A 288,358-nucleotide genomic window follows, 5' to 3' on the forward strand; every position below is an offset into this window, starting at 1 on the left:
TATTAGAAATTTTAATTGGATTGGACTGGCATTTGGAGACCATTTTATAGCATCTGAAAAGGAGAATATGATAGTACAATTTTTCCTTTAGGAATATGACTCATATTGTAATTTTCAAGTTAGGTTGGCCCAGAGAGTATACTATCTTTTTGAGACTTCCAATACAGCAAAGTAAATCGGAACACCAAGAAACATTTGTAGTTGATTTAATGGTATTTATCTATCTCTTCTGATTAATATTGTAGTTCCGATGAAAATAAGAAGCCTCATATATAGTCTCAGTGAAGGAACACACAGAATATGGTAGTGAACAATCAATATAATGTCTTTCCTGGACCCATGCCCCTTTTTAAACAACATTTTCTTTGAAGCTTAAAAATAAGAATAAAGATCCATTTTCATCCTCAGGGTGTGTGTGTATGTGTGTGTGTGTGTGTGTGTGTGTGTATGTGTGTGTGAGTGTGTGTATGTTTCTAGATTTTGAAGACAATTACAAAGTCAAGAAAGTGTTTGGGATTTTTTTTCCTTTGGTTAGCCTAGATACCAGGTAAAACTAACTAGGACAAAATGCAGTTTAAGATCTCTCTGCAGTGTTACACTGGCTAATTTCTGACAACTTGCATATTCTCAAAGGCTTTGGTATGATGATGAAATATAGTTTCTGAATGGAAATAAAATTTCTATATTCCTTAGACTTAACAAGCTCTTCAATTAAAGACATACAATATTTACAAGAAAAAAGATCCAGAGGGAGAGTTCTGTGATTCCCTTGAGATGCTAGGTCTAATTTCTGAAATCTAAGCTATTTTTTTTTCTGGTTTCAGAAAACTAAATTGACAGAGCAAGTAACTTATATCATTTATCTTGTTCTTCTAAAAATACCAAAATATTCCATTTTTATCTTTAGAAAATAGAAGTGGCCCAAATAATTGGAGAAAAAAGGAAAATAATTTCTAGGCTTTAAATAAGAGGATCTGAATAAATCTAAAATTGATGATTTTTCTCCTGAAATATCAAAGCAAGAAAAAATGTGACTATACCAACATATCTAGAATATTCTAATTCAATTAAAGGAAAGTATTCTGCCTTTAGAAAGGGCATCTTTAAAAAGGGGGCATTATGCATAATTTTCCAATACAGAATCAGTGACTGTATAAAAATATTTATGAAATAAAGAGAATGAGATCTGATTCATGCATTTTTACTTCAGGTATTCTCTTAAGAGGGTATTTTACTACAACTACATTTCTAGAATAATGGACAGATGGCCATGGGATAAAACATGGGCCATGACCTAGAGAAACTTGATAGTATCTGGAAGGTTAGATTAAGTATTCTATAAAAGTAGATCTTTAAAAGTGCACAATAGGGGCGCCTGGGTGGCTTGGTCGGTTAAGCATCCGACTTCGGCTCAGGTCATGATCTCACGGTCCATGAGTTCGAGCCCCGCGTCGGGTTCTCTGCTGACAGCTCAGAGCCTGGAGCCTGTTTCAGATTCTGTGTCTCCCTCTCTCTCTGCCCCTCCCCAGTTCATGCTCTGTCTCTATCTCAGAAATAAATAAACGTTAAAAAAAAAATTAAAAAAAAAAGTGCACAATCATGGGCCATGTCTGGTTCTGGAAATTTCAGAAGTAATTCCAGTCTACTGAAAGGAGAACATGAGGAAAAAAATGTGCACTTGAGTAGAGCATAGGTACAGAGCTGGAACTCTGGAGACAAAGATAACAAACACTGCTTTCAAGATCAGTGCTTGTGCTGGGATCAGATGCTTTACATTTTTATTCTATCGACTTTCTAACCCTTATTTCCCTCATCAACAAAATGAGAGAAACTAGTGTCTACTTTATGATGTTGCTGTAAAGATTAAAATGGAATAAGTCATGCAAAATTCTTAACATAGCGTATTATACAAACTAAATGCTAAATAAAAACGTTGATCACTTCTTGCCAGCATTGTTGCCACAACTTCCGTATCAACCAGATTCATTCAGAGAAGAAATACAACGCTGAGCTATATTGAATAAGGGACTTATGATATGGGGTAAACTTAACACAAATGTAGAAGCTCATCGAGAAGTCTATGTCAGACTGTGTGGCCTTTGCACCTGGTGGTGGGCCTAACGTCACTATAGGTTAGCTGAGCTGGCAGTTGAAGGGAGCTGGGTGAGAACTGGGGGGAGAGCAAGAACAATCTAGATCTTACAATGATGGCTAGAACCCATGGGAATAAACTGGATTCCATGAGGACAACTGGAACCTCCATGGTGTGAGGGACCTTTGGGAGAATCTGGTGTTCTTTACTATGGAGTTTCACTCATACCTGGCCCCAGGACACTAGAAGAGATCTGAGGAGAGCTGGAAAAGCTGTATACCCTGATTGTATCCCACACCAACAAGGTTAACTATAAGATCAGCAATAACAAGTCTGAGCAGCCGTACTGATGGTGCCCCATACCAAACTTTAGAACACAAAAATGACAACTTTAAAATTTTTTCCACTGAACAGATTTGAGGACATTTCTCTTGTGGCCAACCTTAGCCTGAGACTACATAGGAAAGGGGATTACAGGAAACAGATCCAGCCTGGATAAGCTGAAACCGTAAAAAGCCACCACAGTTCACCTCCTGTCAACTTAACATTTGTACACACTTCTTTAAACTAGACTTAACAATCAAGTAAAGATGACAGCAAAATCAAGCTTCCATCTAACATGTTGCCAATATTTCTTATACAACCCAAATCATGCAAACTCTTTCTCTAAAGGAGATACAAATTTCCTTGTACATTGGATCATGTCCATTTTTTTTCTAGATGGATCAGAAACACTTTTGATAACCTATAACTTAAATTCTGAGATACTTGGCTAACTATTATTAACACATCTCTGTTAGATAATTTGCTTACTTCCGCAACTTGTCATATAGTTGTAGCTGGTATCTATAATCACTACCTTATGCTACCTGTTTACCCTCAGCACATACCTTGGTAGGTCATTGTTCCTTCTTTGATGGGTGACTAAAACTTTCATTTCTGCAGGGTCTGGTTCTTTAAGCGTCCTGCATATATTGGGTTGTTGTAGTTTTCCATTGACTTATTTAAAACAGCTTTGTTGAAGTATAATTTACATGCCATAAATTTTACTATTTTTTTGTGTACAACTCAATGATTTTTGGTAAATTTACTGAGTTGTGTAACCATCATCAAAATTCAGTTTCAGAACATCTCCATCATCCCAACAAGATCCCTCTTGTCCCTTTGGAAATAATTCCCTATTTCCACCCTCAGAGCCAGGAAACAACAAACCTACTTTATGACTCTGTGGATTTGCCCTTTCTGGAAATTTTATATAAATGAAATCATATAATATGTGATCTTTTGCATTTGGCTTCTTTCAAGTAGCATAATGTTTCTGAGGGTCATCCATGTTGTAGTATGTGTCGGTAGTTTTTTCTTTTGAGTTATATCACAGAACATAAAAGTATTTTCAGTTGCTCCCAGTGATCTCTTGCATTCCAGACATACTCTTCCTTATTTCATTGTATAGTAGCAACACGATGTTTTCTTGATAGTCAGAATCAATCACCCCAGTAATATATTTAACTCTCTTTCTTGGTGATTCAAAGGCATAACAAACCCCAAGCAGGCAGGTAGCCATCTCAACTTCTAATTTAATGGAACTGTTGCTGTGTCTCCTGGTGGAAATGGGCCACACTTGGGAACTAAGAATTCTTAACCAGCAAAGCCCAAACTCTAGATTAGCAAAGCCCAAAGTCTAGATCAGCAGCCCAGTCATAGACACAGTAAGCAAAAATTTTCATAGAGGATCACAAAGGGAAGTACCTATGTAAAGAGGGAAAATATGCAACAACAACAACAATATAAAGCATGACTATATAGGTACCTGAGGTTGCCTAATTTGTTTGCATGCCATTATAATCCACCTGGTGGGGGTGTGATATCCATTTGGGCCCAGGAATTCTGAGCTGATAGGAAATGACTGTTCTCTTTGCACAATAACATAGAGTTATAAGGCAAACAAAGATATTATTTAAAATTTTTGTGTATTATTTATCATTTTTTGTGTTAGTTTTTATTTTAAAATGTTGCATTAAAATATTAGTATTTATTATTAAGTTTTTTGACACTCAAATTTTGTACTGTAGTTGAGTGCTTCGTTCATCTCATCCTAATTCTGGCCCTGAGGTAATATTGAGGAGAAACATTCCCATTTAAGCCAATTGATTCCCAGGCCTATAAACTTTTGCAAATGGGAGAGCATCATATATTGGTCACTGATTTAGAACACACACTGTATCCTATGCGACATTACCCCAGCCTTGTAAAGTGTTGTCCTCTTTTGAAAACATGTTTTATTTTTTAAATTTTTTTCACAGTTTATTTATTTATTTTGGAAGAGAGAGAGAAAGAAAGAGAGAGAGTGGTGCAGAGAGAGAATCCCAAGCAGGCTGCATGCTGTCAGCACAAAGCCAGATGCAGGGCTCTCAGAAACCATGAGATCCTGACCTGAGCTGCGATCCAGACACTTAATGGACTGAGCCACCCAGGCACCCCCTAGCTGATGCTTTTAACTGAAACTTCAAAAGGCTCTTCCACTTCAGAGTAGTGGAGTACTTGATCAGACCAGTGAATTCCATGTTTTTGTTGCCATACTTCATTCACTATAAAATGAACCTCCTGATGAGAAGCAATGTGTGGAATATACAGATGGTGAATAAGGCATTCTCTAAGTTCATAGATGGCTTTGGCAGAAATGTTGCAGACAGGGAAGACAAATCCACATCTTGAGTATCTATTACAGTAAGAACAAAGTGCTCTGTCTTTCAAGATGTAAATAGGCAATACAATCAGTCAGGAGCTTCTTTGATTCCCCTGGGGAATGGCCCCATATGGTTGGTAGATTAATTAGCCAGCTCAGCCTTGGTGACTAGAAGTCTGTGTTGCTAAGCAAATATATAACCTTTATTCCTGCTGCCTTGAACAATTTGTCATGATTGTACTAGACAAGGATGAGGTGGCTAGGGAAAGAGTTTGACTGATGGCCACAGAATCGGTCATCATGTCCACCTGATTATTGAAAGCCTTTTCTGATGAGCTTGTTCTTTGGTGAGTATTTACCTGGAACACAAATATTGTCATTTCCAAAAACATCAATCTACATATAGTACCTCCTGTCAACTAGTTTCCCAGTTGTGTTGCTACCAATTCTCTGGCCATCTAATCAAATCATTAGGCAATGTTCATGACTTAGAGTAGACTTCTACCTCTGGTATGCCAGAAAAATGAGCAACCAGATATACTGGGTAAAGTTCTACCCACTGGAAGGATTTCCTTTTAAGGCCTCTCTAGAGTGGGGCTATAGTGCTGTAGTAGTCCACACTCCACTTTTGTGTAGTGTCAGCATATCATGCAGAATAATATGTAAAATTGAACATTTTTTTCCCCTAAGTCAACTGGCCATAGGGAACATCCCATAAGAGGAAGGAAAAATTTTAGCAGGAATAGAAGCTGTGGTACCTGGGCTATTTGCTCATGAAAACTACTTGTATCTTCAGGACCTTCTCAAGACCACAGTCTCATACATATAACTTTTATTTTATGACAGAGTGCTATTGTGCACACCAACATTTATGACTTGGTGGATTAGACAACACTCAGGTCATGATGGACAGCTCTGGATACATGTTACTTTATGGTCCATGGTAAGTCAATATTCCCTTTCTACTAGGGCCCAGTAACAAACCAGACGCCATTTCTTGAAAGAGGTGTAGTTCTATTTTGAGGGTGGCATCACTTTGTTCCAAAATCTTTCATGTCTGCACCGTAGTTCATTTATACATACCTGTCAAAGGCTCCATGTAGCATCCTTGTTTACTACATATACTTTCAGCACCATTACATTGCTGGGTTATATGACCCAAGTGGAAGAGCAGCTTGCATGGCAGCTTGGCCTATTCAAGAACCTTTATTTCTTCCAAATCTCATTCAAAATTGGCAGCTTTTCTAATTACATAGTAAATAGGTCAGAATAGCACAACCAAATGATTATTATATATTATCTCCAAAGTCCAAAGAAGCACACTAATCGTTAAGCTCTTTTCTTAGTAGTAAGGAGGCCAGATACAACAACTTGTCTTTCACTTTGGATGGGATAACTTAACATGTTCCTAGAAATGAGAAATTAGAACCCTAAAATTCACTGAGGTGTCAGGCCTCTGAATTTTTGTGAATTTATTTATTACCACCTGACATTCATGCATCTTACCAAAATGTCTAGAAGAGTTTCTACTTTCTGCAGACCAGGTAAATCATCAGGATATCATCAGTGAAATATAGCATAGTATAGGACTATGGAATGTAGAAGCCATTAATGTCCTAAAGACTAGATGTTGGTATGGGATGAAGAGTTGCTGTAACGAGGTAGGAGCATGAAAATATATATCGGTCCTAATAGCTGAAAATAAACTGTTTATGACAGTTTTCCTAATAGGTTTAGAGAATAAAAGCATAAACTGGATCAACGACTTACATACAAGGCTCAGGGATGTGTTGATTTTCACTAGCAACAACACTTCATGTGAAAGAGGTACTGCAACTGATGTTAACATCTGATCAAGTATACCTTATTCTGCTGTCATTCTCTTCTCCAAGGCACATTTATCTTCTGCATGGGTCATGTCTATGCTTGAAACACTCCAATATCTCCCTCAACCTATAGGACAAAATCTAAAATCCGTAGCCTTACATACAAGAAACACCTTGTATTTTTTTCTCATTTTGTTTTATGAGTTTTAAAGATTTTTTCCCCTTTATTTACTGAATTTACTCTATTTTGAGTATATTTTTTGTACATGGGTAAGTACATTTTTTCATATAATTTTTTTATGTGAGTTGCAATTTTTTAGCAACATCTATTGAATATTTCATCCTTCCACCAATCATTTCTTATTCTATTCTTGCCACATACCAAGATTCCATATATTCATGCATCTATTTCTGAGTTTTTCATTTAGTTCCATATGTATGTATGTTTTGTTGTCCCCTGAGCCATTGGGGAAGTCCATGGAGAAGGTGGCATAAAGTCTTCCCTAGCTTTATTTATTTATTTTTTTTAAGATTTTATTTTTAAGTAATCTCTACATCCAACGTGGGGACTGAACTGACAACCCCGAGATCAAGGGAGGCATGCTCTAATGACTAAGCCAGCCAGGCACTCCCATCCCCAGCTTTATGTAACTACCTCAACTCTGTTGTCACCCCTGCATGGCACCCATTCCATGGGTTTAGCTCCTTATACAAATGTTAAAATCCCAGCTCTCTGTTTTTCAGGACTATATTCAGTCCTGATAACCTTATAAGTTATTGCTCATCCTTCTAACTTTTCAATTTCTGCTTGTTTCTGGCACTTTGGATTTTCCTTTCCTTAATGTTGAGTTCACCAATAAGTTGAAAACATATTTTGTATTTTATGCAGTGTTGTGTTTAACACAGGTACATGGTGTGTCTTCCATGTTTGGTAAATCCATCATATCTACCACATTTCTATCATTTGGGATTTTCTTTTCTTTCCTTGAAATTATTTTCTCTGCTCCTAAATTCTCCACCTACTGGCTTTAATATTCACTGCTTCAGGACAAAGTAGATAAAGTTCTACAACAAAGAAGTTTATAGAAATGTTAAGTGGAATTTTTAAAACACTCAGCAGGCATTACAGCCTGAAACCAAAGAGCTTTTGATTCTCAAGGGCTAGGAATTCAGAGGAAAGTTGTTTGTTTTGGTTTCTAAAAAGATTTAGGTTGGATCATCAAAGCCAAAGCCTGTAGGACTAGAGAATAGATATTATAAAAGATAAATGTTGAATAGAGCAAAATGCAGAATAGACATCAGCTCCTCAGAAGCACAGAAAATAATTGACAATCAAAAAGTCAGTATATCTATAAGGGAGTCACTATAGCAGGAGGCCAGAGAACCCTGTAATCAAGTTACAGGTAGACCACCCAAAATGGGGAGACTAGATGAGGATACAACTGAGTCTCAAAGAGTCAGCAAGCCTGTGAGAGCCAGTGATGCCTGGGGTAATTATCTAGTCTCACTCACTCCCAGACATCAGATCATCAGCAGGAGAGGCAAGTAAGGATAAAAGTGCATCAAGGGAACCAGAAGCCCCTCTTCCACTATAATGATAATGTCTAACATTTACTGAGCATTTACTATGAGCTAGTACTTGTTCTAAGCATACATACGTTTTATCTAATTTAATTCTAACAACCTATGAGATTGGTAGTGTTATTATCTCTATTTTATTTTATTTTATTATTATTTTTTTAAATTTTTAATGTTTATTTCTGAAACAGAGACAGAGCATGAGTGGGGGAGGGGCAGAGAGAAAGGGAGACACAGAATCTGAAGCAGGCTCCAGGCTCCCAGCTGTCAGCACAGAGCCTGACGTGGGGCTCGAACTCACAAACTGTGAAATCATGACCTGAGCCGAAGTCAGTCGCTCAACCGACTGAGCCACCCAGGCGCCCCTATTATCTCTATTTTAAAGATGAGACGATGGGGCTCCTGGGTGGCTCAGTCAGTTGAGCATCTGACTTGTGATTTCAGCTCGTCATTGTTCCCAGGGTTGTGGGGTCAAGACCTGTGTCAGGCTGTGTGCTAAGTGTACAGCCTGTTTGGAATTCTCTCTCTCTCTCCCTCTGTCCCCTCTCCTGCTCTCACATGCTCTATCCCTCTCTAAAATAAAAAAAGTTGAAAAAAAAAAAGATGAGGCAATGAAATACAGAAAATTTAAGGTTATATTGCTAGAATTTGATGGATTCAGGATTTTATTTCCTTTGTTTCCAGACACTACGAAGGAAAAAAAAATGAGGAGATAATGCTTGAATTTCAGGATGAAAAGCTAGATAGGGGTTTGAATTTGAAAATAACTTACATCCTGAAGAAAATTGCCCACAATAGCCAATTTTTTCCAGAGAAACAGAGTACATGCATGTGCACGTGCACACACATACACACACTAATTAATTAATTAATTAAGGTATTCATTATAAGGAATTAGCTCACACAATTATGGAAAAGTTCCATGATCTTTATCTGCAAATTAGAAACACAAGAAAATTAGTGGTGTAGCTCCAATCTGAGACCAAAGGCCTGAAAACCCGGATAACAATGATGTAAATCCCAGTTCAAAAGCAGAATACCAATGTTCCAGCTCACACAGTCTGGTATAGAGACGAAATTCTCTGATACCTTGTCTTTTTTCTCTTCAGGCCATCAGCACATTATACGAGCCTTGCCAACATTGGGGAGGGAAATCTGCTTTACTCGGTCTATCTATTTATTTGTTATTTATTTATTTATTTATTTATTTATTTAAATTTTTATTTTATTTATTTTATTTTAGAGAGAGAGCATACAAGCAGGGGAGGGGTAGAGGGAGAGAGAGAGAATGTTAAGCAGGCTCCATGCTCTGTGCAGAACCCAACAAAGGGCTTGATCCCATGACCCTGGGAATATGTCAATCTACCAATTTAAATGTTAATCTCATCTAGAAACATCCTTACATGCCTACCAAGAAATAATGTAACAACTATCTGAGCATCCCTTGGTCCAGGCAAGTTGACACATGAAATTAACTACCAGAAATTTACCCATAAAATTAACCATTACAAGTCCACCCTTTGTCAACTTGGCAGCCATATGCATCTTCTTAAAGCATACTTAATCTCCAAATGAAGACAACACAGGGTCATAATTTCACCTAACATCATAAAACTATTCTGTATACAACTGAAATGCACTAACCCTTTCCCCTAAAGGAGATAATATCCTTAAGTCACGTTTACTCTTTTCCTTGATATCCCATAACATAAATACTATGGTGTAAGATTAATAATACTTTATTTATAAGTCAATACATCATATGTTACATGATAGGAGAATGAGGGAGGGAAGAAATCAGAGATATTTGCATATATATATATATATATATATGTATGCATACACATGTATACACAAACATGTTTATAACAAAATAAGGAGGAATACTCATTACAATTAAGTGCACATTTCTTTAACTGGTAATATGGTCGTAGCTGGTATTTATAACTACCTTCTTCCACTACACATTCTGTAGTCCCTTCAGAAAGCACCTAAGCTGGTCTTGGTTCTTACCTGGTGGAATGACCAAAATCTTCATTCCTGAAGGATCTGGGCCATTAGTAGTCCTATCTGGATTGGATTATTGTAGTTTTCTATTGACCATAAGTCACAGAACATGGTAATACTAAAAGATGTCCTGAGGGATTTCTTGTATTTCAGACACACTGGTCCTTACCTCCACTGTGGGGTAGCAGTCCAATTTCGCCTTGGTAGTCAGGATCAATCACTCAGCCAGCACAGTAATTCCCTTCTTCATTTTTTGATTCAGGAGCATGAAGGAGTCCAAAGTGGTTGCAAAGCCCAAACCTTGCTCCAGCCCTGCAAGATATTTCCACCTAGCTGATGTCATAACCAAGTTTTGAAAAGGCCATTCCAGTGTTCTATCAAAGCAGCAGCTTCCTGATGGTGGGGGATCATGATAAAACCAGTGAATTCCATGAGGATGGGCCCATTGCCATACTTCTTTTTGCTGTTATCTTAACTGAATAAGTTAAGATAAGATATATGTGTGGATAAGGCATTCTGTAAGTCTACAGATGGTAGTTTTAGCAGAAGTGTTAAATACAAGGAAGGCAAATCTGTATCCAGACTAGTGTCTAAGCCAGAAAGAACAAAATGAGGGAAGCAATCCAAGGTAATCAATCTGCCACCAGGTAGCTGACTGATCACCCTGGGGAATGGTGTCATTTGAGGGCTCAGTGTTAGTTTCTGCTGCTGGTAGACTGTATACTCAGCAGTGGTTACAGTCAGGTAAGCCTTAGTGAGTGGAAATCTATGTTGCCGAACCCATTCATAACCTTCATCTCTGTCATCATGGCCACGTTGTTCATAAGCCCATTGGATGATGCAGGGGTGAGTGGGGAAAGAAGCTGACTGATCGCTATAGACATTTATTTATTATTATTACTTTTAATGTTTATTTATTTTTGAGAGAGAGAGAGAGAGACAAAGTGCAAGCAGGGGAGGGGCAGAGAGAGAGGGAGACACAGAATCTGAAATAGGCTCCAGGCTCTGGGCCATCAGCACAGAGCCCAATGTGGGGCTCGAGCCCACAGACCATGAGATCATGACCTGATCCAAAGTCAGATGCTTAACTGACTGAGCCACGCAGGCACCCTTAAATTATGATCTATGATGAACATTGGAATTATCCAGAAATAATTCACCTAGAGGAGACTGGATGAAGAGAAAAGAGAGACACATATGGCCAAAGAGAGTAGAATTAGAACGACTGGCTATATGAAGTTAAGGTCAAACTAAATTCCACTAAATTTAAGGAGGAATTTTCTAGCACAGAAAGCTCTCTCAAATGATGTAGGTTGCCTCAGGAAAGAGTGAATTTCTCATCACTAGAATTGTTTAAACTGATACCATATAGAATATTCAAATACTGTATAGAGAATTGAGCCAAAGGACATTAGGTTCCCTTTTCAAGCCTGATACTTTTGCCAGTAAATGTCCTCCCCCCTTTGAATTTTGAAGATATATGCTAAGAGCTCTCTATGGTGCATATGGAAGCCAACCAAAGATGCTTAAATGATTAAGGATGAGTATGTGTAAATAATCTGCATAATCCACATGGTGAAATATGAAGCAGGAAAATATCAATTTTACCAGTCTCAATTTTACCAGTCCATTTTTGCTAGGTGTGGCAGTTACAAACAGTCCCAAAGTCTTGATGGCTTACTGTAAAAAAGATTTCTTTCTTACTCTCATTACATGTTAGCTGAAGACTAAGTAAACTCTGGACCACATCATCTTATCTTATAGGCCAGACTGAAAAAAGAAGCCTGTACCGGAACATTGCTGGAATTATGGAACCACATGAAGGCCCTTAATACTTCTGCTTATTAAGTATCACCATTTCCACTCCATTTCGTTGGTCACAGCAAGATATATGGCTAAGCCTACCATATACGGCTGGAAGGGTGGCCTTGAAAGAGAGGAAATATTTTGACTACACTTCAACATACTACATGAAATCATGTAGTCATGGTTTGACATTTCACCATTCCCCCAGTGACATAACTGATTCTAGGGAGTAAGAAAAACTTTTTTATATATAGCATTTATTTTGGAAGTATTTTTTCCCACCAAAAAATAGAGTAACCTAAACACCTACTACCCACTTCACTGCAGAAAGAGAAAATGGAACTCCCAGGCATCTAGAGCAGGGATATTTGCAGGAAAAAGGCATCTCTTTACATTTCATCATTGTTTGTGAAGAAACTTATAGAAATATAAATTTACATGGCTACTTAATATAGTTAATAAAGCCTTTGTGCTTTAAAAATACAATTTTGAGAGGAGCCTGGGTGGCTCAGTTGGTTGAGTATCCGACTTCGGCTCGGGTCATGATCTCACCGTTCGTGAGTTTGCTGACAGCTCAGAGCCTGGAGCCTGCTTCAGATTCTGTGTCTCCCTCTCTCTCTGCTCCTCCCCTGCTCACACTCTGTCTCTTCTCTCTCTCTCAAAAATAAATATACATTAAAAATTTTTAAAAATAAAATTTTGAATAACTAATCATAGAGATAGAGACTTCTCTGTAAGTCCATAACCAGAACTGTTTGGATGATGGCTATATGACCCTGTTCACGTGGGGACTGCACAGCTGGGTAGAGGAGCTGGTGGTAGAATTGGATCCAAATGAAAGAGGTAAGAAGAGGAAAGATTTCAAAGGATCTTTTATATCAAACTAAGAATCTGGACTTACTTTGGAGGCTATCGAGAGCTAACAAAGAGGCTTTTTAAGCAGGCAAGAGGCAAGATCATCTTTGAGAGGAAGCTACTTGTCCTCACTTCCTTGTTCCTTTTCTCATGGGAATTGGAGTGAGTGTCAGTCCTGTAAATAAGGACAAAAAAGATAGAAGAAACCCCAAGGACCTGAATGACCTTGTGGAGCAAAGCCACTTAGAGCCCATCTACCAGCAGACTGTTACATGGAGATCATTAGTTTCTATTTTGTTTTAGCCATTGTATTTTTCTCTCTTGATTATTTATAGCAAGTAAGCCTAATACATGTCAATCAACTGTAAAAAACTCCCACATTTTTAAAAGACATAGAAATGATAAAATGTATCATTTAAAGGTGCTGTCTAAAAATTTGATTGTAATTAAGCTTTTATTCCCTTGGTACAGAAATCATCACACTGCTATAACACGAATGTTTATTGTTTGAATTTCACACATCAAATTTATTTGACTTTTGGAGGAATACATTGTGAGTGAAAGTAGGGGATTCTCAAGTATGTTTTTATTTATTTATTTTTTTAATTTTTTTTTAGTATTTATTTATTTTTGAGACAGAGAGACAGAGCATGAACGGGGGAGGGTCAGAGAGAGAGGGAGACACAGAATCCGAAACAGGCTCCAGGCTCTGAGTTGTCAGCACAGAGCCAGACGCGGGGCTCAAACCCACGGACCGCGAAATCATGACCTGAGCCGAAGTCGGACGCTCAACCCACTGAGCCACCCAGGTGCCCCTCTCAAGTATGTTTTTAAAGACATCATGCCTTATGAGTGTTATGGCTCAGTTGACCCTCAGAAATTGTACCGCGGAGTACTTGTCTTGGTACCAGCGCCAACAGAGCTCTATTTATCTGCCAGACAAGGCAGGGAGTCTGCTCCCACAATAAGTATACTGGATGTGTACAAAAGGTTTCAATCTGTATAACATAATGCAGCGATGGTCACAATGCTAGAGAAGCAGGGAAGATAAGTGCAAACAAAAAGAGAAAAAGCATTTTTATGTTCACAAAGAGGCCATGTTTCTTTTGCTGCCTGATGACCAAATCTTCCACCCAAATGTATTGAATACACCTAAAAATTCAGCCAGTGTTATTCTGGTACTTTTTTCATCTCCCATGTTCTCTAAATGCACACATGATACTAGGTCCCCTGAAACTCCCCTGATCAGATTGTTTCCCCCTACAGTTACACCCCTGAATTTATATTTCCATAAATAGAAAGCTGCCAACTGAATTAAATGATAGGTGGACTTCAAAAGATCACTAACCTAGAAGTCAGGCTCCTGGTTCCAGTTCTGCTATGCATTACTATGTGACTTTGGTCTGGTCCCTAATTTTTATTTTTATTTATTTATTTATTTATTTTTAATGTTGATTTATTTTTGAGAGAAATAGTGTGAGCAGGGGAGGGGCGGAGAAAGAGGGAGACACAGAATCTTTTTTGTTGTTGTTGTTTATTTATTTTTGAGAGAGAGAGAGGCAGAGAGAGAAAGGGAGACACAGAATCTGAAGCAGGCTCCAGGCTCTGAGCTGGCAGCACAAGCCTGATGCGGGGCTCAAACTCACAAACCGCGAGATCATGACCTGAGCCGAAGTTGAATGCTTAACCAACGGAGCCACCCAGGTGTCCTATGGGTCCTAATTTTTAAATGACAGAATTGATCATTTCCTAATAGCCATATTCTCTTATTCTATAAATATGGGTGTTATAAGAAGAATTTTATCCATAGGGAATCAAATTCTTTGTTTTAGCATATTCATTTCATGAATACTACATACAGAAAAGAATTTGTGGGGTGCCTGGGTGGCTCAGTCAGTTAGGCGTCCAACTTCAGCTTAGGTCATGATCTCATGGTTTGTGACTTCCAGCCCCACGTCAGGCTCTGTGCTGACAGCTCAGAGCCTGGAGCCTGTTTCGGATTCTGTGTCTCCCTCTTTCTCTGCCCCTCCCCCACTCACACTCTGTCTCTGTCTCTCAAAAATGAATAAATGTTAAAGTTTTTTTAAAAAGAAAAGAATTTGTTGCCAAGGGTGTATGCATCATATGTTTTCATGTATTTTAAAGTGGAAATTCCAAAATTATGAGACTTAAAAAAATATTCAAAAAACTTGTATTGAGTAACTGCTAAGTATAAGGCAGACTTGGTTCTGTCCCCCGCAGAGCTCAGGGAAGACAGATGTCAAAAGAAATAACAACATGCATGATGAGAAGTAGAGTAAGCTTTGGCTGTATAAATTAGGGGACTTAGGATAGTCTGTGGAGGAGACAGTGTTGGCAAAAAGAGAGAGAGGTAAGTTTGGAGAATGACTTTTAGGGAATAAATGAGCATTTCCTTTGTGCAGATGTCGAGTTTAGAGGTTGTGTAGACCTGGGTTTGAATTCCAGCTCTGCTACGCACTCTGTCATCTTGGGTAACCTCTCTAAACCACTTTTCGTAACTGTAAAATGGGGATGGTAATAGTACCTACCTTATAAGATTCTTAGCAGGATTGGATGAAATAGTGCTGTATCTAACACAATAATTATACCAGCTAACGTTATAATTGCTGTTAATGAATAGTATTGTGTCCTTGGCTCTCATCTAGCATTGATTTTGGTCTTTCAGCTGTCCTCGGGAGTCCTACAATTGGTGACATAGTCCATAGTTGGACTAGAAATTTTATTTTTTTAGAAAATTTTTAAGTTGCAAATTTGCAAGCAATCTGTAGTGTATGTGAGACAAGGCTTCATAAAACTTTCCTGGACTCTTGCCCCCACCCTTGCCCCAAGATGGGAGGCAGAGAAGGGAAGCAGGAAAGGAATGGGGAAGGAGCAAGGAGCAAGACCTCTCAGGGAGCCCAGCATATGTCCCAGAGCCCAACACAGTGGACCCAATTGCCATCCCAGTGAGATGTGGATTTGACTTTGTTTGCAAGATATAAACCTATGGTAGGTCATGACCTGTTTAATTTCAGATAGTGATCAAAAGAACATGAATTGGCAAAACAGAACAAACATAAAAAAGAATGACAAAAACAATGCTATGAGAGGCAAGAGAAAGTTTTTTTTTAGCTCAATTGTAGCCACATAAGAGAAGGTTGTATTCCATCCAAGTCAACCAGCAGCGTATCTCCTAGCTGCTCCCATGTTTCTGCAGGCAGACTTTCCAGTTTGTGAGACAATGAGGTATATGCAGTTATATTTTCATCCCTTCTACTGGACCATTCCAGCTTCCTTGACAGCTTAGTCTTCAGTATTCCAAACCAGCTTCGGTTGCCTGAAACTTCTATCTTTCTATCAGCCATGATTAATACAGCATAATATGATACACTATAATATGATACAATATGATATGATAATACTGTACAAAAGAACACAGTTAGTTTGGGGAGAGCTGTGATCCTCTCCAGAATTAGTATATTAACATTTAAAATAACAAGGTGGTTGACACTCACCTCAGCACCTAATCCGGAATCTGAACTTATTAGAAATTGACAATAGTGGGGCGCCTGGGTGGCGCAGTCGGTTAAGCGTCCGACTTCAGCCAGGTCACGATCTCGCGGTGTGTGAGTTCGAGCCCCGCGTCAGGCTCTGGGCTGATGGCTCGGAGCCTGGAGCCTGTTTCAGATTCTGTGTCTCCCTCTCTCTCTGCCCCTCCCCCGTTCATGCTCTGTCTCTCTCTGTCCCAAAAATAAATAAAAAACGTTGAAAAAAAAAAAATTAAAAAAAAAAAAAAAGAAATTGACAATAGTTATCATTTATATACATTAATTTTTTCATTTCTTTTTACTTCAAAGAAGTAGATAACTGTAATTTAACTTTTCTCAATGTTTTGAGGGTTTCTTTGGTAGAATTCTCCCCACAGAGACCCCAACCACTTGACAGAGAAAATAATAATAAATTTGAATTTATTATACAAACCAATAATAAAGTAAAAACTAATGAGGTGATGAATTTTATTTTGCATTCAGCCCAGTATGAACAATTAGGTATCCTCTCCTTGGGTATTTTCAGCCAATCTCTTTCTGAACTTCTAAATGATACTGACATTAATATCATTATTAACATTGCTATTTTTAATCTATCACTTTATAAAACTTTTGGCCAAAACCACCCTGAAGACCATCACACCTTGATGATTCTGACTTCTGGTATTTCTTTGAACTCAAGTCAGAACATGGTATGGTATGGCAGGAACATTCAGGGGGAACCTCCATTTGTGGACACCACATGGCTTCAGTGACTCTCAAATAGAAGGCTGAGAGAGGCCCTGGAAGGACACACCAAAGTGCTCCTTAGACACAGTTAGTCCAATCTTTTGGGGACATAGGTCATCTCCTCTCACAAAAGATAAGCATTCAATCTCACGAGAGATGACCTAAGGGCAAAAGCTCTCCACATCCCTTTCTTCATATTAAAATATCATTAATTTCTGCATTAATGACTTTAATACAAGATGTCAAAGGAGCAATTCAGTAAGACTCAACTTGTATTAATTTGAGATAAATATAAGAGAGGTAAAAATAAAGTGGTTGCAGAGAATTATCAGAAAAGAAAACTGGAAAATAAGGTAGAACTGGAGTAAGATTTGAATCATTTCAAAGATGAATTAAGAAAATAGCTCAAAGAGAAAGGGAAAAATGGCAGAAGTTTCTTTCAGCTGAAAACCTTATACCTTGAAGTCTTCAATTATGCTACATGGTGACAATGGAAGGCTTTATTTTCCTACTTAACACTCCCTGCAGTAAACCATAGATGACAACATATCATTTGTTTCTCAAAGTAAAAAGCCAGCCAGACATTAAGAAAAACTAGAATTGCAAGGATTTTTGCCTTTTCTGAGCTAGTTTTTTTGGCTATTGGTATTGTTAAAGTAAAGCTCCTACTGTGAGGTGAAATGCAGAATGTTTTAATTTGTAACCTGGGATTTTTTTTTTTCAAGTTTATTTATATATTTGAGGAGGGGGGAGGAGAAAGAGAAAGAGCAAGCAGGGGAGGGGCAGAGAGAGAGGGAGAGAGAAAGAGAATCCCAAACAGGCTCCATGCTGTCAGCACAGAGAGGGACCTGGGGGTTAGTCCCAGGAAGTGTGAGATCATGACCTGAGCTGAAATCAAGAGTTGGTCGCTTAACCAACTGAGCCACCCAGGCGTCCTGTCTACCTGGGATTTGTCTTAATTACACATGGTAGGATGCAAACAGAAATGGCTGTTATGAAGAAACTTTGTAGTCACAGATCCCTAGAGCCAGAAGGCCCAGCACACTCTGCAGGGCCACATAGGGAATTATCACAGTCCGTCTGGAGGCAAAAGCAGGAGGGGAAAATGTGGGCAAGAACCTTACTATGGTTTCTGAGGTAAGGAACAGGAGAGGTGAGGTAAGCAGGTTTAGGATTTGCTAGTGTGAATAATTTCAGCAGTCTGTGGGAGATATGGGCTAGTTTTCTGGCACCTGGCCCTGCCTGGTTATTAGGGCAGAGTAAAAGTGGCCCTGAGTTTGAGAGCCCATTAGAGGAAGTGGTTGATTGTGTGGGCTCTTAATTGGTAGTTCGCATATGAAAGACAGGCCAGCAGCTTGCTGTCTCCAGGATTTAGCTTTTCCTATGAGTGGTAGTCCTTCCAGGTTCAGCAAGGCCCCAGATGGCAACGCATCAGTACAGAAGCTAGGGAGCATCATTATTGCACAGAAATATGTCATACTTCATAACTGACTCTGAAAAAAATACAGCCACAATTCATATTAAAAATATAGAAAACTGAAAAATTTTGAAGTTCTCATCAATATGTAAAAGCCATATCTCATTTGTTACACTCACAGATTTATATAAATGGTATGACATTTGACTAAATGCAAATTGTTGCAAAACTAACCACTCTGTACCTTTCTAAAAAAATACTGTAAGAAAAGCAAATACCATTTTTTTCATACTAAATTATTTAACTTTGGCAAAATAAATAAGTAAATAGCTCAAAAATCTAGTACAGGTAAGAATATTGTGACTGCTTATTTAAATCAATCATATTTCCAGACCTTTAAAGTGACCAGTCAAATATGGCTCAGTGATAACTGTCAGCGTCAGGATTATACAACCCCTCATATAATCAGGTATCTCTGCGATAATGGACCAGTCTCCTTTGTTGGGTCCTCTTCTTCTTGATCTTTTAAATTCGGAATGCCTTAGGGCTTAGTTTTGGGGTCTTTTCTTTTCTATGAATATACATTTCTCAGTACTTTTGGCTAGACTTATGACTTTAAATCCCATGTATATGTTTTTAACTCCCAATTTTATTTCTCAAGCCCAGATATCTCTCCCAAATTCCAAACTCATACATCCAACTTTCTACTTGAGTGCTTCACTTGAATGTCTAGTAAATGTCTCAAACTTAACATGTCTAAAATGGAACTCCCTCTTGTCTCCCCACCAACCCCTGCCCCACCCACCACCGAACCTCAGTTAATGTGTGTCCATATTTCCAATTAGTCAGAATGAATAGGACCTTCTCGACCCCTCTTTTTCTCTCATATCCCACCTCCAATCCATAAGCAAATCCTTCTAGACAGACCTGCCCAGCTTTCACAGCTCTTTTTTTTTTTTTTTTTTTTTTTTTTTTTTTTTTCTGGTGCAAGCTTGGGAACCTAAAGTTTATTTTAAATCTCAAACAGTTAAGTGTTGTTTCAATCAGCATTCATAGTCTCTTTGATAATAGAATTTCACCAGAAATTTAGGAGGCTCTTGATCTATTTCTCTGCTGAATTTCCTCATTGATTTTTGTGTTCTATTAACTTCTACATTTGATCCTTTATTAACTATGATTATTTTAAAGATTCTGTCTGATAGTTGTGACATTTGTGTTTATTGTTTATTGTTCTATCTCCTCTCAGTAGGTTGTTTTTTCTTGCTTTTTAAAAGTCTTGTTGGGTTCCTGGGTGGCTCAGTCGGTTAAATGTCCAATTTTGGCTAAGGTCATGATCTCATGGTTTGTGAGTTTGAGTCCCTCGTCGGGCTCTGTGCTGACAGCCCAGAGCCTGCTTCAGATCTGTATCTCTCTCTCTCTCTCTGCCCCTCCCCTGCTTGCATTCTGTCTTTCTCTCTCAAAAATAGATAAAAAATAAATTAAAAAATTTTGTTTAAATTAAAAAAATAAAAATAAATGAAAATAAAAGTCGTGTAATTTTCTTATTGACCTGCGAGACATTATGCGTAGGACAGCAGAGACAAGGTAAATAGTATTTACTCCTGGATAGGGGAATACCTCTTCTTCTGTCAGACCATTAATGTGGGTTTGAGTTGATAAGGTCAAAAGCTGAATTAGGTTTGGGTATTGTTTTTGCTTTTTTTGTCTTCAGTGTAACACGGGCTTAAAATTCAGCAATGGAGCTAGTACTCCTTTGTACTTGGGATGGGAGACAGAGTGCGGGAGGGTTTCTCTAATTGGTTCTGCTCCACTTTTAACTTTCAGTCTCTACTCACACTTTTGCCGCCTCCCCAATGGTAGAATGCTGTTGCAGGAGGGATTCTCTGTTGTCCTGTTGTAGCCTCATTCTCTGGCAGCTGGTCCTTGGAGGTTGAGTTTTCTCAGTATGTCCGCACATCCTACCTGTGGCAACCAAACTCTGCCTTGGATCTGGGGTTGCTCTTGTGCAGGAGTTTCTTGTCTCTCCTCCAGTGGCAGCGGAACTTTGGTAACATTCAAGATCCAAGGTGGTTTTTTGCCTCTCCTCCAGAAGCAGGTGAATTTTGCTGCTGTTCCTTCCTTAGGTGCAATGAGGTTTTGTCTAAAACCTGCAGGTAAGAGGGTTTGCTCCCCCTCCTCCTAGCGATTTAAAGTTTTTGGTTCACAGGAGAGAAGAAAACAGGGAAGCAAATAAGGCCTTGTGCTCATTTCCCAACAGTCACCCATTACTTCTTCATACCTGCATATGGCTCTCTCAAATCTCCCTTCCTGCTCCCAGTCTTTTTGTGAGCACCCTATAGAGGTCTATGGGAAAACTTGAGGATGAGTGCAATCTCCCTTTGTTTCTGGGATATTCAGCTATCCCAAACTGATGCATCAGCCCACATGTGTCTTTGATTTTTTTAAAAAAATTAGCTATTCTTTTTCTTACTCACTTGCCTGGTGGCAGCCAGTTTTTCCCCTACTCTGCCAAAGGTCAAAAGGTTCATGTGTTCCTTCTCTCCTTGAAGGAACTGATGCCTCATTGCAACTCAGATTACTCAGTTGCCTTGTGATCTCAATTCTTTGAAGCTCAACGAAAGTTATGCTTTTGTAGATTGACTACACTTTTTCCTTTTAGTTTTTAGCTTTAGTGTGATAGTCCTTACAACTTTGTACATCTTAAGTGGAAGCTGAATTATGTTCTTTTCCTTTTTTTTAAGTTTATTTATTTTGAGGGAGAGAGAGAGAAAGAGAGGGAGAACTGAAGTGAGGAAGGGGCAGAGAGAGAAGGAGAGAATCCCAGGCAGGAACCACATTGCCTGCACAGAGCCTGATGTGGGGTTTGAATCCATGAACTGTGAGACCATGACCTGAGCCAAAACCAAGAGCCAGACGCTTAACTGACTGAGCCACCCAGGCCCCGCCTGTTCTTCATTTTTAAGTTATAGAAATTGCTTCTGGATAATTTAAGCAGAAAAGACATCTTTAACATGTTGATACTGGGGAATCAATAAAATCCATGGGTAAGTTAAAGAATCAAGCTCAAATTATACAAGAACTAGAATAATTCCAAGTGTCCAGACAACAAGGACTACTTAATTATCTTGCTAAGTTACCTTTACTGGAAGGAATGAATTCCAACTATCCTCTAGATTCAAAGTCCTGGAGAATCTCTGCTTTGTTAGTTTTGTCCTCGTGTTTATCTTTTGGTTTTAAGAAGACACCATGTTTATACAAATGGTAGATAGAAATGCACCAAAATAGGTGTCATATCACTGGTATAGGATGAATATGTTTGAGGCAGGCAAGAAAAATAATTTTCTACTATGCTTATGAATATTGCTGATTTGCTGATTTTAATCTGTTACAATCAAGATTTCATTTGTTTATTCAGCAAATATTTATTGGGTATTTGTTATATGCAAGACAATGTTCTTATTGGAATTATAGGCAAATGACCACAAAATAAGAAAGGTTTTATGTATCAAATTATCCATTTTTGGATGTATTCTGTTTTTGTTTGTGTCCTTCCATATTCCTGGTTTTAGTTTTGAATATTTAGATAATAATGAAAATGTGAAATGCTAATCTATTTTGTTTTGGCAGTGAGTTATAAGAGAAGAATCGGCAACAATATTAGGGAACCTATATTGCAAAACTATCATGTGGATTATTATATGATACTTTAAGGAAAAGAGAATAGCCTTGGAAGATAAATGTTCCCTAGTTTCAAAAATACTTAAATTTTTTTTAACATTTATTCATTTTTGAGAGACAGAGCACAAGCGGCGAAGGGGCAGACAGAGGGAGAGAAACAGAATCCGAAGCAGACTCCAGGCTCTGAGCTGTCAGCACAGAGCCCAACACGGGGCTTGAACTCATGAACTGTGAGATCGTGACCTGAGCCGAAGTTGGACACTTAACTGACTGAGCTACCCAGGCACCCCAAAAATACTTTCTAAAATTTTGTACCATGAGATGAATTTCACTAATTATTCTCTATATCCTGAAAGTATTTTGGGATCTATTAGTCTTGGCAGTGATTTAAGCTGAAAGGCAAAGTCAGAGGCAGTACAGAACTATATTTGATAGAATTATTTGTTGTGAGTCAGATTTTCATTCCTTATACTTCTAAGGAAATTACTCTTCTTGGAATGTGAGGGTGAGCCAAAAGGTTTGCAATTTTAATTTTGCTTGGCAAATGGAACGGGTTTTCCTAAGGAATTAGCCTGGTGACAAAATGTCATATGTCTGGGATACTTGGATCCACAAATGGGATGGAATATACTAGCCTCTCTTTCTTGGTAAGGCAGTAGAATGGAACAGTAAGGATGGGAGCTCCTCCACAACGTGGGGGGGGGGGGGGGGCTCTAATTCACAAACCTTGAAATCATGACTTGAACCGAAGTCGGAAGCTCAACTGACTGAGCTACCCAGTTGCCCTAGACTGGGTAATTTTAAATAACAAAATTTATTTCTCATAGTTCTGGAGGATGGAAATCCAAGATCAAGATGTCAGTATGGTTGCCTTCTGGTGAGGGTCCTCTTCCTTGTTCATAGCAGGCACCTCTCATTGTATCCTTACATGGTGGGGGGCCCTAGGGATATTTCTGGAGCTTCTTTTATACAGGCTCTAATCCCATTCATGAAGGCTCCATCCTCATAATTTACACAGCTTCCAAAGGCCCCACCTCCTAATACCATTGTCTTTGGAGGTTAGGATTTGAAGATACAAATTTGATGGGTGCGTAACATTTAGATCACAGCAAGGAGAAATATGGAAATGCTCAAAAGCATTGGAAAAATAAACACTATACTAGAACAATGGGGAACAGCAAAACTGAATTCAGAAGAAAATGTGTTGCCCTTAATTATGGAAGCAGAAAGGTGAACAAAGAAGGAAGGATATAAGTACTTAATGAATTCAAGTAAGAACAAAAACAACAAAAACAAAAACAAAAAACTTTGAAGAGGGAATTAATATTGATAAAGGCTGAGATTATTAAAATAAATAAAATAGAAAAGAATAATAAATTCAAAGATGGACTCATTAAAGAGATTAATAAAATAGATCAATACCATGTGAGTATGATAAAGAGAAGAGAATGAAATAAAAATTAAGCAAGATTAACAATGTGACATTAGGAAAGAGATGAAAAGAATTTTAGGTAAACACTAAAGCTGACTCTGGAGCAGTACATTAAAAAAAAGAAAAAACTAGAAAAGAATACTTACCTAGGAAAATGTACATTATCGCTAATGACATAAAAGAGGTGAAAACTTAAGTAGACCAATTATTATAGAAGACATGGAAGAAGTGATTAATGGTCTCCTATTGAAAAAGGCAGCAGGCAGATGGATTCACAGCTGAATTTTTAATCTGACCATTGAAGAATAGATGATTCCTATATTATTTAAACTATTGTGGGACTTGGAGAAATATTGAAAGTTCTCCAGTTAATTTTATGAACCCAGAATGTCTTAAATACCAAAGCCAGAGAGAGAATGCAACAATAGCAACAATGACAAAGTGCAGGCCAGCTTCACCTCTAGCTACAAAAGCCACATGTTTAAATAATATATTAGAGAACAGAATGGTGGAGTGAATCAAAAGACTAATCCACCATGACAAAACAGTCTTTATAAGAGGAATGAAAAGACAGTTCAATTCCAGGAAGTCGATCTACATATTGATTCCATTAAAAATTAAAGGAGAAAAACCCAACCATTATCCATAGGTGGTGGGAAGACATCAGACAAAGGTCAAGCAACTGATGCCAAGGGAAACTTGAAGCAAAACAGAAACAGAAGGAAATTACTTCAAGTAATGAAGAAAAGCCCAATAACATCTTAAATGGCAAAAATTAAATCTTTCACTTAAAATCAGGAATGAGGGGCGCCTGGGTGGCTCCGTCGGTTAAGCGTCCGACTTCAGCTCAGGTCATGATCTCACGGTCCGTGAGTTCAAGCCCTTTGTCGGGCTCTGTACTGACAGCTCACAGCCTGGAGCCTGCTTTGGACTCTGTGTCTCCATCTCTCTCTGACCCTCGCCCATTCATGCTCTGTCTCTCTCTGTCTCAAAAATAAATAAACATTTAGAAAAAAATAAAATAAAATCAGGAATGAGACAGGCATCGCTATAATCACTTGTATTGGTGATTCCAGTAAATGTAAATAAAATAATGGATGTAAGTAATGGAAAAAGAGATGAAGTTCCAGATACTGATGATATGCCTGTCTTCTTAGAAAACCCAAAGATTCTCCTGAAGAAAACATGTAATAAGAGACTTTGGTGTGTTGGATTAATAAAAAATAAATTATAGAAATAAACAATCTCTCTCTCTATTCAGGTCAAAATCTCATAGAGGAGGAAATGGGAAGAATATTTCATTCAGAAGACAAATGCTAAAAAAATAATTTGGTAAGAAAGGTGCAGAACGTATATGAACAAAACTATAAAAATATTCTTGGGTGGGTGGGTTTGGGGTTGCGGATTTGAGCCCCACATTGGGTGTAGAGATTATTTACAAATAAAATCTTAAAAAGTAGAAAAATGTTCTTGGGAAATGCAAGATAAAATATAAACAAATGAAGAAGCCTATTTATGTTAGATGGAATAACTTACTGTTACAAACATGTTAATTCTCCAAAAATTAATAAGTTAATTTAATGTTGTTTTAATTTGTATCTTTTTTCTCTTATGGAAAATACCATGTAATAATTGAAAAGAGTTCCAGGTATCTACATATAATAGTAATTGTGAATGAGTATAATCTTTAACTTGAGAATTTTTGAAGAATTTTCAAAATGATCAAAGTAATACTGAAAAAGGCAGTTAACAATTTTTTTTTTAATTTTTAAGTATATTTATTTTAAGAGAGAGGGAGAGAGAGAGAGTGAATAGGGGAAGGGCAGAGAGAGAGGGAGAGAGAGAAATGCCGAAGCAGGCTCCCCATTGTCAGTACAGAGCCCAGAGCAAGGCTCGAACTCAGAAAACCCTGAGATCATGCATGACCTGAGCTGAAACCAAGAGTTGGATGCTTAACCAGCTGAGTCACCCAGGCACCCTGGCAGTAACAATTTAATAAATACATTTTTGTATAATAAGTGTAATTATGTGTAGTGGGTTTCATTTATCTTTTTAAAGTTTTTATTTATTTATTTTGAAAGAGAGAGAGAGTGGGGTGGGGGTGGGGGGTTGCAGAGAGAGAGAGAGAGAGAAGGAGAGAGAGAGAATCCCAAGCAGGCTCCACACTGTCAGTGCAAAGCTTGATGTGGGGCTTGAACTCATGAACTGTGAGATCAGGACCTTAGCCAAAATCAAGAGTCAAACGTTTAACTGACTTCAGCCACCCATGCTCCCTGTATAGTGGGTTTTAAATACTGGTCTCCCATTTTCTTTTCAACAAGTGGTGGGTGGGGTTAAAGGGTTAAGTGTAGCAGACTGGACGTTTGTGAGCCACATGTTGTTCTTGTCCTGTATGGTGTGGTCACACTGGTCAAATGATTGTGCCTTAGAATCACTTATGGTGCTTAATAAGAATACAGATTCCAAGGTCTCACCCAAGAGTTCCTAAAATGAGAATTTTTAGCAAGAATTTGGAAACACTGGCTAACTCTATGCTGCAATGGTCGTTTCTTGTTTCAGCGTTTCTTTTCTGAGCAGAGAAACCTAGAAAAGGGTACCCAATGTTTCCACTGGGAGGACTCTCATTTAAATCCTCTTTAAGAAATGACTCATTTCCTTTGAAGAATGAGAGTTGAAAATAGATTTTAAAACAGATACAAAATAGATTTTCTATTGTAGAGGAAAATGCAATGTACAGCTTGCTTTCTATGTAGCAGGAGGCAGTAAAAGTATGTCGAGAGTGATGTCATGCATTGGTTTGGGTTTGAAACCCGGCTTTGCCACTTTCTAGCTGTGTTACCTTTGACGAATTAATTGTTGTAATTCTCAGTTTCTTCATCTGTTAAATGAGGCTGAAAATGGTACTTCACATAATAATAATACTTACCTCAAAAACACTATGACTTAAAAAGTGATAACTAGGGGCGCCTGGGTGGCTCAGTTGGTTAAGCGTGCAATCCTTGATTTCGGTTCCGGTTGTGATCTCATGGATCACAAGTTCTGACCCTTCATTGGGCTCTGTGCTGACAGCACAGACCCTGCTTGGGATTCTGTCTGCCCCTCCCCCGCTCAGGCTCTTGCTCTCTCTTTCAAAAATAAAGAAATAAACATTAAAAAAAAGTGATAGCTAAAAGCAAACAGAAATGACACTATTAAATATTCTCAATAAGAGTAACTTGGGATGTTAACATCACCACACACCTTAGTGTGTTGGCCAACACATAGTTTGTATTAATATTTTTATTAATAAATTAATATTAATAAAAATTTTTATTAATATTAATAAAAAATTAATTATTTTTTTGGCCATATATGTATTTTTTAATTCCAGAGAGAATTTATTCAGTTCTGTAAGACTGTGAACAGTATATTCCATGAAAATCCAGAAGAAAATGATTTGTATCAGGCCATTGCACAGTAACCACTCTGCTGCTGCAGATCTGGGAAGTGGGGCAGGGAAGTGTCAGCTCTGAAAACCGCTTCCCCAAATGTGGGAAGGAGCTGCCGGCTTCAGCTCTTTCTCCGGAGCGGGACTCAAGTTTTGCAGACACCAGCACTGGGAAGATGCCTCAGGACTCCCAGACATTTCCTTTATTTGACAATCAGCGATTAGTTCTTATCCACCTGAACTTTCTGTAGATTTTTGAAAGTGGTGACAGGTACACAGGTAACCAATGTATAGAGCTTGTTTGGTGAATCCTCATCCTTGTTATGTTTTCTGGACAACTGCACATGGATATGGAATGGAACACCCCTTATTCCTTTGGCCCAGACAGCGTTGTTGAGCCTGGTGTCAATGCACATATCTGTCGTTCCCCTTTCTTTTGTGGTAAGTTTCCGGATCTCTTTGAGTGCCCGAGGAGTACATTTCTTGAAACCCACTCCATCGTTGCACTTGTGGAGGTTGATGGTGTATTCTCTGGTCACTACTTTGCTGGTAGCAGAACGGCTCTTCTGTCACCCTTCCTTGGGGGAGCCATTCTGAAGGGCCAGGTTGGAAAGGAGTTACTTAGTTATTATTGAATCAAAAAGTTCAACATGGTGTGGCTCACCACTGTAGTTTTATCAAAGGTACTAAGTATTTTCTTTCTCTTTGGCTCTCTTATTAATATCATTTTAAAAGTGATATTATTTGAATGTCCGCATGTCATGCTGATTTTGTGAATACAAATAAATTCACCCTAATAATGCTGCCTAAATAAGATTTAATAATCACTTTAAGTTTAATAGTCATCCCTTCCCGCCCCCAAGCTCCCTCATTTGGGACAGGAAATACTCAGCTGGGTCTCCCAGGTGCTCCAGAATAATTCCACTCATGCTCTACGGCTCTGGGTTCCTAGTCAAGACATTTGACTGTATATTGGCCACCAATGCCCTTTATGAGAATATGCCTTCACTGGTGGAGCCATTCCTTATTGGTGGCAAGGTTGCACAACGATCTGTGGCAGACTGGGTGAGAGAATGGCCCTCTCCCTGGTTCTGTGTCACTAGGGCCCATAGTAATATATCTTACACTCGATATCCCACAAAGTCATTTGTGAAAATAATTCCTCAGTTTCTGGCCCTAACTTCTTTCCCCAACATGCTCAAAAGCATTTGCAGACTCTGTGGGAGAGTAGGGAATGCAGGCATCACACCATTCCCTCCTTTCCTTTTGCCAGTTTCTCAAGGTCACGGGCACAGCATGTCCCCTTCCTTCTTCATTTAGAAATACACACTCCACGAAGTTCAACTTATATAAACGGATGGCTGGAGATGTCCCTGATAACCAGGTTCTAAATCCCAGCGTGGTCTCAGGTAAACCACCTGAGACCTTATCCTTCTTTCTTATATCCCTGTCAATCAGACAGAGAATACTAATTCCAAAGGCATCTTGGCTACTTGTCTCCTTTTGTGTCCCCTTTGAAAGTGAAACAACTTCATGTGGAGAGAAGAGTCACACATTTCGGAGGCTGAAGCCATCCCCACCCTGAGTCATAGCTGCCTGGCCTCACTAGGGATCTAGACACCGGCTCCTCAGCAACATGGAGCTCTGGGGATTTCTGTTTTGCTGGGACTGATGTGTGAACATTTACAATAACAGTCAACATAAGAACAATGACACAACATAGGTAAGGATTTAATTTTATTCCTTATTTTTCAAAAAGCTTCCTTAACATGATGTGACAGTTACTAATGCCCTATTACTTTAAGTTCTGCTAAAGTATATGAGGACCCATGACATTACGTCCATTTAAAAACTCTTGTTCTTTTCTGGGAAGAACAATAGTGCAAAGTATAATATTGAACAATAGTTAAGGGGTAGTGTAAAGCACAATACAGTGTAAATGATGATGTAAAAATGATTAACAAAAAGGCAGTGGAGAATTTCTCCTCACCTTCACATGACCCAAATCATGCATTTTTTGTTTGTTTTGAAATTGATGTTTCCACGTTAGTTCTGAGGGAAGTACAGCCTCTTCTTTCTGATTCCTATTCCTAACCTCAGGGTGACATCCACCTTAGATACTTAAGTATCCGCAGTTTTCATAAAGAAGGGATAAGTAAACTCACATTCATGGACCAATCATGGTTATGATAAAGCTTAGTATATGTTTCCCTGAGGCATTCTAGTGGAAAGGCACTAGTCCGATTGCAATGCTTCCTCTGCTGCTCATTATCTATGAGATGTGAACCCAGCATGACAAACTTTCTGAGCCTAGTCTGTTTAAAAACTAGCAATGATATTGGGGCACCTGTGTGGCTCAGTCGGTTAAGTGTCCAACTTCGGCTTAGGTCACGATCTCATGGTTCCTGAGTTAAAGCCCCGTGTCTACCACTGTACTGACAGCTCAGAGCCTGGAGCCTGCTTCAGATTATGTGTCTCCCTCTCTTTGCCCTCCCCTGCTTGCACTCTCTCTCTCAAAAATAAGTAAACATTAAAAAAAAAAAACCTACCAACAGTATCACCAATTTTACAGGAGTTTCTAGAAGAATAAATGTGGGAATACAAGCTAGTGCAGCCACTGGAAAACAGTATGGAGGTTCCTCAAAAAACTAAAAATAGAACTACCCTACGACCCAGCAACTGCACTACTAGGTATTTATCCAAGGGATACAGGTATGCTGTTTTGAAGGGGCACATGTACCCCAATGTTTATAGCAGCACCATCAACAATAGCTAAAGTATGCAAAGAGCCCAAATGTCCATCGATGGATGAATGGATAAAGAAGATGTGGTATACACACACACACACACACACACACACACACACACACACACACACACTGGAGTATTACTCAGCAATCAAAAAGAATGAAATTTTGCAACTACGTGGATGGTACTGGAGGGTATTATGCTAAGTGAAATTGGTCAGAGAAAGACTAATATCATATGACTTCACTCATGAGGACTTTAAGAGACAAAACAGATGAACATAAGGGAAGGGAAACAAAAATATAAAAACAGGGAGGGGGACAAAAACATAAGAGACTCATAAATATGGAGAACAAACAGAGGATTACAGGAGGGGGTGTGGGAGGGGGGATGGGCTAAATGGGTAAGGGGCATCAAGGAATCTACTCCTGAAATCATTGTTGCACTATATGCTAACTAATTTGGATGTAAAGTAAAATAAATAAATAAATAAAATTAAAAATTAAAAAATAAAATAAACATTGAAAACAAAGAAGAATAAATGAATAAAACTGGAAACAGTCTCAGTACAGTGTTTGGTCCATAGTATGTGCTCAGTTTATGTTAAAAGATTATGTTAACTTAAAAACGGACAAATCTTAATCCAGAGAAAATGGCTTTTAACTGTGGAATTTCTACCGGGGGGATGTATTTTGAGGGTTTTTTTTTTTTTTTTTTTTTTACTCCATTAAATTACATTTTAAAGGTAGTTGCCAACTCTGTTTTTTTTTTTTTTTGTTTTGTTTTGTTTTGTTTGTGTGTTTTGATAAAGAAAACTATACACTTGTCTTAAATTTTACCATGGTCTGAAATGAGTCTGCTTAAGCCTGGTTGTGACCTGGGCAGGGACCAAAGGACCACAAACGGGCTTTCACAGCAGTCTAAGACATGTCCCGGTGGGAACTTCTCTTCCCAGCTCTATGAAATTCATTTCATATTAGGATACTATCTCCTCCCCATTCCCAAGACACTAATCTTTAAAATGGTGAACAATGAGCCTGACATATTTTTGACTTTCTTTAATAATCTTTTATAGAGCTGTTAAAGGGGCTTCCTAAGTCCACATTTTTTTCCAACTGCCGTGGTTCAACATTTGTGGAACGACCGTAAACGATTCAAAACTGTCCCTTATTTTCCTGGATCTACAAATCACCTATCGGAGGGGGCCCACCTGATTTTATTTTCTAACTTTCAGGCTGGGCGTGGATACCTTTTAATTCTTTGCTCCACAAAGATGCTTGGGTAAAAGGTCTGAGGAACCCCTTCAAGGACTCAGATGCCCCCTCTGATTTGTGGTAGGACGTCTGGAGTAAGATATGCACCAGGAACTGGCGCCACCGGGCCCCACCGCGGAGCAGAGGGCGGCACGAAGGCAGGGCTCAGGCCAGCGCCCTTTCGCATCCCCCCAGGAGGGGACACCGCCCAGGCGCACCCGTCGCTAGGTCCACTGTTTGCCGCGTTCGAAAGGAGCCCTGAGCGGGACCAAGGCAAACCGGGAGGGGGGGTGGTGCCCGGAAAATCTAAAGGATTGTGTTAGTCCACAGCCAGGGAGAGCAGGGGCTCCTGGGTTGGTACCTTCTGCCCCCCACCCCCCAAGCCCTCCCGGCGCTGCTGGGCGGCGGCGGAGTCCCCTCGGCCTTGGTTTCTCCCAACCGTCGCCGGGCCTGGGCGCCCTCCGCGTCCGCCCCTCTCCGCACGTCGCGCACCCCCGGTCGCAGCCCACTAATGGTCTGGCCCGTCGGTAGCCGCCACCCCCTTCGGCAGCGACAGCTGCTCCAGCTGCTCCGGGTGGAGCGCCCCAGCCCCGAGCCGTGGCTGCCTAGGGTGGCGGGCCCGCGGAGGGGAGCAGCGGACCACCAGCTCTGGCTGCGGGGTCCGGGGGCGACCGCCCGCGGGGATCCGGGACGCGGGGGAGCCGCAGACGGGCCGCCTGCAGCGCGGAGGGAGGCGAGGACCGGGGCTGGGCTTTCCTCACCCGGGTGAGTACCTGCTGCTCCGATCCTCCCAGACCCCCTTTCACTGCCCCACCCCACCCCGAGGTGTCGGCCCCCCCACCGGGGACGGTCACAGCTCTAGGGACACTGGCTCCCGTGGGAGCAGCCGAGCCGGGAGCTCGTACTGTTAGGGCTAATGATTCAGCAGCATTCGTGCCCCGAGAGAGATTTGGGCAGAATGGGGGAGGGCAGGGGGACGGGGTCAGTTGCTGTGCTCTCACCTCAGTTTCTAGGCTTCAGAGGTGCCACTGGGCGGGCAGGGTCGGGTGGGGTGAACCAGAAAGCTCCCTGCTGGCTTGTTCTGTATTTTGTCCTTTTCCCACAGCATGGTACGAACCTCTGTGAGTGTGCGGTGCAGTCTTCAAAGTGTGTCAGATTAGTGTGTTTTTCGCACTTGCGAGTGAAGCAGGGGGCCCTTGTCAGTTCCTTTACTTCTTGCTCCATTAGACGCCTAATTCATGCCTTCGTCCACTCAGTTTTTCTTCGCCTAGCGTTTCCCCGCTAATGTATGAAATAGATGCTGTATGCAAGTTGTCTTGTGTTCAGAGTGGGTTTGATTGGTCTTGGTATAGGAGGAAAAGATTTAAGGGAGGCAGGAAATAATACTTGCAGAGCCTGGACGCTTACTTTTAGATAATATTATTTCATTAAATCATCACAACAACCTAGAACCAAAGGTGGAAAGTGAGGAGCCTGGAAGTTAAATTACATCCTCAAGGTCACAGAACAGGAATTTGAATGCAAGTCTCCGTGACTCCAAAGCCCATGGATCTTTCACCGTAACAAGGAGTTGTGTGTCCCAGTGTAAGTGTACCTATATATGGTCTATTAGGTGTTCAACATAAAATTAATTTTCATGTGAGTAATCTCAAACAATAGCAACAACCTGTAAACTAACTGTGTATGGAATTATTGTTCTTTTAGTATGAAAGAGCATTCTTTGAATTGCATGGAAAAAAACCTATTTTCTTAGAAACCATATGCCAAAAGATAATATCTGGACAACACTGCATAGAAGAGCTAGGTCATAGCAGGAGATGTTTAACACATTTTTGGCAGTGATAAATGGTGGTTGCTCAAATGTTGGAAAAACCAATTAGGAAAGTTAAAAAAAAAACCGGGAAATATTTTTTTTCTTCTTAAACTTTAGAGAAAACATTTGCAATGAGAACAGGTATTTAGTTCATGGGATGTGTGACTGAACTATTTTTGTGGGGTGTGTCATCCCATGATAGGGTGACAGATAAACTCAGACTGATAATGTTATTTGATTCGTTACAGCTGTGATTGGGCATAGTAGGTGATAACTCCATTTTACAGACTAAGGAACTGAAATACAGAGAAGACTCAAGATCATATAGCTAGTGAGTGGTGGAATCTGGACAAGCATTGACTTAGCAAAATAAGTGCTGTAGCGAAATGTAGTTCTGTATAGTGGGAAACTGCATTGATTTATTTTTGCCCTGCCCTTCAGAGTCAACAGTTATAATTGACCTGTGTGCTCTTTCTGAAAAAAATAATGGATGCTGGGTTTTGCTTTGTCTATTGCTTGGCCATTTGGTTTGCTTTCACTTATGATTTATGTATTCTCTCTTAAGATATGAAACTCTTGTTGATGTCTCTGGGGGCAGGTTGCTATAGTGCAAATGCTCATTATTCTCTTAGTACTGGAATAATATTTGATGGCAGATAGGAACATAATCATCTTAGTCCATCATGTATAGAGTATTGAACTACTTACATTGGAGAATTATTAATGAGGATATTGATAGACTAAAGCCCACTGCCTAAATAAGGCCATAAAATGGAGACACAAATTTGTATTTGTTGTTCACCCAAGACCTTAAGAGAAGTAGGATCTTGTGATTAGTCTTAAATTTGATTCCTAGGAAGTCATTTCTTTTTGTTCTTTATATGGCTGTAGACTCTATCCTGAACCTTGGTGAGGCATCTTGCAGTCCAATCTGTTTAATTCTCAGGAGGACAGCAGACTTGGTAGGAATAAATAAGCAAAACTACGATCCCACTACTATTAAAAAAAAGCAAAAGAAAGTACGTGTCCTAGTGGTGAAGGGTCAGTGGGAACCTTTTAAAACCAAGGCAACACATTTTATTTAGATAACATCACCAAGTATGAGTATAATACCAACCTGGCTTTAGCACTTCATCTTTTCTCTCTCCTCTCTCTCTTCCTGTATGTCTGAATGTTTTGTCAAATGACTATGGTCTGCAAACCATTCAAATTCTTGACTTCAAGGACCTTAAAGTCTAACTGGGGAGATATTTACTTACACAGGAGTAATTAACAAAATAATTAGAACTGGTCTAGGACCAGAAAAAGGTGGTGCTATGTATGCTATATCAACACCTTAAGAAGGAGAAAGCATAGAGATGGGAGTTCATAAGAGGATCAGGAAACTCTTCATGGATGGAAGTGAATTCAGTCACTCTGCAAGATGGGAAGGGTTTGGATAGGTAAAGAGAAAGCCAGACAAGGAGGTTCAGCTAAGTGCTCATAGACTATTTGGCTACCCAGTGACAAATTGTGAAGAACCTTACATATCAGGCAGGGAAATCCACTCCTCATCTGGTAATCATAGGGAACTAATGTAGGTTACTAAGCTCGCTAGGTTTCTCTTTGGCTAGTCTTGCTCACATTCTCCATATTCCTTGCTCCAAGTGCTCTTCCAGAAAATACTGTATTTCCTGGGTTCTGATATTAAAAAGGTCAGTTGTTAACTCAACCCAGAACGAGTTTTCTATTCAAGTAACATTTTTCCTCTTTCAGAGAAGCTTGCCTTTCAAAAAGCTTTCCCTTTCCATTATAGATTTATGAACAATTTGGAAGCTATAAGAATATGAAAAGGCAAAAAATCACCATGCTTGTACTAACAAAGATAAGCAAAGTATTAATATTTTGATGTGATTCTGATGTTTCCTTCCCCTCTTTTTTCTGTGCATAGTTTTAATCATGATATATATATTCCTTTTTAAAATATTTTCACTTTACATTTTATAACATTAATTTTCACTTAATTACAACTAAACAGTCAGCTTCTAAAATATCTACATAACATTCCATTAGGTAGATGTACCATAATTTCTTAACCATTCCTCAATGTTGCTATATTATTGACGATAATAAGTAATGCTGTGATGAACATCTTTGTTCGTAAGTTCTTTTCTATATTTTAGAAATTGGTTTCTTAGGATAGAGTCTGAGAAATGAAATTCTAGGTTAAAAAGTATGAATTCTTAGTTTAAATTTTTTAAAAAAAATTGAGATATAATTGACATATAACATATTAGTTTCAAGTGTACACCATAATGATTTGATATCATTTGATATTTACATATATTACGATTGATCACCACACTAAGTCTAGTTAATATCTGTCACCACCCAGTCACAGCTTCTTTTCTTGTGATGTGTAGTTTGGCTACTTTATGCAAGTTTTGAAGCTCTATTGGATTCATCATGTTCTCTTTGGACATTACAAATTAAATATAAGATATTGGCATATTATTAATTAATAACAGTCACTCCTGTCTGTGGTTCCTCAGATTATACTTTTTCAGGCAACCTCTTCTTTTGATTGGAGAAACTACTTAAATTATTGGTACTGGGCAAAATAGGTGAAGAGGATAAGAGGTTTAAGCTTCTAGTTATAAAATAAAGAAGTCATAGGGATGAGAAGAAACAACTGAATGTAGTCATAGAGAATATAGTCAATAATATTATAATAATATTGAATGGTGACAGATGATAACTACACTTATTTGGTGTAGTGGTGAGCATTGCCTAATGTATAGCGTTGTTGAATCACTGTGTTGTACACCTGAAGCTAATGTAATATTGTATATCAACTATACTTCAGTTAAAAAAAAAAAATCTTGGGTAGTGAGAAAGGCAGGCGTAGGGGGCCACTGTGGAGAGATGGCAATAGGTTGGAGAACATGTTTGGTGAGAGCCAGCCAGACGGAGTTGATAGTCAGAGAAGGGAATACATGACTTTCTGGTTTTAGCACTGTGTCTGTGGACCTTGACTCCCTCCCCTTTAGCCTCCCCTATGGCATCTACCCCACCCTTATCTCTTTGAAACTTCACCTTCTTCTGTCCGCCTGTATCAGGTTTCCAGGTCTCCAACTTCAGTATCCTGGTAATGCGAGGCATATGAACACACTCTTGTACTCTAATTTAGAGAATCCACATAGGTGAGGGAGGGAACTTCAGATCTCCTTCAGGTTCTCAGCAGAAGCCCTGGGTATAAGGTACAAGAGAGTGTAGTGAACATGGATGATTTCTGCCCCTTCCCCATGTACACTGCTAGAGATAGTCTTTGAGATCAGGGTCCATTTGGACACACAGAGAACATTCCCAGCATTTCCCTTTGGGATTCAGACACTTCCCTTCCCTTGTTGTAACTCTCCACCGAAGGAAATCTCCCTCAAGGAGAGAGACTAACCCCTAACCCCTAACCGCAGCAGTTGTAGGGATGGAGTGACATTACCTCCTCTGCTTTGGCCATCTCTTATTCCCCCAGTCTCTCACCTTTGCTTCCTCTGAGTCCCACCTCCACCTGCTTGGAATACCGGAAGCCATTGAGGTGGGGACGTCATTAAGTTTCTCTGAGGACCAATGGAAGGGGAGTCACTGGGATGTGAATATGCTTTGAGGGCACAAGTAGGGAACCTGCACAAGTATGTAATATGTCATCAGTTTTGGGAGATCTGAAAGGAAACAATGAAAACTGAACCATCAACTTTACAAATCCAAAATAGGCACCCTCTTCCCCTTTTTAGGACCTGACAGATGATTTCTGGTGGAAGCCGGGCATTGAGGTACACAGTATTTTGGGAAGAATTTGCCCTGTGCTTAGTTGAGAACTATTATTTAAAACAATTTCCTTAAACTTTCAGAAAGTGGTAAATTTATTTCCATTCCTCTCAGGCATTATCTGTCAAAGTTGAACTGGGCATAGCCAGCCGTTTCCCTAGGGTTAACTCAAAGTTAAAAAACTTAAATTTAAATAGGCTTGCCTATTTATTCTCCACTACCCTTATTTCTGTTAATTCCCATTTGACGTTTATTTGTTAACACACTCCTGCCCATAGTACACATAGTAGTTAACAAAGCCAAGGTGTTGAGATTGTTTAGGCTCTGAGAAGGTGAGTGATAAATCTGTTTTACTCTTTTTTCCTTCACTCTGTACTTGCAAGTGACTGGTTGGCCTATGTTCCTTTGACTCCTTTGAAAGTTTAGAGTTAGGTGGTCAGGTGATCACTGGGTCTTCTCTAAGGCTGACTGAAAGCTCTGTGAGAACTCCTTCCTTTGAAATTGATGATATTCTTGGTCGGCTGGGTGTGCTGAACTGTCCACAATGTTTGGTTTTTTAAAATTGTGTTGTGGCTCCTGAGCTTCCAAACTTCCATGTTATTTTTGTTCCTCTGCTTAGCCATGTGAAATGGAACATTATTTTTGACAAAGGATTCTTTTGAACATTTCCATCTCTTTTACTCACTACTTTGCAAAGCCTGACCTAGTCAGGTCTAATTCAGCCAGATGGAATTAGCTTATTTTTACATGAATTCTCCTTTTCCTCCATTAGTGTATTTCTGTGAAATTGACTTCTTAAAGTAAATTCAGCATTTGTAGATTTGGAAGATGGATTAGCAGTAATCCAGGCAGCAGGTTCAAGATTATTTTGAGGTTTTTTTGTTGGATTAGAATTTTAGAGCTGCTTAGATATATCTCTCTTTTAAGGTAGCACTATCTTTCTTTTGTAAGAGGAGTGAACCCACTTAAAACTTATTTGTGTAAAATCTGCTTTAATTGATGTGGTCCTAGTACTAGGTTTGACTGATTTTGTGTTATGAATGGTTATATGTGTGGAGTATTGGTAGGAAAACGTGGATTTAATTTACATCATTGCATTTGATGGGAAAATTTTCATGTGTAATTTTGTCGTTATTATTTAAGCTAGTTTTTTCAAGGTACTTAATAAATAAAATCTGTAACCATGTGTGATTCTCATAGTGATTGCTAAAAAATCAGGACAATAATTTTAGCACACATCTCAGTTTATATTTAGAATCAGTCAGTCTGCAGTTACCCAACAAATATGTGCTAGCTACTCTGGAGAGGAACGATAGAAATTGGACACTTTCTATATTCAGCTTAGTTTACATGAAACCAAATGGGGGCATTTTCATTTAGCTTTTAGATTTGATCACATGTAAGATGACAATATGGTATTTAGGTACTTAGCATGTCTCAATCTAGAATATTAAATATTCTTTCCTCCATTTCGACAATATAAAAAATCAAGTGAGAGAAAAAAAACGGGCATAATTTGCATGCACATTCATTAAAATTGGTCTACAGCTGCCCCTTTAGATACTGATTTTGACAATAGATGCTAGCATTTACTATTATATGTAAATAAAAGGATAATCTTTATTCATTTAATGGATAGTTTTAATGGTTTTACTTTTAGGGTATTTGAGGAAAAAAAATAGCTTGTCTAATTCATTGAATACTTTTTAAAATCTCTGACATCTACATTTACTCCATATCAGCATCCCCTTTGGTCAGCAAACACATTTCAACCCATTATTTTTGGTAAGTTGAAACAAGTTATTTCTGGAACCTGCTACAAAAGGATACTAGATGTCTTAAATATTAAGGAAAGCTTGATGTGCAGGCGAGGGGGATCAGTGCTTAAAATCAAATGAACTGTATGCATGTAGAAAAGCTTTTTCACTTGTCAAAACTCAGTGCCAAATGAGTATTTTGGGAAGAAAGAAAAGTTTACTGCTCCATATGTGAGGGGGCTGTCATTTCAGAATAGAAGGCATTTTGTCTTTTAAAAATTTATCTTGGGTATAGAATATGTGAGAGCTATTTTCTTCCTTAACTAAGGAATTAAAAGTTAAATGTTCTTCATTAGTTATAGTAGGGCATACTTACTTCAATAACATGCTTGAGAGTGTGTTTGTGAATTTTGTTTTTAGTATCCATAAGGAACCAGAATAACTATAAATATGAAGTAAGGTTCTTAAAGTTAGCTTCTACTGGGAATAAAATTAAGCAAATATACTTAGCAATATCTATGAATATATATATTTAGATGTCCAAATAAAATTACCTAATGGTCCAAGAGTTTTCCTCTCTTTAGTATGACTGTACATATTATGGTGGTATGAGAGCGATTATCATGCTTTCTAGAAGAAAAAAGTAATAACTTTTTCTTTCAGAGAAGTATGAAAATATTGGGATTTATATAATTTTTTGGGTTATTTCTAACATTTTGTAAGTATTCCACAAATGCAACTTTTCCTTCCACTTAATATTTGGTATTATTTTTATATAATTTTTTATTGTGATTAAAAATTCATGACAAAATTTACCATGTTAACCATTTTTAAGCATACAGTTGGTAGTGTTAAATATATTTACATTGTTGTGAAGCAGATCTTCAGAAATTTCTCATCTCACAAATCTGAAATTCTGAACTAATTAAATAACAATTCCCTTTCCCCATCTCCAAGCCCTTGGTAGCCACCATTTTATTTTATATTTCTATGAATTTTACTACTTTAGATACCTTAGATAAATGGAATCATATAGTATTTGTCTTTTTGTGATTTATTTCTTTCACTTAATGTCCTAAAGCTTCATTCATTTTGTAGCATATGTGAGGATCACCCTCCTTTTTAAAGCCTAATAATATTCCATTGTATATGTAAACCACATTTTGTTTATCCATTCACCTGTGAATGGACATTTGGGTTGCTTTCACTTCTTCACTACTGCAAATAACATAGCTGTGCAAATATCTCTCTGAGACCCTGCTTTCAATTATTTTAGATACGTACCCAGAAGTGGTATTGCTGGATCACATGGTAGTTCTATTTTTAATTTTGAGGGAAACTTTCATCCGTTTTCCATAGTAGTTGCACTATTTTACATTCCCAATAGTGTGTAAGGGTTCTAATTTCTCCACACCCTCACCGACACCAGTTATTGATTGATTGATTACTTGATCCATTGTAGCCATCCCAGTAGGTATGAAGTGATATCTCATTGTGGTTTTGATTTGCATTTCTCTGGTGGTTAGTGCTGTTGACGTCTTTTCATGTGCCTGTTGTCTGTCAGTACATCATCTTTGGAGAAATGTCTATTTAGGTCCTTGGCCCATTTTTTAATGGGTTATGTGATTTTTTTTGTTTTTGAGTTGTTGGAACTCTTTACATATTCTGGATATTAACCCCTTATTGGGTATATGATTTTCTCCTACTCCATAGGTTGTCTTCACCATATTAATTGTGTCCTTTGATTTACAGAAGATTTTTGTTTAATGTAGTCCCATTTGTCTATTTTTGCTTTTGTTTTTTATATAGCATTGATTACTTTGAGCAGTTTAAAAGTGCATTGACAGGGGCGCCTGGGTGGTTCAGTCAGTTAAATGACTTAATTTCGCCTCAGGTCATGATCTTACAGTTTGTGGGATCAAGCCCTGCGTAGGGCTCTATGGTTATAGTGCGGAGGCTGCTTGCGATTCTCTGCCCCCATGTGCGTGCCACACTCTCTGTCCCATTCTCTATCTCTCAAAATAAATACATGAACTTAAAATAAAGTATATTGACAGAATTATTTCAAGTTGCTGTTTATTAATTCTTTTCCACCTTATTCTTTAAAGTCCACATGATTATTTTTGAGACCTTATGTGATAATGACTAGTGTAATTATTTAACAAATTAAACCGAATTTTGATAGGAGTCCCTTTTAAAAATATCCAGTGTAGTATTTATTTGCTATAATTTACCATGTGTTAATAGGAATTGTCTTAAACTTATGTATCAATTTAGGGAGAATTAACATCTTTACTGTGTTGATTTTTCCAGTCTGTAAACATGGAATGTCTTCACAATTTAGGTTGTCATTGGTTTATTAGCAATTTATAATTTTCATTATATAGATATTACCAATGTTTTGTTAGACTTATACCTAATTACATCATTTTATTTGGAGTGTCTGTAAATGATATTCATTTAAAATGTGTTCTCATTACTTTGTTGTCAATACCTAGAAATGTAGTTGGTTTTTGTGGGTTGATCTTGTATCCTGAAATTTTACTGAACTCACATTTTGGATCTAGGATTTTAGGTCCTTTGAGAGTTATTTATTTGTTTATTTTATCATCTGCAAACCACGACAGTTTTCTTTCTTTCTTTCCAATATGTTAAGGTTAAAATAAATCTTTAATTTTTTTTTTTTTTGCCTTATTTCAAGAGCTAGAACTTCTCGTATTGTGCCAAATAAGAATGTTGAGAGTAGACATTCTTACCTTGTTCCCAATATTAAAGGAAAATTATTCAGTCTTGTACTATTAAGTATGATGCTAGCTATAGGTTTTTTGTAGATGTATTTTATTAGGTTGAGAAAGTTGCCCTTCTGTTTCCAGTGTGCTGAAACTTTTTATCCTGATATTGGATATTGAGTTACATCAAATGTTTTTTCTGCATTAATTGATATGCACATATGATTTTTTTCCTTAGCCTATTGGTATGGTAGATTACATTGATTAATTTTTAAATAGTGAATGAGCCTTGCATACATGGAAGAAATCCTGTTGGGTCATATATACACATGACACACACACATACACACACACATTGTTGCATACAATTTGCTAAAATTTTATTAAAGATTTTTGCATTTAACTTCATGAGAGATGTTGGTTTATAGTTTCCCTTTTGTTGTGCTTTCTTTATTTGGTTCTGGTTGTTAGAATACTACTAGCCTCATGTGGCACTAAGAAACTATAGTTTGTTGAGTTTGGATGTTGTATCAAATTCAAATATCCATAATTAACTGAGGAGACTATTAAAATACTTCTTTCTCGGGGCGCCTGGGTGGCTCAGTCGGTTAAGCCTCCGACTTCAGCTCAGGCCACGATCTCGCGGTCCGTGAGTTCGAGCCCCGCGTCGGGCTCTGGGCTGATGGCTCAGAGCCTGGAGCCTGCTTCCGATTCTGTGTCTCCCTCTCTCTCTGCCCCTCCCCCGTTCATGCTCTGTCTCTCTCTGTCTCAAAAATAAATAAATGTTAAAAAAAAAATTAAAAAAAAAAATACTTCTTTCTCCTACTACATATACTTCAACCAAAACAGACTCTCATAATGAATGCAGAAGCAGATATGAGAACTTCAGCTCTGTGAAGAGGATATTACAAAGATTTTAAAAAGTACAAAACACCACTCATTTCTTTTTTTGAAAAAATTATAGTTATTTTAAAGTAAGATCTGTTTTTGTTAACCCATAATGGTTTTAAACATCTATCAATTTTAGTTTCTTGTAGGGTCAATATTAACAGGTATAACCAAAATCAAAGTCAACAAAATTAAAAACTGTAAAGGGTTCCAACACCAAAAAAAATTGAGGATCAGTACTAAGGCAACCAAGGCAAGGAGAAAAGTGAAGCCAGAAGTGTGGGCGTGTGCGTCTCACACTCGGCTGGGGGTTAACCGACTTGTTCCATGTGCGCGTTTTCCTTTTTTCTCCACTAATACTTTCATTTCACAAAAGACGCTTTTTCCTCCACACCTTCTCATCAATATGTACTCCTCTCTCAGAATAAATATGGTAAAAAGGCCACGAGAAACCTACAATACAGTCTTTACAAAATGAAATCCCTTAAAATTATCCCCACTCTAACATTAATAAATCCACATATGTTTATGTAACTATATTTTAAGTTATAAGTTATAATAAAATAGAATAACAGTATTACTTCAGTGATTGCTTATGCAAGGATGAAGTAATTTAGAATGTTTTGTCAAGAACTGACTCAAAGATGTTATAAGAAACATTTCAACTGCTGTCCTTTGATTTTGATTATTATAAACGGCTTTTCTTTTGTACTTCACTACTTTTTAAAGTATAATTTATATATAGTAAAATGTACAACTTGGCAAATTTTTGCAAGATTTTGGTAAATGCCATTTGAAGGTACATAGTTTGTAATAGGCTGTAATGTAAGATGAGATGAAAAAGAACCTGAGAATATCGGTGAAGAAAAAAGTGAGATGAAATGAGCTAGGGGAAACATTAGCTCACAAAATCCTGAACTCCGGTATGTTTATTAGAACTGGGCACACATTTAATTCCAAAATTTCTAACTTCCAGGCAAAGAGGAAAACATGAAAGATTTAATGATTGAGAAGCTCATTTATGAGAGGAGCAGACCAATTGCCTAAGAGGAGCAAAGTTTTTCCTGTCTAGAATCCAGAATGAAGTTTCTGCTATATATATATATATATATATATATATATTTTTTTTTTTTTTTTTTTTTTTTTTTTTTTTTTTTTTTTTTTTTTTTTTAAAGTGGATTCAGTATAGCATAATGCAAAATGTCCTCAACAGCCAGCCTTACACTGAAAGTCAGCAGGATTCTTTGGGCTATTGGGTCCTTCATCTAGGCCCATTGTGTGGCTCTGTGTCTCTGGGAGAAATAACCTTGCAAGACCTGATTATTTTCTTCTCTAATATGAGAATAACATCTACCTTGAGAGCATTGTGATGTAGGTAAAGATTGTATGTGCTCAATGAATAAGCGTTCTTCCTAAAGAAGCTCTGTTAGGGTGGCCGTGACCAGCAGTGTGGTGTGGCCAGGCACACAACTCTGACAATCTGGCTTAATCTAGGGAATGGCCATTACAGTGGCTCAAAGAATGAAGGTTCTTCATATCTTTTCAGAATTCCTTCATACATACCATTTTTCTTAGCTGAGATTTTGAGGGGTGATGCAATTGAGGTTTTATTCCCTCAAATTATTTGTTTTTGGCCAAAGAATGCCATGATTGGGGAGCCTGCTGGGCTGAGTGATGGGAGTTTACCTAATATATGGTACCTAAACAGAAGGCCATGCAGCCCTGCACTGAAGTAGATGAAAGGAATGACTCTAGACTAGTTTTAAAACTTCCTCCAAAGTTAATTTGACATTTGTTCCAACACACACAAGTGGGTGATGGAAGTCGCAAACTTGTGACACGGAATTTGGCTCCAAATGCCCGTCTAAGCACAGCCTTCTGTACACATAAAAGAGGTTCAGCTACCACTTCCACCTCTCTTACAGAGAAATGTTAATTTTTTTTTTTTTCCTCAGACCAAAATATTTTGTCTAGAGTGTTTTTTAAACCACCAGTCAAATCTCTATTGAGGGAGGCTGAAACCAAATGGTTGGGGTTTGGTAAATTCTCAGTTAGTAGAAGTTGAATTAGGCCCTAGACTTTATGAACAGAGCAGTAGAATTAGTTTGTAGTAAGTGTGCAAGCATCCAGAAGGTTAGTTTGCTTCCTTAGTGGTCTTTTAAAGGCAACTCTCAGAACAAGATAATAGGTGTTTGATTTTTTAAAATCTTCTGAATCTTTGCTAGAGTAGAATTTTCTGTCAGTAGTAATCCCCTGAGAATGCCTTAAGCCTACAATCTGTATATATTTTCCACATCATTAAAAGCCTTTTGGGGCTACCCACAGAGGACTAACTTAGATTCACTGCCATGTCTGCAGGCTGCTGAGGGTACAGCACGTTCTCCTCTCTGCTTCCTGGGGCTTACAAGATAATGAAGGGCCCAGATCTTTCTTGTCAAAACTAATTTAGTAGGAAAGTCATGGTCTTAAGTTCAGAGCCAATTAGGTACTTTTAATATGTGTTGAACTAACAAATGAATTTAGAATCAAGTTTATATCCTAGGCCCCATAACTGTTTTGAAATTATAAGCAACTAATTTGATAATAACATAGCTAAATGTCTTTCATATTAGAAATTTCCATTTTCATCATTGCCAGATTAGAATTTCTGGGTTTAAATGAATAATCATTTATTTATAATATAAATAATATAATGTAGTCTTACTGATTATGTAATTATTAATTATTAACAACTAATTACTAATATATACTGTTATATATTATAATACAATAAATTTTAATTCTCACTTACTACTTCTGCAAATATGAAAACAGCTCTTGCTTTATTGGAATGCCTTCTGGTATACTCTTGATTTAAACTGATCCTTAAGGGGTGCCTGGGTGGCTCAGTTGATTAAACATCCGACTTCGGCTCAGGTCATGACCTCACGTTTCATGAGTTCGAGTTCCGCATCAGGCTCTGTGCTGACAGCTCAGAGCCTGGAGCCTGCTTCAGATTCTGTGTCTCCGTCTCTCTCTGCCCGTCCCATGCCCTGTCTCTCTCTGTCTCTCAAAAATAAATAAATGTTAAAAAAAAATTTAAAGTCCTCAAAAAATGGGTTATAAAATGAATTACAAAAGTCAATTGCAAAGAAGTTTTGCAAGATTGAAAGATTACATTTGTGCTAATTATTTATTAATCGTGCTTTCATCATCATATTTGTAGTGTCTCATAGGAAAGCTAGATGAGTGCTTGATTTTTGGCAAAGAGCATTTCTTCTCTATAATATGTAAAATCTCCAATATACCATTTTAGAGGGTGATTAAGAGGGACAACCAAGAGGGACACCTACCTTCCTTCCTTCTCTCCTTCCTTCCTTCCTTCCTTCCTTCCTTCCTTCCTTCCTTCCTTCTTCTTTTCTCTCCCTTTCTTTCCCTCCCTCCCTCGCTCCCTCTGTCCCTTCCTTCCTTCCTTCCTCCCTCCCTTTCTTTGTGACTATAATTTATGTGTCTCATTTGAGTTTTGGATGTGGTTCTGGTTTAGGGTCCCTTTGTTAGGTTGCATCCTTTAATTTCTCTGAGGAGCCAGTTAAATGGACTGGGAAGCTGAGAAAGAAAGCTTCTTTGGTTCATATAGCACCCTCCCCCCTTCTTCCCACCAGCACATTTGTAACTCAATCTCCCTTTCTGACTAGTGTTCACATCATTTTTATCCTGATGGTCTGCTTATCCAGTTTGCCTCATATTCCATAATAGATGAAGGGTTATTATTTTAACCCTATGATGTTTAAGTATATATTTGGTGGGTGAGATAAATATTATATGAAATCTAATGCACTAAAATGAAGAAATAAGAAATTATTTTGTTATAGGCTTCCTAGAAGGAGTTATATTTAAAGTACAAACCTAGGGGCCCCTGGGTGGCCCAGTCGGTTAAACGTCTGACTTTGGCTGGGGTCATCATCTCTTGGTTCATGAGTTCAAGCCCCGCGTTGGGCTCTGTGCTGACAGTTCAGAGCCTGGAGCCTGCTTCAGATTCTGTGTCTCCCTCTCTCTCTTCCCCTCCCCTGCTCATGCTCTCTCTCTCTCTCTCTGTCTCTCTCTCTCTCAAAAATAAATAACATTAAAGAAAAATTTTTTAAAAAGTACAAACTTAAATATTTAGTGTAGAATAGGTGAAATAGTCACATAACTCTTGTTAGTGGAATTAAATGAATAAGGAAAACATCGTTGTATCCTAAAAACATACCTAAGCTGTCCAATCTTAGGGTCACAGTATGGCTTTGGAAATTATTACTCTGTAGCGCCCCCCACGCCTTTTTTTTTTTTTTTTTTTTTTGCCTCCAAAGCACCACATTTGAATTAAGATTCAAATGTAGCAAGCTGTAAGCTATGTCTACTTACAGTCCTTCTGTTTATGCTCCAAGAGGAAATTCTTGGCTTATGACCAATTCTTTACCCTCTTTGGACATCATCAGAACTGTGGATGCTGCAGCCTTTTCTTCCTGAGATGAATCAGCGATGCTGTCTGGCAGTCAGCTCCAGCCGTGGCTGGCTTTTGACTCTAATAGTTGGGCCCATAATGTTACATGAAGATGCATAATGTAGAAGATCGCTGAGCCACTTGATTTGGGCCAAAAATTTGAAACAAAGAAATGGTATGTGGTTTTCTTTTTCACATTTTAAGATTGCATAAATTTATAACTACAAAAATTGAAGGCTAACTTTGCAGAAAGACTGGCAGAATTTTTTAAATGGATTCCTGAAATAGATTTTTATGGAGCATGCTCTCTGGCATTCTTCCAATTTTAATTTTCATTTCTATCTTATTATCATTTTAAATTATTTTTTTCTAATGGTAAATAAACTTTAGTTCTAGTTTATTTAAATTTATATGTTGTTTCCATACTACCTGGTACTTACTAGATCTAGCGAATGGTATCTGTTAAACGTCTTGATTATTCAGATTACTGTGATAATATTCGACTTTTGGCTGGTCAGGAATATAAAATATTAAAACCATATTTTTGTGTATTTGTATACATATATTTACATATTTTACATATTATATATATTTTTAAAATACTTTTTTGAATAATTACATGGTTCCAATATTTCAATAAAGAAATGGGAAAGACCTGAGAAAATGCCTTTATTTAGATGAACGTAGGTGATAAAAAGACTACGATGGAGTTCAGAAGTTAAGATCAAGAGACAGTAAATGGTTTTTTGTTTCCTTTGGATTGGCATTTGAGTAAAAGTGTTTTTTCCCTATTACCATTCATAAAATGGAAACGAACCACAACTTATTTAGGGTATTTTATTTGGTGAGTGTTCGTAAATCTATTTTCATATCATTTCATTTTATTGCAAGTATAGAAACAGGAATTAGAGAAGGCGATTTAATATTAAAATAGGTAAGAGAGTAGACTGGTATAAACCATGTAAGCTAATCCATTAGAGTCAGTTTCAGAGTTTGTCCTCCTTCTTTTTTATGTAGGCTTTGGCAGACAAGAATATCATCTAGACCAGGTGTGGATAAACCAGATATTAAAGTACCTCTGATGCTAATTTGTGATTATTCAGAAAGAAAATTAAGATTCATTCTTAGTTCTGTATCTCCAAAATTTCACGAGTAAAATAATAGATAGCTGCTGTCCCTAACTGTAAAAAGTACTAAGCTTCACTATGTATCAGGCTCTGTGTTCATATTTCTGAGAATGAGAGACACTGCCCTTTCCAACAAAGAACTTTAAATCAAATACTTTAAAAATATGATACAGTGTAGTAGATGTTGTAACTGGTGATGCGCCAAAGAACTATTAATTCCATTTAGGAGATAGAAGGCAAAGAGGGACAACTAAGCTGTATTTGAATGCTGGGTACTGAAGGAAGATGTTCTAGGATTAAAGAACAACATAAGTAAATGGACGCAAATCAGAAAATGAATAACTATTTCAGGATTGTATTTTTATCCTGTAATTTTATCCCTACCTACAATAACTTTCAAACATATTTGGCTGCAACTCATGGTAAGAAATACCGTTTACTACTTGCCATAGCATACACACACGCACACACACACACGCACACACACACACACAGAGAGATAGAAATAAAAGTTTCTAGACTCAGTACTTACAGTTAATACTATTGCATGCAATGCAATCTGGCACTGTTATATTTTTATCTCTTCTGTTATTTCATTTAAAAATGTTTACTGAGGGGCACCTGTGTGGCTCAGTCGGTTTAGCATCTGACTTCAGCTCAGGTCATGATCTCACAGCTCATGAGTTCAAGTCCCGCGTTGGGCTCTGTGCTGACAGCTTGGAGTCTGGAGCCTGCTTCAGATTCTGTGTCTTCATCTCTCTCTGCCCCTCCCCTGCTCATGCTTTGTTTTCTCTCTCTCTCTCTCTCTCTCTCTCTCTCTCCCTGTAAAATAGATAAACATTAAAAAAATTTTTAAAAACTGCATACTGAATGTCACTAAATTGATTTCATGAGCCTCTGTGGGTCTCAAGGTTCATTTTTGAAAGCAAAATAAAAACAAATACCAAAGCTCAGAATTCATGGGAGGCCCTTTCAATACCAATATGCAGATTTGCAAAGGAACTATTTGACTTTTTTGTCAGCAGAGTTTGAAAATTGTAAGAAACATACTGATGGCTTTGGGATATTTGCAGTTCAGAAGGCAACATGGTATTGTGCAAAGAAAGGTTTTGAGAGTTGAACAGTTCTCTCCAAGTCTTTGGCAAGTTACTGACTGTATCTCTCTGAGTCTCAGTTTTCTGTTCTATAAAATGGAATTAGTAAAGTAATCCATAAGGACTAAATGAAATAACGTATCTCTTTAAACAGCAGTTGGAATGCCTGGGTGGCTCAATCGGTTAAGTGTTTGACTTTGGCTCAGGTCATAATCTCGTGGTTTGTGAGTTCAAGCCCTGCGTTGGGCTCTGTGCTGACAGCTCGGAGCCTGGAGCCTGCTTCAGATTCTGTGTCTCCCTCTCTCTCTGCCCTTCCCCTGCTCATAGTCTGTGTCTCTCTCTCTCAAAAATAAATAAACAGTAATAACAGCAGTTGTCAAATTTGGCTGTACATTTAAATCACATGGGAGATTTAACAAATTTCTATGCCCAGGTTGCATCCTAAACCAATTAAATTGGAACGTTTGGGGCTGGGACCCAGGCATCAGTATTTGTTTTTCTCTTTTGAAACTTAATGCTCTTTGAATAGCAGCTTTCCAAATACCCTCCCTCTGGGTCTTGGCAGCTACCATTTTATTTTGTGTTTCTACTTGTCTGACTTTTTTAGATACTTCATAAAAATGGTACTGTGCAATATTTTTACTTCTGTGACTGGATTATTTCATGTAACATGATGTCCTCAAAGTTCATTCGTATTGACATATATGGCAGGATTTTTATCTTTTTTAAAGCTGAATAATATTCCATTGTATGTATGCACCACATTCTTTTTGTCTGCTCATCCACTGATGGACATATAGGTTGTTTCCACATCTTGGCTATTGTGAATCATGCTGCAATGAACATGGGAGTGCATGTATCTCTTTGTAACCTTGATTTATTTTAATTTTTAAAATTTTGATTCCAGTTAATTAACGTATAGTATAATGTTATATAACTCTGATTTAAATTATTTTAGATAAATACCCAGAAGTGGGATTGCTGGATATGGGGTAGTTCTTTTTTTAACTTTTTGAGGAACCTGCCTACTGTTTTTCCCAGTGGCTATACCATTTTATATGCCCCTAACAGCATGCAAGAATTCCAGCTTCTCATCCTCATCAACATTGGCTATCCTTTGGTTTTTCTTTTTTTGATAGTAGCCATTCTGATGCGTGTGAGATGATATTTCTTTGTGGCTTTCATTTGCATTTCTCTGATAATTAGTGATGTTGAGCAACTTTTCTTATACCTGTTGGCCATTTGCACATTCTTTGGAGAAATGCCTATTCAACTCCTTTGCTCATTTTTAAATCGTTTGTTTGTTTGTTTGTTGCTTTTGAGTTGAAGGAGTTTCTTATATATTTGGATAATAAACCCTTATTAGATACATGGTTTGCAAATATTTTCTCTCATCCAGTAGGTTGTCTTTTCACTTTTTTTTTTTTGATTGTTTCATTTGCTGTGCAAAAGCTTTTTACTTTGATGGAGTCCCACTTGTCTATCTTTGCTTTGGTTGCCTGTGCTGTTGGTGTCATATCCAAGAAATTATTGCCAAGACCGCTGTCATGAAGAATTTCCCCTCTGTTTTCTTTTAGGAATTTTACAGTTTCAGGTCTTACATTTAAGTCTTTAACCCATCTTGAGTTGATTTTTAATGTATTGTGTAAGATAAGCGTCCAATTTCATTCTTTTACACGTGGCTATCTAGTTTTCCCAACACTATTTGTTGAAGAGACTATCCCTTCCCATCGTTTATTCTTGGAATTCTTGTTGAAGATAAGTTTGCTGTATTTACATGGCTTTGTTTCTGGATTTTCTAATGTTCCATTGGTCTATATGTCCATCTTTATGCCAATATCATACTGTTTTAATTACTATTAAGTTTGTAATGTCTTTTGAAGTCAGGAGGTATGGTGTCTTCAGGTTTCTTGTTCTTTCTCAAAATTGTTTTGGTTTTTTTGGGTCCTTTATAATTTCATATGCATTTTAGGATGGATTTTTCTATTTCTGAAAAAGAGGTGCCTTTGGGATTTTGATAGGGATTGCACTGAATCTGTAAATAATTTTGGATTGTATGGACATTTTAACTGTATTAATTCTTCCAGTATATAAACATGGGATTCTTTCCATTTGTTTGTGTCTTCTTTAATTTCTTTCCTCAACGTTTTGTAGTTTTCGGTCTTTCACATCTCAGTTAAGTTTATTCCTGAGTATTTTACAGGCGTTGATATTTTTTAAAACTCCTCTGGTGCAGCCTATGTTGAAATGCCTCACTGTGAAGGCTATATAATGCAATGTGTGGAACACAGAAAGCATTTGGATCATGTCTGGTTTCCTTGGTGAATAATACCAACAATTATGAATAGCTAACTTTTTTTGTGGTGCCTACTATGTTTTAGGCAATGTGCTAACAAACACATTTCGTATCATGTAGAAAACACTGCGTTTTGTTTTTGTTATTGTTCTGCCAAATAATAGATTACCATATGGCTGACACAAAAAGGGAGAGCACTGCTTATTAGACAGGAAATGGCTACTTTTATCAGGAGCTTAGTTACCCACATAATTATTTCAATGAGTTATGGAGTTAGCTTTCATTGAACAGCCTCAATAATATAGATTGAATACTTTAAAATCATTTTAGATTAAAGTTTAAACTTTACAGAGTGACTTACAGGGCAGATAGAACAAATTAATTTGTTACAGATAAATAATACCTCAAATATGTAACAATCCTAATTTTAGCAGAAGTATATTGACGTTACATAGTGTATTGTATCTGGTATATATTTTCTAGATTGTACAAAGAAGTGAGTATTAACCTACAAATGCTTCTGCCATGTTATTATACACTTGACACCCAAATCTGTTAGGCTTAATGTCATGATGACAAGAACATTTTTTTATGTGTTTATTAGCAAGAACTATATTTTCCATTGTATGAAGTAGGTATATTTAGTAATTTTCTGTTGTTTGTTTTGATTTTGGTCTTAGAAAGCTTATTTATTTTACAATATTATTTTTCTATAGTAACTGCTTTAAAAAGAACATGTTAATTATGTATTTCAAATATATAACTTATTCATTTTCTTTGCATCTAAATAAAAATTTACTCATTCTTATTATAATCTTAATTTGCTTTTTTTTTTAAGATTTTATTTTTTAAGTAATCTCTACACCCAATGTGGGGCTCGAACTCACAACCCTGAGAGCAAGGGTCACATGCTCCCCCAACTGAGCCAGCTGGTTTTCAATAACAGCTTCTATAATGGTGGCTGAGAAAGCATTCTTTTAAAAACTGTATTTGTAAAATCAACGGGGAAAAAAAAAGAAACCATTCTTTTTTCATGGGTGTATGTGTTCTTTACATTTAGTATATTTTCAGATAACAAACCATTTCCTCTGTCCAGTAAATAGATTTGTAAATTGCTACATCAGCTTTGCTTAGATGAAATGCAGGCTTATTTTACCTTTTCCTTTGTGTATTTTCTTTCAACCTATTAATTATTAAATCATTTGTAGGATACCTATAGTTCTACATTTAAATGAGTTAATAGATGTTATGTTATTAGAATAGTATCTGGTGCTTATTAAGTATTTAGTACATGTTACTCATTGTCTAGTGCTAGTGACTTACAAAAATGCATAATGCAAAAATGTGCTATGGTAGAATCAGATATTTACAAAGGAAGTTAAGGACCTAAGTTTTGGAGCGTCTGGGTGGCTCAGTTGATTGAGCCTCTGACTTTGGCTCAGGTCATGATCTCATAGCTCCTGAGTTTGAGCCCCTTGGGGTCTGTGCTGGCAGTGCAGAGCCTTGCTTGGGATTCTCTCTCTGTTCTCTCTCTCTGACCCTTTCCAACTTGTGCTTTCTCTCTCTCTCAAAATAAATAAAAACAAACAACCAAATGAGAACTTTAAGTTTTGTGACTGAGAATAAACATTTGTATTTCTGCTTGTTAGTGCACCTAAAAATGAGATGCTTAAAAAACCAACAGGCATTGTATATTCAAAGTTGAAATTAGATATTTAAAGTTGAAGTGTCTGATTGTATGTAGAAGGAGAAATTAGGTTTTTGAGGTTTTACAGATAATTTAGCTTAAGAAACTTTTCTATTAAGTATATTAAGAAAATTAAAGAATTTTAAGCCCTAAAGAAATGTTTAATCCTATGCTTTTGTTAGCCTTTGTAAGACACAAGATTAAATTCACTCAAAAGCAATAGAACAGTTTGGAGGTAAAATATTAGAGAATGGAGGAACATTTTCTGAGTGTAGGTTTTGAATGAAGGATTATTTTTTTCCAGAGCATTCCAATATGATAAGAACCAAGCTAGGGATAATTCCCTTGGATTGGATTCTAGAGTTTGTGAGAAGTATCTAAACCATGGAGTTGAATTTTATGAAGACTGGCATGTGTCGTCAATGTGATTATCTGCCTTGTCGTCTTATTCTGCTGTCATCATTCTCAAATTATCTCCTCTGACATTGTGGAACTATAAGAACCTCTTGTGATTGAAAATTGAAATATAGAATGTGTCACACGGATAGGTTTTATGTCAGAGGCCATGAGATTTACTTAGGATTAATGACTAAGCATGTTTTGTAGAGGGTAATGAAATCATATTTCCTATGTGGCTGAAAAAGCTGGTTTGATTTTGCTAGGAAGAAAAATTTAACTTTCCACCCTTCCCTCCCACCTTCTTCTTTCCTCTTTCCTTCCTTACTCTTTCTCTTTCTTCTTCCTTCCTTCATTTCCCTTTCGGAAAAATTAACTGCATCCATATTCCCCCGTTCCCTTTTATTACGAGCTTGAGATGTGTTAAAATGATGCTAATAAAAAATAAACCATGGCTTTGTTGGTCATTAGCATACAACTATGTGTTGTTTAAGGTGCTCTGCCGTGTCTGTCCTCAACTTTATTGATTTCTAAAATGAAGGTAGTGCTGATTGAGAGTTTACTGTGCAAGTCCATCATGAAAGGAGAGATTTGGTGAATCTGAATGTGGATAGCAGTAGAGGGATAAATTTGGGGCCTGGTTGCAGGGAAGTAGAGGGATCAAGGTTTTAAAAAAGCAATGAGGGGTGCCTTGGTGGCTCAGTTGGGCGTCAGACTTTGGCTCAGGTCGTGATATCCAGGTTCGTGAGTTTGAGCCCTGTGTCTGGCTCCGTGCTCACAGCTTGGAGCCTGGAGACTGCTTCACATCCTGTGTCTCCCTCTCTCTGTGCTCTTCCCCCACTTGCACTAGGTCTCTCTCTCTCTCTCTCTCTCTCTCACTCAAAAATAATTAAACATTAAAAAAAATGTTAAAAAAGCAATGAACTTGGTGCTGGATCTGTGTTCTAGTTGTAACTGGTATTTTGCATGGCCTTAAGCAAGTTAACTAACTTCTTAAATATCAGTTTCTTCATTTGTCAAATGAAAAAATAAACAATCCTATTAAACCGGTCTTATGGTGTTGTGAAGGGCAAAGGGATTAAGAGTGTGAATGCCTGAGTAAAACTGTTCTCTGCACATAAATGGAAGGACAGGAGTCTTACCACTTGTGGCAATGTAACTTCATCTATTCATATGCAAAATGGGAATGATAATAGTGTTTTTGTATCATGTTTTGGTGACCTACATAATGTATTTAGCATAGTGCTTGGCACAGAGCTTCATTCACTTATTCAACAAATATTTACTGAGAGTTTACCTTGTCCCAGGTGCTTTTTTAGGTTCTTGGAATACACCTGTGAGCAGAGTCAAACAAAACCCCTGTTCTTTGCAAGTTTATAGGCTGATTAGATTAATTAAAAATAATGTATAATTGGGGTGCCTGGGTGGCTCAGTCGGGTAAGCGTCTGACTCTTGATGTCAGCTCAGGTCATGACCTCACGGCTTGTGAGTTCGAGCCCCGTGTTAAGCCCTGCGTTGGGCTCCGCGCTGACAGTGCAGAGCCTGTTTGGGATTCTCTCTCTCTCTCTGCCCCTTCCCCGCTTTCTCTGTCTCTCTCAAATAAATAAACTTGAAAAATAATGTGTAATTACTACAATAGGTGCTATGAAGGAAAGGTACCTAATGCTGTGAGAATAACGTCAGGGAAGTTGGGCTGTCACGAGGCAAAGGCCAGGAACAGATGGGGGTGGAGTCCAGTCAAAAAGAATAGCATGTATAAAGTCTATGTAGTGGAAATATGCAGCGGGTGGTTGCGACACTGAGAGTGGCTGAGAATCAGTCTGGAAAGATAGGCAGGCTGGTAGGCACTTGTATCTGTTAAGGGTTCCTCCCATCAGGGAAGCAGAATCACTAAAAGGGATATGGAATAAGACATTTATGATAGAGATAGGAAGTTTACAGAGGGCTTGTATCTTGTATCTGGTGGTAGGTCAGCAGAGCTGGCAATCAGAAAGAACAACTGGACGTGAACTAGAACCCGCTAGGATAAATTGGAGCCCATAAGCACAAACTAGCGCCTGTCGCTGATTCCTGCCCCCTCCAGTCTTGACGGTGGGGGTGATCTCCAGGAAGAGCTGGTGTTCTTTGATGTGGAGCCTCACATGTGCCTGGCGCAGGAGGCTAGGTGTGCCAGGATTCAGGAAACTGAAGAAGATCTGGCAGGAGCTGGAGGAGCTGCAGGCTCAGATGCTTTCCTCCATCCACAAGGGGAGCAAGCACGTCGGTGTCGACATGCACAAGCTCCGGCAGTGCGTGGTGCCTCACACTGACTTTTAGAGCATAGTGGCTGTTGCTTTACTTCTGCCTTCAAAATTGCATGCAGATTGCTTTTTTGGTGAACTAACCTGAAACTCATGTCTAGGAAATTATTTTTAACTCACTGGCTCTCAAACATATTTGAGTTTTTTTCTCCCCACTAAAACAAAAACCAAAAACCAAGAAAACCTAAAACTTACCTGTAGGCCTTCTTTCTGTTAAACTACACACCATCTTTTTTTCCCCGTTACTATTTTTTGAAGGTCATCTCCTCCTCCTGTCTAGTAAACCCATGGTAATCTGACTTTTTCTGTTGCTATCCTCAAAATAGTCATGACGTCCACTTTCCTAATAAATGACTACTGCTTGACCTTTTTCTTTTTGGATCTTTCCTTCTGTAGTACTCATATGGTTGCCTATACTGTATCTTTTTGCAAGTCTTGTTCTCCTTTGAATTCTGTGACCCTGGAATCTCTTCATCCTCCGATTTCTGATGATTATGTATTGCTACCTTTCTAAAACTTGAGGTCACAGACACACAAAAATGTATGTAACATATATAAACTTCGCAGATCCTAAGGGTACAGCTTGATGGAATTTTAAGTATGTATACATTTAGTAAACACCCAGGTCAAGATATGGAACATTTCTAGCATCCCAGAATGTTCCCTCATGACTATTCTCAATCGATGATCCCGAATCCTGCCTAGACTTGGCCTTTGTTCTGACTTCTATCACTTTAGACTTAGTTTTTACTGTTCTTTTTTTCCCTTTAATTCCAGTATGTTAACATACAGTGTTATATTAGTCTCAAGTGCATAATACAGTGATTTAACAATTCTGTACATCACCCAGTACTCATCATGAAAGGTGCATTCCTTAATCCCCATTACCTATTTCACCCATCCTTCCAGCCCTCTGCCTTTTGGTAACCATCAGTTTGTCCTCTATAGTTGAGTCTGTTTCTTAGCTTATCTCTTTCTCTTTTTTCCCTTTGCTCATTTATTTTGTTTCTTACGTTCCATATATAGGTGAAATCATATGATATTTGTCTCTCTTTGGCTGGCTTATTCACGTATTGCTATACTGTCTGGCTCCATCTGTGTTGCTGCAAATGGTAATATTTCATTCTTTTTTAAGGCTGAATAACATTCCACCCATTATACACACACACACACACACACACACACACACACACCCCACATCTTTTTTATCCATTCATCTATTGATGGATACTTGGGCTGCTTCCATAACTTGGTTATTGTAAATAATGCTACAATAAACATAGGGGTGCATGTATCCCTTTGAATTATGTTTTTGTGTTTTTTTGGATAAATACCCAGTAGTGCAATTACTGGATTGTAAGGTAGTTCTATTTTTAACTTTTAAAAAATATTTGAGAGAGAGAGCGAGAGAGCGTGAACATGAGTGGGGGAGGGGCAGAGAGAGAGAATCCCAAGCAAACTCCGCACTGTCAGCGCAGAGCTCAATGTGGGGCTTGATCCCACCAACCATGAGATCATGACCTGAGCTGAAATCAAGAGCCTGATGCTTAACCAGCTGAGCTGCCCAGGTGCCCCTATTTTTAACTTTTTGAGGAAACTTCATACTGTTTTCCCCAGTGGCTGCATCAGTTTGCATTCCCACCAACAGTTCAAAACAGTTCCTTTTTCTCCACATCCTCACTGACACTTATTGTTTCTTGTTTTGTTTTGTTTTGTTTTGTTTTTTCCATTCTGACAGGTATGAGGTGATATCTCATTGTAGTTTTAATTTGCATTTCCCTGATAATAAGTGATATTGAACATCTTTTCATGTGTGTGTTGACCATCTGGATGTCTTCTGTGGAGAAATGTCTGTTCATGTCTTCTGCCCATTTTTAAATTGGATTATTTGTTTTTGGGGTATTGATTTGTGTAAGTTCTTCATATACTTTAGATGCTAGCCCTGTATCATTTGCAAATATCTTTTCCCATTCTGTAAGTGGCCTTTTAGTTTTGTTGATTGTTTCCTTTGCTGTGCAGAAGCTTTTTATTTTGATGTAGTCTCAATAGTTTATTTTTGCTTTTATTTCCCTTGGCTCAGGAGACATATCTAGAAAAGTATTGCTATGGCCAGTGTGAGAGAAATTACTGCCTGTGTTCTCTTCTAGGATTTTTTTTTTGAAAATTTTTAAATGTTTTTATTTATTTTTGAGACAGAGCATGAGCAGGAGAGGGACAGAGAGAGAGGGAGACACAGAATCTGAAGCAGGCTCCAGGCTCTGAGCTGTCAGCCCAGAGCCCGATGTGGGGCTCAAACTCATGGACTGTGAGATCATGACCTGAGCTGAAGTCGGACACTCAACCGACTGAGCTACCCAGGCACCCGTCTTCTAGGATTTTTATGGTTTCAGGTCTCACATTTAGGTCTTTATTCCATTTTGAATTTATTTTTGTGTATGGTATAAGAAAGTGGTCCAGTTTTAGTTTTTCCCATTTTTGAACCTCATGTAAATGAAATCATACAGAATATATGGACACACTCTTTTGTACCCGGCTTTCTTCACTCATCATTATGCTGTGTTAAATTCATGTTGTGATTAGCTGTAGTTAATTCTTTTGTATTGTGCAGTTCCATCATATAAATATACCACGATTTATGTATTCCTTTTACATTGATATTTGGCTTGTTTCTGGTATTAGGCTATTATTACTAAAGCTGCTGTGAACATTCTCGTTTAGGTCTTTTGGTAGACAAATGCCCTTGTTGGGATTGTTTTCATTTTGAGATAGAAAATGACAGTAAGTATGAAATGTCTGAGGGAAGAGCTTTGACAATAGGATCTGGAGTTCTATGGAGAGTTAGGAACTAGAGGTCTAACTGGTCTAAATCCATTCATCCCATCTCTTCTTTTGTCTTTCTCTTATCTTCTAATTTTAGGATGTCTAGGACTGTTGATGGGTTTTGCAGGGGACTAGAATGGGAAGTTTCTTACTGGAGGGGCAGAGGCATCAAAACCTTAGAACTAGAAGAGCTAGAAGATAGGACTGAGTGGGCTGTAAAACTGTACGGTCCACAAGATGCATTCAGGGATGGGGTACAGAGCCAAGAGTGTGGCACTCTCCAGGGAATGCAGTAGAGTTGACAGTCAATTAAGGTTCCAGCTGTGGGCCACTGAGAGGTATCCTGTGGGTGTGAACCGCATGTGACCATTCCACATCAACTCCATCAAACACACGCACGCGCGTACACACACACACACACACCACAGACACCCAATCTAAGTAAATGTAGAATACCTGCTATGCAAACAAACAATATAAACAATTAAAGTATACTTGCTGTGCACTACCAAATCTCCTAGTACCACCCACCAAAACCAGATTGTCATTCTCAAATCCTCCACATAAAACTGGATCCCAGACCTTGCTGAGAACCAGTGCTAACATTTTAACTTGTTTTTATATGATAGGTAGGCCATAGATGATCTATTGGTTGAATTTAAAGGGCATTTGTGGATCCATCCTCAAGTAAGTGATAATTGAAGTCTTCGGCACAAATAATGTAATTTAGGGATAGTTGTTTGAGTAGAAGCTCTCAGTGCCTTGCCCATATCCCTGGCACCTTACCATTTCATTATGCTCTTCCTACTTCCAGTTGTCTGCCAATATCTACATTTCTTTTCCTAGGGCTTTTGAGGACTTTTCTAGAAGCCATGGGACTAGGGGCCCCTTGCCTGTACAGGCTGCCTTCCCCCAACTCTCACTCTCACTCCCCCGGGAGGACTGGAAGTACCAAGAAATTAATACCCACTCCACCCCTATAGCAGCCCTCAACAAATGATTGGGTTAACTTTGAAATGGTTGTATTTTACCCTGCTTCTCAGAGTTCCCTAGGGGATTACACTCCAGCCACCCACAATGTAGCTGGCTTTGTAACATAACCTTTATTGGCTGCCTTCCTTTCCCCGTCTCATTTCTCTGCTCCATCAGTATTTCCTTCACTTCTCTAAATAAACTACTTTTATGTAATCCTCATTCCAGAGTTTGTTTCCGGGGAACTCAAAACTGAAACAGATTTTTTGGATAATACCCACAGTAAAAGGCAGGAAAGGGAAGAACTACATGTCATTATTATTATTATTACTTTGATTAGCAATTATTTTAATTTCTGACTGTGTCCTGGAGTTTCTGTGTTGTGGACATGCTGTTGATGACCTCAAACCTGACATGGCCAAACTGAAATCAGTACTTAAAAAACACAGTGCTCCTGCTTTGATTAGGAGAAGAGTCCTAGGATTTTACCTTCTTTTGATTTGTCTCTAAAAGGAAAAAAAAAAATTAATGAATTCAGTATGTACTACGTGTTCCTAATTTTCTCTGATTTGGGGTGTGAATAGCACTTCAAACAAATATAACCTGTACTGTAACTTCACTGCTAGCTATTTTTACTTGACGATCTGAGTGTTGGCTTGAATTCCTGGGATCTGGGATCAGTTAGTTTACATTTTGATTTACTCCAGAGGTGTTAACTTCAGAGGTAGTTTAGCAAATATTCCAAGTACCAAAATAAATGTAAAATATTGTAATCCACGCTCACAATGCTTGTGTACTACTTAAGAATCAGTGTCCTTTGGAATTAGTCAATTTTATAGATTTCTTTTAAGAGGTTTTTATTATTATTTAGAAAAATTCATCTTGGCGTAGGATTCCTGATTGATAATTTCCATACCTTCGCTTTAGAATATCCTGAACTTTCATAAAACAAATGCGATGTGATGTGACATGGAAGGTAGATAGATGGTGAATATAATATCCCAGTTGAGGTTTATTTGTTTAGGTTTAGTAAACTAAAGTGGATCTTCTACAATTGTATCATTCATGCATGATAAAGTAAATGACATTATTTAAGTTATTGTGAATCACCCATATTCTTTCTCAAATAATGTGCCTGCCACATGAGTAAAAGTTCATCATAGTCAATTTTAGTGACCATGTAATAACCCATTGTTGGCCAAATCATAATTTACTAAATTTCTCTGTTGGATACATTTAGGTTGGTTTCAGTTACAGGTATAAATAATGTCTTGATATACATCCCTGTTCACTAGTATTCCTCAACATATTAATTATGGATTCCTGAACAATCCATCAATATTTTGGGTGATTTTATTAGGATAGATTCCTAGACGTGGAATTAGTAAGAGCATAAATGCATTACATATTTCAGGTTTTTGCTGCGCTTTTTAGTTGCTTTCTAGAGTACTTTGTTTAGTGACTGAAGAAAATTATAGGCTATTTAAAATAAGTAAACTTACTGTTTTGAGTTTGATTTCAGTTGTTGGGATTTTAATTTATTTTGCTAAGTTTTCTAATGTTAACAGTACTAAAGTCAATTGGTTGTTCTTAACGTGATAATTTATGTCCACAAAAGTGATATGTTTAATTTTGTATTATCTGAGCTATTACTTGTAAATAACACCTCAAATTTATTGATATAAAAATCAATAACATTGATTGGAGTCAGTATTACCTAGAGAGTAAATTGTGAAATTTAACCAGTGTCTGTCATGACTAGCTTGTTCTAGTGTATTTGCATCCTTGCTAGAAACCTAAATATTTTATATACCAGATTACTTTATTATCTCATGGTCATTTTACTGACAGTAAACCTGAGTAATGTAACCAGGAAAGTACTGACATTGAGTATGATTAAGTGGATGTTTTTGATAAATTTCTAAGAATATCCATGTTTACTTTTAGGTCATAATTGTAAACAATAAAATTGAATAGAAATTTTTTGCAATAATTATTTAAAGTTATGAATTTAATTCAAGACGTATTTATTTATGGAGTGTCTACAATGCTCAGAAGGTGTTTCTGTATTCAAGGGAAAAGTACTCTTTTGTGTAAGTTTTTCTTATTTTGCATTATGATGGATAAGAATATTCTTATTTTGAGAATATAGATTTTTTTATTTTTTGCTGTTTTTTTTTTTGAAAGAGAGAGCACACGTGTGCGCAAGTAGGGGAAGCATAGAGGGAGAGAGAGAGAATCTTAAGCAGGGTCCATGCCCAGCAAGGACCCCAATGCGGGGTGGGGGGGTTCAACCTCACCATTGTGAGATCATGACCTTAGCCGAAATCAAGAGTGGGACACTTAATTGACTGAGCAATCCAGGTGCTCTGAGAATATAGATTTCGTATTAAAATAAACATCTGCTTATCTTTAACTCATTCTTGTCAGTAAGAAGGATAAATTATATAAAAATAAAGTATAATTATTATAATTAACTATATAACTTTAAAGTTCATTATTAATATTTCTCACTACAGCTTACTGTCTCTTTGGGTGAAGGAAACTTCCATTTGACGGTGTTACAGATTGAGATTATGGAGTCAGTGTTCTTGTTTTTCTTTGACAGCATCAGCTGGGACTTCTGGGGGGGTTGGGGGGTAATCATGAGGAAGCCTGAGTTGAGAAAAATACCTCTGTTCCCTAGCCTCAGTGTCACAAGAGGCCAAAGAAATGATAATTTTCTAGGCCAGTATCCTAGCTGACTTCTATTAGTGTTTGTAAACCTCTTCTTGGAACTCAGCTGCTTCACAGTCTCCCCTAACTAGAACCCCGTTGTTAGTTCTACTTCTTAGTAGATAAAATTAGCTTCCGCATAGCCAAAGTGAGTAATGTCTTCATGGAAAACATGAATTCAGATATAATCTGTTTGCCTTTGGATCTCATATTAAAATTCTTATCCTCTTAGTGGGTGGGTGAGATGAGTAAGGAGGGCAGAGAAGAAAGGGCAGGCAACTTTATTTGGGGATTAGGTGCGATGGAGGGTAGGTACTCATGATTCTAGTATTTTTCTGGCCCAGTAATGTTAGGCAGGGTCGCAACCACGACAGCTGTAATATTGGTCGTCCCTGATTATTTGCCATGGAGCTTGCCGTTCTTTTTGACAATACCTGTGGGCATGGTGCTTTCCCCCACTTTGCTCCAAATCAGGTCAGTTCCCTATGCATCAGAACTGGTGCCTTTCATGCTCTTCTCAGCCCTGGTGGAACTGCTGCACCGATGGGCGTGGAGGGTGGTGGTGTATGGGGACGGCTCCAGGCGCGAATGCCACTTCCACCGCTCTTACCCAGAGCTCAGTATCAGTAGTTTTTGTTGAATAAAACTTTCTTGTATGCCGTTGGACATTTTGCAGGGTCCTGAAGAGGTTTTCTGACAGTTCTGTGCAGTTTTATCATTGTTGTGGGAGAGGAGAATTGCTGAACTCCTCACCCCACCCCAAAATAGGAAGTTTCGCATTCAGGGTCCAATTTTAATGGGAATGTTGGAAGTTCTGTTGGGAGCGAGGCCTGAGTAGTAAACCTATCCAGATCACAAATGCCCTAAATTATCCTTCTTTATTCTTTTTCTTTTCTTCTTTTCTTTTCTTTCATTTTTTTGAGGCCAAAGATTTTAGAATTTTAGAGCTTAAGGGCTCTTAATTTCATTTTCTCTTTGTTCAGATTAATAACTGGAAATATCAGTGCCTTATGCAGTTACCACACAGGTTGTTGGTGTCAGAATTGGATTTGGACATGGATCACTTACTCATTACTTCCCCTTGCCCTGTGCAGGAGCAGGTACTGTTGTCCTTTCTCTGCAGGCTTAACTCTTTGCCCCTGAGGCAATCGTGCCCAGTTCAGAGAGTACATGAAGATTCTCAGCCCTGCTGGAGAGTGAGGTCTTCTATGAGTTGGGCTGCCTTGAACCAGATTGGGGCCTAGCAATCTTATTCAGACTCTCCAGGAGATTCTGGTGCATATTTAATTTTGAGAACTGCTGGCATATAGTAAAGGCCTGAAACGTTGTTGCAGTTGTCATCAGTTCTATACAGTACAAAGTCTTTTGGCCAATATACCATTATTTTTCATCACAGTTAAATCCATGTTCGTTGTAAGACATGTTGTTTTATTTCCTTGGGAAAAAAACCCTCTGCAATTTCAATTATGGAACAATGCTTACTTAGTATAACTTTATGCATGTTGGAAGAGCCTTTGAAAGGTAATTTTAAAAATAGCATTCATTACTTTATGCGTACAAAAAAGGAAAATATAAGTAAAATAAATTGATCAAGGTATTCCTTAAACTTCATTTTCAAAGACAAACACTTGAATCTCTTCTTTATTCACTGTCCATGTTTTTCTGAACAACCTCATCCTCTGTGTCATGAAGAGTTGGTGATGCAACATTTCTTTTTTTTTCTTTTCCTTTTCCTTTTCTTTTTTTTTTTTCTTTTTAAGAGAGAGAGAGAGATGGAGGGAGAAGGAGGGGGGGGAGGGTCAGGTGGGGGGAGAGAGAATCACAAGCAGAATCACATGTCAGCATGGAGCCTGACATAGGGCTCAAACTCATGAACCGTGTGGGATCATGACGTGAGCTGAAAATCAAGAGTCAGATGCTTAACTGACTGAGTCACCCAGGCACCCCACCTTTTTTTAAAGGGCAATGCAACATTTCTTAAAAGAGTGTTCCATTATTATGTTTGGGGTTTTCTCTCCACTTCTGGCATGGATTCTGCAGATTTTGATGTGTATGTGCAGGCATATGATAATTGTGTCAGGATTGCCACCTTGTAAGATCATCACAATTTTAGATGTTGTTAAGTGTTAAAAAAAACAGTATGCTCTCTGTCTCAAAAATAAAATAAACGTTAAAAAAAATTAAAAAAAAACCAGTATGGTTTAAAATCAGAGAAATATGGTTGTAATTATGGAGTACTCTGTGTTATCTACTCACTTCCTCACTTCTATTCTAGACATAGGTCCCATAGTTTGTTCTTTATACAGTGTCCCATTCATTCTCTGTATGATAATCTGCTATCTTTAAGTTGGTCTATATTTTCTTCCAGAAACTTCTTGTCTGAAGGTGTATCTTCAAATGGATTTTTAGTCTCATGAAATGTAGCTGACCCTATGGAATAATGAATGTAGTAGTCAGGGTTCTCTGGAGAAGCAGAACCAATAATATATATATGAAGAGAGGTTGAGAGGGATGGAAGTGGGGAGAGGGAAAGAAAGAATGAATGAGTATGAATTGGGTTATGTGACTGTGGAGGCTGACAAGTTCAAACTCTGCAGGGTAGTTTGGCAAGCTGTGGACCTAGGGAAGAGTTGACGTTGCAGCTCAAGTCCAAAGACAGTCCGAGGCTGACTTTCCCTTCTTGGGGGACTTCAGTCTGCTTACTCTGAAGGCCCTCCATTGATTGGACGAGGCCCACCCACATTTTGAAGATGTGAAGTGCTATTGAGAGTGCAGAATATATACACTACACAAGAAGCTTATATTGTAGTTGTTCAAAGAAGACCTTCAAGTGAATCAAATAACAGCAGAGGAAAATAATGTAGGTAGAGATAGTATTTAAAATTGTATGTCAAGTGTATATTGCTATTGTAAATTCATCTTTTTTTTTTTATATATTTTTAATGAAAAGAAAACCGTTTAATAGATTGGGAAAATATAAATGAAATTAAAAAAAATAATCTGTTGGTATAAGTTCCAACAATGTAACATAGTCATCAAAGCCAGTTCAAAACAGAAATAGATGATAATTCTGCAGTACAATGATTATAAAATTGCTGTAGAGAATGCACATTTTTTTCTAGACAGGCTTATATATGGATAATTTTGAATACTAGGTAAGATTAAAAAATAGTATACCCATGTGCCTATGAGGCACAACTGAAAATCAGCTTTGTTGGTTTAGTATAATCCTTAACTTATAACACTGAGATGAATGTTTTGGATATATGGTTACATGCATAATTTTACAGATAGTTAGGGTCAACTTTCATTCTTGAGTGTATTTATGTTGATATTATTGTATGTCATATAGGTTTTCGATGACTTCTTGTCTTTTGATTGGTTTGGAATTTGCTAAGTAATTTCTCTAAAAGCAAATGTATGTATTGAAGGCCAGGCACGTTTTTTCTCACTAGAGCACCTACTAAAATGATGGTATTAAAAAATGTTTATTGCCTTAATTAGAAATGTAATGAAATAATGAAGGGAAAAGTAAACTTTTAAACAGATTGGTGATACACCTTTATAGTATTCACTTACTCCATGTAAGAAGGAGAAGTCGAGGCTAAGAAAGAACAATTAGACAAGTTTGTACTATTTGAGAGTATCACATCTGTGGATATTATGTCACTGTGTTCTGGTTAATTTCAGGCACCATTTCTGCATTCCATTAGTGTTTGCTAGAATAAAAGACCAAAATAGTTCTTTTCCTTTGAATTTCCATAAAAGGACTAGTTTCTCATCAAAGATCATGGTGCCAGATAGATACAGTGTTTTTAAATGCCTGGAATGACTTTTGGTAAAGAGTCTTACTTTTTTTTTTTAAGTTTTTTTTGTTTTGTTTTGTTTTGTTTTGTTTTTAGTATTCTCTACACCCAACTTGGGGCTCGAACTCACACTCCCGAGATCAATAGTCTCATGCTTTTTTGAGCCAGCCAGGTGTCCTGAAAGATTCTTACTTTAAAATAGGCCAAGTTTTTTAAAATATAGTTAAATTTAATTATTTTTCTTCATAGTGGGCCTGTCATAAAGGCTACTAGTATTTTATTTCTTTCCAAAGATTGATTTTATAAATCAATTTGCACCTAGCTTAGTGATCTAGAAACAAAATAGCCTAGTTATTCTTTTCCTCCTTGGGTCTAACGGTTATACACATCTTATTTTAGCTGATGGAGGTATGCAGCGCATTATATGAACTCAGCCTGTACATTTTCCTTTTCCTGTATTGATTTTCTAAACTTTGACTGCATGAGTCTCAGACCATGGCATAATTTTACTGGGCTTTAATTTAATTTACAGGGGTCTGAAAACTATGACAAATATACATGATACCAGAAGTTAATAAAATTGAAAATTTCTTACTTAAAGTTCAAAACCTCCCAACAAATTGTATCCCTCTGATGTGGTAACTTCAGGCTCTGTGTCTGAGATTGAAGAATATGTAAATTCAAAGACATTTTTAAAGCTGCTGCCTGGGAGCCAATTGTCTCACAGAGGAAACATACAATGTAGCCTCACCTCCTCTTATTTCACTTGAATTGTGGCATTTTATGCAAGGATATTTTGAAGTAATTCTCTTTATTTAAAAAAAAAATGGAACCTAAGTTCATTAATATTTGTATTGGTTAGGCACCTGGTTTAAGCAAAAAAGAAATTTGTTAGTTTATGTGACTGAAAAGTTCAGGAATGTGTTATCTATCTTTCTGCCTCCTTTATATAACTTCATCCTCGGGTTCTGTGTAGGGGTGAGATGGGGACCACCAGTGCAGGTACGTATGTTCTCAGATTCAAATCCAGCTCAAGAGAGAACCTATATTCTTTAAGAATCTGAAAATGAGTTCTTGGCTTGAGTCTTGCTGGTCTTAGTTGGATCCTGTGTTCATCTCTGAACCAATCCCATGATCAAGGAGATGGGATTCCTCAGTAATTTTAGATGTAAGTCATTTGCCCAGTGTTGGGGCTGAGATCAGCATCCACCCCATTCAAAGCACATGGATCAAGGCGGAGTCGTGCTTTATCAGAGGAAATTCAGATTACTGTTCACAGAAAATGGGTAAGTGTAGGCTGTGGCAAATGATAAATGATAAACGATAAATGATCAAGGCTGAGTAGTGCTTTATCAAAGGAAATTCAGATTACTGTTCACAGAAAATGGGTAAGTGTAGGCTGTGGCAAATGATAAATGATAAATGATAAATGATCGAGGCGGAGTAGTGCTTTATCAGAGGAAATTCAGATTACTGTTCACAGAAAATGGGTAAGTGTAGGCTGTGACTACTAAATGTCCAAGGGCAGTGTGCTAGTGACTTTGCATTTAGGCTGCTATATCTTGTTCAGAAACCAAAATAATAATTCTATTGGAATAGCATGTCCAATACAAGGTTCATTTAGATGGTGGTAACAGAAACGTAAAATAACAATAGCTTAACAAGATGGAGGTTTATTTTCTCTGGACATAGTCAGTCCAAGACTGATAAAGCATTTCCATGACAAAACCAATTTTCTTTGAATTGCTGCAGCTCCTGCAATTGCATTTACATTCCAGGATGGAAGAAAAAAAAAAGCAAATAAAATGAGTGTCCACCAGTTGTCTACGTTCCTGTTTAATAACTCCCACTTATATCTCATTGGCTGGAACCTGGTCATATGGCCATGTACACTTGTAAGGAAGTCTGGGAAATGTGGTTATATAGATTGGTACAGTGCCACCTTAATAACCCAGTCAATATTTTGTTAGTAAGGAAGAACGAGTGAATGGCTATCAGGCAGGCAGCTGGTAGTCTTTCAACATGTGTTAACTTATTAACCAATATGGATGACATAGGAGGCTTGTTTAAAAACCCAATGAATTTTATATATTTAAGATTTAAAACTTGTTTTAGAAATAGATAAAAATATAAACAGTAAAAATAATCATACCCTAAAATTGGCAACAAGGTGTGCATTGAATCAGTATCAAATAAGGTCAGAGGAAGAGTAAAACATGATTCTAATTTATCTGTCTCTGTTTGGCTATAGTGAGGTCCTCTGTCAAGATAAGGAACATAAGAGGAGTGCCAGGTTTTCAGTGGAAGTTAAAGAGTTAAGTTTTGGACATTTAAAACTATAAATGTTGGTATCAGATGACATTCGGGTGATGTCATTTGGTCACCAGCTAAGCAGCTGCACATTTTGATATCTATTGTGCATTTTCTGGCAGAGAACAGAGAACTGGATATTTTAGAAATTCTCCATTTCCCCCAGTCCCTCTGTTTCACCTTGTGATCTAGGTTACTGAAAGTTAGGGAGAGCTAGGTCCAAAGGACCACAGTTCCAACTCCGTAGCTTAGAACAAGAGAAGTCTTTGTGTCGTCAAGCATAGGTTGGGTGTTTTGAGGATATGAGGTTCAGCTGTCTTAGATTTGGTACTGTTCTTTGCAGGGTGAGGGAATGGGAGGAGGCAAATGGATTCACAAGAGGAGTGATATATGCAAAAACTAACTGATAACATCACATGTTATTCCTAAGGAGCAAATGAGACTTTTTTTAGGCTACTGGAGAATTTTATAGAACTGCAGTATTACATTCTAAAGGAAATGTACCCAAAGAGGATTTTTGTCTCTACTTAAGCCTTTGATGGTTACATTATCAAGTCACCTTGTCTTTTGCCACTTTGTTGACTGAATTATGGATGTTACTTCTTTGAACTTTATTTAGTTCAACATTTACTGAGTAAGCTTTTTGCCTTTTTTCATTATTCTAAGTACTGAAAATAAAACAACTATTAATAAGGGGAAAATGCCTTCAAGGTATGCTGTGTTATCATTTCCTATTTATCAGTTTCTATTGTTTTCATGTCATACTAGGCTAAATTTAAAGACAAGACATTCCACAGAGCCTAGTGGACATTTTGTTTGGATGCTGTAATTTAACCAAAAACATTGAACCAATACTAAGCAGGGTAAGGCGATTTGGAAAACAAATAAGCAGTACATTAGTGAGAGCTACTGTTGCTCAAAGTCAATATTAATTGTTACTAGAATGAATAAATAGTTCTTCTGTTTGTTTATTCTTATATAATGTCACACTTGGCTTTCTTTCAGGTTTTTAGAAGTGGTTGATCAAATGTTTTTTTCAAGTCTAAAACACTACAGAGCTAGCTTTTGGGAATATACCCAGTCTGAGAAACGGACACAGAAGTTTCTGTGTTCAGGAAGTAAGTAGCTTCTCTGAAAACCTTTCTAATTTATACACACAATGAGGGGTGCCAATGTACTATTGTTAGGATGGTTGTTTGGGTGATGTCATTTGTTCACCAGTCAGGCAGCTGGGCGTTTTGAAAATCTATTGTAATTTCTTGGCAGAGAGCACAGAAATGGGAGCAGTCAGCTTTGGAATGGACCTTTCTATGTTTAATTAAAATCATTTTATTTATGAAAGTAGAGGTTTTCCTTATCTACAATCACTCATTCTGTTGTGTTATTTTCTATTTTTTTTCTATCTGTCCTTTTCTGAAAATATAAAACTGAAATCACCTTACCCGACACAATGACTCTTCCTTCTGCAGGCATTCTCTTGATGACTGGTGCCCGCTTCTACCCAGATCCTCTAAACCAGAAATCTCCAAGTCATCTGATATCACCTTTCCTTTCTTGATCACCAACTGTAGTAGCAGTATCCCTTTGCCCTGTGTCTGTTGCTTTTATCTGTGATCAAGCTCGTACCATCTCTCTTCTGGAGAACGATGTCTTTGTAACATCCTCTCAGGACCGGGTCTCCATTCTTGCCCCGTCCTATCCAGCTCCCGTGATTACTGCCAGTACAATCGATTAAAAAGAAATTTAGGGGACGCCTGGGTGGCTCAGTCAGTTAAGCATCTGAGTCTTGATTTCAGTGCAGGTCATGATCTCATGGTTCATGAGTTTGAGCCTCACATTGGGCTCACTGCTGTCAGCACAGAGCCTGCTTGGGATCCTCTGTCCTCCCATCTCTCATGCGGTCTCTCTTTCTCAGAAATAAACATTAAAAGAATATTTAGATTGTGTTACTCCTCTTAAAGTCCTTCAGTGACTCCACATTTCTTATGAGTTAGGATCAGACCTAAATTTCCGACTTAGAACATAATTCTATTCTAAGGAGACATGTGATGGTTCAAATGAAAGTATCTTGGCCATTTTACTTTCCCTATTGTTTCAGAAGGCTAAACCATGATAAGGGTGCATTCATTCTTTATGTTAGGAATGACATATTCGATGCTCATCCTCTGTAGAACAGGACTGGCCGTTGCCTCCTCCTCCTCCTTTCTTATCTTCCCCATGTAGTTCTTGACACTTATTTCATTATATGTTCATTTCTAAGTTCTCTCTCTCCCTCTCTCTCTCAATATATACTATATGTTATTTATGTACTTTTAAACCTTGTATAAATAGTATACTACTATATGTATTCCTCAACTTTTTTTCAGGTGCGTTATTTGTGTGATTCATCATGTAATTCTAGTTTGTTTATTTTTACTGACGCATAGTATTTTCGTTGCATGCGTGCAGCAATGTACCACAATGTTGATGTTCATCTGCAACCCCTCTCCCCCATTTCTCAGCTAATCATGACTGTTTCAGATCAAGTTACCATGCTCCTGGCCCGGTGCTTGAGAGCAGAGGGTATATTATTAATCTTTGTGGTTACTGTTAATCCTCATATGTGTAATGATTTTTAGTAGACTGCTTATCTTTAAAATGAATGTCTTGGTTGGTCACCATTGGTGGCTGATTTGGGCTCAAACAGGGGTATCAGTTGCCTTTGTAGATTAATAAAACCTCACCTCACTTAGCTGTCTCCAGTAGTAAATCCTTTGTAGTAAGGAGAGATCCTTTGTAGTAAGTGTCTTCCTTTCCAGCTGTTCAGAGTCCTGCTTGGCAAATGCTTTCTTTCTAAATCATGCACATGTTTCTGCTTAAAAAGACCAGTGGGGAAGGAGTAGACTCCAGCAGTGGTGTCCTCCACTTTCCTGGAGTTTGCCCCTGCCACCAGCTGTTGGCCCGTAGTCCAGTAGTTCTCAAACTTTAGCCTACATCAGAATCACCTGGAGAGCTTGTCAGTTGTTGAGCCTCACTCACCCTTGGAATGTGATTTGAAAATTCTGGGCTTGAATCCAAGAAAATGCTTTTCTAATAAGTGCAGGTGATGCTGATACTACTGTTCCTGGAGCCACACTTCGAGAATCCCTGCTCTAGGCCAACATTTCCTAATCTTTATTTTATTTTCTTGACTCGTGGAGCCCTTTAACATTAATATGGAATTTCATATCACTTACGTGAGTTTTAAAGTCACTGTATAATTTTGTAATTTTTACATGTTATAAAGAAGGGCTTTAAGCTTAAAAAAAAAAAGTGTCAGCTTAGTATTAAACATTGTGGTCCCCTAGAGTCTTGCTACTCAAAGTGTGGTCTGTGGAGCAGCATACCTGGGAACTTGTTAGAAATGCAGACTCTGAGGCCCCACCCCAGAACTAATGGATCAGAATCTGGACTTCAACATCGTAGTTATATAGTATTCTCAGATGATTGGTATGCACATGAAAGTTTAAGAAGCCACTGGTCTAGAGCTCACATTAAATCCAATCCTGATAATATCAAAACAAATAAGAAACATTTCAAATTTTAATGTTTAAAAATTGGCGCATATTTCACTTACTTTCATTTTCTTACTGTCACTTAAGAAAAGCAGTATCTCAGGGCGCCTGGGTGGCTCGGTCGGTTAAGTGTCCGACTTCGGCTGGGGTCATCGCCTCTCAGTTCATGAGTTTGAGCCCCATGTCAGGCTGTGTGCTGACAGCTCAGAGACTGGAGCCTGCTTCGGATTCTGTGTCTCCCTCTCTCTCTGCCGCTCCCGCACTCACACTCTGTCTCTCTAAAATAAAATTAAAAAAATAAAATAAAAAAAGAAAAGCAGTATCTCTTTGCAAATAAAAATAATATATCAAATTTGGTTTGGGGACCAAGTGCTAAAATTTAGTGATGTGTTACAGCACAAAAATAGATGAATGTATTCATGACCTGATGTCTGGAAATATTTCTTTTTCCACACACAAAAATCAACTGCCTCAGTGTGCCTGTGTGGCCCAGTCGGTTAAACATCTGACTCTTGATTTTAGCTCAAGTTATGATCTCAGGGTTCATGGGTTTGAGCCCGCATCAGGCTCTGAGCTGACAGTGTGGAGCCTGCTTGGAATTCACTCTTTTTTCTCTGCTTCTTCCTCTCTTGTTTTCTCTCTCCCTCTCAAATAAACATTAAAAAAAAAAAATCAGCTGTCTCATTTGATAATTTTCATGAAGTAATAGATTTCTGACTGCTACTTGTAGTAACCTCTCTGCAATAATACATTATGTGTGTGTAGAGTGTTTTTTTCCCCTAAGTAAAAGCCTGATTGGATATGATTTTTGTAACATTATTTTTCAAATTATTTTGAAGTAGTACTAGAAACATCTTTCATGAGATAGTTACAGTTTAGAAATCCAGAGAGGATTATTTTGAGGCAAATTTGCAGAATTATCATTTAAAAATGTTCTTATACCTTGTGTTTCAATATCATTGTTCATCATACCTCTTTTCTTTTTTTTTTAAATTTTTTTTTTAAACGTTTATTTACTTTTGAGACAGAGAGAGACAGAGCATGAACGGGGGAGGGTTAGAGAGAGAGGGAGACACAGAATCTGAAACAGGCTCCAGGCTCTGAGCTGTCAGCACAGAGCCCGACGCGGGGCTCGAACTCACGAACCGTGAGATCATGACCTGAGCCGAAGTTGGACGCTTAGCTGACTGAGCCACCCAGACGCCCCAGTACCTCTTTTCTTCAAACAGCTGTCTATAGGGATAATAATAACGGCACCTTTTAGGGTGTGAAGATCAGAGTTTTAGTTGTAAAAACCTAGACGAGTGCCTGGCACATAGTATGTTTAACTAACATTTATTAAATGACTGAAATCACCCGATCCCTTCCCTTTTCTTTCTTGTGTTCTTCCTCTTCCTCATCAGTGTTGTTACAGTCCAGAGCACGTGAAGGATAGAGAAATTTAATTATCCATTGTATAAAATTAAGGGGTATACTGGGCCTAGTACAGGGTCTCGCTATCTTTTTTTTTCTTCTCCAGGCAGAGGAGAATACTATAAAGTGGAGCTATGGAGAACTAGAAAATAGTGCCCAGGGGGAGGTAGCAAGGTTCAAATAGGGAGTTTGTGATGGTTGTTAGTGTTACTGGTCATATGATAAGATTGTACTTCCTAACTCTTGTTGGCTGGGGTCATGTGACTTATTCAGGCCATTGACGTGTGAGTAGAAATTTTGTGTGTCATTAGTTGCCTATCTAAGAGCCTCCAAAACTCTTTCCCTCTGGTACAGTGACTGGTTTTAGGATGATGGCTGCTCTAACAGCTTGGCTTCCTGTGTGACTGTGAAATGCAGAGCAGCCCTGCCAGTCTTTGGTTGATATGTAGCATGATTAAGAGATAGACCTTAGCTGTTTTAAGCTCCTGAGATATGGGGGATATTTATTATTGCAGCAAAATGTAGCCTCTCCTAATATAGATTGTTGTTTTGAGATCTGAAAAGTCATATTATTAGTAGGATAGCAAGTATGGAAGGGGGACAGGAGTAACTTAGATGCCAAAAACTATGATGCTAGGAGACAAGAACCCAAGAGAGTCATCAGCAGTGTGTGCAAATCTAATGTCTGTCCTGGGGACACAAGGTGGAGAGAGGGGTTGGGATCTCCCTGCCCCTCTTCTCTCCTTCTCCGTCAGAAAATTGATACCCTATCAAAAGTACATAAAACTGGTTATATACACTGTGAAACATGTTTGTTCTCCTTGTCAGTGTGAAAACAGTAATTTTAAAACCAATGTAGAAAATAAATACATAGGAAAACCAGGATTTAGGAAGAAGAACCATATTGGAGGGCTTAGACATTGTTCAGTACCACAGAAATGGTATGTCTTCTCCATTCCTTCCCCTTCACACATGTTCATATCCTCATATGCTTACAGGCACATATGTGCACATACACATCAGATTTTTATCAACTCCATTTGTATTCAATCCATCTGGATTCAAATTTCAAATTGCAACTCTTGGGGTACCTGAGTGGCTCAGTTGGTTAAGCATCTGACTCTAGATTTCGGCTCGGGTCATGATCTCATGGTTTGTGGGTTTGAGCTCCGCATCAGGCTCTGCGCTGGCAGTACAGAGCCTGCTTAGGATTCTCTCTCTCCCTCTCACTCTGCCCCTCCTTTGTTTGTGCTCTCTCTCTCTAAATAAATCAACTTTAAAAAATAAAAAATAAAAATAAAAGGCTCTTCATTAAATAAAAATAAAATGAAATTGTAACTCTTCTCCTTACTTTCCCCCCACGTTCCTGGTCTCCTAATCAGTTGTGTTCCCCCCCCCCCCCCCCCCGGTACTTAGCATTTTCTGACGTTTACTTATTTAATATGTTTGCTGTTATTGTTAGTCTCTTCCCAACTAGAGTGTAAGCACCACAAAGAAAATTTTTTTTTTTACCTATTTTGTTCACTAAGAACAGTGGCTGCTACATAAGAGTATTTGGTTGAATTGTAGTACCTTCATGAAGGAAAAAAAACAGGAAGACAATCTGGATATGGATAGCTGCCTTGGGGTTCTAAGAAGACAGATTAAATCTGATGCAACTTTGTGATCTCAACTACATTTTAAACCACAGCTTGATTCTCTTGCTCTCATTCTCTAGCTTTTAAAACAGCTCCAGTCAAGCAGAATTAAGCTTCTTTGTGAAATCTTTAATGTGTCATGTTTAAAGACTGAATTTTGAAGGTAGCATACAAAGTGGGAAATGTCATGGGCTTTAAAGACAAGCCACTTCATTGTCACCTATTAGGTGTGACTTTGGGCAAGTTACTTAGCCATGAAATCTAAATTTTCCTATATATAAAATGGGAATAAAACATACCAGGGCATTTATTAGGTGGACTAAATACACATGAAGTTATGTGAGAAATGCTTAGTACACAGGAGGTACTGGTTTATATTCGTTTCTTTCTTCTTCCTTCTCATCATAAAAACAGCTTTTATTAAATTTTTATTTAATATAATTTTACATATTTTCAACTTAACCCTAATTTTGGTTCCCACTGACCTTTGGTTAAGATTACTAAAATTTAGTAGTCTATGGTAATTAGAATTCTGCCAATATGTTTGAAGAACCCATTCTATATAGCATTCACTGGGCACAGATTCCTGGGATGTTGGGAACATCTGAGTTTCTCTCATAATTTCCACAAAAGGTGTTTGGTATTCATCTTATTATCAAAAATACCAACCAATGCTATCCTCATTGGTTGGTATTTTTGACTCTAAGGCTGGAGAAAGTCAATTTCTTCCTTTTGCACAGTAAGAAATTAAGTCATGTATCTGTTAAGTGGCAGAATAAAGGATAAGAATCGAAACTGACCTCTTGTTCAGTGCTCTTTCTGTCATATTATATTTTGATCTAAATGACATGCAAAGTTTGGTGGGTTTGTTATTAACATTGTAATGATGAAACAAACTTTTATCACATGTATCTTACTTTTTCAAAAGGTAATAGCGCGGGATACTAATGGCTGTACACGAAAGAGTGTCTCCTTTAGCTGTGCACCTGCCACAACAGGCTGCCACCACTCGATGCATATTTCCCCCATGCTCTTCTGTTATTTTACCCAGATGTAAACTTCTAGGTACTTGGCCTTTTTCACTTAAAAATGTGAAAGTAGTATATTGTAAATGATATGTGTTTGTTTCTCAGAGCCCCACGACCACCTCTGGTTACTGCCAGGTGGCATCATGAACAAGTACTTACTTGGCATTGTGTGAGGCAATATTCTAGCCTCTGGAAGTGGAGGATTGAAGAAGATAGAAGAAAACCAGAACCACTTGTCTTCACAGAGCTTACCTTCTTAGTTTGTGGTTGGTGATATGATAGGGGTACAAATAATGGTCTCTGTGATAGACCAGAAGAGGGAGTAATGAATTTCTTCAAACATAATCAGAGGAAGCTCTAAGGAAAGAGTGGAAATTTGTGTCTGGACTTTAAGTGATGGGTTGTAATTCAACAGAAAGAACTGGGAAGAAAGAGCACTCCAACACAAATGTATTGGAATTACAGCTTTTTGTGTTTTAGTCTTATGTATCTATTGTTTTGCATGGTAGCCCTTGAACTTCTACATTCAAGGTGCCCATTTGCTTGACATTTCTGAGAATTGAGTCCTTCTGGAAATGGCTTATTTGCAGAACAAAATTGCTTATTTGTCTTAGAAATCAATTTCTGCTGATCTTCTAATTCTTTTTTTCCCCAATTTGTTTACTTCAACTAGAGATGAAGATTTTAATGGATGATTTTTTCTTTCTTTCTTTCTTTCTTTCTTTCTTTCTTTCTTTCTTTCTTTCTTTCTTTCTTTTTTTTTTTTTACCTATTTGGCCTTTTTAAATACAGGTTCCAAAGTTTTCTTCTTTGTTTTACTTTTTTCTTGTCTGTGTATGTTATAACTAACTATTATTGGCTTCAGTGTCACTATGTGCTCGCAGCAGACGTCAAATTTGGCTGCATGACACAATTATATGGAGAGCTAAAAAATGCTGATGCCTGGGCCCCACTTGGGTCTGGGGTGTGGCCTTGGCACTAGGAGTTTCAAAAGTTTCTCAGGTGATTCTACTTTGCAGCCAAGCTTAAGAAACCCTTGGCTTGAAGTATTTCGGAGGTAACTGAAACATACTGTGTGCTTCTGGAAAGTAGGTAACCATGGCTCATTTAAGTGATGTGATCAATCTTGCCGTCTCACATCCTTCACTAGGGATACAATGAAATAATTAGAATTGAGATAGTAGGATGAAGTTCTTGAGTTTGTTAAAGCACTCTTACTGTTATTCACCAAAATATAAATGCAACTAAGTAAAGCATATAAAGATAGACTAAATTTAAGGTCTTTAAATTCCTGTGTGGTGAGTGAAGAGATAACAGTTCCTGTTTTGAGCTCTATACTAAAGCTGTTTGGCTCATTATTTAAGTCAGAAATTAACAAATCTGTTTTTAGAGCTGATAACAATTACTAACTTATTGTCAACGTAGTTTGGCAGATGTTGTCTCAAACTCTTCTTGACTTTGTCACCTACTTTCGATGTAATACGTACTCTGTTACCATAAGAGAATCTTTGTTTACTCCAGTAACAAGATGTTGGACAAGGACTTGTAAACCCAAATAGTTACCTCCCTGAGGTATCAAAGAGCTACCAGAAAGAAATCACACTGAACTTTAGACCACTCCTTTCTTTTATTCTGAAAAGTAATCTAGTCTATTTCCAGCTTGGAATTGGGAGCTGAGGTCAGGCTGGGGATGTTTACTGTGACTTCACTGTTTGATTTTGAAGTATTGTGATCTCCCACAATACACCCATATCTGGCAGTTTTGCACTGCAACTGGGTTACCAAGTTTTTGTGTTTTTTTTTAACATCTATATAGCATGTTAGCACGGGGTCTGAAAATAGTGGGGCTCTGTGAACAGTATGAACAATCAGTCAGAATTGGGTTCAAAGCCTAGGTTTCTATTTATAAACTGTGTTACCTTGATATATTTAACTTATTTAGCCTTGATTTCCATATCTAGAAAACTGCAGAAATGGTGTCTCAATTCCAGGTGTGTTAATTAGGTAAGGTATTTTAGATTCTTAACAGTGCCTGTCCACAATTGTTCTGTAATAAGTAATAGTTAACTAGTTTTCATATTGAATTATTCTAGGTAATTATTCTAGTAAAAATGATACCCAAAAACTAAGTTCTAAATTTTCTTTAATAATGAATCCTATTATTAATAATGACTATTGAGGGTGATGTATTAAGAGTCACATTTTATATAGCTGAATTTCTGATAAACCTGATAACCTCCTGATAAAGGTATTGATACCATACCTTTGTTTATCATGATAGGCTTTATAGTTTTTCATTGTGTTTAGAGACATTTTACAAGAACTTAAAGATTCTTACAACATGAAGGGAGAAATTAGAAAGTTGACAGTATAGACTGGGCAATATAGTATAGTCAGGGCATAAATACCTAGGTTCATACATACACAGTGAAAATGAGTGGAGTGTAATATAGGCCTTGCTGAGATGTAGCCGAATCAAATGAGCTCATTAAAAAATGTTTATTGCATTCCTCTGTGTGCCCAAATAAGATCAGCATAATGATGACTCCTCTCATTTTCTGCCTTTCAAAATTGTGTTCATTTTTTAAGGCACAATTCAAATGTGGTCTACTTTATGAAGTCATCAACTCTCTCCCTACCAACAAGCCCCCCTCACCCCCGCCACCCCTTCATGAGGAATCGCTTTTCTCTGTATTTCGTTGTGTGTGATCTCTGCCTTGGCAGTCACTTCGCTGTGTCATGTTAAAAGTGATGCTGCACCTAACTTTCAGGTGTTGGGTTGAAGGTTGTGTGGGGTCCTAGTTAAGGCACTGACTTTGACACCAGAGAGTTGTTCACTTTAATCTCCACATTGTCACTTTTGTGTAAAGATTTGCCCTTTCTGAGATCAATTTACTTAACTGTAAGCTAGGGATAAAAGCTTCCACCTCATGGTTTTGCTGCAAGATTAAATGGCTTAAGTGGCCTACGATAGTCAGCGTTCAGTAGATGATAGCGAGTGTGGTTATCGTCATTATTTGTGTATGGCATGCTATTTATTGTGTGTAAATATGATATGTAACTTAAATAAAACCTCCTCCTCTAGACTACACTTTTTAGGACAGGGAACTATCACTTGGCATTTTGCGTAAGGTTTTATAAATTAACAAACATTTGTCGATTGAGTACAGTAACTTTCACCTTCACTTGACTTTTAAAGACAATAGAAAAATTTCATCAGAGTTGTTTTCTAAAATGACTTTGTTTTAAAATCCCTACAGGTACCTTCTCATCCCATAACTTCGGTGTCCTGAAATCTGAGGATTCCACCAAGATAATATGATAGGAACTTTCAGTGATTTGGAGCTGTATCCTACTTAGACTCATGCAGGCCTTCCAGATTTCCTGAGAGCTTGGTACAGCAACACACACTGGCACAGGCACAGACAATAATGCCATCTCTGCCTCAAGAAAGAGGTAAGCAGATTGACTTAATCACACTACAAAATGTGGATATATTATAGATCATCACTGAATTTTTTTTTTAAGAATTAAAAATTAATTGAGGACTTTCAAGTAGAATTTATAATTTTACTTTTTTTTTGGCGGGGGGGGGCATTTGTGTTCTCTGCTATGGAATTTTTGTTATTTCAGTGATATTTGGCTGGTTTACATTTCTTTTAAAGTTATTCAGGGACCCTCTCCCCTGGATCTGAATACAGAATTGCCTTATCAAAGTACAATGAAAAGGAAAGTCAGAAAGAAGAAAAAGAAGGGAATCATTACAGCAAATGTTGCTGGGACAAAGTTTGAAATTGGTAGGTCTCCTCAGAATCATAATTGTTGGGGAAACTGGTTTGATGTTGAAAACAATGTAGAAATTCTGGAGATAATAATCTTTTGTGTAATTGATTTTTTTTATGTTTATTTATTTATTTTGAGAGAGAGAGGGCGAGCATGAGTGGGGGAGGGGCGGTGAGAGAGGGTGAGAGAGAATCCCAAGAAAGCTCTGTGCTGGCAGTGCAGAGCCTGATGCAGGGCTCAAACCCACCAACCATGATATCATGATGTGAGCCGAAATCAAGAGTCAGCTCAGCTTAACCAACTGAGCACCCAGGTGCCCCTGTAATTGATTTTTAAATGTATTCTATAAAATTTTCTATTTTATGAGACATTTAACATGTTAATAATCAGAAAGAACATCAATGTAAACATTGCTAAAAGCTTTAGCTATTAATGGGGTAGTATTCAATAGATGTGATTTTGATTAATACTTAGTTTTTAAATCAAGTATCAAATCAACATGAAACAGATTAAAATGTTAGATGCAAAATAAAAAAACACAAAATTTGAGATTTTTATTAAACAATGAGAACCTGGCTTAAGGAGTAAAAATATATTTCTCTCTGTGTTTTAAAAAATTCTTTTGATGATGCTGTTGCTTTTTATTAATGAAATTGCAGTTCTTATGTGTAAACAGTATCTGTAGTATAGAGAATAGATAAGAAGAATAATCATTTTAAATTAAGATACATTTGTCCAGCATTGCAAACAAAACTCTTAACAAATACCGTAAGTACTCAAATAATCTTCCTCTCAACCATTTTGCACTAAAAGTTAAGGAAAATCATGTGAACCTCAAGGATGTTAATTATTCTTACCCTTATTAATCTTTGGGAATCTCATTTCATTTACAGTAATTCACCAAAGTTCTTGAGCAATCAGTGGAATACTTCAATGGAATTGAGGTCCCCTGATACTCTGTTCCAACAAGTGGTCCTCAGAGGAAGGGACTTGAAGCAAGTTAGCATGGGAGGGTGAAATATGAAAGATTCAGGGTTTATCTGCAGTATGTTTTCTAGGAACAAGAGTAAGGCGACTGTTGTTAAAGTGATTGATGGGTGGTGTTAACTTACCCTCTTGCTTTTACGGTTCTGGCGGGGTTCATAAGGAGCCTTGATCTATAGGAGAGTGTTTCAGTGCACTTCCCTGTCACTTTCCCAGGAAGTCTTCCCAGGGCTGAAGTTGCCTTAGCATTCTTTATAATGATTCCTACCTCCTTGCTGAGCCTGCTCATTTGTGTTTAACAAAATTCCTGTAGGGCCTTGAATCGGGGACTGTTGAGAGAATACAGTGCTAACTAAGTATAGGGGAGGGAAAGAGAGAATGGACCATGGGTCTAGGAGAAAATGCTACCTTGCTTTTCCCTTATTTAAGCTAGTGAATGCAACAGCGTACTTCTTACAATTTAATTACTGCTTCCTTGACAGTTGACTTATATAATGGAAATACACTTAAGCCGTTAGTCAACACACCTGTGTTTTTGCCCTGGTGTTGCCTATTTCCTCAGGCAGAAAACCTTGCTATAGTTCTAATAGTAATTTTTTATAACCATTGGCCAAACATTTCCACGTGTATTATTTCACTTAATCTTCCAAATAACCCTGCATATAGGCTGCATTACTCCCTTGCTCCCTTTCCCCCTGTCTTCCCTCACTCTAATAGTGACTTTGAAGTGGCTAATAGCCATAAGAAAATATGCATGGAAAAATAAAAACAGGAAAATAGGATGAATCTTGTGGCTGATAAGAATACAAAATACATTCCTTGAGACCCTCTATAGTTAGAGATGGATTTGACTCGCAGCCTCAACCGAAGCAAATATTAAAACACAATCCACTCTAGAATGCACAGCAGGAGATAAAATCATACTGGTTATTCAAAGGATATAGGACTTCTCTGTTCCTGTGTCTTGAGAGAAGTTTTTCTTATAGTTCCTTATGAAGACACATTGTGGAAGAGTGAAGTGCATTTCCACAGTTCTATAATTAATACATTATGACATTTCACATGATTTTCTTAATATGTCCTTTATAGCAGAGTTGAAGAAACAAGCCCAGTGAGAGTTAGCAACTTACCCAAGTTCATACAGATGGCGAAAGTGGAACTTGAACCTGAATTCATTTCATTCCAGATTCAGTTTTCTTTTTACTATATCATGCTGCCTAAGTAAAGTAAGAATTGAAATTTAAAATGAGAAACAAATGTATCTTCTGTATCTAAAATTTAGATAGTTGCATGGATTCCTATTTGTAAAACTTCTGCTTAGCCTCTGAAAGCTCTATGGGTCTAGGGAAAAAAAATCATGGGACAAATTGTGAGGAATGTATTTTTGGTAATTTTTATTAAATGGGGACAAAAAAGATCCGAGAAGCGGGTATGTGATATGCAAAGGGAAATGTGAGAAAGTGGTTCATATGGTTAATCTCTATTGTTCCAGTAGGGTGTTTGGCTTGGTAGAAGTTCAATGTGGAGGCAACTGTTTCACCTCCTTTTTAAAAGAGAGCTCCTAACACATCAGCCTTATAGGCATGGAGTTAGGCTTTAGGTGTCAACAACTTTCTATTTTGAAACGACACATTGAAGGGGTTTCTTTTCCATGTAGTGGAGGATGATATCCTTAAAAGATTCCAACTGATTTCTAAAATTTCAATTCAAACAAAAATTTGATTAAATAAATTAAACTTAACTGGAGAAAAAAGTGACATTTTAACTCCCGACATTGTATTTTGAAGTTCGACTTTGTCAGCTCTCCAAGCTTTGAACTTCATAATGAAAGAGACTTATATATGACTGACCTTACATATTTGATTTTGTGAATCTAAAGAAAGAGTAGATCTTTTCCACTATGGCTCTGTAACCTGAATGTCCTCAGCCTCACTGGTTCATGTATACATTTATGACCACGTTTGAGTAGCTCATTATACCTCCTCCTTCTAATTGCCACCTGCTCCAATCCTCTCTTTAAGGTCTTCTCAGTGATTTCTGAGCAGCCCCAGACAGTGTCTCTCCTATACTCAGGAGCAGGTCTACTCTTGGGCTGATGCTCTGGCCTCATTATTTTTTTCTGCTTATGAGCCAGTTAAAGGAGTCTCCCAGACTGTGTGGCTATTGCCCTTGCCCTTCCTGGGAGCCCTACGTGGCACGGCAGGTCCTGAGGCCTCAGCTCACTAACGCTGCATGGTGGTCTGGGGCAGACCAGAGAAGAACAGCCCTTTTCCAAACTCTTGCTTTGTACATTTTTACCTGGGCCTTCAGAACAGCCCCAAAGGTTCCCAAGCCTCTCATGGAAAACTACTGCTCCAGCTCCACATTCCTCCCCCAGCCCCAACTTCACCCACCACCAATCACTGTTCCCTCCTTTTATGTCTGGGTTCTCAGAACCAGTGCATAAAAAGCCCTTTCCTTCTCCTCAGCCAAATAAGCAATCAGAGTCTCTAGGACTTGAGACCAACAGGTGTCTGTTCATCAGTTTTATGCCTGAGCCAGGTAGATTCAGACAACTGACCCCCAATTACCATTTTACGAAGGGTACCAGTATGTTTAAAAACATTTAAAAATAAAATGTTGAAGTGCATCTATACAGTTACACCATTCTATGAAGACTCAGAATTTTCGTTTAGTTTTTAAAAATATTTATTTATTTTTGAGACAGAGACAGCGCACGAGCGGGGGAAGGGCAGAGAGAGGGAGACACAGAATCTAAAGTAGGCTCCAGGCTCTGAGCTGTCAGCACAGAGCCTGAAGCAGGGCTCAAACCCACGAACCACGAGATCATGACCTGAGCCCGAGTCAGACTCCCAACCGACTGAGCCACCCAGGCACCTGTGCTTGTCTTTATTCTAAACTTGAAATTTGTTGGATATTAATTGTGATATTCAAGTCAGAGAGGGGCATATAAATAGTTTGTACTAAAAAACAAGCTTTCCTCTGAGCATAAATTCTTTCAATAGGATTAAAGGGTTAGGAGCAGATAGGAGGGCCAGTTTCTAGATCTCTGCTGTGAATTCTGCTTCATTATTTCATATCCTGGGTCAACACAGCTGACTTGGTTTTAACTGCTAAAAATAATTTGAACTGGGGAGGTGGAAAGTAAAGGATAGGTCTAATGATCAGGGACTATTATTACCTTTTCCCTTTTGTACCTAGCCCAAGGTCACAAAAAAGCCCTGAAGTACATTTTCCTTAGTAGAGGTGTTGTCTCAGCTGTGTGTATGTTTTCACTGTGCCATGAATAATCCCTGAACTCTTTAGCAGTGTTGTGTACCCGCTAAATCTCGGAGGGCTGAAACCAGGGATTTTGAGTGCAACCTCAAAACAGTTCTCAGTTACTGTGAGTATAATTTGGCCCTAGATAAATTGTTGTAACTAAAAACAAGGTTATGCTATAACTAATGGATATTTTGCAAGTGAAATACTGTGAGATAAAATTTGCGCATATCAGAAAATGTTTCCACAACGAATATACTTCAGAAGTATTTTAATTTTCATTTAACATAACCATTTACTTGCAGTTCGTTTAGTAATAGATGAAATGGGATTTATGAAAACTCCAGATGAGGATGAAACAAGCAACCTTATATGGTGTGATTCTGCAGTTCAGCAGGAGAAGATTGCCGAGCTGCAAAATTACCAGGTGGGGAATTAATCATGACCAATTATTGGTTATCAGGAAAGTTATATGAATTCCATTATAATTTTACTTAGATAGGGTTGGTTCTTAATGTGTTGACATATTAAATTTCAGTTCTAACTTACCCAAACAACCTGTTTTGTTGCTGTCCGGTTGTACTGACTCGTCACATAAGGCCTGAATTCTTTCAAATCGAACTTTTAACGTACCATGAGATCATGACCTGAGCCAAAGCCAAGAGTCAGATGCTTAACCGACTGAGCCACCCAGGTGCCTCATAACCTCTTTCCATCTTTAAGGAAGAATGAATAGGAGAAAAGTCTTCCTACACTGCTGCTTTGTGTTATGCTTAAAGATGGGTGATGTGGAGTAGCTTGCACAGACAGATCAGGAACTAGAAGTACCTTACCATGTCTGCTATGTGCAGTCTGGCTTCATTCTTTGATTTTTAGAATGTAATGCAAGCATATTAAAAAAATAGACATCAAACTAAAAAGCCAAATACACAGAACTTTAGAAAACTGACATTTTGTATAGTTCTTTGTTAGTGTGGTGGGAAATACAAAATTGACCATAGGGAACAAACAAGGCCATTTTCACCAATATTTATACAATGCTTATCTGTAGGAATATAGAAAATTGAGGATAATAGAAATAATTTGGACATAGAATTACTAGTTATTTGACACAGAAAATTGTAACTTTGATACCTGTGTAAATACCCTTTTCTGATTTCTGAAAAAATTTGCAGTTTCATTCTTTGCTTATTGTAGATTCTTGAATTCTACAGATTCCTTGTAGGTCATTTAATTTTAAATGTTTTACGTTAATAGCTTTAAAAAAATATTTAACTCAGAAGATGGATGTAACTCTATTATAGTATAAATGAATATATTCATTAAGTCAATGAGAACATTAATGTTTACCTTTTTATTTTCCAGAGGATCAACCATTTTCCAGGAATGGGGGAGATCTGTAGAAAGGATTTCTTAGCAAGAAATATGACCAAGTAATCTTCATTTACTTATAATAGAGAATTTCTTATAATTTTTGAAATTTGCATTTTCAATATTATAGTGTATCTTTCACCAGGTTACATTGATTTGAAATGATACTTTGATGGAAGAGAGAACTGTAGAGTTAGCAGGGGTTAGAAGTTCCCTGGTTCTTCCTTCACTTTACAGAGGAGGTAACTGAGTGTCACAAAAATGACTATCTTGCACAAGTCAAACAAATAGTTAATAGCAAACCTGGAGCAGAATCCTAGTCTCCAGAATCTTAGGCTTCTTTTTACTGCAGTTTGGCAACATAATACACTGTGTGTGTGTGTGTGTGTGTGTGTGTGTGTGTGTGTATTCATATACTGGTTGTTGAGCATCTAACATGTGCAAGACACTGTAGTAGGTGAATTTGTATGCATTCATACATATAGACACATGTGTATGTGCCTACCCAGGGATATACATAAATTTGTCTGAGACCAGTGTTTGGAGTAACAGTCTTTTATAGGAAACACTGTTCACAAGTTCTCAAGTGCTATACCAAATGAACTGCAGAATTTTTAACGTGATGTATATTTATATTGATTACATTGTTTTTAGTTTAAGGAAGTTAAGTGATAATTTGAGAACATTTTTAGAAAGAAAACTCAGAAAGGTTAGTAACCTTGGTGTGTAATTAGATATTTATATGCATCATGTGACAGTTTATACATCCATTCCCTCAACAAATATTTTTTGCATATCTACTGTAGACTAGAGACTGCTAACTTTGAGGTAAAGAAGACAAATAAAGCCTAGTCCCTGCCTAGAACTCAAATTTTAATAAGGGAGAAAGAGTGATACATATAATACAGTTTGATGGTGCCACATTAGGGGCAGAGTCAGTGTATGGTGGTGACAAAGATGATGACAGAGGTCATTTCTAGGAGAGCAGGGAAGGCTTTCTGGAGAAATGAAAATCAAAATGGATATCGAAAAGTATATAAGAGTTTATTCTTTGAAAAGAAGTCAAGGAGTCTGTAGGCAAAAACAACAGTGGTAGAAACTTTACGGAGGCTTAAACCAACATGATATGTTTGGGGAACTTTTAAGCAGTTTCTGTGGTTTTATAGGGTGTCAGGAGGCTTAGCCTGAGATGATGCTGGAGATAAATGCAAAGGCCAGGCTGCGGATGCCATGTAACTATATTTTGTTCAATTATTTAATTATTGATTCTTTAATCTATTTAACTACTCAGCAAACATTTGTGTTTATCCTGAGAGAAGTGAGACTTTTTTTAATGGATTTAAGCAGAGAAATGATATGTTTTAGATAATCTTGGTGGGACTATAGATAATGGACTCAAAGAATGTAGAAAGGAGGAGAAAGCCCTGGAGTAGGTGATTGTCAACATCTAATACACTAAAGGAGAGATAGTGGTAATGGGGAGGAGAAAATACATCTGGAAAATACGAAAGAGATAGAATTGACAAGACTGGAAAGCTGCTGTGATGTGAGAATCCAAGGGGAGTAGAGAAATGTTCAAGATGACTGGTAGGTAGCCTTCTGGTTTAGGAGATCATGAAGGTACAACACTTTAGTAACATAGAGATTATAGGAAGAACGGACATCAGAGGAACGGAAATTACCTCTGTAACGTTTGGGACGTGTTTCACTGAAGTCATTTACTTTCATCTAACACATACTTATTAAATATAATTTTTATATGTGAGTCACTGTGCTGGCCTCTGGGCTCATGAGGTGATCAAAAGCAGACTTGAGGCTTTTACAACATTGGGTTGCAACTGTGATAAGTGCTATGAAATAAAGGTACACAGTTGTAAGTCAGTGCATAGTGAAGGACTTCTGGCTTAGGGAGGCATTGGAGACTTTCCCCAAGGAAGTGATGTGGAAGCCTAAATCTGAATCCTGAGTAAGAGTTTATTGGTAAAATGGTATATAACAGCTTTCTGGGCAGGAAGAATAGTATGGGCTAAGGTCATGTTTGTGCAAGAAAGCAGGAATAGTCAGGATACTGAAATAAGGCCAAGTGTAGCTAGAGCACAGAGACATAGATGGGGACCAGGAGAGATTAGTTGAAGTGTGATGTTTAGGATTATAGTCCTTATCCCAAATTCCACAGGAGAGGAGGGGGAGATGAAATTGGTAATATGAGGAGATTTGCATTTCAAAAAGATCATTCTATCTGTTTTGTAGAGAACAGAAGTCTGTATGGTCAGGAGAGTCAAGAAAGTTGAATGTAGACCCATTAGTAGGCTATTAAAAATAGGCAATTTCTTATTTTTATAGAATCTTTGGAATTCTCCTTAAGGAAAAAATAATCTTCTATTAGATTGAGAGTTATGACCTATTTGAGAATTAACTAAATTACATGTTTAATATCATTTAGTAAATCCATGACAGCTATGAGCAGAAATTATTCCATATTTCCAAATTCCAAATTTCCAAAAGAGACTGCATGTCTCCTTTGAAGCTATCCATTTTTACATCAAATGATCTGTGCTAGATTGCTAAATGGAATAAAGTGTTTCTCTTCAATATATGTGTGCTTGGATTTTTTCCAAATATATGTGTGAAAGAATGGTATCACTCATAAATACTATATGATTAGTTTAAAATAGATTATTTTAATGAAAACTTTAAATTGATCTAATTTCATATCATTGGTAAAAATATAATAAATACACTTAAAGGTATTGGAAACAAAAACATGGACATTAGCACTGTTACTGTGCTTCCTTTAGATATATGTGTGTGTGTGTGTGTTTTCCAAACCAGTCAATGTTAGCCTATATTGTACTGAAATTAATTAGCTTGTTGGCTTATTCTGGATTTGATAGATGGAGTTGGTAATTACTTCCCTTATTATAATGGAAATATAAGTTTTTTACAGAGTTCTTTTGAAAGAGCACTTGAAATATAACCATAGGAGCCTACAGTTGTGGAGGCCAAGTGGCTCATGCATTCCACACCCTCCTTTTAGAATTTAGGCCCTACCTCTGTGCATACCATATATGGTGCTTCCATTTTAGTTTTGACTAATCTCATTTGAAGACAGTGTCATCTCATCTATAAAAGACTTATGTACATTTATTAAAAAGAACTTCCTTGAAACAATCAGATTTTCTTTGATTATATTTTAAAATATCTTCATTTTCAGTGGGAATCAATATGTACAAAACGGTTAACAATTGAGATTAATCAAAAGTAAACATTTTATACCTAGTTTTATCCTTATGTTTCAAATAGGCAGCCTGGTTTTTAGCAAATATAAAAATATCAGGACATACGTTGCAGCCATAAAACCACATGTATAGGCATATGTAGTTCATATGAACAAAGAAACACAAACTTCTAGTATACTTAGGCTTCACATGGTTTTCTCAGAAAGGTAGTTAAACTTCAAAAAACACTGGAGTAAAAGATGATCAAAGCCACTCCTTGAGGACTCAAAATCATCTTTAAAGAAGCAATATGAATGGCACACCATTTCCTGGTACCCGTCCTGTCATCCCAGATGCAGAGTTAATTACTATTTCCACATATTACCTTGCCATGTATGTCTTTATTGTATCTATCACATTGTATTTAATAGCCTATATGTGAATTCTTTAGAGTTAAGACCATATTAAATTATCCTAATATCCCCAGTGCCTAGCATAAAGTATATACTTAAATAATCTACCAATATATAAATTAGTACATAGGACAGAGGTTCTTGTCTATTTTTTTTCACTGATGTATCCTTCCAGTGTCTAGAATAATGCCTAGCACATAGTAGGTGCTTTACAGACATGTGTTGAATGAATCAATAAATGAAAAGAAATGGAGGGAATTTAAATCCTTGTAATAAATGTCAGTAGCACAGAGAAAGAAAATTTAGACAAGTTTGAATGGAAATTACTTTTCATATTATCTCTAATTTACAGAATGATCAAGTCCCGGCCTCTGGATTATACCTTTGTTCCTCGAACATGGATCTTCCCTGCTGAATATACACAATTCCAGAACTATATGAAAGAATTGAAGAAAAAGAGAAAGCAGAAAACTTTTATAGTAAAACCAGCTAATGGTGCAATGGGTCATGGGTAGGTATTTATCACCCAGAACATATAAAAGTTTTTGAAAAATTGGGGAAAAAGAATAAATGTGAACATTCATTCATGGTTGAATATGAAAAAAATAATAAAATGGGTCTTTGTTGCTTTTTTGGGACTAAATATAAATATTTAATGAGCCATTTTACCCTGTCCCACAGGCTTCAGTAATTCATTTTAAAAATTAAATCAACAGGTTGTGAGACTTTAATAGGAGACAATAAAAAGATGTCTTCTAATTTTTTCTTAAACATAGAATTTTACATTTATAATAATTTAAGAGTAAACTTGGAGGGTAAAATTCAGTTGATGTGGTAGACCTAAACTGACTCAAAGAAAGAAATGGCAAGGGACTTACTCTTTCAATACCTAGAAATTTTAAAGCAAAATATGTATCCTCTTCGCTTTACAAATAAGTTTTTTTCTTTAGGTACCATGGTAATTGAATTGAAATTGAATAAAGCACATTTTAAGCTAAGACATGTTTAAGAACTAGACATGTTAGCTGAGCATAGATTTTACAACTTAATATTCCTGTTTCCTTTTGCTTTCTAATGTTAGTTTATTGCAATGTTTGTTTGTTTGTTTGTTTGTTTGTTTGTTTGTTTGTTTCAAAGAAAATGTGGCTGAGGTTGCTTTTAATAAAAACACATGAGTTATTTTAATTGTTTGATTAAAAAAAATTTTTTTTAATGTTTATTTTTGAGAGAGAGAGACAGAGAGACAGAGAGCAAGCTGGCTAGGGGCAGAGAGACAGGGAGACACAGAATCTGAAGCATGCTCCAGGCTCTGAGCTGCCAGCATAGAGCCCAACGTGGGGCTTGAACTCACAAACTTTGAGATCATGACCTGAGCCAAAGTCAGATGCTTAACGATTGAGCCACCCAAGTGCCCCAGTTGTTTGATTTTTAAAATGCTGTGGTGAAAAAAGATGTTTGGAAATGTAACTGCCAGGTAAATTATTGTTCAACAAATTTCCTTGTAATTTTTAATCATAATTTAATCAAATTATTTTAACCGTGGCTTATGTAGTATTAGTGGGAATTGTATATTAATTGTTTAAAGTTGGCTTGCTAAATGCTTGTATCAAAGGAAAATTTTTTGGGTGGGGCTTAGTAGATGTTCACATATTTCTAAATTTTAATGTTAATCATGTTTATATTTATATGTGCTAATATTTAATGTCAAAACATAAATAAGTAACAGTTTGGTTTGATGACAGTATAAAAATAGCTGAAAAAGCATACTGTATACATTCTGTGCTGCCAGAGTTTATCTCATGTAATGTAGCTGTACATAGTAAGGGACACCTCTCTCTGTGGTGTCCTTGCTGGTCTTCTGTTTAGTTGTTCTATCCATTATTGAAAGTAGAGTATTGAAGACTGTAACTGATATTGTTGAACTGTTTCTTTTTTCAATTCTATTGGTTTTTGCTATATATGTTTTGGAGCTCTGTTGTTAGGTGCATATATGTTTATAATTACTATGTCTTATTGATACATTGTATTTTTTATTATTATATATTGTCCTTCTTTGACTCTTGTAATAATTTTTGTCTTAAAGTCTATTTTGTTTGATACTAGTTTAACTACTCCAGCTCTCTTTTGGTTACTGTTGGCATAGGATATCTTTTCCATTTGTTCATTCTCTTTGAATCTAAAGTGAATCTCTTGTAGACAATGTGTGGTTGGACTATGTTTTTTTGTTTGTTTGTTTTTGTTTTTGTTTTCGTTTTTTTTTTAAATACATTCTGCCAAGTCTTGGCTTTGCTTCTATATAGCGCTGTCCTTCTTTATGTTGTTTTTGTCATGAATTATATTTGCATATATTGTGTGCCCATCAACATAGATTTATAATTATAGTTTAATGCAATTGTATTTTAAATAATATAAGGAAAAAAATAGTTTCAAACCTAAACTTCATTAATAGTGACTTTTATATTTACTTATGTAGTCACCTTTACCAGGTGTTTTTTATTTCTTTGTGTGGATTTGAGTTACTATTTTGTGTCCTTTTATTTCAGCCAGAAGGATTCACTTTAGCATTTCTTATAGGCCACATATACTAGTAGCAAACTCTTACCAGTTTTTATCTGGAAATGTCTTAATTTCTCCTTCAATTTTGAATATTTCTACAAGATAAAGAATTGTTGGTTCGCAGTTCCTCCAACCCCCCCCAACCCCCCACTCCTTTCTGTCAACACTTTGAATAATAGGTCATCTCACTGCCTCTGGTCTCCATTGTTTCTGATGAAAAATCAACTGTTTATCTATTGAGGATCACTAGGGTTTGATAAGTAGCTTCGTCTTGCTACTTTCAAGGTTCTCTTTGTCTTGGCTTTGGACAGTTTTATTATAATATGTTCTAGTGTGGATGTCTTTGAGTTTTATCCTACTTGGAGATCATTGAGGTCTTTGGATGTGTAAGTTAATATTTTTCATCAAATATTTTTCTCTCCTCTCCTTTTGGGATTCCCTTTTGAAGCTCTGTTCATTTTTTTCATTCTTTTTTTTTTTTTTTTCCTGTTTCTCAGACTAGTTAGTCTCAATTGACCTAAACTTTAAATTCACTGATTTTTTTTTTACTTCTTAAATCTTCTGTTTAATCTCTCTAATGAATTTTTTGTTCCATGAATTTTTTTTAACTCCAGAACTTCAGTTTGGATCCTGAAATAACTTCTTTCTCTATGGACATTCTCTATTTCATGAGATATCATTCTCATGATCTCCTTCAGTTCTCTGTACATTGTTTCCTTTAACTATTTGATTTAAAACAGTTGATCTAAATAGTTGATGGTCTAGTAAGCCCAATGTCTGGCTTTCTATTAATTGGTAATTTTCATGCCTATGAGCCATACTTTCTTTTTTCTTTGCATGACTTGTAAATTTTTTTATTGAAAACTGGACATTTAGAATGTTAATAATGTAGCAACTCTGGAGATCAAATTCTTCCTCTTTTACAAGGCTTTTCTTGCTGCTTATTATGGTTGTTCTTTATTTGTTTAGTGATCTTTCTGAAATAATTTTGTGAAGTCTGTATATTTTGTTGTGTGTGGCATTGAAGTTCCTGTTCTTTTAGGTCAGTACTCACCTGGTAAGTGAACAGAGCTTTCCTCAAACACTTGCAGCCAAAAAACAAAGAAACAAAAACCCAAGAAAATCTCCCCCAAACCAAACACTCCCAATCTTTGCAGATGGTGTGTGTGTGTGTGTGTGTGTGTGTGTGTGTGTGTGTGTGTGTATGTATATTGGGACATGTCTTCAACACTTAACTAGACAGTCTACAACTCTGCCTTATTCTCATTTCCTGCTCCTTCATTAACAACCAGAACCTGATGGACCTCTCAAGAGAGCTTTGGGTCTCTCAAGTCTTTCCTGAGCAAGCACTTAGCCCTGGGCACACACATGGTCTTCTAAATTCTCAGAAATGTCTGAGTTTTTCAAAGCTTTTATTCCCCCAAGATTCTCATACTTTACTCTTTCTTCCCAATCTTTTTAGTTAGTATATTGGTTTCCCCAACCTTTATTGGTTGCCATAGGCAGCAGGAACTATAATGCATTTGTCTTTAAAGGTTTTCAATAATGCACTCCCTCCCCCCACCTCCATGTAGCTGCCTCAACACTGGGAGAGTTCCCGTTTAGACAAAATATAATCAAGTTTGAGTTCCTTCAGGATATGACCACACAGGTGAAAAACAAACAAACAAGCAAAACAAACAAAAAACTACCACAAGAATAAAGTCTATTCTGCAGTCTAGAACCAGTACTTGTACTAGGAACATGAATTATTCTTCAAGGCCACTGCTGAGCCGAGGTTGAGAGATGGGACCAGAGTGAGTTAAAATGCCACAAAGCTGTTTTACATAGATTCAGCTGTTTTTTTGTTTAAGTGTTCCCTGGTTGTCACAAGCTTTTGGTCAGTTTCCAGAGTTCCAAAAAAAGTTGATTCTGACAATTTTTTGGCTGTTTTTGCTTTTGTAGGGGGACAGACTTTGGAATTCCCTACTCTACCATTTTTCTCTTTAGTATTATCTGTAGCTTTTTAAACATCTTGACACCATATCAAATTATCCTTTTAATTCTTTTTTTTTTTAACTTAGGATTTCTTTGATAAGAAATGGTGACAAACTTCCATCTCAGGATCATTTGATTGTTCAAGAATACATTGAAAAGCCTTTCCTAATGGAAGGTTACAAGTTTGATTTACGAATTTATATTCTGGTAACATCATGTGATCCACTGAAAATATTTCTCTACCATGATGGACTTGTGCGAATGGGGACAGAGAAATACATCCCACCTAATGAGTCTAATTTGGTAAGTGACACCAGCTAGAATCGATGATTTTATTCGTTTGTTCAACATGTACTTTTTAAAGTACCCATTGTTTATAATGATTATATGAATCCAAGTCCCTTTTCCCCAGTTTTTATAGTCAGGAGTTGTGTGCATAAACAAGACTGCTTCTAATTTATAGACAGCTTTGTGAAAATTAGAAAGAATGATGTCTCCTCCAGCAGGCTAATTAGGAGAAGGCACTCCCTCTGGGTGCTGTGAGCATAAGGATGGATTTCAAAGCACACACGTGTATGTAAAGGGCTTGTGTAGAAATGACATATACACATGTGTATACAGTGACCCTATATAAAAATGGATTTCAAAGCACATATGTGTATACTTTGGATAGAAATGACTTATTTAGAGATATATGTAGAAATAATATCTCATTGAGAAGTACAGACAAAGTGTCATGGGGTTGAGTTTCGGGATAGTTTGTGTTTAGCTCCTTATGGAGAAAGCTTTGAGAAAGCTTTACATAAAAGGTACAGTTTAACATGTAGGATGTGGGAGAAAGTGTATGAAACAGAGGAAGCAAAAGTTATCAGAAAGTAGAGTTGTTAAGTTTTGTTTGCACAAATGAAAAGATGGTAAATTTACATTCACCAAATGTGAAGTAGAGACATAAATTGGCAGTTTCTGGGTGCATTTTAAAATCTATTAAATGGAACTTTCTGTAGTTATTTTTCCATTAAGATTTCCTTTGTGCCGTCATAACATATAACTGTGGTTTATAATTTATGAAGGTCAAGCTGTAATTCGTTATGACAATTTTTCATGCAAATAACAAACTTTGATTTATAGTAAACTGTAATTTATTATCTATACTTAAAAGTTTAGTTAACCTCTACCCTGTTTTTGGATCTGCTAATTATAGTAAAAGTTACAAGTAATTAAGTATCGTTTCCCATTTTATCAAAGGCCTGGTTATTGTTCTCTTCCAATGTTATACACAGAATTAATTGCATTAAGAGTGGTCATATTTTAAAAATTACATAATGACTGATCATAAATGTTGCTATGTTCAATTAACTGAGAAATATAAACCTGGCAAAGGAAGAATAAGGGAACTGTCAAATAAGGGAACTGTTTCCACTGGAAAGGAAGATAAAAGAAAGAACCATCTCTTTAAAGGTCATAAGGTGTGAATATATCCAGTCACCAAGTAATATTTGAACTCTACTGCGTTCCAGGCATTGTGCTGGTTTTGGAAAAACAGTGACCAAGACAGATACAGTGCTTGACCTCTCAAAAGCAACAGTCTAGTGGGGAGGCAGAAAATAAAATAAGCAGTTATAATACCTAATGGTAAGTGTAATGGTCTAAGAAACTGAGGGTGCTATGGCAGTGCATAGCAAGAGCATCTAACCCAGTTGGAGATAAAGGTTAGAAAAGGAGTTCGTAAAGTGAAATACGAACAACGAAGGGTCAGCCAGGCGGGGGGGGGGGGGGGGGGTGGGGGGGGTGGGGGATGGAACTCCAGAGAGAAAAATGGCCCAGAGATACGGTATATCTGGAGAAAGCAGACATGTTCAGTACTGCTCTATACAGACTATGAAGGGGTGGGTGTTCAGAAATGAGTATGAAGATCCTAGAGCACAGATCTTTCAGAGCTTTTTAGGCCATGTCTAGGATTTGGGGATTTAACCTAAGAAGAAAGGGAACATTAAAAGATTTTAAAGAAGGAAAGGAGGAATGAGATTTTTGTCTTCAAAAGTTCACCTAGTCTGTAGTGTGGGGAATGTGAGATGGGGGTGTAGATGGATGGGGGAGGTGAGGGTAAGGAAAAAGCTGTTGTTTATACTAACCACACGTGAGAGAAAAGATGGCCTTATTTGAAGTAACAGTAGTAGGGCTAGCCAAAGAATAAGAACATAGATCTAAGATACATTTATGATAACATGGATAGCATTGATATAATAATATACTGTGAGGTTGGATTTGTAGAACAAAGGAAAGGGAGAGAGAAAGTAAGGATAAAAACTCAAGATTTTTGGCATGGGCAGTCGGGTAGATGGGGTGTTATTCACCATGATAGGTAATATAGGGCTATTAAAGGTCTTGCAAGCTGGTGTGTTTGGTTCAACATGCCTGCAAGGGCCTCCAAATGGATCTATGCTATAAGCATTTGGATGTATAGTATAGGTCTGGAGTTGAGACAAGAGAACTGAGCTATAGGCCTAATTTGAGACTTGTCAGCTCTTAGATTATAATTAAAATAATTGATGTGGGGAAGAATGGGTTATAATACATGTGAGGCAGGTAGTCATGTTTTAAGAGAAAAGAGTAAGGGAAGACATAGGAAAGGGTGAGATATGGAAGCTCATTTAGGTGACAAAGTGATTTATTCTAATATTTTAAATTATATGTATATGATTTACTTAAGTACGCTGTTAGGAAATCATAAGGAAAGACCATGAGTCAGCAAATGTATCTCACTTTGCCAAGTGCTTTTGAATCATGTACTCTGTGGCTCTGGGTCACATGTACGAAGAATGATCTCCTAGATAAATGTCAATGTTCCTTACATATCTTTAAAATTCAAAAGTTCACTTTTTTCGACTTCACGATCAAGTTCCTAGATTAAGATATGAAAAAGTAAAAAAAAAAAAAGAAGTACAAAATTTTATCTAAAGTGAGATCACAGTTATGTAAAAGGTAAGCTTAAGAAAAAATGCTGGAAAAAATAAACCAAAATGCTCTCATTGGTGGTTTTTGGATGGCATAATGCTGCATGTTTGTTTCTTTTTCCTATTTCCAATTTTTAAAATAGTGAGCATATATTTTATAAAGAGCTGTGTGTGTTTATAAGAATTAAATATGGGTAAACTACATATAAGGAGATCATAAGACAGAATTTCAAACATTGAAATATAGTAAACATTTATTTTTTGCTACCAGTAGCAGTTGGCAGGTTCTTGAAAAGTTTTGTGCATCCCAATTCATTGTATTGAGCCTATATGCTAAAAAATAGGGTGGAGAATATTTATATCCTATTCATACCTTGCAGGTTGCTATTTGATTTATAGCTGTTTTCACTGCTTATGGCTAATGTCCAACTGGCAACAAAATGCTTAGAAGGGGATTTTTGTCAAGGTAGATGTGAAATTGGAATTTCTAATCCTACTTACAAAGCGACTGTTTTAAGAAAAATGCACAGTTCCATTTCTTACTCACTTTTTTCATTAGGATAGCTAGAGTTTTTATTACTGCTAATATTATTTATCTTAAAAAAATTCTTGCCAAATAGAGAACCCCCTCAAAAATTATTTTCCAATTTTTTTAAGTTTAGAAGTGATTTCTATTTTGGAAACTAGGAAATGCTGTAGTTTGATTAATTTCCTTTTTCTTCAAATCAAGCAGTTAAAATTAGACAAGTGTAAGATTTATGCTCTTTCTTTCAAATATCACTTAGTTTAAAGCTTTTTCCAAGTTTCATTAGGGCAGAGACTGTGTCTGTCTTGTTCATCTTTGTATCCTCAGTGCCCAGTACAAGTTCTTGGAGATAGTAAGTAGGCACTCCTTAAATATTGTTTAATGATGAAAAAATAAATTCTTAATTAGCAATGGCGCATGGGTCAGTAAACAGCATGTAGCTGAGATGATAAGTTCTGCACATTTGCATCGAAGATGTGAATACTGTAGATGGAAGTAACTGCAATGGAAATAAAATATGATGCAAATATACTTTGCTATTAACAAGCCTAAATAATAGCCATGTACATGAAGTATTTGTTCATTGTGAAGCACCCTGCTATTTAAAGTAATTTCTGAGAATAGGATCATGAGGGCAGAATTTATAGATTTGATGAATGTCTATGATAGATTGGTAGGGAACCATTAGATGTGTCTTAGTTGACAGTTACAAGAGGTTTTAAATTTTGGATTACTTTTCCGGTTTATTTGAGGATAACAGTATCAACAAATGTAAGACTATAAAGAGACCAAGGCACGGCAGCTCCAATAAAGAGCACTATAAATTTATACTGTTAATCATTTGGACTCTGTACAGCATTGTGTGGTGCCTCTGTTTGCTGGCTGTAAGTGCACTCTGTCTTGCGAGTGAGTTCAAGTGGCCTCCTGGTCAGCATGGGAGGGCAGAGGTTGTGTTTGGTAGTCCTGCCTTTTGGTTTATGCTACTTACTTGAACTTTTTTTTTTTTTTTTCTTTTAAAAGATATAGAATGCTCTGTCAGAAAATGCCCTTCCCCAAACAAATTTGGGTGAAAACTGTAAGTGACTAAAGATGTTAAAAATAAATATGAAAACTGGGGCGCCTGGGTGGCTCAGTTGGTTGAGTGGCTGACTTCGGCTCAGGTCATGATCTCGCAGTCCGTGAGTTCGAGCCCCGCGTCGGGCTGTGTGCTGACAGCTCAGAGCCTGGAGCCTGTTTCAGATTCTGTGTCTCCCTCTTTCTCACCCTCCCCCGTTCATGCTCTGTCTCTCTCTGTCTCAAAAATAAATAAACGTTAAAAAAATTAAAAAATAAATAAATAAATATGAAAACAAATAGCATTTTTCCTGCTTAGCAATGTAGAATTTCATGCTTTCATGTAATTACTTTGTATATTCGTATTATTTTAATACTTTAAAAAATGCTTATTTATTTATTTTGAGAGAGAGAGAAAGTGTCCAAGTGGGGAAGGGGCAGACAGAGAGGGAGAGAGAGAATCCCAAGCAGGCTCTGCGCTGAGCAGAGCCCAATATGGGCTCAATCTGATGAACCATGAGATCATGACCTGAGCCGAGATCAAGAGTCAGACACATAGCCAACTAAGCCAATACTTTTCATGGTAGATACATTTTGAATAATATATAAAGTAACTTTGTAGATGACTATATTTGTAATCCTTTTATTGGAAATTTGCCGTTTCGCTTAATTTGAAACCTAAGTCATCGTGAAATTGTCAATTTGTATGTTTTAAATTTTAAAAATGTCTTTCATCTTTGGATGCTTTATGTTCTGTGAAACCTCACAGTTCTAGAGTCTCATAGGTGATAACTTTGGTTCTTACTTGTTACAGACGCAGTTATACATGCATCTAACAAACTACTCTGTGAACAAGCACAATGAGCGTTTTGAAAGGGATGAGACTGAAAACAAAGGCAGCAAACGTTCCATCAAGTGGTTTACAGAATTCCTACAAGCAAATCAACATGATGTTGCTAAGTTTTGGAGTGATATTTCAGTAAGATTATACCATTTCACAATTATAAGTGTCTTTCCTCAGATTAATTTAAAGGATCATCAGCATTTTAAATAAAGAACAGATTACATTAGGTTGGACAAATGAAGTATTGTCATGAAGGAGGTAGGAATTATGACAGACCTTGATGAGCAGTGTTTCTTCTGCTAGGGATGGGAGAAAGGGGTACTAGGTATAAGCAGAAGCATAGATGTAGGGGAATAGGGAAAAGTGGCCCAGGTCAGCACATATGGTATTTGTGGGAATTTTGTGGGGATTTATGGCTGAAAAGATATGTGGAGGCAAAATTTTAGGTCTGAAAATCAATGGTTAACTTGGTAGGCAGTAAGGATTCAATCTTTCCAGATTTTAAGGGAGAAGAGAAATAAGGCCAAAGACCCTGAATTTAAAAGATAAATCTGAAGATGGGTGTGGGACGGGTTAGAGTAAAGACTAAGAGTAGGTAAAGGAGGGCACCGGGGTGTAGTTTAAGTGAAAAGAGTGGCCTGAGGTGAACCAGCTCAGAGTAGAAGAGGTGACAACGAAGTAAACATTGAGGTTAACTGAATGTCCAAAATCGGGGAGAAGTATTCAGAGATTCCTCTGCAGTTTTAAGGAGGAGTTATAGGGAGCATGGGTTGGCTTTATGTGAAGTAGAGTAGAGAGGAATTAATTTTGAAAAGATGTAGAGCTTAGTTTTGCAAGTGAGGGAAAAGAGTTCTATTCATTTATTCATTCCATTCATTCTTTCAGTCACTCAGTAAACATTTATTGAACCCATAACCTTGTTTCTGACTGATAATTTGAAGATTTAGAAGATACAGCTCCAGTCCTCAAGAAATGTTAGAGTTTTGTAGGAAAGACCCACATACAAATTGTTAATAAAATATACCATAGCACGTACAACAGAGGCATGTGTTGGATTTTGTGGGAATGTAGAGGAAGACCACATATAGTAACTTTCCGTGGGAAGGGATAGGAGGAGGACTCCCAAGAGGCATTGGCACCCGAACTAAGTTTGTAAAAGTTCATGAGGCTATGATAATGAGGTCTAGAGATTTATTGTACTTGAAATGTTTTCTCAGGTAGAAAGATTAAGCAGGTAGTTAAAAGTGCATGTTTGAAGCGTAATTGATAATTAAAGCCATGGCAGTGGGTGACACTGCAAATAAGGGTAAAGAGGGAAAAGAAGCAGATCTGAGAAGATAACCTGGGTGAAACTGCCCCTTTATAAATCCTAGCAGAAGTATCACAATGGTATTCAAAGTTAGAAGAGTGTGTTTCTTGAAAGTACTTAATACGATAGGATTATGCAATATGATTTAGCTTTTCTTTGGGAGCAGATACTGTATAATTTAAATAAATCTATCACGGAAAATGCACATGAAAGTTTATAGCTGAATTTAGTTCTCTTGAGATAATTAGAAAAATCAGCGTCATTAGACTTATCCTTTTCTTGTTTTGTTGGTTGAATTTCTTATACCTTATTTTCTATACCACAGAATGTAAATCCAGAGGTCCTTTGGTGTCAGATAAGTAAAAGGAGTGAAATGGTCTGGATAGAAGTAAATAGAGTATGCGGGGAACTATGGTAACTTGAAGTGTATGAGAAGTCTGAAGGGGGTGGACACTACTCAGCACCAGCCTTTTGTTGCCACATGGTATTGTGGGCCCAGTGTGGTTCATTCTTCTAATTTGACAATAGAAGCTCTAAGTCTCCTGATTTGTTAAAATGTTGACACCACATTTAAAACTTTTTGAAAATGTAGGGGCTTCACCAAAAATGTGTATCAACTGGATTTTGTTGGAGGCCCACCAACTTGTTAACTTTCTATCCTATCTTCCTGGTGGCCTAAATACATCCAAACAAGAAATTTGATGACAATTCATTCTGTGTTTATTTATCTACTTATTTATTCTATCAAGGCCAATTTTGCAGAAATTCAAAAAATATTTTAATAATGATGGTTTATTATGTCAAGATGCATCAGAGGTGTGAAATTTGTTATTGTACGAATAACAAATGGAAGATCATACATGTTGATACCTGGATGATTTAATGAATGGATCATTTGATGAATAGCTCAGCGAGACCAAGAAGGTTTTATATGCCCTGTGATACTCCTTTTTTGTTGTTGTTGTTTTTACCAAATTTGTCACTTCCATGTGGGTTTTACTTCTTTGGAGAAGGGGGTGTGAAAAGGTGGAACTTCTTGGACTGCCTTGGTGAGGAATGTGTAGAAAGAATCTGAGAGAAAAACGAGTGTCATTAGTTTTATATCCATTGGTTTTAAGTGGTACTTCCTGTACATAATTAATTAGGAGAAGGTATAGAAATGAGACTAATATTAACAAGAGGGTATGGAAATGGACCTTTCTGGGAGAGCCTAAAATATAACATTCATATATAACTTGAACATGGCCAGTGTGTGCCTACTAAGCTCTGACACATTTGTGGTGTCTTCTATAAAGGGGTAAATTCTGCATCATTCTTGCTTACATTAGTTATAATGTGTAATAACAATCTACAAATAAGCAATTAGTTAATATTAGTAAATTACTAACTTTTCCAAGTATGTATCTTTAAAAAAATTTTTTTTAATCTTTATTTTTGAGAGAGAGAGAGAGACAGAGTGTGAGTGGGGGAGGGGCAGAGAGAGAGGGAGACACAGAATCTGAAGCAGGCTCCAGGCTCTGAGCTGTCAGCACAGGCCTGTGAGCCCGACGTGGGGCTTGAACTCACAAACTGCGAGATCATGACCTGAGCTGAAGTCAGACGCTTAACCTACTGAGCCACCCAGGCAACCTTCAAGTGTATATCTTTTAATTATGTTTACCTTTATTAAGAATTGTATATAAAGATATCTGTTTAAGATGAGTTAATGAAATAATAAATATATTATTAAAAAAAAGGAGATAGAGAAGGCAGTCAATCAGTAAGTTTGTATCTTTGTGTCGTAGTTTACAAATTTCATGAATTTAACTTTGGACTTTTTTTTCAATGACCTCTTTTTTGGGCAGCAATTTCTCTAAAAAGTAACTGTCTATATATGAAAACTGACGTTCAGTACCTCCTGTGTAGCACAGAGATGTGTGCTTTTGTGCTGGTCAAGAATGAGTGAGAAATCGGGGCTCCTGGGTGGCTCAGTTGGTTGAGCTTCCGACTTCGGCTCGGGTCATGGTCTCGTGGTCTGTGAGTTCGAGCCTGCATCGGGCTCTGTGCTGACAGCTCAGAGCCTGGAGCTGCTTCGGATTCTGTGTCTCCCTCTCTCTCTGCCCCTCCCCCATTCATGCTCGTCTCTCTCTGTCTCAAAAATAAATAAACATTAAAAAAATATTTTAAAAATAAAGGATGAGTGAGAAATCAATAGAAAATCAAGCCATGGAGGTTACTCATAAACCCCGTTCTCTCAATTCTTTTTATACACTGTAGATACAGACCTACAAATCATATTTCAGAGCAATGACAGTATGTTGGAAATTCTCAAAAAAACATTAGTGGAGTTTGATTTGTGTTTCGTTATATCACTCTTGATTTTCACATACACCTGTAGTCTTACCTTTGCATTCCTAAAAATGTGGTGTTTTATGCAGAAAAAGCACAGATTTGTAATTCTTCAGGGTCAATTAATATTCAGTCTCCCCCCCATCTGAGTTGTTTCATGCAGACATTGATTAGTCAAGGCTTTAACTTTTTTTTCCCCTATTTTCCAGTATCTTCACTAATACATCCAAAGATTTATATTAAGTGATTTTTTTTTGTCTTTTATCTTTATATACTTTAGTGTTTTTGGTGTTCAATTTTTTACTTTGAGTAAAATTTTTCCGAGAATAACCTCTCATAACATCTCTGATACTTACCCCAAGTATGATCTGGGTTGGGATTCTGGATAACAGCAAGATTAATCTGTCCCCATTTTTTCTCCAATATAATGAATATTGCTCCCACCAGGTAATGGAATGTTTGTTTCTGACCTGAAATACGAAGTGGAGTGAGGAATGGCAGAATAATTATAACAATAGTAGTAGTTAACACTTACTGAAGGTTTGCTCTGTTCTAGGCACTATGCCAAGAGTTTTACATGGAGTCTCATTTTGCACTTACTTCAGTCTTTTGCAGTAGGTATTATTCCTATTTCCGCTTTCCCTTTGGGAAAGTGAGATTCAGAAAGCTTAAGCAACATAACTGAGTTTGTACACTAGCAAGGAGCAAAGCCAGGAATAAACCCAGAAAGTCTGATGTTAGAGCCAAGTTCTTAACTGCCATGTTATATTGCCTATGCCTGTAGAGAGGGACTTAAAAAGACAATATATTCTAAGGCAAAAAAACCCAGCAAAACCACTTTTCCACAATCCATAGTTTGTTCTTAAACTTCAGTAAACCAACCTTTTGTTTTATTAGCATTAGTAACTCATTCTAGTAGTATTGTGTGTCCTCTTATCTCCAGTAAACCTTATGAACTGCAAAAGCATCACCACACAAAGAAGCCCACCTCTCCTAGATTCTGTCCCATCCTTTCACCCATTGTCTCAGTGGAGGCTCTATAATGTCGTTTGTGAAGTAGTTGACCCTCGCTGTAACTTTTCTTCCCTGCCACTCCTAAACCCTCCCGTATGGTTTCTGAGAAGTCTAGCATGTGCTCCTACCCTTATTTATTTACCAGATAGAAACCACATTTGTCAACTTGATTTTTGTTTTTGTTTTTCTTGAGAGAGAGATAGACAGCATGAGTAGGGAAGGAGCAGAGGGAGAGAGGGAGAGAATCTTAAGCAGGCTCCATGCTCGGTGCAGAGCCCAATATGGGGCTCCAACTCAAGACCATGAGATCATGACCTGAGCTGAAATCAAGAGTTGGATGCTTAACTGAGCCACCCAGGCGGCCCATATCTTTTTATATTTTATTTTTATTTTACTTTTATTTTACTTAATTGTTCACAAATATTTTTGAGCATCTACTAAATGGCAGGCACTAGTGTAGGCACAAGGACATGGCTGTAATTAAAAAAGAAAAATATCAGCTGATTCTATGCTGTGTGAGATGGTACAGTAAGGGATAGCCATGACTACTTTTGACTCCAGGGTCAGGGAAGGCCTTTCGGAATATCAAGGAGCCAGACATGGGAATATTGGGAAGAGTGTTCCAGAAAGAGGGAACAGTTACTGTCAGAGAGCCTAAGCAGGCAAGCGTGGCTGGAGTGTAATGAGTAGAACAAGAGTTGCATGAAATGGAATCAGAGTAGCGGCAGGGGCCACATGTCATAGAGCTTTGTGAACTTGGCCAGTGTGCTGCTCTGCAAGTTTAGGCCTTATTTCCACATATGTAAATAAGATACAAAAAAGTAAGGCATTTTCACATTTTTTTTTTTTAAACACTCTATTTGCAGGAATTGGTTGTAAAGACTTTGATTGTAGCAGAACCTCATGTCCTGCATGCATATCGAATGTGCAGACCCGGTCAGCCTCCAGGAAGTGAAAGCGTCTGTTTTGAAGTTCTGGGATTTGATATTTTGTTGGACAGAAAACTAAAGCCATGGCTTCTGGAGGTAAGGCATTTCTATAAGAAGAAAGAGAAGTTACTACTGTTCTTGTGCATTAAAACAAATGTTTTTTAAATGAGTAGTTGGCACAGTTGTCTCATTAACCGAGCAGAAAGAGGCCTGAATGGAACATGTGGGAGGAAGAGAACAAAAATTCAGAGAATAGAACAGTTCCAAGAACGGACCAATATGTGTTTGATATTACTTTTCCCAAGTTAATTTGAGTGCATTTCTGGGCCAGGAATTTTGAATGTATGTGTGGATCTGCTTCTACTGATTTATCTCCTTTCTCCACTATTTCCTCAGTCTCACATCCTTCATTACTTCATTACTCCATGACCTCTGGATGTTGTCTTTCCTCTGTGTGGGTGCCTGGGCTTGAGGACCATGGCCTCCTTGTCTTCATTGGTTTCCTATTCAAACTCTCCAAGAAGAGAGAGACTCTGATTGGTTCATTAATCAGTATTCCGTATCTCATACCCCAGCTGGCATGGCTTCTCCCTGAAGGCCATATTATATGCCTGGGACTCCCCCCATGTCCAGTCTGTTAACTGTGCGCCTTTGGGTTTGCTGCCAGTCCCTGGTATGGTCAGAGTCATCGTTATTCTTCTCTTGTTATAAAAGATCACTTAATATTAGGAAAATATGAAATGATATAAAAGAGAAATAAAAATAGTCTCCTCTTAAGATTTGTGTACCTTTCCTTCCAGTCATACTTATACTACATCCAGAAGAAAACTTAGAAGTTTTCTATCCCATTCAGCAGTTTCCTCTCAGACCCTTGATCTGGAGTCATAGAGTGCATGGGCACAGAACACTGTGTTTAGGAAACTTTATCAGGAAAATAGCACATATCTAAACAGTGTTTGCTAGATTAGTTACATTTTGGAACATATTGCTATAGAAGGTATAATCAACAAGTACCTTTCATTTTATGCTGATTATCTCTCTTTTTTTTGTTAATGATTTCGAAGGTGGAAGTTCTGTCTGTAACGTGCAAAAGCAAATTGAATGAGTGATAGATAATCAAGACATTCAAAATATATTTTTAGGAAGGAGCACTTTTCCAATTAGAGGGCTAATGGGGGTGTGTGTGTGTGTTCAATCTGCTCTGCTCCAGCATGTTGTATTTCCAATCAAATACAGATGTCAGATGTTCAAATTTTGTTCCTGCTTGGGTCCTGGAAAATAAGATTTTGCTATCTTTTTGTGTCCTTCATCACTTGAACATGAAAGCATTTGACTCTGCGCCTTACTAGGCCTGACATTTTCTTCCCTAGGTTTCATACTTTGTCTGCAATTATTCTTCCTTGTTCTTAACTGTATTTTCCCCATGCTCCTGCTACTTGTCTTTTATCCTTGACAGGGTGGAGAAAAAGTGAAGGCACATGCATGAAGTGGCACTCAAAGTATAGTAGGGAGTAATGACTATAGATAGTTTAGTTACCTGTTTTTAAAAGCATTTGTCTAACTGGAGCTTTGTATGAGCTTGGTAAAGCAGAATTGACTGAATGGTTGAATTCTATATTTTTTCAAGGGCTCAAAACACCATTGTTGGCATTAGTGTTTCTTCATACTTTGTTCTCTCCTTTATCATGTCCAGATGAATAACCATTAAAAAACTCCACAATACTCAACAGCTAACTAGCACTGTTTGCATGAGCATATTTTCATTTTCAATTCATTTCTTCATCATTTCCAGATCAGTCAGAACCATTACAAAGACTTTATAGTAATCAATCACTATGGATAATGAACATTTATTGTATTAAAACAGTTAAAGTAATCTTATTTAGATCTTGCTTCTTTGTGTTTTCTCCCAGCTGCAATTGTAGTGGTTCTAACATATGTTGTTAAAAACCTTTTGGCACCATCAAGTGGAATAAGATAGAAGGTGCATCTGAGGATATGATAACTTTTAGTTAACTGGAATAATTGCAGGTAATGATTCATAGTGACAAAATTGCAGAAATTTTCAAGCACAGAAACATTGTTAGGGAAAAGTATGAAAACTGGGCAGGGTATGAATATACTGCTAATACTTTAATTACCCTTGAATTATTTCAACGAGTCATTGTGTCAGGGGGTGGAGATAAAAGAAGACAGAATACTTGCCCTGGTTTAGTGGGGACTCAGATATGTGTCTTATGGTAATATTTACAGGTATAAGTAGGGAACAGGATACCAGCACAAACAATAGAGTGATTAATCTCTCTATGTACAAGTGTGTATTTGACAGTTAAAAAAAATCTTTGCAGAGGAGGAACTCCTGAGCAGAGTATTTAAGGCTGTAGAAAGTACGGTGGGGACTGGAAGTTGGGAGAGATGGGGGCGGGATGAGGAGAAGTTACTGGGCAGAGGGAATAGCATTAATCTGTGAGCACAAAATCTGTTATGTATACTTTGTTATGTGCATGAAATTATTGTGCTTGTTTTGATAGTAAAACTATCATTTGGTTGGTTAATAAATAGTATTTATCAATTTAGTCTGCTTTCTAATAGTTTTCATTTTTGTGTGCATTTACAAGCTGCTGAACGTTAAGACCCTAACATCTGCAGAGTTTTGTCTGTTCTAGAATTGGGGTAGGAATGAGAGCCAAAGAAGCTGTCAACATCACAGAGTAGAATTTTGACTGAATGAAACCCTAATTTTCAGAGTTTCATCTGTCTTTAGTTTTTACTTTACCTTTCTCATAAAACTTTTGAGAAATCCAAAATGTTAATTGCAAAAAGTTTTTCTACCTTTTCATGTATTACTTGATCTTGTGTGAGTACATTTGTCCGTAGACCAATTTCTTTTTTATGGTAGTAGAGGGAAGATTCTGACATAGGTAAGAGAGGACCTGAGGTCACAACCATCCTGGAGGAGGGGTATGTCTGCCAGAGTTCCAGATGGCAGTTTTGGAATGGAACACCCAAGGAATTCTATAAAGATAGATTACATTTCAGTGAACCACTTAATCATTGTTTCCTAAATGTCTGGTTTATTTTATAATCCTGTTACAGGTAGCAGCTGAACTATCATTAATTGTATTACAAATTCCAGAGATTTGAATCAGTATGGAATGGTTAACTTGTTTTTTTCACATAAAATACATTGCCCTTTCTTTGCACTTGTAAGAGGAAATACTTAAAGAGTTTTGAAGTCGTGGATTAATAAACTTCCTTTCTTTAAAAAAAATTTTTTTTTTAATATTTTATTTATTTTTGAGAGAGAGAGACCGAGCGCAAGTGGGGGAAGGGCAGAGAGAGCAGGAGACCTAGAATCCAAAGCAAACTCCAGGCTCCGAGCTGTCAGCACAGAGCCTGACATGGGGCACAAACCCACGAACTGCAAGATCATGACCTGAGCCGAAGTCGGACGCTTGACCGACTGAGCCACCCAGGTGCCCCAGTAGACTCCCTTTCTTAAATTTGCCTGGAATAAATGGAGGTTCTTGTAGTTACTAAGCTATTCCTTTCTCCTTGGGACCACATCGCATAGGCAGAAATACGTCCGTCACCTTCTAAATCAAAAATCAGCAAAGGCATAATGTAGTTAGGCATATCTCTATAAATGGAATACCATGCATCAAAATGATGGCATGAAAGATTTTCATGATATAGTGATAAGGGAAAAACTTGGACTATAAAATAGTATTGTTAGTATAGGCATGTATTTAGAAAGTAAAGTGAAAATTATAAATATGCATGCATGGCAGATACTTACACTTTATCAAATGGTGAGCAATACACTATCAAATAGATGACAGTATGCTAGGTGGTGGGATTACAGGTGATTTTTCTGTTGTTTGTTTAGCTTCTCTTTATATACTTATAGTTATACTTCCTACAATTGCCAGAGTTGTGAAATGCATACTATCAAGTTTTTTGTGTCTTATGGAATGGATTTGTAAAAGACAATCCTCTTTCAGGACTAGTAGCATATTTTTTTAGATCGTCTGTGGTGTTAGGTGGTGGTCATGAAAGCTGAGCTGTAGTTTAGAACTCAGCGCATTCTAACCAACCGAGTTAATTAAGTAATTTTCTTAAACACTTGCTATTCCAGTTACATTTTCATAACAACAGCAACAACAAACCCAATAGCAGCAAAGACAAAGACAGGAGCTCCAGCTCTTGGGGTGGTAGCATATTGTATAATGGGTTTCAGGGTACATACAGTTACTGTTACTTCTTATTTTTCATCTTTTTTTTTTTAGATGTTTATTTATTTTTGAGAGAGAGAAAGAGCATGAGCAGAAGAGGAGCAGAGAGAGACAGGGAGACAAAGAATCAGAAGCAGGCTCCAGGTTCTGAGCCGTCTGCACAGAACCCAACACGGAGCTTGAACTCATGAGCTGTGAGATCATGACCTGAGCCAAAGTCGGACGCTTGACTGACTGAGCCACCCCGGCCTCTCTTTATTTTTTATCTTAATGAAATCCTGGAAATGATGTTGGAAAGAACACTCACAAATAACTCACTTATGCCCAGAATCCTTATATAGTTAGAGAAACTCATAGAGATTAGTCTGCAACTACCTTTAATGGTATCTTCTGAGTTATGCAGTTTTTGGAAATGAAAAATGATAAATTATTGTTTGATCCAGGTAGAAAAAAAATAGTTTATTTTTTAGACAGCAATAGACGAATTCATCCAGAAGATCTGAAGTAGTGAAAAGAGGGTACTGATAGTTTCTGTATGCTAAATAAATGCATGAGTATTGCTATATTGGTAACATGCATATCTTTTTTGTTACATCATCATTATTATTGTTAATACTGGTCTTCTAATCTCATGTCAGAATGAGTCACTTTTAACTTCCCTGAACTTAAAACCTAGCGCATGGGGTGTTGGGCTGAAAAAGGGCCGGGAGGAGGGGGAGGGCACATAGGCTGACTGAAGATCCTGAGCTAAGGCAGCAGGGGGAAGAGGGCCATGAGAGCAGTCAGTTCCTTGCAACTCCTTGACTTAGGGTGGCGAGAAGGGAGGTGTGACAGTGGTAACTGGGCCATCTAGTATGTGGAGCTTTGAGATTTATTGTAGAGTTTTTCTACTGGTTGGAGATCTTGCATTAATTAAAAAAATAGGAATTGAATATTTACCAACCTAACAACATTTGGCCATTCTCATTGTTTCCTTTGTAAATTTCAGATTAATCGAGCTCCAAGCTTTGGAACGGATCAGAAAATAGACTATGATGTAAAAAGGGGAGTGCTGCTAAATGCATTGAAACTGCTAAACATCAGGTAAAGTCTTTCCTTCATTGTTTGGAAGGTTTCCAGCACATTTGGCCTGGAACAATCACTTGTACAAGGGCTTGGCTTGTAACTTTTTCATATTTTGTGTTTTAAATTTCTTGATTCATTCTTCAAACCCATTTAGTGTTTTCTTTTTAAATATCATTTCCTCTCCTCTACATACTGCTTTTCCTTCTCCCTGTATCATGCTCTGAGTCTATAGTAAATATGGTTAAATTACAGTGTTGGTATAATTATTCAGTATAGAGTATAAGGTTGAATTGGAGACTACCTGAGGAAAATCTCTAGATTATCTTCCTCACCTTGCAAGAAGAAACTAAAGCAGACGTCATTCAGCATTCAAGAAGTAAACAACAACAACAACCCTCAAACACATGGATTTCCTACCTTTCTGTTCAGAAGTCTTCCCACTATATCATGCTGCCTGGGTAAACAGAAATGAGATGTTTATTAAGACAGGGTTAACTTTGCCATTGAAAATCATAGGCAGGATTTCCTATTTATTTATTTGTTTATTTATTTATTTATTTATTTATTTAGGCCAGATAGCATTCCATTGTATGTGTATACTACATCATCTTCATCATTCATCTGTTGATGGACATTTAGGTTGCTTCCGTGTCTTGGTTATCGTGAATCATGCTACAGTGAATGTGCGAGTGCAGACATCTCTTTGCATCCTGATTTCAACTCCTTTGGATATATACTCAGAAGTGGGATTGCTGCACTAATATTATGATTAGTGTTATTATTAGCTGGTTGCAGTGTACATGATCATGGATCTCAAATATTGGAATTGCTATTTTGTGGGAAAGCTTTTGGCTCATTATGCAACAAATTTGTTAGAAGTTTAGTTGAAGTGCTTAATGAAGTAGTGAGTCACGTCTGCTTTTATAAGTGTTCAAACAGTGTTTAGGGTGTTGGATTAAAGGACCTCTGAGGTTATTTGAGCCCAGGGATTTTATGAATTTAGTTGATTCCCACTGTCATTTAAAGAACTCTAAATGAGTTGTGGGATGCTTCCAAGCAATTTATTTATTTTAAGTGTTTTCAAGCAGTTAGCAGATGCCTGCATGAGAAGTAGCTTTATATGGAAAGTATTATTGAAAGAAGAGACTGATACATAAATTTGTTTAGAAATTTTCATATGGCCCCTTCTTTTGCTTGATAAAAAATGATTTGCCTAAATTTAACTGATATTTCAATTACCCTAAAAGAAATGAATAGAAGAGATGTAGAAGGTGAAATTTTTGTTTATTTAGCTTACACAAGTAGTATGCCCATACATGGTTTTAACATTTACTGTTATCGTATAGGTAGGCCTAATGGTTTTTGTTTTTGTTTTTTGTATGTCATTGTCAGTGATGTTACCAATTTAGGACATAACCTATGGGTGTTTTGGTCTTTTTAAAAGTGAGATATATACAGTTCAAACAGTGAGAAATTTCTAGACTTAAAAATAAAGGAGAGTTGGAATTAATTTTCCTTATTTTTCTTTGCCTTGTTCCACGAAGAGAATTTAGTATAATTCTTAGCATTTAGAGCATGTGCTACTGAAGCTTACATTGCACATGTGCCTTTTCTTCCATCCAGATGGAGTGCTCCATGGACATATAAATGTGTTAGACTTGTATTTCAAATCTGTGCACTTCTTAATACAATGTTTTACTTACAGTATGGCTCCACATACACCCCAAAGTTCATTTTGTGAGACTATTCTTTTAATCTCAAGAAAAGCCAGAAGAATGTAGATTGTTCAGAGTATTCTATCACAAACCCTGGGAGTACAGAACCTCAACTACAGGGAGACCATTATTCAATGGATGATTAGATGAATACGATGTATATGAATATATATATGTGTGTGTGTGTGTGTATATATATAAAAAATATATATATATATATTTTTAATTTTGGAGAGACAGAGAATGCAAGCAGGGGAGAGGGACAGAGGGGTAGAGAAAGAGAATCTTAAGCAGGCTCCATGCTCAGCGTGGAACCTGATGCAGGGCTTGATCCCATGACCCTGGGATTATGACCTGAGCCAAAATCAAGAGTTGGATGCTCAAATGACTGAGCTACCCAGGTGCCCCTGAATATAATAAACATTGATTCATATTCCCACGTTGTCTCTTCTTTTGCTAATTCTCCTCATAGGAATAAGATCAGGGCTTATTTGAATTCCTATGTTTTATATTTTAGGACCAGTGATAAAAGGAGAAACTTGGCCAAACAAAAAGCTGAGGCTCAAAGAAGGCTTTATGGCCAAAATTCAATAAAAAGGCTCTTACCAGGTTCCTCAGACTGGGAACAGCAGAGACATCAGTTAGAGAGGCGGAAAGAAGAGTTGGTATGAAAATTTTAACAACATACCCACAATTTGAATTGCATAATTCATTGGTCAGATTTTATTTGTAAAATTTCTTCATTTTTAGAAAGAGAGACTCGCTCAAGTACGAAAACAGATCTTAAAAGAAGAACATGAAAATCGACATATGGGGAATTATAGGTAACTGTGTTTCCATTTTCTTATATAAAATGGAAGAAGTAAAGTGTCAAAACAACTGTTCTACATTTTTTAGCCTTTTAGACTTATTTTGAGCACTGTTTGTTTCATTCTTGCTAGCTAGCTTCCTGGATGGTTATATGAGGTCTTTTAAACCTGATACTGTCCTGTGGCCTTATTTGCTTATAATGAAGTATTTTGAGAAAGTCAGGTTTCAGGTCTCCTAGTTTTCCTTCTGTCAGTTCAGAGTGATTGCTCTACTTTGGTTAAACTTAGATGTGTCAGGAACCAGGCAAATAGTGAAAATGTTTGAAGGAGGCAGGTGTGAGACGATCCAGAGGAGTGTGGACTGTGTTGAACTGGAACCCTTCCACAATACCCTTTGACAGGATAAAAGAGGATCCCCCCCTTTTTAAATTCCTTGTGTCCCTGGAAAGACTGCCTCACCTCCCAACCATTAACAGAATGAGGAGGATTTGGGGCCACAGAGCTTCTCACACTCTTAGCAAAACATTCTTTCCTGCCTTAACATCCTCAGCAGCAACAATGACAACACATTCCTCTCATTCTACCTTTTACTCTGTTCTCTCCGGCAGAGAGGCAAATTGCAGCACCCCAAAAGAGAACCTCAGGATTAATGCCGGCATTCTTGTATGTCAGTAGCCACACTATACCTGTACAACTTCCAGATCGTCGCTCATTACCTGCTCACCCTCATGAAGATCTGCATTCCTTCAATATGCCCAGTTGTAATTTTTATGCAACCACTTCCCCACAAAAACCCTTATGCTATGCCTTCGGGAGCTTCATTGTTTAAGGACTGTTCTCTAGATAAACGTTAATTTGCGTAGGTAAACAATGACAATTTGTGAATTTCTTATACCTGCGTTCATCGTTATTTCTAGCACCTAGTAAAATGACTGGCAGAGTAAGTGGTCAAAGAGTATCTATGTAATTGCCCTTAACTCTTGTACTACGATAGCTTCTTTGAAACAAGTTGGTTTGTCTGATTTATTGTAGACGAATTTATCCTCCTGAAGATAAAACTCTGCTTGAAAAGTATGAAAATTTGTTGGCTGTTGCCTTTCAGACCTTCCTGTCAGGAAGAGCAGCTTCCTTCCAGCGAGAGCTGAATAATCCTTTGAAAAGGATGAAGGTAAAGGAATGAATGTTTATAAAGAGAAAAATGAATGAAGCCAAACAATATGTTTTTAAAAACAACCCACCTTAGTCCCACATATAAAAACATTTTAGTTTTAAGAGGCATTTCCCTTCTATTTTAACCATTGGTAGCATTTCATAACCAACCAAGTGATTTAATAAATTAGACATCTAACAGGACACATTATGTAGCAGAGAATGTTGATATTATATTGTAATATCAATCTATTGTAACATGCCTTCTCACAGAGGCGTGTATATATAACTGAATAAAAAAATCCATTGAATTAATCTAGTGGTTTGTGATGCTCTTGTTATTTGGATTGTAACTAACATTATACAGTATTTTTCCCTGATATACTGCATAGATCTGGCATATGGAAAGTAATTAAAACACACACGCATACACACAGAGTAATCTGTTTACCAAAATGTCTATCGGTTTTCTTTTGTAGCATAATAAACCATTTATTTGCTCATATTCTGTACTCTTGGCTAGTGTCAGTTGAGTGGCTCTTTGTTTTGGCTTACTTGGAGTGAATCATATAGTTGCTTTTATCTGGAAGCTTACCTGGGCTGGAAATGCAGGAGGGTTTCACTCCTATGTCTGCTGCCTCAGTTAAGATAGGTGGAACATCTGGGGGGCTGGCTGGATGTTTCTTTCTCTCTACATGGTCTCTTAGCAGGGTACCCAGATCCCATAATATGGTAGCTTGGAGTTCTAAAAGGAAACATTTCAAGAGGATAAACCCAGTGTGCAAGTGCTAATCAAGCCACTGCTTGCACTGTGCTTGCTAATGTCCCATTGGATAAGTAAGTTTATGTGGAACTATTAAAACTGTTAGTACTTTATATTACTGACATTTCATTACAGTGATAACCTCCATTGCTTGGATACACTGTTATATTGAGTGATTCAAAAGTCATGATAAAGTTTATTATAGATAGATTTTGCCATGGGCTTTTCACTCAAATTCTGCGACAGAAGGATATAAAGCCACTTTCAATCTGGCTACACCTAAAAGACAGAAGCATAAGGAATAATGTCTACTGCAATGTTCTTTTCCTTTAAAAGTGTTTCTTTTGACATACGCAGATGTTTCCACCATTAGAATTATATTCTGTGGCCCATTTGCTTTTCTTGATCAAGACATGGGAGACTTTGTTCATTTTCCTTCACCTGTTCTGCACTGTTATTTGTCTCTCCTGTGGACACAGCGTCTGTTTCATCTTGTCATTACTCTGTTCCACAGCCCCACTTTTTCTGCTAGAAAGCCTAGGGATTTTCGAGCCAATAGACCTACATTCAAATTCTAGTTGCCCATGCATTAATTTTGTAACCTTAGACTAAACTATTTGATCAATAGTTTCCTCATCACTAATATAGTATTGTTAAAACTATACTTGACAGGTTAGTTGTTAAAATAAAATTGAAGTTAATTAAAGTAGTCTAAGTAAAGTACTTGGCACATAATAAATAGGCTTCAAATCTTAAATTCCTGTATTCTTTGGATTCTTCAAAATCTAGTTTAAATGTCACCACTTTGCCTGTCCTATTCCATTGATTTGTGAACCTCTTCTTGTACAAATATCATACTATCTGTAGTACTGTTGCTTTTGACTTTTCTAGGTCCTTTATGCTTCCATATAAATTTTAGAATCCACTTGATTCTAGATTTTGATTAATTTTTATATTACAAAGTGGTTGCTGGGATTTTAATTGGGACTATGAGGAATCTATAAAATAATTACTGGGGAATTAACATCACTGAGTCTTCTGATCCATTAATATGGTATATTTCTCCATTTACTTGAGTCTTTAATTACTCATCTGTGCTTATAACTTTTGGTGTATAATTTTTGCACATGCTGAACTAAATTTTTTTTTAAATGTTTAGTTTGAGAGAGAAAGAGTGTGTGAACAAGGGAGGGGCAGAGAGAGAGGGAGAGAGAGAATCCAAAGCAGGCTCTATGCTGTCAGTGCAGAACCTGACATGGGGCTTGATGTCACAAACCTTGAGATCAAGACCGAGCTGAAATCAAGGGTCAGACGCTTAACCAACTGAGTCATCCAGTTGCCCCTAATTAAATTTATTCTTAAGTATTTGATGTTTTTGCTACTATTGTCAATAATACAGTTTTCAATTTTTTTCATTTTTAAATTTGCTTCCAAGATGTAAACATATGATTATTTTTGTATGTTGTCCTTATATCTAGTAATTTTTTAATATTGTATTTTTATTAACAGCCACCTCAAATTAATTTCTGGTTTTAATTTGGTTATTTATTTATATATTTATTATTTATATATTTGGAATATATATTATATATTTGGAAGTTTGTTGCTTAATTTTCATACATTAAAAATTTCTAGTTTTATTTTTGTTAAAAATTTCTAGTTGATTTCATTAGTGTAAGAAAACATTCTGATTTCAATATTATAAAATGAATTGATACTTGCTTTAACTCATAGACTACTTATTTTAGTGAATGTTCCAAGTGTACTTGAAAATAATGTGCTGCTACAGGTATTGGCTATAGAGTTTTATACATGTCATTTAAGTAAATTTGGCTATTAGCATTGTTCAGATATTCTATATCTTTCCTAATTTTTTTGGCCTACTTGTTCTAGCAGTTACTGAGAGATTGTTAAAACTTCCAACCGTGATTGTGGATTTCGTGTTGTCAATTTTTGGTTCATATACTTTGAAGTTACGAAGGTGTTTCTCTAATTCATTTTTTAAAATTTCTTTGTTATAAAGTGCTCATCTTTCTCTTGCCATATTCTGTGTCTTAAAATTTACTTTCTGTGACTAATGTAGCTGCACTAGTTTCTTTCTTATGGTTACTGTTGGAATGACATATCTTTTCCATCTATTTATCAACTCATCTGTGTTCTTATATTTAAGATGTCTCTGGTAAATAGCATGTAGTTGGGTCATATTTGCTTTAAAATTCAGTCTGACACTATCTGTGTCTTGATCATTTCACACATTTACTGGAATAGTTGGGTTTGTTTTCTCTCTTACCTTTGTTCTGTATCCCATCTGTTCATTATTCCTTTGATGTTCCCTTTATTCTTTTGGAAAAATCAATTATTTTTTGTTATGTTATTTTGTCTTCTCTTTTGGCTTTTTGTTATATTTTTAGCATAATGTTTATAAAAGAAATTACAACATACATCCTTTCATTATAATAATCAACCTTGAATTAAGGACCATAACGATTTCATTTCATTTAGTGACTCCCTCTGACTCTGTGCTGTTAACATCTATTTTACTTTTACATATGTTATAAACCTCAAAATACGTTGTTGTTAGTGTTGTCTAAGCAATTAGTGGTCTTTAATAGTTTTCTAACTAGCTTTTCCTATTTATTCACATTTATACCCTTTCTTGTATTCTTCATTTCTTCATGCAGATCCATGCCTCTAACAAGGGTTATCTGTCTTCAGTTTGAAGAAACTTACTTTAGTACTTCATATTCCTTCATATTCCTTTTATTTTATTTTATTTTTTTAATAGAAGAAAATTTGGCATACAACATTGTGTAAAGACACATTTACATATTTAATATGAGCCTAGAGCCCAATTCAGACTCTGTCTCCCTCTCTCACTGCCCCTCCCCCACTTGCGGGTGTGCACGTGCTCTTTCTCTCTCCCCTTCAAAAATAGACATTAAAAAAATATTTTAAAAAATTATAAGACATTAAAAATAACAGGAAAAAGTGACCCATAATAAAAAGGAAAAAACACTTTAAAAAGCAGGTCTATAAATGATCTCCATGTTAAAATTAACATACAAGGATTTTAAAATAAATACTACACACATATTAAAGAAAATATACATATAAATAAAATTGATTACAAATGAATAAAATGAATGGAAGATGCAGAATTTCAACAGAGAAATGAAATTTCAAAAACAATTGAAAATATTTTTTCAAAATACAATCAAATACTGAGCTGAAAAATACAATAAAAAATTAAGAAACAACCAGATAGGCTTATGGCAGACTGGGCAGAGCAAAGATATATCAGTGGAAATTATCCAAACTGAAGCACACAAAAAGATAAAAAAAGGAAAAACAGAACAGAGTTTCAAAGATAGATGGAATGCTGTCCAATGATCTAATATATGTGTAATTAGAGTCCCGTAAAGAGACAAATACAAAATAATGAAGCAGAAATATCTGAAGAAATAATGGAGGAAAATTCTCCAAAACCAATGGGATACATTAATCCAGAGCTTCAGGAAATTGAGAAAATTACAAGGAGAATTCATATAAAGAAAACTACATGGACACATGTGTAGCATAAGTGTGGTGGTGATTAATTTTCTCCTTTTTTGTTTGGTCTGAAATTGTCTTTCATTTTGCCTTCTTTCTTAAATGGTTGTTTGGGTATAGAATTCTATCTTGGCAGGCTTTTTTTTCTTTCAGCACTTTTATAGATGTCTTCTGGTTTCTATTGTTTCTATTCAGAAATCAACCATCATTATTCTTGTTTTCCTTCTGGATGTAATACGTCTTTTTTCCCCAGCTGCTTTTTTTTTTTTCTCACTCAACATTTTTACTTTGATGTGTCCAAGTGTCACTTTTTCCTGTTATTTTTAATGTCTTATAATTTTTAAAAATTTTTTTTAGTGTTTATTTTTGAAGTGGAGAGGGAGGGAGAGAGTGTGCACGTGAGTTGGGGAGGGGCAGTGAGAGGGAGACACAGAGTGAATTGGGCTCTAGGCTCATATTAAATATGTAAATGTGTCTTTACACAATGTTGTATGCCAAATTTGTTTCTATAAAATGAAGTAAAGTAAAGTAAAGTAAAGTAAAGTAAAGTAAAATAAATTAAAAAAAAGTTGAACTAGGTCCAGGCTGGGTTGTAGTAGTTTTATTAGCTTCTTGTTTCAAATGTGCCAAGGATAGACGTTACTTATTGATTATTATAGACCTCATTCTGTATCAGTATCTAAAATCTGTAAGGTTGCAGAGGAGTAGCACTGACTTTTACATACCTCTATCCTCCTACTCCACTACATATTCACTAAAATTGCTGTGGGGCTCCTCTAGATGTTACACTAGCCCACATGACCATTGAAAACTCTGTTGGATTCTCTTTATCCCACTAGAATCTCTCTGTCTATTATAGACATGGTCTCTGCCTTTCTGTGTGCAGACTAGACAAATGGTCCCAAAGTAGAAAGTGGCTACTCATGTCTGCTTACCTACAAGAACTTTCCCCCCTCTGGTATTCAGTTTCTTTTACATTCCTTTTAAACCACAGCTTTCTGATGTCTTTAAAAAAATGTGATTGTTTAATTTATCTGTCTTTTTCTAGCTGCTATAATGAAAGTATTATCTATTATGACCTTTTTTCTCCTAAGCAGAAACAGAACTCTTTGAGTTTCTTTTTCATTATCTTGTGTTGCTGTCCTTGGAATTCATTGTAGGATTATTATTTAATCAAAACATTATAACAAAAGTATTTTGGTATTTTAATAGCTAAACTTTATTGGATTGAGATGAAGAGTAACTTATTTTACAAATTTCCATTGTACCATGAGATTTCTATATTTTCAAAAACCTTTTTTTAAGGGACACTGAAATATGTCATAATACATAAGTGAAGATATGATATATTTATAGGTTGAATAAATAAAGAAACCATAAATTATACCTCTTTCAGTGTAGGTATTATATCATATTTCTCTGGTTTGCTCAAACATCTACTTCAGTATATGGTTTTATAACTTTTCCCTTTGACTTTAAAATGACTCTAGAAGAGCGTAAGAGATGATACTATGCCCATAGAATGAAAACTTTTGATAAAGATACTCTTTCATAAAGATACTCTTGAGCAATAGTTAAAATAGTTAAATAGTTAAAATAGTTAAAATTTTGAAAGAATTTTCGTTAAATTGTGCCCATTAACCAAATACTAACATTAGATTGTTCTAAATGAAATTATTAGGCCAATCATCAGTTTTCTGCCTGAAGTTGTAATATTATTTTGCACTAATTAAATAGAAATAATTGAAGAAATTGTGCTTTGGAAACTAGAGTGTACTTTTAGAAATTTTAAAATGTTCAATAGGCTAATTTATTGAACTATTGTACTCTAAGATTTAGTAGTGTACTAGAACCTAAGGATACATTTATTTATGATATTAACACATTATAGATTTCAGGTATGTATTTTTTATATTGTCAGATTTTAGTGAAGTTTTCTTCAAGAGATTTTTCCATAACCCTTTATTTCTCCTTTGATCTGAGCAATCTTCATTAAATAGTTCTAGGACTCTTTGTTGTACACTATTTTATGGAGATTAATGAACTTGGAAAAATTCTAGAGTTCATTAGTGACCACAATTTTAATTTGTTTTTAAGGAGGAAGATATTTTAGATCTTCTGGAACAATGTGAAATTGACGATGAAAAACTGATGGGCAAAACTGTCAAGCCTCGAGGACCAAAGGTACAGTACCTCTACATTCTTGTTAGTTTCCCTCATTTTTTTTTAATAGTTTCCCTCATTTTTTTATTCTTTCCCTAATGCTAGTGAAAACCCTATAAGTTAGGGCCAAGAGGGACTTAGAACTAGTACCTTTATTCTACATTCTGTATTACATTTTTCTCATATCCTAGACTTACAACGATCAGAGATGTGTAGCATTATAGATAAGGCAAATCATGACTCTGGAGACCCTTATGGGAAGCCCCACTTATCGTTGACCCAGCAGCATTGAAATTGTGTTCATTAAAATAGGTATGGTTTCTAGGAATAAACAGGAAGCTGTCATGCAGGCAGAAATGAACAGGCGGTTGCTTTACCTTCATCTGCTCTTTAGTGATGATAGCTACATGCTATTTTTTTTTTTCATATGTCAAAGTCCTTGCTAGTAGAGTAGGAAAATAATTGAGTTTCTAAAATCTTGGAAACATTTTTTATTGTTTTTTTAAACTATGTTTTTTGTTTGTTTGTTTTTAGTTTATATTTCTGCAATACAAAGCTATCTTTATGTCCTTACACACATCAGCATGCTCTGTCATGCTTTTTTCATGCCTCTGGAATGCCTTCCTATTTAAAAAAATCATTCATTACTTGACTGATTAGAGATCCCCTTCTAATCTAGCTGACCCCTTGCTGCCTCTGTGTAATCTTCCCTCACTCCCCTAGTTAGACTTCCTTCTTCTGCTTCTTCTGCTGTGCCACAAGTAACACTTCGTAGAGCAGCTGTGACAGTTGTGTGCATATTTGCTTTAGTATGAATTTGTAAGTTCTTTGAGGGTAGGAAGCGTGTTGTCATTTTTATACCTCTAGCACCTAGTACAGTGTCTGGCACTTAGAAGGTTCTCAAAAACCATTAGTTAAATTTGTTGAATGTGTCCACCAAAACCTTATTGGCTGGTGGAAGAAAAAATAGGTGCACCAAAACCCAGGTATATTGTGGCAAGTGGTGTAATAAAGGAAGAGGAAAGGGCGACACTAACATAGAGAAGAAAAGGATTGGTAGACTATGAATGGCCTCGTAAAGGAAATGCCATTTAAACTTGGTCTTGAAAAATGAGTAATGCTTTAATCTTTTAAAAGCAGGAGAAGGAGGGGCACCTGGGTGGCTCACTCCGTCTGTTAACCATCTGACTGGCTCTGGTCATGATTTCACGGTTCGTGAGTTCAAGCCCCACGTCAGGCTCTGTGCTATGAGCACAGAGTCTGCTTTGGATCTTCTGTCTCCCTCTCTCTCTCTGCCCCTCCCCTGCTCGTGCTATCTCTCTCGCTCTCTCTCTCAAAAATAAAATAAAAATTAAAAAAAAAAAAAAGAGCAGGAGAAGGATGTTCAGGGTAGAGGAAATATTTAAGGCAAGGACATGGAGGTGTGACACTGCATAGAGTATTGGAAAGAAAAGAAAGAATTTGGAATGACTCAAATGGAAGATTCCTGAGGAGTAAAACAGTGCAAGATGAATCTGGTGAAAAATATGTATCTGGTGGACAGCAGAGACATTGGATCTTAGGCACCATTCTTCTGAAATATGTACTTTATACTGAAGAATTGTGGAAGATGTTGTTGATAATGCCTTTGGGACAGATATATTTCAGACTATCTGTAAAAGTGAATAGTTTTTAAACTTTATGTATTAATTATTGCAATTCAGCAAACCAGTTATGAGACAACTCGGGGACACAATATTTATGTTAGAACGACAAATGCAAAGGCCCTGAGACAGCCTTCTACTGTCATATTTTTCTTTGCCTCATCAAATAAGGCTTCTCATTCAAATAAAAATATAAGCTCCTGGAGGGGAGAATTCATATGATGTATTTTTTTCAACCCCTCTTATTTCTAGGCAAGTGGTGGAAACTAACTGTATTTGTTGAAATGAAATGAATTGGTTGGTTTCTGTAGTTATTAATGTCAGTAATATTTCCAAGTGGTTGAAAGCTGCATAATTGGTCTGAAGTAAAAGCATTTTTATAACTTTTAACTTTATGAACACTGAAGGTCTGGGCTGAGCCAAACTTCAAAGCAGGCTTTCCTTCATAGAGGGATGACATCACAGGGGACGCCTGGGTGGCTCAGTCGGTTAAGCCTCCAACTTGGGCTCAGGTCATGATCTCGAGGTTTGTGAGTTTGAGCCCCACGTCGGGCTCTGTGCTGACAGCTCAGAGCCTGGAGCCTGCTTCGGATTCTGTGTCTCCCTCTGCCCCTCCCCTGCTCACACTCTGACTCTCTCTGTCTTTCAATAATAAAAAAATGTTAAAAAAAATTTTTTTAAAGGGATGATATCATATGCTACACATTAATTTCCAGTGTGTTTATAGTAGAAGAATAATTGAAGATAGTGCAGGTTAAATGAAATGCGTACTAGGAGAAATAATAATTTTCCCTTATTTGAGAAACTAAGAAATATTAATGAACGATATAAATAATAAATACCACATAAAGTATTAGCTATTAGCATTGTTGTTTTTTTTTTTTTTCAGCTGAGTGGTAGGGACATAAATATTTGTTTTACTAATCTTTCTGCTATTTTTATATTTTTATGTCTGACCCAATTCATAATAAAATTGGACATAAAAATAAGTAGTATGGTTTGCGTCCTAAGTCAATGCCACTTTACAGATTCCATTTTGTAATTAGGCACTGTTCAAACTTTATGCTGCTATGACTTCTTATGAATTATTGCTTGAACAGTGTGTTGGTCAAAAAGTCCCAAGTGCACATATGACACAAAGGTTCAGCTGTCTGCTTCCCCTTGTGATTCTTTATAGGATCAAATAACTCATTACGTAGTCAGCTCTTTAAGAAACCTTAAAGCTGTTTGTCTACATGAAAGAGGGCATTACTAGCAAGCCTGGTCATGCCAGTGTTTCTTCTGGTTCTGTGAGACTTCTGAAGAAACGTGTTTCCTGTAGAATCCATATTCCCCAGGACTGTCAGGATGTTTGATGATTGTGTACTAGTCAGTGTTTGCATATATATCTCTTTGAACATTGCCAGTGCTCAGTAAATATTAGACTATCAAAAGGAAAGCATACTTTGAAATACAGGTTGGTACCTTAGCGTATGAAATTACTTTCCTGCTTTTGTTATTTTTCATCCTGTGGAAAGGCAGTAACTTTAAGAGGATCATGCTTGGGCTCACTGTGTATTCCAGGCACTTCATGAAATGCTATTTCTCTCTTTATCTTTCATCCTACACTGATACACAAGAAGATATACCTTGATATTTCAGTGAAATCCCACGGTAACCAAGGATTTCATTATGGTGTATGCTAACATCAAAGCATTTTTGTTTAACAGAGAACAAGAATCTAGTATACAACTACAGGCACCTTTCCCAGCAGGAGTAAGAGGCATATGGTTTGTATAATAAATAGTCTCCTAAAATGACTAAGTCAGAAAAATGTCTTGTTCTTGGTTGTGCACATTCTTTCTGAAGTGAAGCTGTCCCACTTTCCTTTTATTCCTTCGGCTGGCATCATTGGAGACATATTGATTGGGAGGTTGGGAGACAAGTAATTCTAATGGAGATTTTGGAACATAATACCATTTTGAATCATTACAGATTTTCCCTTCTTCTTGGCACCTGTCCTCCAAAAATTCATGCCATATTGATTTTTACATTATATTAATTTTTTTTATGTAGCATGAGCAATGAAAAGCAGTGTTACTCCATTATGGCCAGACCTATATGTCATAGTTAGAAATGAGAAAAGACAGGAATTGTTCATGACCAATATGGAAAGTAGATAATTAACTAAAAATTTTTATTTGTGAAAATATCCACAGCAAATTAGACATGTGAGGAATACCTTGCTTCTTGTTATACGTTATCTGAGTGGATAGGCTCATAGACTCTGTTTTATGATGTGACCTTACTTGACTTACAGTGATTTATGTTACTTATAGTGGTTTAACTGGCTGCTGCTTTCTTACCCTTTTTTGCCTCTCTTCCCCTTGCCTCTCTCCTTCTCTCTTTCTCTTTCTCTCTCTCTCAGAAGCAACATACATTCACACACACAATTATTGAGTGACTCTGAACATCAGTGGTACAATAAAAGTACATCTTCGTGTTTTGATAAGTACAAGTAATCTCTTTGTATGGAATGAAGAAAAGTGGTTATGCAGAATGATTACGTTTCTGATTTTTATATTTTCGTATCAAATATTTTCTTTTATTTTGTTATTCTGTGTGAATACTCTGGTCATTTATTCAAATCATGCAGAAATAGCATTCTCCTCGTTATGACTGAACTGTATCATTTAAGAAGGAAAATTTTGCAGAAACAAACAATTAGTGAATAGCACTGTAGCAGTCATACTTGGGGGATTATCAGGCTTTTGTGAAAAGCAGGAGGCATAAACAGGAAATTAAAAATAGTAGCTAATCATGCTAATAGTTTGTTAATTTTTTGAATTCTAACAGAATAACACATTTCCCTCTATTTTAGCCTCTGTCCTCCATGCCTGAGAGCTCTGAGGTAATGAGAAGACAGAAATACTATAGCAGTGACAGCAGTTATGACAGTAGCAGCAGCTCTTCGGAATCAGATGACAATGAAAAGGAAGAATACCAAAATAAGAAAAGAGAAAAACAAGTTACGTATGACCTTAAACAGTCCAACCACTACAAGTTAATTCAACAATCCAGTAAGTTAATTTCTTCTAATTTAGTTGTTATATGAAGAATTATGGAACTGAAATTACTGAACTCAATAAAAGACCTTGGGCCAAATGAACCCTTGTCGTGTGTGAGGAGACCTGGATTCTTTCCCGCTTCCTTCCCTAACCGGACCTGGGCACAACCCACAATCCCTTTCAGGCTCTGTAGATAGAAAACAAAAGGTTTGAGTCAAGGATCTCTTACAGTCCATTGTCTTATATTTCATAGTTTTTGTTAAGTGCTAGATTTTTGCATGGATTTTATAAAACGTGCCTCATGGCTGCTAATCTGGTAATTCATTCTCTTTTAAGAGAGAATTCTCTTTTAATTCATACTCTTTTAAGACAGTATGTTCTCTCATTCCATTCCCCATTTTCCCTTCCTCCTGGTCACCCATTTTAGTTTATATTCTCACCTATAAAAATGTGTATCTCTCTAGGCATTTGACTTGATCATCAATTCTGTGAGCCACAGAATTGTGAAATAGTTGAAGTTTTGTTCCCTCATTTCCATCAGGGCTAAACACTTATGTGAGGGCTTTTGGGATGCAGCAAGTATTCAGGAGAGTAGCCGACCAGCTGCTGTGTTGTCTTCTTTCTGGTTTCCTCTTTTCTCTTTCTTCTTTTATTTCTTTTCACATTTTCTCTCTCCTCCATTCTGTCGTTCATTCCTTCCTTGATTTCAGAGGTGTCCACAATTCTTCTTTCATCCCCAAATGTCCAGTGTGGTATTGCTCTTTTCCCAGGCTCATTGGATACTCCAGTGTAGGGCTTTTCTTAACTCCCATCTCTGCTGTCTCTCCCTTGTTCTCTGTTGTCCCAGGGCTCTACTAAAGAGACCAGTTCAATCATGCAGTAAACACAACTGTGAGCCTTTGTTGATCTCCAGCAATGGTTTGTTTAATATGTTATTTCCCTGGTATTGAGTGGATTTTAAACCTGGCCTTCCATGCTTTGGCACATAACATAAGGAATACAGCACAAACATGAAAATGTTTAATTATTCTTTTACCAAATTACCATGAAGATTTTTAATGGTCTTTCTTTTCTTTTTCCTTTACTTTCTTTTACTGAATTATTCCATAAATATACATGCTAATATATGTCCTGTCTTTGAGAGTTTATGTGTTTGGAGGGAACATAATGCATTATGTTCCATTTCATTTATTTAATTACTCATTTAAGATGTTTATTGAGCACTTGTTCTAGAATTTGCAAGCTATTTTATCAATTACTTCCTTTTTTTCTTAAAGACACCTTAAGTACTTTCAATATGTCTATACGTAAGGAGGGCTCTGTTTCTCTTTTGGAAGCTGACATTGTCCTGCCTAGATTTCATCAGTTTTTTTTTTTTTTTTTTTTAATGTTTATTTATTTTTGAGACAGAGAGAGACAGAGCATGAACGGGGGAGGGGCAGAGAGAGAGGGAGACACAGAATCAGAAGCAGGCACCAGGCTCTGAGCCATCAGCCCAGAGCCCGACGCGGGGCTTGAACTCACGGACCGTGAGATCGTGACCTGAGCTGAAGTCAGACGCTTAACCGACTGAGCCACCCAGGCGCCCCTCATCAGTTTTTTTTTTTTAAGCCCTCTTCAGTTGCTTAAGGTGTGCATTCCTAAGAGCATGAGCTGACAGAGGATAGCGTAGAGAATATGTTGCTAGGATTTCTATAGCTCTGAGAGTGTTCTTTGTTCTCAGACCAACAGGCTAATAAATTGAGATCAGAAAAATAGCGTATTAAAAATGTTTTTAAGTGTGAATTCACATTTTAAACATAGCTTAATTCAGTTACATATCTTTTTATTTATTAGTTATATTTTATTTTTATAGTCATTAGGAATTACCTCAAAGGTTTAAATTTGTTTTATATTCTGTCTTTAATATTACACTAGGGAATAGCCACAAACGCTCTTTGAGGCTTCTCTCGAAAGTAATGCTAATGACGGAGGACAAAATCCAGATTATGTGTAACATTTGTTAACTTAGGAACTTCAAACTTGCTATAGTTTCAGAGGTATATTGTGGGTTGATATAAGATGTTCATAAATGAAAAACGATAGGAAATATTTTCTCACATAATTTGTGTATGCAAGTTATAACCATTTTTTGTTTATCTACTTATTGGCATGTCTAGTGATTTAATTATTCTGTCTGAATTTCCAGTGTGTGCAGGGGAAAAATGGGAATCTGTGGTGATTCAAGAGAAAGGATATTTTTCCTTCTGCACCTGTGATCAGGTTATACAGGTCCAAACTGTCACCTTAAGCCCTCAAAGAGAGCAGGACCAAGGCGTAGGAGTAGCACACACTTTTGTGTGTTTTCTTGGTAGAAGGTTGAGCAGTGGTGTGTTTTCCACACAGCCCTTTTCTAGAAGCATAGTCCTTTCCAAAAAAAGATACGACTTTCAGGTTCAGAAGAAAGTTAATAGTTAGAAAAAATGGAAGTTTTTTTTTAAACACCTTTTGTAATAAGCTTTAATGAGTATACTTTTTTGTACTTTCCAGAACCACATGGTTTTAGGCTTATCGTGTACTCAAAATATCCATTAGAAATACATCCCTAAATATAAGGTTTATGTCCATTGCCTTTATAGAGGTTTAAATTTTTTTCAACAGCTAATGAAGAGAATTATTTGGGTATTCAACCTGCCTTCATGTGAGTTTTATTAAATTATTTAATTAGTGAAGACTGATATATTCCCCAAGCAGAGAGAAAATATAGAACAGAGGGTATAAAGAATATATGAACTAAAAAGGATATAAATGTATACTATTGAGTGATATTCTATTTCCCTGTGCAAGGAATCAAAATTTACCTGGAACAGTTGGTTCTCTTTCATAAATGGTCTCAATATGCATTGGGGAAGATATTCTATGGTTTTCCCTAGTTTGTTCTGATAATCCTCTAGATCCAGACATTTTTTTTCTTGACTTAAATCTTTACTATGGGAATTTAAACCTATTTTTTTTCCTGTCCTGTGAATAAGAAGACTATCTGTCTAGTCCCACTCTTGTAATAACCAATTACATACTTAAACTCCATTAGGATAATCTTTATGTTTTTCTTCTGTTTTATTTATTTTTTTCATGGTTTCTGAAATATAACATCCATTTATCCTGGCCACTCTCTAGACTCCTTTGCATCCCTCCCTATGAATCTTGCTATAAAGTATTCTATTTTTAACCTATACACAGATTATTCTAATAAACTGTCAGTCTAATCCAAAGATAGTAGATGGCATAATGCTTTAGAAAGAGGGAGGACACTGATGTTATGTAGGTCAGGACTTAAACCTGAGCTTTGCCACTTTCTCATCATGTGGCCTTGAGAAAGTTCTTCCTCTGAACCTCCAGGGGATGGAGATTCCTACTTCAGAGGGTTTCTGTGAGGATTAAGATAAAAGTGTATCACCAGGCAAGATGCCTGGCTTATAGAAGATGCTCCATAGATGTTAGTTTTCCTTCCTTCTGGTTCTTTTATGTCACATTTCAAGAACAGAACTGTTTAAGAATTGTTCTCATGGTTGCCATTCTTCATACATGACAGGGGTTCTGCACCAAATTTACTGTTTATATTGAAGAATTAACTTCAAACTCATATTCTCATGATGATGTCTATGTTTTTTACATTTATGGCCATCCTGCTACCATGTGGTCTAATTGTTAGTTTAAATAAACTCAATGAAGTGGGAAACTTCTAACTGGCTACTGTACTATCATCCCTCTTCTCCATCATAATAGGCTCTATTAGGCGTTCAGTCAGTTGCCCTCGGTCCATCTCTTCTCAATCACCTTCCAGTGCAGACAACCGGCCGTTTTCTGCTCAGCAAATGATATCAGCATCCCGGCCGGCTTCAGGGTCTCGGTCGCATTCCTTAAACCGTGCTTCCTCCTACATGAGGCATCTGCCTCACACTAATGAAGCCAGCTCTACTAACTCTCAGATGGTAAGTCATCTATTTCGCTCCGAGATTACAGGAAGCACTACACTCAGGATTTAGGTGGTAAAGGGATCAGTGGGGAGGAGGACAGGTTGAACCTCAGATCCTTTCTATAATTCAACTCATGGTCTTCTGGAATTTGAGTTATTCATCCAGCTTAGCCTGTAACTTAGTATGAGTTCTTCAAAAGCAGACTCTACTATATCATAGAACTTGAGGATGGACACTGAGAATAACGTTTTATGTCCATTTGCTGATGGTCTAGGGTAATTTTGTTGAAAATCATCTGAGTAAATGTATCACCTTGCAGTGTATTGTGCAGTATATATGTAAATTTGGGGGAATTTGTTGGATAGTAAATTTTCCTTAATGGGATGATTGATTAATAGGTTAAAAAAAACAAACCATTGATAACTTATCCTTAGGCTACTGAAGTATAACATAGTTCATAATGTTTTCTTCATGTTAACATACAGCATATTCCCTCCTTAGCACAAATCCCAGAGATTCAGTGTTAAGGAGGTCAGTGAACTTATTTTGCAACCAGGCATAGTTGTAGGTGCTCAAATAGATATCTCAAGGCACCTACACATAGGCCAGGGATTTATTTGTTTATTTAATGTGGATTATGTTCCCAAAGAGAAAAGTCTAGAAAATATAAATGGATGAATTTCATTTGGTAACTATCAATAATTATTTTTTCTAATCAAGAATTGCATAAGGTATATGGAACAAATGGAACCGACCAGGAAGTCTTTTTTAAACACTTACATTTTATTTTAGTGTTTTGTGCTAAATAAACTACAACTGTGTGGAAGTGTGAAAGACATTCTTGGAAAATCATATCCATTTAATCCTAAGAATAAATGTAAAAAAAATTTTTTCTTTTTGTTATTTTTTTTAATTAAAAGTGCATCATTTTTACCTAGAAATATCTTTCAGATTATAGTGGCACAATGAAATAAGACCCCCTCCAAATATCTGTATTCTTTCAAATTTAAGAGTGAGTCTTTGCGGCAACCGAGAACAAAGGAACAAGAAGACCATCTAACAAGTCAGACCTTATTTGTCCTCAAGGACATGAAGATCCGGTTTCCAGGAAAATCAGATGCAGAATCATTACTTCTGATAGAAGATGTGAGTATTTAACGTATGAAATTCCAAGGTGGTTGCACCTTTTTATTGTTCTTCTTAAAATATTAAAATTTATTTCCTGATAGCATCATTCTGAATGTCATGGTAAACTTAATGTTCTTTTCAACCTCCACAAGCTTTAGAAAATACAGGGGTTATTTTAATCTTTATGATTTATGAGCAGTGAGATCACCATATCAATAAAGCAGAATATCTTTTAGCGTATAGTCCTGTTTTAATATTAAAATGATGAAATTGCCTCATAAGTGAGAATAATTAGTGTTAAATAATTACTGTTCGTAATGATGAAAAAAATACCAAGTTAAGCCTCCTTCTGTAAAGATTTAGAAGGATCTAACATGGAAGGAATTGTAATGAAAAAAGTAGGGCCCTCAGTATAAAATATCAAGAATATTTGAATGTGGCTCCTTGAATGGTTTTGGTTTTGGTCAGATTTTGAAATGGCTTATGTTGGGGGTTTTTCTTGTTATAAACACATTTGCACCACCCAGTGGAACATTCTAAAATGACACAGTCCTAAAATTCATATTAAAGTCAAGGACTTTTCCTTACTTCTATTTTAGAAAGAATGTCCAACTTTTAGATATTTCTGGTGAAAGAGCATTTCTTCAGTCACAGATTAATTTCATTTAAACATCTATTTCAAATTGACATGCTTAGATAATCCCCCAGTAACAGAAGGTTGTTTTCTGGTTTCCCTGTTCTGTTTGGTTTGGTTTTGGTTTTGGTGGGTTTTTGGTTTTTTGGGTTTTTTGTTGTTGTTGTTGCTGTTGTTGTTGTTCCAGAGAAGAAGACACCATCTAGTGGCCAATTGTAGGATAAGAACCACAACAATGCACTTGGCCTTTTTCATGTTTTAGTATTACTTTAGACCTATCTAAAGGAACTGTCTAGAAACAAACAAAATAATAATAAAAATTTAACTTTCTTAGCTAAAAAATTAATAGTGGCAATTTCTATTTTGTAATCATGACATAGTTATAAGCAAAACCCCCCAAGTATTATTCATTGTATTGTTATATATATTTTTTAAAAAGTGAAAATGATATCTTGCTTACCAAGATATTTGTTACATTGAGGAAAAAGGAGGAAAAGTGAACATTAATTATAAAGCTTTATGTACATTTGTTTTTATTTACATATTAATCTTATTCAATCAAGTTCTGGGTAAAAACAAAGTTTTTGTACATAAATTTTACTTAGAGATATTAGCTACATACCACCCTTTTGAATTAGGTAGAAGAAAAATTAGATAGAGAGTAGAACTAATATTTGTGGCTGATGTGATTATTTTATAAAGAATATATATGGGCTTATAGGGACACCTGGGTGGCTCAGTTGTTTAAACATCCAACTCTTGATTTTGGCTCAGGTCATGATCTTGCAGCTGTGCGATTGAGCCCCACATCCAGCTCCATGCTGGGAATGGAGTCTGCTTAAGATTCTGTCTTTCCCTCTCCCTCTGCCCCTCCCCCGTGCACATGCACTATCAAAACAATGAACAAAAAACCAAGGAAACAAAAAATAGAGAGTATAAATAAAATGTAACGAATAATTCTATAAGACATTAGACCGTTTACTATATGTTCACCATACACAGCAAATATTTTAATCTGTTTGCTATAGTATATATTACTGGAATATATATTTAGAAATTTTGAAGCTTTGTACCAACAAAAACCCAATAAACAAAACAAAGGGATAATAGAATATATATGGGCTATCTTTTAATGTGTTGTTCAATATTCTGTTACTATGGGTGCTGTGTAAATAGAGCTCTTAAAATTAAAATGGAAAATCTGTGTTTTGGACTTCTTCCCAAATCTTATGTACCTCAAGACATTTGACTTTCATTTATTAGAGACTGTGTACTTTTAACAGCAAAAAAGAGAAAACTTTGGATTCAGATGGCATGTCTTTATGAAAGTAAACATTCTTTGTTGCAAGTAATATTACAGTGCTTCCGTTTCACAAATTAATAATATTGGTTTCACCCCATTTATTTCTCTTTTGTTACTTTTAAGGAAAATTTTAGATTAAGTTTCTTAATCTTTCTCTCCCAAAACAGATCATTGATAACTGGAGGTATCATAAAACAAAAGTGGCTTCATATTGGCTCATAAAATTGGACTCTGTAAAACAACGAAAAGTGAGTAATTCCAAAAATAGTTTTGCCCTTTGGGATTATGTATTAAGATCATTCATCCATATCCATAATCAAGCTATATACATCTTCATTTGTTTACTCATTTCTTCCACAAATATTTGTTGCACACCTACTGTGTTTCGGGCACTGTTCTAGGTTCTGAGGATAAAAGAAGTGAATTTAAAACAAGCCCCGTGGTCTCATAGAGCTTATATTTTAGTTCAGGTGTTTGATAATAAACAATATATAATAGAATGAAGGGCAATTCTACTGGGTAAGTACCTGAAGAAAAATAAATCAGAGTGAAAAAAAGAAAGAAGGTAACATGGGAGCAGAGACCTTAAGGAAATGCTACTATGCAGATAACTGCAGTTACAATGTATCAATCAGGCAGAGGGAAGAGCAGATACAGAGGGCCTGAGGTGGATGTTAGCTTGAGGTGTCCCTGAAGCATAGAAGGACCATTTTATTCCCTTATTTATAGGATCATTGGCTTGTGTTGGTGAAGAGTGAGTGAGGGGTGGTGAACGCTAAAGTTGGGTATATGGGCAAGGGTCAGATCACAACTTCATGGGCTGTCTAAAGACTTTGGATTTTATTCCAAGTAAGGGAAAGCCACTGAAAATTTTGAGCAGAAGAGGTATACAGTCCATGTACTTTTTGTAATCTAGAAGATGGAAAACTGTAGGTAAGTTGATAATTAAAATGAAATAGGCCAGAAGCAGATTAAAGTATTTATAAGATACCTATAAATAAATACTTATTTATAAATACTTATAAAGTGTTTATACAATATACTTACAATACATGATAAATGTGACATTTTAAAGACTTGAAGAAATGATCATTTTCCCCCCAAAATGATACTGAAGCAATTGGCTACCTCTTTGTAAGAAAATTAAGTCAGAGTCTTATCTCTCACCATATGCAAAAATAAATTGCAGATAGACTGCAGTTTATATGTAAAAAAAGGAAAATATTAAAAGTTTTAAGGAAAAGAATATGTTTATAACCTTAGAATGGGGGAACCACTTCTTAAGAAAGACTTTAGACCCAGAAATCTTAAGGAAAATACTGACAGATTTGATTACATGAAAATTTAAACCAAATTAAAGGACAGAAGCTGTGAGGGGCATGGGAGGAGGGGTGTGGAGGAAGACAGACATTTGTAACACATAAAACACAAAGTAATACCAATAAACCAAAACTTTCTACAAATCAACCATCAAAAGACAAACTATCCTATAAATATTAATAAATAAAATGGCAAAGTACATAAAAAGACCATGAAAAGACAATTTATGGATCTTCAAATAGCCAATTAACATGTAAATAGATCCTTGGCCTCACTAATGATGAAGGAAAAGCAAGTAAAAGCCATCATATTAGCAAAAATTAATCAGACAGATAATATCCAGTGATGGAAATAGTATGGATAAAGGGCCTTTGCTATATCATTAGAGGGAGGATACATTGATACAACTCCATAGACAGGTGATTTGCAGTCTCTATTAAAATTACAAATTTTCATAACCTTGATGCAGCAAAACCACTTACAGCATTCTATCCAACAAAATAATTGTGTGTATGAAAGATTTACATGTGTGAGCATTCATTGCAGTGGTATGTGTGAAAGCAAAACATTTGAAGCAGCCTAAATATCTTATCAATAAATTTATGGTTAAATATAGTGCATCCACACTATTCAGTTTCATTAAATTGAATACTATTCTGGAATCATAGATCTTAACCTGAGAGATAGCATCAGATTATGGCTAGTAACATATGAAACAAACATACATTAGCAAAATCAGCCAGTGGTAGCTAATCATGAGTGAAAGGATACAATCAATAAGGTGTCACCCGAAGGCCATGAGTCCATCCGCTATCAGGCATCCCTTTTCACACGTCCAGAGGCATTCTGGCTTCAGAGTGATAAGTGCCAACTATGTGTGGTTCACCTGCGTACGGAGGGAGCCTTCCAAATGTGGGTGGCCTTCATTTTTCTTCTCCATTAGTCACCCATGTAGTCTTTGTGACTAACTTCTGTTCTCCAGTCAGCTGAAATAAAAAGATTGATTTACTATGAATGTTGTCCGATAGAACTTTCTGCAAAGATGGTAATATATGCTATATTTGTGACGTCTAAAGGAGTGGTCACAGACACGTATGGCCATTGAGTGAGCACTTAGAATGTGGCTATTGTGACTGAGGAACTGAACTTTTAATTTAAATTTAAATTTAAATAGCCAAATGTGTCTAGTGGCTACTGTAGTTGACAGGGTGGATCTAGACAGATCAGGGGCAGCCTTCTAATATGTTCTTAGATAAGAACTTTCTCAGTTATCTTCCTGCTGAGAAATTCCATTAAAGGGTTTGCAAGAGTGTCCAGTAAGGTCATGATCGCCTTGGGCATCTCAAAGAAGGAACACCTCTGTCAACTTGTTCCTTTCTATATGCCATCCAAAAGGATATCAGGATAGTAAATTAAACAAACGTGTCATGTCGTACAATAATATGTGTTGTCCCATTTTAAGTGACTAATGTGTATATACTATTTTAAATATATATATCTAGCATAAAAAATTTTTAAAAACTAGGTACCAAATTGTTGAGAGGATATATTTCTAGAGGGTAGACTTATTGAGCCACAGGAAGGAAAGAGGTGACATTTGCTGTCATTCTTACCTTTTTTGTAGATTTCTATACTTTTTTCAAGTTAAAATAATCTTTTCAAAAGTGGCAGAATGACAGGGAGACACAGGCATTCCTGTGAAGCCTGTCTGGATTCCCCTACAATCACGTGTTATGTTTCCCTATTCTAAATCTTCATGGCACTTTGTACTCAGTTGTATTTATGATCTGCCTTGAGAGATTTTTCTATTAATTTTTCCCCACTTCTCTAAAAGCCAGGTGCTTGTCTTACTTTGTAGTTACCTGTAGGAAGCTTTCTGTAACCACTTATTAAGTTGATTCAATTCTAGGTTCTTTTATGAACTCTATCAATGGCAAGCTCACTTCTCTCTGCCTCCTCCTTTCTTCACTAGTGATGTGTGTTTATTTGAAAAATTTTTTTAACATTTATTTATTTTTGAGACAGAGAGAGACAGAGCATGAATGGGGGAGGGTCAGAGAGAGAGGGGGACACAGAATCCGAAACAGGCTCCAGGCTCTGAGCTGTCAGCACAGAGCCCGACGCGGGGCTTGAACCCACGGACCGCGAGATCATGACCTGAGCCGAAGTCGGACGCTCAACCGACTGAGCCACCCAGGCTCCCCGATGTGTGTTTATTTGAACAGCAGCTACAAACGAGGACGCCATTCTGTTTTTTCACGTGTGATTTGAGAAGGTCTGATAAACATTGTAGAGGATGATCAGAGGATGTGTGTGAATAGTAATGACTTTTGTGAACTGGAAGAAAACTATTTCACGTTTTAGGATTGTTATGTTCAATTTATAAATTGAGTTTATAAATTTTGAGTAAAATTAAACAATTGCTTGTAAATTTACTTGCAAGTAGTACATCTACTTCTCCTGTACTGATGTCCTCTAAGAATATTTGGAGTGAGTTGTTTGTGTAGCCCTTTCCTTCATTTCCCAGATGTATAGCCACATGTCCATGCTTGTCATACACTGTCATGTTACAGGAGTGGAAGCGCCAGTGTGAGGGGGCAGAATTTTTTAATACAACTTACATACCTAGGTATCCTTTCTTTGAGCCCTTTGGTGGCTTCTTCTATTCCAGCATAAACCAAAAGTACTCTGTGTCCTCTATGCTTGTAAAAAGTAGTAAGACGTCGCATCTTCAATGCACAACGTGTTACAGTCCCATCGTTTACACTACCCAAGCAGTTAAGGAAGTTCTGCAGAAGGTAATTTAATACTTGTGTTTTTGGCAGAAGAATCTGTAGCTGAATATTGACTCTCAGAGAACAGAAAGGGCTGATCTTAGCTAGAGCAAGTTTATCCTGCCACGTTGCCTGCTTTCAAGGAAGCCCTGAAAGATGGCTCAGGAATAGTAAGCCTAGGCTATGATGGAAAGGAAAAGGCCAGAATTTACACATCTACAACTTGTTTGCAACAATTTTTCGTGGTAACGTCATGATCACTGCGTTTCTTTCTCTTCCCTCAACCCTTTTTTTTAAGACACTGTTTTTCCAAAACAAACTCTAATTTCTCAGATACATCATGAAAGGTGAAGTGCTCCTGGGAAAAGAAACAGAAGGCAGCTCTCAGCAGCATTTGTCATGTGATGACACTCTCCCCCTCACTGCCAGGGCCACTGAGGAGCTGTCACCTATGAGGAATTATTGGGATAATAAGGAAACAAATTTTTGTAAATTTCTCCTTTTTGTAAAATTTACCCTGCCAAATGTATGTGTTCTTTCACCCATGCCCACAAAATAAGCATAACAAATACACATACCATGAATGCAAATCATAAGGCCAGCCAACGGTGGAGGTCTTGAGCTCTAAGAGACATAAACACAGAGTTTTTAATTGGGATTTTTTTGTTGTTGTTTTTATGTTTTGTTCATTTAATCAATAGCATTAGAATGAATGAAGTGAAGTACTTAAAATTTAGCCCAGATAGGATAAGTATAGAGATATAGTATAAAATAATCATTGGGACAAACTTAAGTATGTTTGTCTGCTCTAGTTGTATATATGTATATGTATATATTATAATATATACATACTTTTTCGCTCCCTCTTCCCAATCTTGTTTTGTTTCAAATGAAATCAAGAGGTAAAGTGAGATCAGAGAATGACTGAAATATTTTTTTCTTGCAACAAGAGAGCTAGTATAATAATGAGTTGAAAAGTACATTGAAAAAAAATTAAGCTTTATATGTTGATAAGGGGCAATATTAGATAGTGGAAAGAGGTACTGGACTTGTAGTCATGTGGATTTGAGTTAAATACTGCCTCTGTCCTTTACTTGGGGCAGGTAACTTTTCAGAATTTCTGAGATTTTTAACCTTAAGATTTGGAGGGGTTTTGTGAAGAAATGAGACATCATATGAGAGGGTGTTCTGCCTTAGGAGGTATAAAATGCAGGCTGATTTTGTTTTCCTACTAAGGATCGTCATACCAGGCTGTTTCTCCGATGTGTTTTATTTAACAGTGCTTCCCCCTTATTCGCGGGGGATTCCGAGTCCCCTAGTGGATGCCTGAAAATGGGGATAGTACTGCATCCTGTAGATATTCTGTTGTTTCTCATACATATATACATACCACTGGTGAAGTTGAATTTATAAACTAGGCACAGTAGGGGATTAACAACAATAACTAATAATGAAATAGAATAATTATAACAATATATTATAATAAAAGTTGTATAAATATGGTTTCTCTCTCTCTCAAAATATCATATTATACTGTACTCACCCTTCTTCTTGTGATGACGTGAGATGATAAAATGCCAACATGATGAGATAAAGTGAGGTGAATGCCGTAGTTATTGTGACGCAACGTTAGGCTACCATTGACCTTCTGAGACTACGTCCGAAGGAGTATCCATTTGCTTCCGGACAGTGGTTGGCCTCGGGTAACTGAAACTGTGGAAGGTGGAACTGCAGATACAGTGAGACTACTAAGAGTTCAGTTCTTCAGATGTAGAATTATTTTATGTAGAGTATGTGGAAATGAGGTATAAAAAAATTGTCTGTTGGGTTGTAATATATTAACCATTTATTTGGCCATCTGTTTGAAACCTGTGCTATTGCTTTTTAAAGCCAAAAACTGCATCCCAGAAAACAAAAAGAAACCTAGAATGTGGGTCAGCTGTTGAACGTAGACTTAGATATTATAAAACGTTACTTATTCATAAGGTCGTGCACTTAACTAATTTACATCTAGATGTGGATTAATCAGCTCTGTGCTTCTTTGGGCTGGGATGATAGTGATCATTGGAAGGCTGTGTCCTTTCAGTCTCCTGGGGAGCAGACATAAGACAGATTTAGAAGTGAAAGAGATTTATAAGAGAAAACTCACAAGAAAGATAAAAGGGTAAGAGAGTTCAAGTAGATAGAACGGGCCTTCAGACTGCAGTATAGGTCTGACAGCTGTGAATGGAAGGCAAGAGGGTTGGGAGGAAGAACCTGAGACTAGTGAAGTTCTCAGAAAGCCTTGTAGCGCTGGTGGGGAGGCAGAACAAGCATTGCCTGCTAGGCAGAAATGACGCCTCTCAGGTGTCCCAGCCATGCCCAACCATTTGGTTGGGGACAGTCAGAGGAGAGCATAAGCTCGAATGATGCAGTGGATCCTGAATGGGGAGGCTAACTCACTCTTGGAAGCAACTTGACCCAAATGGCACGTCTTCATGGCTGCCACAAAGGCTGCATGTCATGCAATTTAGTTTGACAAACATTTATTGGTTGCCATTTTGTACGATTACTGTGCTAGGCACTACTGGGGATTTTGAGGGTTGTTCATTCATTCATTTAGTTACTTGCTCATTCTAACATGCATTCAACAATATTAATTGAGGGGCTATCATGTCCCAAGCACTATATTCGGTGTGGAATGCATAATTTAAAGCTCTTAATTCTATTTATAGACCGTTGTTGAAATGTGTATCTCACTTTTTCTGTTCCAGGATCAAAGCATTTGCTGGTTGCTCATTAAAATGTTATAAAACTGTAAGATTAGAATCCTCATACACAAACTCTTTCACGTGCCTTATTTCAAATTTTCCTTATTGGATGTAAGCGTTAAAGGTCAAGAATGAGGGAATTAAATACTGAACAGAATCCTCACCAGGTGAAAATGGAAACAGCTAATCTTATTTAATATCATGTTGTGGTAACTCCACACTTGCATAATACAGCTTTCTGCCAAGAATGCAGCTGCTTTCTATAATTTGTAAGGAATATATGAGAAGTATGAAAATACTGCAGTGCTGGCGGGCTGTGAAGAATGCCAGATCTGCTGAGAAGCTTATTCTCTGACGTGATACCTAGGCCTAAACCTAAGATTGGAGGATGAAGAGAAATAAGTAGTGATATTAAGGTTAGACCATATTTGCATTTATTTGGGGGTTCTGAGATCCTTGTTTATCAAGTATTCCTTCTCTACATGGCAATTTCTTTTTAATACCTACTGTAGCTGCTTCTTTGTGCATTTTGATGTTATTATTTCCCATCTCTTTTTCATTTGAGCCGACATAGATGCTGCACAGAGCTGTTCGTGTTGCATCAGCAAAAGTGCCTTTCCCCCATAGCCATGGCTGCTGCATGCATCATTAGTACAGCATGTAGTGATTTTAATGTTATTTCTAAACCTCCCTCACCTCATGCCATTATTTTAATTTAGAACCAACTGTTCAGCCATATGGAGCAGTTTGTCACTCAACATCTGTATGTTCTTGCAAAATATGAATTTGTGTGCTCTATGCCTTCAATGTGCTATATTTCATATGGAAAAGACAAATCTTTTCATTTTATTAATGTTTTCATTGACTGAATCTCCTATTTATTTTTTCCCTTGGAGAGCTTAATGTTAGATCGGGATGCTTTTAAAAGTCACAATGTCAGGAAATGCATACCTATATTCTATAACTTAGCCTCACTTGAGTCCACAGATAAACACAAAGGGCAACTTGCTGACCATTTGTTTTCGTGTTTCACAAATCATTCATCTACCATTTTGTTCTAACACCAAAGCACCCAGATATCCAAAATAGCATTGCAGATAGAACTGGCACTAATTTACTTCTTTCCAGTCTGATTTCTTGCCTGTCTGCCCTCTGCCTTCCTAAGATTATTCAGTGGATGTTTTGCTAAAGGTGCAGTCACTGTCTTGCCATCTGTGAGCCTCTTAAGCAGACTAGACCCTTCACCATGACCCTGATAGAGGGCGTGCCTGGGCAGCCTTCTTTATGTACAGTAACCCAACCCATTTTCCCAAGTATCACTTGATTAGAGGCAAATCTGAATCTAAGAAGTAACAATTTGATTCTCTTGTAGAGTTTGCTGTTCACACCTGGGCAGATCAAATTAGTTGTGAGGCAGTGTTGGGTAGTGCTTCCCCAGAAGTTCTGGCTACAGAACTGTCCATTTACTAGCTGTGTAATCTTGGCGAAGTTATTTACCTGCTCCATGCCAGAGTTTTCTCATCCATAAAATGAGATCCAGAAGTGTTCTCAGAACGAAAAAATGTCCAGGGTGCCTGGGTGGCTCAGTCAGTTAGGCTCCAACTTTTGATACTGGCTCAGGTCATGGTCTTGCAATCGTTGAGACTGAACCCCGCATCCGGCTCCACACTGAGAGGAACCCACTTGGGATTCTCTTTCTCCCTCTCTGTGCCCCTTCCCCACTGGCACCCCCTCTCAAAATAAATAAACAAAAAAATAAATGAAAAATTTTCATAACCGTTAGGCAGCAAAACCTAACCTACTTGAATTCATTTGATGACAATGACTTGACAGGAAGGTATGTGTTATTTTTGTCTCATGTCTTGGTTTGAATATTCATATTTTTCCTGTGGAAATAGAAATGTTTATGATTATGGAATCCAGCCTCGTGATTTTTTGGAAAAGGATTGTGGATCAATTTGTACCTACTTTATGTTTTTGTTCTGAGGATTAAGTGAATTGTTTTATGTAAAAGTGTTTAGAACAGTCCCTGGTTCACAGTGAGGTCTATAGGAAGCTCTCAAAAAGTGTGAGCTCTGATTTTTACCGTGTCTGCTTAGGTTTCACTTTGATGCAAGGAACAGTTTCACTAAGATAAACACCTATTGAGTGCTAGACCTATCTTCAGCCTTGAGGACATGATATGTTTTTTACCAAGATGGGCATAATGCCTCCCTTTATATGGATTAACAGTCTGTATTAATGAAACAGGAAATTAAAATAAAGCAAGGTAGTTATTAATAGAGGAGGAACCGGGGATTAAGGGATCATAGTTTAATGGCAGGTAAAGTTGTCCCTGAGTAGGTTCACCAGGTGAATAGATAAGGAAGACTGTTCCAAGCTGAGGAAAGAGTGCATATGAAGGCTCAGAGGGAAGATGAAGGGATTCAGGTACTTGTCCCCTTGGTTTACATGCCCTTGTGCCCTCCAAATTACAGGTCTCTCTAACCCCCTCCTTTCTCCAGGAGCAGAGAGCTTGCCTCCTTTAAAATTGAGGGCAGGGGCACCTGGGTGGCTCAGTCGATTCTTGATTTTAGCTCAGGTCATGATCCCACAGGTCGTGGGTTTGAGCCCCGCATCAGGCTCTGCACTGACATCGTAGAGCCTGTTTGGGATTCTCTGTTTCTCTCTCTCTCTCTGCCCCTCCCCCACTCGCCCTTTATCTCTCTCCCAAAATAAGTAAATAAACATTAAAATAAAATAAGATAAAATGAGATAAGATAAAATAAAATAAAATAAAATAAAATAAAATAAAATAAAATAAAATAAAATAAAATAAAAATAGGGCAAAGAGAAGCAAAGTAGAATGTATGTTCCCAGTGGGCTGCTCAGGAAAAGAAGGAGCAAGTTCCTGGGTTGCCTAGATCATGCTAGTCTCATGATTCTGGGAAATCATTCAGGCAGAGATACTTGATGTGGTGCAAGAGGCCTAGCAAATGTATTCATCTCTCCATTTTGGAGGAAACATTAGGAGTAGAGCACAAGCATTCACCACTCCTAATTCCCTAGCTGCTTTCTGAAGTTGCCTTCAGTCATGTGTGGGCTAGGATATTAGATGATCATGGTTTTAAAATTCCCTCTAAACTAAGACTAAAACATGTACAGAGCAGTGGCCAAGAGGGTCTCCACTAAATAATGCACCTAGTATAGTGCTTAGTATAGAGCAGGCAGGCTCTTCTCTTTGGTTCTTATGTGTTGTGTGCATTTTACCATAAAATGTATTCAAAAAGAAATAAACAAATAACTTATAATCTCAAATGCTTTAAAGTTGAATAGCTATTTATTAATAGAATATGAAATTAACGTTAGCATGGCTACTTTTTAAATTTGTCCTGTGTTATGACTTTTGGCCTGTTATTACTCACTAATACATAGAAAGTAGAAAGGAAAATTTACTGAAATTTATCATTTACTGCTAGTGTGGATTCTTCCATCACATCAGTCATGAGTACTGCTTTCTACATTAAAAAAATATAGAGTTTGGGGTGCCTGGGTGGCTCAGTTGGTTAAGTGTCCAACTTTAGCTCCGGTCGTGATCTCGTGTTCGTGAGTTTGAGCTCACAACGGTCTCTCTGCTGTCAGTGTGGAGTCCACTTCAGATTCTCTGTCTCCCTCTTTCTGCTCCTCCCCTGCTTGCTCTCTCAAAAATAAATAACATTAAAAAATATACATATGAGTTAAACTAATAGCTTAAATGAAAATTGTAAAAAATAAAAGGTATTAATCAATACACATATCAGTATTATTGTGAATAATTCATATTAAAAAATTTTTTAAATACTTCTTAATTATTAAGCATTTGTTATCTGTAATAACGAGCTTTTCCAGGACAATTTTTTTCCCAGGCGACTTTATTACAGATTGCATTCTCTCTCCTTATTCGCTGCCCCTTCATCTGACATACCCTTAACCTGCAGTGGGAGTTGCAAATACGGTTTCCACTTCATGGTGAACAGGAAGGGAAGGCATGAGGCTCACACAATTCATCATGAGAAGTTGGAGTCGACCTTCTTCTCTAAATAAAGTGTTTTGAAAGCTTTTTACTAAATTGATTTTAAACAGATATTTATTCCACATTTGCCTTCTCAGAGAGAACTAGTATCACTTCTTTAAATATGGTTGTTTTAAAGACAGGCAAATTAAATTCTTCCTCTATCTGCCTCCAGTTCTCTCTACATTTGTGCCAATTGAGGGAAATCTGTCTTCCTTCAGCCTTGATGTTTGCAAGCTTCTTTCTCTTCTCACCACTCACTCACATACTTCCAGGCAGTTCCTTCAATTAGATAAATAAAATACAAAGTAAAAGTCTTGAATAACTGTTTGAATAACTGTATTTGTTGGTGCTTCCTATTTTTTTTTAAGGCTTTTCATTGGAAATACTTCATTGTGTAATTATTAAATAGATGTGAACTGGGCAAAGTCAATTTTTGGGTTTACAAATTTTTTTAGAACCTCTCGGATTTCAGTTGTCCAGAATTAGATTAATCATAGTTCTTATTTCATGATACTCTCTCATTAATGGTCTGTATATGACCTGCTTTTATTTAGTGTTTGTAAGGTCACTGTCCCGTTTGTGACCCCCACATCTAAAACAAAACTTATGTTCCTGGCAGTGACCTGTTATTCAATCACATGACTCTACTCCATTCCCCTGGACATCCTCCCCATATCTCAGGGAGCCATTTTCTTGAATTCAGGATTTATTAGTTCTTTACTTTCTTTCTTTATAAATTCTTATTTGTCTATCTTTATTCCCCATAAGTATTTTTAATATTTAGTTGTTTTTACTTCTATTAAAGGGATTTCATACTGTATATTATAACTCAGGTTTGCATTTTTAAAAATGTACTATTATATTACTAGGATGCTTGTGTTTTGCGTGTTGTTGTATTTCATTCATTTTGATTATTGTATAATAGTTCACTGGAATGAGGGTATCAGTTTATTTGTTCAGTCTCCCATTGAAGGACAATTAGGATGTTCCCAGCTGTTTGCAATTGTGAACAGCTGTTAGAACATTCTTGTACATGCCTCTTGTTTTTAACCTCTGAGAGGATTTCTCTTAGGACCAACGTTGCTGGGTTATAGGGTATATGAATTTTTAACTTTAGGAGATAATGCCAAGCCATTTTTGAGTGACAGCACCAATTGCTACTCCCACCAGAAGTGTCTAAGACACCCTGCACGTCCCTGTCTCTCCAGCACTTGGTATTGTCAGACTTTGAATTTTTGTCAGTTAAATGGACATGAAGAGATATCTTACGGTTTTAATTTTTGTTTCTTATGTTTATTGGGCAAATTTATTCCCACTTTTGTGAAATTCCAGTCCATGTATTTTTGTGCATTTTTTTCTAAGTTGGTGGTGTTTATGTTAACAATTTGTTAGGCATTCATTATGTATTTCTGATATTAATCTTTTGTTGGAGGTATATATTTTAAATCTATTTTCCCAGTTTGTAACTTGATCCTTTATTTTCTTGAATGTATTTTTTGATGGCCAGAAGTTCTTAATTTTAATATAATCAATCTATTATTCTTTTATGACCCACACTTTTTTGTGAGTTAAAGTAATCTTTTTTTAACCTAAGGACTAAAAGATATTCACCAATGCTTTTCACTAAGATATTTAGTGGTTTATTTTTATTTTATTTTTATTTTTTAAATTTATTTTATTTTATTTTATTTTTAATATAATTTATTGTCAAATTGGCTAACATACAGTGTGTAAAGTATGCTCTTGTTTTTTGGGATAGATTCCCTGGTTCATCGCTTACATACAACACCTAGTGCTCATCCCAAAAAGTGCCCTCCTCAATGCCCATCACCCATTTTCCCCCTCTCTCCTACCCCCTTCCACCCTCAGGTTGTTCTCTGTATTTAAGAGTTTATTATGGTTTGCCTCCCTCCCTCTCTGTTTGTAACTATATTTTCCCCTTCCCTTCCCCCATGGTCTTCTGTTAAGTTTCTCAAGATCCACAAATGAGTGAAAACATATGATATCTGTCCTTCTCTGACTGACTTATTTCACTCGGTATAATACCTTCCAGTTCCAGCCATGTTGCTACAGATGACATGATTTAATTCTTTCTTAATGGTTTATTTTTTAAACTTAAGACTCTAATCCCTCTAGAGCTGATTTTTTAAATCGAGTGAATGAGGATTCAGCTTTATTTTTTAAGTAAAGCTTACTATTTTTCAATCTCCATTTATTGATTTAATTTGCATTTAACTTAAATTTTAACTTCAAACTTAATCTCTTCTTACTCCAGTGGTCTGATTTGCCACCTGTGGCATACACCAAACTTACATAAATGCATGGGATTTTTACTCTGTGCTGTTGTTTAATGAATTAGTGTGTGTGTGTGTGTGTGTGTGTGTGTGTGTGTGTGTGTATTTATGCTTGAATTACATATATTCATCTTAGAATTTTAGACACACACTTACACACTTAGATTTTGAAATAACTTTGGTTTTTCCACTAGGTTTTGGACATAGTAAAAACAAGTATCCGTACAATTCTTCCACGCATCTGGAAGGTACCTGATGTCGAGGAAGTAAATTTATATCGGATTTTCAATAGGGTTTTTAATCGCTTACTCTGGAGTCATGGTCAAGGACTGTGGAACTGTTTCTGTGATTCAGGGTAAGTTCTAAATTATCTTTTATTATTGTTACTTTTAACATTTTATTATTTGGTTAGAGGAAGGCTAATAAAATGGTTGAATTTCCATAATGATCTCTTAAAATATGGATATTTTTTTACTGCATATAATTTTTTTGTACTCAGCTGTAGTTTATAGCAGTTGAACTGATTTAGATGAGATAATGAATATGAACATAACACCTAACTAAATTGAATTCAATGGAGAGAAAGTAGTCTTAATGAAAAATCTCAACTACGAATCAATATTCTTAATGTTCTTCTGCTCTTTCCTTCATACAACAGACTTCCAAAATATGGCTACCGTCCCTCTCCAAAATTTCAGTCCTGCCAAAGCTATTGTGATTCATTGTTTCTTTAGCCTTAAGATAATTTAAAACCAAACATTCCCTACCTCTTTTTCAATTAGAAAGGGCTACCTTTCTGGCCTCCCTTAATCCCTTTGTTATGCAGGTTTGATATTTTAGGAGCTTCTGCATCTTCAATTGTTTACTAAATCCTGTTAGTTTTTCTGTCACATTCCCATGGGGCTACTTTCTTTTTCATTGTTCTTAGCTATTGTTAAGTACTTATTACCGTGTTGAATACTTTTGGAGATATTGGAGAGTTGGAGATATTTGGAGATACTTTTGGAGAGTTGAATTCCCCACAGATCCCCGCAAGACTCTTAAAAATGATAATAGCTAAAGCTATACTACTTACTGTATGCCAGGCATTGTTCTAAACACTTTATGTATAATGAGTGATTTAATCCTCATAACAGGTTTTATGATTTATCACCATTTTATAGACAAGGAAACTGAGGCACAGATAGGTGCTAAGGACCTAGTGCAACTGGGATTTGGCTTCAAGGAACCTGGCCCAAGAATTTATGGTCTTAACCAATAAGCTTTGTTGCCTCTAGTAGACAAAAGAAGAGATATAAAAAAGTAATGATTATAAAAGAGACATAAAGTATTCTAGCCATTTATAGAAAGGCTAGGTAAGATTAGTAGATTTCTAGACATTTTTGCCTCCAGTTTTTTGTTTCCCATATCCATCCTACTGTCAGGGGTCATTTCCTAAAATCTGTAGTGAGTTCCCTCATTTATCATTAAAGTCTAGAGTTTTTATCTAGAGACACAACACTCTCTAACATGCTAATTCTTTCTTATTTCTCTAGTCCTCTTTCTCATTACTCTTCTACTTAAGGCTTGTGCCAGAAAAACAAGCTCGTTATTTTCAAATATCTTTAAAATGTTTTCTTTTCTTCATCGGAGCTTTGGTGTCCTTGAGTGTCTGACCGGGCTGCTTTCCACAACCCTATCCCTCCAAATTCCCTTTGCATTATTTAAATTCAGTGGAAAGACCCAGCCTGTACTTCCTTTTTGGTAAAATCATAACAGCCTATTGTAGTCTGAAATGATGTCTGAATGTCCTCCATTTAAATATTCTGGTCATCTAGTACTGATTCATTCATATCATTTGCAGACTTACTCTCACTAAAATCTCCTCAGTAGCCATTCACAACAGGAAGACTTTCTAAGGTGCTCTGGGTTTGGGTAAAACCTGAGAGTAATCTTGGCTGTAAATTATTTCCTCAGAGAGTTAAGTGGAATATTTGAACTATGCTCTATGGCCTGTTAGTTGTTCCTCTTTGTAGAAGTTCTCTCAATCTAGACTCACAGTTGGAATGTTGTTTTTTTTTTTTCTCTGTTTGTTGATCCATTGGTTGGAATGCTACATATGAATCCCAGCTATTTTTCACCAGGGAAAAAGTCAGACAGTCTGCTACTGAAACTAGTGCTGGTAGCTTTGAGTTCATGAGATGATCTCTGACTCCAGACCCTAAAGATGCCCATCAAGTGGTTCTTCTTTGCCTCTAGGGCTCCTCTTCCCTGAACTAGTTTGGTAAAATATTAACTGATTCAGAATCTTTTTCTCTTGTGTTTTGCACAATACTCCCCTTAAATTTCTCTGGTGGTATCTATTATTATTGGTATTGATGATGAGAGTTAACAACATTTATTGAAGACTTACTAAAAGCCTGACGCTGTTTTACATATTAAATAGTCTTATAGTTGCCACTTTAGTGTTTTGAGTAAATTATTATTGTTATTCTCATTGTATAGATGAGGAAATTAACGCATAGAGAGAGCATGTAGTTTATCCAGGTTCTTATAGTAACTAGGTGAGCATGGATTTAAACCCAGGTTGTCTGAGACAAGAGCCCAAGCTCTTAGCTGTGTTTCACTGATTCCCTTCAAAGCAGCATTCCCAGTGGTTGCCAGACTTGCTTGATTGCAAGTCCCATAGCCTTAGTCAGATCCCCAGCCCCACCACATCTGGGCAAATAGAGCAGGAGTAGCTTTGAGCCCAATTTGACCTCCATACTCCATCCATTTCTTTAAAATTTTGGCGGTTTGTAGAGGTGAGTTTAACACTGGGATTTATTTTGCAGCCTTACGAATGGGTTTCTTAGGCTTCCTCAATTTCATGAAGTCACACAGCATTGTGTTTGATTCACAGGTTAGACCCAGAGTAGTGTTAGTAATCCTTTGAGTCATGTTTAGTCAATGCATACTCCTTTAACGTTTGGCCTAACAGCCCAATAGTCAAGGCAAAAATCTACTCTAAACTCAGTTCTAAGAGAATGATTTTAATAAAAGCACAACTGTCATTCACAGTTAGGTGTAAAATCTTGGAAAAATATAATTCAAATAAGTCTGGGCCACCTTGATTCTTTCCTCTGCCCATCAACACCCCAATAACAAAACAAAATAAATAAACCACTCCCTGTCCACATCCAGACACATCAAAGAATATCGTAGGAACCTTTGTGGCAGGTTTCCCTAGAGTTGGCCCAGAAGTTTTACTGATGCACCAAATAGAAAACACCCTTATCCCTCTTTCTTACTTTTCCAGGCTGCTAAAGCCCATGCTCAGTGACCCTTGTTACATGGAACCTTCTCTTGTTATCACATGATGCCCCACATTCTGAATGTGTTCTCTGTAGGGGAATAGCTCTTAGAATTTTCATGAATAAAATTATCTGCCATGTTTTGCTGGGATAGAGGAAGTCTTGGTGCTGTGGACTCAAACTCAGGTCTGAGAGCTCATGAAAGGTAACTAAAGGATGTAACATTTCAGCTGAGACTTGTAGGAAGAGGAAGAATAGTTTTCCAGGTAAAACAAAAAAGAGGAGGCAGGGGGAGGTATGGGAGAAGAAATGTATTGTTTGGAAAAGCCTTTTCTCCACTCAAAACTATGATCTGTATACCCCAAAGAAAGAGAATCTGTTTGGACCTGTTAGCCAAAGGCATTTTCTAGTGGAAGTTTTTCATGGAAAAGCTTTTTCTCTTAGAATCTTCAGGCAAGAAGAAATGATAAGGAGTATTCTAAGCAGTCTACTTTCAGGCTGAATTATATGCCTACTTAAAAATATATGCATAACATATAGACTAAAAATGACATGAATCTTCCTGTTCTCATATCACTTTCAATTGGATGTGTTGTTGTTAGTACTTTTCAGCTCAATTGTTGTTTATTCCGTTGATATAGGCCAGTTTTTGTTTTGTTTTGTTTTTATTTTCCTTTCTCCTTTCTGCTACTTAACTTTGGTCCACTCAGTCATCCATTCCTACTTCTATTAGAGAAGGAGAAAAAAGATGAATCAGTTTTACTTTTTAGATAACTACTTTATTAAATATTTTGATGAGAAAGTTGGTGAAAAATATTGGATTGCTGGATAATGAGAGGCTTTTCAAGTCTCTGGATTTCATTAATACCTCCCCTTTATTGCCAGAAGTATTCAGTATTCTGTATCTTATTGTTATATCACTAAAAATGGTTGTTTAAAGTTGTTTCCTGTTATGTATCTCTGAGCATTAGGGAATACCAAACAAATTTTTAACCAGTTAATTTTTCTTTTTGAATTTATGGATTTTGGCTCTTCTGTTTTTCGGAAGTTAGATACAGAAAAAAGGCAGATAAGACCTTGGGTTCTTTAAAAAGGAACTGGTATTATAAGTTATTTTTACATCCTTTCACCTTCTTATTTCTATATGCCTCTATATGCCAGGTGTAGTGGATAGGAAGTGGGAGACATAGTTCTAACATACTCAGTTTGAAAGATAGGTTTCCTTTGTGCAGAGAAAGTTAGCCTAGTACCAAATGAAGCAATTCCTATCCATTTTCTTTTTTTCTTTATGAACACTGGTGCGCTGACACTTAAATATGAATTAATAGAGTAGAACGTGGTCTTTGGCCTGTGGTGGTGAACATACACAACAAAAATTGGTAAAAGACTTTGATCCACATATTTATTTTAAATATTTAAGGAAGAATGAGAGATTGAGAAGCCAGAGCTGGTGATATTATAACTTATATAATATTCAGACTGTTCCATCGAATTCGAGTGTTATAGAAAAAGCTCTTTTTACCTTGCTTCCATTTTATTTGTTCTTTTCTTACCTCTCTATACTCCAAATCAGGAAAAGAAAAATTGCCATGATGTGTGTAACTTGATAGTGGATCTAATCAAATGGCTCCAAAGGATCAAAATAAAAATATATCCAAATTAAGAGAAGAGGATGTAGCAATACTCAGAATTTCAGTGGAGAGAAAAGTCCTAAGCAGACAGTCGTAACACAGGATGTTTTCCTGAATGTATTTGTATTTATATGAAATTTTTATTTATCTGGGCCTAAACATGTAGGACTTTGAAATTAAGACATATTAATTATAAACACATTCCCTAATTAATTGGTATTCTCCAATATTTTTCTTGATCAAATTAGGTTAAGTCAATTGCACACACACACACACACACACACACACACACACACACAGGTATATATGGGTATATACAAACATGTATGTGTTATATCTAGTTTTTCTTATATTTAGTAATAAATTAAAACTTATTTTAAAAGTTAATTTAGCTAGCACATTACTGCTTCTTGAATGCAATAACTTTCTTAAAATAATAAACAGTATTATATTTAGTCCTGAACATCTCAGGATATGGAAGAAAATTTATTCCTTTCAGTCTATTCATTTGAATCTCATTCCTTTTAAGAAAACCTGTCATTCACTGATGACATGCTATCTTTTTAGGACCACATTTCTCCCGAAAAAATAAACAGTAGCCTTTCTACTAAAAAAATGCCTTTCTGGGTTTTTAAAGCATTTTTAAAAATTCCAAAGATATCAAATATCCACAGAAAATTGAAAATGGAGTCTTTGAATTTCCCACTGGGAAGTAAATTTCTTCAGAAAAATATTTTCCTTAATATTTTTTTCTTTCTGAAAATCTACTGTTTTCTTTCTCTGAGGGTTAAGCGAGTTGGTTTATGTAAAACGAGACCTGAACCATTACCAAGTCTCAAATAAAACTTTCCCCTTGAGACTTAAAAAGAGTTTCATTTACACTAAGGAAATAAATCTCTTTCTCTCTCTCTCTGTGTCTCTCTCTCTGTGGTGGTGGGGGTGGGTGATGAGGTGTTTCCTGATTGGGATCATCATGGTAAATTTAGAATCGTAAGTATATTTATATATATTTGTGTACCTGCGTGTGCATAGACACACACACACACACACACACACACACACACACACACACACACACATTAAGTTTACCAAGAAAGTGTGTGCTACTACCTGCTTTGGTATAAGTTGAGTGCACGAAAGGAGGAAGAACACTATGTTTGAGATTTCAGTCAGGCAGTATTCATTGAGATAACATTACTTCTAGAATAGAGAAACTGTGCTCTAGAAATATCATGGATATATAATTACATCTGAAAGGGTTTTGAAAGGAGTGGTCATAGTCAAAGGATTAATTTACATGTTCCTAGCACAGAGACCACAAATGAAATCACAGCAAATTTTAAATTCTTTTGTGAGATCATTATTTTTTTCTATTTTTTCATCTTTTATTTTTTCCCCCTTTTTAAAAAAAATAAATTTTAGTTAGCATACAGTGCAATATTGGTTTCAGGAGTAGAATTCAGTGATTCATCACTTACATACAACACCCAGTGCTCATCACAAGTGCTCTCCTTCGTACCCATCACCTTTCTGGCCCATGCCCCACCCACCTCCCCCCATCAACGCATAGTTTGTTCTCTGTCATTAAAAATCTCTTGTGGTTTGTTTCCCTCTCTTCCCTTCCCCACCTCCCCTTCTCATATGTTCATCTGTTTTGTCTCTTAAATTCCACATATGAATGAAATTTGTCTTTCTCTGATTGACTTATTTCACTTAGCATAATACATTCTAGCTCTATCCATGTCATTGCCAATAGCAAGATTTCTTTCATTTTGATATCTGAGTAATATTCCATTATATATATGTATGTATATGTAATATTCCATATACATATATGTATGTATATATATATCACATCTTCTTTATCCATTCCTCAGTTCATCAATTGACGGACATTTGGCTGTTGTTGATAATGCTGCTATCAACATTGGAGTGCATGTACCCCTTTAAACATGTATTTTTGTATCCTCTGGGAAAGTACCTAATAGTGCAATTGCTGGATCCTAGGGTAGTTCTATTTTTAGTTTCTTGAAGAATCTCCATACTACTCTCCAGAGTGGCTGCACAAGTTTGCATTCCCACCAGCACTGCAAGAGGATTTCTCTGCATCCTTTCCCACACCTGTAGTTTCTTGTGTTGTTAATTTTAGCCATTCTAACAGATGTGAGGTGGTATATCGTCGTGGTTTTGATTTGTGTTTCCCTGATGATGAGTGATCTTGAGTATCTTTTCATGTGTCTGTTAGTCATCTGGATGTCTTCTTTGAGAAAGTGTCTATTCATGTCTTCTGCCCATTTCTTAACTGGGTTATTTGTTTTTTGGGTGTTGAGTTTGATAAGTTCTTTATAGATTTTGGATACTAACCCTTTATCAGATATTTTGTTTGCAAATATCTTCCCCCAATCTTTGGGCTGTCTTTTAATTTTGTTGATTGTTTCTTTCACTGTGCAAAAGCTTTTTACCTTGATGAAGACTCAAGTAGTTCGTGTTTGCTGTTGTTTCCCTTGCCTTCAGCAACCTGTCTAGTAAGAAGTTGCTGCAGCCGAGGTCAAAGAGGTTGTTGCCTGTTTTCTCCTCTAGGACTTTGATGGTTTCCTGCCTCACATTTAGGTCTTTCTTCCATTTTGAATTTATTTTTGTGTATGGTGTGAGAAAGTGGTACAGTTTCATTCTTCTGCATGTTGTCCAGTTTTCCCGACACCATTTGTTGAAAAGACTGTCTTTTTTTCCATTGGATATTCTGTCCAACTTTGTCAAAGATTAGTTGACCATATAGTTTCTATTCTGTTCCATTGATCTACGTGTCTGTTTTTGTACCAGTACCATATTGTCTTGATGACTGCAGCTTTGTAATATAGCTTGAAATTCGGAATTGTGATGCCTCAAGTTTTTTGTTTTTTGTTTTTTGGTTGTTTTTAAACATTTGGTTATTTGGGGTCTTTTCTGGTTCCATACAAATTTTAGGACTGTTCCAACTCAGTGAAAAATGCTGGTGGTATTCTGATAGGGATTGCATTAAATGGATAGATTGATGGGTGCCTGGGTGGCTCAGTCGGTTAAGCATCTGACTTAGGCTCAGGTTATGATCTCGGGGTTTATGGGTTCGAGCTCCATGTCGGGCTCTGTGCTGACAGCTCAGAGCCTGGAGCCTGCTTTGGATTCTGTGTCTCCCCCTCTCTCTGCCCCTTTCATGCTCATGCTCTGTCTCTCTCTGTCTCCCAATGATAAATAAACACTAAAAAAAAAAATTTTTTTTTTTAATGGGTAGATTGCTTTGGGTAGTATAGACATTTTAACAATATTTGTTCTTCCAATCCATGACTATGGAATGCTTTTCCATTTTTTTGAAGAATGCTTCTTTTATGTGTGTTCTGTGGTTTTCAGAGTATAGATCTTTTATCTCTTTAGTTAGATATATTCCTAGGTATCTATTGTTTTTGGTGCAATTACAAATGGGATCAATTCCTTGATTTCTTTTTCTGCTGCTTTGTGATTGGTGTATAAAAATGTAACAGATTTATTCACGTTGATTTTATATCCTGCAACTTTAGTGAATTCTTGTTTTTGTTCTAGCACTTTTTTTTGCAGTTGAACTTTCAGGTTTTCTGCATAGAGTATCACGTTGTCTGCAAATAGTGAAAGTTTGACTTCTTCCTTGCTTATTTGGATGCTTTTATTTCTTTTTGTTGTGTGATGCCAGTACTGTGTTAAATAGTAATGATGAGAGTGGACATACTTGTTCCTGACCATAGGAGAAAGACTCTCAGTTTTTCCCCGTTGACAATGATATTAGCGGTGGTTCTTTTGTATATGGCCTTTATGATGTTGAATTATGTTCCATCTATCCCTAATTTATTGAGGGTTTTTATCAAGAATGGATGCTGTATTTTGTCAAATGCTTTTTCTGCATCTATTGACAGGATCGTGTGGTTCTTATCATTTCTTTTATTAATGTGGTATATCACATTGATTGATTTGTGAATATTGAACCAGCCATACAGCCCATGAATAAATCCCCCTTGATCATGGTGAATAATTCTTTTAATGTACTATTGAATTTGATTTGCTAATATTTTGTTGGGAATTTTTGCATCCATGTTCTTCAGGGATATTGGCCGGTAATTCCCCTTTTTAGTGGGGTCTTTGTCTGATTTTGCATTCAAGATAATGCTAGCTTTGTAGAATGAGTTTGGAAGATTTCTTTCCATTTCTATTTTTTGGAAAAGTTTGAGAAGAACATGTATTTACTCTTCATTAAATGTCTGGTAGAATTCCCCTGGGAAGCCATCTGGCCCAGGACTCTCGTTGGGAGATTTAAAAAAAAAATTTTTTTTTAATGTTTATTTATTTTTGATAGAGAAAGAGGGAGAGAGAGAGAGAGAGAGAGAGAGAGAGAGAGCATGAGTGGGGGAGGGGTAGAGAGAGAGGGAGACCCAGAATTCAAAGCAGGCTCCAGGCTCTGAGTTGTCAGCACAGAGCCCGATGCGGGGCCTGAACTCATGGAGTGCGAGGTCATGACCTGAGCCAAAGTCGGACGCTCAACTGACTTGAGCCACCCAGGCACCCCTCTTGTTGATTTACTCATTCAAATTCTTTGCCAGTTATGGACCTGTTCAAATTTTCCGTTTCAGTTTTGGTAGTGTGTTTCTAAGAATGTGTCCATTTCTTCCAGATTGCCCAGTTTGTTTACATATAATTTTTCATAATATTCTCTTACAATTGTTTGTATTTCTGTGGCATTTGTTCCTCTTGCATTCATGATTTTATCTATTTGGTTCCTCTTTCTTTAGTTTTTGATAAGTCTGACTAGGGGTTTATCAATTTTGTTTACTCTTTAAAAAAACTAGCTTTTAGTTTCATTGATTTGTTCTACTGTTTTTGTTTGTTTGTTTCTGTAGCATTTATTTCTGCTCTAATATTTATTAAATTTCCCTTCTTCTGCTGGCTTTAGGCTTTATTTGCTGTTCTTTTTCTAGCTCCTTTAGGTGTAAGGTTAGGTTGTGTATTTGGGACCTTTCTTGCTTCTTAGATAGGCCTGAATTACAGTGTACTCTTCTCTTAAGACTGTCTTTGCTGTATCCCAAAAGATTTGGACTGCCATATTTTCATTTTCATTTGTATTTTTATATTTCTTCTTTAATTTCCTGGTTAACCCATTCATTCTTTATAGAATGTTAACTTCCATGTATTTGAGGGCTTTCCAAATTTTTTCTTGTGGTTGATTTCAAGTTTCATAGCATTGTGATCTGAAAATATGCATGGTATGATCTCCATCTTTTTGTATCTGTTGAGGGCTGATTTGTGACCCACTATGTGATCTATTCTGGACAGTGTTTCATGTGCACTGGAAAAGAATGTGTATTCTGCTGCTTTAGGATGAAATGTTCTGAATGTATCTGGTAAGTCCATCTGGTCCATTGTGTCATTCAAAACCATTGTTTCCTTGTCGATTTTCTGCTTTGGTGAGGTGATATGTCCATTGTTGTAAGTGGGGTATTAAAGTCTCTTATAATTATGGTATTGTTATCAATGACTTTCCTTATTTTCATCATTAACTGATTTATATATTTGGTTCTTCCAAGTCGGGGGCATAAATATTTACAATTGTCAGATCTCCTTGATGGATAGGGCCATTATGATATAATGCCCTTCTTCATTTCTTATTATAGTCTTTGTTTTAAAATTGAGCTTGTCTGATTAAGTATGGCTATTTTGCCTTTCTTTGGACATCCAGGAGCATGATAGATGGTTCTTCATCCCCTCACTTTTAATCTGCATGTGTCTTTAGCTCTAAAATGCTCTTGTATGCAGCATATAGGTGGATCTCATTTTTTTATCCATTCTGATACCTTATGTGTTTGGATTAGAGCATTTAGTTCATTTATATTCAGAGTGTTAATTGAAAGATATGAATTGAGTGCCATTGTGTTACCTGGTGATGCTCTCTGGTCCTTTCTAATCTCTGTGCTTTTGGTCTTCCCCTCACTCCCCCTCAGAGTCCCTCTTAAAATTTCTTGTAGGGCTGGTTTAATGGTCACAAACTCCTTTAGTTTTTGTCTAGAAAACTCTTTATCTCTCCTTCTGTTTTGGACAACAGCCTTGCTGGATAGTGTATTCTTGAGTGTATATTTTTTCCATTCAGCACATTGGATATATCTTGCCACTCCTTTCTGGCCTGCCAGGTTTCTATGGACAGATCTGCTGTTAACCCAATCTGTTTTCAGGTTAAGGACTTATAGGTTAAGGACTTTTTTCCCCTTGCTGCTTTCAGGATTCTTTCCTTGTCTGTTTATTTTGTGAATTTGACTATATATCTTGGTGATGGCTAACTTTTTTTCAATTTAATGGGAGTTCCCTGTGCTTCTTGGATTTTGATGTCTGTGTCCTTTCCCAGATTAGGGAAGTTTTCAGCTATAATTTGCTCAAATAAACCTTCTTTCCCTTTTTCTTTTTCTTCATCTTCTGGGACTCCTATGATACAAATGTTATTATGTTTTAATAAATTGCTGAGTTTCCTAAGTCTGCCTTTGTGATCCCTGGCCTTTGTTTCCCTCTTCTTTTCAGCTTCATTATTTTCCATAATTTTTATCTTCTGTATCGCTTATTTGCTCCTCTGCCTTATCCATCCTCGTTTTTATGTCTTCCACTGGGTTGGCATCTCAGTGATAACATTTTTAATTTCAGCCTGACTAGAATTTACTTCTTTTGTCTCTGCAGAAAGAGATTCTCTGGTGTCTTCAGTGCTTTTTTCAAGCCCAGCTAGTATCCTTATAATCATTGTTTTAAATTCTAGTTCAGACATCTTACTTATATCTGCATTGATTAAATCCCTGGCCATCATTTCCTTCTGTTCTTTCTTTTGAGGTGACTTTCTCCATCTTGTCATTTTGGAGGAAGAAAACAACAACAACAATAATAATAGAATGGAATAAAAGTTTAAAAATTTTTAAAAATCAAATAAAGGAAGCTAGATCCTAGGTGTATTTTGGTCTGCTAGTTAAGAGAAGCTTTATAGGAAAAAGTGAAAAGAGGAAAGAAGAGAGAAAAAAATTAAAAATTAAAAAAAAATAAATAAAGTGTCCATTCTGTATCCAAGAAACAAAAGAGAAGAAAAACACAACAAAAACAGAGGCACCAACAACAAAATGAGCAAACTAACAAACAAAAACACCAAATGAAACTAGATCAGGTTTCCCCTAGAGCTGAAAATTTGCAATAGTCTATGGTAGGCTAAACTCAGGGAAAGGATTTGTGCTGGGCTTCTGGGAGAGGGGTCTGCTGCTCAGATTCTCAGGCCAACTTGTCCTAATGGAGATGTGCCTGGAGGGCACAAGGGGAGCTTTGTGTAATGGCTCTATTCTCCACTTGGAGGCACTGTTTAGCTCATTGGGGTGGATCAGTGTTGGTGGGCTAATAATGATAAATGGCTTCACCCCACTCTCTAGTCTCCAGGGAGGGAAGTTTGAGCCCTCACAGATGCATGATCAGCCACCCTTCCTGTGTCCACTGCTTCCATCAGCTCCCTGCCTTACCCCTGTCTGTGTCTGAGCTGTCCACCTATCAAACAGTGCCTCTCTCCAGAGTTTTATCTCAGGCACAGCTGTGTTTCAAAACCCCACACTTCAGAGACCTTTACAGTTCAGACCCTCAGTGATCTTCTGGGGGAGGATCTCACTGCCCTGTGGCTGGTTTGTCCCAGGAAATGGTCATGCCACCGTGCAGTGGCAGTACTCAGTTTATGGTAAATCACAACACACAGCTGGCTCCAGGATTTGCTGGCCTCAACTGGCATCTTTCTTCCTATATCGGTGACAGCTTGGTGGTGCCCACCTTGTCTTTTACCCACAGAGAGGTTGTATCACCTCTACCAAATGTACTCCAAACAGAGGAACCATTTCTCCCTATGGGACCTAGGGGATCCTCAGGCCAGTTGCCTGCTCCTGGGGCCCGGACAACACCAGAGTCTGATCTCTGAAACTTCAGACTCTGTGCTCAGCTGTTTATAAAAAAAAAAAAAACTGGCAGTATTGAAACCCTCTCCTTCCCCTGCTCCAGTGGTTTTGGGAAACCATTTTCTTGTGCAGTCCCCTGTGTGTGTTTTCACTCTTTCTCTCTAGCTGCTTTCAGGGGGAGTGTTTTCTTATGCAAACCCGAGTGCTACTCTCTCGCTGCAGCCACCTCTGTCTTTCTCCTCTCCATGAAAATAGCTCCTTCCGCTCTGCAGCACCGCAGCTTTTCTCTCCCCCTGTTTACCTGTCTGCACCAAGTACCTGCCTCTGCCTTCCTCTGTATCTCAAATTATGCAGATTGTTCTGTTAATCCTCAGATCTACTTCCTAGGTGTTCAGAATGGTTTGATGTTGGTCTAGGGAAGAGACAAGTTGGTCTAGGGAAGAGAACAAGTTGTTCAAGGGAAGAGACAAGTATAGGGTCCCCTTACTATGCTACCATCTTAACTCCTCAGATCTTGGGATTATTATTAATATAAAGGTAAAGATAACAAGGACTTTAGAAAGCTTAAAGTTTTAGAATACCTAACTTTTGAGAAATAAGCTCGATATTTTACATATACTTTAATATAGAGTAATGGAAATTTTTAGGAGGTGTTGGGAAGCCATGCTGATAGCTACCCACAGTTGGTATCAATAAAGTCTTTAGAGACAAATAGCATATGAATTCTATGTTGTGTTTTTTAATATAAAGATTAATTTTCAAATATATATTTATTTTATGCCTTTCAACCACCTGCGGTCACTTCACATGTTCTGAGGCCACTTCCACTTTTCCTTATTGGTTTGTTGCTAGGTAAGTGATAAAGCTGGTTGCCTTTTTTAACAGCCACATGAGGTCGTGTCTGTTTCCATGCCCACAGATCCTCTTGGGAGAGTATTTTCAGTAAAAGCCCGGAGGTGGTGACTCCTTTGCAGCTCCAATGTTGCCAGCGCCTGGTTGAGCTTTGTAAACAGTGCCTGCTAGTGGTTTACAAGTATGCAACTGACACAAGAGGATCACTGTCAGGCCCTGGTACTGATTGGAGTAACTCCAGGTACTTGCATACATTTCTACACCCTGTGAGTTTTATATAAAGTAATGCCACAATGCAGTTTGCAATTGAAAGTCTCTTTTCATTTATATAGCTAGAGAAAAAGCTAACGACCAAAAATTCGTACCCACTATTATCTACAAAAGACTTTTAATTTGCACAGTCTTTACCTTTGAAGGACCAAACAAGGACAACAGCCACAAACCTGAAGGTGACAGAAATAACCTACATGGAAATGAGATTATTTGGTTTATATACTTTTGCTTTCAAAAGCCAAGTAAAAGCATCCAAAAAATGGTAATAAACTTTTTGCTCCAATAAGGATATTTATCCATCAGCCTGATAAGTTGGGAAGATGCCTTTAGTTTAATTTTTGTTGTTCCGTATGCCTCCACTACTCCTTTCATCACCAAACAAATCTATGGGAGGTGAATTTTGTTAAGTTCCATTTAAAAACTGAATTTTAATAAATATTGTCCAGTTAAAATAGGTAGTTTTCCAAATCATAAAAAATAATATTGTTTTTAAGCTGCAAAAATACAGAGTAAAAAAGAAGTACATTTTAGCATTTTTCTGTACAATCATAGTTCCCATTAGAATTAAAGATGGATAGGGGCGCCTGGGTGGCTCAGTCGGTTAAACATCCGACTTCAGCTCAGGTCACGATCTCACAGTCCGTGAGTTCGAGCCCCACGTCAGGCTCTGGGCTGATGGCTCAGAGCCTGGAGCCTGCTTCCGATTCTGTGTCTCCCTCTCTCTCTGCCCCTCCCCCGTTCATGCTCTGTCTCTCTCTGTCCCAAAAATAAATAAACGTTAAAAAAAATTTTTTTTTTAAAAAGAATTAAAGATGGATATGCGACTTCATTTTTAGTATATATACATTGAAGTACTATTCAAGATAGAAGAGAATAAACCAGGGGTGCCTGCGTGGCTCAGTCGGTTAAGCGGCCAACTTCGGCTCAGGTCATGATCTCGCGGTCCGTGAGTTCGAGCCCCGCGTCGGGCTCTGTGCTGACAGCTCAGAGCCTGGAGCCTATTTCAGATTCTGTGTCTCCCTCTCTCTGACCCTCCCCTGTTCATGCTCTGTCTCTCCCTGTCTCAAAAATAAATAAAACGTTAAAAAGAAAGAAAGAAAGAAAGAGAAAGAAAGAAAGAAAGAAAAAGAAAAAAAGAAGAGAATAAACCATGACTTTGAAAAACTAAGTGATAGTTGAAAGATGATAGTATTCAACTAACAGTTGAATAGGCAATGAGGAAAATAGAACCACCATAGCTTGGATTTTCTTTTTGAAATACCTAGAAATTAATCTGTTTATTATAAAAATCACAGAGAGTATATTAAAGCTAACTTTCTATAAACTGACTTACAACAGCAGAATGGCTTGGAATATATTTAACAAAAAGTATTGAAATATGTATTTTTAATCTTTGTATTGGATTCTGACTGTTGCATTACCTTTAGAAGCTGCTTGATCAGAACAATGGTAAAGATAAAGCTAGCCATTAATATTTGAAATACGTGAATATCAAAACAATATTCTACAGTTTAATGGTTTGAAGCAAATTATTGAACTACAACTTATATTACTTTCATTAGTATTTTCATATGGTTTGAAAGAATGATGGTCATCATTGAAATATTACAGTATATAAATGAAGAGGCTTCATTTTAAAGAGTGATACCCTGGAAGGATGATCAGAAAAATCTTAAGTTCCAGTCTAGGAAGCATGGTTTCAAAATCTTTAATGTCACACTTGCAATTACAGATTTTGTAACCCATTTTCTGTTGAGGGATCTTATAACTTTTGTAGACAGCCAAAAATAGGATGAGGTCATTCTGGAGGAAGAAGTTACACCTTGCAGTTGGTTCAGGCCTTTTTATTTTCTCCCCCTTTTGGTGGTCAGAAGAGATATTCTTGACTCTGGAACCTTGAGTTCTGGACTTCTGATAAATGCTCACTATAACCCAAGTATGGTGATTATAAGCATTTTGGGGGATGGATATTAGTACACACACCCTCTATTTCTGCCCAAGTTCAGAACCATTTGAGAGAGAAATGTAGGAATCAGACAGATGATCATCAGAATGTGGCTTTGTTACTGAGTAAAGCTACATTAAAGGACATGGTATAGATTTGAGCCAAGTGAGTTCTCTAAAATTGACTTTGAGAATTAAATGTACTGATCCGGTCATAAGCAGAGCTGGATCAACCCAAACCTTCCACACTAACCCATAAAGTCTAGTTCTGTTGGTGTTGGCTAAAGAACAAATAAGGATGCACCCTTTCTGCAGATAGACTAATCCAACAAGAGAAGGGGGCCAGGCCAAGCATACCTGGTTCCTTCTTTTAAACCTGAAAATCAGGGACCCCTGGGTGGCTCAGTCAATTAGGCGTCCAACTCTTGATTTCAGCTCAGGTCATGATCTCACAATTTGTGAGATTGAGCCCCACATCGAGCTTTGTGCTGACAGTGCAGAGCCTGCTTGGGATTCTCTGTTTCTCCCTCTCTCAACCCCTCCCTCTCTCTCTCTCTCAAAATAAATAAACTTTAAACCTGAAAATCAGATAACTCACTTCTGGGAAAAGGCCAGAAATTTGGTGGAAATTCTTTTGGAAACACAAGGAGGGAAGAGAAATGAACCTGTCTTCCTAATATCTAGCTATTAAAACCCAAGTCAGTGTCACATTAATTTAAAAACAGGTGACAACTAGCTGTATCTTCTTTCCCTTGTCAATTAAGAACCTATAGCATTTTACTTTATATGTAGAAGTCACTTAACTTACATTTATTAATGCATAGATAAATTTCATTTATTAAGTTACCTAGTAAAGTATAAATTAATATTTATAATTTAATATATACTTAATATAAATAATGTATGGGGTATACCTAAATACTTTATGAGGAGATATAAATTTAGTTCATTTATCTATAAAATTAAAAGAGAAGAAAATAGAGATAACATAATAGAGATAACATACACATATATATGTTATCTCTATTTTCTTCATATATATATCTATTTTATATATATATATATATATATATATATATATATATATATATATAAATACACACACACACATATATATGTATATATTTTCTATCTCTCTCTATCTCCAGGATACTAGAATTAAAATGTGTTTCTATATTTCATATACTGAGCTTTCATATAAACTCATTTCACAAGGTGTTTCATGGCTAAAAACATTTTTAGTTCAAAACATTTTGAGTTCAAACTTCTGCCTTCGGTAATGAGCACTAGGTTTTTGGACAAATCTTCCTTTTAATACGAACTAGAAAAGCTAGACAAAATACCGATACCTTGCTTGAAGACATTGGAGAGTTAATTAGGTACATAATGAGTGCTTGTTAGTATTGAGTAGTACTTTTTTTTTTTAATGTTTATTTTTAAGAGAGAGAGAGAGTGAGGGAAGGGCAGAGAGGTGGGAGGACAGAGGATCTGAAGCGGGCTTTGAGCTGAGAGCAGAGAGCCTGATGCAGGGCTCGAACTCACAAACTGTGAGATCATGACCTGAGCCAAAGTCAGACACTTAACCAGTTGAGCCATCCAGGTGCCCCAGTACTGAGTAGTACTTTTGATAGACTCATGGCCTAAGGGAAAAAAGTAGCAGTTCGAGGTCTGCCAAAGATGGGGATATTGGTAAACACCCTAGATTCCTAGGAGTAACAGTCATCCAGATGTTTTGCAAAGCAGAAGTTAACAGAATTACAAGGAAAAATAGATCTACAACCATAGATGCAGATCTATCTATATATATATAAATTAAAGATATAGAACATCTTAACAATATAACAGACTTAACTGTCATATATATGACTTAACTGTCATATACAGAAGTGAATCTAATAATCTCAGAATATAAAATACCAAGCACACCAGGAATTTTTACAAAAATCAATCATATAGTGGAATAAGAAAACATATTTCAACAAATTTCACAAGACTTAACTCATACAGAGTTTTTTTTCAGACCCCATGCCATTAAACTAGAAAATAATAGCAAAAATTATAATTGGAATATCCATACTTTGGAAAGATAAAAAAATTATACTTCTAAGTAACTGATGAATCAAAGAAGATCAAAGATCTTAATGGTCATAAGAAAATATTTTGAATGGATTTATAACAAAAATACTATAATAAAAATTGCAGTATATAAAAAATCATTATTATAAGCATATTTATAGACAATTTATATAAATTGTCATTAGGCAAGAGGAAGGCACAAATTTAATGATATCAGTAACCATTTTGAAAAATGACAAAATGACATTAAGATAAACCCAAAGAATACAGAGAAAGGAGAGAGCAGAAATTAACAATAATGAAACAAACAATAAAGATTAACTTGGCCAAAAATGTGTTTTTGAAAAGACTAGTAAAATTGATAAACAACTTGTGAGACTGATCAAGAATACAAGAGACAGAAATAGTTAACATCAAGAACAAAAATGGAGACATTACTACAGATCCTACAAACATTGAAAATTTTGTAAGAAAACAGAAACAATTTCATGCCAATAAATTTGGTAATTGAGATTAGGTTAACAAATTCCTGGAAAAAGACGTATGTATTACCAAAAGTGACACAACTTTTTGTTAGGAAGTCTTATATAGAAATTATTAAATAGTCTTGACTATTTAAGAAATTGAATCAGTAATTAAAAACCCTCTCAAAGGTCACTCTAGATTCATAGGTTTTCACTATCCAATTCTATTAAGCCCATCTAGAGAACAGACAAGGAGGGAACATTCTCCAACTTGTTTTATGAGGCCGCCATACATTTGATACTAAAACCTAACCAGGACATTATGGCAAAGGATAGTAACAGCTCAATCTTATTCCAATGTAGATGCAAAAGTCTTAAATGAAATATTAGCAAAATGAACCCAGAAACTTTAAATTGGATAATGTATCATGACCAACTTCTGTTTATTGCTTCAATTTAAGGGTGCAATAACAGTAAAAAGTGGTCAATGTAATTTTTATAGGATAAAAGATCATTTTAAAAGATACATATACATCACTTGATAGAATTCAGGGTACATGTTTTTTTTAAAAATGCAAACTAGAAACAAAAGGGAAATTCTTTAATTTAATGAAGAATAACTACAAAAAACCTACAACCAACATGCCTAATGATGAAATGTTGAAGGATTTCCTTATGAGATTAGGAACAAGACAAGATTGCCTGTTATTACCACTTCTATTTATTACTGTACTAGAGGTCCTAGCTGGTTCAATGAGGCAAGAAAAAGAAATAAAAGGCACTAAAGTAAAACTCAATGCTAGTGGATATGATTATGTTCATAGAAATTTAAATAAATCTACAGATAAATTATAAAGTAAATTTAATAGTTTTAATGAAATCAAGGTCAAGAAAATCAATTGTATTTTTTCTATATAAACAGCTCAAATATGAAATTTTAGATACGATATTATTTTCAGTAGCATCAAAGAATAGTTAATACTTAGGAATAAATGTAACAAAAATGTGTAAGACTTTTAGGGAGGAAAATGTAAACTCTGGAAAGATATACCTTGTTCATCATTGGAATCAATATCATCAAATGTCACATCTCACATAGATCTGAACATCTCTAAATTCAGTGTAATCATAGTATAAATTCCAACAAATTATTTTTTTTGGGAGGACACAGTATTTGACCAAAGCTTATTCTAACATTTACATAGAAAAGCAAAGGGCCAAGAATAGTTAGGACACTCTTGGAATAGAAAAATAAAATGGTAGGGTTTATTAACTATAGTGTACTAAGACTTTTAATAAGTTAAAGTAATTTAATTTAATAGTGTAATATTGCCAAATAGATAAATAGACTGACAGAAGCATTCAGAAAGTCATAAGTAGGCCCAGGCATATATAGAGACTTGATTTATGAGAAAGGGAGGTGCATTTGATTTATGACAGATGGGAAAAAAGAAATTTGTTTTAAAAAATAGTGTGGAGGCAATTAGGTTTCTAAATAGTAATAAAAAAAGGAAACTTGAACTTACTGATACCATGTACAAAAATCATTTCCAGTGAATTGACTATACAGATGTGAAAGGCAAAACCAAAGATTACGCAGATAATATAGTAAAATATTTTCATGACTTTGAGGTATGCAAAGATTATAAAAAATAGGACCAAAAGTGCACATCATAAATGAAAAAATGAATTTTGCTACATTAAAATTAAGAATATGTGTTCATTAGAATATGTCCTAAGAGGGTTAAAAAACAAGCCACTGAATGGAAGAAGGTATTTGCAGCCTGCATAACCTGTGTAAGATTTTTAGAAAAATCTTACAAACTTCTAAGAAAAATCAGAACAGTCTATAAAAAAAATGGGGAAGATACTGGAAAGGAGGGCGGGTGCTATAGTATAGGGTTCTGGACTGTTAGGAATATTCAGTTATTTAACCTGGATATCAGTTTTACAAGTAATCACTTTATAATATTCATTAAGCTAGACGTTTATGTTTTATACATTTTCAAATGTGTACTATACAATTGAGTTAAAGACATGGTACCATTATGGCCCTAGGCCAAGATAGCTTGAAACATCTATCTCAGAACAGGGGTAGTCTTGCCTAGTGAGGCTGATTTCATAACACATAAATAATATTTCACCCTTGTGCACTATTTCTTTGGCTCTATACTCTATTAAACAGGCATGGCAGAATCTATTGGACTCTTCAGAAGAGAAAACTGAAAACTGAGGCTCTTGGAGGTTAAATAGCTTATCTAAATCCACATTGCTAACAATGGCAGAAGTGGGACTAGAGCTTCCCCCACCCCGTACCCCAAATCAAAGTTAAAACAATGGGACAATCCACACTCATTAGGATGGCTGTTATCCCCAAAATGCAAAATAATAAGTGTTGGTGAGGATATTTAGAAGCTGGAACCCTCATGCATTGCTATCTCAGAATGTGAAGTGATGTGGCTGCTATGGAAAACAATTGGTAATTGACCAGAAAGTTAAATATAGAATTGCTGTATGACCCAGCAATTTCACTCCTCAGTATAAACCCAAAAGAATTGAAAACAAGTACACAAACAGATGCTTGTGCAGCAATATTTATAGCAACATTATTCACAATAGCCAAAAGGTGGAAACAACTTAGGTGTCCACCAACAGATGAATGGATAACACCATGTGATATATACATACAATGGAATATTATTCAAATAGTCTATATAAAAGAATAAAATTGTGACTCATGCTACAACATGGACAAACCTTGAAAGCATGCTAATTAAATAAGCCAGACACAAAAGGACAAGTATAGTATGATTTCACTTATATAAGGTATCTAGAAAATATCTAGACAAATTCATAGAGACAGTAGAATAGAGGTTACCAGGGAATGGGAGGAGGAGGAAATGGGGATTTCGTGTTTAAGGGCAAGGAGTTTCTGTTTGGGATGAAAACATTTGGAACTATATCGCAGTGATGGTTACACAACCATTGTGAATGTATTTAATGCACTGATTTGTACACTTAAAAATGATAAAACTAGTAAGTTCCATGTTATATATCTTTTACCACAATAGAAAAAAAAACTAAATACAGGAAAAATATTATGATGAGCTTCATTTACCTTTGTTCCCCAAACTGGGAAGCTGAGTTTATTTTGGGGTCTCAGGGGCCCTGATCTTACTCTAGGACAATCTTGGAAGGTGGGTGTAGTTTAAGTTTTCAAGGCTAATTCCCTACCAGTCTTGTAATGCTCACATTCCAGAGATCCTCCGTGGTCAGCAATAAGTTGGCATTGACAGGCCACCCAATTCTACGTCAAGTAGAAATTAGACAAATGCATGTTTTATGTCTATGTGATGGATATGTGAGGTTGTGCACACCTAGCCTCAGAGATGAGAAGTGAGGGTATAAGTGTGAGGTATTTTTCCTTGGTATCTACAAATTAGCTATTTTTGTACATCAAGAGTAAGCTAGAGTAAAGGTAGAACTAAACTTTTCACATTTTTTTGGTGCTTTAACACAAAATCTTTAGATAGATATATATAGGCTATAAATGTACTTCCCAGAGATCTTCTTCTTGCTAAAAATGATCAAATTGTATTATTTAATATCATTGCAAAGAACATTTCAAAAATAATCTTTGATGTTCAGCTTGTGTGGAATCTCCCAAGAGATATTAATGGAGATTTTAAGGCATATAATCCATTGTGTTTCCCTGTTATGCTTTAAAATATCCCACAGCACTTGCTTTAGGGAAACAAAGTGTTTCTTTCAATGTAATTTCATATGCTTTTTTTAGTTCATACTGAACTTTTTTCCTCAGAAAAAGTTTCATTTTAGCTTTTTCTGCCTCTATTAAAAAGTTTAGGTTTGTGGATGTATAATTTTTTTCTACTTTCTAGGTTATTTTACACTTCATAGTTTTGAAAAACTGAGTATAATCATTGTATCCATTGGTTTTAAAATTGAGATTCACACAGAGAAATGGCCATATAATACAGTAGCTAGGAGCACTGATTCTGGAGTTGGTGCACATGGATTTGAATCTGAGCTCTGCCATTTACTGGCTGTGCAACTGCGTGCAAGACATTTGACCCCCATATGCTTTAGTGTATTCATGTGTAAAATGAAGCATACAATAATATGTACTGTATAGAATTGTTCTGAGAAGTAAATGAGTTAATATTTGCAAAGCAATTGGAATAGTGGTGAGCACACAGAAAACACTAAATGTTACATAGGTTAAATAAAATAGTATAGCTACCCCTGGACTTCGTGTTCTTATTTTATTTTATTTTTTTCATCTGCGGAATGGAGATCTTTAACTCAAACAGATATGTGGATGTTATTGTAATGTCAGTAGTAACTATTGCTCAGAAATTCTTCAAAAGGAAGTTGGTAGAAGTTATTGTTTACTCTGAAAATTATCAATATAATCAGGATGCATTTTCAGTAGAAGAATAACTCTCAACCAATATAAAGTAGTGGGTTTTGGTCAAACACCTTATTTTCTTTTGCACCTCTGCCTTAGATAGGAAAGGAGTCTTTTCATGACAGAAGACATCAGATTAATCATCATGATTCCACTAACTCTTGACATAATAATTAATCCATATAAATTACCCAAGTGATATTAAGAAAATAATTTATATAATCTGTGATGTGAAAAATCAATTGTTTCATTATTCATCACCCATTGTGCAATTTTGATTTAATTTGGTTTGTTGTATTATTTTACTGCTCTATTAACTTAATGATTTGAGCAATTATTTATAGTTTGTGGTACTAGGTAATAGATTTAGAGGATATTATTAGATAATTCATGATAAAGTGATGTTTATGAATATTATAGAGAATTCTTCCATTTTAATTTGAATGCTGTATGCAACTTGATCATAATGAATTCATATTCTTCTATAAAATTCATATAATACAACTATAAGTGTAATTTTCTGTTGACATAGAGGTATAGTAATTATCAACATTATTTAATGTAGAATAGGTAGCTAATTGTACTCTTGGCTGTCAGTTTCTTTGTGTATCTCTGGAAGTGTGATACCGTTGCTGTTCTAAAGTCAAGTGAAAAAAATAAATGAGTTGATGCTCTACCATTGTTTATTTTTTCAAAAATTTCAAACCTCCTTCTATTGCTGACTATAGTTTTGGAAATTCCTCATAGATGTCTTTGTCCTGACTTTATACCATGTCCTTCTCATCATTACCAAGACTTATACTTTTAGTAGCTATGTTTATGTGCATTTGCTCATGTGGATTTCCTTGTGGATTTCCATTTTTCCCTAGATATATAGATTGGAGTGGCCTAATGCTAATCAAAGTTTTTCCAGAGAGAAACAAATTATACAGGTGCACATTCTTGTTTACAATTCCTTATTCTCAAATCTCTGAAAACTAAAAAGGAAGAGTAACCTTTTTATTGGCAAATCTGACCTGACCTGAATTGACATGAAGTTATTTATTGTTTTCATCCTGTTTATTGTAAGTATGCATACATTTAAATACAGAAATATTAATGATTGATTTCAGGATGCTTCCCCAAGCCCCCATGGAGATATTATATCATATATAGTATATACACTATATTGTTCTAAAATCTGGATAATTCACGTATTTTCAAATACGTTTGGCTGCAAGGATTGCATGTAACCTGTAATCATGATTGTTTTTGGTGTTCTGTTACCGTAAGAACTATGTGGTCTAGGAATATAAATTTTATAGTTATGAATTTTAATCTTTAATTTTTCTCTTAGATTACCTTAGTCCTAATATATTGATGAAATGTTTTTAAATTATAACTAGTGGTTCCGACATCCTTGAAACAAACAATTATTAGTAATGTGGCTAGCCAAATTCTCATATCACATACTTTTAAGAAATATTTGACTGGTCTCACACATTATTTATAGAGATTAACAATGAATTCCAAATTAATATGAGCCATGCAAATAGTTTCCTAGCATGTGAGTATAATGGCCCTCTATGGGATGTCTTAGGACACTGAGATTGTCATATATTGCATCTATAGGCAGCTCTTTAGGTAAGGCTTTTTGAGCACCTTCCCACCTCCCCACCTCAGTCTGGGAGAGGGCATTTTTTATGTTGAATGCATTGTTGTTATAGTATTGTTTTTCATGTAGGATATATAAAGTATTAACCAAGAACACTTTAGTGAGACATGTTCATATTAACTTGTTTGTGAAAGTATAACTTTTTACCTGTCATTTATAGGTATTTATTACCAGGAAGTACACAATTCTTCATGAGAACACCAACCTACACCTTGAAATACAGTTCACCTGGAATGACTCGCTCCAATGTTTTGTTTACGTCCCGATATGGCCATTTGTGAAACAGAAAGGAAGATCACCATGGATTATGCATAATAGCAATTCATTTTTTCCCTCCAATTTAAACATGCAAAGAAAGTGACCATTAAGTGCTGTTTTATGTATATATGACATATATGTGTGAAAATATATACACATGTGCACTCAAATAATACATATATATTTATTATAATATATGAAAGAAGAATTAGCAGAAAACTGGATATAAGACTTAACCTTTCTGGAAATGTAATAAACCATGCTAAAATTGTTTACACAAATATGTGAATGTCTAGAATTTGCTAGGTTTATAATTAATACGTTCCTACTAGAAATGTTATTTTTGCTGCAGAATATATAAAACAGAATTGATCTTGAAGATCCCATTTCAGTGTTAAATTATTTTCTAGACAACACATCTTTTGACTTGAAAAAGCATTAATAGTATAATACCTTATTAATTCTCTTATATATAGTAGCCATTTAAAATGAAAAAGCTAGAAGCCTGGTGTTGCTTGATGATAGGATTAAATATAAAACGGGTTTATCATTACTACAGCACACTGCAAACTACTATAAAAATCCCAGCCTGAAATTCCCAACATTTTTATTTCTCCATATGAAAATTTAGCTACTTGTGATGATGTACATTTTCAGTAAGGATCTAGTAAGATCATATAATGATCTAAAATAGAAGACAATCCAGTGGGTTAAAGTAAACAAAACATAAACTAGCTTTCATTTTTTATGTTTCATTGGGAGTCACATAAAGGAACAGAAAATGACGGTAATAACAAAATCTTTCCATCTGATTTTTGTATCTCATATCACTCACTTTTATTTGGAAAGTATATCTCCAATGGGTACATATGGTTAAATACAATTTCTTCTGTTCTTCAGAAGTAGAAGAGTTGACATTTCAAACTCATTTTGGAGTTATAGGGTAATGTGTCACACTTACAAGTCTCTCAATGTTGAGACCAACTAACATTGCAAAGTCTAATAAAGAGTTTCACAGTGTACCATAGAAAATAATCTAAATTATTGCAAATGGAAGATTTGGATTACTAAATATTATTAGTCATGGATGTACCCTTGAGAATTTTCAAAAATCAAAATAGAGTGTGAAGTTTTCTTCATGTGTAAAGTTATTCTGCATGAATTTCTTAGCAGTTTACTTCCTTTTCTTGCTTACAGTTTTAAAAACGATGGGTGAGCATTCAGTTTTCCATAAAAATATCAACACAGCAGTATCATTGACATGGAAGTCCTTAGAAATTGTGATATTCATCTTTTAGAAGTTTGTTTAAACTTCTCCCAACAGTCTTATTTTCTCACAGATGCTAATTATTGGCAAAATGTAGGAAAGTTTTACCTTTTACTATCCTAGAAACTGTTTTCAGTAAATCAAGAAATGGCCCCAAAGCAGGAGAACTTAAGAGAGGCAAACTGTCCTGTTTTAATTTACAAATTGGAGAATTAGCAACCTGAAGTTGTAAGTTAGATACATTTTGCTTTTAGAGCCATATTCTGAGGCTGTGATAGGCTAAAATAGGTTTTTCCTTAAATTATCGCTACTTGATTCTTTATGACTACCTAACATCCATATTCCAATAGATACTTTTCCTTGCTAGATGCATCCCAAAGAAGAATTTGTTATTATCTTTGTGGAAAGAGAGGATGAGGATGTCAGGATAAAGGAAGTTACATTTTAACTCTGAGTATTTGTGACTCCGCTTTGTGAATTACTAAATTCATTGCAGATTTCTTAGAATTAATAATGTAAAAATTGGGATATTACAAAATCATTTTAAGAGTGATCAGCAAGTGGGTCTTTTCATGAAGTATTTTTTTAAATCATCTTTCTTTTAAATTCATGATTTCTCCATGAATGAGACATAATTTCAAGTGTCTGGTATATGATATCAACCCAGTTTGTTGGTCACTCACTTGCATTAATTTAAATCAAAATGGTTATTTCTTATGCTAGAGTGGGTGCTTTGGAACTTCTGTCCTTAGTGAAAGAAGACTAAAATTTTTATTTAAAACAAAAAAGAAGAATGTTTAACATGGGATGAACCCTCTCCCCCTAGAAAACACACACACACACACACACACACACACACACACACACAAAAACCAAAAATAAGTTAAAATGTGTGAAACTACTCAATGAACAAATTTCACTTCTCTAGCTACTTAGAGCCGGCTTTTTTTGAACACCAGAATTTTATTGCTCACATTTGCATATTTATACTGATCTAGTTTGATGTGATAAAGTTGTGAATAAAAGCCATGTGCTCATTATTTATATATGCTACCTGGTATGCTGTGGACTATGGTTGCTATAGTGCTTATTCCCTAATGAGAAACTAAGAAGAGAAGATACACTAGTAAACCATGAAAGTCTCTAGAGGCCACGGAAATGTTTTAGAGGTATAAAATATTCCTTAGTTTTTATTATAAATTTTTTATTCATAGGGTTAAAACATATTAATATAAGTGATAGTACGGGTCTGATTCTCTCTCTCTCTTTTCCAGGAGAGAAAATAACTTTATTTGAAAAACTCCAGAAGTTATTCAATATTCACAGGAGTTTTTAATAGGGAATTTGGGTTACTTAAGTTGAAAGTGTATTTTCATTCTGTTAGAGAAAACATATCTCTACTCATTCTGTTAATCTAAGATCAGAATGCTTTCCAGAACCGTATATGATTGCAATGATTTCCAGAATTATATAAAAAGCAATCTTTATTTTAAATCATCATCTATGAATATGGTATGAGATTACAGATTTGTTTTCACTTTAATTATCAAGCATTGTAATTAATTAGCATTTGCTTTATGTAATCCAACTATTGTGATTCATATTTTTATTTATTTTTATTAGCAACAAATTTTATTTTACTAGCGTTTCATTTACCTTGTGTGTATGAAAATGAAGCTATAACAGGATCAAATATGGAAATAACCTCTGCCAGATGCAAAGACTTATACATATTTTTTCCATATGTCTAAATTAGGTCTAACTACACAAAAATTGCCTACTAATTTCTCCTCCCTAAAACTAAAATGAGCCAAACTCAGACAAAAACAAACAAAAAAACACTCAATTTTCTTTTCATGTAGTATTTACAAACAACTAGATGATAGTGGCTTTTAGACATCAAGGATTTCATTCTAATTCTCTTTTTAATTTGGAAAGCATATGATTATAGAATTTCAAGTTGGAAGTTATCTAACTTGAAATTTTACATTGTAATATAAATTAATCCAAGTGCTTTTGTCTTTAGCATGTCAAAACCATTATGTAAAATTCTTTTCAAATCTAAACATACACATTATTTGACCTTTTCAGTGTAACAAAAATTGATAGTTGCATAAACTCTATTATTTCTAGGTTTCTGTAAAGCACTGATTCATTTTTAAAAGGGTATTCTTTAAAAATAATAGCAAATACCTCGAGAAGAGTGACAGAAAATACCTTCCTTTTCTTTTCTGTAATGCTAATTTACATTTCAAATCTTAGCTTACCTAGTTTTAAGGGCTAAGCAATAAAAAGTGTAACTTCAAATAGTTGTGTTGCTGTGACTTAATTTTTGAAAATTGGCTTTGCTCTTTAAATTGAGAAATTTATGTTTTCAAGTTCTGAATTAGTTATCTAAATATTTTGGGTTAATAGTACTTACAAATAAATTAAAAATTGGAAATATATTCATGATGAAAATTTTATTTCTTACACTGCTTTTTATTTCTTCCTTTTTTCTTTGCTTCTCCTCATCTTCTTCACTTTAAGCTCCTTTTGAAGTTTTGACCTTTGCGTGGAGAAGGTCAAGAAAAGATATCTGCTGCCTCTTAAATATTGATTTTCCTTGTATTTTATGGTGGCGTATTTTTGCCTCGGCAACAGTAAAACTTAGATAAAATGTGTTTAGATCAAGTTCTATTCATCTGCTATTTTTAAGAACCATGTTTCTATGCCTAGAAAGCATTGATTGTCTAGACCATTTGAACCAAGATGTATGGATACAAAGAATAACCTTGCAACCAAAAAGTAGTATATTAAAACTTATTGCACTCTTTGAGATTGTTGCCCTTTTTTGGTGATTTTTTGCCATGTCATAAATGGGTGTATGGTATATTGAAGGAAAATGATTCGGGTAACACATTTTGTATTAACTGGGCTGTATTATCTAAGAAGGGCTACATAAAACTTTTATTTTATCCATCCCTACTAACTTGAAAACTGTTGGTAAAATCATTATTCAACAGACTAATATTTTTTAAATAAGTAAGAAGGCTTACTTTACAAAAGTAATCAGATAATGCTCTTATTTCTCTTTCAAAGGCTAACAATGGCAGTTCTTGGTCCTGAACTGGTTGGTTCATCCAGTTAATACTGTACACGCTACAATATCGAATATTAATAGATTTGCTGAAGATTCTGGGTTTCAAGAATAGCTTGAAAGCAATACATTTTGCTACCATGAATCATGACTCAAATTATCCCCCATGTGCTTTACTACCTGTGTATGAATGCAAATGTTGTTACAGAAAATATGCTTGAAATGTCAACACAATGTGCAATTACTATTGCATTGTCATGCTTTAGCATGTGATATCTGTATGGTGAAGTTATTTCAATTACTATAATAAAAAATGTTTAACATAAGAAAGCTACAACATGTCATCAAATGGTTATTTCTGTTTTACACATACACACCGTGTTTTTAGTAGTGGAGGAGACTGGTCAATTAAGCTTTCAGGTGATGAAATATATTTTCACAGTAATTTTCTTCTGCTGTGTAGACAGCAATAGCACTATGGGGATAACTTTACCTTCTATTAAAGTCAGGTCGAGTAAACAAAATTGGTGTCAGTTCTTTTCCTAGTTAGCTGAAAGGCAAACCTTTCTAAAATTTAGAAATGATATTTTCATATGTCTCTAGTATCATTCCTTATAACAAAGTATTACTAATCTGAATAGAATTATATTAGCATCTTAGTTATGAAGTTTATTTTTCTTAAGACTTTATCATTTTGTCATCGTTAAAACATCATACTAAGCCTCAGTAAGAAGCATATCCTAGTCTCATTGCCATTCATACCATTGTTCTTTAAGGTGATTATACAGAAAGAAGTTTAGAATATTTTTCCTTTAAAGAAAGGAAGCACTTCGGTTAAAAATCCTGTCACATGATAGGAACTTGAATGCATGAATGCCTTCGTTTTTGGAATTGACGATAACATGGTATAAATATTGACTTAAAAATGGTTTTAAAAATTATAAATTATTTTTATAATGTTAAAGTATTCCATGAATGCCTTAAAAGTTAATTTTTTGACTTTTTTTTTTCAGTGACAGGTAAAGATGAGGCTAGTGTGGGTAGTTTGGTATCTCCTTATTTTATCAAATAATTTGTAAGATATATGTATAAATTCAATTAAATGACTAGACATCTTTTTAAATTATAAAATAAATCCTGAAATAATTTCAAGTGTAGAAAACTTCATACAGTGCCGTAAAACTAAAATAACACAGCTATTTTGCAGAGAGGAAGATAATAGATCTTTAAATTAATTTGGAGAGTTATCCCTTCATGATTATTCATGTATGTATAGAATATGGTGACAACAATGCCTATCACCATGATCCTGTAGGTTTGTAAAACATTGGGTGTAAAATTTGGGTTGTGTTTCTCTGCTTTCAGGACCTGAATCCTTAGTATCTTAAGATATGTTGAGAGTTTTCAGCAAGAGATGAGAACGTACATCAGTTTCTAAACTAATTTTACTATGGTACCTTTCATTGAAATTCATTTCCCAGCACTAATCTTCTGTTGACCAAACTTTGGAAAACAAAAAACTAAACCATTCATTTATTAATAAAGTAATCAAGGTATTTACTTAATCATTTATCAAATATGCACTGGTGGTATAATTATGAACACTGATAAATCTAGTGCAGGAATTTACTTGAACCTGTCAGTTGAGAAAGTTTTGGTCATTTCCGGAGGAATCTTTGAAGCAGGGTTTCAACAGGGATGGCTTGATCCAAGAATGATGGTCACAGGTAAATTACCTTAATGGTAAACCTGAGCTGTATTAGACATTTGCAACACAATTGTGATATGCAAAGTGATATAAAATGCTTAAGAATGTAGTCAGAATGAGGTCCGAGCTTTTAGAAAAAGATATTAATGATTTCTTGGGTCTAACATGATAAAAGTTTGTCTCTAATGAGATTCTCTTGTCACCCATCAGCAGATAAGAGCTTTGTACGTAACACACAGTCTATCTAGAAGCACTTGCCATTTGAAAGCATCTTCTTATGCAAACAAAAAAGGCCTCTTGGTTTACACCAAATTTCCCTCAAAGCTGGAATTGATTAAAAGTGTGTTGGATTATTTGTGAGAGGCAAGATTTATTGAACCAAATTTTCCCCATATCTAGGTTTTCTTTAAGCAGTATGTTAGACACTTTGGAAGCCTTAAGAATTTTCATCACATTCAGTTCTGTTTGGTCCTATGTGAAATATTGCCAAATTAATCTCCCTCCTAAAAATGTAGTAAATCTATGACTATTCCGTGTGTCTACAGAGTTGTATATTGAGTGGTACTAAGACTGATCTAAACTGAACTGTCTTACGTAGTTATCAAAAATGTTGAAATTTTGACCTAGAAAGTAGTGTCTTGACTGTTGTAAGGAAATGATGCCATTTTCATATCTTTACAACAAGAGGGTCTTCAGTATTTGATATAGTAATAAAAACATACAGTAAGAAAAAGCAAATTCCAAATCTTGTCCTAAGAACAGGTGCAAGTAGACATAAACCTTTTAAGTACTAAATTGACACTGTTATGACAAAAACTTGCAAGGATGATTCAAAGTGATATAAATTTAGCCAAGCTCTGTTATATTATAGATAGACTGTTGCTAGCATTAGAATAAATAACTTTAAAAAGGTCAAGGAACATAATAAAATTCATTTTCAAGTCTGCAGTATTCTGTTAGGAGTAAAAATATATCTACATGTGTGTAATATATTTGATTTAGGGGAAAAATGTATAGCACAGCATATGTGAAAAATCTAGAATATATAAAGCTTAATACAATCTAAGAAAATACCATTTCAGCATATAACTTCATTTTCATTAAAATGATGAAAATGTGAAGTCAGAAAATCATTTAGTCCTTAGGCTAAAAATAGGTAGATCATCAAAACCTAATATCATTTTAGCTCAAATTGGTATTTATTCAGTAAATGTTCTACATTTTTTTGATTCTTCCCAAACTGAAGCAATAGACTTGTCATAAAACATTTAGTACAAATAAAGGATAAGTAGATTCCTCAGAAATTAGCTTGATTTTATATTTTAGCCTCAGGTTTCTCAGCCAAAGATTACTTATAATTTGCTTTGGAATTTGTTTTTTCTGACCATGTCTACGTTTCTCCATTTCATCTCATTCAGTTCCACGTTTCCCATGTGATGCATTACCATGGTGCCCTCACTTGAAGAATGGTAATCATTGCCTACTTTGGTTGTTTTAACTAAAACATTGAATTCTTATCATACATGTATGGGAAGAGTAAAGGCAGATCCCACTTCTGCATTATTATTTGTACTTTGGATGAATATTTTTTTTTTAGCAATTTGGCTTACAGTCCTAGTGTCCTATTTCTCTGGATAGCAGGTAAATGGTCACAACTTCTCTGTAAAGTTCTGTGGCTTCTTGGAACCTCTTGAGACTATATGCCCTGGAAAAACCATGAGAGGCCACTTCTAGACCTTGCTTCGCCCTGCATTTGCTAAAAACTTCCACAGCAGTTTGCAGGTCTGACCTAGGTGCGTAATTATTAAATGGGGGTTACAGATTTTTGAAAGACTCCATAGCACCATAACACCTTGCCAAGTAATCCCAGGGCTTTGGGAAAATGAAATTAAGCACCTTACAAAGACTGGAGTCTTTACTGTCTTCCGTAGTTTATTATTTCTCATCTACGTTTTAAATTTACTTTTCCTACATAATAGAAAACACACTGAATAGGAAGCAGATGACATAAGTTTCAACCCTGGTTTTGCTGTGAACTTCCTGGGTGGGAGAGAGTTCATTTCCTAAAAATAATAGCAACTTTGTCTACATGAGAGTCTTGTTGTGAGGAAAATAGGAAGCACTAGTGTCGGTAGCAAACTACTGTAAATTCCTCATTGTATATAAAAAAATGTCTCACTGATGATCTGAAGACTCTATGATTCTAAATCCGGAGGGCTATCATTGGGCTTCAGGTTCTCCAAGAATGGGACTAAGGAAACTTGTTACTAGGTGGTAATCCTCTTCATTCCTTCAATAAAAACCTTTTGCGGACCCACTAAATTCACTTTCAAAATCACAAAGTAAGGTATTTACACAGCGAAGAATTTTAGACAAAACAAAACCAAAACCCTTAGACTTTGTTATTCCCAATTAAGTAAGATGCTGAGTAAAAGAGTGACCTCAGACGCCAGACGACCTGGGTTTCAATGATTCTGGGCCTCAGTTTCTTCATGGTAGAGTAGGGCTTTCTCTGCAGTTTTATGGGGAATTATTGGAATGTTCTATGTAGAGTTCTGAGCCTGGCACGGACCTCCCAATAAATGTTTGTTGTTATTTTTATTTCCACATGAAACACAATTCTGTTGATATATTTTAGGACTGCGGGCTCCTAAAGCCAATCTGGCATCTGGGGCATCCTTCAGGGTCTCCCACTGCACATTTTCCAGCCTTGCTCTCTGCTTTGTTCTTTCTTTTATAGTATGCCAGTTTCAGACAAGGGGCAGTGTAGTTGTTCATTTCCCAAAAGTTTTCTCTAACCGTTGAGATCTCTGAGTAAATACTGAATTGAAGGGCGAATTGACCAATCGGTAAAGAATTAGTCATGTTTGTTCTTACGAAATGGTAGTTATAAACATTATAGAATTACCACACACATGCCTCTTCTGAAACAAGAAGGTGTAGAGAAAAATCAATAAATGAAAGATTTTTATTGGCTATTCCTGGTTTTGTTCAACAGGGCCTGATGAGCACCACAAACAAAACTAGGCCTCCTATCTGCCAAACACCACTGAACTGTGCTCTGAGATAAAAAGAACTCATATTCTTGGTGGGGAGTTACAGAATCACTATTATATAATACTAATGAAGACACGTAGTACAATGGAGATACGAGAGGATATGTGGGAGTATAGCAGAAGTAATGAGTATGCTTTGTGGGAGAACTGGTGTCAGTGTCACAAGGGAGCAATTGAGTTGGGTTGAGTTGGGTTGGCCTTGATATGTGAGCAGGATTTCAACATACAGAGCCAAAAAAAAAAAAAAAAGGACTCCAGACACAGGGGGATGTCAGAGGTGAGATGGCCTGAACGACTGAGGCAACAGAGAAGCTTAGTGTGATGTTGGGGTGTTGATGGAAGAAGAGAGGTAGGTTGGGGCCAAATCACGAAAGCCTTAGATGCCACTCTTCAGAGTTTGGGTTTTACCCTTTATACAATGGAATCAATGGACATTTTTTATATCAAGTAATGAGGAGATGGGATCTGCATGTTATGGTGTTGCCTATGTTGGCCTTGTGGAGAGGAAGGAACACAGGCCTTGGAGGCAGGAAAGTAGGACACTGTGACTGCAGGGCACATAGGTTAGGACAAGGGCCTAAACTTAAGTGGGGTGGAGATCCAGATTTAAGAGGGGTTTCTGAGGAATAATGCCTCAGACTTTTTGATCTATTTTGTGTGAGGAATGAAGGAGAACAATCAAGGAATTGTCTAAACATGTTTTCGTTGTGAAAAAAAAAAATCTTATTTGGTCTAAAAAATGATTGTGTGTTTAATATGCAGGCTAAAGGTTGTTTCCTTCAAGGCTGCTTACCTTGGCTATGGCATGTAATTTCATTTTGACAAACACGTATTGAGTATCAGCTCTGTGTCAGGGACCATGCTAAATACCAGAGAAACAAATTATTATTAATAAGATAACGCCCTCACTTTCCATGAGCTCAAATTCTAGTACAGGAAAAAGTCACCTAAACAAATAATTACAACAAAAGGTAATTATTTGTAAGGAATTGCTTAAAATGTTCTATTGCTGTTAGCACGGAACACCTCTAGGTAACGTGAGGATCTAGCTCTGGTTCCCACATGGAATGGCCCTTACAGCAGCAGGGGTAATGAGTAATGCAGAAAGCAGAATTGATGTTTAATGTTGTAGACTCTCAGGAGGCGAAAGCAGCTCAAGATAAACTTTCTCTTCAGAAAGGACTCTGGACACTCTACAATTTTATCTTTAATCCAAATGATGAGAAGTATGCACCGTGGTAGCTAAGAGGCAGGATTCAGGAAGTGAACTGCCAGCATTTGAATCTCAGCCCCATCACTTCCTACCAGTCTGCTCTTTAGTAAGTTCCTTAATACCCTGTTTCTCATTTTCCTAATCTGTAAAATGGGGATAATAATGATAGTAGAAATAGGGTGGTTATGAAGATTGATTTGTGCATTTCTGAAGACATCAGTGAGATGAAGTCTTATGTTCATTTTTTTTATAGGGAACCTTCAGAATAACTATACCAGAAGTCAGGTTTTTATTTTATTAAATAAATACCTTAGTGATTTGGTGCAGTTTTTAAAAAGTTATCTTTATTGTATGGTTTCACAATAGATTCTGATTATATGTTGTATTTAAAACTGATCCTCATATATCTTCAAGTTAATGATTTGTAACATTGAAAATTGCACTCCCATTGATTGTTCTCTGCAGTGATAGCTCTTTCTTTCTATGTTACTGACACGATGATCTTCCTGTCCTTCTGTCAATAATATTAGAAACAATCTTACATCACTAGATATCTTTCCATTCCGAGGGTTTAATGATAAAGAGACAAGTCTTGCTGCTTTAACGATTATATTTTCTCTAACATCTTTTTTGTCTCTAAAATACACTTTTGTTATTGGTTTTCATCATGAAGAAATACATGGAAAGATTAATTTAAAAGGCACTATATCTGCCCTCGATGTCTGGTACTATTTATCAATTGCTCAGCTGTGCTCTCACTGTTAGTGACATTGTTGGAACCATTTAACTGAACCATCCCTCAATTAGTCTCTTGCCATTATTTATATGTAATCATTAATTAATTAATATTATATTCTTTTCAATAAAATAGTCACCTTGAGGTATAACATCTTCAAGTGGGTCCAAGGGGAAGGCAAAACTGGCCTAATAATCAATCAAACCTTCCCTTGAGAATCCTCCCCACACAGTGAACTGGACCTAATGCAAACACGAGCTGCTGGACCGTGCATGAAGAGTTCATTTCAGTGCCTTTGACGTACGTGAGCTGCAGAACAGTGTGATACTTTAGAAGCTGCGTTTTCTTGTCTTGTACAAAGGATGCTCTGCTCTGAGGTTTAAACAGCAAAACAGTGGTTTCCTGAGTTTATTTCGTTAAATGTACGAGTAAGTCTTTTAAGGGAAAGGAAGACTGAGGAATCTTGAGTCTTGCCTCCCAAAGGTGAGTGTACCCCAAGGAGCACACAAAAAGGGCTTGGCTTATGGAACATCATTTTCAAGTCTTTGTCAAACAAACTTTGGCTTACATTGTATATGCCTTAATTTATGCCATTGAACATCCTCTTTATTCAGTCTCGTATTAAAAATAACAAAAGTGTGCAGAACACTCTCTCATATTGGTTGAGCGTGGTCTTTTGAGAAATTAAAAATTCCCAAAGTTTACCCAGCCCTATTTGACTGCTGTAGGGAACTTGATTTAGGCTGGTCAAGATCTCACAGTTCATGGGATAGAGGCCCGCCCACCTGGGGCTTGGCTTCCACAGAGTGGGATACTCTCTCTCCCTCTCTCTCTGCCCCTCCCCTGCTCTTGTGTGTTCTGTCTCTCTCTCTCTCTCTCTCTCAAAATAAACAAACTTGAAAAAACATATGATGGAAGTGCGTCTCTGCAAAGAATCTTGTTTTGGAGGAGAGAACATGAAGAAATAGTCACGGTGAATAGTTTCTATTCTGACAACAAAATGCCATAAATCATTGGATTTATAAGTGGTTTAAAGAGAGGGGGAAAGATGCCCTTTTGTTTCAGATACTACACTAAATTTGGTAATATCTTCACTTATACAATGGTTAACATGTAATGATTTCTTCTGAGAGATCCTTTTTCAGTCTTCTCATTCATTGCAACGCGGAAAAGTTGCTAATTATGTATCAATTATCATTGATCAAAGGGAAAGGTTGTTTTTTTTTTCTTTTTTTTTGGCATGCTCTTTCACATTTTGGCATTTCTAGTAGTATGCTGGTAACTGTTTGATTACAAGCTCCCCCAAACACACACACACACACACACACACACACACACACACACACAGAAACAAAACCCTATTTTATAGTGTTTGCCAATTTCTGCAGTGTAAACACTCCCGCCATGACAGATTTCAACTATCAAAGCTATGTCACTAAACATGCAATTCGGAAGTTGTGAACACAGTTAGCTCTTGCAAGCTGGTACCAATCGGCTCCACTAAATCACTGGTTCTGATTTGAAAATTGGTGATCACCCAAGTTTTTTTTCTTTTCTGTTTTTTAAACATTTGTACCTTCTGCTACTACTTATGTCTCTCCACTAAATTTTCTTTTCAAATGGATTATGGTTTGTTACTGCAAACATGTTAAATCGGTAGAGCACTTACAAGACTGCAATTATATTTACCTTCTTCCAGTCAATTAGGTTTCAGTGCTGAGTTTCTTTCATAGTTAGTATCCTCCTATCCATTCCCTTTGCTACTTTTGTTTATTATGAAATGAAATTTCCTGTGAGTCCATAAATGAAAACGTTTGAGTGTGTGCTCTAACTGGCTTTTAATTCATGTCAATTTAGAAACTCAGAATTATTTAAAGCGGTTCTAACCGTTCTAAGGTTAGCAATTAGCACTTTAATTTGTGCAAATGGCCCTGAAAATGCTGTATCAAAACAAGACTGTTCCCCTTAACAAGAAAACCTTTAAGAAAGTTTAAAAAATCAGTGACACTCAATTTGAACAGTACTACTTTTTCACCAAGAGAGAGCAACATAAGCACACTTTACAAAAATACATTTCCACGGCCATAAGTGGTGGCATCGTGTCCATGCTTTATTTAGGAACCTATTACTTTACCTGCCTCTGAACTTGACAGACCAAGTGCAGTGATTAGTTAGGAGTATGGCAGTTGATGATGCATTCTGTAAAGGATCATATTTTTATCTCCAGGTATTTTCTATGCACAACATGTTTCTTCTTTATGATTTCACTTATCCATGTTTATGAGTTTCTGAATATCGGCATTGTTTTTCCTGTCAGAAGTGGTTTTCGACAGGATCTATTCTCTCCAACGGGTATAATGAAGTTAAGTAAAACTGGAAGAGTTTTAGATTGTGTAAGTGGTGGATTTTTAATTTTTATATTGTTTCAACATAATCAAGCTGCATCATATCTAACTTTAAGAGAACTGGTATGTCTGGAGATTTTCTTTAGGAAAATGTTAGTACTATTAAGTGTACTTGCAACTCTGAATAAAAAAAAAATGAAAGTGTGAAGATTTCACCAATAAAGTGTGTACTTTCAAATCATGAATTGTGATTAACTTTAAAATTTTTGCTAGATTCTGTGGCTTAAAGTTTTACCTTAAGTATTTTAAGGACACTATTTCCTCTCAAGGTTTTCATACTTCAGTAAAACACAGTGTCTTTAGATTGCAATAACTAAATATCTAACTTATATTGCTTCCATATAACAGCAGGAGTACCTGCAAAACATATCAGTTAAAACTCGATAAGGCCAAATCTTAAAAATGCCAGTGACAAATGGTGTATTATACTTATTACATTCATGTTTTATGGATCTTTAGATACTTGTCAACCTCTGGGGGGTCATTTACCAGGGTGAGGGCAGAAAAAGAAAAAAAAACAAGGTCATGGCTACAATAAATGTATTAATTCTGTGCTTTTCGGAAAGGTATTTTCATATATGTGATTTTAAATTCAGAAAATTTTTAAAAATTAAAATACATCTGAGGCATTTATTTTTAAGAGGTTTATTTTTAGAAGTCTTTATAGGAAGAAGCTTGTGGATTTAAAAAATTCCATGTAAATATTTGCCTGGTTTCTGTAGCTTGCTCTCAGGAATATTGACGGGCATAAGTTAGGAATATTAATGCCACAAGGAGGCGTTGCCTTGTGTCTTTGTACCCTTGAGGTCTGATGCTGCTCTTGTCCTTTCAATATTTAGTTTTGAAAAAACAGTAATTATATCTAAGACCCTGGGTCTAATTCTATACTTGACATAGTTACCTCAGAATATAATGAATTTTATGTATTCAATGAGCCACCTACTTTTTTTTAAAGCATCCCTGGATCCTTTTCAAGATCCCTAGATCCCTAGATTAAAGCATCCTGATATATCAAATATATATAGTCAGTGAATACATGTATATATCAATATACATATATATTTGATAACCAAAATAACTGTAACTGACAAAGTCGTAATTTTATAATTATAATTTAGGAATTGTTCTAGACATTAAAAAAAATTCACTTCAAAAATATTTCACTTCACAGTTCCTTTACACAGAATGCTCCCCTAAAGAATTTAATGATAGATTTCATCTAAAGAACAATTCATCTAATAGATTAGATGAGTGAAATCTTGACTTACAGACTTGAAAAAAGGCTCAATCAATCAAGCCATCAAACAGGTATATACTGATCACATACTATGTTCCCGGCAGTCTTGTAAGAACGAGACATCCCAGTGGTAAAATATCTCTGCCGATGAAAGAACATTCCATTGAAAGGTCCTGGAATGGTACAAGATGGTGTGTTGAAGGAACAGAGAAAGGCCAGTGGCTGGCCTGGAATGAGTCAAGGAGGGTGGTACAGATGAAGATGGAGAGGAAGGGGCTATTCACACAGGGCCATCTAGGCCATAGTGTGGACTCTGATTTTAAGTTCAGTGGGAAGCCATTGGAAGTTTTAAGCAGAGGAGTGATACGCTGCTATGCCTTTTAAGAAAGATAATTCAAGGGGCACCTGGGTGGCTCAGTCGGTTAAGCAGCCATCTTCAGCTCAGGTCATGATCTCGCGGTCTGTGAGTTCGAGCCCCGTGTCGGGCTCTGGGCTGATGGCTCAGAGCCTGGAGCCTGCTTTTGATTCTGTGCCTCCCTCTCTCTCTGCCCCTCCCCCCATTCATGCTCTGTCTCTCTCTGTCTCAAAAATAAATAAACGTTAAAAAAAAAAAGAATGATAATTCACACTCCTATATGGAAAATAGATTGTAGTGTGACAAGAGTGAATAGAAGAAGGTCAGTTGAAAGGCTACTAACGTTGATGAAGTAAGAAGTGATGGTAGTTTTGATTAGGGTGGGAAAGAGGTGAAGAAAACTGGAACATTTTGGAATATATTTGGAACATAGAGCAGAGGAAACCCACTCATGTTGGGAGTTAGTAAAGGCAAAGAAACAGGATGTTTTAAGATTTAAAAAAATTTTTTTAAGTTTATTTTTGAGAGAGGAGAGAGAGAGAGCACAACTGGAGGACGGGCAGAGAGAGAGAGGGAGACACACAATCTGAAGCAGGATCCAGGCTCGGAGCTGTCAGCACACAGCGTGATGCGGGGCTTGAACTCACTAACTGTGAAATCATGACCTGAGCTGAAATCGGACGCTTAACCAACGGAGCCATCTAGATGCCCCTGGATGTTTTCAGATTTTTTTTTTTTTTTAATTTGAACATCTGAGTGTATGATGGTGCCATTTATTGATGTGAGGAGGAACAGTTCTGTGAGGGCTAGGGAATATAGAATTCAGTCTGGGACATGTTAAATGTGATATGCAAAGTGGAAGTATGGATAAAATGGTCGAATATAAAAACAGCTACTATTATCACCTCCGTTTACAGGGAGAAGTGAGGTATAGGAAGGTTAAGCAGTTAGCTCAAGGTCGCCAGCTTAGTTTTTAGTCAGTGGAGCTGGGATCAGAACCCAGGAAGCCTGGCTGACCCAGAGTCTACACTTTTAGTCACTCCTCTGTCATTTTGGTACACAGGGTTGGAGATACTTAAAACGTTGGTGTTGGGGCGCCTGGGTGGCTCAGTCAGTTGAGCAGCCGACTTCGGCTCAGGTCATGATCTCGCCGTCTGTGAGTTCTAGGCCCGCGTCAGGCTCTATGCTGACAGCTCAGAGCCTGGAGCCTGCTTCAGATTCTGTGTCTCCCTCTCTCTGACCCTCCCCTGTTCATGCTCTGTCTCTCCCTGTCTCTCCCTATCTCAAAAATAAATAAACGTTTAAAAAAAAAAAAAAAACAACGCTGGTGTTGGAATGGGCTCACTTGGGAAAAGAAGTTAGGAGAGTAGAAAGACAGACCACCGTGCCTGTGTACTCTTCCATATGAGGTGGCCAAGGAGATAGAAGGGAGACTGAAAAAGAGGAGCCACTGGAGTCTGAGGAAAACCAGGAATATAATGGGTCACAGGAGCCCAGAGGAGGGATTATTTCAAGGAGATGAGAAAGCTCCATCGATGTGGAGGAAGGTGAGGAGGGAAGTGGAATGGTCAACAAACATGGGGCTGTTTGTGACCATCACAAGAACAGTTTCAACTGAGCGATGGGGAAGGGAGCCTGTTGAAATTAGGTGGAACATACTCTGGGAAACAGGCACAGGCACAGCCTTGAGAAGGCATCTCATGTTGCCATAGGTGTGTAATGTGGACAGAGAATTGCATTCCGTTCTAAGGCAATAGTATGGAGAGCATGGACTCTGGAGCCAGACAGACCTGGGTATTAATTCTCTGCCATCTTAAGCCTTTTACATAACCTCTCTGAGCCTCTTTTTTAAATCCATAACGTTTGTTTCATGCAATTCTTGGAAGAAGCTGTTGTTTACTTCCTTGCTTTTCCTTTTGTAAAATGCTTATTCCCTTTACCTGAAACCTGTTGAGATCTCTACCTGCCTCTAACACCCTCCTGAATAACTGCCTCAGTCCTTTATGTTATGGCTGTTAGGTCTTTCTAAAGTTGCATGAAAAAAAAATTTTTTTTTTTTTTTTGCGATTATTCACATACTTTTCCTCCTATTAAATTGTGTGCTCGTTAATTAAAACGAGGTTCCTCTCTTTGCATTTTGTATCTCTAAACACCCATCAGATTGTGTGCACTGAGTATGTACTCCTCAGGCTGTGTGAGTTCAGCCGGAAGTCAGCGCCGCCCAGGGTGGGGAGAAGGAGAGAGCAGCGAAGGGAGCTCACAGGGCTGGAGGTAGCCGTGCAAGCGCACAAATCCACTTTCAGTTTAAACTCCAAACGCAGACAGGGGACAAAAGAGCCTTAAAACTTCTCATCACACGATCCAGAGAGAAGGCAGCTCTCAGAACAAAGGATGGAAGGTCCCCACAGAGCGAATTCAGACTTGTGTGCGGCCTCAGAGAAACGGGGAGCTGCCTCAATCCACAGCCGGAGTTCACGAGCAGATTGGAGGTAAAATTTCCAGGAGAAACGAGTTATGGTATATCCACTCAGTGGTTTGAGCTAAAGCTAAGACTTAATAATAAAGAGTACCCAGGGGCGCCTGGGTGACTCAGTCATTTGAACTTTGGACTTCGGTTCAGGTCAAAGGTCAAGGTCAAGATCTCAGCATTTGTGCGATCAAGCCTCCCCCCCTTCCCCCCTCAAGGCTTTGTGTTCAAAGAGCAGAACCTGCTTTGGATTCTCTGTCTCCCTCTCTCTGCCCCTCCCCCTCTCAGGCGCAAGCGCTAGCCCGCCCGCCCGCGCTCGCGAGCGCTCTCTCTCTCTCTCTCCAAAATAAATACAAACATTTAAAAAAATAGAAGAAAAAAGAGTCCCAAAATAAGAATGAATGAAGTGAATAACCCGATTTTAGAATGTTGGGGTTTCATAAACTAGGGTGTGACAAATATACTTGTAAAACTTGATTTCATTTTGTACCGGAGAGTTAATTATACAGGGGCATGAAGTAGATAAAATGGTGATTGAGCCAGGTTTGTTCATATGCTATTTTCCAGGTATTACAGAATTTTTCTTTTTGTTCGTAATCCATCCATTTCCTGATTTCTTTTTAAGGGTATTTCTTATTGCTCTCAAATTGAATCGCTTTATCCTGGCTCACATATTATGAAGATAAAAGAAATCGGGTCAAGCCTAATGAAACTCATAGACTAGGACTTTTGCTATCAGACAATAAGTAGAAATGAGAAATGAATGTAATCGTCCCTCTATTATTTATGGGTTTTTATTATTATCATTGTATTTCATACGGGCCAGTTGGGGATAAAATTTAAGCATATGCATATATACATACACACACACATATACACACATACACACACAAAAACCTCAAATCTATAAGTTCAGAAGATAGGGAGTGTATTTTTCTGTCAAGTTCTACTGACGTGTAGAGGGTGAAAATCCTATAAAGGCTACATAAATAATAAAGAAAAATTAAGTATAAAAATTGAAATTTAAGATTACAAAAATGTAACAAGTCTAAAAAATAAGATCCACCTTCACTTAACTCATTCAGGAAGAGAGAATAAATACGAAGAAGTCTGAGGTGGAGAGGGAGAGAATCAGAAAAAGAAATAGGCCTCAGACATCATATGGAAGAGACAAACAGAGGGAGAATAAGATTTCTCCTCAAACAAAACGATGTAAGTATGAATGCAAAGTTTCACATGCATGCTCTCTTTATTTGGATAAATTGCATAGAAAAAAGAAGAGAACGCCATATAAATACACCAAATAAAAGAGATTATGAACTTCCTAAAGGCAAGGCTTGTTTCCCATTTATCGTTGTGTTCTCAGCTTCTAGCACACCAAAATAGGGTTTTGTAAATGTTTGTTAAATTGTTGAAAAAACAGAAAGCAATGTAATTGAGTACCATCTTACCTTATAGCCTACAAAGCACCTTGAAACTACAGGCATGAATAGATTGTATAAACTGTAGTGACTTCTCCAGGGACTATAAGAAATTAACTGAATGTTGAAGGTTTTCCACCTATGCTTCAGCCTGTTAATATGGAAAGCATTGGAAGATAGGGGTTCTGACTTGGAATTGTTGAGGTCAGCATTGATAGGTTCTGAAATGGTCAGTACAAATTCATTTCAAAAGACCTTATGGAAAATTTCTCTGAGACTGAATGTCATACATGCTTGCGAATATCCAGAGAAATGTGGAATGCGCTATCAGTGTTTTCTAGGACCTGGTAAATTTTAGGTATTTAATTTTGAACATGGAGTATTACCAAATTCAGTATATAGTGTGTCTAAATACCTGTGTGGGCTTGACTTCAGAATTCCTCGTAGCCATACCACTTCTACATATTTTCCTTCTTCTTGGTTTTCTTTTGATGAGGCAAGAAACATATTTGACATAGCTTCTAGAAAAGAATTGAAGTATTCTTGTTACACTGTTCTTAATATATGAAACCAAGGGAGAAATTGGCTTGAAGCCTGGCTCCCCAGGAAAGCCCATTTGCCCACTTGTTCAGCTGGTGAAAGGGGTTGTAATAGCTGATGTGAATAACTTGTAGTACATGAGTATCTTGCCTTATTCTGCTTTTTCCAAATTGGCAGGTTTTATTTTTGTTGTTGTTATGCTTTTCTACTAGGTAAACTGTGATTTATTGTTTTAAGGTGTGTTTAGACCTAATCCTAATAGAAACAATATACAGCTTTGGAGTTTTGGCATGGGATGCTGCTAGGGGCATTGGGTGAAAGTAATCGCTCAACATAATCCATATGAAGAAGTTGAGGGCTGGTGGCATCTCCTTTTACTGGGATACTATCACTTGAAGACTCTGGGACACTGTGTTGGGACTTTCAAGCGTCCTGAGCTGCTGAAGGGTCGGGGGAGGGGGTGGATTAGGCACAAAGGATGATTCAGTGTGGGGCTGAACATATAGGCAAGATCACCAGGTGATAAATAGACTGCAGTGCATAGTAAGTTCCCAGATGGTAATGGAAAGACCTGCTGATGGAATTTCGCAGCATAAGTGATGTGCACTGGTCCATTGGATGCTCTTAGAATAGACATAGGCAATAACATGCTTCTCTATGCCTCTCTGATGCTGGTAAAATATGGCTTTAGATATGGAAAAGGCTGGGCAGTTTCTGGGTACACTATGTTTTTCCTCCAGGCTCAGGCCCCCATCCTGGGCCTCATTGGTGTCTCCTGCTGGTCAGATTCTCCTCTTCCGGCCCTCTGAATCCTTATCTCCTCTGGAGTGCCATAACCAGGCTCTCTTTTGGTCTTTCTAATTAGTGTTTATGGCATAATTTTATGTCCTGAGCTTCTTCAGTGCTTTGCCTTTTTATTCCTTGCCCAATTCCCCAAACCATGCTTTCTGAGTTAAAAAAAAAGTATATAGTTCTTTTTTTGCAAAATAGCCTGGTTTTTGCAAGGAGAAACTTTAGCCTTCACACTTTTGTCTCTGCTGTCGGTTTCACAAATGTACTTTAAAATTTAAAAACTGAGCATCAACTGCTTCTTTTCTCTTTTCATTCCTGTTACAACGAGGCTGATCTCCCAGAGACAAAGAAGGCTATTCATTATTGAGTGATGGGTTCACCAGGATTTTGTGGGGCTTATGCAGCCACCTGTGCAGGGAGAGGGGACAGCATTCAGGGAAGCCTCTGCTCCCATTCATCTGGTGTCATACAAATATGTATTTTCTGTAGTGCAAGGCACAGAGTACCCGGCTCTGGCTGCCTTGAGGGGACTTGTGTGTGTGTGTGGGTGGTAAAAAGTTAGGGGAAGAGGGCCCACATTAGTGCAGTAGGGGCTTGTAGTAGCCACAAATGGACTCTGAAAGAAAGATAATGTGAACATCCAGATGGTATATAAATAGTCAGGAATAGTCAACACAGAGCTATAATCAGCACCACCTAGGTGAAAATGTTTTGTCCCTTTCTCTAGACATTCCTTGTTTTGCTCCAACTCTAGCAAAGCCACAAATAGGTAGGTGACGGAGACGAAAAGAGACCATGCCCAGCTTCTCCTTTACAGGAGCCTGGCGTCAGGTTGGGCCTGAGTCTGTTGGCGGAGGGGAGAAGGTTTGAATGAGATGTGAGATTAAAGTCTTAAATTTAACAGAGCCTTCTACTACCTTGAAGTGAGTCATAATTACCGTCACGAGGCCAATTTTTGTTGTTGTTGCTGAAAATGACCAAAAAGCTCTGGAACTGCCTGCGATGTCATTAAGGAATGGGAAAGGGGAATCTGACATATTGAAAGGCAGTGGTAGGAGGAAAATACAGCTGCTTCCTGTTTGTACTCATTACGTTCAGCCCTTTTCAATAAACTGGTTACACATCTATTGATTCTTATGTAGTTCTACAGTGACTAATAGCAACCCACACTGCATCTCAATAGCATGAGAGCTAAAAGACAGAGAATCATAGGCAGAGCATGGAAAGGTTCTAATTTCCCAGCCTATGGAGATGGATGGATGAGCTGGTCCGTGTGTCTGTGCGTCTGTGCCTGGAACCCAGAACTCTCTTTCTCCTCCTCCTCAAGTCCCAGGCTGCATTTGTCAACATTTTCCTTTTAACCTCTTTCTCATCCCATGTTTTCTGATTTGCTTTGACAAGATCATCTTCACCATCACCTAAGCTTGACTTCGCCTTTGACGCTCCTCTTTGCTTTACCACTGATGTTTAACAGGCACCCAACCTACCTGGTAGCCCTCCCTTACCTGTGGTTTTGCGTTTTCTGGTTTCAGTTACCCAAGGTTTTGAAGCAGATGATCCTCTTTCTGAAGAATCACCTGAAGGTCAATAGTACCCGACCACTACGTCACTATAATGCTTATGTCATTCACCGCACTTCTCATCACATAAGCATTTTATCTTCTCACATCATCACAAGAAGGGTGAGTACTTGTAATACGATGTTTTGAGAGACAGAGACCACATTCACATAACTTTTATTATGGTATATTGTTATAATTATTCTATTTTATTATTTGTTTTTGCTGTTAATCTCTTACTGTGCATAATTTGTCAGTTTAACTTTATCATAGATATGTATATGTAGGAGAAAACACAGTATATATATTGGTACTATCTGTCGTTTCATGTATCCTCCATGGATACGGGAGGACTAACTACAAATCTATCTCGGCAACAGCCCTCCAAACACATCTCCCTGCAAAAATGATTCTCACTGAGCCATTTATTAATTTATTTACAAATGTTGGTGGGCTCAGTGCAAGTGATAAAGCTCACAGCTGCACAACGCTTGCTTCTTGTTTTCTGGGCGCTCGTGGTTTAGATGGGTTTAGATGGATTTAGATGGGTTTAGATGGGTTGGATGCCATTCTAATGCAGTGTAATTGAGTGTGCTTGTGGAGATATGGTCAAAGTGCTATGAAGTCTGGTGAAGTGAATAGCTAGCTGCTTAGGATGGAGACGGTTTGTCAAGGGGGACGTTTGAATCGGTCCTTTAAGACTAAAATACAGGACCACCTGGGTGGCTCAGTCAGTTAAGAGGTTGACTCTTGATTTCAGCTCAGGTCATGATTTCACGGTCTGTGAGACTGAGCGTTGCATCGGGCTCTACGCTGACAGTGCAGAGCCTGCTTGGGATTCTCTCTCTCTGTCTTTCTCTGACCCTCCCCTGTTTGTTCCCTCTCTCTCTCAAAATAAATAAACAACAACAAAAAAAGAATAAGATACGAAGAAGTGAAAGCAAGGGTGGGGGTAAGTCAGCCAGCAAGAAGGTACCAAGTAGAGGGAGGCCATTAACAAAGGCAGAGAGTCGATGAGGACTGCAAGTAGTTCCCTGCACCGGGAGGTGGGGGCAAGGTGGGAAATGACAAGAGATGAGGCTAAAAAGAGACATTTTAATATTTTAGATGATTTCTTTAGAATCAATTCCAGAATCAAAATGCTAAATGTTGTTGGGATTTTTTCTGGAAAGGAAGGGGAGCACAGAGCATGCCAAAAGAGGCTGAATGAGCTTTAGTGACATTGGGAGTGTGTGTGTTATGCACACACATTTGCGCTGGAAGCAGATAAAGCAGGAAAGGTAGGCTGGACCAGCTTTTGACTAACCTAGTGTGCCATGTCCTCTTTAAAAGGCAGTGTGGAGGGGTGCCTGGGTGGCTCAGTCGGTTGAGGGTTGAGCGTCTGACTTCGGCTCAGGTTGAGATCTTGCGGTTGACAGACTTCGAGCCCCGAGTCAGGCTCTGCGCTGACAGCTCAGAGCCTGGAGCTTGCTTCGGATTCTGTGTCTCCCTCTTTCTCTGCCCCTCCCCCACTTGTGCTCTGTCTCTCTCTGTCTCAAAAATAAATAAACATTAAAAAATGTTTTAAAAGGCTGTGTGGAGCCCTACATAGTTTTGAAGTAGGCTGGTGAGGAGCATACATACGTTTTAAAAACATGATTCTAGCAATAATGAGGAGACAGCATGCTGTTATACTCCAGGTGACAGGTAACCAGGGTCTGAAGTAGGACTGTGGGAGTGGGTAGGAATTAAGGAGACAATTGAATGATGCAATCGAAAGCAGCCAAGGCTTCACCTAGCTATTGGCTGAGTTTCCAAATGGCCTGTGGGTGATTAAACCAAACTTTGGAACCATAGCACTAATTGGTCTGGCTTTGCCTCCTCTTCTGTTTTCTTTTACATGTAGCTATGATCCAGCGTAATCATTTAGGCTGTAGTAGTAACTATGAATTACAGCCAACTACCATTAGTACTCTCCTACAAGTATCTTTTTTGCCCCTATACATGTGCCACTACCTTCTCCTGGAATGATCTGTCTCCTCCTTTTCCACTTGTCCAATTCCTTACACATCCTTGGAGTACCAACCACCTCAACTGAAATCTGTCATGTAAAGCTTTCCCGTGTCTCTCCTCCTTCCTCACATGACCCTGCCCTGCCTCCCCCAGTGGATGAGATGGTAATCCTGTCCAGCGCTGGACTTTTCCTCAAACTCCAGAATAATTTACCTATAATTTACTTATGGGACCATTGCCTTCTACCTTGTAATAAAGTTATAATGGATATATCTTATCTCTTCTATCAGGCTGTAGACTCCTTAGGAAAGGAATTATGTCTGGCATATAGTAGGTCCTCAGCAGGTAATAAATAAGCAAATATCAGTATTCTTTATCAACTCATGATTAAAGAATGGTATGAGTTTTTTTCCTTGTTACTGGGGGAGGTACAACAACTTTAAAAGATGTAAAATGTAGTCTTTTAATGAAGTCTTCAAGTTTGATCAGTACATTTGTATAATTGTGCACAATTGAGGAATATATCTTCTGACTTTAAGGTCTAAATATATCAATGCTATTCATGCCTTTATTTTAAGTGGGGATTAATTCTCTTTCAGGGGAAAACTATAATCCTTTCATGTTACAATTCACAAAAATGAGTCCCATAATTCTGTTCTAAATAGGAGGGAAAATCTCAGAAAAATAAATGTTATCAGGTAACTGCATCCGTGTTATTGTGATGTGTTAGAGCTCTCCAGGGAGCGCATATTGGATAGCTTTGCTATTTTCCAGCAAGCATCTTTATTTTTTCCCCTGTATACTAAGTTGCTTGCTTAGGGTTTACTAGAATGCTAAATTATTTCTAGCAAATTATAAGCAACATGGATGAATGGACATGTAGTATTTCATTTTTGCCTCATTATACTTTAGATTTGGGATCTCCAGTTTTGTAAATGATAACTACGATATATCACTCCATCTTTACACGTGCTTATGCTTGAATGCATCCTGCTTCTCCTCCCATATGGAACGGTGTCAATCATGAGGTACAACTGTTAAGATACGTCTTGTGTCTACAGAAAATAACCCATAAGTATTTGTTATGGAATAATGTATAACATTGCAGGAAAACACGAGAGAATTAATATTGGCCTTAAAAAAAGCAAACAAAACCCCAAAAACCTCTGGCGTATTTTTAGGTGGAAGGATGTAGTAGGTTATTCCCTTTTCTCAAGGATCCAGGCTCCCCTCATTGCTCCTCTTATTCCCTGGGTGACTGAGATGTTTGCCATCATCATCTGGTACCTCAGTTTCTTCTTTGTAAATAAGACTTAGAGTTGACAGCATTTTGGAAGAAACAACAAATAAAAATGCCTTGAAAGAGCTTTGCGAGTCTACAGTACTCTAAATGCTTAATGATAATAATATACAGTAGGGCATCTTCCCTTGAAAACAGCAGGAGTGTTTCCTTACATAATGACCTGACAGATGGGTTATGGTGTCTAATCCCCTTAAACCCCCAAAGCTCTTTGATAGTGGATGTTGTAAAAGGCCAGATTAGAGCACATGCTGCTCTTTTATTGAGCCCTTTCTTTCAGTATCTATGCTATATTCAATTGCTTCTTTCTCTAAGTACGTTATGTGTTAACCTACTACCTGCAGGAACAATTAGGAGCAAAAATAGAGACTAAAGGACAGTGCACTCCAGTAGGAAAAATTAGTTAATGCTTGTTGTCCCCAATATTAAAAATCCACTTTGGCCTTTACATGTGGCTTTTATCGAAGGTTCCTGCCCTCCTAATTCCTGACTATTAATCTCAAGCTGTGGGTATTTGTTGATGTTGAGCACAGGCTGTGTGGTGTGTGTGTGTGTGTGTGTGTGTGTGTGTGTGTGTGTGTGAGAGAGAGAGAGAGAGAGAGAGAGAGAGAGAGAGAGAGAGTGAGTTTTGTGTGTGGTGAGAATGGAGTATTGATATTAATTCTAAACCAGTGAGGCTTGCAGAAATCACAGGCAGTTAAGAATATGTTCAGCATTTATGGAAGAGTTGGAGCTTTTAATCTGTTCAAAATGAGCAAAGGATGATTAGCACTTGTTCTCCTGTAACCTTAATTCTGCTCTTGAACCTGATTTGGACTGAGAAGTTCTTTTACATTTCCCCTTATTGCTGTGCTTGTCTTTTGAGAAAAGCTATTGGAGTTACCAGTTTCTAAAACCTTTGTCACAATTCCTTGACCCAAATCCATCATCTTTCATTAGTTAACAAACTTTGCTTTCTTTGCATGCTGGGAGAAGGATATGTTGTTATAAAATCACCCATGGTGTGTAATCTGTGTAATCAAAAAAAAAAAGAAAGAAAAAGGAACAGCAATGATGTTTGTTTGACAACTGAATATAACTGCAGTAAACATTTTAAGTGCACTACAGTGAACATTTTAGGTGAACTATCTTCACTTGGGATGTTTAAAGAAACCAGGATGTTTGCTCAAAGGCCTCTGCTCATACGCTGGATCCTCCCATCTCTCACCTTCTCAAACATATCACTTCTGCATTTGTGTCCGCTTCCCCTACATCTTCATATGCTTCCTCTTTTCCAAAACATGGCACAAATATTCCAGAATATCACCCAACTTTATAAAAACAGCCTTATCTTGATTCCACCTTTCCTTCATGCTCCATCTTTCTGAATCTCTTTAGAGGAGAACCTCCCCAAAGAGTTCTCCCTATTTGTCATCTCTACTGTCTCTTTTCCTATTCTCTTTCTACTTCTCTCTCCTTTTCTAACTCTCTCTGTCTCTTATTGAGATGAATCTGAATGATCCCCAACTGCTTAGGCAGTCAGTCAGTGTTCTGATTTTTCATGGCCAGGTTTGTTCTCCCTGCTTCTGGATTTTGTATAAATGGAATAATAAAGTGTGTGTTTAGCTGTTTTTTGCCCAACATAATGCTTTTGAGATTCATCCAATTGCTGCTTATACCAATAATCCATTCTTTTAGTTATTGTTCAATAGTAACCCATTGTATGGATACACCATCGTTGTATCATTTTGTTTGTTTCTACTGTGTCCTTTTGTTGATGGATATTTGTGTGGTTTCTATTTTTTTGCCTATTATGAATAAGGCAACTATGAACATTCTTGTGCAAATATTTTTGTTGACATATGTTTTTATATCTGTTGGGTAAACATCTAGGAGAGAAACTGCTAGGTAATTGGGTAGATGTTTGTTTAGCTGTGTAAGAAACTGCTAATTTTGAAAGTGGTTGTAGTATTTTTATATGTGGTATTTTTATGCCAGAAGTGTATGAGAGTTCCAGTTGCTGCACATTCTCACCAACATACGATGATGTCAGTATATTAATTTTAGCCATTCTAGTGTGTGTGAAGTGGTAGGACATTTTGGTTTAAATTTGTGCTTCCCTGATGAGCACCTTTCATGTGTTCACGTGGCCATTTGCATATCTTTTTGTAAATTGTTCAAATCTTGAGCCCATTTTTAAAAATGGGGTTGTTTTTCTTTTTATTATTGATGATAGTAGTTCCTTTGATATTGTTTCCCAATCTTTTGTTAGATGTTTGTATTGCAATAACTTCTTGTAGTCCATTGCCTGCCTTTTTATCTGATTAAATTGTATATATTTTTAAGAATGACTCTTTAATATTGAAGCTCTCTATTTTATCAACATTTTTTTTTTATGGTCAGTGTTGCTTTTTGTGTTCAATTAAAGAAACCTTTGCATACTGCAAGGTGATGAAGATGTTCTTTAATGTTTTCTTCTCCAAGGATTTAGCTTTTACATTTAGGTCTATAATCTATCAGAAATTAATTTTTGTGTACTGAGCGAAATAGAGGCTGAAGTTTATTTTTCCATAAAGATGTCTTATTGTTTCAGTACCATTTGTTGAAAAGATTTTTTTCCTCCCCATTGAATCATCTGTGTACTTTGGTCAAAAATCTCTAGGGGCACCTGGGTCGCTCAGCTGGTTGAACATCAGACTCTTGATTTCAGCTCAGGTCATGATCTTACAGTTTGTGAGATGGACAACCATATCAGGCTGACAGCATGGAGCCTGCTTGGGATTCTCTCTCTGTCTCTCTCTCTCTCTCTCTCTCAGCCCTGTGCCCCCTCCTTGTGCTCTCTCTCTCTCTCTCTCTCTCAAAATAAATAAACATGAAAAACAATTTTTTAAATCTCTTGATCATAAATATACATACCCTCAACATATCTTTTTCATAGATTTTTTTGGGGTCTATCTTTACACTGATACCACATGCATATCACTTTATAGTAACTTTATAGTAAAGTCTTGAAATCCAACTTTATTTTGTTTTCTTTCTTTTTTGATGTTGTTTGGCTGTTTTAAGTCCTTTATGTTAAAATATAAATGTGAAGATTTATAGATAATTTTAATAAAGTGCTTCTGGGGCTTTGATTGGGATTACATTGATTTTACACATCAATTTAAGCAATTAACAACTTGACATTAATAAGTCTTCTACTCTATAAACATGGTTTATTCATCCATTTGTTAAGGATCTCTTTAATATTTCTCAGAATTATTTGAATTTTCAATGTCTCACTTGTTGTTTGTTAAATGTACTGCTAAGCATTATAAATTTTTGGTGCTTTTTAAATGGTAAACTCTTACCTTCCAATCTTCTGCTAAAAACTCTTTCTTTCCAATTTTTTACTACCAAGATATAGACATATAATTGCATTTATTATCATGTATCCTAATTTCATAGGGTAGAGTCTTTATCCTTCATATTTCTGCCTGAGATGAGAGCTTCTGAGTGTATTTCCTTTTCTATATAACATGGCTTCTCAATTTCTGGATTTTAATTCATTTGTGGTTGTTTCTGTTTTTAGTATTTTAATTGGTTTTTTAATACTGTGATTTTGTAGTTCATCTGATCTGCCTTGTCTTGATTGGTAAAGTTAGAGTGATGGTCTTTTGCAACTTTCTACATATAAACTAGGAGTGGAGTGGCCCTAATATGGTTTTCATGTCTGTAGGGTCTGGAGTGGTCGCCCCTCTTACTGATTTGCTTTTCTGTCTTGATTTCTTGTTCAGTTCACTAGAAGTTTATGAATTATTTTAATTTTTCAAACAACCATATTTTGATTTTGTTAATGTTCTCTATTATTTGTTTTCTATTTTATTGATTTCTGCTTTGATGTTTATTATTTCCTTCCCTCTGTTTGCTTTGGTTTTCATTTGCACTTTCTTTTCTAGCTTCTTAAGGTAGAAGCTTAGGTCACTATTGTTATACTCTTTTTCTTTCTAATATATGTATTTGAACTTATAAATTTCCCTATAAGCACTACTTTAGTTGCATCATACACATTTTGATGTATTGTATTTTTGTTGCCATTCAATGAAATATTTGATTAAAATCTATTTCAATTGAACGAAAACAGTGATTTATTTTTGGCTCATGAGTTACTTAGAAATATTTTGGCATTTTGTAGATCTTTTTCTGTTATTGATTTCTGGTTTACTTTCATTGTGCTCAGATAACATATTCTATAAAATTTTAGTCTGCAGTTATTAGCTTTTAATTAATTAATTAATTAATTACTTATTTATTTATTTAATTTTATTTTTTTGTAAATGTCAATTAGGTCAATTTTGTTATTCAAATCTTTATTATCCTGATTATACTGACAGATATTTTTGTTTAATTATTCCATCAATTCCTAAGAGAAGGATGTTAATAAAAAACAACTTTGATCATGGATTTGTCTATCCCTTTCATTTGGTTAGTTTACATTTCATGTATTTCGTTTCATTTCATGTATTTTGAAGTTCAGTAAGATTGTTGTATGTGTATTGAAGGGCAAGATCAATAGACTGAAATGGAATGGGAGAAAATATTTCCAATTCATATATCTGATAAGGGATTAACATACAGAATATATAAAGAATACCTACAAATCAATAACAAAAACCAAACAACCCAACCAAAAAAACGGGCAGAGGAACTGAATAAAACCTTTCTCCAAAGAAGACACAGACAGTCAATAAGCATATGAAAAGGTGATCAACACCACACCACACCACTAACCTTTAGAGAAATGTGAATCAAAACCACAATGAGATACTACTTCATTAGGACAGTTGTTACAAGAGAGAGAGAGAAAGAGAGAATGAGAGAGGAAGGAAGGAAGGAAGATAAGAAGGAAGGAAGGAAGGAAAGGAAAAAGAGACCTGGGTGCCACAGTTGGTTAAGCGGCTGACTCTTGATTTCGGCTCAGGTCATGATTTCATGGTTCCTGAGATGGAGCCCCAAGTTGGGTACTGTGCTGACAGTGCAGAACCTGTTTGAGATTCTCTCCCTCTCCCTCTGCCCCTCCCCTCTTGTGCTCATGCCCTCTCTCTGAAAAATAAATAACATTAAAATAAATAACATTAAAAAATAAATAAAGAGTGTTATTGAGGATGAGGAGAAATTGGAACCCTTGTGCATAGCTTGTGGAAATGTGAAGTGGTGTAGCCACTGCAGAAAATAGTGTGGCTATTTCTCAAAGAATTAAACATAGAATTACTACATGATCCAGCATTTCCACCCCTGGGTATAAACCCAAAAGATTTGACAGCAGGTAATTGAACAGATATTTGTATGCGTATGGTCATAGTAGTGTTATTTATAATAGCCAAAAAGTGGAAACAACCCAAATGTCTATTGACAGATGAATAGGTAAACAAGATGTAGTATATACATACAATTGAATGGTATTCAACTTGAAAGAGGAATGAGATTTTGACACATGCTACCAAATGATTGAAATTTGAAGTTATTTTCCCAAGTGAAATAAGTGAGACACAAAAGGAAAAATATTGTATGATTCCAGTTATATGAGGTGTCTAGAGTAGTTAACATCATAGGGACAGGAAATAGAATGGTGGTTGCCAGGAGATAGTGGCAGGGGGGAAATTGGAAGTTATTGTTTAATGAATGTAAAGTTTTAGTTTGGGAAGATGAAAAAGTTCTGGAGATGAATGATGGTCATGGTTGCATAACACTGTGAATGTACTTAATGCCACTGAATTGTATACCTTAAAGTGGTTAAATAGTACATTTTATGTTATATACATTTTATCACAATAAAAAATGATTGTGGTGTCTTTCTGATGAATTTACCCTTTTAATATTATGAAATGTCCTTCTCTATACTGATAATGCTTCTTGTCCTGAAGTCTCTTTTTGATATTAATATAGCCATACTAGGTTTCTTATGGCTAGTGATTATGTGATACATTTTTTTTTGGCCATCCTGTTACTTTCAATCTTACTGAATCATTATATTTAAAGATTCTTATACACAGCTGTTTCTTACAGATAGCATATAGTTGGGTCTTGCTTTTTAAACCAGACTGACAATTCTGATTTTTAATTGGTTTAGACCATATGTAGTTAATGTAACTATTGATATGGTTGGATTACATCTTCCATCTTGCTATTTGTTTTCTATTTGTCCCATCTGTTTACTTTTCAATTTTTCCTGTATTGCTTTTCTGTTTTTCAGTATTCCATTTTATTTTACTCACCACCCTACTTTGCTCACTCTACTTTATCCACTGTAGTGAACAAGCCAAACACAGTCCCACCTCAAGGCTTTGCTTTTATTTTCTCTGCCTATTAAGTTCTACCCCCATAAATCCTTACAGTTCATTCGCTCACTTCTACTCTGCTCAAATGTGACCTGGAGAGGCCTTCCTTCATCACCCTTATTCATTATCCCTCTTGCACGGCCTTATTTTTCATTATAGCACTTGTCACCACCTGATGTTATATTTATACTTGTTTGCTGATTTTTTTTTTCTCCTCAGACTAGAATGGAGGCTCCAAAGAGTGGACCTTTGTCCTTGTTTTGTTCATAAATGTATTCAGCTTAGAAGAGGATCTGGCAAATATAAGGCTCCCAGGAATATTTTTTGGAATAAGTGAATTAAAAGGACATGTATAAATGATTGAAAGAAAGATATTTAATCACAGCAATTAAAAGAAAATGGAGTCGACCTGTACTATTAGTGTCAATCAGATTAAAACACAAATTTTCTTTCTTTCTTTCTTTCTTTCTTTCTTTCTTTCTTTCTTTCTTTCTTTTTGACACAAAATTTATTTAATTGTTAAGGACTGATGGTATAATATTGAAAAAAAAGAAAAAAAATACTCCAGAACCTCTTAATTGTTTTTGCTTCTGTGTTATTTGTGAAGGAAACTAAACTTGAAACTAAATGTGGTAGAGCTGAAATTATATAGAGAAAATAGAGCCATGGAGACAAAGAAATTTTAAGAACACCAAGATATTCTACATGATGTTGATTCTCCTAGCACGGAAGGTTATACTCTAAATGTCATTGTTCCCATGACATTGGAACATGTTAGGAACCCAGAGATTTGGTGAATGGGAGCTAAAGAAACTAAGAAGAATACATTAGAACTTATAGAAGAGCTACTCTTTTTTAAATTATTGTTTTTATGTTAATTCCAGTATAGTTAACATACAGTGTTATATTAGTTTCACGTGTACAATATAGTGATTCAACAATTCTATACATTACTCAGTGTTCATCACCATAAGTGTATTCTTAATCCCCATCAGCTATTTCATCTGTTCCTCCCACCCACCTCCCCTCTGGTGACCATCTGCTTCTCTATAGATAAGAGTCTATTTCTTTCTTTCTTTTTTTTTTTAATATATGAAATTTATTGTCAAATTGGTTTCCATACAACACCCACTGCTCATCCCAAAAGATGCCCTCTTCAATACCCATCACCCACCCCCCATCAGCCCTCAGTTTGTTCTCAGTTTTTAAGAGTCTCTTATGCTTTGGAAGAGTCTATTTCTTGATTTCTCCTTCCCTCCTTCCCTCCCTCTTTCTCTCTCTCTCTTTACTTTGCTCATTTGTTTTGTTTCTTAAATTCCATATATGAGTGAAATCATATGGTGTGTGTCTTTTTTGACTGACGTATTTCACTTGGCCTTATAATCTCTAGCTCCATCCATGTTGTTGCAAATGGCAAGATTTCATTCTTTTTTTTTTTTTATGGCTGAATAATATCCCATTGTGTATACATACCATATCTTTATCCATTCATCTATGGATGGATGCTTAGGCTGCTTCCATGTCTTGGCTATTATAAATAATACCACAATAAACATAAGGGTGCGTGTTTCCCTTTGGATTAGTGTCTTTGTATTTTTTTTTTGTAAATACCAAGTAGTACAATTATTGGATCATAGGGTAGTTCTATTTTTAACTTTTTGAAGAGCCTCCATACTGTCTTCCACAGTAGCTACGCCAGTTTGTATTCCCATGAACAGTACATGAGGGTTTCTTTTACTTCACATCCTTGCCAACACTTGTTTCAGAAGAGCTATTCTTATCCATGATGAAGCCAGAACGTCATCAAAGGCCTTTAAATATAAGAAAAGTTAGCAAATTCTAATTCTAACCAGGACTCTGGTGATGCTAAGAGGCCTTTTAAGGTGATAGGGTGTGGCAACAATATGTAATTGGTAAGTCATATTGCTGTATAAAGTCAGTAAAAGGAATATCAGAAGCAGAACCCAGTCTCTGGCTGGCAATAAAGAGAAAAGTCTAGTACCCTAAGCCTCTGAATTAGTGATAGAACTCAGTTCCAGTTAAAAATTGGATTCAAGAGTAGTCAGGTATATACTACCACATAGTCCAATACATGAGGTCAGTGTTAAATAAGGGGCTGGAGGTCAGACCTCTATCAGGGCACAAAATTTATTATAGGATCACACAAACACAATTTTGTACACACACAATTAATTGGTTGGGAGGGATAGGACTTTGCTATTATCACCTCAGGGTTCATTCAAGGCTGATCCTGTCTATAACTGGAGGTTATTTCTGGCTCATCTGGAATGGAGAACTTCTTGGACATTTGTGTAGGAATCAGAAAATTAGAAACAGATAAATGCCATTTTGATTTTTCAAAACTGGAAAAAGAGTAAATTCACCAAAACATAGACTCATTCATTTAGCCAACCAACCCACTCACCAACCAGCCAACCAATCAACCAACCAACCAGCCAACCAACCAACTTTTATTGAGTGCCTACTGGATGCTAGGCACTGTGCATGGCTCTCAGGATACAAGGCAGTTATGGGCCCCGTTCTCATGAGCTTTCAATATATTAAATTTAAAGATAAACTCTAGAAATTAATGTCAATTCCAGGCAAAATTATAGAATAGCCATTGCATGGATGGATGGATTTACTAAAAATAAAACATGTTAATCCAATTCTTTCTTTTTAAAAACAGTTTTGATGGAAGATGTGGAAATGTATGATTTTATTTTGACTTTTTCCAGTTGTATCCTGATAATTTAAATTGAGGAGACAAAAAGACTGTATGGACATAAAATTAGTGTCATAATGAGTTGAGCAATTACTTACAAGTATTTCTGATGAGTGAATCAATATTAATCTGATAACAGGTTTGTAAAATTCTGTCTTCGAACCAGTTCTATATAACATTCTGTTAATAGTTTGCTTAATAATAGGAAAGGCATGATTTTCAAATTTTCTGGTAAGGTGAATATCAAATATTTGATGGATGGAGACACCAAGAGATGAATTGGAAGACCTGTCCTCCACATTTTATTGGCCTCCATCAGAAGTTTTCTTGGTCTTGTGAAATATGTTCAGCAAGTACGTCTTTAAGCACTCACCTCCAAGTAGATTCCTGTCCTCAAGGACTCTCCTGTGTAAGAATTCTGCAGCCCCTTTGACTTGGAGGACAAAATTACTAGTGTGGATGAAGATGTTGACAAGCTGAAGGGATAAGCAGAATCTAAAAAGACAAGTTTTTATCAGTTAACTGTAAGGTTATCCATGTGAGTCTAAATAAAAATTAAACAAACTGCAGTGATACAGAGTTAGGGAAAGAGGTAGGGAACTAGCTTGGCAACAACTTCTGTTAAAAAAAATGATTTGGGGGCACCTTGGTGGCTCAGTCTGTTGAGCATCTGACTAGGTTTTGGCTCAGGTCGTGATTTCACGGTTCGTGGGTTTGAGCCCGCATTAAGTTTTGTGCTGACAGTTCTGAGTCTGTTTGAAATTCTCTGTCTCCCTCTCTCTCTGCTCCTCCCCTGCTCACTCTCTTTCTCTCTCTCAAAATAAATGGATAAACTTATTAAAAATTTTTAAAAAATGATTTGGGGTTCTTCATCAATGGACCCTGTGTGATATATCCACCTATAAGCTACTGTGATCTTTGTTTGCACAATTGAAAGTACATAATCTGAATGGATCAAAGATCTAAAACTAATAGAATCAACTTGAAGGGCATCAGAGAAAGGCAACCTGGAAGAAAAAGGGACTTAAATCTTTGCATCAGGGGAAAGATTAGCAAAACTGGAAATGACTGGCTTGGAGATGGTTTGAAAGTGGAGATGGAGATTGCGTTGCCTGAGTGGCTCAGTCGGTTGAGCATCTGACTCTTGGTTTCAGCTCAGGTCATGATCCCAGGGTTGATCTCAGGGATCAAGCCCAGCATTGGGCTCTGCTGAGCGTGAAGTGTGCTTAAGATTCTCTCTCTCCCTGTGCCCCTCCCCCACTCATGCACACACTCTGTCCTCTCAGAAGGACATAGAAGGACAAAGTAGTTGCCTTTATGTATCTGAAAGCTGTTGGGGAGAAGAGGGAAGAATCATTATTCATTTTACTCTCAAGAGTTAAAATTTATATCAACGGGTATAAATCTACAGTTTTAGGACATTTTGAGTCAATAGAAGGAAGATCTTTCTAGTATTCAGAATAGTCTGAAGGTGGAGTGGGATGTATCAGAGTGACCTAGAGAGGTTGTGTAAGTATATAGATACCTAAGCCCACCTCAGAATTCCTTCTGGCACTGGGAGTCTAGGAGTTGTATTGTTTTTAAGCTTCTTTGATTATTTTGATATAAAACCAAGTTTGGGGGGTACCTGGGTGGCTCAGTCAGTCAACAGCATATGAGTTTTGATTTCAAAAGTCACAGTTGGTGAGGTTGAGCCCCACATTGGGTTCTGCGCTGGCAGCATGAAGCCTGCTTGGGATTCTCTCTCTCTCTCTCTCTCTCTCTCTCTCTCTCTCTCTCTGTCTCTCTCTCTCTTCCCCTCCCACTTTAAGATAAATAGATAAACTTAAAACAAAAACAAAAACAAAAAACCAAGTTTGGAAACAACCACCAGGTCAAACAATATTTTTCAGATATGATATGTAATAAGATACCAATAATTGATGGGGGGAGGTGGGTAGAGATGGAGTTGGACAAGGCTATCTGTAAAGCCTCTTAATTCTCAAACTCATAAGGTGGCATTTGTCTTTGTGAATTCACTTTGGCTCAGGCCCTGACCCTCACCCTCGCAGGCTTAAGAACTTAAGTTGGTCTTTGTCTCATAGGTAACCAGATTTGGGCCTCCTGAGTCATGTTAGAAAAACTCAGGACAAAACTAAAAGTTTGTCAAAAAAATGAGCAGAAATTCCACAGACTTGAAGAAAATATTTGCAGAAGACCCATCTGATAAAGGACTGTTATCCAAAATATAAAAAGGTCTCTTGAAATTCAACAATTAGAAAGCAAGCAACTGAATTAAAAAATGAGCCAAAGACCATAACGGAAACCTCACCAAAGAAGATATTCAAATTTTCAATAAGTATATGAAAAGATACTCCACATCCTAGGTCATCAGGGAAATGCAAATTCAAACTAGATACCATTACACACTTATTAAAATAGCACAAATCTGGAGCACTGACAATACCAAATGCTGACGAGGATGTAGAGCAACAAGAATTATCATTCCTTGCTGATGAAAATACAAAATGGGACAGTCATTCTAGAACAGTTTGGAGTTAATTACAAAACCAAACATACCATATGATCCAACAATTGCTTTCCTTGGTATTCACCCAGAGGACTTGAAAACTTATGTCCACACAAAAACCTGTACATAGATATTTATAGCACCTTTATGAATAACTGCCCCAACTTGGTAGCAACCAAGATGTCCTCCAATAGGTGAATGGATAAGTAAACTTTGGTGCGTGCGGATAATGGAATACTATTCAGGGCTAAAAAGAAATGAGATATGAAGCCATGAAAAAACATGGAGGAAACTTAATTGCATATTACCAAGTGAGCACTGGGTGTTGTATGTAAGTGATGAATCATTAAATTCTACCCCTGCAACTAATATTACACTGTATGTTAACTAACTGGAATTTAAATAAAAACTTGAGAAAAGGAAGTCAATCTGAAAGGCTATATACTGTATTATTCCAACTGTGTGACATTCTGGAAAAGACAAAACCATGGAGACAATAAAAAGATCAGTGGTTTGCCAGTGTTGGGGAGAGAGATGAATATGTGGAGCACAGAGGATTTGTAGGGCACTGAAACTACTCTGTGTGATACTATAATGATGGATGCCATTATACATTTGTCCAAACCCACAGGATGTAGAACACCAAGAGTGAACCCTAATGTAAACTATGAAGTTTGGGTGATTATGATGCGTAGGTTTGTCAGTTGTAATAAATGTACCACTTTGATGTGTGATGTTGATAATGCAGGAGGCTATGTATATGGGGGTAGGAGGTATATGGGAAATTTCTGTACCTTCCTTTCAATTTTTTTGTGAACATAAAACTTCTCTTAAAAAAAAAACCAAACCTATGTCTTTAAAAATCTGAAAAAAAGAGAAACGTTTGCTACCCTATACAAAGTTTATCAAATCTGTGTCATTATTTAGGGATATTTCTAGACATAATGTTTAAATTCACCAGTATTTAGAATGATATGCTGTATTGGACATGATGCAATGAATTTAAATATAACTGCAATCTCTTTAGGGTCAAGCTGGGTCAGATTAATTTTTTTGGCCTTTCCCCATTACCTAATTGTCCTGTAATTGACCTACTGTTTATTAGAAGATGTACAGTATGAGACAGTCTCAAGTTGAGAATATTTACATATTTATTGTAACTATCATACTTATTGAATCTGGGCCCTCCTCACATGACTAGAGAATAAATTCTTCATTTTATCTAAACAATTAGAGCTAGAACATGAAGAATCAACTTACAAATGATTGGTCCCTTAGATAGAGAGGATCTAGCTACATGTTTAGGCTAATGTCCAAATAATATCTACTTGAGATGCTATGTTTCTAGTAACAAATAATTCAGCATGTCAGCCTGTGGATACCAATTTAATCAGATAAGAGATTCACTATAAAGAGGACAAAGTATGTGATACTAGTGACAGTATGTCAAATAAGAAGTCGAATAGTAAAGTTCAGTTCAAAACAGAACTGAGAGTCTTGTCTTCACCCCTGACTTATTAGTTGTGTGAAAATGGGCAAGCTTCTTAACCTTTGAATTCCACTTTCATTGCCCATAGAATGGGGTTAAAAAATAAGCATGCTGTCATATTTTGTACCAATAGAATGACAGTGACATTATCTTAAGAAAGACTTTGAGACTGCTCCTTTGAGTAGCAGCGTTTCTGCTGCTCCATATGACATCTCTCTACTGAGGTATCTACTGGACATAACAGGATGTCAGATTGAACTGTTTCTGTGCCTTGGATGTGCAGCCAACTCCCCGAAAATGAGAGCAGTAGGCCTTCCATTCTAGAAACAGGCTCCCCCGAATCCTTGCAGAACCTACTTAAAAAATGGCCAAACTACCTGTGCTATCATCATCTTCACTTTATAAATTAGGAGTCAAGTAGAATAATTAGAGAATTTGTCAGCTTAGTGGGTGGTACATTCTTGGAGCACCTACCTCTGCCACACACCAGATTGAGTGAGGGGAGATCTAAGAGAACCTCTTAAATTTGTAAGGGGTACTTTAAAAAAGGGGAGACTGGCTTCTTTTCTACAGGTGGACATCTGCGTGTAAAGTGGATTTGCTGATTGCAATAAAGGGAAAAGTAGCTGGTGAGAAATGGGAGTGAAATATTATCAGGAAGAAAGGGAATAAGAGATACTGCTTACAGTCACACTACTGTTTGTTCTAGTAGGGGTCTGTGGGTTTCTTTTGGACCTTTAGGCCTTTGTAGGAGCTAGCTAGCCTTGTACCATCTGGCCAGGATGCTGACCAAGTGCCAGATGAAGGGACACCAGCAGCAAGGAGGCGCAGGTAGAGAGGAGGTTGGAAGAAATCATGTCAGGAAGTATCTCCCTGGGGCACCTGGGTGGCTTAATTGGTTGAGGACTGACTCTTGATTTCAGCTCAGGTCATGATCTCATGGTTCAGGATAAAGCCCCATGTCTGTCTCTGTGCTGACAGCGTGGAGCCTGCTTGGAATTCTCTCTCTCCCTCTCCCTCTGCCCCTCCCCTGTACGTGAATGTGCGTGCATGCACGCGCACTCTCTCTTCCAAAAATAAATAAGTAAACTAAAAAAAAAAAAGACAGAAAGTGTCTCCCTTACAAGAAAGTATGCAGCAGGACTGAGCCCTTTAGTGTTCAGATTTTTCAGTATATCACTTACACTTGCTTTCCATGGGATTCTTATCTGCAACCCCAACAGGATCACAATAATGGTAGAAAACGATAATCTCTGGCTTAGCACCCACCCTATGAAATCATTGGAACCCTAGTTCCCCCAAATCCTTCCTATCAATGAAAGAAATATCCTGTGGTCTCTTATCAAGTCTTTTGATACAACTCACATCTACCTGTCTCACCTAGTTATTTCTGCTCTGATGTTGAGCAATGGCCGTGATGCTCCCAGGTATCTGTGGTAATCTCTTTTGCTATTTTCAAGTGACTTAGTTCCAGTTGTTATTTGGTCTTGCTCCAGCTGTCTCCATGTGGAAGCAGGTGAACACCCTCTTCTGTCTCTTGTTTTGTTTCTTTCTCATCTCTGATGGCTTGACTCTTCCATGTGACTCAATATTTATTATAGACATTTTTCTTTGAAGATAATGAGTGTCAGCAAACTGAGAGATGTTCAAAGTCATTTATTTCCTGTGACCACCCACCGCCCTGCCTCAATCATGTCCTTTGGCTAAGTGTTGGACTTCTGCTTTCTCTTTTTAGGATGGCTTCTTTCCCCCATCAGACCATCAGCATCATCTTTATCCCTTCACAGTGTCTATCCAGATGCGCTGCTTGTGGCCTGTGGGACACCTCATTCCTAGAGAGTGCAGGGATCTTAGCCCTGGCCGTCATGTGTCAGTCTCAGTATTTCTAAGGCTTTCCAGACTCTTTGAGTCTTCTTGCAAAAGGACCTGGCTGACCTTCCTTACCAGCCTCTGGGACAAACAAAGCCCATTGGATTTTGCGATAGTATGTATTCAGTTTAAAACCTGATTTTGGCAACTCCTCAGAGAGCAAACAATTCTTGCAGGTGATGCTAATGGGGGAAAAGTTCTGAAGAAGAGTGGATGTGTTCATAGTATTTGAAAAAAATTCTCTTCATTTATCTTCTCTAGCAAATCATTATCTTTATAATCCAGCATTACCATGTTGGCAAATCTAAAGGCTTTGCTTTCAGAAACGCCAATAGCTGCAGGTGATTGCTAACAACCATATATGTTATGTTGTAATATAATGAATAGTTACAGAATTTAATAAAAGGGAAAGGGCCAAGCAAAAATTTTAACAGATATAGGGAAATGGAGCATTTAACAGGATTTGTTTTCAAGCTGTTATTTGGGAGATTTAAATAAATCCTCTTAAGTGCTCCAGTTTTTGAGCCCTTAAGTGTGCCTTAGTTCATTTTAAGATTTTTTTTTTTTTTTTTTTTTAATTTGGTATATGGCAGTCTTAGGAAAGACCATCCCGGTTGCTGGGTGAGATGAAGACATCTCTCAGGTCCATGGATGGTTTTGCTTCTACACTAATTATACTACTTAAAAAGCTGTCTGCAATTCTTGGGGCTTTTAAAGACAATGACAGTATCTTCAGGATTCATCCATTTTGAGATCAAAGTCCACATTCCGGGTCAGGCTAATTTGGGCAGAAATTTCAGCGCTTAACAATCATAGATGCACTCCTTAACTATAAATTTCAGTTTCCTGTCATAGAAACCCCAAGAGTATATCTGTCAAAAATGTAATATTTAGATTAATTGGGGCTTTGCAATGGCATCTGGCCCAGGAGGACCTAGTCACCCAGGGTAGGTTGTGGATTGTCCTTTGGAAGACCTCCAAGCGTGGAGGTTCCAAAACCTTCTTCAGTTTTTCTCATCATTGAAATGTCCTGTGCATTTGAGGACTTCCTTTCCTAATTTAATTTTCCCCTTTTTGGGGAAGATAAAGCACAGCTGGTCCATATCTGTATAAAATTCCTTTATTCATGATAAAAAATGATTAAAAAATGAAATCCTGGTTTCTTTATTTGAGATATTCCTTAATTAATTAAAAAATGAAACCCCAGTTTCTTGTAAGTTTAGTAAAAATTCCTACTTATTGAAACCATAGGGAACACACTGTTTCGAAAATGTCATTTGCCACTAAACAAAGTTTCAAGTCTCATTGTAATAAATATTTATTGAGCTGAGCAGTTTTCTTACAAGAAGACTGTCTTTTTGGAAACTTAGGTAATTGGATGTGAACCATGTGGTACTTTTCAGAAGGCTTATTTTCCAGAAGGTCCTCAGAGACCTTAAATGACACTGTTTCCTACAGGGTCCCAAATTTACCTAATAACATACAAGGTGTGACCCTGGTCATTTTATTAATGCTTTTAACTGGCTAATCCTGATGTGTGAGGATTAATTTAAATAACAGTGAAGTATTGAAATAGCAATTAAGAGAACAATAAAGGGGTGCCTGGGTGGCTCAATCAGTTAAGTGTCCAACTTCAGCTCAGGTCATGATCTCATGGTTCGTGGGTTTGAGCCCTGTGACAGGCTCTGTGCTGACAGCTCAGACCCTGGAGCCTGCTTCAGGTACTGTTTCCCTCTCTCTCTGCCCCTCCCCTGCTCGCTCTTTCTCTCTCTCTCTCTCTCTCTCTCTCAAAAATGAATAAACGTTAAAAAAAAAGAGAGAACAACAAAATCATGTCTAACATTCCTAAACTATCACAAATCTTAATAATTTTGTAGTTTCGTGTGTGGATAAAGTGTTTAAAAGTCAACTTTTGGTTTACAATACGTAGATGTTCACAGCTGTGCAAACTGGCTTTCCTCATATTTCCCAATTTATGACCATTCAAAGAGAATAATGTTATTTCATATCTAGAGACATTTTAATAAAAGCCTTCAGCATTTTATGTCCTTTCTTCAAATGTTTAACAGATGACAGTGTATCACTCTTGATTCTTAAAGAGACAACCTGCTTTAAGCAGTATGAAAAGCACGAACTTAATGTAAAACATTAATGTATATTTTTTGGCCAGAGGCTGAAGACGGAAAAAAATTGCAACCATGTAAATGGGGGATTCGTGTCCTTTTACAGAAATTTCCTACATTTAACAATGCAAGTGAAAGCAGCAGTATAAATTATTGAGTGGTTCTTATGTGTTGATCATGGTGCTAAGCTCTTTACAATATTTTATGACCCTAAGAGATAGTTATTACCTTCTCTACTTATGGCTGTATTAAATAACTGAACTTCCACAGGATTAGTGATTTGTCCAAGGTCATTCATTTAATAAGTGGCTGAGCTAAGATTTGAACCCAAGGTATCTAACTCCAAAGTCATACTTTTAAGCCATCTGATGTCACTTCATTTTCCACTAGAGAGATATATCAGTTATTCACTCCTTCAGGTCTTTAAAGGTTTTCCATTTTAAAGCTACAAAGTCATATGTAAGCAGTTTAAAAGGATGTTGAGCTCAGCCATCCTGAATGTCAAGACCTTGTCTTTTCCTGGGAGATTTAGTCTGGTCACCAGTGTTTCAGAGACACGTATTAGTTGCAGCAATTATATTTCTCCATTAGCAGAATTTGGAGAACAACACCTTATTCTAAAGGTGTTTTTTTTTTTTTCTTTTTTTAATGCCTTGGAAGAAGACCTTAAAAAAAGTTAAGCCTTTCCCTAATTTATGTGGAAGTGCCTACACCCAGTCTGTCTCGTGTTGACCTTTGCTCATTAATTTCATTTCTCTTATCCCAGAAGGACTAGTCTGTGATTAAACAATTTGAATGGACATGATGACTAAGAACACCTCACATTAAGTCCAGTCTGTTAGAGGATGAGTTGTGGATGGGGGTGCTTCAAATATATCGCCTATCTAAAGATTGTGACCATTTCTCTTTCATTTTTTGTTTGATTTTTCTGTGACCAAAAAGCACGCAAGTCCTGTGATTCATACCAAATGTAACTTAGGGCTACAACCATCTTCAGCTTATCATATCTACAGTTTGCTAGCCAGAAGGTTCTGGTTCCCTCTAAATACTGCAATCCAAAAAAATAAATAGACCAGTGAGAAGCTGTTTTATAATATCCATTAGTCTTATTATTAGAGATTCTATATACTGGAAACCACCCTCATTATTTATACAATTGGAGAATTTCAAAATCCAGTATATTGTATAATCAGGGTTACTTACAGTTTAAATTAGTACGGAATTCTTAAAATTAAGACCCTATAGTTTCTCCTAAATTTTCAAGTTCAATTTATAAACACTGTTATTGCTAAAAGGGTACATTTTTTTAAATAATTAAGAACCATAACTTTAAGCAATTGATATATATGTTTGGTCAAGTTAATAAACTAATTTCTCTTGTAAATAATCAGTATCATTTGCAAATGTGGGCATTTTAAACTACAGCTATAAATGTAATATATTCCGTTTTCTTTTTAAGCACTTTAGGTGCTTGACCAAACAAGTTTATGTCTTTAATGAGCAGAACTGTCTTGAGAATTTAAATGAGTCATTTCAGTCTAATAAATTACTAAACTTATAAATATTATAAATCTAGTTCTCTTAAATACTCTTATTCTGTTTACAAACTTCGTCAAAAATCTTACATCTTCAACTTGAACCACAAGTCAATTACATCTTTTAAATTGGAATCACAAGGCTAATCTGTCAGAATCCCTATTATGACAGTTTCTAAATCATTACAAACACTTTAAATGCTGAATATAGACAGATTGTCCCAATGATTAAAAACCTATTCCTGAACTTGACACAAAAGTATTAATACTTCATCATCTGTATAATACTAACCCATCCTGGATTTGGAAAGACACTCATGAAGGGAAGAGTTTATTCAGCTCAGATGTGGAATCTGAGGCTTTGCATGTTTAGGGTTATTCTTTTTATCTTAAATATGGACACCTGGAGCCCTTTTTAGCAGTTGCTAGGAAAACAAAGACTTCAAGTTACACCCTTTACATGAGGTTTGTCTAGCAGCTCCTATCTTTTGGGTTCAGGATCTGTTTTTATCAAATTGCCTCAGATAATTTGGTTCGGTGCCAGTCCCCGCCCCCAACCAGGACATAACGAACTGCTCTTTATTTTCTAAATTTCCTGATTAAATTCTGGATCATTTCACTGTCTCCTTGCCTTTTTGGGCCATAGCACTTACAGATATTTTAATCACATCTAACTGTATTCTGCATGTTTCTCATACCTGTCTGATTCTACATTTAACTACAAAGACATACTAATGACACATACATATTTTGGGGACATACATTACAAATTGAAAACTAATTTTAGTACATTTTTGATCAAAGATAAGCGATGAGGATCACAGAAGACTGCTTTACTCTTTCTAGGTTTGATTAATAAATTCGTTTTTCTTTCCAATTAGTTTGTAAGTCAAACTTTAAAAAAAAATAGGTATCTTTCAAGAAGCTTTTTCAGACAGACCAAAAGCACATGCAAAAAGAAAAAGTAGATAAATTGGATTTTACAAAATTAAAATTTTTGTTCATCAAAGGACACTATCAAAAAGTGAAAATACAACCTGCAGAATGGAAGAAAATATTTGCAAATCATATATAATAAGGGCTTAGTATCCAGAATACATAAAGACCTCTTACAACCCCACAACAAAAAGACATAAACCCAATTAAAAATGGGCATAGGACTTGAATAGATATTTCTCCAAAGACGATATACAAATGTCCAACAAGCACATGAAAAGACACCCAACATCATTAACACTAGAGAAATGTAAATCAAAACCATAATGAGTTACTTCTTCATACCCACTAGGATGGCTACAATTAAAAAAAATACAGAAAATAATGTGTTGATGAAGATATGGAGAAATTGAACAGTGGCATATTCCTATTGGGATTATAAAATGGGGCAGTCATTGTGGAAAACAGTTTGGCAGTTAAATATAGAATTACCGTAAGACCTAGAAATTCCACTCCTAGATATATACCTTAGTGAATTGAAAAAAGATATAAAAAAAACCTTATACATAAATGTGCATGACAGCATCATTCACAATAGCCATAAGATGGAAACAATTCAAAAGTCCATTTACTATAGACTCAACGATGGAGGACAAACTGGGGTTTGATGGAGGGAGGTGGGTGGGAGATGGGCTAGATGGGTGATGGGTATTAAGGAGGGCACTTGTGATGAACTCTGGGTGTTGTATGTAAGTGATGAATCATTGGTTTCTACTTCTGAAACTGATATTGCACAGTATGTTGACTAACTAAAATTTAAATAACAAAAAAGTCAATTTACTAATGAATGGATATACAAAATGTGGTAAATCCATACAATGGAGTATTATTTACTCTTTAAAGGATCCATAGATGAACCTTGAAAACATTATATCAAGCAAAAGAAGCCAGGCACCGAGGTCACATATGACATGATTTTTTTTATATGAAATATCCAGAATGTATTAATCCAGAGGGACAGAAGATAGGGGGTTGATTTTCAAGGGCTCAGGAGTAGTAGGGGATGGGGAGTGACTGCTTAATAGTTATGAAATTTCCTTTAGGGCTGTGAAAATGTTTTGGAAGTAGGTTGCACAACATTTTGAATATATCAAACACCACTGAATTGTACATTTAAAAATGATTAATTCTTAAACTTTTGTTGAAAGAGAGAAAGCACGAATGGAGAAGGGGCAAAGGGAAAGAGAGAGAGATAAAGAGAGAGAGAATCCCAACTAAGCCCCACGTTCAGTATGGAGCCTGAGGCAGGATTTGATTCCATGACCCTGGGATCATGACCTGAGCCAAAATCAAGAGACAGATTCTCAATGGACTGAACCACTCAGACACCCCTTAAAATGATCAATTCTATGTTATGTTATGTGAATTTTACATCAATTTAAAAATTGACAAAAATAAAAAAGGCTTTTTCAATGAAGTCCCATTTTTTTTCTCTACTAAGGATGGTATGAAAAATCAGATTAGGGGGTCCCTGGGTGGCTCAGTCGGTTACGTGTCCGACTTCAGCTCAGGTCATGATCTCATGGCTTGTGTGAGTTTGAACCCCGCATCGGGCTCTGTGCTGGCAGCTCAGCAACTGGAGCCTGCTTTGGATTCTGTCTCCTTCTCTCTGCCCCTCCCCCACTCACACGCTGTCTCTCTCTCTCTCTCTCTCTCTCTCTCTCTCTCTCTCTCAAAAATAAATAAACATTAAAAAAAATAAAAATTCAGATTAGGACTTGCATTCTTTCTCATAAGTTTTCTGGTGGAATTTTGCCACAAATTTGGAGGCTCTCTCATCTGTGTAAGGGGTGAATAGTGTTCTATAGAAATAATTGCTCCCAGCTTTATAGGAGCAAAGTGACCTAACTCACACCTGTAAGTGAAATGATTGATAGTAATGACATCAATTATGACTTTTCTTTCTCATTTGGGCCACCAAGGAGCCAGTTTCTTCTGTTCTTTAATAGAATTTTTACTAAGCACCAAGGCACATAATTACTCAGGATTGAGATCGATCAAATTTTCAAAATGTTTCATATGTGACTCTCTACACCCCCCTTTTTTGTTTATAGATCTGTAAATTATCTTTTGCAAGTGAAATGGTTCAATTCTCGTGGTATCATGTGCTAGAAACACTGATATTAAAAATTCATAGCACATTTAGTTCTCAGAACAATGTTATTAGATATGAAGTATTTTATCCCCATTTTATAGGGAGGAGATTGAGGGACGAAGTGTTGAAGTAAATTGGGCAATACACTTGGTGGTGGATCCCTACTAAGTAGCTGTCACTCAAACCCAGTCTCACTTCAAAGCCCAGATTTTAAACTGGTGCTTTTCTATTCTACCCCCTAGAATTGCTTATCAAAGCTCTCATGTTCTAAGTGAAGGAAGATAGAGCAAGGGTAATTTGTGCTCCCCAAACACCCATATGCTTCTCTATATTTTCCAGCTGGATTTGCAGTTGAGTTGTAGTCATGTGACTAAATCTAGTCTATTCACTTGGATTAGAAGTGATACATATCACTTCTACATATTAGAAAGGAATCTAAAGCAGTTGAGAGTGAGGGTGAGTTCTCCATGCTCTTTCTTGCCCATTTGCAGAGCTGGAAAGGAAGAAGTTTGAGATGTTGGAGATGCAAGGTAAAAGCAGTCTGGAGGATCCCTGAGTCACTGTTAAAGGACAATTGTCTCTGTCTATCCCTAAAATAGCTACCAGACCCACATCAGACTTTGACATGAGTGAGGAATGAACCGTCAGTATGTTAACCCATGAGTTAATTTGTTACCAGAGCATATCCTAGTCTCTTCTGATTGGCTCAGGATTGTCACTGATAAATGACATAAAGTCTTGACCCATGGGATGGGATTTTTCCAAGGGCCTCCTGGTGTCTCCTCTGTGATTGTTATGGGTTGAATTGTGTCTCCCTCCCTCCTTCCCATGTGTTGGGAAGTCCTAACCCAGAGTACCTCAGAATGCGGCCTTACTTGGAAATAGCTCCATTACAGATGTAATTAGTTAAGATGAGGCCATTAGTGTGGGCTTTAATCCAATATAACTGGCATCACTATTAAAGGGAGGGATTTGGACACAGAGGCACTCACACAGGAAGAATGCCATGTGAAGATGAAGACAGAGAGGAGAGGCCTGGGACAGATCTCTGCATCCTTACCACTGTCAGAGGGCACTCTGCTGACACATTGGTCTCAGTTGTCCAGCCTCCAGATCTGTGAGACGATAAGTTTCTTTGTTTTAAGTCACCCAGTCTGTGGCTTTTTTATGTGGCACTCCTAGCAAATGAATGTAGTGATCCACATATGCCCTGTCCACGAGGGACGGCAGTCACACTACACTCACAGCTCCGCTGACTGACCAGCATGTGGGCACTGCCCACGTGCAGCTATCCTTCCCCCACTAAGTCCATTAACAACTACCGCAAGCCTGTCGAGAATCCTTTGGGACACTGGATAAAACCGCTCAAATCAAGCAATAATTCCTCTGTTTTAAAACAAAATCCCTTTATAAACAAACACGGCAAGGATTATAGGGTGAAAAAAGATGTTCAAACAGTGATAGGAAGTGTATTATAAATACATGGTATGGACAGAACTTGAGGCCAAGCAAGACAATTTTAAGGTCTGAAATTGAAATTTTTCATTAATAAATTCTTTACCCTGTGACAAAGGGGAGTCTCAAATGGGAGAGCTCACTAACCCCTGGGAGCTTGTTCAGACACTGATAGCAAACTCAATCTTCTTGGACCAGGCAGAGGTCGAGCCCAAAATGGAATCCTTTTTTTCTTTCTGCCTGTGGATTCTAGCTACTCCCCTGACTGTCTGAGCTACTCTCTCTGCATCCTAAGTGAGCCTCGTAGGAAAGAAGGATGCCTTCCTCACCTTGGCAGCCTGAGCTTGCAAAAGGAACAAGCTTCAAATTCCAACCTTAGAAAGGAAACATTCTGGTGCAAACAGCATCCTTGTAACAAGTCCATACAATCCAGGAAAGGCCCTGACATAAGGATCTAGACCTAAAAATGGTGTGAAGAACAGTTTTTCTTTGAGCAAAAACTAAGAAGATGGTTAACCAATCACCCCCAGATAACCCCAAGTGCTCTGTCTTGAATCTGAGCCGAGCAATCCAGATCCATGTGCAATTTATAATCTTTATTGTTTTCACCTCACATACTAAGAGTTGAAGTAGATTAACCACTATGAAACATGGTTGTTCTTTGCTATTTATTTATATAAAAGGTTTTTATTCCCTAAACAGAGGTTTTGGAAAAGTGGTTTTGCTTTGCCTGTGTACTCCTCAGGTTCCCTGGCTATGCCTTTCTGCAAATACCTTCCAGCAAGATTTGTTTAGTGAAGGTTGTAAGTAGGTAAGATATTGATTGCCAGGGGGATACTACAAACCAATAATCCATCCTAGACAGGGACATGGAGGAGCATAATGAGTTATAGTTGTTGGCTGGGACCATGAAAGGAAGGGAAATCCTTTACACAGGACTTGTATTTTCTCTCCAGATAGTACGAGACTGCCATGGCTGTTTTCCCACTGTGTGCTTCCTTGTGCTAAAGGAGGAAAATCTGAAAACTGGAAATAGTTGCCTCTGTGGTCTCTGAACTCAGGAAATACATGCCAAAATAGCAATCCTTACCCTGTAGTCAATCAGCAACCATTTAATGAGTTCATCTGTTCAGTTCAGTTCAGTTATTAGTTGGGCTGTCATTAGGTGCAAAGCAGTGATAGGGGCTGTAGACATGTAAACTTGAAGCAAATAGAGTCCTGACCTGTGGAAATTCATGAAGAAGAAACACTTGATATGCAGGTAACTAACACAAGGCATATTGCGAAGAGTATCCTAATCTAACCCAATTTCATTGAGCAAATATTTATTCATTTCTTACAAGGAGCATGGAAGGACACTAAAAGTAAAACTCTGGTTGTAAAAGCAAAATTTGGGATGACCTCATGGAAGAGGTGGGGTTTTAGCAGGGCTTGAAGGATGGGTCTTTGACTGATCTAGTAGGGCATTCCCAGGTGGTAAGGGTGAGCATAGACTTCCAGGCTGGAAAGTTCAGGACCCTGGAGGGGAGATGAGTTGCTGGGGAGGAAGGAACCCAGGATGCATCCTCAGGAGGGTTGTGAGCATGGTGACTGGGAAGGGGACATATCTTAGAAGAGATTTCAAGAGTGATCCACATAGATCTCCGCTTTGGAATAGTAGCCCACTGTTTATATAATTTGAGGGGCTTTCTTTAAAAAAAAAAAAGAATAGAAAATTGTGGATGTAAACTTACATATATAAATTAGAAATTATTCAGAATGAGAAAAATAAACTCAACAAATTATTGGAGCCTTGAAGATTCAGATCTCCATTCTCTAAGATTTTTTTTAGGTGAGTTACCAGCAATGCATACATAGAAATGCTCATGAATGCAACCTTTACTCCCTCTCCACCAGGACACTCTATAACTCCCAGCATATCCAAGACTCTCAGGAACTGTCTAGTAATGGGCCCTAAGGATTCGACCTCTTGAGGTTCACAGTAAATATACCTGTGCAGAAGTCTCAACTTTTGCTGATAATTAACCAGTAAAAATTTTGAGCATGTAACTTGGCTGTGGCAAAGGGAATGGAGTGCCATAATTAGCCCTTTCCAGGTGAAGTGCTTACCCCTGTGTTTAGGAGGGGATATTTATGATTAGCAGTACCTTTCCCTCAGCCTGAAACACATGGTTTAATCGGGAACCAACAGTTCCCTAAAAGAATGGAAGCAGAGGGATGTTTGCACCAACCAAATAGTATTTAGAGAGAAAACCAAGGTAAGGTTGTAATGAAGAAACTGGAAAAGTCTTTAGGTAGGAGTCTTGTTAAACAGGTCTGAAATGATAATGCCTTAGATGAAGTTCTTGACTGTGGGAAAAGAAATGAAGGAGCAAAAGGGATTAAGAAAACTTGGACCTTGGGGAGCCTAGGTGGCTCAGTTGGTTGAGTGCCCAACTCTTGATTTTGGCTCAGGTTATGATCTCACAGTTTGTGAGTTCGAACCATGTGTTGGGCTCTGCATGGACAGTGTGGAGCCTGCTTGGGATTCTCTCTCTTCCTGTCTCTCTGTCCTTCCCCTGCGCTCGCTCTCTCTCTCTCTCTCTCTCTCTCAAAAATAAGTAAATAAGCTTTAAAAAAAAATGAAAAGAAAACTTGGACCTCACAGCATTTGCCACCATTAGTATATCTATAACAGCTTAGCAAATAGCTAAATGCTAGCCACTGTTTAAGTATAGATCCAGCTTTTGATCTGTTTTGAGTTTTATTTCATATCTACTTAAAGTGAGCCCTGTATGCTAGCTGTGACTTGTTTCAAACTCTATAAACATATGCCCACTCACCAATTCTCAGGGTAGAAGTTCTTTCCTTTTTCTCTTTCTTCCAGTGGGTCAAAGCATATATTGTCCCTGTACATCAAGGGGGCAGAAAACTAGTGCCTTGATTACTCAAAACGATCTCCTAGGACAATGTTCGTCTCTCTTTGCAATAGGAACATTATTATTTTTTGAATATCAGTCTGTGGCCCCCTTGTAAGTAACAGTCAGGTCAGCTTCCATATGTAATGGCTCCCACTCAGGCTATAAAGCTTTGATATACTTAAACTAGTCTTTCACCAAAAGTTAGCAGTAAACAACTGGCCTATAAAGCTTTCTAAGAGGCAAGAGAACACCCGCTCTGTTGCTATAATTATTACTTCTCTCTTCGTGATGACCCTTGAGGAACATAGTTAAAAGGCAGAGATACTACCTTTCTATTTTTCTCCATCTGTTTATTTTGCACAGTAAATTGCCAGCTCTGTGTTTGACATAGGAGTAAAACACTGCTGTGCTTCTTATCTGTAACTCTTGAGAGTGCAGCAAAGCATATACCCTTTAATTCCAACATAATCAAGAATTTACTTGCCACAAACTACATTTCATCTTTTTCCCCTCTCATGTGGCTGTTGGTATTTGGAGTAGTTTCAAGTTGTTTGCGAATGTGCTTGCATCAACGAAATCGGCAATTTATTTCTGCACACCGTGTAAAGACAGAGAAATGGGGATTCCAGCAAGGGTAACGGGTAACCTACCTGTGGCAGAATTGTTCTCCTGGCCTGTGACACTATTACTCAAAGTATGCTTAATTAGGCGTCACCTCATAACAATAGAAGCTGTGATCATAGAAGTGGCAGGCCAAGTGACTAGGATGCTAGCATCATTTTGTGTATCTCAGAGCCTTCACAGCTGAGGAAAATGGAACTTTCCTCATTACTTGAGGCCCAGTTTGGCAATATCAGTTAAGCAATTGTGCCTCTGAATGGCATTGAGTGGGGCAAGCTCCTTCCTCAGGAGAGTTTAGAAAGTGGAATAATTGATTGTGCGCTAAGTAGTTATGCACTCAGAGATTGTTGAGATGCTAATTAATACACACATCTGCAACCATCAGTTCAATTTTATTCAACAAATACTTATTGAGGTTTTTATCCTCTGTACCAGATACCAACATTATGGGCTGAATACCCAGCGCTGAATAAAATCCGGTCTTATTCCTCTCTCAGTGTGGATTCTGTTGGAGCAAGAATAGCTCACAGATTATTTTAATGCAGTGTGGCAAACTCAGTGACAGCACGGTGTATGATACGGGGTAACTAGGGATCAGGGGTGCCTGCCCCGGTCTCCAGGGGGCTGGAGGGGGAGGTCAGGAAGGCCTTACTGGAGGAAGGGCTGCTGGAACCAAATCTTTGAAAAGGTGTAGGGTTTAGGGAAATGATGAAGACAAAGGCTGGGAGGCATGAAACAGCATGGAGCCACAAGCAGCTTGAATTGCTAGTGATTAGAGAGTGAGATGAACAGTGGAGGAGATGAGGGTAGAAAAGGAAGCAGAGAAACATCCTTGCTGTGTTAGAGAGGTGAAGCAAGCCATCATCGGTGGTAGTAGGAGGGAGTGGGGTATTCAAAGTAATGACGTGAGTGACTGGTATGGTTTCGTTTGCGTTTAGCAGCTTGGGTGGGATGGATTTGAGATGGCAAGACTGGAGGGGACAAGTGACACTTTAATAGTCCACAAGAGAGCTGATGAGAACGTGGGGAAGGACAGTGGAGGAGGACAGAGGGAACGGCACACACAGGAAGCTCACGGGAGAGTCCAGGCTGGAGAGGGAGACCTGGGAATCATTACCATGTAGGCCACGGTTCAGGCCACATTAAGCACACACATGGAGTGTGTGCAGTAGGGAGAACACGAAGGCAAGCTCAGTCCTCTGGGGGATACAGCCTCTTTGAGCAGACAGAGAAAAAGAATGCCGATGAAGGAGACCAGGTGAGAAGAAAAATGAGAATCAGCAAAGCGTGGGGTGACAGAAGCCAGGTGAGCAGAGCTGATGATGTTTTAACAATGGTGTTGAATCATCACATCTGTCACCGTCCTGCTAAAGCGAGGAGAAATTAAGTCATTCAACAAATAGTCACCGAGTACCAATTACGCATCATGCACGTGGTAGTTTGCGGTATTTTTGGCTTCTAACTTTCCTAAGATCGACTTGCAAATGACTAGCAAAATACAAGCTGCCAAATCAGTTTGTTGGATTCCGCTGTGTCAAGTATTTCTCTGCTATTTTGTTTTGGCCCCATCGTTGTTTGTCACTTATTTCCACTTGTATCTTAAAACATTTTTTTTACACAGTACAAAAATGGCAGAGACTTCCATGTGAGCATGGCATTCAGAAAGGCAATGGCAGAGATGTTGACTGCTGGTGAAATAAATACAATAGAATGAGAAAAGCAGTTGTTTTTTTCTGTTCCTCAAAGTAAACAGGCTGGGCTGTGTGGAAAGAGACTTGGGTGTTTCTCAATGTTTAACGCAAAGATGGCTCTTCATTAGAGAGTTTTCCTCTCTTTGTGTGTGCTTCTTGCCTCCATAATGGTCCGCGCAAATGTGTCGTATTCTTTCCACATCGTCATGTGCAAACCTACACTTAATACCTGCTAACTACCTGACGCTAGACGCTGAAACCCTACTCAGGCCAATCTTCATGTCAGACTAGTGAATTTTGCTTTTTATACAGTCTCTTAATGTAGCAGGAAGGAACTGAGCTATATATAGAGACAGTTAGGGATGATTTATTATGTAAATAGTTGGTTTTTATCCCTTGGCATGTCCAAGCTGCACCCTCAAGTAAAAGAATCATCACAGATCTGCTGATCAATGAGACCAGTCGTTCCTTAGTCAACAGACTTTTGCTGAGCAACTTGTTAGGCCCACACTGGGAGCTGGGGTAACAAAGATGGATTAGTTTTACTTATGGCCTTTGAATTATTCATGGGGTAGTGAGATAATTCATATATGTCAGAGTTCTTTGTAAACTCTTAAGTTCTTTCCCTTTACCACCTGGCCCTTTAGATCTCATACATCCCAATGTGCAGATAAAAACAAGATGGCTCACATGAAAGGCACAGCATCTGTTGTAGGCAGTTGCTGGTCTCTGCCATGGCATCCTTGTTTTGGGGGACTGATTTCAGCTCCCTTCAGACTTCTTTTTCTTGCACAGCTCCTGGCTCTATTCTCTGAGTTGGCGGGCCCTGAACTGTCACAGATGAGACATTCTCAGCTTCTGTCATGGCCTCACAGGACCCTCCGCTGGGAGAAGTGAGTGGGAAGATTCATATTTCTGTACAAACATTAACATCAGTAATTGTACATCAAATGCCAATATCACCACATTTGAGCACTTGTAATTTCATGATGACCAGTATCTTATTAATTAGTAAAGGACTTGTTTAATGTAATATTCTCAGCAATATGCCCTGTTCTCCTTCTAGCTAAGTGTTTATGTATATGGATTTGTTTTTATGGTAAAAAATCTTATAATTACATTCTTTTCATACTCTCAAAATACCATTTGGCTTAAAGAACTGATGTTTTCTGTGGTAACTTCCACATGGCATCTGCTCAAACTACCCTTCAAATTACTGCATTAATTTGCTAAATGTTTATCTCTTTGCACTTGCCTTGTGGAAACCGATCTTTTACTGGTTCCCTTTCCCCTAAATCAGCAAAACTTCAGTCTGTTCCATCTGGCAATAAAATCATTTTCCACTTGGCAATATAGTGTAGTGGGTTATGAGCATAGGCATTAGAGTCCATGAGGCCTGTGTTTGAGTCCTAGTTCTAGAACCTTCTAGACATGCGATCATGAACAATTTACTTCCAACTCTCTGTGCTAGGCTTTCCATAAGTAAAATGGTAAACTAATGATAACCATTTTATAGGGTTATTGTAATGCGAGTAGCACAGTGTCTGGTCCAGAATAAATGTTTAATAAAATCTTTTTCTTTTTTCCTAGTTATTGTTACAATTTTCTTGGCATGGTGATAAGCACACACACATTGAAACCAGATGGACTTGTTTGAACTATGTCACTGGGCAAGCCACTTGCCTGTTTGAGTCTCAGTTTCCTCATCTGTTAAATAGAAATAACAGTTCCTTAGTGTGATAACATACTATTACAAAGCCTGAGATAAAATATGTAAAAAAATAAATCTGATACCTGGCATGCCAAAGTGATAAATATGGCTTATCAAATCTTGTCATGGATTTCTGCCATGACTCAATCCCCACACCTAAAACTTCCCTCCTTATAATCGATTGCCATAATCTACAAGAATATTAGTACCAAAGAAGGTTTTAGTCCATGTAAAAAATGTGGTCTCCTTGAGATCACAACCAGCACAGCAGAAATAAAAACAATAATAAGAGAATACTATGAACAATTAAATGCCAATAAAATGGGCAATCTGGAAGAAATGGAAAAATTCCTAGAAACATATACACTACCAAAACTGAAACAGGAAGAAATAGAAAATTTGAACAGTCCCCCAGAACCAGTAAAGAAATTGAATTAGCAATCAAAAATCTCCCAAAAAACAAGAGTCCAGGGCCTGACGGCTTTCCAGGGGAATTCTACCAAACATTTAAGGAAGAGTTAACAGGTATTCTCTTGAAACTGTTCCAAAAAATAGAAATGGAAGGAAAACTTCCAAACTCTTTCTATGAGGCCAGCATTATCTTGATTCCAAAACCAGATAGAGACCCCACTAAAAAGGAGAACTATAGACCAATTTCCCTGATGAACATGGATGCAAAAATCCTCAACAAGATACTAGCCAACTGGATCCAACAGTACATTAAAAAAATTATCCACCATGACCAAGTGGGATTTATACCTGGGATGCAGGGCTGGTTCAATATCTACAAAACAATAATGTGATTCATTACATCAATAAAAGAAAGGACAAGAGCCATATGATCCTCTCAATAGATGCAGAGAAAGCATTTGAAAAAACACAGCATCCTTTTATCCTTGATAAAAACCCTCAAGAAAATAGGGATAGAAGGATCATACCTCGAGATCACGAAAGCCATATATGAAAGACCCAATGTAGTATCATCCTCAATGGGGAAAAACTGAGAGCTTTCCCCCTAAGGTCAGGAACAAGACAGGGATGTCCACTCTTGCCACTGTTATTCAACATAGTATTGGAAGTCTTAGCCTCTGCAATCAGACAACACAAAGAGATAAAAGGCAGGAGGAGGTCAAACTTTCATTCTTCGCAGATGACATGATACTCTATATGGAAAACCCAAAAGATTCCACCAAAAACCCTGCTAGAACTGATTCATGAATTCAGCAAAGTTGCAGGATATAAAATCAATGCACAGAAATTGGTTGCATTCCTATTCACCAACAATGAAGCAACAGAAAGAGAAATCAAGGAATCGATCCCATTTACAATTGCACCAAAAAACCATAAAAAAGCTAGGAATAAATCTAACCAAAGAGGTGAAAAATCTATACACTGAAAACTATAGAAAGCTTATGAAAGAAATTGAAGAAGACACCAAAAAATGGAAAAAGATTCCATGCTTCTGGATAGGAAGAACAAATATTGTTAAAATGTCCATACTACCCAAAGCAATCTACATATTCAATGCAATCCCTATCAAAATAACACCAGCATTATTCACAGAGCTAGAACAAACAATCCTAAAATTTGTGTGGAACCAGAAAAGACCCAGAATAGCCAAAGCAATCTTGAAAAAGAAAACCAAAGCAGGAGGCATCACAATCCCAGACTTCAAGCTATACTGCAAAGCTGTAATCATCAAGACAGTATGGTACTGGCACAAGAACAGACACTCAGATCAATGGAACACAATAGAGAACCCAGAAATGGGCCCACAAATGTATGGCCAACTAATCTTTGACAAAGCAGGAAAGAATATCCAATGGAATAAAGACAGTCTCTTCAGCAAGTGGTGCTGGGAAAAATGACATGCAGAAGAATGAACCTGGACCACTTTCTTACACCATACACAAAAATAAACTCAAAATGAATGAAAGACAAGACAGGAAGCCATCAAAATCCTCGAGGAGAAAGCAGGCAAAAACCTCTTTGATCTTGGCCGCAGCGACTTCTTATTCAACGTGTCTCCGGAGGCAAGGGAAACAAAAGCAAAAATGAACTACCGGGACCTCATCAAAATAAAAAACTTCTGCCCAGCAAAGGAAACAATCAGCAAAACTAAAAGGCAACCGACAGAATGGGAGAAGATATTTGCAAACGACATATCAGGTAAAGGGTTAGTATCCAAAATCTAGAAAGAACTTATCAAACTCAACACCCAAAAAACAAATAATCCAGTGAAGAAATGGGCAAAAGACATGAATAGACACTTCTCCAAGAAGACATCCAGGTGGCCAACGGACACATGAAAAAATGCTCAGCATCACTCATCATCAGGGAAATACAAATCAAAACCACACTGACATATCACCTTACACCTGTCAGAATGGCTAACATGAACAACTCAGGCAACACCAGATGTTGGTGAGGGTGCAGAGAAAGAGGATCTCTTTTGCATTGTTGGTGGGAATACAAGCTGGTGCAGCCACTCTGGAAAACAGTGTGGAGGTTCCTCAAAAAATTAAAAATAGAACTGCCTTATGACCCAGCAATTGCACTAGTAGGTATTTATCTAAGGGATACAGGTGTGCCGTTTCGAAAGGACGTATGCAGCCCAATGTTTATAGCAGCACTGTCAACAATAGCCAAAGTATGGAAAGAGCCCAAATTTCCATGATGGATGAATGGATAAAGAAAATGTAGTATATATATACAATGGAGTATTACTCGGCCATCAAAAAGAATGAAATCTTGCTATTTGCAACTACGTGGATGGAACTGGAGGGTATTATGCTAAGCAAAATTAGTCGGAGAAAGACAAATATCATACGACTTCACTCATATGACGACTTTAAGAGACAAAACAGATGAACATAAGGGAAGGGAAATAAAATAATATGAAAACAGGGAGGGGGACAAAACATAAGAGACTCTTAAAATATGGAGAACAAACAGGGTTACTGGAGGGCTTGTGGGAGGGGGGATGGGCTAAATGGATAAGGGGAATTAAGGAATCTACTCCTGAAATCATTGTTGCACTATATGCTAACTAATTTGGTGTAAATTTTTAAAAATAAAATTAAAAAAAAATAAATAAAAAGAAAAAATAACAAGACAGAAAAAAAAAATGTGGCCTCCTTGACTGGTACTATATGCTGTTTACTAACCTTGGATCTGTTTTCAAGTTACTTCTCCTTAGGTACATGTAGAAATGTTTAATAGAGAATATTTTATCTCTTAGCAGTCTGAAATTGTCTGTAGGTTATGCTATCTCAGTTGCTTACCTTAAGGCACTGCTGGGTGTGAGCCAATTCACACATATATTCATTCACTCATTCAGCAATATTTGTTGTATATCTACTACGTCTTAGGCTGTGCTCTAGGTGTTTGGAATAATTAATAAACCAACCAAACATGTTGTTCCTTTTTTTTTTAATGTTTATTTATTTTGAGAGAGCGAGAGAGAGAGAGAGAGAGAGAGAGAGAGAATTCCAAGCAGACTCTGTGCTGTCAGTGCAGAGCCTGATGTGGGGCTCAAATTCACAAACCATGAGATCATGACCAGAGCCTAAATCAATAGTCAGACACTTACCCCATTGAGCCACCCAGGCACCCCTAAAAATCTTTTTCTTTACACAACTTATATTTCAATGAAGGAAGACAGATTAAAAAAATAAACAATCAAAAATGTAAATCATATAGAATGTTCGCAGTTATACTGATACGTTTTATGAAAAAAAGAAAGCGTAAGGCAGATTAAGGGATCAGGAGTCTGAGGTGAAGTTGCAGTTTTAAATAGTGTGTGTTCAATGTGCAATGGACATTAATAAGGGCACTTTTTGGGATGAGCACTGGGTGTCATATATGTAAGAGATTAATCACTGGGTTCTACTCCTGAAGCCATGACAACACTGAGTGTTAACTAATGTGAATTTAAATTTTAAAAAAAGTCCAAAAAAAAATAGGGTGAGTTAGAAGTGACCTCATGGAGAAAATGACATTTAGGCAAACATTTGAGATAAAAGTTACTCAGAAGCAATTTGAAGAGTGTACTATACTTTTTCTAACTGAGCAAAACCTCCGTACTTCTGACTTTGTTGCTTTACCCTTCCATGGACCCTGATCTGCCTTGTCTTACTTGGGTGTTATTGTGGTACCCTTGCCTCCTTCTGGTCTCCTCAACCCCAGCCTTGAGTCTTTACAATTGGCAGTTCCACACTGCCACAGCGATATTCCAAATGATATTTGATATTTGCCACAAATAATATTCCACAACTATAGATTGAATTGTGTAACCTTTCTCTCCTCAAAGGATCCAGTGGCTATCTCCCTTGGGGCCCACACTTCATCCACTCTGAGCCTCCTGCTCTTTATACCTCTTTATCTATGCCATTATTCCCATCAGAAATGCTTCTCCCCACATTTCATGCTTATTAGAAATTGTATTCATCTTTCAAGTCCCAGCTGTAATGGTGTCTTGTTTATGGAGACTTTTTTTTTAATTTTAAAAAATGTTTATTTATTCTTAGAGAGAGAGAGACAGAGCATGAGCAGGGGAGGTGCAGAGAGAGGAGACAGAGCATGAGCAGAGGAGGAGCAGAGTGAGAGAGGGACACAGAACTGGAAGCAGGCTCCAGGCTCCGACCTGTCAGCACAGAGCCCAATGTGGGGCTCGAACTCCTGAGCCATGAGATCATAACCTGAGCCGAAGTCAGATGCTTAACCGACTGAGCCACCCAGGCACCCCATGGAGCCTACTTATGCCTTCCAAGTGAAGTCAGTTGTTCCATGCATTTCTCCATTTCCTATGCCCTGAATGCTATATAGTTAGTGGGTTAGATGGCTACTTTCTCTTGAAATTGCCAGTTCTACAGAAGATGGTTCTTACTTACTGTGGGATCTTAGTTTAGCACACTGCTTGGTCCACTGGAGACAACCCTGTTTTCTTGAAATAATCAAATCGAGCAAGACACCTACCAACTTTGATCCCCAGTTTCCTCACCTTAAAATGGGTTAATACCACATTTTCATGAGCTCTAGTTAAGGATTAAATGAGATTACATGAGATAATGGCTCATCATTTGAATGCTTCTTGTGGTGGTTGGCATGTAGCATGCCTTCAGTAAATATTCTAAGAATCTAGTTTTGTTTTCTAGATTGTCTTTGAATAACAGGGTTTTGTCACCTAACTTTGTACTCTCTTCATTGCATGATGGTGTCCTAATTGTCACCATTCTTTCTTTCTTGACTTTTAGAGGAAAACGCTCCTTTAGTTTTTTGTTTCTAGATGACTTTCATATGTTCCCTCTCTTTTTTAAATTAATAGCTTTTATTTCTTAGAGAGGTTTTAGGGTCACAGAAAAATTTCATGGAAAGTACAGAGAGTTCCCATATACTCCTGACATGCACAACCTCTCCACTATCAACATCCCACACCAGAGTGGTATATTTGTTATAGCCGATGAATCTACACTGACACACCATTATCACCCAAAGTCCACAGTTTACATTAGGGTTCACTCTTGATGTTATTTATTCTGTGTAATTTGGACAAATGTATAAGGACATATAACCACCATTAAAACATCATACAAAATAGTTTCTGTGTCCTAAAACTCCTCTGCACTCTGCCTGGTCATGCCTCCCTCCTCCTTAACCCCTGGCAACCACTGATCCATTCTTTTACTGTCTCCATTGTTTTACCTTTTCCAGAATAAAATTATACAGTATGTAGACTTTTTAGATTGGCTTCTTTCATTTAGCAATATGCATTTAAGATTCCTCCATATCTTTTCATGGCTTGATAGCACATTTCTTTTTAGGACGATAAGTTTTAACATAATACATTTCTAAAATACACTGTCTTGACCCAGTTTTGAGGCTGTGGCCAGAGACCATTCTGTTCCCCTTATTGAGCAGCTGATTAAATCCACATCCCCAGTCATCTCACTTATTAGGCTCTCACACTCTGGGCCAAGTACCAGACAACCAGGGACAGCCCCTGTGTCCTAGGGCCAGCTGAAATTATTCAAAGCAGTAGTATGTATTAAAGCAATAGGTGAAAGCATATTGACTACTAAAACCACTGTTGCCACTTACCAGATGTCAATCAATCAACCAACCAATCAATCAAATATTATTTGGCATTTAATATTTTTTAGACACTATAGGAAATAACAAGGAAGTAAAAGGAGGGCCCCTGCTTCCAAGGGATTTATAGCCTATTTTGAGAGAGAATTTAATAAAAATGTAAATGCTGGCTTTGTGGTACTACTATAAGTACAATAGAAATGCAGACAACACTTCATATGGATTACAGTCATTGAGAAAAGATTCATGGATGGGTGCCATGAGGAGCGACCTAGGCCTGGAAGGTCAAGTAACTGGGGACAGGTGAAAAGAACAAATGTAAAGCACCAAGTAGAGCACCTTTTTGCTAACTGCCTCAAGCACTATAAACACAATAGTTATATTAGATGGCTAGCTCCTCAAGACAGCAAAGCAGAGAGAGAGCCCCTGCTAAATAGTTGATTTGAAAGAGCCAAAATACCTCAATCTTGTATAAAAATATTCCTACTGCCGTAGACAGTATTCTGTCTATATTCATCCATATTCATCTGTGTTCACCCCATGTTCATATGTGGACATCCTAACTCCCATTGTGATGGTTAGGAAGTTGGGCCTTTGCAATGTGATTACATCATGAGGATAGAGCCTTCATGAGTGAAATTAGTGTCCTTATAAAAGAGACCCCAGAGAGCAACTTTGCCCATTCTGCCACGTGCAGACACAGCAAGATGATAGTCATCTGTGAACCGGGAAGAGAATTCTCAGCAGACACTCACTCTGCTAGCACCTTGGTCTTGAATATCCAAGCCTCCAGAATTGTGAGACAAAAGTTTCTGTTGTTTAGGAGTCACGTAGCTTATGGTATTTTTGTTATAGCAGCCCAAATGGACTAATGGACTCAGATGCTTACTACTTATCTACTCCTACTAAACTACACTATTTTATTCATTTGGCTCTAGAAAACATTTAATCTTTAAGAGACATTAGTTAAAAGGAAAATGCTTCTAAAGAGTAAAGGGATAGTTACAACTTAAGTGTCATCATTCTTTTATGTAATATTTATTTATTCAACAAGTATATGTTGTGACTCTACTCTATGTCAAGGATTATGCCGGATCATGGATATAAAAAATGTGTAGGCTATAATCCCCACATCAAGTAGGTCAGAGTCAGTGAGAAAGGCAGATATGTGTACCAATGGTTATCATACAACGGGATTCATGCCATTTTATGCATAAGAGAGGAGTGATGGGGGATTCTGGAGGCCAAGGAGGAGTGTGAGGCTGGAGCTGAGTATGGAAGTTGATCATGTGGGGAAAAAAGGGGGCAGAGGGTTTCTTCTTTTTCTTCATTTCCCCCCTTTGCATTCCCTCCTGAACAATTCTCCACAAAGCCTTTAGGGAGGACCGAGCCTACCAGTTGTGTTCAGGAGGTAAGAGGAAGCCTCTGTGGTCCTTCCAACCGGGAGGAGGAAGGTATCCATGCAGCTGGTCACAGCCCAGTTTGGGATGTTGGAGCCAAAGCGAGGCAAACAGGGCTGCCCACAGGAAGTGTCTCCATGTGGAGTCAGGGCTCAAGCACGGGAGGGAGGTGTCTGCATGAGGAGCTTGTGGTGGCTGCTGTAGAGATGGATCAGATAAGTAAATATATTCAGTATAACGTGAGGCAGATTTTTCCACTGCTGAGACGGGAATTCTACATATGAAAATGAGAAAATGAGGTTGAACACTGTAGTGTTGTATTAGAATTGGGGGTTTCAGTGTGAACTCATGATTTGCAATATGTGGAGAGATACAGGAACAAATATAAGAGTGTGTATTGTTGGGTTTTTTGTTTGTTTTTGGTATGTGTATATACATATTTCCCAGTCTTGTACACCAAGGGTCACACGCCAATGGCAATGAATACACCAAACACCCAGATCTTTGGCTGATTCAGTAGCAGGGGCAGTGGAAGAACAAGATGAGTCCTAAAATCTTGTTGCTCTGGAAGCAATGAGTTCAAAGAATGATGAGAACATTCTTTGGGCATAGGATCCAGCCTGGTAGGGCTCCCGCTGGCCAATCCTGGGACAATATGAGCATCAAAATGAATAACACTGGTCACAGATTCTATACAACCTTTTGAATAAACTAGGAATCTATGTACTCATGCTGGTATACATAACTGAATAAATACATTGAAAGCTTGATGAACTTGATGAGGAACATAGGCTGGATAATGCCTCACAAAATGCTAATGAATTACAAAAAGAAAGAAAAAAGCACTTTTCGGTGGAGAAGCCTGGCAGAAACTACTTTAATTAAATAATTAATGCCAATACCATCAGGAGTAGGAAGACCCAAAGTCGTATGCAGCCTGATGATACACAATGAGACACACACAGCATCATTTTTCTGATATTTTGGCCAAAGGTATACAAACGTGACTTTTACCAGACAAAGATAAAGTGAGATCCATTCTGTAAAACTGCCCTGGAATCGTTGAAAGTATTGAGGTCACAGAAATCAAGAAAATAGTGAGGAACCATTCCATGTTGAATTAGACAATGACAACTAAGTGTATTTCGTTGATTCTGACCGGACTCTTGTCCTGGAGAGGATGTTTTTGGGAAACTGAGGGGGATCTGTGGATTATATGGTGGTCATGTATTAGTGTTGGTTCCCTGATGTTGATGTTTGTATTTGACAATGTAAGAGAAACACATTGTCATTTTTAAAAATAATGTAAGAGACTTTACCTGTGTTTATAGGACACATAAACTAAAGGACATAAGGATCCAGGCTGTCATGTTAGTAATTTATCCTCAAATGCTTTAGGGAAAATGGCTCTTTGTACTCTATGCACAACTTTTCTACAAGTTTGAGTTTATTTTTATAAAAAGTTGGGGAAGGGAAGTGCCTAAACATGTTATTAGCTAACCTGTTAGTGGGAGCTTCGTGAATAGTCCACTGAGAACAGAACTCAGGGATTTGCTCATGATGGCTCTGAGCACACAGCTGGGGTGGGGGTTCTACGGCGATGGAGGCCAGTCCTGGCTTTGCAATTTAAAGTGGAATGTTTTTAGAGAAAGCATCTACTTTCTCTGGATGGCTCTTCCCTCATCTGTAAAATGAGAGGTTGCTGTAGCTCTCTTTCAGCTCTCAAATTCAACCCTCTGATTCCATTTTTTCATGTATTATAGCTCGTCACCAGCTCTGTGGTGGTCTTTGTTTCAAAGTTCTCAGTTCTCTGTATCTAGCCATCCCAGGGAGGTCTCTGACTGACGTGGTGCTGCCTAATTTGGCAGTTTGGTCACCTTGGCCTGATTCAATTCTCCTCAGGCAGGAGGATTAGTGTCTCTGACACACAGAACTCCAGGAAGGGAGCACACCCAGGTCTAATAGCACAGTGATGGCCTTCGAGATAAATCCATACTCTCTTCTGGCATGAATAATTCCAGCAGCGTGACTCGAGGTTCAATTGGGTACTGGCCACAGAGAACATTTCCTTGGAGGGGCTCCAAATATTAATTCTGGAGATATTGGTGGAGCCAGAAGGTGACGAGCCAGATGGGCAACACTGGTCCACGAAGCGATTCTCATCTCCCCACACTCAGGCCTGTCTGAGTTTCAGAACTCATGAGGAAACGTGAGCAACCTCCATACGCACACATGCCAACCACACATAAAAATCAGTCATTCCAGTTGACATTTTGCCAAAGGAAATTAATATGCCGTGGTGTGCTGAGAATCCTCTTGACTTAATAATAACCAGACTTAAGAGAATGAGAACAAGATGCAAGACTACTGAAAAATAAAGGGCAATAAACTGTGTGTTGTATTTTCTCATATAGTGTAAATTTCCAAATTCCAAAGGCAGTGGATTTTATATACAATTTAACTGGAGATCTTTTTTGTTTGGTAGTTGTTAAGAATCAGTGATGTGTCAGGAGGACCTGGTTGCTTCAGAATGAACACCAGCAGGATTTAGACGTTCCTTTGCCAAATTGCCCCAGTGCCTGGCACAAAATTGTTGCTCAATATCCATTTGTTGAATGAAGGCATAAAAGAATGTGTTAACCAGTGGTGATGATATTCATGGAGGTGGACTCAGGCTGCTGACTATGTTTTAAAAACATTTTTGCAATTTAGGTTCTTCTTAGAATTGCAAAGCAAATAGAGATTTAATAAGAACTAGTTGAAACTAACAATAAATGTTTCCTGAATGAAAGGGAGAGCTCGATACGAGAGATCTTCTTTCTTTAGCTGGAATTTTGTTTCCCTTTTTGTTTTTTCAGCTCCAGGTAAAAGAGTTTTGGGGATGTTTCCTCCTCCAGACCCCACCCCTCCCATCCAGCAGATGAGGGCCCCGTAAACTAAACGATGCTTCTTTATGTGTGCTCTGAGATTTCTCTATGCGGCACAGTCCTGCCACAGGGCTGATGGCTTGTTTATAAATCTTGGGTAGTGAATAGCCCAAGATTTATTTTTACATTTATTTGGGACAGTCTTCTCACTGTCACTGTGACAATGCCATCAGTGTAACTAGATGTTGCATAAAAGAGTACAAACTTTGAGGAAAAAGAAAAAAATGCCTGAGCTTAAATCTCTGCTCTGTCACTCACCAATTGCATGGGGCTGGTTGTTGAACATATCCGAGCCTCATTTTCCTCACAGGGTTGTAGTTTCATTTAAACCAAGGTCACATCTGTACAGTGCCTGGCCCTAGTAGGCCTGTAGCGTTAATTCTCTCCTAATTTCCTGTAGGCCTATTTTGCTTCCCATCGCCTTGGATTTCTTGTTTCATGCCTATCCTTCCCTGTTCTTCTCTCCTGTCCCTAACCTGAGGCAAATGATCACTAACGTACTCCACAGTTGGACTATTCCTGTGGTCAGGACCATTTCTCCGTCAGTGTCCCCTTGTCCATCTCATGGGGGTGGGATGAGAGTTTGGGATTCTTGGAGGTGCCCTAGGTCGCCTTCTGCCAGGACAGAAGTCTGTTACTTTATACCATAATGGTTTCAATAGAAATATGTGTACTTTTTAAGTTTACATTTATATTTTAAGTTCACATTCCTGCTCAATTCATACAGCCCCACTGTAAGATTTTCCCTTAGGGGCAGGCTTGAATTGTGTTGGCTCAGTTTCTGTGTGTGCTGAGGGTGGAGATACTAGCAATCAGTGCAGTTGACATTCAGTACCCGTTACCTCCAATCCACTGAGTGGCTGTCACCAATCATTAATAGGAAGAGATATGATGGTCTATCTATCTATCTATCTATTATTTTTTATTGAAGTTTACTTGGCCCAAAGTGTTACATTAGTTTCGGGTGTACAATGTAGTGATTGGACAAGTCTATACATTATGCTATGCTCCCGATAAGTTATTGTGGTCTATTTTTGAAACAGCAGCCAGAGTGGAGTGCTTCCTTTAAATTTGTCAGATAATAAATACTGGCCTGCTCAGTGCCATCCAGGGGCTTCCCATCTTACTAGAATCAAAGTCAGGGCCTTACATCTCACGGCCTAGGTGAACCTTAGGTACCAGGCTCTGTTTACTCTGCAATCTCATCTCCTCCTTTTCTCCCTTCATCACTGTGTCCCAACCCCATGGGCCTCTTTGCTATTTCCCCGCCTCATAGGAGTCAAGGTCCCACATCAGGACTTTCCCATTTGTTGCTCCCTATGCCTGGATACCCATCCCCCTATATAGCCGCGGTATTCCAGTCTCTGCCCAAATGTCACTTCTTCAGGGAGGGCTTCCCTGACTATTCTGTCTATATTAGGGCCAGCTAATTAGCACTACTACTTTCTGTCCCTTACTTGGCTTAACTCTTCTGTACATAAAAACAAGTTTGTTGTTTGTTTAAAACATGTCTTTCCCTCTAGAATGTAGGATCTCTAGAATGTAGAGGGATTTTATTACCTTCACTATAGTAGTATCTCCAGAGCCTCGAAGACTGTTTGGTGATTGAATGAAGAGATAGATTAATTTAGGATTAGCCCTGGTGTGTTCTGTGGTTTGGTGAGAGAAGAGCTGTGGAAATGCTTTTGCTCTAAAGACATGGAGATACTAGTTTCCATAATAAGAACAAATACAATAGCAATGTAATAGTTTCAATTTCTTGAGCATTAGGACGCCTTGCTCAGTAGAAATCTACAAGTTGTTGGTGATCATTCATGAGCTTATAATTTTATCACTTTTGTCCTGGAAAAATTTGCAACAGATTATTGTAAGATTATTACAAAGAAAATGTGCAGTCTTTAAACGACTGTACTAAGATAGTGCATCATGAAAATTATACTCTCATTTATTGATGTACAAAGAATGTCGTGTCACATAAAGTCCTTCTACAATCTTAGTCCTTTCCCTAACACATGCCTGGACACTCTGCCCTCATACTTCCTCCTATCTCCTGCTAAACAAATCTAGACAAAGCATCTGGGAGCCTAAGTTTGGGTTCTGAAACTAAAGTGCTAGAGTGCGACAAGTCTGTCTCAAATGTATATGACCTTGAATAGGTTAGTTTCTATACCTCAACTTCCTTATCCCTTAAATGGGGAGAAAAATAATACCAACATCATAGCTACATACTATGTCATGAGTAAATGAAATAATATATACTGTGATTAGCATAAAGTCATCACTCAATAACTGTTGACATTAAAAACGAAAGGGGACTAAATATTTGAGGATTAAGAAAGTCAGTTCTTGTCCCTCCCCATAAAATGTTCTTCTCTAACATGAGACAAAGAAATACTTCTCTTTAGGATATATTTAAAATCTTTACAATCTGTAGAGATTCATACAGATTTGCCAATAGGCAAATTTAAAATGGTGGCAGATTTCTGCTCTATAAAATGCCGTTTGACTCTAACGTATGCTTGTACTTACAGCTTTGACTATGGTCACCTACATGACCATAGCACCTTCAGGTCTCAACCTTTGGGTGATATGAGCGACTCTTCAGAATTTGAGAATTTAATCAATTCTCACTGATTTTTCCCCCTTATTTGTTTTGTTTTTGATTTTGTTTTTATTTTTAGCACAGTTTGTACCAATTGCTCACAGAAAACCTTTTTCTCCCTCCTGAATAGTGTAAGAGAAGTAGTTCCAGGAGCAGGCCTAAGGGATGGCTGGTTTGCCTGTGCACGGGGTCAGATGAGAGGGCTCACTGGGAATGGATTCAGCCCAGGGCCTTTTGTGTGACTCAGAGAGTGATGCTAAGAGTTCACGTCCTTCTCTTAAACCACATGTAAAAGCACGCATTACTGACCTCGTCTAGGTACTAGGGCAATTTCATTAGTATTCCTTTTATTTACTATAAGCTTTTATTTGGAGGAAGAAATATATATTATTTCAAATGGTTAAACACATACACACACACCTGAGGCTGAAGAAGATCCAGAGAGACTAAAAAATGTAAGATAATCCAAGGACATATCCCTGAAATGATCTTGAATCAACTTTTAAAGGCAAAAATTGCTCAATAAGAAAACTTGGCTCTCCAGGGGAAATTTTACAGTCATAAAGGAAATGTTAGTGCAAAGGTCTACAGGAGCCCAGGTGTATATGTGTGCATGGCTGCAGGGACCAGGATAAAGGGAGGACAGGGAACAGATATTACTCCAACAGAAATAATTTCCTAGTTCTTGCATATCCTCCCATTCACAATAAAATACACTTTTCCAAATTACACGTCAGCTGTTTGCAGTGTCTGAGACCAAATGCCTAGGCTGTGATTTTTTTTTTTTCCCAGCAGGAAACTAGGAAATGAGTCATAAAACATTAATACTGCCTTAAAATAACTTAGGGTAGGGTGATCCCAAGATGAACTCGAGTTGAGAACCAGAGGGAAAGAAGCTGTACCTCCAGAGGAGACATTTCATTAAAGAGGACTTGCCCTTTCTGTGGAGAGTTCTGGGTCTGGCTTCTTGAAGCTGGGCACGCTGTGTCATGCTGAGTGGGAATCCTGGCTGCTTCACACATCTGTAGAGTGTTCCTCGTCTCAGAAACAGAAATAAGTGAAGAAGTGAGGCAACCTCTTTTTCTAAACGAAGGGATTCTAACACATCAGCTGTGCCCATTATAAATGTTTTTTAAGTTTCCATGAGCTCGACCAAATTTAGGACTTCACTTGTTCAGGCATGTGATGACTTGGGCGGAGCGAGGCTGAAATATGGGGTAGTGGTTAAGAGCACAGGTTTGGGAGCCAGACAGATCTAGGTTAGAACCCCGGCTTTGCCTTTTATTAGCTGTGTTCTTGAACAATTTGTTTGCTCTCGGTTTGTTTTCTCTTCTGTAAAACTGGGACAGTGGCAATTATAAAGTAATTTTGAGGATTAAATGAGGTGATGAATGCACAGTAGTTCATGATTAAAAAGTAAAGTCACATTCCCTTTCATAAATTAACCCTAAGCCCTTATCTTAGTGGTTATAGGAGGTCCAGTTTTCCACTGGATCCCCTTTCTCCAAGTCATTTCTGGGAATACCAGAGAAAATACTTACAAGTCCTGCAAATCAATCCTGATTTCCAGAGAAATCAAATTATTTCTCTGAAGGATTTCTGCTTCATGTATCTCCTGTAACCCCATGCCGTTGTGTAACTCATATCTCTGTGCCTGAATCACTTAGAATGTAGCCACCACTAGCCCATATAGGGCTTTTGTATGCATCGGCAAAAGATGTCCCCTTGAGATAGGGCCATGGACTCCATGAGAAGACTAGGCCTTTGGATGAATGAGAAAAATGGTGTCCTCCCTATCCAAATGGACTCAGCTCCATCTCAGGATTCATGGTTTGTTGAGTGGGTCCAGGTTGGATTTCAGGCCCCATCCCTCTTATTCAGCCAGATACTTTTGGGCAATGAAAAAACAATACAACCATGACAAACAGGGTAATCCCTTGCTACATGTAACAGGAAATCCCAAAGCAATACTGGCTTAAATAAAATAATAGTCCTGCTCATGCACATGAAATAGGCCTCCTAGGACTGATTTGACCACTTCATAGTGTCATGAGAGCACTAGGTTCCTGTTTTTCTGTTCCACCATCCTCAGTATGAAGCTTCCATTGTCAAGGTCATCTAATGGTCCAAGATAGCTGTGGAACTCACACTATTTTATTCAAGTTCTAAGTAGCAGGAAGGAGGAGGGAATGGAGTGGGCATGACCCTGTACACATAAGGATATTTTGCATAAATTTTATTGACCAAAAATTAATCGTATGAGACACATGTCTGAAAAGGAAACTGAGAAATGTTGTCTTTTTAGTTGGGCACATGGTTTATATGGTGATTCTATTACTAAGGAGGAGGGGAAAATGAATGTTGGAGGTAGGCAACCGTAATTTCTCAAAAGGCTTTTCTTGTTCCCGGTTCTACTTTGCTCTAAACATGGACCCAGTCACTCCGTTACCATTATTCCATCTCCCAGCTCAGAACCACTGTCTTATTTGATGAAGTCTAATAGAATACAGAGAAGAATAAGAAAATAATGCTACAGAGAGCTGAAGGCAGTTAAGATGATCCAGTTAAATGGGTTCTAGAATCAGATTGCTTGTGTCCAAACACTGGCTGTATAATAATTCTTAGCTGGAAACATTTGGCAGCTTTTTCCAAAACTTTCTGGGCTTCTGGTTTCCCAATCTGCAAAATAATAACCTTGTTAAGAAATTAACATTCTAAGGGATATAGGAGTGGGCAGGCTGACAGGCCTCTGGCCATTAATTTCATGTAGATACCATTTATAAGAATGTTGGCATATCCTTCCATTCTGCAGGGATATTTATGAGGGCCTTCTTACTGTCAAAAGACCTACCAGTACCCTTGGTTTGCTTACTGTATCCTTGACGGACAGAAAACTTGCATTTGAACAGTTGAGTATTGTTCTCATTCTTTGTGGCAAATTAAAACCCTTATTTGCTTACCTTTGTCCACTATTATTTGTCAAAACTATTTGCCAAAAATTCATGGCAGGAAGAGAAGCAACAGAGGAGTGAAGAGGACAGATCGCGCTCCACTCTGAGAGTGTCTGCAGCATCCAACCCCCTCGTTCCTCGGCACCCCCAGCTCTCATGTATTATCCACACGGAAGTACGTGGACTATCTTGAATGGCCAATTAAATGCTTATGTTCTAATTTTTTTTATTTTGAGGGAATTATTTTAGAGACCGACAAATACGAGTCACTATTGTGGCCAGTAACATTAAGGGATTAGAAGCATATATAAAAATCACACTATTTAATTAAGAGAAAGTCCTCAATAAATGTTCAATGAAGACATAAAAATGAGAATATATACCACTGTCAATTGTAATTACTTTAAGGGTTCATAGGCTCTGACTCCCATTGGAAGGTCTTTGCTTTTCTTTCCACTGGCTTCCATGAAGGAGAGGCCCCTCTTACCATGAGAATGTCCAGAGCACTCATGGAGCTTCTCACTTCAGATCCCCCACCCCCACCCCCGTCTCCATCCTCAGCATGAGATTAGTGGGGAGCCTCCCCTCCCTCTGTCTAAAGCCATGTTGTTTCCTATTTGACAGTGGAAACTTTCATTTCCTTCAGGGAATCTCCTAACCCCACCCAGAGGTGTGGTCTGAACTCCATTGTCCTGACAAGACAATCACAAAAGTTGAGAGTATGTTGCTCAAAAAGTAGGCTTTTTCCAACTTGAGCAATGTTATGTGTGAGCTCTAAAATCCAGTCTAAATCTGTATTTTGGAAACACATATTTTGACATTTGCCAAGATATAGCATAGCTAAAGCTCAATCTAGTTTATATTATAGAAATAAACAAGACACTCACTATCTTAGTTTCATCATCATTAAAATTATGGCAACATCCAGTTTTTTCCTCCCAAAAAACCTGTTGATAGGAACTTGCTTTGCATTAGTAATAGTACATTTTCCTGGTAATAATTTCAACCTCCTACCCCCAAAAGGATGTTCCAAAGGTCTCTGTCTGGAGAAAGTGCAAACTTTAAACCATTCCCAAATTGTACTTCTGTTGCTTAAAAGAAAATAAAAATTCCTCCTTTACTGGAGACCTCACTACATATAAAAAAAGCTTGCTAGTAATTAACATATAAGCGTTAAAACAGTAGCTGTTGTTCCTACCTGATTTTTTTTCTAAAAAAAAATACTTTTCATGGCTTCGAATAAAGGGTTGATTTAAAATAGGGTTACATTATTGTAAGATCAACATCATGTAAAAGAAAAGACCTATTTTAATTGTAAAAGACAGTACAGTACTGTGAGTTTCCTTGTAGCCAGAACAAAGAAAGAAAATGTCAAGCTTTATAACTCAGAGATGACGAAGCATACTTATTCTTCAAGGAAGCAATTTTTTTCACAGCAGTACATTCTAAAAGATATCTCTTATATGAAATCTTCTATAAACAGCACTGAGAGGCGTAATATTTAGTGTCCTTGAAAACAGATTTACAAAGTTTATACTAACAGATTTCATATGGGTATTTCTTGTAAGAACCAAGAAAAGCTAAAGGCACGGGCTTTTTTGCAACTTAAGACAATTCTGAGGGCAGCTAGATTGCTGTGGAGGTCTACCTGGACTGATGGAGAGACACAAGAATGCCTCAGGAAGTAGATGTGAGGCTTGTGTGTTAGGCTTGCTCCCCCAAATCTTCCTTCCTCTCTGAGTATGGTGGTCATTTGAGGATGAACTGTTTGTCCTGTAGCTATTATTTTCAGAGTGTGTGATAAAGACCAGGAAGTAATTGACAGAGTTGAATTTGACCTTTAGACATACCTTAAAAAAAAATTTGCTGGAAAGGAAACAACCAACAAAACTAAAAGGCAACCAACGGAATGGGAAAAGATATTTGCAAATGACACATCGGACAAAGGGCTAGTATCCAAAATCTATAAAGAGCTCATCAAACTCCACACCCGAAAAACAAATAACCCAGTGAAGAAATGGGCAGAAAACATGAATAGACACTTCTCTAAAGAAGACATCCGGATGGCCAACAGGCACATGAAAAGATGTTCAACGTCGCTCCTTATCAGGGAAATACAAATCAAAACCACACTCAGATACCACCTCACGCCAGTCAGAGTGGCCAAAATGAAGAAATCAGGAGACTATAGATGCTGGAGAGGATGTGGAGAAACAGGAACCCTCTTGCACTGTTGGTGGGAATGCAAAATGGTGCAGCCGCTCTGGAAAGCAGTGTGGAGGTTCCTCAGAAAATTAAAAATAGACCTACCCTATGACCCAGCAATAGCACTGCTAGGAATTTATCCAAGGGATACAGGAGTACTGATGCATAGGGGCACCTGTACCCCAATGTTTATAGCGGCACTCTCAACAATAGCCAAATTATGGAAAGAGCCTAAATGTCCATCAACTGATGAATGGATAAAGAAATTGTGGTTTATATACACAATGGAATACTACGTGGCAATGAGAAAAAATGAAATATGGCCTTTTGTAGCAACATGGATGGAACTGGAGAGTGTGATGCTAAGTGAAATAAGCCATACAGAGAAAGACAGATACCATATGGTTTCACTCTTATGTGGATCCTGAGAAACATAACAGAAACCCATGGGGGAGGGGAAGGAAAAAAAAAAAAAAAAGAGGTTAGAGTGGGAGAGAGCCAAAGCATTAGAGACTGTTAAAAACTGAGAACAAACTGAGGGTTGATGGGGGGTGGGAGGGAGGGCAGGGTGGGAGGGAGGGCAGGGTGGGTGATGGGTATTGAGGAGGGCACCTTTTGGGATGAGCACTGGGTGTTGTATGGAAACCAATTTGACAGAAAATTTCATATATTAAAAAAAAAAAAAAAAAGAAAAAAAAATTTAAAAAAAAAAATTAAAGAAAAAAAAAATTTGCTGGAAAAACAAAAACAAAAACAAAAATATAAAAAAAATAAAAGATTTGCTGAGTGCATTGAAATATAGAGATAATGTTTATAATTAAATGCAAATTTATCTTTTCAAGTTTTTTTATTGAAAAATATAATAAATACAATACAGAAAATTAGTTAATAAAGAAAAAATTACCAACACTCTTATAATCATAATATGATTACTATGGTGATTTAAAAATATATCCATAAATTCTTTGATACTCCTCCTTTCAAAAAATACAAGCTAATTCCTCCCCTTAAGTGAGGGCTGGACTTAGTGCCTTGATTCTAACAAACAGAACGTAGTAGCAGTGATAACATGGGGCTTCCAAGCCTTGGTCATAGGAAGTATGTGGCTTCCTTCTTGCTCTTGAACCATACTTTCCTCTAGAGGAAGATAGCTGCCATTTTGAAAGGGCACCCAGGGAGCCCTATGGAGAGGCCCACTTGGTGAGGGATTGACGTTTCTGACAATAGACAACCAGGAAGTGAGGCCTCCCACCATCAGCCATGTGATTGAACCTTCTTGGAAGCAGATCCTTGAGTCCAGGCAAGCTTTCAGATGACTGCAGTGTTAGGTGACAGCTTGACTATGACCTCATGCACCCCTGTGTGATTTGTAGTTTTACTTTTTATTAGCGTCTTTTTATGCATAAAAGTTTTTAATTTTCATAAAGTCCAATTTGTTCATTTTTTTCTTTTGTTGCTTGTGCCTTTGATCATATCCAAAAAATCATTTACCAAGTCCAATTTCGTGAAGCCTTTGCCCTGTATTTTCTCCTAAGAATTTTGTAAGTTTCAGGTTTTACATTTAGGTCATAGCCAATTTTGAGTTGATTTTTGTATATGGTGTAATGTAAGGTTCCAACTTCATTCTTTTGCATGTGGATAGCCAGTTTTACCAGCTCCATTTGTTGAAAAGATTATCTTTTCACCATTGAATGCTTATGGCACCCTTGTTGAACATCATTTGACCGTATGTGTGAAGGTGCATTTCTGGACTGTTCTATTCCTTTAGTCTACTTGTGTGTCTTTGTGCCAGTACCATCCTATTTTGACTACTGTAGCTTTACAGTAAGTTTTGCAATCAGGAAGTGTGAGTTCTCCGGCTTTTTTCCCCCTAGGATTATGAAATATATTAATTTTAGGATGAATTTTTCTATTTCTATAAAAAAATCATTGGGATTTTTGATAAGGATTACATTATTTCTGGAGGTTGCTTTGGGTAGCATTGACATCTTAATGTTAAGTCTCTTAATCCATGAACATGGGATATCTTTCCATTTAATTGTCTTCTTTAATTTCTTTCAGAAATGTTTTATTGTTGTCATTGTACAGTATTTTACCTTACTCGTTAATTCCTAAGTATTATTATTTTTGATGCTATTGTAAATAAAATTGTTTCCTTAATTTCATTCTCTAGATTAATTGTTAGTGTATAAAAATGCAACTGATTGTTGTGTCAACTATGTATCCTGCTCCTTTGCTGAATTTAATTAGTTCTAAAAGGGTATTTTTTGTGGAATCTTTAATTATATATAAGATTAATCATCTGTGAAGAGAATCATTTTACTTGTTCTTTTCTAATTTAGATGCTTTTTATTTCTTTTTCTTGCCTAATTGCTCTGTCTAGGACTTCCAGTACTATGTTGAATGGAAGTGGTGAAAGCAGACATCTTGCTTTGTTCCTGATCTTAGAGGAAGAGCTTCTAGTCTTATACCATTAGGTATATTTGCTAGGTTTTTTTTCTAATATACAACTTATTATCAAGAGGTAGTTTCCTTCTATTACTGGTTTTTTGAATGCTTTTATAATGAAAGGGTGTTAAATTTCTGTATCAATTGAGATGACCATGTGTGGTTGTTTTTTTTTCCTCCATTCTGTGAGTGTGATGTATTATATTGATTGATTTTCCTATGCTGAACAATCCTTGTATTACAGGAATAAATTCCACTTGCTTTTGGTGTATAATCTTTTTAATATTCTGCTGAATTTGGTTTGCTGACATTTTGTTGAGCATTTGTACCAGTGTTTATAAGGGATATTGATCTATATAGTTCTTTGGTTTTTGTTTTTCTTGTAGTATCTTTGTCTGGTTTTGGTATTAGGGTAATGCTGGCCTCATAAAATGAATTACAGAGTGGCCCTTCCTCTTCAAATTTTTGAAAAAAATTTGAGAAGACCTGGTGTTCTTTGCTTTTTTAAAAGTTTTATTTATTTATTTTGAGAGAGAGAGAGAGAAAGCATGAGCAGGAGCCGAGAGAGGGAGAGAGAGAATCCCAAGCATGCTCTGTGCTGACAGTGGGGCGTCCGATGCAGGGCTTGACACAGGCTTGGTGCAGGCTGGATGCAGAGCTTTTTCATGGGTCTCGAACCCACGAACTGCGAGATTATGACCTGAGCTGAAATCAAAAGCCAGACACTTAACCCACTAAGCCACCCAGGTGCCCTTTTTAAAACTGTTGGTATAATTCACCAGTGAAGTCATCAGCTCCAGGGAGTTTTGTTGTTATTGTTGGGAGATTTTTGAGTACTGATTAAACCTCTCCTAGCTATAAGTCTATTAAGTTTTGTTTTTGTTTGTTTGTTTGTTTGTTTTTGTGGTTTACTCTCGGCAGGTTTTGTGTTTCCAGGAACTTTTCCATTTCATCTAGGTTATTCAGTTTGTTGGTATTTAATTGCTTATAGTACTCTCTTATAATCCTTTTCATTTCTGTAAAATCAGAAATGTCTGCACTTTCATTTTTGATTTTAATAATTTGAATAGTCTCTGTTTTCTCTTAGTTCATCTAGCTAAAGTTTTGTCAATTTTGTTGATGTTTTTGAGGAACCCACTTTTGGTTTTATTGATTTTCTCTATTTTCTATTCTCTATTTAATTTATCTCTGTGCTAATCTTTATAATTTCCTTCCTTCCACTAGCTTTGGATTTAATTTGTTCCTCTTCTAATTCCTTAAGTTGTAAAGTTAGGTTGTTGATTTGAGATCTTTCTTGTCTTTTTTTGTGTCTCTCTTGAATCTTTGTAGTAGTAGTGTGGCATCTAGTCTGAGTGTGGACAGCTTCTAGTGGGATCCTGGAGATTTCAGGTATTAATTTCAGTTGAGTTATGCTACATCAAAGTTCACAAATGTGCCAAAGTCCAGACAGCAGGGATGGTGGCCCCAGATACCTAGGAATCAAGACACCTGAGTTCAAGTGTTGGTGCTGCTGCTTACTAGCTGAGGTGTGTGACCTTGAATAAGGTCAAGGCTCATTTTTCTCAATTATAAATTTATGGGATAATAACCCTTACTTTATAAGGGGTATAGCGAAGATACAATAAAGTAGCTTTGTCACAGTACAAAGTAAAAATATAAAGATAGTTATTTCTAGACCTATGAGCTACCTAGAGGCAGGGAACTGTGCTTTTTTCCTCCTTTTAGTGAATGAGTTCTGTAGTGGCTATGATTGTGCTTCAATTACAGATAGGGGCCCTGTATCTCTACCACCTAGCACAGAATGGGCACTCAGAAAATGGCAATTGCATGAGTGAATTAATTAATTACTCTTACCTAGAATGGTGACTTGTGCGACCTTTGCCAAGTCATTCGCCATCTGGATTTCTTAGCTCTGCCCCAACTAGTGCTCCAATAACAGGAATCCCTTCAGGGGCCAGTTCTCTTCACAGCCAGATCTGGCTATGGCACTAATGTTTGCCATTCTCCAGGGAGAGGCCCCAGAACTTCACTGGATGCTGTCCACTGGATGACTGAGAAGAAGCAGGAGAAAAACAAATCAAAGGAGGAGTGTCAGCTTGTCTCAGCATTTCTTCATCTGCTTTTCATCTTTCTTGCTTCCCTAACACATACACACACACACACACACACACACGCACATGAACACCCATCTGCTTTCTTCCATGCAGAAACACACATGCACCTTCCAAGTATGACTTTAAGTTCTGGAATCCAAAGTCTTCTCTTATCTGAAATTCACGGTGCACTTGCCCCTTTGGCAGAGCCTGCAAAGAGCTCAAGTGGGTGTTTTTATAGTCAGCACACACACAAACTTGCCACACCACCAATAAAGTTTTCCTTATTGTTGTAACTGTTGGCAAAAGCAAAAGTCTGGGGAGATTGACTGCCTGCACAGCTTCATTATACTGCAAGAATATTTTTGATAAAATTTCAACAGCTCCTGACTGACTGTCAACTTCCCTGTGGCTTTTTAAAGTGATCCCCCCACCCCTCCCTAATTGGTCCTCAAACTCACAAAAACATTCAGGTCAGTTGTTGAATATCTGAATCTTTCCAAGTAATTAGCAGGTAGAATTACCAGGTAGCAGGAGTGTTTGCTTTTATCTGTCAATAGGGTCTGCAGTAAGGGGTAGTTGTCATCTTGAGAGGCCTTGCAACCATGTCTAATTTAAAGTGTCAATAGAGAGTTTATTTCTGTCTTTTGTTCTCACTTCCAGGTTCTGAGTTCTCCCTTTAGAATTCAGGCTCAAAGTAAGACAGATATTTGGAACATGTGAATTTCAAGGAAAAATTTTCCCCAGAAACCGAAAATATGTAAAAGCATTTAGGCTCATCCCTCTATCCGCATGACTTGGCTAGGTTATATCAACTTACATAGTCAAGCCAGATACACAGTATCTGATAAATGCAGAAAAGGACATTCAGTCTTTACCAAGCAGAAAAGTTACATTTTGACAACTGTGATGGGGGCAGGGCGCCGGGGCAGGGCGCCGTTTGGATGGGGGTCTTTTAATGCTCGCTGACACTTGCCTACTAGTTATCAGTGGCTGCTACCACTGTTAGGCTTTTTGTTTTTAACTCCAATCCGTTCTGTCTTCCTCACTGTTTAAACAGCTTTCCAGTTCAAGATCTGCCAAAGCAACAGAGCCTATGTTGCATACAGAACTGCTTAGATTTACAGAGCACCGGTTCAGGAACACATTTTTCCATTAGCAGAGTCTGGTCTTGGCTCACGCAAAGTTTTGTGACTGCTCTTGGGATCAGTCTTGGGGCAAGCTGCTGTGAGGTCCAACTGACTGCTTCATTGTCATAAATACCTTCCCTCTTTGAAGCCCCCTTGACTGGAGAAAATCATTCCATGTTTCATATTTAAAGACAGGATCCCATTTTCTTCCTTTCATTCTTTCCTTTCTTCTTCTTTTTTTTTTTTCCTTCTGACTCACATATAGAACCAAGATGTTGGGTTCCAGAAGCCCATATGCTAATTCACAGATGGCTTTTAAGAATGATTTTTTTTTTTCCATTTGAATCATTTAGGTAATGTGCTTTATTTTCCAATACAGGATTAAAAAAAAAACATTCTAAATAGACATTAGTGTCATATGATGCCTAACGATTTCTTCAGGTATGGCGATCAATGTGGTGTAGTAATGGTAGTGACTGAGACACATATTTTACTGTGAGGTTTTTCTTGGACTTGCTTTCTTCAAGATTTCATTTAAAGTTGAATTTCAAAATGTGGCTGATACAACAGCTGGTATTCAGCATTCGATTTGAATTTATATCTTACCAAGATAAATAGATTCTCTTCCTAGGTACAAGAAAAACTAGTATGGGGGAAAGAAAAAAGAGTGATGTGCTTGAAGCCAACACATACATTCCATTAAAAATTTTAAACTTTAAGTCAGTATAATCACTTTCTTACCAGGAAGGAAACATAAGAGCATGCAGAGACGAGTGTTTTCCTGAGGCTTGTCATAGGCATACAATTTCTATTTGGCTTTTGTAGGTCATCATACAAAGGACCGAACTTGAGGGGGAAAAAAAAAAACACACTGGCAACTTCTGTAACATTCAGATGATTAAAAATCCTATCTCCCCACCCCACCCGTTTTATTAAGCAGCCATCAGTGAACACAAGGTTATCCCTGTAACTTTTGGTATCAAGAACAGAAAAGTATTAGAAGCCTAGCCATGATATAAGTAAGCTTCATTGCCTAAATCCCACTCTGATGGGGATTTCTGATAAATTCTGAGACAACCTGACAGATGTGTCATAATATCTAATCCCTTTAAACACCCAGAGCCCTTGGAAAAGTGGATGTTTTAAAAGAGCAAATTGGAAAACATGCTGTTTTTTGTACTGAGCTTTTTCCTTCAGTGTCCATCCTGCCCCTAAATCCCTCCTTCGGCAAAGTGGTAGGAGATAGGCAAGATGTAAACCTAGGCATTTAAATAGGAATAGGAAAATGGGAGCTAGACGGAATTCCCCTGCAGCTGAAACAATAACAATATAAAGAGGTGACCCTACCTGAGCTTGCCTTTCCCCAACTAAGACCCCACAGCTCTACCATTTTAATCAGAAGGCCTCCTTCAGCTGAACCACTCCGTGGCAGCGTGCCTGTGTACCTGAGTTAAGGAAATGCATTCTGGATTGGAGTCGGGGAGGGCCAGAGAATAAAAATGGGGTTACTCTCATAATGAAAGAAATAAGAGCTGCCCCCTAAAGGCCCCCCCAAACCTACACGATGTTTCTGAGCTCTGGTCCACATTTCTGGATCGTATAAATCTATTCTCAGAGCCCGGCACAGTGCCAGATTCCGTGGAGGCCAGGAGGTGCTTTCCCGGAGCGTGGCGACACCCTTGGAATTGCACACAGTTGTGAGGTCTGCTTCTCAGACATTTGGACAACTGCCACGAGGAAGCAGGAAGGGAGGGAGGAAATTGGGCCGGTTTGCGTTCTGTTACAGACCAGTCTTTTGGATGACAGAATTCTTTCCAATCAAAATGCCATGGATTACTCCCTGCTGTGAGCTAATAGGGTGCTAATTAGCATATTTCATTTATTTACTTAACTGGGATAGAAACCATTGGGCACGTGGCCCACTTAGAATGGTTTCCTGGGGAAGCCATGAACTGCTGCTGTAAGTGCTACCTCCTTGCATTAAGGAAACCAGTTCACAGAAGCACAATACTACCCTTCCGGCCCCACTTCTCCTCTCTCCTTCGTGCCCCCCTCCTTCCAAACATGCGCATAGAGCACAGACTAGGGCTTGAATCTAATCTGGCCTCGCCTCACTAAGAATCTGAAAGGAGAGCTAAAATTGCATGGCCATTTCCAATGGTTCATCTCCATGGATGCTTTTTGGCAACCACATGGACCACTCTAGACTTTCTGCTGCACCTCTAATGACTCCTGACCATGCTGCACTAGGGTGCTTTTAGGCTCCGTGTCTGCTGATCTCCCTAATGGTATATTTTCAGTTTTTACAGGGGCAAACCATTAACAATGTGCAATGAAAACAAAGCAGCCCAAACCCGCGAAGTAAAGACAGATGGATCCCAATCTGAAACTACTCAAAAAGCAATCTCACACAGTAGGGGTATTTCTCAGTAACTTGGTAAAAATAAATATTTATAAGACATATGCACAAAGGTCTTGTGGTGTTTCTGCATAAACCTTTATTTACCAAAGGCTCAGTTAATGGCACTATGATCCACCCTATTGTCCAGGCCTGAAAATCTTGGAGTCATCATGAATGTTTCCTCTTTCCCTAATCAGTCACTGAGTCTTGTCATTTTTACTTCCTGACCACTTCTCAGCCATGTCTTTTCTTCTGCTTTTCCACTGTCACCGCCTAGTTCAGGCGTCGGTCTCCTTGCCACCGAAAACATGCTCCATGGACAGGAGCATCAGCCTCACCTGGGCGTTTGTCAGAAACTGAGAATGCACGGGCGCCTGGGTGGCTCAGTCGGTTAAGTGTCCGACTTAGGCTCAGGTCATGATCTTGCAGTTTGTGAGTTCAAGCCCCACGTCAAGCTCTGTGCTGACACCTCAGAGCCTGGAGCCTGCTTCGGATTCTGTGTCTCCCTCTCTCTCTGCCCCTCCCTGGCTCACACTCTATCTCTCTCAAAAATAAATAAACATTAAAAAAAAATTTAAAAAGAAACTGAGAATGCAGTGACTCCCTCAGCACCGGGAAAAATCCAAATTTGCATTTTAACATGCCCCCTAGGTGATTTGTGTGCACGTTAAAATTTAAGGATCACTGAGCTAGACTACCAGGGGCGGCTGTATAGTTTGCTTCCGCCATTCGGTTCCTTTCTGTCAGCATTCTCCCACACCTTTCTTTATGATAGATTAATCTGATTATGTCACTCTTCTGCTTAAAATGTTTCTATACCTTAAAATGTTTCATTATCTGCAGAATAAAATCCTATAGCAGATATGATGTTTTCAGTCTCCAATATGGAGTGGTCCCCAAAGATACAACCTTGTTTTTGTATACAGACCATAACTTCCATGTCAGGTTTTCTATACTCCTGATGGTGGAAAATGCTTCTAGTTAGTTCTAGATGACCCCAGTCACTTTGTGTTTTTCTTAGTCATTTCACATCAAAACTCAGTTGGGCATGATTTGCCCTTCTTTACTTTTCACCTCACTTCTCCTGGCATCAAAATTTCTAGGGAATTACATAGTTGTATGGCATTGTCTGAAAGTTCATGGGCCATTCAGCAGTGTCTGTCTGTGCTGGGGCAGGTCTTGGGGCATGATCACCGCCCCTTGCTGGTGTTCATCAAGCAGCCAGATTCCCGTGTTTCTATACTGTCCCCGACGTTATGGTCTTTGCTGCTTTCTCTTGTGGTACTTCTCTGTGACAACCAGGGAGTCATGTTTGGGCCAGCTGGCTTTCTCTCTTTTTCAGTTAATTTATGAGCCCATCTTGGGGGATTGGAAAGACTTCAGTGCTTTTTTTGTAGCTGAGAGAGATGTAGCGGGGCTGCCCGGATCCTCTGTAATCTAGACACTTCCACAGCTGTCTCTATTATCCTCTAGCATTTGTGCCTGGGCACCTGAGGCTGTTTTTTTTAATCTACTTTTCAGCTCTTCTTCTCACTTCTTCTGCCACCCAAAGTGTAACACTGTGCCTATTGGAACGTTTAGCAACTGGAAGAGCAGATTTCTCCTCCGTACCATCAGTTTTTTGAGAACACGCCTTTCACAGACATTGCACATAGGCTCACAATCAATCGATCAATCATAAAGATATCCTACAATATACTTATAAAATGTTTTGTGCATTGCACAGCTCTTTAAAATTCTCACCTCCCCCCCACCCCCAAACTCATTCCATTCACATAGAAGCCCTGTGAGATAGGCAAGGTAGATATCCCAGGATATCACCCCCAGATGGAGAAACCTTATTTCAGAGAAGTGAAATAACTTTCCTGGAATCACCTGATGCCTCAAAAGTACAGGGAAAAATAACCTTGAGGACTTCTGACTCTGGACCTACCAGTATTCCTTGCAATGTACTATATAGAAAACTAATTTCTAGTTCTCCCACTCAGCTCACAAGGTTTTTATGCAGATCGCTTAGATTCTCTGCATCCCTTGCCAATCACATTGCGAAATGCTTATGAGAATGATACTTTCTGCCAGGTAATTATGATGTGCTGTGAGCCCCCTGGGAGAGAGAAAAACTGTAGGTAGCATCTGCATTTCTCAATTCCTCACATTTTGTCCAGAAATTTCTTTCCACTTTATTTTTACACATTTTATTTCACCTCTTAGATATTAGGCAACCTGTTGGGAAAGGACTATTTCCGTGCTTTCTTTTACATCTTCCTGGTAATTAGTGCAATATGGGGTAGACAGTTGGTACCTAATGAATGCATATCAAATTAATAAATAAAGAGAATCCTGTTCCTGTATTTGCTGAACCATATGAAAGGCTCTATATCTCTGTGAAGTTTGTGATATGTCTTGTTGCTTTCTTCAAAAGTGTCTTAATTTTAATATCACAAGCTGTTTCTTAATTTAAACCACTGACACTCAACTTCAGAGTTCCAGCTGTATCTTGCCAGAGGGTAACATCAAGTGTTCTTGTGGAGGGCAACAGCCTTCCAGAATGAAACAGCCGAAAAGTTTCACTTTTACTTGTGTAAAAAAATTACTTATTACTTGTGCATATACTATTTATTTATTTATTTATTTATTTATTTATTTATTTATTATATGCAACAATCTATTGTTCTCTCATTTTGGAACCTCTAAGTTCAGCTGTTGACACATAATTAATCACAGAATTTACTTATTTCCCCCTGATTTACTTAAATCCTTTCCAGAGAGCAACTTCTGGAAATCTTACCTAATTTCTCAAGACCTGATTTGAAGTTTCCATCTCCATGAAGCTTAAAATCCTTTTTGTTGGTCTCAAAAGAATGTGATCCTGTATTTTAAAAAATTTACTGTATTTTAGCATATGTATACTTTTACTGTTTTTCTGACCAGATTTGTGTTCTTTTAAGATCAGAAACAGTATGTTGCTTCTTTTTATGACCTACAAAATGCCATATTTAACTGTCCAGAAACTATTTGAATTTGGTTAACTGAAATAATAAGCTTTTCTAGTTTTATTTTTGAACATGAGAAAGAGATTATTTCTTGGAAGGAATATTACGGTAACTATCAATTAATATTTTAATCGTATAGCCTACTTGTCCTTCTAAGATTCCATCTTAGTAACTGAGCTCTCCAGAAATGCTGGAATACGTTTCAGTGAATATGCTATTTGCAAGAAAATTACGGGAAGAAGGGAAAGAGGAATCTCTGATTTTTTCCCCCTAGTGCCAGACTGTTCTGGGCTTCAGGATAGAAAGAATTTATGATTCACTCAAAGTTGTTTTTCACATATTAATACAATGATTTATATACCTCTCATTGCCAGTGCCTTAAATCATTAATGTGTCAATATCTGATATTCATTCTGCTCCTCTAAGAGTCTACTTAAACTTTCTGGAAAAATAGTCATGGATCTTATGAACTGATAATGGGTAGCCCGATTGAAGACCCAAATCAAGAAAATGTCCTCTATAGAGAGAAAGCTACCTTTTAAACTAGATACTATCAGTTATGAAATACATAATCCTCGTTAATATACTTAAAAATGAGATTGAGACTACATTTTCAGTGTTAGGGAACACATTGAAAACAGGTGAAACTATCTTCTCTATGTTACAGAAATAAGATAAGACAAGTTTAGGGCAAATAGGGGGTAAAATATTATAGTTGTTGAGAGTACTGAACTAGCTTGAAGGTATAAATGGGCTGGGGTTTTCCTGATACATGCAGAGTTAAGACCTGATGAGGAATGATGTGATGGTAGAGTTAAACTCCTATGTCTAGCAGTCTGGGCTGTGCACTTTTCAAATGATCAAGTATTCAAGCTGGCCAACACATCTCAGTGTATGGTGGATCTTGGTGTTATAGACTAAATATTTGTGTCCCCCCAAATTTATATGTTGAGCACCCCCCCACACACACACACACTATGTGATGGTGTTTGGAGGTGGGGCCTTTGGGTGGTAATTGGGATTAGATGAAATCATGAGGGTGGAGCCTCCCCAATTGGAATTAGTGCCCTTATAACAATTACTGAATCTTGCTTCCTTCTGCTGTCTGCTGTGTGAAGAAGATACCATCTGAGACCCAGAAGAGGGCTCTCACTAGAACTGGACCATGCTGGCACCCCGATCTCAGACTTCCAGCCTCCAGAACCGTGAGACAGAAATTTCTATCGTTTATAAGTCACCCAGTCTATAGAGCTTTGTGCCGGCAGCTTGAATGGACTGAGACACTGGTGCTTCCTTCCTGAGTACTCCCTTTGTTAAGTAGAGTATGGTAAGCAGAATACGAGGAGGATGTTCAGGGAAAAAAGAAATTGTACTTGGAAGACCAAAAGCATTAGTGAAAAACCACATATATCCCTCCCCAGCTTCTTTCTGGGGCTTAGTGGTATGTATGGGTTTAGAGAAAAGCCAGACTGCCTCCCATGAAACAGCGTATCCAGGAACTTCTGTTAAATGATGATCCCACTCCTCGGCTTACCCATGGATTTCCTGAGGGTCATTCTAAGGACACGTTGTTTCCTACTGAATGTAATATGAGGAAAGGGAGGGTTCATATGGCTGGAAGCTCTAGTTGCTGTTAAAAGGAGTGCTGTGGGTTGAAGAGTGTGGTGAGTTACATAAGCCAAGGATGTGGCTGGGTTTGCTATGTGTGGGAACTGGGTAGTGGGAACTGGGCAGTTATCTTCAAGGATCCAATTTATAATAATTGATTGTTAGCCTTAGGATGGGTAAATCAAAACTTGGACAATATTAAACAGTTCTCTTATGAGTTTCGAGACCTTCCAGGAGCTGCAGTTGAATTTTCTGTAGCACAACAGTCCACAGAAGCAGGAAATCTCTTCAGTAAGCAGGGGTGGCAGTAACAGGTTGGTGGAGATGAAATCTCTCATATTCTTGTTTCTAATGTAGGGCTTTTTAATCTACTATTTTGACGTACCTGATACTTGTGAAATGGAAAAGGAAAAGTGCTTGAAAAATGACGACATTCCCCCCTACCCCAGGATTCCAGAACAATGTCACCTGCTATAGTCTAATAGCCTGTAATGGGATAAGCTAAGAGGCAATATGAGATTTTCAGGAGTCAGACATCCAGAAGAATACCAATTCAAGTGGAAATAGAGGCTCCTGGTACTAAACCTCTCTAGACCTACTCGCCATATTGGAGAGTGCATGATGTTTGGAGTAAAGAAAAATAAGGTCTTCCTTTCCTGGGATGCAGCAGTGGCCTTTGGGCCACACCAGAAAACAAAATTACTAGAGAAAAATATACAAAAACAGTAGAGAATAAGTGGCCAAAGACAGAGACCCGTGTAACCTGGAGTGGCTTGGTGTCGGGTTGCCCTAATGACATCTGGGGCAGAACTCCCTTCTGGGAACCTTCTGGTGGACAGATTTTATTCCAGAACACCACCTCAGTGTTTTCAAATACACATATCTTAGAATTGACCTGGAGGTGGTAGCATTGGGTAGTTGATAAAGTCTCTGGATCATGAAATGTCAGCTAGACCGAGCATGTTGGCATATCATCAGGTCATGTCTCCTTAGTTTCAGGAGGTTAAGATGTTTAAGATGTTTTTCAGTGAAAGCTGGGTTGTGGTAAAGTTGAAAGGTCACCTTTTACTTACCATCAGATATCGATAGGGTTGTAGGTGTCCTGGACATCTCATTTTGTAAAGACTGTCTTTTTGGAGCCTCTGGATCATTGGGCACTGATAATGTTCTTAGGTAATATTCACATGGATCACTGGGGTTTCCTGGCAGAAGTAGAGTACCCATTTTTTAGAAAGATCTGGGACCCTTACAGGGGGAATGAAAAGCTTGATGGCCTCCTTCTCTGAGTTGGTGTCCATATACTTGTAGAACATCTTGTTCTTGAGTTTGGAGAGAGATAAGGACATAAAATGTAAATTCTGCATTATGTGTAATCATATTTGCAACATGGGGCCAACTCCTCAGGTTTATTGCTAAATGAACTTACCTAAGAATTTGTAGTGGTTGATATTAGAGCAAGGGGAATTCAGTACTTAGCAAGACAGGTAGACAATGATGATGGCAGATAGTTGAGATCAAGAGAAATCCTGGGTTTGCAGACTTTTTTATCAGACTCTGGCTGATAAAAGCCTGGAAACAAAGGAAAATATAGACATCAGGTAATGGAAAGCACCAGTTTCTCGCCGTGCCCAGTTTAATGGCAGTGGTCTCTTAGATTATTGATATCCCAAGAAAGGAGCCAGGGGTTAGGACAAGGCAGTAAGTTGACAGAATGGCCTAGAATCTGGTCTTTGTACCTGCCATTAGCCCCTCAGACTGTGACCGTTCATCTCTAACGCAGGACCAGTCAGCCAGACACTTTGGGCACCATACTTCCCCTTCTGGTGGCTAAGGACTAATGTGTGACAGGGGCTGGAGCTGGCAGCTTTCTATTAGGGTGGGTGGCACTTCTCTGAAATGTAATCTGTCAATAATGGTGGACATCACAGTAAAGGAACAGCTGCTCAATCTGAAGGCACAGGGTATCCTTAGGCATCAATAGGGCTGTGACTGACTGGCATAGGTTTTTCTGTCTCTAGGTCATGGTGGCCTGATCTACTAGCTCCTAGGAGCCTTAATTTCAAAGGTTGGGTTTTCTGTGTCTTTTATGTGACTGGACCACTGGGCAAGTGAAGAAGAAGACTCCTTAGAGCAGTGGGCTGCATTCCCAATCCCCTTGGATCCTGCCAGTGTATCATTGACTATCTCTTGCTAGGCTGGCCACAGTAATGCCACATGTCTGTGGTCTGTGTGGCCAGAGAAAGACCTCCTCCCTCTCTCTATTATCTCTGCCTCGTGAAAGGGCCAACATCTGCTGCCTGCTACATGTGCGCGCGCGCGCGCACACACACACACACACACACACACACACACACACACACTGCATATGCTGCATTTAAACCAGGCACTTAGTGTCAGAATGACTAAAAAGTTAAGGGCATTTATTGGCTCAAGTCACTTGCTAATAGGAATAGGTTAATCTGGGCCCTTTATAAGTATGTAAACCACCATTAAGTTTTGGTATTTTAAAACAAAATATATATTGATGCTTAAACATACTTATCACTTTTAGAATAGCTGGATTGTTCTGAATGAGAATACAAAAGAAATCTTAGTTTTCTAAAAATTCCATAAAATATTAGGCAGAGTATAAAAGACTTAGCAATTTGGTCAAATTATTTTGTAAAAAAATATATTGTGGATGAAGTTGGTTGAAATTACATTCCTTGAAGATTTTGAAAACACTCTATCTTCAAATAGATGCCTGGTCTGCCAGATATGACCTATGTGAAATCCTGCTTTGATACAGGAGGATAAAACAGATAAAGTCTCAGAGATCCCTCTGTCTCTACAATACTAGGAAAATGCATAAGAAAGATTCTGCATTCTTCCTACCACAAAGCAAATAGTAAAGCCACACACTTGAAACATAATGTCTTAATCTTACAGGCTGCTGTAACAAAACACTACAGACCAGGCAGCTTGTAAACAATACACATTTATTTCTCACTGTTCTGGGAAGTCTAAGAACATGTCACCAACAGGATCATGTTCTGCTGGAGGCCCTCCTCCTGGTTCATAGCTAGTGCCTTCTTGCTGTGTCCTCACGTGGTGGGAGGGGCTAGGGATCTCTCTGGAGCCTCGTTTATAAGGCACCAATCCCATTCATGAGGGCTCCATTTGTATGACCTAAGCATCTCCCAAAATTTCCTCCTCCTAATGATCTTTGGGAGTTAGGATTTTGCCATGTGAATGTTGAGGGTACACATTCAGACCATAATAGCACATAGCTTTTGTTGTTGTTGTTGTTGTTGTTGTTGTTGTTGTTTTTGGTGACTTGCTATTATAGTCTAAGACAGTAGATAAAAGCAGGAGACAGGAATCCAGGTAAACTGACTTTTGATCTCTGCTGTGCTCTGTATATGCCAGGTTACTTTGGTTAAATCATGTAACCACTCTTAACCTGTTTCCTTACCTATAAAATGTAGATACTTACTTTTTTTCTGCCTCATCAAGTTGCCATGAGGATCAAATACAATATGTCTAAAAGTGCTATGAAAACTGCAAAGCCTTTCTGAATAAGATATTCTTATTACTATCACTATTATCTTACTGATAAATTTACCTGAAAAAATTTATAGTGTTGGTCAAGCTATTTAACATCTTTTACTCTCATTTTCTATCCTTATCCAGAGTGGTCTCTAATAGCTCTTCCAGCTCAGCTTTGTTGTGTTTAATTCTGTTTTTTTTTTTTTTTTCCTGGTAACTATTGAATAATGTTTGCCCACTTGACAGAGTTAAGGGGGCACAGCAGATTTTTTTTTTTTTTTTAATTTTTTTTCAACGTTTTTTATTTATTTTTGGGACAGAGAGAGACAGAGCATGAACGGGGGAGGGGCAGAGAGAGAGGGAGACACAGAATCCGAAACAGGCTCCAGGCTCCGAGCCATCAGCCCAGAGCCCGACGCGGGGCTCGAACTCACGGACCGCGAGATCGTGACCTGGCCGAAGTCGGACGCTTAACCGACTGCGCCACCCAGGCGCCCCAGAGCAGATTTACAATGGCCAGCTTTGGCCAATAATGCTGAGGGTCCACAGCAACCACATCCCTGATGCAGTTCCTTGGAATTTTAATGATAATAATTATAACAATGCACAGTATTTGTTTGGTGCCCTGAGTTGGTTTATTTTTTATGCGCAGCCTTGGGCGTATATAAGTTTATAGGTTAGTTTGTGGATGTGCTTACTGAGGAAGAATGTGCACGACTCAGAGAACTGATGAGTTAGCCAAGGACATTTAATTTGCTGGCAATTTCAGGATCAGAAATCACATATCTTGATCTTCACAGGGAAGGATTTGCAGTTATTATACTTTTAGTTTTAAAGGAATAACTAGAGGCACCTGGGTGGCTCAGTGGGTTGAGCATCCGACTCTTCATTTTGGCTCAGGTCATGATCCCAGAGTTATGGGATCGAGCCCTATGTTGGGCTCCGTGCTGAACATGGAGCCTGCTTGAGATTCTTTCTCTCTCCCTCCCACTTGTGCTCTATTTCTCTCTCTCTCTCAAAATTAGATAAAATAAAATAAAATAAAATAATAAAAAAGTAATAACTGAGTTAGTGAGAAAATGGCCTCCAAAGCTAATGCAGAAGGGTTGCCTTTGATGGTGGGATGTTTTGAGCTATCTGGATGGTTAGGGAAATGAGAAAACATCTCAGAGATGTAGGACCTTAGAACAGTGAACTGTTACGTTTGTGAATGAAAGACGTGCTCTGTGAGAATCTTGCCTATGCCTTCATTTTAGACGGAGCTTTTATCTGTTTATGTTTTCAGACTATAAATAGGGGTTCCTCTGGCAGAAATGATGATGGTGATGACAGTCACTCCATAACAATACCATGAATATGCGTTACTTGTTCTCTGCAGGGCCCTAATCTAACTGCTCTACACATATTCTCCCCATTGATCCTAACTACAGTTTCATGTGGTGGGTACTATTATTATTTTCTCTTTGCACGCGAGGAAACTGAGGCACAGAATGGTTAATTAACGTGTTTGAGAGCACATAGCAAAGTAACGGACAGAGCTGGGGTTCAAGTCCAGGCAACACTGAAAGCACACTTACCCAGTAAGACATACCGCTTAATGCCATCACCACCAATTTGAACAACTAACTCTACTGATGTTTTTACAGTTGTGGGCATGTCACTTGTTAACTTATTTGGTCCTGATTACACTCCTATGCAGTAGGTCCTATCACTATGACTTATAGATGTGAAAACTAATGACCAGAGGAGGGGGCTCCAGAGTTTGTGCTGTTAGCTATTATACTATAACAAAATAATATAAAACAGTGATGGTAAACACCTTAAAAATAATAGCAGCAAGTACTTGTTGGGTGATTTTTACAGGCCAGCTATAAAATGCATTGTAAATATTATCTATATTATAATTATATTAAGTGGGAATGGCTTTTAATCCCCATTTTACAAAGGACAAAATTGAGACTTAGAAAAATTAGGAAGTTTGCCCATCATCTCATAACCTCATAATTTTGAAGTGGGGAATCAAAACTTTGGAGACTGATTCCAGAGCCCATAATCCATGCATTATTTTATTTATTTATTTTTATTTTAGAGGGGGAGAAAGAGAGTGTGAATGGGGAGAGAGGCAGAGGGAGAGAGAGAGAGAGAGAAAGAGAGAGGGGGGGGAGAGAGAATATCAAGCAGGCTCCATGCTCAGTGCAGAGCTTGACGCGGGGCTTGATTCCATGACCTTGGGATCATGACCCAAGCCAAAATCAAAAGTCGGATGCTCAACCGACTGAGCCATCCAGGGCACCCCTGAACACTGTTTTGAACTATGTTCAGCTCTGGATTTGAGATACATCATTATGAAGTATTGGTTTTGACCATGACATTTATTCATTTATTCATTCAACAAATATTTATTGGGCACCTATGTACCAAGTGGAATGTCCCCATGGCTTCTAGATAGGTTAAAAAATAGTGCACAATGTTTCCTCAATCATAGACAGCCTCTAGAATGATAAATAAATCATGGTGAAGATGTTTAATCAAATGCAAAGGTAGGGGCACCTGGGTGGCTCAGTCGGTTAAGCGTCTGACTTCGGCTCAGGTCATGATCTCGCGGTTCGTGAGTTCAAGCCCCGCGTCGGGCTCTGTGCTGACAGCTCAGAGCCTGGAGCCTGTTTTGGATTCTGTGTCTCCCTCTCTCTGACCCTCCCCCGTTCATGCTCTGTCTCTCTCTGTCTCAAAAATAAATAAACGTTAAAAAAAATTAAAAAAAAAAACAAAACGCAAAGGTAGATCATTCTAGGCTTGATCCCAGAATATACTTAAATTCACTAATTTCATCTTAAAACAAAATATTTAAGTTAAGCAGCAGCCAAAAATTCACAAAAATACAAATATAAACTGATCAGGGTAACAAGTTCAAACGCTTTCATAAAGAGCCCCCTTCACCACCACCCCCCCCCCCCCATTGCAATAACTAAGTCATTAAGTCACAGAAATTACCTCCTTCTGGGTTTTCAAAGCTCACTGAATAGGTTCTCCCACTATTTTACTTGCAGAGTGTGAATTGGAGAAGGCCTTGGTCTTTGTGATGAGAAACTTTCTGGGAGCCACGAGTGACAACGAGAAAGTCAGTCACTTTATGACTAGGAGAAGTCACAGGTGTCCTAGCCAAAGGGCCTTTGGGTGATCAATCCTATCCTCCCTCCCCTGTTGACCTTTTATTTACTTCTAGTGTTTCCTACCTGCTTGATGGCCTTGGGGTTTTCATTTCAAGGAAACTAATTTCTTGGCAGGTGTTTTTCATTTAGGTGTAGGAATAAGTCTAGTTGGTTTTTTTCGTCTGAGTTTTAAGAACAAAACTATTTCCTAATTGTGCATTAGGTGTGAACTATACAGGTTTCATAAAACTTTTGTTAACTAACCAGCTGGCAGAAATAGGGCTACGTGGCTAAAGGTGTGTATCTATCTTCCTCTCAATTTCAAACATGTGGCATTTTTCCAGTAGTGCCTTCTAAATAGTAGGTTTGTAATATATGCTTGCTGATTTGGAATTTAAAATTTTTAAAAAAATTTTTTTAATGTTTATTTATTTTTGAGACAGAGAGACAGAGCATGAACGGGGGAGGGTCAGAGAGAGAGGGAGACACAGAATCTGAAACAGGCTCCAGGCTCTGAGCTGTCAGCACAGAGCCCGACACGGGGCTCGAACCCATGGACCGTGAGATCATGACCTGAGCCAAAGTCGGACGCTTAACCGACTGAGCCACCCAGGCGCCCTGGAATTTAAAATTTTTAATTGGCATATAATTAACATACAATGAAATGCACACATCTCAGTTGTTCATTTGATGAGCTCTGACAATTCTTTCCAACCCTGGAAGCACTGCTCCCACCAAACACAGAACATTTTCACCACCCTCAAAGTTTGCTCACGTCTCCTCATCAGGTCCCACCCCATGCTTGAATTCAACCACTTCCTACTTCCATCTCCATAGATTGGTTTTGCCCATTATTAGAATTCAGACAAATGAAAACAGGCAGGATATTTTTGCATCAGGATTCTTTTTCTCATCTTAATGTGTTTGGAATTCATTTGTGTTGTCGCTTGAATTGGTACTTCACTGTTTTATTACTGAGTAGCATTCTGTTTTATGAATATAATACAATTTGTTTATCCATTGTTTTGGGTTGTTTTTAAAGTTTATTTGTTTATTTGGAGAGAGAGAGCCAGAGAATGCAAGTGGGGTAGGGCAGAGAGAGAGAGAGAGAGAGAGAGAGAGAGAGAGAAAGAGAATCTCAAGCAGACTCCTCACTGTCAGTGCAGAGCCTGATGCAGGGTCCGAACTCATGAACTGAGAGACCATTACCTGAGCTGAAGCTGGATATCCAGTTCAAGCCACCCAGGTGCTCCCATTGTTTTGTTGATAGCCACTTCAGTTGTTTCCAAGTTTTGGCCTATTGACAGTCTGGTGCGATTGTTTTTGTGGATAATTTTCTCTTGGTAAGTCTCTAGGATGGATTTCCAGGTTTATAGGATGGATGTGTATTTGACTTTACAGGAAACTGCCATGCAGTTCTTTAAAGTGGTCGCCCCATTGTACACGTCCACCACTATGAGAGTTCTAGCTGCTCCACATCCTTACTGATATTTGGTGAGGATATTTCAATATTTAAAAATTTCTTCACTATAATGGGTGTGAAGTGGTATCATATTGTGGATTTAATTTGCATTTTCCTGGTATTGAGCACTGATGGGCACTTATCGACCATTTGTTTATATTCTTTTGTAAAGTGTCCCAGTCTTTCTCTCTTTTAAAATTAGCTGTCCTTTTATTCTTGATTTGTAGGAGTTGTTTATGTATTCTTTATGTGTTTGTATATTTACATGTCCTTTCAAATAGACATACAATATACATAGGTGTTTTAAATAGTTTTTCCCAATTTGTGGGAATTCATTTCCTCAATGGTGTCTTTTGATAAGCAGAAAAAAATCATTTTGATCAAGTCTAATTTATCAAATATTTCTTTGATGGGTATTGCTTTTCATGTCCTGTCCAAGATATCTTTGCTTAGCTCAGGTTTGTAAAAACATTCTCTTGTGTCTATGTTTTCTTTTAGAAGCTTTATGGTTTTGGGTTTGGTTTTTGTTTGTTTGTTTATGTCTGTGATCCATTTAGAATTAACTTTTGTGCATGGAGTGAAATAGGGACTCAGATCTGTTATAAGTTTTTCATATAGCTATCTGGTTGTTCCCAAACCATTTGTTAAAAAGAAGTTCTTCCCCATTAAATTGGTGCTGTGGTCTAAAATCAATTAGCCTTATATATGAGGGTCTATTTCTTTCCTTTTCTTTTTTTTTATATTTTACTTATTTATTTTTTAACTTACATCCAAGTTAGTTAGCATATAGTACGATAATGATGTCAGGAATAGATTCCAGTGATTCATCCCCTATGTACAACACACAGTGCTCATCCCAAGTATCTTCCTCAATGCCCCTTACCCATTTAGCCCATCCCCCCCCACAACCCCTCCAGCAACCCTCAGTTTATTCTCTGTATTTAAGAGTCTTTTATGTTTGGTCCCTCTGAGGGTCTATTTCTTGACTGACTTTTCCATTGATTTGATAGTCTGTATTAGTACCATGGTATCTTGATTTTTGTGGTTTATAGTAAGTCTTGGAATCAGGTAATATAAGTCCTCTGGCTTATTCCTTTTTTAAAGATGTATTATACTATTCTGTATCTGTCATATTCCATTTGATGTTTAGAATTAACTTGTCAATTGCTTCAAAAAAGCCTGCTGGAATTTTGGTAGAGATTGCACTGGGTAAAAGATATATGTAAGCGTGGGAAGAATGGGCATAGAAACACTATAGTCTTCCAACCCATGGGTATGATATATCTCTCCACCTATTTATGTCTTTATTAACTTTACTGAGCTGTGTTTTATAGCATTCGGTATAGTGCTTTTGCATATTTTTATTAAATTTTTTCCTAGGTATTTGATTTTTTTGGTACTATTGTATATTGCATTTTTTTTTAATTTCATGCTCCAATTGTTCATTGCTAATATATAGAAATGAAATTGATTTTTAATATTGACCTTGTATTCTGTAACCTTACTCAATTCACTTATCAGTTGTCATTTTTGTGGATTCGTGGGGCTTATATTGTCTATGTCTAATGCCAGTTTTATTATTTTTTCAATGGTTATGTCTTTTATGTATTTGTCTTCCTTTATTGCACTAGTTAGAGCTTCTAATACAATGGTAAAATGAAGTAATAAGAAGAGTCATATTTACCTTGTCTCCAATCTTAACCTTTGACAATTAAATATGACGTTAGCTATAGGTTTTTCTTAGATATCTTCATCAGAGTGAGGAAATTCCCTTTTATTCTTAGTTGGCTGAGAGTTTTTAATCATAGATTGGTGTTGCCAATTTTTTTCCTGCTTCTTTTTTTTTTTTAATGTTTATTTACTTTGAGAGAGAGAGTGAGAGGGAGAATGAGCAGGGGAGGGGCAGAGAGAGAAGGGGACAGAGGATCTGAAGCAGCCACAATACTGGGCTTGAACTCACTGAGCTGAAGTTGGGCACTTAACTGATTGAGCCATCCAGGCACCCCTTTTCTGGCTTCTATTTAAATGATCCTCCCTGTTCCCCCCGCCCCCCACACCCATCTTCTGCTAATGTGAATTACATTGATTGATTTTCAAATGTTGACCTGACCTTCCATTCCTGGAGCAAATCCATTTATTTGTTCATGGTATGTTTTCTCTTTTATATATTTCTGGATTTAATTTGCTAATATTTTGTGAAGGATTTTTATATCCATCTTCAGGAAACATATTCATCTGTAATTTTCTTCTCTTGTAAAAACCTTGTCAGATCTTGATTTCGAGGTTATGCTGGCCTCATAAAATCTGTTGGAAAGTATTTCTTCTTCTTCTGTATGCTTAAATAAGTTTTTGTGGGATTAGTATTATTTCTTCCTTCGTTGTTTGATAGTATTCACCATTGAAGTCTTCTGGCCCTGAAGTTTTGAAGTGAGAACATTATTGCACATTCAATAAAAAATGAGTTTTATTTATTTTTGCTGGGATGGCCTTCTGAGGGAGGGAACAGAACATCTTGGGTGTGCCTCTGCTTCCTCGGTCTTCTGCTGCCTCCAGAGAGAGCTTTAACACCCTTCACCACCCACCCCCCCTAGGTATCCTGCCTCCAACTGACCCTCTGTCCCCCTCATGAATTGTGTTCATCGCCCTCCATATTGGAGAAGTCACCCTGTGGCCTGAGGAAGAAGATTGATCAGACTGAGAAAGGACAGTTTGCACTCTTAGAAAAAGGAAAGGTGGGAAAATGTGGCAGGTGTGAGGAAGCCTGGGGACAATGTCTCCTGTTCTGACCCAGGCCTGTCCTCCAGGTGTAAGTAATTACTACACACTTAGTAGCTTAAAACATCATGTATTTATTACCTCACACTTTCTGTGAATGAGGAAGATAGGCATGGTTTAGTTGAGTTCTCTCCTTCAGCCTTTCTCACAAGGGTGCAGTTGAGGTGCTGGACAGGACTGAAGTCTCCATGGCTCAACTGAAGAAGGATCTGCTTCCAAGCTTATGCGGGTATTGGTGGGATTTAGTCCTTTCAGAAAATATGTCTCAATTCCTTGCTAGCTGTTGGTTGGAGGCTCCCTCAATTTCTTGTCATGTGAACCTCTGTACCTGGCAGTTTCACTAAGCTGACAAATGAGAGCATCTGTAGAGAGTCTGTTAGCATGACAGGAGTCACAATCTTATATAACACAATCAAAGAGGCGGCATTCCCTCTGTTTTGCTGTATATATGATTAGAAGCAAGTCATAGAGGTCCCAGCCACTCTAAAGGGAAAGGAATTACATAAGGCCATGAATACTAGGAAGTATTGTTGGGTAATTATTAGATTCTGTCCACTACATATGGGGCTACTTCAGATTTTCCATTTATTCCTATGTCAGTTTTGTTAAGGTGTGCTTTTCAAGGAATTTTTCATTTCATCTAAGTTGTCAAATTTATTGGCATTTGGTTGTGCATAGTATCCTCTTATCTTTTTAAATATTCATCAAGTCATATCCCACTTTCCATTCTTGATATTAGTGATTTGCATCTTCCCTCCTTTCTTTGCTTTATCAGTCTTGCTAGGGGTTCATCAATTTTACAAATATTTTCAAGGAACCAACTTTTGACTTTGTTGATTTTTCTGTTTTCTCTGTTTTCTAGTTTACTGATTTCCTAATTATTATACTATTTTCTCTAATTACTTTCAGTTTAATATGCTCTTCTTTTTCTAGCTTCTTTAAGTCAAAGTTTAGATCGTTGATTTTTAATTATTTTTATTTTTTAAAATATAAGCAAAATTTTCAAAACAATGTGACTGTGTGAATAACATTCTTAGGGTTCTAGGCAGGACTTTGGGAAGCGCCTATGCAATTGAGAGGCTGAAGCTTCATTAGGCTCATAATAATCCACCTCTTCTATTACCGCCTTTCAGTTATTTTAAGATGGACATTTCTGCCCCCTGACCCCACATTTTAACATCTCTGAAAATGGAACATGGCTTAGAAGCTGTGGCATCTTGTAATTGCTGTCGGCCAGGCAGAAGTCATGGCACAGTCGTTGTTGCCTATCTGCACGACCTTCGTCATGGCTGGCTATTCACACCGTCACCACGTCTGCTGAGTCAGACGCAGTTTTGGTACCTATGTTGAGTTTCAGTGCGAAATATCGCAAAAATGATTACATTATGATTCAGCACAGAAATCAAAAGGTAGTGTCTGTTCAGAAAAGTTAAGAAAAGTCAGTAAAATGTAATGCTCGTGAAGCAAATGGTATAGGAGGACCGCTCATAATAAAGCAACAACCAATTTATTTCACTGTGTTTTCCTTTTTATGTATGTATAATAGTAATATTGGAGAGAAGCTATGTCTAAATCATAACGAAAATGAAAATTTTTCGTGATAAGAAGGCGGTGAGCCATAGTTTAATCGGTTGTATTTTCTTTTTTCTGATGTGACTTATAACTTATAAGTTGACTATGCCTTCGATGGATGAAATATTAGGTAGCTCATTTAATTCCCACATAAATGCCCATGAACTGACTTACTAGTATTATCCATTTTTAGAGATGAATAAATTGAAGTATTGGGGGTTGACTTGTCCAAGGTCACAGCTAGTTGGTGACAGATCTGGGAGTAGAACATAGGAGTCTAAGGCTTAGGTCTATGCTCTTCAGAGCACACTATGTTGTCTTGGTACATAAGGAGAAGGGAGGAGCAGTTTCTCTTTTGAGATTCTCATCAATTAAACATATTAGATTTTCCATGGGGAGCCCAGATGACTCAGTCAGTTAAGCGTCCGACTTCGGCTCAGGTCATGATCTCATGGTTCATGGGTTCAAGCCCTGCATTGGGTTCTGTGCTGACAGCTCAGAGCCTGAAGCCTGCTTGGGATTCTGTGTCTCCCCCTCTCTCTGCTCCTCCCCCGCTCATGCTCTCTCTAGCTCTCAAAAATAAATAAACATAAAAAAATTTTTAAATATTAGATTTTCCAACTATTGGCTTTGTCCCTCTCCTCCTGAGAACTCTTCATTAGCTCTGTTTTATTTTTAAGCTTATTTATTTATTTATTTATTTTAATTTTTTTAACGTTTATTTATTTTTGAGACAGAGAGAGACAGAGCATGAACAGGGGAGGGGCAGAGAGAGGGAGACACAGAATCTGAAACAGGCTCCAGGCTCTGAGCTGTCAGCACAGAGCCTGACGCGGGGCTCGAACTCACGGACCGTGAGATCATGACCTGAGCCGAAGTCGGCCGCCCAACCGACTGAGCCACCCAGGCGCCCCCAACTTATTTATTTATTTTGAGAGAGAGAGAGAGAGAGAGAGAGAGAGAGAGAGAGAATGTGGGCACATGAGTGGGGGAGGGGCAGAGAGAGACGGAGAGAGAGAGAATCCCAAGCAGGCTCCAAGTTGTGAGTATGGAGCCAGAAATCATGACCCACGAGATCAAGACCTGAGCCAAAATCAAGAGTTGTACACTTAACTGAGCTACCTAGGCGCTCCTAATTGATCTTCCTTTCACTCTTAAAAGCCTCTAGCTATTTTTTGCTTATCTGAAGTTGTTCATGTTAACCCCTTGTGCAAAAAAGAGTTGATATAGCAGTCCTAACAGCTATCATTTGTAAGGCCTGGTTACAAGGTTGTCCCTGGCTGGCATCTGGAAATGTGGATTTCAGGAGGGTTCCAACCATTCCTAGAGCTGATAATTATGCAAATAATATGGTTCATGCTGAACACTCATTTTCCTTCTGAAAGTCTGGAATGTTGGTATGTTCTAGATGGAGGATGCCTGCGTGGCTATCCTCCAGTAAAACTCCTGGGCTCTGTGTCTCTAACAAGCTTCCCTGGTTGACAACATTTCACACATGTTGTCACAACTCTGCTGGGTGAATTAAGCAGACCCTGGGTGACCCAGTTGGGAGAAGACTCTTGGAAGCTTATTTGTGGTTTCTCCTGGAACCCCGCCTAGGGGGTTCTCTTTGTATCCTTTCACTGTAATACTTCACAGCTGTGAGTATATGCTGAGTCCATATGCCCTTCTAGAGAACCATAAAGCCCGAGGAGGGTCTCGGGGACCCCAGTGCAACCCCTCCACTCGAAATCCCTATTTACCTGCATAACCTTTTCCGAGGAGCTGCCTCTAAATCTCTGCCACAGCATCCTGCTGTATTTGGTGTTTTTCCTTGAAACTATTGTAATATACTGTCGCTGTCTCTATTATTGTACTTACCATATCATTTTATAATTGTAGGGATATCGTCTTTTAGTCCCTTGAGTTTCTTGAGAGCACAAACTGTGTTGTTCATCTTCGTATCTGCACACCTGTCATGTGGTGGTGGTGGATTAATATTTGTTGAATAGATGAACACTGGACAATCTGGGATGCCTTCTGATTGTTAGTAGCATCCATAATAAAAATAATTGAGATAGAAGTTAGGAATGTGCTTTGAGAACACTTTTTTTTCTTTTTGCATATCCTTGCCTACATAGTTAGTTATTAAATTGTTTCTTCATTCAGTAGATGCTTACAAAACACTTAATGTGTCTTTTATGTTAGACGGGGGCTTGGGGTATTTTAAAAAGAAAGGAAACCAATAAGAGGTCTGAGTTGATGTTAAGAAAATTAGGAGAATTAAATGTAGGCCTCAGCTTTGTGATTCTGCAAAATGGTGCTAAGGATACCTGCTTTGATTTAAACCCACAGTCACGACAAGAAATAAAGTAGCCTAGGGTGATGCTTTGAGAGGAGGTACAAGGCAATTCCAAGTATTTATTAGTAACTCGTGCTTCATTAGTTCCAAAGAAAATACATCTATCTTCTTTCAAGATTGCTCATTGGCTGGAAACGTATACTCTTACTCTGGGGCACTTCATTTCTTTATACCTTCATAAAGATGGTATTTAGATTTATTTTTTCCTTCCTTCATTGTTTGCTAATGACTTACTTTTCCCTCCCACGGTTATATAATCAGCTTGCTATTTTTAATACTGCTTTTCTGACAAAACCAAGTCTAAGCTTTAAGAGATACATTTTCATATCTTGGAAGTTGCCTCAATGATTCACTCTGCTATGAACTGAATACATTATACGTTTTTTGATTGTTCTTACTCTTAAAAGGGATGTTGGGTTTCCTGAGATGTGATTTTTCAAGTTAAAATTAGAACTAGGAACAGATACCCTCCTTTTGGGGGCTGGGGGGCTTGGATAGCAAGGAGTGGAAGTGGTTGGTAACTCAGGATAGACGTAGTGTCAGTTAAGCTCAGCCAACATTGTAATTACATCTTGTATTTTCCATTCACAATATGGATGAATATGTGGAAATGCCTGGTGTGGAATTCATCAGTTTCTGCACCATTCATTTTGTTAGGACTTAAACTGATCGCAGTCTGTTCAAAACACCCTTTTTATGTACTCTCCCCGGACATTAATGACCGTTATCGCGTCAAGGAGAAAATAGTGCTTGAGACCCTGCTTTTGGCCATGTAAGGCTCATGAATTTAAAGCCATCTAGAGAATTGCTTACTTCTTCTCTTCCTTTTGGCTTCTATACCAAATCATCTACAATTAAAAAAAAATTATTACACATGGGGCATGGGAATATTTTGGATTATTGTTTTAATACTAGCGAAAGGAGATATTTCATAATAGAAAATCCAAATTGAGGCTGAATAATTCAGATATAAACTTACAGAAACTTCTGAGAAAATCTTTTAAAAACCTTTATTTGAATTTTTGTATTGCTCAAGCATTACTTAATTTTTGCCAAGAAAAAAAAAATTATGTCTAAGTCAAGTCTATCATCTATATGACACAGGAAACAATCCACAGAGGCTAAATAATAAAATTGCATTGGGCAAAGAATGGGCAGCCTCACTCCCAAATGTTCTTGCACTGGCTCTCTTTCCTTCTTTCTCTCTCGCTGAATTATACCATGGAGTCTTTAAATTCTCTGTTTTCTAATCAGAGGCTTTTTAACCTCTTTAAAAACACAAAGTCGGCAGACTTTTGGTGACGCTTTGATTTTAAATTTTGACATAGTTTGGGGTTTTCGTTTTTTTGCTGGATCCATGCACTGGCCCACATTTTCGTTTTGTGCTTCTATTTACAGCTATTGAACGATGCCTAAGTGGTATAGCTTAGTATAATCCTCTGCAGATTTTTCAGATTTTTAAAATTCTGATACAGTCTTCACTGCTGACTGTGGTACTCTTTCAGAAATCCTATCTTCAAGATGTTTCCTTTATGAAAGGAACAACTTCCTCAAATTCTGATATTGCAACATAAAATTACAGTTTTGCATCAGAAGGGGAACTGAACCAGTCTCACAAATTGTATGGTGAAGCGAACACAGCATAATAGCTGAGTGATGCCATCAGTCTGCTTGCTTACTTCTGTTTCTTTTCACAATGTTATTGCTCAACTCGGTAAAGAAGCAGGAACAAAGACCTATTGTATTAGCGTAGTTTCTCTTCTACAGGAAAACAGCTAAATGTTCAACATCTCAGTGTGAAAATAACTATTGGAAGAACAAAAGAATCAAAATGAGAATCTCTAACTCCTACTCGAAGAAATATTTTGGCAATGAAGTTTATGCTGCGTTATTCTTAGGAAGCTGACTTCTTTCTGGTCCTAAACACTGATCTGTGAACCAATAAAGACTGTTCTAATTATTATTGCCCCCTGCCCCAAGATTTCTCATCCTTGCCTTTACATTTCTGATTTCTTATCAGAATCCCAGCCCTCTGAGGCAGGCAGACTCTGGGCACTAACAGCTCCAGGAAACTGAGCGGCGTCTGAATCCAATGATGGATTCTTGTTCTAATTGAGATGGCTTTGAACGAAAAGTTACCGTAGGAGAAAGATTACTTCTTTTAAAACAACAACCCAAATAGTCATATTTTCAAGAACACTCTGGCTTGATAATCATCATTTTTCTACATTTGCAATATATTTGTAAGTCTGAAGAAAAAAAAAACACAGCATTGGCAAAAGACTAATTGAAATGTAAAGATATGCGTCTATTATTAGGGTAGTCAAGTTATTATTTTTCACTGCCTGTTTTATGAACATACATCTCATGTTACACGTTGCTTTAATCTTCTTTATTAAGACTAGCTGAAAGGTCCTGTCATTATTTGTCGTTTCAATGCCTCAGGTTCCATGTTTTGTTCTGAATTTTCTATGCCAACTTCTTTTGACATGAAAGTGAAATATTGTTGTTTGGGTAGATGTGCGAATGGGTCTAGGGTGGGTGTTTTATATAAAAACAATCACAGAAAATCAGTTGTGTGAGCAAATTCTATCTTCAGGCAAAATAACACTTTTGCTGCAAATGCTATCCTACTGCAAATGTTCTCTGATCATAGCTTTCTCTGGGCTAATGTGATCCTTTCTCATCGCTTCCCCTCCCTGCCATGCCCCCCAACTCCAATAAAACTGGAAATAGTATGGTGCAAATGGAGAAATGCACAGACTTCTCCTTTCCAGAGGCGCTTTTCTCGAAAAGGGAATACACCACAAACTGTTTTACCACTTTGACGCGGCTTCTGTAAGGAAGAAAGAGTAACTTGGTCTGCAGCTGATCCGTGCTTAAGCAGTTCACTGGGGCATCATGGTTATAAATGTGATAGAGTATCCCAGGAGCCTTGCATGAGTTTATACTATTTTTCATAAATAAGTAAAAATGCATCAGAAGGCCTTCCCACTTCTCAAGGAATGCACAATTAAAGAAAGTGGGGGCGGGGGAGGGGCAGACCCGGGATATGGACTCCGGTTTCAGTCCTGTGGAGGAAAATGCATTCACTTTTTGTTGCTGTTGTTGTTGTTGTTGTTGTTGTTTGCTTTTGCTTGCCTCAGTCCTCTGATTGAGTAATGACAGTAGTTCAGTAGGAAAGCACACAGAAAGAAAATAATGCCCCAGAGCACATCAGTAGTAAAAGTAATTAGTTCATTGTTAACATCAGGGTGCTGTTAACAAGCACACGGGCCTTGCTCTCTGGCTAAGCTGCCACATACTATGAGAGTCAACTCCAAAATAAAAATGATTTTGTGCAGACGGAAGGAGAGCAGGGATTATAAGCTTGGAAAAGACTAAATTTGGGGATCGGAGATATTTTTCAAAAGCATAATCAGAATCCACAAATGCAGTCTTGCCTCCCAGATCTGGTCATTATGCACCACATGTGTATTCAAAGCATGCATGCTTATGCGGAACACAGAGACACCGAGAGAAAGAGAGGGAGCAGAGCAAGCCAGCGAGCGCGGGAGACAGAGCAAAAACCATTATTATACACAGCACCTAGGGAACACAAGATCTAATTGGAGAATCAATAACTGAAACCCCATTTTAAATATTCTGCTCTATTAATTCTTTAGGTTAATAAAAACTGCCCGCATGATGATATTTTGGGATATAGATATTCAGAGTTGGATTACTTTTGACAAGAGCGTAAGGAATCTATTCAAAGCTGATTTTTCCCCCTTTTGTTCACCGAGGACCTGCAGAATCTAAGATAAAAATGGCAGTTGTCCTGAGGGCACCCTGAGGCATGTCATTAAAATCGGAATTTGATCCTCTTTTCATGGTTACTTGGGACAATCAAGCACAGGAAACCTGAAAACTCATCAGTTTTCCAAAATATGACATGCCCTTGACTTTGTCAGTATTGCTGCCATGTAGCAGCCCTGGCTATTTCAAAATCCCTTTAGATGTCACTCTGTCTTCAAGAATGCACGCTGCACATCTTGTGTGAGAGATGAGACTTAGTGCTGCCTCTTGGCGCCTTTGCCTCGTTGAAACTCTCGCTTCTCTTCTTCCCATCAAAGACAAATTCCATCTCGGTCTTCCAGGAAAAGGCTTGTGTTTGAAAAAGAAGAAGAAGAAGAAGAAGAAGAAGAAGAAGAAGAAGAAGAAGAAGAAGTAGAAGGAGGAGAGGAAGTAGTTTACTAATTGTAATTAATGTCAGTCTGAGAAGTGTTTTCAATGCACTTGTTCAAGGATCCCAGGTAACGGGTTACTTTGGTTTTTAAAGCTGCAGGTTATGTAGATTAGGTGGATTACGGGACCACAGGGAATCTTGGAGATACTTCGTTGCCATATAAAATTATAGGGCTTACTATTGTCCATTTGTTTTTGTTTCTCTGCTCTGCTTTTTAATTTTAGTTCCCACTGATAAAGTCTTTTTTTTTTCCATTTTCTTGTTTGAATTATGCAAAGTTGGTGACTCCATAAAACTAGAAATGTAGCCAACTTGAAGCGTTAGGAAAATGAAATGTGCCGCAAGGCACTCTCCAGGCACCAAAGTTTTCTTTTAACTAAAAAATTCTCTTTTTTTTAACTAAAAAATTCTTTTTTTTTTTTAACTAAAAAATTCTTAAACAAATCTTTGAACCAAGGCCTCTTCCCTCCTTCTACCCTAACACTTGTTTTTCCAGGATGAATGGCGAAGAGAGTCCACACCTCTGAGCCTCCTGTATTGCCTTGCCCTGAGAGATATTTGAATATTCCCAGCCTTGAGAACAGCTCTTCATGAGGAAAGGCCAAAACTCTAACCCCAGGGCAAACAGGAGGCCTTCCTGGGGAGGGAGCATATAGGTTACCTATTTTGCCCCTTGGCTTAAAAATGAATTTTGCTATCTATAGAAGTGAAAATAAGAAAAAGAGGTTTGGCTACAGAAGTTTATCTGCCCATGAAAGCCACCTGCATTTTGGTAGATGCTGCCTGTAGCCGTCAGTTCAAGACTGTACAAGGGGCAGCCATGTGACGAACCTGTGTGGACTATAGAATGAAGGTAATTCAGCATTGCTGGCGAGGACATTCTTGTTGTGCTTGGGCCTTATACTTGGGATACTCCTCTGCTTACGTGAAATTTTATGTGGTGGAATTAAAAAAAAAATTTTAATGTTTATTCATTTCTGAGAGAGAGAGAAAGAGAGAGCATGAGCAGGGGATGCACAAAGAGAGAGGGAGACAGAGAATCCAAAGCAGGCTCCAGTCTCCGAGGTGTCAGCACAGAGCCCGACCTGGGGTCGAACTCACCAGCCATGAGATCGTGACCTGAGCGGTAGTCAGATGCTTAACCAACTGAGCCACTCAGGCACCCCTTGTTAAATGGAATTTGATTGGTTAAAGCTAGTGTAGCAATGGGAAATTTCTTTGTGAATTTAGCTCCTTTGTTGCCATGAATCTACTATCCATCATATAATAAAATTCACCTTTGGCAAACATGGTTAGGAAGAACCATTTCCACAAATCATCTCATTCCACAGGGCTAGCTTCTCGGAACTTTTTGTTAGACTATGGTTCTAGTTCTTAAGCTAAATAATGTGTACAAAAAAGAGTAACTTTGAGCGAACAAGGTCTTGTGCAAATCTTTGATATCGTGTCTTGTTATTTACCAACCGTTTCATGTAAGCTAATCTACTTGTCTTTTGCTTTGCTTTGTTCTATGGCTTTGCATGTTTTCCCTCCCACCTGGGATGCCTTTTCTTTTCTCTTCCCCTCTACATACTCCGCTCTCAAAAACCAGCTCTAAAATCAGCTCCTACTAAAAGCTTTTCCTGATACATTCGACTTGACAAGGATCACTCACCTGTGCTTCTCATTTTATCATTGGGGTGATGTTAAATCTCATAGTTTATTACTGCAGAAACTTGAATATGTTGTAGGTTAACACATGTACCCCTGAACCTAAAAGGAACATTCTATTATAACATTTTCTGCTGCCTGGTGTTAACATTATCAAGGGACTGCTGGGGACCAATTAGCCCTCTGGGTTTGTTTCTTGAAAAACTCTTTTCTCAGGTGTGCTGTTGAGCATAAGCAATCAAGGCCACCGTCTTCTTTTCCTTTATGTTCTGTAGGGTGCATAATATAGTGCCTAGCACAACTTATAACTCCTCAAAGTAGTACTGAGCACTAACTACGTACAAAGCCCCTGAGATAACATGATAATGATGACATACCGCTCTCTGGTGGTCACTTAGATATTAGATCAGGGATTGACAAACTGTACAGCCCCAAATCTGACTTGCCATCTATTTTCTAAAATAAATTTTTATTGGGGTGCCTGGGTGACTCAGTCAGTTAAAGCATCCGACTCTTGATTTTGGCTCAGGTCATGATCTCACGGGTGTCGAAGCCCCACATTGAGCTCTGCACTAACAGCACGGAGCCTGCTTGAGATTTTCTCACGTGCGCCCTCTCTGTCCCTTCCCCACTCGTGCTCTCCCTCTCTCACAAAATAAATAAATAAGCTTAAAATGAAATAAAATAAAATAAATTTTTATTGACACCCAGCTCAGCCCATTCATTTGTCTACATATTGTCTTGCTGACTTTGTACTCCAGTGGCTCAGTTGAGTAGTTTTAACAAGGACCATATGGCCCACAAGGCTAACTTATTTATTATCTGGCCATTTACAGAAAAAGTTTGTTGACCCCTGACCTACATCTTTGCATTGACTATAGAAAGAAGACACTGGCTTCAAGTACAATAAAGACTAGTGTAAAAATCAACCCGAGTGAACCATTAAAAGATAAATTATACAAATGTACAGTCTTGGACAACTTTAAAAGGCAGCTGCTTTCTATAAATAAGTATTTTGGAACTTGTATTTTCAATGGGGAAAAAAAACCCAAAACAAAAACCCAAGGCCTTGAGAGTTGGGGTTATCATTCCTCAGATCTACTTAGAACAAGTGCTGTTCATATAACTGCCTATGAAGTAGTCATTCCATGTATTTATTCAGTAAGAATTTCTTGAGGACTTGTTTTGTTCCAGGTACTGATGCCTGGAATTCATGGTAAACCAAAGTGGAAATCGATACTCTATTCCGCATTTCTGTATGAGAAAACTGAGTATCTGTGATAAATGGCATAGCCAGGACCAGATCCAAGAATCATTCAAGTCAGTAATCATTGCTATGAGATATGAAGGTTGGGAAAAATATTGTACAGATTCATTACAAACATCATTTGTTCATTACAACAAATTCAATGGTAAATTTATTGGTTGGTGGTACCATGTGTTTTTTTTTTTCACATGGTTTTGACACTAACTAGCTGTATGACTATAGTTTTTCCGAACCTCAATTTCCTCACCTGTATGATGGGGGTAAACAATCTCTAACTTTTAGTTTTTGGAAGGTAATATGGAAGGGCACTGTCCACAATAACTGAAAAGCATAGTCTTGTGCCGTTTAGTGTTAAAAATTAGGACTTTTAACCCTAAACTTAGAGAATCTCTGCCACCAAGTAGAACATATATAGATACAGATTTATGCCGATCCTCACAAATATTCCTGGAGAGCCTACTGTATGTAATCCAGCCTGGCACTCTCATTTGCCAGCTTGTGACCTGCTTGCTTAACTCCTAATTTGCTTAATACTTTTTCTTCATTGTAAACAATGGGGAGAAACAATACTGGCCTGACAGAGTTGTGAGTATTGTCATGAGATACATCCATCAGGACATCAACTCTGTACTAGGGGCTCAACATATGTTAGTTCTCTCTTCTGCCTGTACCCTCTTGACTATTAAGGTGTTATTCCCACAATATTAGAAAGCAAATCAAGTTGTAAAAATATGAGAGGGAAGAGAATGACTACATTTCTTACTCTGCCCAGGTACATGGTAAAAGTGGTCATATTTTCCAAGGTGATGGTGTTGATGAAAAAGGCAGGAAATTCCATCTGATGAAAATCCCGTTAGCACATCCCTTCAAAAAATCGTGTTTCTCTGCCTTGGCTTGAAATTTGAAGACAGAAGAAAATCCCTTTTATCACGTGAGTCGCCAGGAGTGATTGGACAAATCAGACGTAAAAATAATATTTAAGGGTCAGGTGATGATTCTAGTAACTTGGGGGAACTATCTTGGTATTAGAAGGAGCACTCCCTCACCTCTTCTCAGTTCCGAAGCCTAAACTTCTTTAGTGCCAGCGTGCTTTAAAATCAGATGCCACCGCTGCTGGCTGTCGTTCCATGATGTTAGAGAAAGTGTTGAACGCTTAACGAATTCAGGGGGGTGTTTCTAGTGATGAGAAGTGCTGTCTTGTGTTAACAGTGTCAGTACGAGAGACTTGAAGGCACAAAAGACTATGTTTATGTAGGTGCTCTTTCATGTCGGGTGTTATACTTATTGCTTTTGATTAAGATGTATGATTGAGTTACTGGATATGACATTTGTTGAGAGAAGGAAGATTACCATGGGTGAAGTGCAAGAGAGTAAAGAATGAGGTGGTGGATGAAGTGTGAATGAAAGGTTACATGCACTGATGTCTTGTTTATTTGATTTAGGAGTTTGAGATAGAATTAATCTATTTCATTTTTTTAGCATGTTAGGAGAGCTATCTTAAAAATATGCTTTCCAATACATAACTGAAATATATCAAAACAGAATTTGTAAAGTAGCTTTAACTCGGTTTTCGTTGTACAAAAGTGTGTGTTGGGGAGTGGGGATAAGAGCCGGGACTCTGTTCTCAGGAAAGCCTAAACTGCTTTCACGTGTATTATTCTACTTCTATTCACAATACTCCAGTGCAGTAGGGAAAGCCAGATTTTTTTTTTTCATGAAGTTTAAATATTCTCAATGAAAACCCATTTTATCTGTGATTTTTCTGGAACACTGTGAACGCAAACCCAAACTCATCATCCCTGAACACAGAAATTAAAGAATGAAATGGGCTATAAACTGAAGCCGAACAATCTAATTTCACTGTTGCAGTTAATATGGTGAGAAAACCCTCAAAACTATGGACATTTAACGGACAGAAAATAAATGCAGTGTTTGAGGTTGAATTCTCTAAATAGCACCTGGATTTTGGCAGCTGAAAACGATGCTAGAATTCACAATGAAGAACTTGAAATTCTCTCAGAACGAATCATGTCCTGAATGTTGACGCGCTCTTTCTCAGACCGTTTGCTAATTCTGCTTTGCTAAGGGGTAAGCTGGGCATATTACTGCCCCCATTTTGCAGATGGGGGAAAAAGAAGAGTGGAGTTCTAAACTGTCCCAATTTACGAAATGATTCCATGGCAGGGTCAGAATAGACCTCTCGGTCTTCTCACTCGCAGGCCCTCCCTCTGACCATTCTAAATACGTTGGTTTATTTGCATCTACAAAATGGAGCACAAGTGGCCGGATAAACCTGCAGTGCCCTTCCACTGGCCTGGGCTGGCTTCCCACTCCCAGACGGCTGACATCCTCAGAGGAGACCTCGTGCCCCTGTTCTGGTTTCTAGCAGTACTGTCCGCTTCAAAGCGGTCTCCCCCACCCTAAAGCCTATATGCTTCATTCTGTTTTGGACGGTATTACAAAATGACTAAATAGTTCTTGCTAAATTAAAAAAAAAAAAGAACTTGGAAAAGTGGAATATAGTTTTTCAACTGTGTATGTCTTCATTTTAGAAAATTTTGAAAGTAGAAACAAAATAAAATTTCATAGTTCACTAGGAAGTAAGTCCTATTACAAACAAAAGAAAACAGCTTAATTTTCATTTTTCACTAATTCAGATGGTTTTCCTTTTTGGTTTAAAATTGGTTTAAAATGGGAAGTGTTTATTGCATAGATACCTGTGTATATATGCATGCATATGCCTTTATAAATACTTATACACATACACAGAATCAAAGGAAATATTTATCCTTTCCTACTCTCCATTACTATTATTTTTTCTCGATCTTTCCATCCACTTAAAGAGAATGGTGTTGCTAGAAATGCAAGGAGGAGGTCAGTAAGTCAGGTAGTGAACTTCCCTTTGAATCCCAGGGCACAGAAACCAGCCCTAATAAAAACTCCATTTTTCCTTGTCCCCCATACAAGGTAATTTAAAATTGCATTCATTTTAGGATTTCTGTTGAAACACACAGAACCAAAGGCCTGAAACTGTCTATCAGAACAGCCTGGAATTTAGAGATGCCAGCCTTGCTCAAATGACTGCCTGACTCACTGGGACCCCTGATCAAGTGATGTGCCAGAGGGCATGGACAGAATCTGATATTAAGGCAGCCTATTGATTCTTTAGATTACCTCCTTGGGAAAATAATTATCATTTAATCTTTATATGGGTGAATTTTTATATTTTAAAGTCTACTTTTTTTTTTTGTCAACAAGAGAAATATTAGTTTTGATCCTCAAAGTTCTTGTCCCTGATTTTAAAGGGATATTGCTTTAGTTCTCCATCCTTTATGGTATCAATAAGCTAGTGGAAATGGTGGCGAATAAATCCCATAGAAAGTAGTTAGAGAAGATCAAACATAACCTTCACTGCAGCATAGAGGTGCCTATTCTTTTTTACTCAAAAAAAAAGATCCTGACTTGGAGATGCCCTCTTCTTTCAGAGAGCCAACGTATTCTCTTCTTCTTTCACTAATATTTACACGAAAATAAACTGTTTTATTGTCTGCTGTAATGGAATGAAAACTGATAAATAGGGGCAGATTTAAATCACAGACCCAAAAGCTCTATTAAGTGTATTCTTAACCAAGTATCATTATAAAAGCATAAATAATACCATATGTTTGGTCACTGGAGAAAGAATATTAATAAATTATTAACTTTTAATAAATGAGAGTGCTAAGGATTTTAACACAATTTAATCTTGCCGCGGTGCATTCAGCCGTGTTGTGTTAATAAATTACTCTCCAACTTGAATGTTGGGGGGGTCATTTCATTTTTCAATGCCATGAGCAGAGATTTAAAGATATTTCAGAAAGATTACTCTTTGAAGTGTATTTCATTTACCTTCCTTTAAACACATAAAACATGAGTTTTTCACTTAAAGTTGTTTGTGCCTTTGGAATTTCCAAATGTATACATTTTATCTGCAATATCCTATTATTATTATTCCGGTTCGAGTTTTCAAGACAGAAATAACTTAGTGCCTTGGCCAGAAACGTTATCGCAAAGAACTTTATGCTAACGTGGCAATTGGGTAATGAGGGGTTTGTAAACCGAGTCAGAGCATGTAATTCTCGTCATAGGTTGCTCTCTATCTAGATTTTATGACTTTAAGTACTTCATGATCAGTAAATAATAAATTCAATTTACCGGATAGAAGTTTTGTCACTTAGAAATACTCACTTGGAATATATATTTCTTAATTGGCATCAATGGCACATTTCCCAGGAAGCATAACAAAATGGATCATTTAATAGATGCCCAATCTCTCCATCCATCTATCTATCAGTGCGGCACATGATGTTTTGACTTTAATATGGTAATTATCTCAGGCTGACTTCAGAGCAGGAAGCTGCCTCCCACACAGCAGTGCTTAATTACTTTAGACTTCAGCTTGCCAAGTGAAAAATTGACTGTTTTTTTGCACATTGCATGGAATTGAAATGATTTCATTGTCATTTCAGTTGAAATACAGCCTGACATCAGCATAGAATCATGGGAAAGATAATGCAAAATTTCTCTGAAATTCTAAAATGGTCTGAAAGCTGCCTTATTTTTTTATGAAGCTGCATTTCATTTTCAGAATGTTAATGAAGATCCACTTCATCTTGAGAGAAGCAAACTTTTAGGAATTCACTTCTGTGAATAATTCCAATGGCAATTCAATAAAGGGCCTACGTTCCTAAGTAGCTACAACTGAATGTGCACTTTGACAATTAGGGGGCAGGAGGACAATTGGAATTGGTATTGACATAATCAGTAGGAAAAATTGTTAGCTTGGGCATGCAACTAAGAAAATAAAAGCAGTAATAACTGCCTTACTCAGAAAATTTAGGAAAGTGCACCTTTATGCGGATGCTGCCTACTTCTAACATGCTGTTGTGTGACAAAAACTAAACATTTGTCCAATAAAGTGGGAAAATAAATCCAGGCTATATTCAGTTTGAAATTTCTTAAAACTTTTTTTTTCTTCAGATTTCAGCTGTCAATCACATGCTACTAATTGAATAATTTTCATGATACCAAAGGCAGATTTCATGAATAACATGTCCACAAAAATGTTGGAGAGAGGGAGAAAGTAAAATTATGAGGGAAGGCATTGGTGTAATGGAGCAAATCATACCCAAGCTTTTCCTTTGGCCAGAAGCACTCGGCAAGTAGCAATGACACCTTTGCCATGTAAACCGCAGGGGAAAGTAATTAAATTTAACAGAAGCTGCCCTTGATTTAAAGCCACAGGGGAAGTAATTAAATTTAATAGAAGCCACTACTTCTAAACAAAGATATATGGTATTTCTATCACCAAATGTTACCTGATTTTTTTTCAAATGTAATGTGCCTACAGCTTCTGGTAGCCTGCTTGTAGAAACCAGTTCCAGTTCCAGAACACTTAATGGGCAGTATATGATGGACTATTAGGAGCCATACTGGTCAATAATCTGATGTGAGCACCTTTGAGTTGCAATTCCAGAAATGGCGTGGTGCTGATCTCTGCAGCCTGCTCAAAACCAACACATGGCCTTATGATGGAAATGAGGCAGTTTGGGGAAAAAGTAGACCTGCGATTTTTGGGGTCCACTCGGATGCATTTTGTGTATCTGCTTAAACCGTCCCCCAACCTCAGCCGCTGGGGCTGCCATTATCTCGTTAAGCCAATTCGGTGTCCTGGCTTGGGAAGAAACAAAGTTCTCCTTTCCTGAAATGTGTGCTTTTATCATCAGGCTTCTCCAAGCTGGGCCACAGGGACCCATATGTTTTTTCCACGTTGGACCAGCACAGCCCTGTATAGGATGCTCACTGAGAATGGTGGTCTTTTCACCAACCCTTCTCCCTGGGCTCTGACAGCCTGAATGAAAGGGTACCTTCTAAATTTTGTGTAAGGGGGGAGCGTCTGGGGGCTCAGCCGGTTAAGTGTCCGTGTCTTGATTTTGGCTCGGGTTATGGCCTCAGGGTTTGTGAGTTCAAGCCCCTGCATTGGGTTTGGCACTGACAGTGCACAGCCTGCTTGGGATTCTCTCTCTCCCTCTCTCTCTCTGCCTCTACCCTGCTCATGTGCTCTCTCTCCCTCAAAATAAATAAACTTAAAAAAAGTAAAAAAAAATAATAAAACATAAAATGTTTTGTAAGGATCCCCTGCTTATCAAGCCATGCATCTTCTGGACTTTAACTCACAAAGGCCCATGAGGGCCAGCACAGCGGGGCTGCTCCTGTCTTCCTTTCCACTTTGTGTTAAAGGCACCAACAATAATTGTTTTTCTGCTGTTTTTACCTAATCATATTGGGAGGTGTAGCATGGATATAGGGTGAGAGGATTCATTTCTCTCCCTAAATTTAAGACTAAGAAGACCAGAGATACCCTGCTTCCTTAGAGTCTATGGGAGAAGCAGCAGTGGAACAGGTGTAATCCATAGGAGCGGCCCCGGTGAAACTCAGTTGTTAAGACAGTTTCAATTTTAATTCAAGGTAGTTTACAGAGGCAGAGTGTTGAATAGCTGGACTTCATGCCTCCACTCATTTTACTGTCTATAAGGTGGAAACAATAACAGTATCTACCCTACAGACTGTGGAAAGGATCACATAGGCTCATATATGTAAAGCGCCCAGAACAGCTCCTGACACACAATAAACACTGTCTAAATGCCGACTCTTATTCCATACAATGTATGCTGAAGTTCATTGCCTATTGATGGTAACAGTTCCACATCATACCCAGCACCATAAAAGAATATCCCCCATGGTTTTATTTGAGTTCCACACTCCAAACTACATTGTAAACATGGATCCTTGTATATTATGTTTTAAGTGGACTCTTTATACAGCCACAGTTCCTTTTGCTAAGATAGAAGAGTGATGGTGGTCTCCCTGGGAAGTTGGGTGGGGGGCCGGGGAAGGAGGGCGGGTGGAGGTATTGAGGGGATACGATGGAAGATACGGTTATCTAGGAGGTATAGTGTGAAAGATGGAGGTCAGTATATCTTGGTAAAGCAAAAGCCCAACACTGCTTCCCTTTCAGTTGTGGATTATGCCAGTTTTCCTGGTTAGTCCAGAACCGGCACCACATAAGTGAAATCAGTCACTCTTCCCTCCAGGGCCGAGCGCATAGTCACAGCACATTTGTCAGCCATATATTTTCCTGTCAAGTAGTTGTTGGATGGAAAACCACTGAAAAAGAATTTTTCTTTGTCAGATAAACTTTTCACCATAGAAGAATGGAGTGAAGGCTTCTGAAATAAATCTAGTGGCACTGGGGAGTTTACAAATACTAGCATATTAATATACAGCTAAAATAATAATAAAAAACACCATGCTGCTAAAGATGTTTAGTATTATCAGCTCACTGCAGGAGTTTATTAGAAACTCCTGCTTTCTTTTATTAAAATTTCAATTGGCTTGGTGAATGAGATCCTATGTTAGTGTCATAAAGTGAGAAGCCAGAAGGAGAGGATATTGGCATTTAAGTGCAGATTTCATTTTAAAAACACTTTACATTATAAAAGAAGATTGCATATTGTAAATATTACATATAATGGTAGTGGTGTTAAAAGAAGTGTTCGTAATTTTTAAAAATTCATCAAATTGTCTTTGTTTATGATGATATCTGGCAGATTTTGTATTTCTGTAGTAAAGCAAAGTTTTAAATTTATCCCAAGATGTTTTTAGTTATAGGCACCAAACATGGTTTTAAAAAAGTTTTCGTGGAATGATGCATGAGTGTAACTTAATGGGAATCCTCTTTGCCAGGAGCACATGACAAATGCTCAATTTTATAATTAGCTGATGATTTTCCCTCTGCATTTTGGAAGCTTTTGTTAAACTAACTTAGTTTATCCGGGCAGCTGGATGGATCGCAAACCTTAATCTATGGTGGAATGTTGGGCTGGCAGTGTCGGAGTAAATGATATGGAGCACTTGCTGAAGGAAGCCCACGATTTTCTTTGCCGGCATTAAATGGTCACTGTCCCTTTACCTGGTGAAAAGCTGACTGTGACGATAGCAGCAGGCAAAGTCCGAGTTGCAACAGCTGGGAAGCCAACGTGAAAACCTCGCTTCCTCGTCTCAACATCTGGAGTCTTCATGGAAGTAGGAAGTTTGCAGGTTTGCAGCTGCAGCCCTTTCATGACAAGTTCGGTAAATTTTACACATAGTTGCTTGCTTCGAAAATATTTTCCAGATTTAACATGTTTACGGCATTGACATTTGAAGCTGAAGCCCCTTCCTTCTTGATTAGAGCGCAGAGTACTCAGGCTGCGTTCTAACTTTATGGGGCTGGAAATCTGGGAATGGGTCATTTACAATTTTCAAACAAATCAAACTGCACTTTGATCTCTAGTCCAAGTTTCTTTAAATGCAACGAGTAATAATAATAAATTAGCCCAATGTAGCTATTTTCCCCTCAAATACGGTCATTTTTAATGTAATTATTTTATTGCATTCTAAAATCCAACCAACATATTTAATCCATCTTATTCAAAGTATATATTTTCTGAGAAGGAACATTAACTCAGCAAATTAGGTAGAGGAGAGGCTGTGAGTGTGTGTGCTTGTGTATGTGTATTTTTACATTTTAAGCTACATGCTCTGTGAGAATATGTATTAATAATAAAAGCAACATTTACTTTTGCATATATTTTCTCATTGGAATCTCTTGCTTTATGTACAATCCTTTAGGTGCCCTGAATGTTGTCAAAGCAATACATGGAGCGTTCAGCAATAAGATACATTCAGAACAAAGACAATGTGCTCTTTAACTAAGTTCCCTAGTTTCAAAAAAATTTTAGTAGGTTTTACATTAATAACATCAGTTGTGGTCAACGTTGATTTTGATCTTGCATTTGAAATAACGTGAGAAATAATTTATATTGATACAATAGAAATTTTTTCTAGAACCATAAATATTCAGTCGACTCTCACAATGCTTCTAAATTGTTAACGGCATGAAAACAGCGTTCATATGATGTGATACATTTTATCATCCTCATCTCCACAAGTGTAAACTCTGTTGCTTTAAACTGGATTTACTGGAGTCTAGATATTTAATCCTAAGAATTTTCCTTAACATTAGTTACATTGTTGAATACAATGTATCTCCTTCATGATTGAAGATAAAGGCTGACACATACCACATGAAAAAGGCTTTCACAGAATAAACTTTAGGTTATGTTGTATCAAATACAAAACAAAAGCCACCTCTATCCCTCCAACAGAACAAATAAAAGCAAAACGCCTTGCCACTGTGAAAAAGGGCATTAGGTAGGTATCAATATTGCTCCTATAATTTGGAAGGGGCAAGGACAGTTTGTTCTTTTCTGTGTACTGTTTTCTTCACCTTCCCTCACTCCCAATAAATAGATATTTGCTTTGAGTAACGTTTAACACAGTCCAGCGATGCCTTATATGAGTAAATGGCTTGTATTGATTTTGAAACTCATACTTGTAGGAGGATATTTTAACAGGTTTTTTGAAAGAACACAGCACTTCAAAAATCAAACGCATTTGGGACTAATTGCAGAGTCAAACATCTTAATTTGAACTAGGAGAAAGACAAGAACAAATGAAAAAATATGAAGATCCATAGTGAAAAGCAGTAAAATAATCTAAGTGAATCATTTTATTAAAACGGCTGTTTCACTATAAATAAGGAACCATAAAAAAATACAATTTGTATATTCTGTTACAAAAAGCCTCACTCTAGGCAGCCAACTACTAAAATTTTATATGAAAAAAAAAGATGCTCCCCTAAGGAAAATGTGCATATCTGCTGTTTCTTTTTAACAAAGATTGAGATGCTTATAAAGAACTTAGCAAAGTCTTCTAAAAATAAAACCTATTTCACCGTCCCTCACCCCCTCCACTGCACACACTGTGTATGTGAGGGTTTTCTTTTTTTCCTATTCACGCGGAATTGTCTGACTCCAATTTAAATTGCCAGTCAGTGTTTCACAGCTTTGCACAGCACTTTCTAATCTTTTCCTCTTGGGCATCTCTATTTGAAATGAAGCTTTACTGTCTCTCGTATATCCGAAACAAACAAGTGTACCTACTTGATGGTTTAATCGTAACTGGCTAAGCTCAAAAACTGAGCAGTGAGTTCAGGAAAAATGCATGGGACACAACCAGCCGATGAAATCAAAACCCTCAGCAGAGATGCAAATGATATTTTATTATTTGAAACAGCTGCTGTATAGCCTCAGCCACTAATGTTTTTTTCTTTACGGATTTTTCCTGAATAACTTTATGAAGGTGTGGTATATCCTTTCATGATTTCCCTGGTGACCAAAGCTTTCGTGCCATTTTTACCTTGCTCCAGGTAATTTGGGGAAATACCACAGACATGTATCATTACAGAGTCTGTATTGTTGTTTAGTTGCTAATTGATTCTCAAAGGAAGCAGAATGATGCTGTCACTACAGTACATTAAAAATCCTTCAATTTAAGCATGGGTATTTTCGTGAAATTAAAACTGCTAGCTATTCTGTATATTTGACTGCAGAAAGCTTTTATGGAGGAGGTTATAATAAATTTTGCCTTTTATTAGCCGAAAAAAGGAAATCTGTGCAAGTTTTCAGGACTGAGATGCTTTTCCACTTAAAAAAAAAAATTATACTCTGCTTTTAACTGTTGAAGAACTTGATGTATGTCACGATAAAAGCTTAATCTGGATGCTTTTAACCCATGGTCCAAGAGGACTCATGCCCTGTAATGAGAATCTCACAGGGCTGTGCAATAAATACTTGTTTTAAAAATGGTTTCATCTGTCTTGAGTCTTTACCAGGTAATCCTGTTGTTAGTGTCTGTGTGGTAATGAATGCTGTGATATAATGGAAACTTTCACAAATAAAGCGTCCTTACTTTAAAAACTGAGCCTGGTGTCGATTTTTTTACAGGTACATTATTTCTGCGAATGGGTTTATCAGCAGTACAACAACATTACAAGACAAGCTAAGCCATAAAAAGGATTAAGTGGCGCTGTGTAATACTGATTAAGTAACAGAGCGATACAGGCGAGCTGTGAGTAACTAGTTCTGCCA

The 288,358-nt window shown here is 37.4% G+C and overlaps 1 protein-coding gene across 6 annotated transcripts; it reads left to right on the top strand.

The window, feature by feature from the left end:
* The first annotated feature begins 31,491 nt into the window (after positions 1 to 31,491).
* Positions 31,492 to 174,007, top strand: TTLL7 (tubulin tyrosine ligase like 7). Of its 6 annotated transcripts, none has more exons than XR_008418872.1 (22): positions 31,492 to 31,847; positions 78,930 to 79,125; positions 79,335 to 79,466; positions 84,003 to 84,124; positions 85,063 to 85,130; positions 89,052 to 89,210; positions 93,319 to 93,535; positions 98,580 to 98,744; positions 104,127 to 104,285; positions 109,413 to 109,507; positions 111,722 to 111,869; positions 111,955 to 112,028; positions 113,046 to 113,181; positions 119,572 to 119,658; positions 124,141 to 124,339; positions 128,093 to 128,298; positions 129,295 to 129,429; positions 131,516 to 131,596; positions 144,714 to 144,874; positions 158,294 to 158,467; positions 168,282 to 168,476; positions 169,227 to 169,434. XR_008418872.1 is itself a non-coding variant. In XM_053893296.1 (21 exons), exons 2-21 carry the CDS (start codon positions 79,101 to 79,103, stop codon positions 169,345 to 169,347), a joined length of 2,664 nt encoding a protein of 887 aa, XP_053749271.1. In that variant the 5' UTR covers positions 31,507 to 31,847; positions 78,930 to 79,100; the 3' UTR covers positions 169,348 to 174,007. The 6 variants fall into 6 exon arrangements, 4 of the variants coding, with proteins under 4 accessions (XP_053749271.1, XP_053749276.1, XP_019269508.2 ...); XR_008418873.1 differs by lacking the exon at positions 168,282 to 168,476 and adding an exon at positions 158,559 to 158,761 and having other exon boundaries at positions 31,495 to 31,847; XM_053893296.1 differs by lacking the exon at positions 168,282 to 168,476 and having other exon boundaries at positions 31,507 to 31,847; positions 169,227 to 174,007.
* The last annotated feature ends 114,351 nt before the right edge of the window (positions 174,008 to 288,358 follow it).

The sequence above is a fragment of the Panthera pardus genome, unplaced genomic scaffold, assembly GCF_024362965.1.
Source record: "Panthera pardus isolate Hobbes unplaced genomic scaffold, ASM2436296v1 HiC_scaffold_11, whole genome shotgun sequence".
NCBI lineage: Eukaryota > Metazoa > Chordata > Mammalia > Carnivora > Felidae > Panthera > Panthera pardus.

Coding starts and splice junctions, on each gene's coding strand:
- TTLL7 (XM_053893296.1), top strand. CDS start 79,101: ATGCCATCTCTGCCTCAAGAAAGAG. Junction 79,467..84,002: donor TGGGACAAAGTTTGAAATTG/GTAGGTCTCCTC, acceptor ATTTACTTGCAG/TTCGTTTAGTAATAGATGAA. Junction 128,299..129,294: donor GCTCTACTAACTCTCAGATG/GTAAGTCATCTA, acceptor TTCAAATTTAAG/AGTGAGTCTTTGCGGCAACC.